Source organism: Muscardinus avellanarius (assembly GCF_963383645.1).
Source record: "Muscardinus avellanarius genome assembly, chromosome: 6".
In the NCBI taxonomy this organism is placed as follows: Eukaryota; Metazoa; Chordata; class Mammalia; order Rodentia; family Gliridae; genus Muscardinus; species Muscardinus avellanarius.
In genome coordinates, this window is record NC_137791.1 from 58,047,492 (window position 1) to 58,335,849 (window position 288,358).

Consider the following 288,358-nt stretch of genomic DNA (forward strand, 5'->3'; position numbering starts at 1 on the left):
GAAACAGGGTCTCTTAAGCCAGTGGAGGCTGGCTTTGAACCTGCACAATCCTCCTGTCTTAGCCTCCCAAGCGTGGGGATTATAACCATGCGCCACCACACCTGGCCTTCATACATTACTTTTTTTTTTTTTTTTTTGCGGGTCTGGGGATGGAACCCAGGGGCATTCGACCTCTGAGCTACCCCCTGCCCTATTTTTATTCTTTATTTTGAAACAGGGTCTCACTAAGTTGCAGAGGGCCTCACTAAGTAGTAGCTGAGGCTGTCCACAAACCGCGATCCTCCCGAATGCTGGGATTACAAGCACACGCCACCACGCCCGGCTTATACATTTACTTTTTAGAAAGCACGTTTCCTAAGAAAAACACTATTTTTAAAAAAACATATTTTTAAAGTTAATCCACAGGGCTTAGTAAATAGGACCCAAAGAATAAAAATTAAAACTAAATACCCAGTTGGACTGAATTCACCCTTCACTTTTTGAAATCAAAGGGTGTTATAAGATCCCTTTGACAAAAGTTAAAAGATGCTTTTGACTTTGATTTTAAGAATATAGTGCTTTGCACTAAGACTGAAAAACCAAATCATGCATAGCAACTTAATTTTGGTAATTCATAGGCACTAGAATACTATTTTTTTTAATCTGTGTAACTAAAGAAACATTCCTATGGTCTAGAGCAAACTATATCTTTAATCTACTATTTGAAAACAGAAACAAACAGCAATTTAAAAATAGTTATGGGATTACCACTACATCCAAAGAAATAAATGGCAAATATTTGATTCCAAACATTTATAAAAATGTAGTAGCATATTTATATTAAGTTATACTCAGTATAACATATTATTTAATATGAAACAATTTCCATTCATTTGTAAAAAAAAAAAAACAAAAAAAGCATGCTCTTTTTTTCATCAGGCCTAGTGAAATGTCTGTAATTAGCAAATCCCCATTAATCTAAGATCGGCTCTGCAAGAGTGAGACATTTTAGGAAACTGTATCACTCGCTATTTTATGAATCACCCAAATACAAATTTATTACCAGACAAATGTAAATATACTTAATAGCTTAGTGTATATATGTGTGTATATATTACAAATACGTGTATACATATATAATATATATATACATGTACTACAAAGGCGTAAAATCAGTGATGCTTACTGTTTGCCAATCAGGCCCGTCTCCTCCCCCGTAACTATGACCCTGAAGAACATAAAGGACATGGCAGAAGCTGTAAAGAATCTGCTTCGAGCCAGGTGTGGTGGCTCATGCCTGTAACCCCAGTACCTGGGAGGCTGAGACAGGAGGATCACGCAGGTTTAAAGCCAGCCGTGCTGGCTTAAGAGACCCTGTTTCCAAATAAAAATATAAAAAATAGGTGTCTGGGAGTGTAGCCCGAGGTAGAATGGTTTCCAGGAACCCCAGTACCACAAAATAAATACATACATACATACATACATACATACATACATACATACATACATAAACAAACAATAGAGCTGGGGGTGTAGCTCAGAGGTAGAACGCCCCTGAGTTCAATCCCTAGTATTGCAAAAACATATATATATTTTTTTTTTCATATATATGAAGAATGTGCTTCATTGAGGGAAACAAGACAATCAAAAATTCAAGAAGAGCCTATATCAGATATGTAGAAAGTTCTAATGACCTTGATTGAAAGTTAGACACAGACATATATCCCTGTCCTCATGGCCAGAGTTCGTGTGTGTTACTAAAAGAAAAGGCTCCACTTAAGTACAATGTTGAATTTACTGCTAGCCCTGGGTGGTTTAAATGACTCAAGAATCCTCATCCACTGCGTAGTGAGAAGTGAGGGGTGTGTCTGTGAGTGATGATGTGAAGGCAGCTGAAGCATTTTTTAAAATTCTGCATAAGTCAACAGCGGAAGAAAATTACTTGCCAGGAAAAAAAAAAATCTTCAATATGGATAAAACCTCTGTTCTGAAAGCAGATGCCTGGAAGGACTTTTCTTCCATAAGGAAGCCAGATCACTTCGAGGTTTCAGGGCATTTAAGGACATGGTTAAAGGCTTAGCAGTCTTGCTTGATGTTGCAAGCTACTGATCGAAGCCCTTTGTGATGTGGCACGGCGGGGACCCCAGGCCTTCCAACGTATCGATAGGCACACAGTGCCAGGAGCTGCAGGAACGGTAAGAAGTCACGGGTGGCCCAGCTCCTCGTCCAAGTTGCCTCCTCGGTGCCAGGAAATGGAGAAGTACCGTTGAAGATTTTGCTTCTGTTGAAAATGCTCCCAACACATCCTCTTTCATGGTGATCTTCATTCCAATAGCGTTCCTCCCTCCAGATGACCACCTCTTCCACCCAGTCAGTGGATTAAGGAGTTACAGCAGCAGCTAAGGCCTGGGGCCCGAGGGGGGCTCTGCCCAGATGACTGCTGCACCTGAGAAAGACACTGAGAGGCCGCCGAAGCAATTCCGGAGGGATAACAGTATCTCTGACTGTATCACAGGCTTTGCTGGGGCTCAGGATGGTGCCACCACGGAATGTGTGAATGGAATCTGGAAGAAGACATGCAAGAGGTTCGTCCATGACATCAAAGGGTTTGTCAAGGATGAAGAGGTTGCAAATGCCAACAAGGGAAGATAGCAAACTTAGATTAGGCGGGGTTCTCTAGAACAGAAAATGTAAAATGTATGAGAATTATAAGGGGATTTGTTAGGTTGCCTTACTCCAGCAAAGGCCCAATAGCCTATCTGGAGGCAGAGCTGGGGGACTCCAGCAGCTTCTCAGCCTAAGAAGCTTAAAGACTCAAAACAAGAGGGACCAAGGATGCAGCCCCAGTCCAAGAGTGAAGGCCTGGACGCTTCCTGGAGAGTCTCTGGTGTGAATGAGTCTGAGATCAAAGGCGTGAAGAATCTGGAATTTGATGTCTTTAGGTGATGACAGCAGCAAGAAAAAAGTACCTGCTCAAAAAGAGTGAAGTTTGGAACGTGTACAAGCTTCTCCCTTACTTTTTTTTTTTTTTTTTTTTTTTTTTGGTCTAATTTGGGCACCCAGCCTTTTGAAGAGGGCTGCCCACATTCAGAGCAAGTCTTGGCCCTCCAGAAACATACTCAGGCACACCCAGAAATGTGCTTACCTGGTTTTCAGATGTCTCTAGCCAAGTTGACAGTTGAGCTTAACCATCGCCAGGCATAGTGGCGCACACTTGTAATCACAGCATTTGGGAGGCTGAGACAGGAGGATTGTGTTTCACGGACAGCCTCAGCTACTTAGTGAGGCCCTCTGCAAATCAGTGAGACCCTGTTTCAAAAATAAAACAATAAAAAAACAGGGCGGGGGGTGTACCTCGGAGGTTGAATGCCCCTGGATTTCATCCCCAGTCCCACAAAAAATGAAAAAAATGAAAAGATTAACCATACAAGCCAGGCATGGTGGTGCACACATATAATCCCAGTACTTGGGAGGCTGAAAGAGGATTGGAGATTCAAGGCCAGCCTTAGCAACATATGAGACCCTGTTTCAAAGTAAAAAAAAAAAAAAAAAAAATAGGGTAGAGGGTAAAGCTTGGAGGCAGAATGCCCCTGTGTTCAATCCATGTAAAATACATACATACAATAACTGTACAATTCACAATTGGCAAACTATGGAACCAGCTAAGATGTCCATCTGCAGATGAATGGATTACAAAACTATGGGACATGTAGCTGGGCATGGTGGCGCACGCTTGTAATCCCCGCGCTTGGGAGGCAGAGACAGGAGGATCGTGCAGGTTCGAAACCAGCCACGCACGCTGGCTTAGGAGACCCTGTTTCCAAATAAAAATGTAAAAAAAATAGGTCTGGGAGTGTAGCCCAGAGGTAGAAGGGCTTCCAGGAACCCCAGTACCACCAAAACAAAACAAAACAAAAAACTATGGGACATGTACATAATGGAATTTTACTCAGCCATAAAGAAGAACAAAATTACTTCATTTGCAGAAAAATTACTTCATTTGCAGGGTCTCTGGAGAACGTTATGCTAAGTGAGATTAGTCATTCACAAAAAGTAAAAAATCGATGCTCTCCCTAATATACGGAAGCTAGGGAGAAAATGGGTCATAGGAGGAACTCTAGACGAGGAAGGAGAAACCATAGATGAACAAATAAGGCAACCTAACTGAGGAGGATGGGCGGAGGGAAGAGGGAAAATCCATAATGTACATGATGTACATTCACAAACATATCAAAGTCAATCACTAAACCAAAAAAAGAAAAGGAGGGAGGGAGGGAGGGAATAGGGTGGGAATTGGTAGGGAATTGGGGAAGGGCTAAATGAGTGATGTGTGCATGTATGCCTCTACCATCTTAAACCCCATTAAGATGTGTGAGTACAATGTGCTAATAAAATTTTTTTTTAAATAGCCAGGTAAGCCGGGCGTGGTGGCGCACACTTGTAATCCCCGCGCTTGGGAGGCTGAGACAGGAGAATCGTGCGGGTTCGAAGCCAGCCTCAGCCACTTAGTGAGGCTCTCAGCAACTTAGTGAGACCCTGTTTCCAAATAAAATATAAAATGGGTCTGGGAGTATAGCCCAGAAGTAGAAAGCCTCTGGGTTCCACCCCCAGTACCACCAATTAAAAAAAGAAAATAGCCAGGTGTGGTGGCATGCGCTTATAATCCCAGCATTTGGGAGGCTGAGACAGGAAGGTGACAGTTCACAGACAGCCTCAGCTACTTAGTGAGGCTCTTTGCAACTCAGTGAGACCCTGTTTCGAAATAAAGAATAAATATAGGGCTTGAGGTGTCACTCAGAGGTAAAATGCCCCTGGGTTCCATTCCCAGTACCTCAACAAAATTAAAAAATAGCTGGGCGTGGTGGCACACGCTTGTAATCCCTGCACTTGGGAGGCGGAGACAGGACGATCGCGCAGGTTCGAAGCCAGCCATGCTGGCTTAAGAGACCCTGTTTCCAAATAAAAAGTATAAAATAGGTTTGGGAGTGTAGCCCGGAGGCAGAAGGGTTTCCAGGAACCGCAGTACCACCAAAAAATAAAAAAATAAAAATAAAATTAAAAAGTTAAACACACACACACACACACACACACACACACACACACACACACACCAGCAGACAACTTTGAGTTGAGTATGGATAAGAACAACGCTGAGGAGCTCTTACAGGTGGTTCCTGAGGAAATGATTAATGAGTAGTTGTTGGAACTGGAATTAGAACACACAGTTAAAGAGGAAAGAGGAAGGGAAAGTGCAGAATAATGAAAAGAACCCCTTCAGGAACCAGCCAAGATGTCCATCAACAGATGAATGGATTACAAACCTAAGGGACATGTACATAATGGAATTTTACTCAGCCATAAAGAAGAACAAAATTAGGTCATTTGCAGGGAAAGGCTAAGTGGAACCTCAACAAGCTCCTTAAAAATGTTTAAAAACATGGATCCAAATTTCAAAAGGTTTTCTTTTATGGAGGAGGACATTCATGCTGCATTATCTGCTTATAAGTCAATCATGATAAAAACTTGAAAAGAGAAAGAGACCACCATGGGTATATTTCTGGAAAGAATGATACCTCCTCAGGCAGGTCCTTCAGGAGGGCTTTGGGGAGGCACTGCTATTGTTGGAGGTGACTCTGGTAACATGATGTTACTACCAAGGACCTGCCTTGGGACGAGGTGTGGAGGTGGAAGACAGTGGTACTGATGCTCCTGGCCCTGGGAGCCCTAGGCTAAAGTGTGTGCTTGTCTTCGTTTTTAACAAAAACATTCAAAATGTTTTAAATAGAAAAGGCTTATAGAATCAGGATATAAAGAAGAATTTTGTGTATAGCTGTAAAATGTGTGCATTTCTATTTGGTACTGGGGATTGAACCCAGAGGCATTCTACTTCCAAGCTATACCTCCAGCCCTTTTATTTTTTGTATCTTAAAATAGTCTTCGTTGCCGGGCATGGTGGCACACTCTTGTAATCCCCATGCTTGGGGGGCCGAGACAGGAGGATCGTGCAGGTTCGAAGCCACCCGCTCTGGCTTAAGAGACCTTGTTTGAAAATAAAAAAGTATTTAAAAAAAATAGGCCTGGGAGTGTAGCCCGGAGGTAGAAGAGCTTCCAGGAACCCCAGTACCACCAAAAAAAAAAAAAAAAAAAATAGTCTTCGTAAGTTGCTGAGATTCTCATTAAGTAGCTGAGGCTGTTTTTTGTTTTGTTTTGTTTTGTTTTTGTGGTTCTGGGGATGAAACTCAGGGGCACTCTACCTCCGAGCTACACCACCAGCCCTATTTTTTGTAGCTGAGGCTGTCTGTGAACCGCAATCCTACTGTCTTGGCCTCCCGAATGCTAGGATTACAAGTGTATGCCACCACACCCGGCTTACGGTTTTGTTTTTTTGAACTGAGTATTATTACAAAAGAATTGAAAAATTTTTAAAAAGTTAATAAAGTAAAAAAGTCACAGAAACCTAAGGTTCATTTATTGTTATTTATTTATTTATTTATTTACATGGTACTGGCGTTCCTGGAAACCCTTCTACCTCCAGGCTACACTCCCAGACACCTATTTTTTATATTTTTATTTGGAAACAGGGTCTCTTAAGCCAGCAAGGCTGGCTTCGAACCTGCGTGATCCTCCTGTCTCCGCCTCCCAAGCGTGGGGATTACAAGCGTGCACCACCACGCCCGACTAAGGTTCATTTATTATTGAAAATAAAAAGCTTTAAAATATAAATGTAGTATAGTCTAAGCGGGTAGTGTTTATAGAGTCTGCAGTCCCACACAACAACATCCTGAGCCTTCACAGTCTGTCCCTCACTGACTCACCCAGAGCCGCTTCCAGTCCTGCAAGCTCCTCTCAGGAGGGCTCATGCAGCTGCGCCACTTTGTATCTCTCATATCATATTTTTACCTTACCTTTTACAAGTTTATATATATGTTCAGAATCAGAAATACCATTGTTTCAGTTGAGGACAGTATTCAGGGCAGTGACATGAAGTACAGGTTTGCAGGTTTGGAGCAATAGACATCATCTCACTTGGCTATGGAGTAGGCTAGATTATCTAGGTTTGGGTAAGTACACTCTAAAATTTGCACAGTAACAGAATTGCCTAATGATACACTTCTCAGAACATATCCCCATGGTTAAATGATGAGGTATGACCGTAACTGTCTATTAAAGCATCCCTCACCTTACATAGTGATGGAAACCTGGTAATGGTCTTACAAAGTTCCTCCTTTTCAGTATTCCTTCCAGACATAAGAAAGACATTGTAAGGGCAAAGCCTTGTAAGGGACATCTTACAGTGCAGGTACCAGTGTTCAGTGCATGTTGGTTCATTGGTGATTTCACATTAATAGGCACGTGTATACTTTACTTCCTTACTTAAACAGCACTATTTTATTGAGGCAGGTTGGCTTTTTTGAAGGAACGTTAAACTTGGAGAGGAAAACAAAAGGACCCGGAAAGGGAAAAGAACAGCCCAAAGATCAAATCCACCCTTACAAGTAACTACAAGATGCTGTGATGATACCAGCACTATTGCATGTGACATGGGGGGGTGGGGGGGCAGAGGGTCTGTGCTAGTAGGAAGCATTCAAGTCTTCAGAATTCACTCACACATTATCAGTTGGTGTTCACAAAGGACAAATTTTAACCATTTATTTAAATTTGTCCATGGGGGGAAGGAATGGAGTGGGAATTAGGGAAGGGCTAAATGAGTGATGTGTGCATGTATGCTGCCTTTATCATCTTCTACTCCATTAAGATGGATGGCCACAATGCACCAATAAAAATTTAAAAAAATAAGAAATATAAAATAAATTATTCAGCTTCCAATGAGCTGCTATTTAAACTATCTCCACCAACCCAATGCACATGCTGCCCGAAATAAAGGCCATTTGTGCCCTTTACAGACTAAGTCCTGGCATTTTAGAGATAGCTGGCATTTTCTCTCTGTAAGGCTCAGGCTTATGAAGAACCAAAGTACCTGAGCAGCAAAACTGTATCTTGAAAAACAGAAAAAATATTTTTGAGCATATATTTATCGTTTTCTCTATCTTTTGTAATTTTGATATAAGTGAAAACGAATTCTCCTTTGCTTATATAAACTGAGTGGTTTTTTTTTTTTACACTAGTTTGTGCTCTAAGGCTTGAGGCTTAGTTTACTCTCTTGAAATCCTCCTTTCACTGTAGAATTCTCTTTTCACTAGCCACAGGGCAGCAGATGTTATCTGCGTCAGCAGAAACCAAGATGTCTTGATTTCCTTTGTCCTAAGTAGTTTCCTCTCTTTGAATCACAGGCCAATTTCATTTTCCAGAAACCCTATATATTTAATAGAAAAGCATGCAAAATCAATTTCCAGAATAAAATGGCCAGGGGAGGGGGGAAACCCGTTTAGGAGAGAAAATTTATATCTGAAATAGACTTGACATATATGATTAGGCAAGATAAAGTTGGTTAATCCCAAGAAACAGTGTCAGCAAATGCTAATAGCTGAATTCTTTTCCTTCGCCTTAGTTATCTATATTTTTCATATAATCTAAGACAGTAATTAATAGCAAAGATTATGAAGACAGACTAGCAGGTTGAAATACTGGGTCTGCTGTTCACTGGCTTTGAGATGCTGGCAAATTAAAACATTGAGTGAGTACCAGGTATAAGATCAACACAAAAGTCAGTGATGGCTACTCTTTTTTTGGTAGTACTGGGGGTGGAACCCAGAGGCTTTCTACCTCCGGGCTATACTCCCAGACCTTTTTTTATATTTTATTTGGAAACAGGGTCCCACTAAGTTGCCGAGAGCGTCACTAAGTAGCTGAGGCTGGCTTCGAACCCGTGCGATCCTCCTATCTCAGCCTCCCAAGCGCGGGGATTACAAGCGTGCGCCACCACGCCCGGCAACACTTTTATTTTCTAAGAACTAAGGTTGAGAAGGTGACTGGGGGCCGGAGGACAGTGTGCAGGCAGAGCTGGGACTTAGTGATGGTCCTCCCCACATACAGTCCATAACGCACTAACACATGAGTGATAGTAATTTAGCCTACTCTATTTTAATGTGCAATTTTCTCCCATCCTTGAAAGAAGAAGCATGAAATCTCATGACTAAGATTCGAGTGTATGATGAATGTTCTATCTATAAATGCTCCCACGCAGTTGTGTCACACACTCAAGGACATGCACAGCATTTGTGAAGTTGTTTTGTGGGTGTTAAATAAAATACAAGGCAAATAACTTTGTTCAATGCCTGGCCGGCATGGAGAATTTAACAAACTTCAGCTACTTTATATTATTATTATTTACTTATACCCAAGAATCTCCTTTTAGTGGAAACACTAAGGAATGAAATATTTACACAGACTCAGAGAAAACTACCATATCAATCTTCACAGTATCTGAAGAGGCAGGTAAGAAAAATGAGGCCATTACTATTACTGAAATCTGGGGGAATGCAGATACCAAAAAATCTGCGAGTGCAGAATGAAACATTATTTCTTGTCAAATACTTTCATTTCATGTGTCTTTAGCTTTCTAAATACCTGACCATGACAGGAAACTAAATAAAATATACTAGAACAACTCCAAACCCTCTAAAAGCCAAGTAAAGGAAGCTCTGAGGGTTTCTCCTGGAAATGGCCTTCTTCCCCATCGACACGGCAGCTAAGAAAAGAGAAACAGGCTTGAACACTTCCCCTTTACAGAAATAAATAGAGAGGAATTAATATATGGGCTGCTTTCTTTCTTTTCTTTTCTTTCTTTTTTTCCTTGTGCGTGTGGTACTGGGTTATTGAACTCAGGGGCATTCTACCTCCCAGCTATATCCCCAGCCCTTTTTTAAAATTTTTTATTTTGAAACAAGGTCTTGCTAAATTGCTAAAACTGGCCAATAGCCTGCAATCCTCCGGTTTTGGCCTCCCAAGTATTGGGATTACAGGCATGCATCACCACATCAGGGTTGTGGGTTGCTTTTATTTTATTTATTTATTTTTATTTATTTATTCATTCATTTACTTATTTAGTGGTACTGGGGTTCCCGGGAGCCCTTCTACCTCCGGGCTACACTCCCAGACCTATTTTTACATTTTTATTTGGAAACAGGGTCTCCTAAACCAGCGCGTGAGGCTGGCTTCGAACCGGAGCGATCCTCCTGTCTCTGCCTCCCAAGCGCGGGGATTACAAGCGTGCGCCACCACGCCCGGCTGCTTTTATTTTTAATTATATTTATTATTCTATTATGAAATAAATATGTGCTAACCACCAGTATTAATCAACCAGTTAGCACCTGCTAAGCAATGCACTAAGTGATTTACAGGCCTTAACTGGTTTAATCCTTTCAACTCCGAGAAATAAGAATGACTGTTATCATCCCTACCTTTCAGCTGAAGGAACTGACCCCAAGAGGCCTGTGGCTCCAGAGCCCACCGGAGGCTGGGCTGAGACTCCGCCCCATGCTCCTGGCTCCAGGCCAAAGCTCTTCACCACCTCCTGGACTAGCACACATCAAACAGGTTGGAACGTGAGGAAAACAAGAACAAAACTGGACTCTGATTTAACATCAGATTTTAAACAACAGTTAGGAATTTACTAATTAAGTGCAGAGAATTAGGAACTTTCCAGTTAGGAAAGCTGTCTGAGAAAATGAATATATTTATTTATTTATTTATTTATTTATTTATTTTTTGGTGCTAGGGATTGAACCCAGGAGCATTCTACCTCTGAGCTACACCTCCAACTCTATTTTTTATTTTTTATTTTGAAACAGAGTCTCACTGAATTATTGCAAAGGGCTTCACTAGGTAACTGAGGCTGTCCGCAAACCGTGATCCTCCTGTCTCAGCCTCCCAAATGCTGGGATTACAAGCATCTGCCACCACGCCCAGCTCCCAGACCTATTTTTTATTCTTTATTTTGAAACACAGCCTTACTAAGTTGCAGAGGCCCTCATTAAAGTATCTGAGGCTGAAGCCGGGCGTGGTGGCGCACGCTTGTAATCCGGTGCTTGGGAGGCAGAGACAGGAGGATCACACAGGTTTGAAGCCAGCCGCACTGGCTTAAGAGACCCTGTTTTCAAAAATAAAATAGGTCTGGGAGTGTAGCCCGGTGGTAGAAGAGCTTCCAAGAACCCCAGTACCACCAATATATATATATATATATATAGCTGTCCATGAACCTATGATCTTCCTGTCTCAGCCTCCCAAGTACTGGGATTACAAGCATGCACCACCACACTCGACTGAAAATGAAGATTTATTCTAAATTATAATAGTTTGGAGCCAGGCATGGTGGAGCGCGCCGATAATCCTGGCACTTGGGAGGCCGAGACAGGAGGATCACAGGTTTGAGGCCAGCCTCAGCAATGTAGGGAGACTCTCAACAACTTAGTGAGACCCTGTTAAAAATTTTTAAAAAATAGAAAATGGGGTTAGGGTGTAGCTCAGAGGTAGACTGCCTCTGGGTTCAAACCCCAGTACCAAAACAAAAACAAAAATAAAAGCAAACAAACAAAAACCTCCACAAGTTACAATATGGTTCTTCGAATTATTGTGTGGACTTTATCATGCAAATCAACACCTTTTCCTGGTCATTTCTCACACAGTTTTTCTTTTTGTTTTTTGTTTTTTGCGGGTCTGGGGACGGAACCCAGAGGCATTTGACCTCCGAGCTACACCCCCTGCCCTATTTTTTATTCTTTATTTTTTTGAAACCGAGTCTCACTGAGTTGCAGAGGGCCTCACTAAGTAGCTGAGGCTGTCCGCGAACCGCAATCCTCCGATCTCAGCCTCCCAAATGCTGGGATCACAAGTGTGCGCCACCACATCTGGCCACAGCCCATTCCCGATGCGCGCGGGAGGCTCTTCCTAAAGCGGAACGGAGCAGGGTGGAAAGTGAGAGTCGCTTGACAACCATTTCTCTTCCTGGTTCTTAGTTCCAATGCCCAACAAACAACCACAGAAAAGGAAAAATTATTGAGCCTAGACTACGGAAGGGGAAATTATTCTTCCTTCCGACGAAGACTGCTAATAATATCAACAGTCATTTTCAAGAGGAAGGAGAGGGAGTGGAGTGGAGCCCGGCGAGGCTCACCACATGCTGTGTGCAAGCGAGTCCCTAACTCTCAGCTTCATTCGGATGCGAGACCACAACGCACCAATGAGAGTACATTAAAAATTTTTTTAAAACTTTTGCACTCCTGGATCCCTAACTATGCACGAGGTGCCTTTTAAGTCACATAGTTATGGGCTCAGCTTTCTCAAAGTCCTGTGTGGGAGTTATTCCTAATATTGTTAGGCTATTCCGTGAAGGTTTATTTTTGTCTGGCTTGCTTTACTGCCGTATCACTATTGTCCAAAGATTAGGTACAGACTGATACTCAGGGTGGAGTGTATCCCATCTAAGGATGAAGGAACTGGGGCGCAGAGAGGTTAAGTAACTTGGCCCAAGCCCCACGGCTGGTAGCAGACGAGGAGACTGGAGCATTCCTGCCTGGACCAGGACAAGCAAAGCCAGAGGCAGGGAGACCTGGTTGCTCAAGAGCAGAGGGGCCCTGGGACCCTGTGTGCAGCCAGGGAGGTGGCAGGACCGGGAGAAGAACCGGCTGTGCGGAGTCCAGGGTGGGCGGAATCCCGGCTGCACTCGAAATGGCTCCGCGACCACATTTAGGCAAGAAAGTGGCAGAATGAGGGCGCTGCGTGGGCAGCAGAGAGCTGCAGGCATTTATGGTCAGATAAGAGTCTCTGGCGTGGTTCTCCTGATAAAGTAGTTAATAAAGGAATCCCTGAGATCTTTTTTCTTTTTTAATTTCTCTTTCCTCCCTCCTTCCCTCCCTTTCTTCCGTGTGTGTGTGTGTGTGTGTGTGTGTGTGTGAGAGAGAGAGAGAGAGAGAGAGAGAGAGAGAGAGAGAGAGAGAGAGAGAGAGAGAGAGAGAGATACTGGAGATTAACCAGAGGCATTGTACCTCCAGGCTATACCCCTAGTCCTTTATCAAAAAATATTTTTTTTTGTTTTGAAACAGGGTTTTGTTAGGTTGCTGGGCGTCTCGTCTCACTATGTTGCTGAGGCTGTCCTCAAACCTCCTGTCTCAGCCTCCCAAGTACTGGGATTATAAGCCTGTGTCATCACACCTGGCTTCCAAGGAGTCCTTTTCTTTTCTTTTCTTTCTTTTTCTTTTCTTTCTTTTTTTTTTTTTTTTTTTTTGCAATGAACCCAGGGGCATTAGACCACAGAGCTACAACCCCTGCCCTATTTTTTATTCTTTATTTTAAAACAGGGCCTCACTAAGTAGCTGAGGCTGTTGTGTCCTCGAACCGCGACCCTCCAGTCTCAGCCTGCCGAATGCTGGGATTACAAGGGTGCACCACTACGCCCAGCTTCAAGGAATCCTTTCTAAAGTTAAAAAAAAAAAAAAAATCAGAGAAAGCATTCTAATGGAAATGATTACTGAACTTATTGTTTTATAATTGAGCCCAGAATTTGGGAATGGGTTGGTGCTAGAAAGAGAGTTAAAAAAAAAAATAGTAAGGCAGTAGTAAGTCATATGCATGTCTGTAAAGATGTAACTGGACTCACATTTTCTCTAGAGGCCTACGGCATAAGACTAAGAATAAATGAACATGTAGCAATTGGCATGCTTAAGTACCACAACATTGACTCTGCCCTGTATACAAATATGTCTGATTATTTGTAGGTAAAGATCTCATAAAATGCCCAGAGAAACCAGAAGTCTTTACCAGCTGGAACCACCGGCCGTGCCTGCTTATCTAAGGAAAGAGGACGCTGAGGTGGAAGTCAGTCACCCCTTCTCTCATTGGCTTGTGACTGTCACATACTCAGCGTTTAAACCCACACAGCAGTCACACCCGGATCCCGAAGGCACGAGGACTCCAGACAGAGCCCGGGTAAGTGGAATGATTCAACACTACTTAGAGAAGAGAGTCTTCACTCTCTAGGGTTTTAGATCACATCCTGCTTGTCACTGACTGTCTCGTGACCCATTTAAACCCTTGGAATGACCTTGACTAACCCGAAGCTCCCTGCATTGACAACCAGGGGGACATCAAATGGTAATTTCTAAGAGAAATATTTAAGTCCGGGAGATTTCAAAAGATTCCTTCAAGTGGATTTAACATGAAAAAAGTCAATATTGGAAGAAAACCCTGTCCTAGTCAGAATCTGTAACTTCTTCCAGAATTTTCCCAGTTGCTTTTTCAATGTATAAAGAAGTAGAGAATTGGATTTCATGGTTCTTTGTTTTTCGTTTTGTTTTGAGCCCAGGGGTTTGATTTCCAATATGTTCTCTTATTTTAAGGCAAGTCTTGTTGAAGTGTCTCCATGTTTTGCCAAGAATTACATTCTACCATTATTTGGTTCCAGAGATAGTTCGCAAGATTTACCCCGGACCCGAAACCTGAACTCGCAGCTCCCTACGGATACTGTGAGGGTTCCTCTTACTTTGGCTTTAATGTGAGCTATGCATTTAAAATGATTTTCAGTTGGCATTTAGTAGGAAAAGAGATCCTACCTTGTGGATTCAAAATTAAACATCCAATTTTCTATTGAAACCAGTAACTCGGTTAATAAAACTTCTTCCATTTTATTCTTCTTCTACAATTTAACTCCAACCTGGAGACTTTTTCAGCACCGAACTACAAATGCCCAGGGACTCTTTGAAATGAGAAAAATCCGCCTTCTTTCACAGCAACAATTCGATACAGTACTGCTATTTAAAGTCAATAGGGGCAAGAAGTCAGTGGTGGACAAAGGCATCTCACATGACTGCTGTCTGAGTCCAGTTTTGCATTTCAAAATAACAGGGTGCATACAAATGGAGTGCAAATATTATGCTTGGTGCTACTGCGTTTCATAGGGGTTCACTGCAGGACAAGTCAAGATGTAGCCTAGAAGAGCTGTTTGTAAATACACTGTTGTATTAATATACTGATCTACTGGTCTCTGTTTATATAGTTGAAAATTATAAGTTATTGCATAGTTATTAGGCAGGTGAAAACTGTCTGAAATTTCTGTGTTTAAACTCCTATTGGCTTTTATTTTTGAGAAAGAGCTTAAGAAGGCAAATGTCTTGAAATGAATTGTAACATGGTTAATACTTAATTCGTGAATTATTGTAAGTTCTCTCTTTTTTTACTTTCTTTTTTTTTTTTTTTTCAGTACTGGGGATTGAACCCAGGGCCATTCTACCTCCCACCTACATCCCCAGCCCTATTTTTTTATTCTTTTGTTTATTTATTTATTTATTTATTTATTTATTCATTGAGGTACTGGGGATGGAACCCAAGGGCGTTCTACCTCTGAGGTACACCCTCAGCCCTATTTTTAAATTTATTTTATTATTTTTATTTTGCAGTACTGGGGGTAGAACCCAGGGGTACTGTACCTCCGAGCTACAACCCTGGCTCTATTTTTTAGCCTTTTGTTTGAAACAGGGTCTCACTGAGTTGCAAAGGGCCTCGCTAAGTACCTGAGACTGTCTGTGAACTGCGATCCTCTGGTCTCTGCCTCCCTAATGCTGGGAATACAAGCATGTGCCACCACTCCCTACTTATTTTTATTTTGAAACAAGGTCTCACTGAGTTGCAAATGGCCTCACTAAGTAACTGAGGCTGTCTGCAAACCGTGATCCTCATGGTGGCACAGGAGGATTAAAAGCGTGCGCCACCATGTCCGGTTTATTCTTTTATTTATTTATTTATTTTTCTTTTTTTGCGGTACTGGGGATGAAACTCAGGGGCATTCTATCTTCAAGCAACACCCTCAGCCCTATTTTTTTATTCTTTATTTTGAAACAGGGTCTTACTGAGTTGCAAAGGGCCTCACTAAGTAGCTGAGGCTGGCTTCGAACCCACGCAATTCTATTTGAAACTTTATTATTTGTAACTTTATTATTTTCCTCTTGTCAGTTTTGCTTGAAATTGGCCATTTTGAGCCCGTGTTAATCTTATGGGAAAAGCCTGTCAGGCCCTGGTTCCAAGCAGCCGTCCCTCTGGGGCCTCTCCACGTAGAGGACTCCAGTCTCCTTTATGCTGAAGAGCTCAGCTCCAGCTGCCACCGCCTGTCTCACAACTGCTCCTGCTCAGTGCATTTTGCTTCTGCTTCTTTTGGCCCAGGCTCTGTTTATCTTGCTTTTAAGCCTGACCATATTGATACTTTTCAATTTTGCTTTTTATATCTTTTTTTTTTTCATTTTCATGCATTAGTACTAGGATGGGTTTTTCAAGAAACATGATCTTGAGAAGCTGAGTCTAATAAACTCACCCAAACCTGGACCATAAATTCCACTATGGGAGAGAATCCTTCCTCTCCCTCGCACTCCTTCATGCCCTCAGTTTCACTCTATTTTTTTAAAGATTTATTTATTTATTTATTTATTTATTTATTTATTTATTCATGCATTCATTTTGGTGGTACTGGGGTTCCTGGAAACCCTCCTACCTCTGGGCTACACTCCCAGACCTATTTTATAGTATTTTTTTTTTTTTAAACAGGGTCTCTTAAGCCAGCACGGCTGGCCTCGAACCTGGGCAATCCTCCTGTCTACGCCACCCAAGCAGGGATTACAAACATGCGCCACCACGCCTGGCCTTTTTTTTTTTTTTTTTTTTTTTTTTTTTAGGATTTAAAGGAGTTTATTAAAAAGATAGAAATACAGAAGACAGTTAAAGCCCCATGCTATAGCGTGAGGGGGTGGTTTGAACGAATTCACCCCACTCTATTTTTTGTTTTTGCAATACCCAGGATGGAACCCAGGGGCATTGTACCTCCGAGCTATATGCCAGCCCTATTTTTTAGTCTTTTTAAATTTTTTTTTTTTTTTTTTGAAACAGGGTCTCACTAAGTTGCAAAGGGCCTCACTAAGTAGCTGAGGCTGTCCTTGAACGGCGATCCTCTTGTCTCTGCCTCCCGAATGCTGGGATTACAAGTGTGCACCACCACGCCCAGTCCACTCTTTCTGTTTTGAACACATACTATGGACACATATGGACACATACTATGTGCAAATATTATGGAAACATACTGCACGGGTACTTTAAAAACATTACTTTCAGGCGGGCGTGGTGATGCATGCTTGTAATCCCAGCATTTGGGAGGCAGAGACAGGAGGATTGTGCAGGTTTGAAGCCAGCCTCAGCTACTTAGTGAGGCCCTTTGCAACTCAGTGAGACCCTGTTTCAAAATAAAGAATAAAAAATAGGGCTGGGATGTCACTCGGAGGTAGAATGCACCTGGGTTCCATCCCTAGTATCGTAAAAATAAATAAATAAATAAATTTAAAAACATTATTTTCATTACCATCTTGTAGTAAAAACTATGGCTAGAACTAAGAAACCTGCCCAAGGCCAGTAAACTGGTGAGTGTTAGGGTCAACTCCTCCCACACATTCCCCCCTCAGCGCTGCTCTGGCCTCCAGCTTGTTCCTCGTGCCCCGGCGGGGTCATCCTCTACCTCATTCTTGTAGTCTATCATCCTGATGAAATAAATGCCTTCACAAAGTGGGATTCTTTTAACAGGTATACTACTAAATGCAGCAGGGGGAAATATTCTTCTAGACCGTATCCTCTACATTTCTCATTAGCATTTATTTATTTTTTTTATCAGATTTTATTGGTCATAGAGCTATTTACTTGCAATTCCTTCTATTATTTTTTATGCAAACCCTTACAAAATTTAGAAAAGATTTTTAGAATCAGTAAATCTGGTTGCATTTATCTCTATGTATTTTTTTTTATCTTATAAAAATGTGTACCTATAACCTGAAAAATTAAAAAAGCCTCCAAGTTTGGAATTTTGTTGTAGAAATCAAGAAACCTGACTTTTGCTCGGTAAAAAATACAATTATACATGTAATTACAGGAATGTAACGTACAAGTACAGCATCATTAATGGGTTAGGACTGTTGAAAGAATGTTCTACAGGGGAAGATAAGCATTTGTCAGATGTTCTTGGACCTCCACCAAATCTTAGATTTAAAGATATGTTTGCAGAGAAATATAGATAGCTATCAACTTATGCTGAGAATCTTTGAGTATCTTCCTGAGAAAAATACAATATAAAATAGCATTACTTTGCCGGGCGTGGTGGCGCATGCTTGTAATCCCCGTGCTTGGGAGGCAGAGACAGGAGGATGGAGCAGGTTCGAAGCTAGCCGCGCGCGCTGGTTTAGGCGACCCTGTTTCCAATTAAAAATGTAAAAATAGGTCTGGGAGTGTAGCCCGGAGGTAGAAGGGCTTCCAGGAACCCCAGTACCACCCCCCCCCCAAAAAAAATAGCATTACTTTGCAAACTAAAGACAAAACCCCTTTGTTTTCATACAGAATTTAAGAGGCCAACATTGCTATTTATGTGCTATTTGACCAAATGAGAAAAATATGTTTAGTGGGGGAGGGGAGTGTTTTACTGGGGACTGAACTAAGGGACACTCTACCTCTGAGCTACACCCCCAGCCCTATGGTTTTTTTTTTTTTTTTTTTTTTTTTTGGTGGAACTAGGGGTGGAACCCAGGGGCCTTTCTACCTCTGGGCTATGCTCCCAGACCTATTTTCTATTTTATTTGGGAACAGGGTCTCACCAGGTTGCTGAGAGGCTCACTCAGTAGCTGATCCTCCTGTGCGATCCTCCTGTCTCAGATTCCCAAGCTCTAGGATTACAAGCATGTGCCACCATGCCCCGCTGGCCTATAGGGTTTTAATGCTGGACATATGGAGCCGGATGTAGTGGCTCACACTTGTAATTCCAGAATTTGGGAGGCTAAGACAGGAGGGTGGTAGTTCTCCGCCAGCCTCAGCTACTTAATGAGGCCTTTTGCAACTCAATGAGATCCTGTTTCAAAATAAAGAATAAAAAATAGGGCTGGGGGTATAGCTCAGAGGTAGAATGCTCCTGGGTTTCATCACTAGTACAGCAAAAAAAAAAAAAAAATGGACATATGCATCTATACACATAATCTATACACATATAATGTATATAATAAGGCAAAAATCTATAAGAAAAATCTATACAAAATTTATATAAAATGCTCTTTAATAGAAACTGCAACTAAGAACGATGCTTTCCCCACTTTGTGAGCATTCTCTTCTTTTGAGATTTAAAACAAATAGATCAAGGAATTAAAATAGTTGTGCTTTATATTCCCTAGGTAATAATGGTCCCTTAATTATGATTACATAAAATTTTCTTTTTTCAGAAGGATCTTTATTACTTTACATTTTCCTTACTCTTTTCATGGGCTCATATCTCTCCCACCATTTATTTCTAAACTCAACATTTCTAAGTAACTTGAACAGCAATGCCATTGTCCTCATGGGCAATTTGATTAGCCCTCCAAATTTGAACTCCTTTATATGTATATTTCTCCCCCCAGAGGAATCTGAGGCTGTAAACCTTGGAATTTTCATTAGTTTGCTCTGGTCAATGCTTCTCTTTTCAGAGAGCATTCCCCTCCATGTGAGGTCTGTGCTCCATTTCGCTGGGGCGGGGACAGGGCTGACAGGACATGAAATGTTTGGGGGCTGCTCTCAGCTTCCAACAGGAGGCACCAGCTCGACTTCAAGACTTGGAATGGATGTGCTTGGAATTGCCCTCGCTGTGATCTCCTGCGCCCAGCGAGGGTCTCCACACTCAGCCAGACAGCTATTTCCAAGTCACCCTTTCCACAGGGAGACCCCATATGTGAACCTGAGGTCAGAACTTGACGAGTTAGACTTTTATGATTTGCATTTGATGTTTTATGCGATGTGATTTCAGATAGGACTTTGCTTTGAGGCTTGAGCCCAATTTTTTTTAACCTAATAGTCTATTAATATCCTTTGAAAGACTTCATTGGTAGAAAATAAGCTATTTGAACTCACCACTTTAAATGAATAATTGTCATGTGTCTTTACTCAATTACTGTAATTATATTAGTGTGTTGTTGTCTTCACAGTGTTGATTATTGACTACGGTACAAGAGCTAAAAGTTACTATTATTAATAGGAATAATTAAACGTTTAACATTATGCTAAGGGCTTTACGTATATTACCTCATTAATCCTCAAATCTATATCAGTGTGCCTAATTTTAAAAGTGGTTTTGAAATGCAGGAAAATTTTGTAAAGTAGCCGAAAGGCAGACACACAGCAACTAAGTGAAAGAATTTAATTTTAAATGAAAATGCTGCTGCTAGAGTTGCTGGGGCTGGGTTAGCGGAGCATTGAAGGCCCTGTACAATTAGTCTGTGTTGCTTTTTTTTTTTAATTGGTGCATTGTAATCATACATCACATTGGAATACAAGACCTGAGAGGATATACAAGCACACATCATCCAATTTAGCCCTCATCCAGCCCCCATCCCATTCCCTCCCCCTCCCATGATCCCTTGCTATTGCTGTTTTTGCCTAAGGCGTCACCGCCCCCCCACTTCCTGCCCTGACTTCCAAGCAGTGGGGGGAGGGTCCCTGCAGACACCTCAGCACGCAGTGGAGACGCCTCTCCTCTCTTTGCCACCAGCCCTTTCTACCGGGATGTAGACAAGCGACCAGTGAGATGGATACTGCTGAGAACTGGGGCCTCATCTTGGATATTTGTGATTTCAGATTTCCCCAGGTATTCACATGGTTTTTATTTTATTTTATTTTATTTTAATTTTATTTTGGTGGTACTGGGGTTCCTGGAAGCCCTTCTACCTCCGGGCTACACTCCCAGACCTATTTTTACATTTTTATTTGGAAACAGGGTCTCCTAAGCCAGTGCGCGCGGCTTATTTATTTATTTATTTATTTGGAAACAGGGTCTCCTAAAACCTGCGTGATCCTCCTGTCTCTGCCTCCCAAGCGCGGGGATTACAAGCGTGCGCCACCACGCCCGGCCTTTTCATATGGTTTTTAATGCGCAGTTCCAATGTATGAACAAGCAGGGAATAATGCCAATTAGCTCCTGTGATGGACCCAACATAGACCTAAAAAAAGATTGTCCCCAGTCTATCATGAGGAGGGTGAACCAGAAAGATGCTCACGTGTCTATGCAAGGTTTAGCTCTTCTAGGAGCGTGTGTATCAAACTGTGGCAAAACTTTTTCATTTAGAAATGCGTTCAAGAACGGGGGTGGTGGCGCACACTTGTAATCCCTGCACTTGGGAGGCGGAGACAGGAGGATTGGGCAGGTTTGAAGGCAGCCACGCTGGCTTAAGAGACCCTTTCCAAATAAAAAAAATATAAAAATAGGTATGGGAGTGTAGCCTGGAGGTAGAAGGGTGTCCAGGAACCCCAGTACCACCAAAAAAAAAAAAAAAAAAAAGAAAGAAAAAGAAAAAGAAAAAAATATGTTCAAGAGATTTTGTTAGTGAAGAAAGCAACATTAAATAAGGGTCATCCTAAAGTATGTGAAGAATTAAAAGCTCTTATGGTTGAGTGGACAGATGAATTTAAGAATGATCCATAACTTAGTCTAATATCGACAATGATTAAAAACCTTAAAGAACAGGGAGTTACCTTCCCAGCGATTGGCCCTCAGGCTGCAGAACAAGCAAAAGCAAGCCCACAAAAGATTTTTTGTATCCCACTATGATCTATGAATACAGTGCACCAATAAAAAATAAAAAAAAAGATGGAATAAAAAAAAAAAAAGCAAGCCCAGTTCTAGTAGCCAAGGATCCTGAGATTGTGGCTAGCAAAAACAAGAATATTTAGCAAAAGCCATTGAATTGTCCTTCAAAGAACAAAGACAACAGTCAACTTCCCTTTCTACTTTGTATCGTTTGTTAGTTTTGTTTTTGTTTTTGCAGTACTGGGGATGGACCCCAGGGGCATTATACCTCCCAGCTACACCCCCTGCCCTATTTTTATTCTTTATTTTGAAACAGGGTCTCACTGAGTTGCAAAGGGCCTCACTAAGTAGCTGAGGCCGTCCACAAACTGCGATCCTCCTGTCACAGCCTCCCGAATGCTAGGATTACAAGTGTGCGCCACCACGCCCGGCTCTACATCTCATCTTTTAACTAACCACCTACATGAAGACCAAAAAGTTGGTGCTATCTATGACTCTGAAGCCACTGAAAACAATGAACTCACTTTTAAAGCTGGAAAAATTACCAAAGTTCTTGACAACAGTGATCCCAACTGGTGGAAAGGTGAAACCCATCAAGGCAGAAGGGCTCTTTCCCTCTAACTTTGTGATTGTAGAGCTTACTGCTGAACTAGAAATGACTAAAACAGAGAAGACAGTACAATTTAGTGATGAAGTTCAGACAGAAACAATAGAACCAGAGCCACACCAGCCTTGATTGAGAAAGATAATATGGACCAGTTGCTACAGATGTTGCAAAGTACAGACCCCAGTAATAATCAGCCAGATCTGCCAGGGCTGCTTCATCACCAGATAGGACCTCTCATTGATGAAAAGCTGGATGATATTGATAGAAAACCTTCAGAACTATCAGAAAAATGTTAAAGTGATGGAGACACTCTCACTATCTACAAAGTTAACGAATGAAGATCTGATATATTCTATGTATGCAAAAATTACAAAACTAGCAATATTGTATACAGTCATCTGGTGTTTCTGGTTCCCAGGTATACCCAAGGCCTCATCAAAATAGTGCTTACCCGATTGCTGGGAATTCGCAGATGAGCCATCTCCAGGGCTACAGTCTTCCCCTGGAACAGCTCTCTTTTCTCAGCCAAGGAGCAGTTCCACCATCGGCAGCCCCAGCCCTTCCTAGTCAGCAGACCCAGGCTTCTTACTCCAGTGCAATGGTTAGTTCTGTTCAGGCAGATGCATATTCCAACCAGGCTTCAATCTGCAGTCCTCTGTCCGCTGCTGTTGCTCTCACTGCTGATGTCACTATACACCAGAATGCAGGGACTAATATGTCCCAGGAGCCAAAGGATAGTATAATGTCATCAACTCTGCCTCAGCCAGGAGGCAGCCAACAGCCACTGCAGCCTTAGTCTCAGAAGGCCCTGCTGTAGGACCTGGCATCCTCTCTGTGGCAAATATCTGCTAAAGGCCACCGACAATGTTATAAGATTCATTCATATCTTAAGATGTTTATTCTCACCTTATAGAAAATCTCTCTTGGTCTACAAGTTTAAATATTCAAGAGGGTAGAACTCTAATCTGCACTGACTTTTAGAGGTTTGTCCCTCCCTCTCCCCCAAAGGAATGAAATGACTTATAATATTTAATGCCTTTCAAATATGAAGATTATTTGTCTTGTACAAGATTATTTATCTCGTAAAATTACCTGGTCTGTCTGCAAAAAGTTAAACTTACAAAAATTGGCCGGGCATCATGGCGCATGTTTGTAATCCCAGCATTTGGGAGGCTGAGACTGGAGGATCATGGTTCAAGGCCAGCCTCAGCTACCTAGTGAGGCCCTTTGCAACTCAGTGAGACCCTGTTTAAAATAATTAGCCAGGGTGGTGGCGCAAGCGTGTAATCCCCACGCTTGGGAGGCAGAGACAGGAGGATCGCGCAGGTTCGAAGCCAGTCTTGCAGCTTAAGAGACTCTGTTTCCAAATAAAAATATAAAAATAGGTCTGGGAGTGTAGCCCGTAGGTAGAAGGGTTTCCAGGAACCCCAATACCACCAAAATAAAATAAAATAAAGAATTAAAAATAGGGCTGGGGGTGTAGCTCGGAGGTAGAATGGTCCTGGGTTCCATATCCAGTACTGCAAAAACAAAACAAAACAAACAAAATAAAGAATAAAAAAGCTTACAAAAACTGTCATGGCAAATGTTCTGTACATAAATTAATATGTAACTTCATCAGTGGCCATTTGAATCACAGTGGTGATCATGTGAATATATTTAACATTGTGTTAAATTATTATATATATTATATAATATATTATTATATTATATATTATATTAATATATCATATATTATATAATATATTATTATATTATATTAATATATCATATATTATATATTATATAATATATATTATTATATTATCTATATATTGGTGGTACTGGGGTTCCTGGAAACCCTTCTACTTCCGGGCTACACTCCCAGACCTATTTTACATTTTGTTGTTGTTGTTGTTTTTATTTGTTTGTTTGCTTGTGTTGGTGGTACTGGGATTCCTGGAAGCCCTTCTAGTTCCGGGCTACACTCCCAGACCTATTTTTTGTACTTTTTAAATTTGGAAACAGGGTCTCTGCTGGCTTCGAACCTGCACAATCCTCCTGTCTCCGCCTCCCAAGCGCAGGGATTACAAGCGTGTGCCACCACACCCAGCTTGATATTTTATTTTAATCATGAACAACTACCATGTTTCCTAAAGTTTTGTGTAAGCAAGATAATTACACTGTTATATTAAATTGCAAGAGAACAAAGTCGTAGCATATTTACATGAAGGCATTGTTGTCAGCTTAATGTAAAACTGAACCATACTTTTCCTAAAAAAAAAGAAAGAAAATGTTTCTCAGTTACCTGATCATTATAAAATTGCACACATTCTACTTCAATGTTTGAAATCACTGTTTATAAACACCAGGAATGAAATGTACAAATTCCAGAACATTTGTAAAATTATGACCTATGCTGAACCTGAAATGTCAGAGAAGTTTGCTTTCTTTCTCTACAGAAGAATGGAGAGATATGCTCACTACTGTCCCATCATAACAGAAATCCAAGATGGGATGCTTTTGTGTGGTTCATGTGTCCCAGCAGCAGGTTTGCAGTAAGGGAGGACCGAGAGCAAGGTTTCCCTAAGCTGTGCTGCTTAGAGGGGAAAGGCACAGTGGGTCAGCAAGGGCGGCGGGTACGGGGCAGGTCCACATTCCCCTCCCCGGTGTGCAAACCCTGAGCCACAGCGAGCAAAGCAAGCGAAAGGGCAAAAGGGCAGACACGAAGCAGGAAAACTGTTTACTCCATTTGCTGACATGCCCATTTGGTGTGAATATTTTAATCAATAAGATTTAAAGTTGGTCATTTCAGTGGGATATTCCACCTGAGGTTGTGGGTGGAGAAGATCTTATTTCTATTGTTTTCCGATATGTTATTGGAGATTTATCGTTTCGGTTTTGAAATATCCTCTAATATCTTGGTTATCTAAAAAAAAAAATGCTATTACATTGTCAAAAAAGTCTCCAAAGGAAAATATTGAGACCTCTCTAGAGGGCTATTAAAATTCTCCCTTCCTCTTCTCTTTCCAGAATTTTCACCATGCCAAATTACAAACTGACTTATTTTAACATGAGGGGGAGAGCAGAAATTATTCGTTACATATTTGCTTACTTGGATATAAAGTATGAAGATCACAGAATAGAACAAGCTGAATGGCATGAAATAAAAGCAAGTAAGTAGAACAAATAAACAATTACGAATATGCAGGGAAAATATACTTTCAGAACTTCTCATCTTTCCTTGGGCAAATGATAAAGGCTTTTCAATCTCACATAGCTTTAAATTGAGAAGCAGCGGTCAGAGAAAACTAAATAAATGCTGTGTGACTCAGCAAACTTCACATTATGGGTGAAAGCACAAGCCTCAAAGAAAGAGAATGTAATCGTAAACCAGTCTGGCTTGGTCGGAAGAGCTGGAACGCCATGGGCCATATCTTTGTTTTGTTTGTGCTTGGAACATTGTCCCGGTTAAAATAGGGTTTAGGCCATTTTCCAGTTTCACAATTCTAGTTAAGTAGAGTTGGCTTCAAACTGAGGTCAACTTAATACTTGGGCCCACATTATTTGTACTAAAAAATGCCAACAGCATCCATGCTGTGATAATTGGTATATTAGCAATAAGCTGCCACATGTCTTCTGGAAGCATGGACACATTAAAAATCATTGTGGCAACAATCACTTTTTCTTAATGGATGTCTCTTCTCTGGTGGGATACAGAATCTTATTTCCTGTTCTCCTGAAACTTTACTATTGATATCTAAAGGTTTCGTTTGAGATCAGAATTCATTCATGGGAACTTAGGATGGTGGACATGTAATTGGAAGCATTAATTTTATCCACTAATTTATTTGGTTAGGATGCAAGGTGCAGGGGTAGTACATATAACAAAATTTGCCTTAATTTAATTTAAATTTATTTATTTATATATATTTTGGTACTGGAGACTGAGCTTAGGGGCATTCTGCATCTGAGCTACACCTCCAGCTCCCCTTTTCTCTTTTTAATTTTTAATTTTGAAACAGGGTTTTGCTGGCTTGCTGAGGCTGACCTCCAACCTGCGATCCTTTTGTCTCAGCCTCCCTAGAACTGGGATTACAAGCATACACTGCCAAGTCTAGCTTGCCTTTTAGTTTTTAAAATTAGCTTTTTTAATTTTAGCTTTTCTTTGAGTGCCTCGAACCCTATTTTACCTTGGCTTTTCATTATGAAAATGGAATTTCTCACTGAGCGTGGTGATATATGCTTATAATCCTAGAATTTGGGAGGGTAGCCGTTCACGTACAGCCTCAGCTACTACTTAGTGAGGCCCTTTGCAACTCATGAGACCCTCTTTCAAAATAAAGAATAAAAAACTAGGGCCGGAGGTATAGTTCAAAGGTAGAATGCCCCTGGGTTCCATCCCCAGTACCACAAAAAAAAGAAAGAAAGAAAGAAATTTCTGCATTTTCTTAACATTTTCATAGATTCAGAGATGAAAGGAATCTTAAAGTTCATGATGGGTAAGGTACAATTTTAAGAGCGCTAATGAATGGAGCCCTGATACAAAATTATTGTATAAAGGATAGAAATTTTGTTGGCATAAACCCCCAAGTTGGTGTAGTTATTTTGCTCCATATAGTTGTCAAAGATGAGTTTCTGCTGAAAGTGGCGGCGCGTGCTGGTAAAGCCAGTCCTCCTGAGACAGGAGGACTGTGGTTTCTGGACAGCCTCAACTACTTAGTGAAGCCCTTTGCAACTCAGTGAGACCCTGTTTCAAAATCAAGAATTAAAAATAGGGTTGGGGATGTAGCTCAGAGGTAGAATGCCCCTGCGTTCCAAACCTAGTACCAAAAAAAAAAAAAAAGTTCTTCCTGCCTGGCATTATGGCACATGCTTGTAATCCCAGGACTTGGGAGGCTGAGACGGGAGGATCACAGTTTTGCAGCCAGCCTCAGCTACTTAGTGAGGACCTGCTTCAAAAAAAATAAAGGGATGGGAGTGTAGCTTGGAGATAGAATGCCACTGGATTCAATCTCTAGTTCTGCACACACACACACAAAGTTCTTCCTGAGTAAACCTGGCAGAATGTGCATGTCTTGACATTTTCTCCCGGGAAGAGGAGAATGCAGGCCGGACCTCTCCAGGGATACAGGGAAGGCTCCAGAATTAGCCACAAATAATCCTAATAGCTGAGCCAAGGGAACCTAACACAGGATTAAGAGGCTGTATGATCACAGACCCCTTCCCTCCCTGGACCCAGTGCAGAGAGCATGGAGCAGGGGGTTCTGAGACCACAGGCAAGCTGAGGACGCACTGCTACAGTAATGGTGGGATCCAGTGGAAGTCTACAAACCAAGTGGTGACACCTGTAGCCCTCTCCCTTGCTCTAAAATCAGAATGCTACAAACAGGCCAATATTCCTCTGGCAAAACTTGAAGGAACCTTTTCTTGGGATATTGAGCAGCCCAAAAGAAATGTCTAATGGACACAGAACAGGTGGGGTCTGCCCTTGAATGGCCGAGCTCTCTGTTGGCAAGCTCTTCCCATGCATGCCAAGCAGCTAGTTAGCACTTATTCTCTGCTCCTTAAAACAAGAATGAAAGGACAAAAATCAACAAATATTTGAGAAATCTCCAATATGAAGCCAGCCTAAACAAGGGTCAGAGGGTGGGGAGAACGACAACTCTGGTTCTTGTTGTTAAAGTATTGGGGAATTGAACCAAACCTGCAGTCCTCCCAAGTACTGGAACCAAACCTGTCTTAACCTCCCAAGCACTGGAATTACAAACATGTACCACCACACCCAGTTAAGAAGAAGTAACCCTGAAGAAAACAATATGATTTAGTTAGAAAAAATATTATAACAACCTCAGAGAGAAAAGTAAAAAAATATTCTATGCACAAAATAAAAACAGGATGCTATAAAAAAAAGAGTGGTTGCAGGTAAAAACCAATTTTGAAAATTACAAATACAATACAAATAAATCAGCAAAATGATGAAAATAAGGAAACTTCTCAGAAAGTTAACAGGGAAATGGAAAAACGAAAGAAAGATAAGTGAAATTGAGCATTAATCAGTTTAGAAGGTCCAACTTCCAAATGGAATTCTGGGAATAGAAAACAGAAAATGGAAGGGAGACAAACATAAAATAATCTTCATTGCCTGAAATTGAATTCTGGGGCTGGGGATGTAGCTCAGTGATAGAGCCCTTGCCTATAATGTGTAAGGACATGGTTCAATCCCTAGCACTGACAAATAATAAACAATAAACATCTATCTCCTTGTCACTTTCACACGTTGATCTTAGACTTATTATTTTAATTCATGGAGAACAGAGTACTCCTTTTACATCTAAATATTTGTAGAAACTTAAAGACATTAAAGGGCAAAAGCCACCGCTGAGTGGTCAATTCAATTTAAAAAAATGTTCTGAATGAATATCAAGAGCCTGACATCATTCAGAATCCAGTGGCCAGTCAACTCATGCATCTGGACTTGTTTTTAGACTAACATTTGGAACTTCTTGTTTCTCTGATCATCACTGTGAATTTTAGCCCAACCTTCCATGTCTGACTCCACTTGATGTACTGTTTCCCACAGACTATCTGAGGTCTATAGCCACATCCACATTTTCTTCCTTGATTGTTCTATATTTATTTCTATTTATATAGGTATTTATTCCAGTTGACACTTTCACAGGCATAACCTAAATACCTGACCATGTAAGTCAGAAGAATTAAGACTTATTTTCTTACAGTTTTGGGTTCCGTGTATGTGAGGCCGGGGACCATGGTTCCCAGGGCATGGCCGCAGGTACTAAGAGAGGGAGAACACACAGGCTGTGCTTTTCACGTCCTACATACAAGAAATAAGAGAGAGCAGGGGGAGGAGGAACAATACATAATCCTCAAGGCCAGACCCCAGGGATCAATCTCCTCCAGCTACCACCCAAATAAAGCCACTGCTGGGATTACAACCCTCAAGGCTCAATTATATCATCCCCAAACACCAATTTTTGAGCTCTTCAAGCAGCCATTCTACATCTAACCATAAAAGTTCTCTAAGCAAGCTCCTGTTGTATTATTATGTCTGCAGTGTAAGGTGTGCTGTTTAGGGTAAACACAAGGTTAAGGGCACAAGAACATCACAGGGTGGAATGGGACCATCACCCCTGTATCAGTCAGGGTTCTCTAGAGAAACAGAACCTATAGAATGTATATAAGTGGGGATTTATTAGGTTGGCGTACTCGATCAGAGGCTGGTCCCACAATGGCCAGCTGCCAGCGAGAGAATAGGATGACCAATAGCTGCTAGTTCAAGAAGCTTCAGAATAAGAGGGACTAATATGTGTACCCCTTCCCCGAGACTGAGGGCCTGGAAAGTCACTAGTGCCAGTCCATGTTTAAAGGCTGAAGAATCCAGAGCCTGACGGCCTCAGCCAAAGATGCAAAATGATGCACCAGCCCGAGAACAGAGCCTGCGCATACACACATGCACCCCGCCCTCTTCTCTTTCTCATTCCATTCGGGCTCCCAGCCTGTGGCTGGCGCTGCCCACATTCAGTGCAGGTCTTCGCTCTCGGTTTTCTGACCCTCATTGCCAATCATCTCTGGACACACCCTCACGATCCCCCCAAGTGTGCTATAGCAGTTTTCTTGGTGATTCTCAGTCTAGTCAAATTGGCAACCAGAATCAGCTATCACACCCTTATCAAGTCTAGACATCATTGTCAGACACTTTACTGAGATCAGAGTCATTACTTTGACACTCACATCCCATTGGGGCCTCATATTCAGTGTCACCAAATTAAAGCTTTTGAGAGGTGGTCCTGTTAAGTGACACCTCCATCAACCTTGGAATTATTATCATTCATTTCTGAAACCAAGTGGGGGACTTAGCATTTGTTTTAAATTTCTTCTTGTTGAATGCAGACACTGCCTCATCTGTTGGCAATTATCCCAAGGTTGGCACAAGTGCTTCCAGTTGTCAATAGTCTAATGCTAACAAATTCTTCATTGTGAGTTAAAATCTGCCCTTCTCCATCCCACCATTACTTTTTGAATTTCATTCTGCATTTTAAAGCTAATCAAAATAAGTAAAAATTTTTTTCATTTGATAGTGCTGCCATATCTGAAGATGGATATAAGTTCTGTGAGTTCATTTTTGTCTCCTCCATGTGAAGTGAGCCATGTTTCCCCAACCAATCCTCATAAATGGTGATTTTCGCATACCTGTCTAATTTGAATACCATTCTCTGGGCTTGCTCTGATTTTGAATACTCTGGCTTTTAGAAGTATCAAAAGAGCTGAGCAAGGGTTTCAGCTGACCTCCGTTGGAATCCCACCTCTGCCAGGTGTGTGACCTGGGCAATTTACATCAACTCTATCAGCATCATTTTCTCATCTATAATATCAGATAATTACGCTGATTTCATAGGGTTGTAAATACCAGAAGACCTGATTGGCATGTTGAATATTTAGTATGATTCTTAAAAGAAGCAAAAAGAATCCCCCCCCCCAAAGTTAGGCATACGTTAAGTACTCCCTCTCTTTATATACTTTGCTTCAAATAAGGCATCTCAATGCACGTCAGCTTCATTTGGGATTTTGCTTTGCTCACAGCAGTATCTCAGGCAACTAGACAAGTACTTGGCACACTCACTAGGTAAAGCGCCAAAGATGTTCCCACTCCTGACCTGACCTTTAGTTCATCCTGTACTTATTCAGTATACAGACAGGAGAGCTGAAGGCAATACACAAAGCCGGTTCCAGTACCTGTGTGAGAGCCATGGGATTATAAATTAATGGCACTTCATCCTTTCTCCTCTTTTCAAAATGAATTCCAAACCTAAGGCACTGGCTTGGAAAGTTATGGTCATACATATGGCAAAGTAATAGACAACCATTAAAATGATACAGAAAGCTTTTTTTTGGGGGGGGGTGTCTGGGGATGGAACCCAGGGGCATTTGCCCTCCGACCTACACCCCCTGCCCTATTTTTTATTCTTTATTTTGAAACAGGGTCTCACTAAGTTGAAAAGGACCTCACTAAGTAGCTGAGGCTGTCCGCGAACTGCGATCCTCTGGTCTCAGCCTCCCGAATGCGGGGATTACAAGCGTGTACCACGACGCCTGGCTTCAGAAAGATTTTAAAAAGATACTACCAAATGAAAAAAGTCAATTTACAAACTATGATATACATTATGATTTTGTATTTATGCATATAAAATGTCAATTAAAATGGTTAGAACTATGTAGTAGAACTGTTTTCAATTTATAATTTCTCTATTAATAAATGTATATTATTTTGTGACAAATATAATACATTTAGATAGGAAAACAAAATAGGACTTATAGACAAAGTATTACTAGGACTCTGCTAGAAGTCTCCCTATGTGTATATGCAAGTGCTTGCCGCCTTACTGCATATTTCAAAGTGTCCCTAATCAGAATAAAATTTGGTCTAAATTATTTATCACATCTTACATGTAAATCAAACTCTGTAATTCTTCAGACTGTTTTAAATAATTAATGTGAGCTGTGTTTCAGATTACAAAATGAATGAAGCATGAAAAGATAGGTGTTTTTAAGCTGGGCGTGGTGGCGCACGCTTGTAATCCCCGCGCTCGGGAGGCTGAGACAGGAGGATCGCGCAGGTTCAAAACCAGCCTCAGCTATTTAGTGAGGCTCTCAGCAACTTAGTGAGACTCTGTTTCCAAATAAAATATAAAATAGGTCTGGGAGTGTAGCCTGGAGGTAGAAAGCCCCTGGGTTTCACACCCCATATCACTAAAAAAAAAAAAAAAAAAAAAAAGATAGGTGTTTTTAACCGGCTGTGGTGGTACACGCTTGTGATCCCAGTACTTGGGAGGCTAAGACAAGAGGATCACAGGTTTGCGGCCAGCTTCAGCTACTTAGTGAGATCCTCTTTTCAAAATAAAGAATAAAAAAATAGGGTTTGGGGTGTAGCTCAGAGGTAGAATGCCCCTGGGCTTAATCTTCAGTACTACACACACACAAAGATAGGTGTTTTTAGAAAGTTAAGAGTAAGTCTATGAGACAATATATAGTGTAGTATAAGGCATTACTGTAAAGTCATTTTAGAACCTATTTTTTTTTTGCAGAACCATTTAATTTTCTTCTCTCTCTCTCTCTCTCTCTCTCTCTCTCTCATTGTGCTAAGGATTGAACTCGATAGCATTCTATCTCTGAGTTATATACCCAGCACTATTTTATTTTGAAAGAGGATCTTTCTAAGTTGCTGAGGGCCTCACTGAATTGCTGAGGCTGGCCTGAACCTGTGGTCTTCCACTCTAGCCTCCCAAGTACTGGAATTACAGGCATGTGCCACTACACCCAGTTTATTTATCATTTTCTCATTCTTTTGTTGTTTTTTTTTGTTTTGTTTTGTTTTCTGGTACTGGTGATGGAACCCAGGGTCATTCTACCTCCGAGTTACACCCCAGCCCTATTTTTTATTCTTTATTTTGAAACAGGTCTCATTGAGTTGCAGAGGGCCTCACTAAGTAGCTGAGGCTGTTGGCAAGCCACAAGCCTCCAGTCTCAGCCTCCCAAATGCTGGGATGACAAGTGTGCACCTCCACTCCCGGCTTGTTACAAAACATAAAGACTCCACTAGACGGTGTCAACTGCTCCTTTTTTTTTTTTTTTTTTTTTTTTTTTGGGTGGTACTCGGGGAGGAACCCAGGGGCTTTTCTTCTCCCAGACCTATTTTATACTTTATTTGGAAACAGGGTCTCACTAAGTTGCTGAGAGCCTCACTAAGTAGCACACTTTGTTTCCATTTTTATAGGTATTAATGGAGGTATTATAACTCTTGGTTGTGTTATGAAGCTGATTCTTAGCTTATTTTATTTTAAGCTCTCCCATTTGGCAAAATTCCCATTTTGGAAGTTGATGGTCTTACCCTTCACCAGAGCCTGGCAATCGCGAGATACTTAACCAAAAACACAGGTAATGTGTTTATTATGTCTAAGAATTTTGATAACTGAAAAATACACTATATTTATTTAATATTAAGTAACTATATTGTTGAACCCTACAGTGCAAATAAGGATGTAATTAATGTACAGTATTATTGTTCATCTGTATTAGTTTAACTTTCCATGAGACCCCTAGACAGCTAGACAATTTATATTCCCCCCCTGCCCCAGCCGCTTGCCCTCTCCCCAGTCCTTTCTGGAATTTAGCTGAAAAATTGGACAGGTGTGTCTTATTCCAATCTTTTGCTAGTTAGCAGAATTAAAATCAGCTGGAAATACATATGGCCCATGAAGGTTAAGATCTTAACTAGTATGTACTCAGTGATGTTCCTGAAAGGATGCCTAGCATTTCAAGAGGAAGGCTAGACCCGGCCAGTGTTTTTCAAGCTCTGTAAGCGTTAGGATCACCGCAGGCCCACGAAAGCCCACCTTGGTCAGTCTTGACTCCAGGAACTGCTTCAGTAGGCCCGGGAGGGGCCAAAGAATAAAAATTTGTCAGCTTCCCTCTGAGAAGCACTGTGCTAGAGCATTCCAAGCAGAGGGAAACACGCATGAGCAAAAAGAAATGAACTTTAAATTTTTCAGAGTAGAAGAGTAGAAAGAGAAAAACTTAGAAAAATACAGTGTGTGTGTGTGTGTGTGTGTGTGTGTGTGTGTGTGTGTGTTACTGGGGATTAAATCAGTCCTTATTTAAAATTATTTTTTGTTTTGAAACAGGATCTTGTTAGGTACCTAAAATCTTGCTAAGTTCTTGAGGCTGATCCACTTTTTTCAGCCTTCCAAGAGCTAGGATTCATGAGTACATCCATGCCTGGCTGGATCTGTTTTTGTTTGTTTGTTTGTTTGTTTGTTTGTTGTTTTTGTTTTTTAATCCAGAATAGTAGCCGGGTGCTGTAATTCCAGTTCTTAGAAGAAGAATCGCTGACACCAGAGGATCACGGTTTGTGGACAGCCTCAGCTACTATGTGAGGTCCTTTGCAACTCAGTGAGACCCTGTTTCAAAAAATAAAATAAAATAAAATAAAATATGGCTGGGACGTGTAGCTCAGAGGTAGAATGCTCCTGGATTCAACCCCCAACACACACACACACACACACACACACACACACACACACACACAATTAAAATTCAATAGGGCTGGGAGTGTAGCTCAGAAGTAGAACATCCATAGTATTACAGAGAAAGAGAGAGAAAGAGAGAAAGAATATGAGGAAGTTTGTAAATGTGGACTCATTGTAGGAACAAGAAGATACAAGGTGGCACGAGAGGGAGGCTGACTCAGCCTAGACAAGGAAGGTCCTCCATCCTCAGAGCACCATGCACCACTGCAACTGCTTTTTTCTCCTCCTGCATTTTTAAAATTCATTTTTTACATTTTTTTATTGGTGCACTGTAATTGTACATGACAGTGAGATTCAGAGTGATACATTGACACATGTGCACAACAGTGCCTGGTCTCTCTCCTGCCCTGGTCTCCTTTCCTTTTCTCGAGGTCGTTTTCTTTCTTTTAGTGTTAGCTTCCACCTATAAGAGGAAACACAGTCCAGCTGACCTCCTTAGCATTATGTTCTCCAGTTCCATACATTTTCCTGCACATGACATAAATTTGTTCTTCTGTGTGGCTGAGTACAACTCCATTCTGTATATTATTATACTATACATTTAAGCCGGGCGTGGTGGCGCACGCTTGTAATCCCCGCACTTGGGAGGTGGAAACAGAAGGATCGCACAGGTTCGAAGCCAGCCTCACTGGCTTAAGAGACCCTGTTTCCAAATAAAAATATAAAATAGGTCTTGGAGTGTAGCCTGGAGGTAGGAGGCCCCTGGGTTCCATCCCCAGTACCACCCAAAAAAAAAAAAAATAATAATAATAATAAATAAAAATACCACATATTCTTTATCCATTCATCTGCATTAAAAATAAATTTCCTAAATTTGCAATTTCTTTGTGAAGTCTGCCTTTTCCATAGGTCCCATTCAGGAACAGCATTTATCTCTGTTATCCAGTGCTGTAGCCTGATTTCCAGTCAGAGTTCCATAATTATATGCCTAGTGAAAAGGAAGAGCTGGTTTGGATTAAAGGTGTTATGACTCCATTTGGGGATTGTTGAAGGAAGTTCAGGAGCCACAAGAGTACTCAGAGACATAGCCAAAGGGAGGCTGAGGATATCGGCCTGCAGTTTCAGACTAGAAATATTGAATGAGGAGTTATCAGCAGATTGATAGTTGGAGCCTTAAGCATGGAAGTCAAAGTAGAGATTAAAAAAGAGAGTGAAAGGTATCAATGAGAAAATTTGAAGGGACTTCACAAGGTCAGAAAGAAGATGAATCAGCCTATGAATATCACAAATACAAAATACAAATAGCTTACAGAGGAACTCTAAAGCGTGTGTGTGTGTGTGTGTGTGTGTGTGTGTGTGTGTGTGTGTGGTGCTGGGGATGGAACCCAGGGGCCTTCTACCTCTGGGCTACACTCTCAGACCTATTTTATATTTTTATTTGGAAACAGAGTCTCTTAAGCCAGCTGAGGCTGGCTTTGAACCTGTCTCCTGTCTCAGCCTCCCAAGCGCGGGGATTACAAGCGTGTGCCACCACATTCAGCCCAGCCCTATTTTTTATTCTTATTTTGAAACAGGGTCTCACTGAGTTGCAAAGGGCCTCACTAAGTAGCTGAGGCTGGCAACGAATTGAGATCCTCAAGTCTCAGCCTCCCAAGCACTGGGATTACAAACATGTGCCACCACGCAGGACTTTTTTAAGCACTGGGAATTGAACCCAGAGGTATTCTACCTTTGAGCAACACTCAGAAAGCAAATGCTCCTATTAAAAGTTGTATCCCAGCATTTGGGAGGCTGAGACAGGAGGATCGCAGGCTTGAAAACAGCCTCGGCTACTTAGCGAGGCCCTTTATAACTCAGTGATACCCTATTTTAAAATAAAGAATAAAAAATAGGGCTGGGGGTGTAACTCAGAGGTATGCCCCTGAGTTCTATCCCCAATACCACAAAAAAAAAGTTTCCTGCAAAAATAAAAATAATTCTTCCTACAAGATAAATTGTATTGTTTATAGTCACAAAAGATTGAAAACAAATCTATGAGTTGAGGCCAGTTAAATAAACTGTGATACGTCTACCTAGAAAATTCCCATGTAGCTTAAAAAGAGTAAGGATGCCCTGACCTACTCGTAAGGAGACATCTCTAGATACATGGAGTGAGGGGGCTTCTCCAGTGGGGTATATATTCTTATTTGTATTTTCACAAAGAAGCAATGGATGACTCCGTAATAAACTAATATCCAGTAAGGTAGGGAGAGGAGCAAGCGAAAGCGGGCGAAAGCTAGTCTTCACTGAACGCTTTTTTATATTGCTTTGAATTTTCAACCAAATGAATATTGCCTGTTTAATATGGTAAATTAAGTTGAACAGATCCATACATATAAAATCTCTCTCTCTCTTTCTCTCTCTGCTCTATAGATTTGGCAGGGAAAACAGAAATGGAACAATGTCAAGTTGATGCAATCGCAGACACATTGGATGATTTCATGTCCCGTTTTCCATGGGCAGAGAAACAACAAGACGTGAAAGTAATGTGATCCAATTGCGATTGCTACTACTAATCACATTCCACTTTCTAGAATCTGATAGGTGCTTTAAGAAGTTACTTTTTTATGTTGGTAATATGTGTAGAACATATATTTGAAATATCAAGCTCTGCTGGCATGGTGATATACACTTATAATCCTGGTACTTTGTATAATTTGTAATCCTGGGAGGCTGAAACAGGAAGACTAAAGGTTCAAGGCCAGACTCAGCAACTTAGTGAGACCCTCAGCAACTTAGCAAGACTTTGTTTCAAAAATTAAAAAATAAAAAGGGCCCGGGGGTGGTGGTGGTGGTGGTGGTGGTGGTGGTGGTGGTGGTGGTGTGCCTCAATGATAGACTGTCCCTGGGTTCAATCCTCAATACAAAAACCAAAAACAAACAAAATCAAGTTAAAATAAAAAATTTTAAAGAAAAATATAGCAATTCCATTCCCTATCCCTTTACATTAACCCCACCCAAGATATGACCCTCTTTTTAATCCTTTTTGCTGTTTCCTTAGGATTCATACATCTCCATATGTAAATATGACTTTGATTTACCAATTTCAGATGATTTTTATGAACTTATAATAGCAATGCAGGTTTATTTGTTACAGATCATTCTCTTTGCATCTCTCTCTATTCCAAAATAGTGATATACAAATTTTGGTTAAGTCGCTATCCCATGACTACATCAATGTGACTATACAAATAATGCCCAGAGCTGTGCATTGTAGAATATATTTCCTTACTCTTCCTCCTCAAATTTAGTAACTGTTTCTTGATTTGCCTGATTCTCATAACTTTAATTGCTGGCTCTTCCCACACTATCCATAGCCTTCCCTCTGGGTTTTCCGCGAGGTCCATGATAGCTGAGTATTTCCAGCGTTTTCTTGGCACCGTCTGGCCTGGAGATCTCTGTGCTCGTTGGTGGGGCTCCCTCAGTTTCCTGCACAGTTGCTGTTATTGGGTTTTCCTCCTCTGCCATCTTTCATATACCATTCCCTGTGCTTTTTGCTGTGTTTCCTAGATGTCATCCTTCTCCTTTATATACTCCATTGTTTATTAGGGCACATACTCTAGTATTCCAAAAGTTAAAATGTAGGTTTGATGAGAGGCGGTCTGATGCTAATAGAGGTATGGACATGTCGGCCTTGTGAGTCACGCTGCTTCAGCCTAGTCTGGTTGCTGTGGATACTTGGGCACAGCTGTCATCCTAGGATCTTTATCATCTCGAATGTTTCTTTTGTTTTTTTCCTGGGTTCATCCTCCAGTTTTCTGTCCTTGCTTTTGTGAACAGATCCTCCATTAGCTTAATAATCATAGAAAATACAAGTTTGAAGCCTTATTTGTCTGAAAATGTTTTTTTTTCCAACCCTTACACTTGGTAGTTTGGTTAGGTATTGAAATCTATGTTGAAAGTAATTTTTATTAGTTTTTGGAAAACATTATCTATGGACTTTTAATTATTGAGAATTTTGAACCCAGTCTAATAACTGACCTTTTACATATGGCCTATTGTTTTTTTTTTTTCCCCTCTCTGAAGGTCTGTAGAACATTGCCCTTAGGGTCCTAAAATTTCACAATCCTGAATCTTAGGTATGATCTTGTTTTTAATACATTATGTTGTTTTCTTGTTGAGCCCGTTTAGTCTGGAATTTGTGTTCCAAAAATTTAAGGGAATTTCCTTTCATTCTTTTCCCAGCGATTTCTTCCTCTTTTAGTTTTTTGTAATTCATACAGTAGACATTTTCTGTTGCTCATCTTTTTGCTTTTTTTTGCATTACTTTCAGGAAGAATTCCTCAACTTTATTCAACAACTCTTGAGTTTGAAATTTCTGATATTGTATTTTTTAATTTTATCCAGATTCTTTTGTTATGGTGGTTTTTTTCCTTATAAAATATTTTAAATTTACTTCATAGATATATCTTTCTATCTGTTGTATGTTTATGTAAAGTTGCCTTTTTCTACTTTGTTTGAGTCTCTGTCATTCCTCAGGAATCAGACCATCTTTTTCTTTTTTCTTTTTTCTTTTTTTGCAGTACTGGGGATTGAACCCAGGGGCATTCTATCTTCGAGTTACACTCCCAGCCTTATTTTATTATTTTAATTTTTTATTTTGTAACAAGGCCTCACTAAGTTGCAGACACCACTAAGTAGCTAAGGCTGACCTTGAACCACGATTTTCCTGCCTCAGCCTTCCAAGTACTGGGATTAAAAGCATACCCACCACGCCTGGCTTTTAGACCATCATTTATAATCCATGATAAACAGTAGTTTAAAAGTTTACTCAAGCTGGGCGTGGTGGTGCACACATGTAATCCCAGCATTCGGGAGGCTGAGACCTGGAGGATCGCAATTCGCGGACAGCCTCAGCTACTTAGTGAGGCCCTCTGCAACTCAGTGAGACCCGGTTTCAAAATAAAGAATAAAAAATAGGGCAAGGGGTATAGCTCAGAGGTCAAATGCCCTGGGTTCCATCCCCAGACCTGCAAAAAAAAAAAAAAAAAAAAAAAAAAAAAAATTATTAAATTAAATTAAAAAAAAAAGTTTACTCAAAGCCCTAAACATGTGAATTTGTTAATTTTGATTATCAGTTGGCCAGAGAAAACTGGTTTCCTGTCTGAATGAATGAAAATAAAGCTAGGGAGTTTAGGAGGGAGGTAAAAACACCAACCAGGTTATCAGAGACTGCTGCTTTATTCAGACCAGACCCGCACCCTCTGGGGAGTCAGCTGGCTGTGGGGGAAGGGACAGACGGACCGTGGGTCTGTGCGTCTGTAGAGTTGCGCATAGTCTAGATCAGCCTGGCTGAGTCACGTGGTGGAGTGGAAATACCAATGTTTTATAGGCATGCTGATTGTCTCGCAACATCTGTAGTCTCACGATGTTTGGAGTCTCAAGGCACCTGGATTCTCACGATAGCTCCACTTCTGGCTTCCAGGGTTCCGCCTCCTGTCCCCGCTGAGGGGTCACATGGGGAGAGGGGAAGGGGGACCCGACCTGTCACTGTCCAGAGAAAAAAGACCTAGCCACCATGTTCTGAAGATGTAAGTAAGAGAGGATGGGAGCCTTCAGTGTGCACATATCCATTAAATCCTCCTGTTTTATTATATGAGTGACACCCTCTGTCCTGGAAGTCATTTATTTTGCCATCTCCAGCATCCTGCCAAGGACAGGGACAGCCCTTGTCTAGCAGCATGAAACAAAGGAGGACTCTCATCCTAGAACTGCCTGACAGTTTCCCACCAGTCCTCATTTCCTGTCCCCTACCTCCTTAACCCCAGCTCTAGACACACCTGCCACTTCCTGAGCCACTCAGGACAGTGTACTGTAGATAGGACTGGTTCTCAGATTTCCCTCTGCAGCTGCAAAGTTCACTCATCTTTACAACTTCAAATTATTTTTATTGAGTCCGGTGTGGTGGTGCATACTTTAATTCTAATACTTGGGAGGAGAGGCTGAGACAGAAGAATTGCAGGTTCACAGCCAGCCTCAGGGCCTTCACAACACCCTCTGCAACATAGTGACATCCTTTTCCAAAATAAAGAATTAAAAAAAAAAAAAAGATGGGGATGTAGTTCGGAGGAAGAATGTCCCTAGGTTCCATCCCTGCTACCACACAGACAAAAAAAAAAAAGTGTTTATTGTTGTCTTCTACCTCTGTGTAGGTTCCATCTTTAAAGAAAAAATGTATCACTGTGCAGCCAGGATGAAAACAGAGTTGTACATATGGGTTGGCTCCACCATCTTGATCAAGAGTTTTTTTTATTTTTCCAGGGGCTTTCTACCTCAGGGCTCTACTCCCAGACCTATTTTATACTTTTTTATTTGGAAACAGGGTTTCACTAAGTTACTGAGAGCCTCACTAAGTAGCTGAGGCTGGCTTTGAACCCATGTGATCCTCCTGTCTCAGCCTCCCAAGCGCGGGGATTACAAGCATGCGCCACCACGCCTGGCTGATCCAGAGTTTTAAATGGACCTCCCTCCTCTTTACTAAAGCCCATCCTTTAGGACACTCACCATAGTCTCTATTTTAAGATATATTTACTTGTTTCCTGCTTGGCTACTCCAGTAAGAAGCCTTACCATGGAGGAATCATGTCTGTTATTCAACTGATACACCTCACGCCCCATCGGGGTGCCTTTTACGTGGTGGGAGTTATGTACTTCCTAAGGAGTGATCGGAATGTCACACTTACACACACCATGGCCAGGTGCTGCTCACCCCTCACATGCAGCACCTCAGGCAGCCCCGTCCTCGCCTGAGGAGAGTGTTTCATTGTCCAGTGCACGTTTGAGACGAGGATACCGAGGGAGTGGTTACAGAGGTACTCAAAGTCACACAAGTGACAGAACTGTGGCCTGAGCCCAGATGGTGCAGCTGCAGAAACCACGGCTTAAACGAAAACCTCATTCCCACCGTGTCCCTCCAGGGGACACTGTTAACCTCATTTTCCAGATGATGACAGTGAGATTCAAGTAATGCAGATAACTTGGCTAAGGTCGTTTATCTACTTAGGGCTATACAAGGAATCCAAATTCCAGTCACTCTTAGGCCCCATGTTCTTAACGACTGGGTATAAAGCAGCTGTTCCAAAAGGCTGAGCATAAATATTTATTACGTTAAAGCTAAGATCTTCGTTCAAAAGTCAAGGCCAGAACAACGAATGGCAGCCTTATCCTTTTACTTAAACACATTCAGCCAGATATGGTGGTGCACACCTGTAATCCCAGTACTTGGGAGGCTGAAACAGGAGGATCACAGGTTCGAGGACAGCCTCAGCAAATAGTTAGACTCTCATCACCATAGCAAGACCTGTTTCAAAATAAAAATAAAATAAGGCTGGTGGTATAACTTGGAGGTAGAAGGCCCCTGGGTTCAATCCCTAGTACCAGAAAATAAATAAGTAAATAAATAAATAAATCATCCTAAATACTATTTATTTAATTAGGACCTTCTGATTTGAATAGACATTTACTGACTCCTTGATATGAATATAAAGTATATGGGGGATACACAGACACATATGCCTATGTGCATTACCAAGACAGAGTTTTAAATAAAAGCTCAGCTTATAATAAAACTTTTTGATGTATATTTGTACTCTAGAGTCAGACTGCAACACTTGAATCCTGGTTTTCTTCATACTAGCTAACACTTAATTTCCTGTTTATAAATTAAACTTTTTGTCCACAAAGAAGGGGTATAATAAACTCTCCTTTGAAATATGTTGAGAAGATTAAATGGCAGTGTATGTATGGCTAGGTAGAAAGTATTCAATAAATATCAGATATTAGATTAACACCATGTTGTCATATTAAGTGTTATTTTTTCCTTGTATTTGTCAGACATGAAGTCTTTATTTTATATAACCTTATGAATGCAGAGACAAGTGGATCCAAATCCCCCAATTTAGGAAATAAGTTTCTAAAGCCTTTGGTTCCATGTATCAACGATCCCACTGGTGAACAGCCCGTCAATTACCAGCTGGCCCTTCTCTTCTCTCTTTCTACCCTCTGTGCCTGAGGCTCCATAACAGATGACGCCTCTTCCAGGTAAATGTTCTTTGAACATTCATGACAAGAGTAAAATACTCTACCTTTGTCTTGGAGTAATGATGCTCTTATATACCACCTACCTCAAAAACCAACTTCACAGGACACAGCAATCCAAGTCCATGAATAAGTCACAAAGAACATGCTGCAGAAACATTACCAACAGCTATAGATGACCCTAGTAGCAAGCAGGCCCTCATGAGAAGCAGGCCCACGTGAGGAATGCATAGTCCGGCATGCGCTTCCTCTCCATCTCCACAGTGAGTTCACTTGCTGCCACCTTGTGGTCAGCAAAAATTTCAACGCTAGAATACTGATGCAGTTAAGATGGACAGTAAAAAGAATCTTGATAACATGTGTGCTTTAAAAAAAAGCCAATAAGTACACATAATACTTACATGTTTCGGTATTTGTAAAAAAAAATTCAATTTTTAATTTTAAAAATTTAAAGGTAAAACATGTCTCTGGACCTTGGTCATTATGGCAATCCTTGAATTTATCGTGTTCCTTTGGTTATTCAGTGTGCCTACATTTCAGTCTCTTTATTTAAAAAGCAGGATGGGGATGAGTATGAGCAGGACTGAGGGAATTCTAATATCCCAGTTCCAACAATAAGTGATTTTTGTTGTGTAGATCTAAAACGAATGCTTTGGCTGGGCATGGTGCATGTCTTTTTTATATTATTATTATTGTTATTATTATTATTATTACTACTACTACTACTACTTATTATTATTATTATTATTGTTATTATTATTATTATTTTGTGGTGCTGGGGGTAGAACCCAGAGGCTCTCTACCTCTGAGCTCTACTCCCAGACCTATTTTCATATGTTATTTGGAAGCAGGGTCTCACTAAGTTGCTGAGAGCCTCACTAAGTAGCTGAGGCTGGCTTTGAGCCAGTGCGATCCTCCTGTCTCAGCCTCCCAAATAAGGGGATTACAAGCGTGCGCCACCACGCCTGGCTCTATACTTTATTATTAATGGTACTGGGGATGAAAACCAGTGGTGTTCTACCTGCAAACCATACCCTACCCCTTTCACTTTGAAACAGAGTCTTGCTATGTTGCTGAAGGTTTCATTAGGTTGCTGAGACTGGCCTAGAACCTACTAACTTACTGTTTCAGTCTCCCAAGTACTGGGATTACAGGCCTGTACGACTGTGCCCGACTTTCTTCATATTATTTTGATGAATGTTCCTTAAAGTGACTCTTAAATAATGATTGTGCTGCTTACTAATTTACATTTCATTAGACTGAGAGAATTCACTGTACTTGTAAAGAAAACCTGGGCTAAAGCAGAAGTCACCAACACAGACATTATATTTTCATTTGGTATAACCTATGCACAAACCCAGGAGCACCTGAAGCAGCTGTGTACATGTACACGAGAATGCACAGAATTTTCTAGGGGTGCACAGTTTGGTTTGGTTTGGTTTGGTGGTGCGCTGGGGATTGAACGTAGGGGCATTCTACTCTGAGCTACACCTCCAACCCGACTTTTTATTCTTTATTTTGAAACAGGGTCTCACTAAGTAGTTGAGGCTGTCCGCGAACCGCGATCCTCCTGTCTCAGCCTCCCAAAGGCTGGGATTACAAGCGTGTGCCCGCTTGCACACAGTCTTTGGAAAGCTCTCCAGGAGTCGCATCCTGTTCCATTTGACTCCTCCATTTCTAGTTAAGCTAGGAGGGCCACTGGCCGTTACCTTCCCCCTGGTCCTGAGCTGAGGGAAATGCAGTATGGCTCTGGGTCAACTCCCTCACCTCACAAATGCTGTGTAAGCAGTAGGATTCCCTCTTGAGTTTTATTTAAAACTATGAACATATGACTAGAGAGAACATTATGCAGAAAGGCGGAATAGAACAAGGAAAGAACATAAAGTGAAAACAATGACTAGCTTTCCTGGCTTCAGTCTGTAAATCATCAGTTTGGCAAATGTATGTAAATATATGATGATTCTATTGCAAACTGTACTCTACAAATATAAGCATTATAAGTATGTTAATCTAAGTCATAATCAAAACAGGACGTAAACGGGCAAATGAGTGAGGTAGTCATCCACTATTTGACTTGATAAGACTGGATTTTATTATAGTTTTTTTGTGAATATTGATAAAGTATATAAATATTAAATTTCTGAGTTTGGCTTATTTTTATATCCCAAACTCAAACCAGCCAAAAATTTTAAATGCAAAGAATAAATAATCCAGGCAGGGTGATGCACACCTGTAATACCATTACTCGAAAGGCTGAGATAGGAAGATCTGAAGGTTTGAGGACAATCTCAGCAACTTAGCCAGACCCTGTTTCTAAATAAAAAGGGCTGGGGTTATAGTCTTCAGGTAGAATGTCCCTGGGTTTAATTCCCAGAACAAAACAAAACAAGAGTTCTTATCAAGAAAGAGCCTGTGAGGTGGAGGTGGGCGTGGTGGCTCATGATTGCAATATCAGCATTTGGGAGGCTGAGACAGGAGGATTGCGCAAGTTCAAAGCCAGCCTCAGCTACTTAGTGAGGTCCTTTGCAACTCAGTGAGACCCTGTTTCAAAATAAAGAATAATAAAAAAAAAATAGGGCTGGGGGTGTAGCTTGGAGGTAGAATGCCTCTGGATTCCATCCCCAGTACCATAAAAATAAAAAAGTAAAAAGAGGCTGTGAATAAAGTAAAAACATAAGGAGAATTTGTAAAAACTGAATACATCTATTTTATTTATCTATTTTTTATTTTTTAAAATTTTTTGGTGGTACTGGGGTTCCTGGAAACCCTTCTACCTTCAGTCTACACTCCTAGACACCTATTTTTTTATATTTTTATTTGGAAACAGGGTCTCTTAAGCCAGCGAGGCTGGCTTCGAACTTGCGCGATCCTCCTGTCTCCGCCTCCCAAGCGTGGGGATTACAAGTGTGCAGCACCACTCCCGACAAATACATCTATTTTATAAATAAATGTTTTACATACATATTTCTTTCTAAGAATATTATTTAGTTTATAAAATTAGCTTACTAAGTAACTGAGGCTTTCAAAATAAAAATAGGGCTGGGAGTTTGGCTAGGAGGTAGAATGTCCCTAGGTTCAATCCCCAGTACCAAAAAATAAAAATAAAAATATAAAATTAAATTAGTTATAAATCAAAGAAGGGTATCTTCATGCTGTGTTTTGTATATGAAAATTGAAAGGCAAATAAATCTCATGCTAAGGCATAATGGGTAAGCCAAGCATGGTGGTGCACACTGTAATCCCAGTACTTGGGAAAGCTGAGACAGGAAGATCACAGATTCCTGGTCAGCCTAAGCAACTTAGCAAGACCTTTTGCAACTTAGTGAAGTCCTGATTTAAAAAAAAAAAAATAGGGTTGGGGTGTAGCTCAGAGGTAAAATGCTTCTGGATTCAATCCCCAGTACCACTACCACCAAAAAAGAAAAAAAAAGTCACAATAGCAGGCCAAACAGAAAACTCAATCATAACTGCTCAGAATATAATGATTCATCATGGCTTATATTCATAAATACAGTCGTAAAGACTGTCTAGCTAGTGGAATCTAGCATTACAAATAAAATAATTTTCCTTTAATTATATTACCTAACTTTAAAGGCGCTAAGTTAAGAAAAAGGGACATTTAGAAATCTAAAAAAATATAATCATTTTTTTATGAAAAAAATTAAGATAAAAATCCTAACAAGACTGAATGAAATATGTAGTCATTATATACAAAGAAACTACAAGAAATGGTAGCTGGGCATGGTGATGCACATCTGTAATCCCAGTAGTTAGGAGGATGAGACAGGAAGACCACAGGTTCCAAGCCAGCCTCAGCAACTTAGCGAGACCCTGTTTCAAAATAATAAATAAATAAGGGCTGAAGGTGGTTCAGAGATAGAATGCCTTAAGGTTCAATATCCAGTATAAAAAGAAAAAAATTATATAAGGGTATTTATTTTTAAATCCCAACTAATAAAGAAATGGCTAAGATCTATAAAGAATCAGATATGACCTTCTATAATATCATAAGTATGGAAAAAAACAAAACATAGTTACTTCTAATTCTTTTCTGAACATATGTAGGAAAAAAAATGAGGAATCTACTTCCTTTTCCAATCCTGCTCTGTTTCTTACTTGTAAGTGACACTTTCTCTCTTACAGGATCAGGTGTTTCATGAGCTGCTCACATATGATGCGCCTCACCTGCTGCAACATTTGGATGCATATTTAGGGGACAAAGAATGGCTTACTGGTAACTCTGTGAGTATGTTTTATATCTATAACAATGTAAGCAAATACATTTAAATAAAAGGTTAAACCAAAAACTTATTTAAAGAAATGTTACTTACAGGGCCAGGCTTGGTGGCTCACACTTGTAATCCCAGCGCTTGGGAGGCTGAGACAGGAGGATTGCACAGGTTTGAAGTCAACCTCAGCTATTTAAATAGAAAATAGGTCTGGGAGTATAGCCCGGAGGTAGAAAAGCCCCTGGGTTCTACCCCCAGCAACACACACACACACACACACACACACACACACACAGAAATGTTACTTATTGGAAAGGCATAGAATATACAGATGAGACATAAACTTCTTACTTTAAGGAACATTTTTTTTTTTAGGGGGCCAAGGATGTGGCATGCTTGTCTAGCACATGCAAACCATAGGTTTGATCCCCAGCACCAAAAAAAACAAATTTAAAATAACCTTTTTTAGTAGAATTGACTTTAGAATTATGAAATATTTTATACCATTATATAACAAGGTTTAAAAAGTGCTTCTAAAAATCACAACCAAAATGAATAAATGAACCTAAGCGTATCAAATAGATGCATAGTGAACTTACAGAATATACATATGGTCTACTAGTGAGGATACACCATCACTTGTAAAACACAGCAGTTTGATTATACATCTCAAGACAGTGCCAAGGAACAAAGAGAATCTTACACCATTTTCAGTGGTATTTTTGGTGGTTCTGGGTACTGTTGGTATTGTTTTCTGATATTGTTATGTCTATATTGTGGGTACAAAAATAAGAAGTAGCCGGACATGGTGGCACAAACCCACAATCCCAGAGCTTGGGAGGCTGAGACAGGAGGATCACAAGTTGGTGGCCAGGCTCAGCAACCTTGTGAGGCCTCTGCAACTTAGTGAGACCATTTCAAATTAAGAAATAAAATAGGGCTGAGATGTAGCACAAAGGTAGAATGCCTCTGGGCTCGGTCCTCAGTACCCCTACACACACACACACACACACACACACACCCATAGAGAGAGAGGGTGGGGGAGAGAAAGTTATGTTCCTGTTATTGAGAACCAGGATTTCAATGTTTGAGAAAAGGAGATAGAGAAGTAAAATCAGCGAGATTAAGTAGACATCATATTATTAAATTTAAACTAAAGGTAATAGCATAAACCAAACTCACCATGTTCTTAATCTTTGGATAAAGAAAAACTTTTTTGCACTGGGCATGGTGGCACATGCTTGTAATCCCCATGCTTGGGAGGCAGAGACAGGAGGATCGGGCAGGTTCGAAGCCAGCGGCACTGGCTTAAGAGACCCTGTTTCTAAATAAAAAGTATAAAATAGGTCTGAGGAGTGTAGTCTGGAGGTAGAAGGGTTTCCAGGAACCCCAGTACCACCAAAAAAAAAAAAAAAAAAAAAAAAAGAATAAAGAAAACACGTTATTTTTCAGCTAAGAAAAACCAATAGTCATGTATACTCCTCATTCCCAAATTGTGTTTTTTAAATATTGAAAAGAACCAGAGCTTCTTGTAGAAACGGTTTATTTTCAGTTTGGGTCGGAAAAAATAAAAACGGAGCTGGGAATATCTTCTTAACCTAGAAGCAAATAAAATATGAAAGCCAGTGGAAGCTGTGTCAGAAAGACCCAGAAGTCAGCTTGAAAGTTTCCCACTGGCCAAAGAAGGAAAAATTCAAACTTCTATAAGAAAACTAACAATGTGCATAGATAGTAACAATGGATTGAAACAAGTAAAAAGGAGTGATGAAAGAAGTTTATAACAGCCGGGCGTGGTGGTGCACACTTGTAACCCCAGCATTTGGGAGGCTGAGACAGGAGGATCTGGGTTCACTGACAGCTTCAGCTACTTAGTGAGGCCCTTTGCAACTCAGGAAGTCCCCGTTTCAAAATGAAGAATTAAAAAATAAGGCTGGGGTGTAGTTAGAATGCCCCTGGGTTCAATTCCCTGTAACACACACACACACACACACACACACACACACACACACACACACACAGCTTATAACTAGCACTGCCACCAAACATGCACACATACACACCCAAAACAAAGCTTTATTGCTTATTTTCAGAAGATGATGTGGAACCAGATAATTTCACTGAAAACTATTAGAGTATGGGAGATTTGAAATAAAGCATTTATTTTCTCCTTTTCTATGCAAATTGTACCTTGAGATAACAAAAATTGTTTAGACTATTTATTTCTCTTCATTAAACTATTCCAGTTGGCTGGGCGTGGTGGCGCACGCTTGTAATCCCCGTGCTTGGGAGGCGGAGACAGGAGGATCGGTGCAGGTTCGAAGCCAGCCGCGCTGGTGTTAAGAGACCCTGTTTCAAAAATATAAAATAGGTCTGGGAGGGTAGCCCGGAGGTAGAAGGGCTTCCAGGAACCCCAGTACCACAAGGAAAAAAAAAAAAAAAAAAAAAAAAAAAACTATTCCAGTTAATAAACAGAAAGGATTGAAATAAATTATTACACTTTCAAACCTCTGAAGAAAGGGCCTTGGAAATGACTTAACTGCTAATATCACACAAACAAAAGACAACTAGACAGGATGAGCCTACCAAAAGGAGAGCACACCACCTCTAAGAGGTGGTGCTGTCCCAAGTCAAACCTAATTCCAACGCAGGAGGCACCTCCATTGAGCTCACACCCTAGGGGACAAGACACCCTAGGGGACAAGGCCTTTTGGGGAAACAGCAGTCCACTTTCCACATCTTATTCTGGGAATACTGATGAAATTAAGCCTTTTATATTAAAAAAAATTTTGTTTCCTTTAACTAGGTAACTTGGGCAGATTTCTACTGGGATATCTGCAGCACCACACTTTTGGTTTTTAAACCTAACTTGTTGGACGTCCACCCCAGGCTGGTGACCTTACGGAGGAAAGTCCAAGCCATTCCTGCCATCGCTGACTGGATACAAAGGAGGCCCCAAACCAAGCTCTAGCTGACACACGCCACCTTCAGGCTGCGTTATTCACTGCCATCTCTTAAGACTACATTCAGCTATGAATGTAGTGACTCCTGGATTGAAGAGATAGCAGCATAGTTTGTTACATCAGCTGGTGGGATAATCCACACACTCCCTCTTCCTGGGCTTTCACTTTTGCTATGTTCTCCTTCAGTATCTTTTCAAAATAACTTCACACCATTTATAACTGAAGAAAAATTGTTTCTAGCACATGTAGACTTTGTTTTGCACTGCTTCCAACATGTATGAATCTTTTATATATGTTTCTCAAGAACAAATGGCTCGGACTTCAGTTAATACAGTATATTAGGCTGGGCATGGTGGCGCATGCTTGTAATCCCAGCATTTGGGAGGCTGAGACAAGAGGATCACAGCTCACGAAGAGCCTCAGCTACTTAGGCCCTTTGCAACTCAGTGAGACCGGTTCAAAATAAAGAATAAAAAATAGGGCAGGGGGTGTAGCTCAGAGGTCAAATGCCCTTGGGTTCCATCCCCAGATCCGCAAAAAAAAAAAAAAAAAAAAAAAAAAAATTAAAAAATTAATTGCCGGGCATGGTAGCGCATACTTGTAATTCCCATGCTTGGGAGACAGAGACAGGAGGATCGCATTGGTTCGGAGCCAGCCTCGCTGGCTTAAGAGACCCTGTTTCCAAATGAAAAAATAAAAATGAAAAAAATATAAAATAGGTCTGGGAGTGTATCCTGGATGTAGAAGGGCTTCCAGGAACCCCAGTACCAAAAAAAAAAAAAAAAAAAAAAACCCAGTATATTAACTATGAGTGATTTCATATGAAATACAAACTATGCTGCTAGCTCTTCAATCCATGAGTCACTGAATTAACAACTGATATGCATAATCACATTGGTGACTGTCTATTGCATAGCAAAGTGTGCAACTGGATTACCTGCTTGTTTCACAGTGATAAATCCATCTGACCTTTTTCAAAGTTGTATAGTCAAAAGAGGGAACTCACCAAAAAAAGAAAAAAATGTCAGAGTTAAAGTGGGGACTTAACACTGCTGCAGTCTAGACAAATAGCCAAAGGAATTCAATGAAAGTGAGTTTATTGACAAAAGCAGAGGCCACTGTGACAAAAAAGATGTAGATGTTCCAGAAGAAACTTCACATTAAAAGGACAGAGATCAGCCAGGCGTGGTGGCGCACACTTGTAATCCCAGCATTTGGGAGGCTGAGACAGGAGGATCGCAGTTCACAGACAGCCTCAGCTACTTAGTGAGGCTCTTTGCAACAGAGTGAGTCCCTGTTTCAAAATAAAGAATAAAAAATAGGGTTGGGGGTAGCTCGGAGGTAGAAGACCCCTGGGTTCCATCCCCAGTATCACAAAATAAATAAACAAATAAATAAAATAGAACAGGGATCAGCCAGGTGTGGTGGTGCATGCAGGTAATCCCATTACTTGGGAGGCTGAAACAGGAGTAAACAGTGTTTACTGACATGGGCACAATGAAGCGACAAATAGGATATATACTAAGTAATAAATCCCAATTCATTGAGAGACAATATTAAGATCATAAGATAACCTCATTTGTGCTCTATATTCCCCCCTTCATGGTGCTAGGGTTGAACCCAGGGGAATTCTACCTCTGAGTTACACCCCCAGCCAGATTTTTTTTTTATTCTTTATTTTGAAACAGGGTCTCACTAAGTTGCAGAGGGCCTAAGTAGCTGAGGCTGGCCTCAAACCCAGATCCTCCTATCTCAGCCTCCCAAATATTGAGATTACAAGTGTGTGCTGCCATGCCTGGCTTAATATATATGTTTGAAGGTAAGAAGAGGGTCAGAAACTATTAAGAAGTGTGTGAAAATACAACTTATGATCAAAATATTTTTATTAAGCCCAAGACATAATAAAGCATCACAGGGAGAACCCAACTACATTTATTAGAGACAAAAATATGGATATAACAACAGCAGCAGCAACAACCAAAGAAACAGCCTATTGTTGAAGATACATTAATACAGAAAAATTATGAGGAATCCATTATAAGACTTTAAAAAGGAATCCTCCCAACAGTGTGACCAACTCATTTGGTACTGTGATGTAGGAGGAGGTAGTACTAATATTCGCAGGTTCCTTTCAGTCCTGTGATGCTAAAACATATTCAGCATATTCAATACACCTTTAAACTGAGTAAGTCTACTGAGCCATTAGTTTTCAGAGTCTGTAATATCCAAAGAATCACTATAAGAGCTTTATTTGCCTTCTAAATTTAGGGGGTTTACCCAATAAGTTAGGATGTCTTAAAAAGTATGGTCTCCAATAATCACCAAATCTTTGATTTATAAATAAGTTTATTTATAGTGATATTTACATAATAAAAACAAAACACATGAAACTCACAAGTTATACAAAGAGAAACTGGTGTATAATAAAGACAGCAATATAGACTGACAGGCAAAATTTTAACGAAAGATTTAATAAAGAGTTAAATATCAAATAGACATCTTTACTTCTTCTAAATTTCACTTTGTCACCTACACTGAATTAGAATTGAACAATGGCTTTCTCTTCAGGCGGTCCTATACTGAAAATTCTGGAAACTGATAAATCATATTTTGGTAGGAGTTTAAAGTTAATGACCTATTTCCATGCAATACCTAATGCTGCCTTAATAGGAAGTCATATCCAGTCTGCTTTGAAGTGAAATGATTTTAAATTAATTTGTTCTGCCAGGCTAGACAAATGTCACCAACATTTTGCTGGTGTGTAAAGATATGGCAGGAAGTAACTATTGAGAAAGAAAGAGAACTGGAGCAGAAGGGACTGGGCAACAGAAGCAAAAGCCAGGAAGGGGAGAGCGATGAAATTATGCACGTGACTAGGCAGAGCTAATAAGCACAATGAGTGCAGCCGGGAAACGAACAGGAGTCAGTCCACGGAGCAAGAGAAGGGCTTCTGTAGTTACCATCCACTGGAAAACAACTTAGTGCCTAGCCAAACAAATTTGTTTTAACAGAAGTACTGAGAGGACCTGGGGGATGTTAGTATATGGAATGCCACCTTTAAATTCAGGTTGAGTTCTTACTGACATTGGTGAACATCTGCTTCAAATAGCAATAAAATAAAAGCCATATTACGTATACAGCTGCATTCTTTAAACAAATTAAAAAGAACTTCAAATGAGACAAGCAAAAATAAGACGTAAGCATTGTCAAATAAGGCACATGTAAAAATCTACACACATTATCCAGTGAAAGACAATATATATATATATATTTGGAGGTAGAAATAATTACAAAAATACTGACATTTCTAAAGCATTACCATATTTGTTACAAACAATCACCAACTAATCCCCATTCAGAAAACTGCTTTGTAAAATGATTACCCAACATTTTCAGGACTACATATTTGCGGCTTTTTATGAAATTTCATGTGAGCAACTGGAGAATTCAGTTAGTGGCAAAAAGTTGTCCCTACTATGAGAAATGCAATATGGAAATTATAAAAAGTTACAAATGCTCATAAACCCCATGGTCATCATAATGTAAATAAATGTCCTTGAGTGCACCAAGTTGATATTTCCTCATCAATTAGGAATTCTTAATTCTCATTTCACAGGCCCATTGATGTTTTTAGTAATGTGGCTATATCTGCTGGCATACTCCCTTCATCACCTGCAGGTCAGAAAGTAGCATTAAAAGTGTTATAAAAATCTTATGATTAATTTATTATTCCTATTTTCTTTTCTTTTTCTTCACTATTGGAGACCAAAGCAAGAGGCACTCTACCACTGAGCTACATCCCTAGCCCATTTATTTATTTATTTACTTATTTACTTTGCTACACACTCAGTCCTATTTTTTATTCTTTATTTTGAAACAAGTTCTCACTAAGTTGCAGAGGGCCTCACTAAGTAGCTGAAGCTGTCCACAAACCTGCGATCCTCCTGTCTCAGCCTCTCAAGTACTGGGATTACAAAATTGTGCCACCATGCCCAGCAAACCCTTTTAATTTTAATACACTGTCTCACTAACTTGCTGAGGGTGGCCTCAAACTTGTGATCTTCCTGTGTCAGCCTCCTAAGAAATTAGGATTACATCATCCCCTTTCCCCCCTTTGGTGAACTCCTATTCATCTTTCAAAGCCAAGTTTGTAGCTGGGCACGGTAGTGCACACCTCTAATTCCAATACATGGGAGGGGAGGCTGAAACAGGAGGACCAGAGGTTCTGGACCAGCCTCAGCAAGTTAGTGAGACTCTGCTTAAAAACAAAACAAAAAGGCTGGGGTATATTGGAGGTCGAATGCCTCAAGGTTCAATCCCTGGTGCCCCCCTAAAAAATGCCCGGTTTGCTGCAGTATTGACCCACTAAAAGCCTTCCCTAACCCCTACATGTATATGGACTACATATAAGGATACGGACAAGTTCCTGATTTGATATAAACAGACATATATGCAAAAATATAGTTTGGATTTTATCTATTTCATACAGCATGTAGCACTTTCTTCTTACATTTGCTAAATACAAGAAAAACATTTATGTAACAAACTGAGTGGGGAAAAGAACAAAACCCCTAAATGCCCAATGGAAAAAATATTTAATTTATACTCTTATTTTTATATAAAAACAAAGTAAAAGTAAAGCCATAAAAGACATTAAGAGGACAATGGTGACAAGTGTGAAAACAGGTAATCCATTACAGTATCTGACTTAAATCAAACACACAAACAGGTTTTTCAGTATACCATTTGAAGATTAAATAAGATCATGTAAATTACCTTTTGATTATCCAATGCTTGCCCCATATTTTAATTAAATAGGTAAAAGTATCTAGACACAGGGATTACTCAAGATTCTCTGATGTGAAAACACCCCACACCTTGACTATACACTACTTAATAATCCTTGATTAATTCAATTAGGCACTTGGAATTTTTTTCCCCCCAGTACTGAGTGGGCATGGAACCCAGAGGCATTCTACCCCCTAGCAACACCCCCCCAGCCATATATTTTATTCTTTATTTTGAAACAGGGTCTCACTGAGTTGCAAAGTAGTAGCCAAAGCTGTCTGAGAACCACGATCCTCCTGTCTCAGCCTCCCAAATGCTGGAATTATAAGCGTGCACCATCACACCAGGCTAGTAGGACTATTTTTGATGAGTTGATTTATTAGTTTACTGATTACTGATAATGGCACAGTTGCCAACTCACAAATATTTGCTGACCTGTTTATCTATAAACTATCAATTCCATAACTTAGGTGTGTACACAGCTAACCACGTCTCTAAAAAATACATGCAGTTACAATCTATTACAGAAGCACTTAACCTTTCCTCTTCTCTGAAAACCACATATATGTGCACAGAACTCAAAATGCCACATGAACTCAAGAGAATTCTATGACCCTCCTTCTAGTCTCATCTAACAGACTTGAAAATTGCCCAAGAAAACAAGCTGATGCTTGTCTTAATTAACTAATGCCACACTAAGAGAAATGCAGGGAAAGAAGGGGAAGATTAAGAAAAGGTGGTGTGTGTGTGTGTGTGTGTGTGTGTGTGTGTGTGTGTGTGTGTATTTTACTGGAAATTGAACCTAGGACATTCTACCACTGAGTTATATCACCAGACTTTATTTTGAAACAAGGTCTCATTAAGTTGCTGGGAGTCTCACTAAATTGCTAAGGCTGGCTTTGATTCTCCTGTCTCAGCCTCCCATGTACTGGGATTACAGGTATGCACCACTATGCCTGGCTCCTTAGTTGTCTTAAAGTCTTGTCTCTAGAAATTTTCTTGTTCTATGATTTTTCAAAAACTCTGATGAGTAGAGATTGTCACCAAAATATTATTGGCTATTTTGAGGCATGATGACATCAAACAAATTTAAAGATATAATACAATAAAATGCAATGTGTGAATTTTGGGCCCTGGTTTAAAAAAAAAAAAAGATATTAAAGGACAATTAGGAAAAATTTGGATAGAACAATGTTATGATAATATCTGGAATACTTGATTTTCTTGCATGAAAAAACAGTATTCTGTCAACTTAGAGGAATATCCTGAAATCCTACGAATGAATTGCCATGATGACAACTGACTCTGGTGTAATGGTTCAGAAGGAAGAAAAGGTGGAAGCAGTGCTGCAAATAACCCAACTGCTTAGGAACTCTACTTCCATGCATACCATGCTTTCAATAGTGTTTTATAAAAATAAACAACAAGTTTTAAAGGTAGAATTGGACACTTTTTTGGGTGGTACCGGGGATAGAACCGAGGGGCATTCTACCTCTAAGTTATATCCCCAGCCCTATTTTTTATTCTTTATCTTGAAATAGGGTCTCAATGAGTTGCAAAAGGCCTGAGTAGTAACTGAGGCTGTCCTTAAACTACGATCCTCCTGTCTCAGTCTCCCAAATGCTGGGGCTACAAGCATGCACCACCACGCCCAGCTTTATTAAACACTTTTTAAAAGAAAAAAAAAAGTAGCCAGGCATGGTGGTGCATGCTTGAAATCCCAGTACTTGAGAGGTTAGAGAGGACCACAGGCTCACAGAAGGCTCAGCTACTTAGTGAGGCCCTCAGTAACTCAGTGAGACCCTGTTGGACAATAAAGAATAAAAAAATAGGGCTGGGAATGTAGCTCAGAGGTAGAAGCCCCTGGGTTCAATCCCCAGTACTGAGGAGAGGAGAGGAGAGGACAGGAGAGAAAGAGAAATAGGACAAAAACAAAAAACACAATCTTTATTTTAAACTAGTAGTTATCTGTTTAGCACATAGCAGAATCACCTAGAAGGCTTGTTAAAATAAATAACAGAGTACTAAATCTTTTTCTCAGAGTTTCTAAAAAAAAAAAAAAAGGGTGGGACCTGGGAATGGCATTTCAAATTGACAATATCCCAGGTGATATTGCTCCTACTGCTAATCCAAAAAATGTACTGTGAGAACTGTGAAGGCGGGCTCTAAAGAATGTTCTATAGAAGGGAAAAGTGAATTCTTGTTCAGCCAATAGATTGAAAACATAGTAGCTGAAATAAGTCACTATTTTAACAGATATCTGAAAAGAAAGGAGGTAAATTTACAAACTGAAAAATGCATATAAATACAAATAATTTGCATAAATTATAACTGAAAGTGACTGAACATATATATTGCTTCTGCTCCCAACTAAAACATCATTAAGATAATAGCTATCGCTGTTCGCGGACAGCCTCAGCTATTAAGTGAGGCCCTTTGCAACTCAGTGAGACTCTGTTTCAAAATAAAGAATAAAAAAAGAGGGCTGGAGGTGTAGCTTGAAGGTAGAATGCCCCTGGGCTCTAGTCCAGTACCACAAAAGATACCAGGGAGAATAAGTTTGTAAAGGGAAAGCAAAACAAAAAAGAAAAGACAGGATGGGAGACATGTGCTAGGCGGTTATCAACAAATTTTGGATGATGAAAATCAGATGGCAAGAATAGACCGGCCTTTAGTAGATTAGGCAAAGCAAAAACATGTTTACAGTGGGAAATGTAAGGACACCGCAGACCCAGGATCCTCACCCAAGCTTATGACATTGGGAAAATGGAGAACATATGAAGCTAAAATCAGGATGAAGGAGTAAGACCCCTCAAGCTCGACCAGGCAGTCCTAAGAGAGAGAAAACTCCAAGTTTACTCTTTGAAGAATTTGAATCTGAGGGACTCTGGACTTACAGGACAGCAGAGAACAAGAGGCTGCACTGTTTATAAATATGAGAACAACCCTCCCTCCCTCCACTTCCCCTCAGCTCTGGGAACAGATTCAGTGGCTCATACTACCTTTCCCCACAATCCTGTCAGAAACTGGAGAATGGCTCTCTGGTGAAATAAACGAGACCATGAGAAAAGGCGTACAGTCAAGGACAGCTGAATCCCTGAATAATTAATAATTATAGTTATATTTAAAGACATGTATCTGGATATTACTGTCATTACTAAAAGAGAATTTAACTGCTGGGTCTGGGGGCACATGCCTGTAATCCCAGTATTTGGGAGGCTGAGACAGGAGGGTTGCAGAACAGCCTCAGCAACTTAAGTGAGACCCTGTTTCAGCAAAAAACAAAAAGGGATGGTGGGTGTACAGTTCAAAGGTGAAACATCCCTGGGCTGGCAATTCCCATTATCAGTCTCCCTGTCTCTCCCTCCCCGGCACACACCTCTTCCTACCCCCCTTTTCTCCACCCCCAAACATAAAGAATGCATATATTTACTTATTCTAACATTCATCAAATGGCTGGCTACACACTCAAAAGGGAGAGAGGTTAACATGTATTTCCTTTATGGGAAAATAGGATGATAAAAAGAGGCTACCCAATGATATTTTTTGAGTTTTAAACCATGTGAATGTATATTTTTTTAAACTATATATGTAACTAAAATCTTAAAGGTTATTTCTAGGGTCCAAGCGCTCTGATATGAAGAGCTGAAATTCATAAATGTTCACAAAAGATTGTATTCTAGTTCAATAAATACTAGTCAAAATGAAATTAATGCAAATGCTAGGGTTTCTTTTTCTTTTCTGTGTGGTATTGTGATTGTACCCAGAAGACATTACTACTGACCTATACCTCAACCCTTTTTATTTTTTTAAATTTTGAGATAAGTTCTCACTAAATTGCTGAGGCTGACCACAAACTTTTGATCCTCCTGTCTCAGCCTCCCAAGTACTAGGTTACAGGTATGTACTACATCTAGTGAGGGTTCTCAATATACTTAATTATGTCATAAAATGCGCCCTACATTTCAAACTTTTAGGTTCATAATTATTATTCATGCAATAAGAATATAATAAAAGTGTGGATAATTATAGATCCAAACTTAATTTTATTATTTTACTTCTGAGATATTCTGGTGTCGGAAATAAGGAATTTGAAGAGGCCCCAATACTTGAATTCTGGCAAAATGTATCTTAGTTATTATCATACTTACGTGTCTGTGGTACGAGAAACAGAACTCAGGGGCATCCTACCCCTGAGCTATATCCCAAGCCTTACTTTTTACCTGAAAACAGGGTCTTGCTAAGTTGCTAAGCGTGTTGACCCTGTAATTCTGTCTCAGCTCCCAAGTATTGGGATTACAGGTGTGTGTCACCACATCTAGCAAACTATAGTAGTTCTGACATAATTGTACTTACTTTCCAAACTGTACATATTAATTAAGAACTCAGGACATCTTTTTTATCCCCTTACAACCACTAATTTACACTTTAACAAACAGTAAAGTTTCTGCTTATGAACATCTTACCTTCATCTACTGTGGTCATATCTTGTTCCAGTTTCAATTTCTGTTGGTTAATTTTTAGCATGGATTCTTCAATTGTCCCTTGGCTTATTAGTTTTATAACTAGTACTTCTCTAAAATAAACACATATCCACTGGTTACTAAAATTATGTGGATACAGGTAACTATATTACAGAGTTTAATAAAAATAATTTATAAAGTTATGACAAACATCCTTAAATTATTTTAACTACTTAATACTTAAGATTGTCATTTTCTGAGCTAAATTTAAATTTGCAGACATGCTTTCCTATTAATCCAAGAAAACAAACACTTTTATACTTTTATTGATAAAACTATATTATGCCGGACATGGTGGCACATGCTTGTAATACAGCATTTGGAAGGCTGAGATGGGAGGATCGCGGTTCGCAGATAGCCTCAGCTACTTAGTGAGACCCTGTTTCAAAATAAAAGAATAAAATATAGGGCAGGGAGTAAGGCTCGGAGTTAGAATGCCCCTGGGTTCCATCCCAGACCCGAAAAACAACAACAACAACAACAACAACAACAACAACAAAAAACAAAAAACCCAAACTATATTAAAACAACAGTTTTGTGTTCAGATAGGTTTTTTGTTGTTTTTTTTTTTTTTTACCTCTATGCTACACACCCAGTCATATTTTTTATTCTTTATTTTGAAACAGGATCTCACTGAGTTGCAAGGGGCCTAAGTAGCTGAGGCTGGCCATGAACCCAAATTCTACTGTCTCAGCCTCCCAAATGCTGGGATTACAAGTGTGCGCCACCACACCTCGCTAGAAATTACTTTTTTTTTTTTTTTTTTTTTTTTTTTTGCCGTACTGGGGATGGAATCCAGGGGCATTCTACCTCCAAGTTACATTCCCAACTCTATTTTTTATTCTTTATTTTGAAACAGGGTCTCATTGAGTTGCAAAGGGCCTCACTAGTAGCTGAAGCTAGCTGCAAATCTCAATCCTCCTGTCTCAGCCTCCCCAAATACTATGATTACAAGTGTGCGCCACCAGGCCCAGCTTTAGAAATTACATTTTAAAAAAGAAACATGCTTTGATTATCAGGTCTGGAGAAATAATTCTGTTCAGAAAGGCAATACATTATAAGTCTCCACAAATTTTACAGATAAATATTTGATCTATAAATGAATAAACCAATTGTCTTTTGAAAATATAGTAAAATACTCCACAAAGAAGACCTTGACTGCTATTTATATAGTAAAGTTGAACTGTAGTCATCTCTTTATAGTGCTATGACCAATATCAAAATAACTCACCCCAAATCGTCTATGACTCAATTATTTCTTAAAGGGTAACAGGGTAGCGATAGTTTTATACATTATTACTGGTGATATATACCAAGTCTAGATTAACAAGCACCTCTTTTCAATTATTAATCTTTTTCAAAGGAGCTAGATCATTGATAATACTTCATGAATGAACCACTGTGGGAGGTAAATAAACAGACTACACAGTGCAGTCCATGTTAAACATTGCATGTAAAAACCATGCCAACAACCTTGCTTTGCTCAATAAGTTAAAACTAAAGCAACACCAGGCGTGGTGGCGCACACTTGTAATCCCAGCATTCGGGAGGCTGAGACCAGGGGATCACAGTTCACAGACAGCCTCAGCTACTTAGTGAGGCCCTCTGCAACTCAGTGAGACCTGGTTTCAAAATAAAAAATAAAATATAGGGCAGGGGGTATAACTCGGAGGTCAAATGCCCCTGGGTTCCATCCCCAGACCTGTAAACATAATAAAACAAACAAATAAACAAACAAAACACTAAAACAAAACACCCAATATACTATATTCTAACATTCTATCTCATTCAGTGTGGCATTTGATTAAAAACAAATTCCAAATGAAAATACTTACTTAGTCTGACCTACTCTGTGGCACCTATCTTCTGCTTGTTTGTCATTGTAGGGATTACAATCAATGTCATGAAGTATAACAACATTTGCTGAAGTCAAATTTATTCCTAATCCACCAGCTTTTGTTGACAAGAGAAACACAAAGATATCCATATCTGTATTAAACTCATCAATCAGATGAATCCTATAAAATAAATATATGAGGTTAAATCTCACTAAAAGGTATATAAGGTAATTAAAATAAAATAATCACATCACACAGAAAACTGAAGATGTAAATTTGTGCTCTTGGTATTACAGTATTTTTTGGAGGGGGGACAAGTTTGAAGGAACTTCCCAATTCACCAACTTCTTTTCTATATATACTATTGCTCTCCCAACTATTACTTTGATTCAACCATTCAGATTTGGTTAATTTGCAGAAAACTACTTTGTCCTTTGATAACTTTAAGGAGGGGTACTGAGGACTGAAAAAGAATCATTCTTACACCCCAGCCCTATTTTTTATTCTTTATTTTGAAGCAGGGTCTCACTAAGTTGCAGAGCCTTACCAAGTAGCTGAGGCTAGCTGTGAACTTGGATCCTTCTGTCTCCGCCTCCCAAGTTCCAAGATTACAGGTGTGCGCCACTATGCCCAGCTACTCTGATGACTTCTGATATACCTAAACACTACATATGCAATCTCTAACCCTTACAGAAATCTGTCAGCTGTTACTGACAGGCAACAATATGTGAAATATGAAAAGGGGGGAAGGAAAAGGGAGGGGAGAGGGAAATAGACTGATTTTTCTTTATTTTAAGGTAATCATATGAAATAAACAAGACCCAAAGCAACAACATTCTATCAAATGCTACAAACACTTAAAATTCAAACAATTAATAAATAATAAGGGAGTGAAAAAAGTATACCAACCTTTCAGAAATCTGGGTCTTCCCATCTAATCTAAGGTATCTATGCTGATGATGTTTTAAGAGAACCTCTAAAATATCCAGCATCATGGTAAACTGGCTAAATAATACGACTCTATCACCCTGTGAAGATACGTACATGAGTTAAAAACAAAAAATATAATCATTACACTACTAAAATCCTTCATATGTCCAAACAATCAGGAGTGTACTCTCATCATATTAATAACTTTACAATTTCCCATTATGAAAATATCTGATGACCAAATGCTTCTATAATAAAATTCAGGTAATGATACTAAAGATAAATTTCCTCTTTTAGCGTATATGTAAATAAAATATCTTAACTTCATAACTTTGGAACTAAAATTTAACTTTTGATTTTAAGAACAGTTATTATTTCACTTATATATAAAAAAATATAAGGGGCTGTACCAATATTATTTAGAGTTGGGTGTGATGGTGTATGAGATCATAATACTCAGGAGGCTGAGATAAAAGATCAGGACAAGCATCAGCAACGTAACAAATAGGGTTGAGGGGTGTAGCTTGGAGAGAGAGTGCCCCTGGAGTCAATCCCCAGTTAAACACAAACACACCACACACGCACACACACACATACACATATCCACACATACACACTTTGGATGGTGATCTTATAAATGTTAGCTATTTCACACAGAAACTGTTAAGCTATTTAACAAATCAACAATGATATAATCCTTTATTGATCTCCCTGAGGTTCCACAAGAAGAAAAAAGTAATCAGAAAATGTGACTAGATGTCAAGAAAATTTTCAAAATGCTAGGCCCTAAAAGAACACAGAGCTGGGCGTGGTGGTGCATGCTTGTCGTCCCAGCATTCGGGAGGCTGAAACCGGAGGATCACAGTTTGCAGACAGCCTCAGCTACTTGGTGAGGCCCTTTGCAACTCAGGGAGACCCAGTTTCAAAATAAAGAATAAAAAATAGGGCAGGGGATGTGGCTTTGGAGGTCAAATGCCCCTGGGTTCCATCTCCAGACCCGCAAAAAAAAAAAAAAAAGAGAGAGAGAGAGAGAGAACGTAGAGCAGGCCAGGCATGGTGGCACATGCTTATAATCCGAGTATGTTAGAAGGTTGAGAGACAAGAGGATTGCAGTTTCACAGCCAGCCTCAACAACTTAGACTCTTGTTCCAAACAAAAAATAAATGATGACTGGGGTGTGGCTCAGAGGTAGATGCCCCTGGGATCCTACCCTAGGATCCCACCCAAAGTCAAAGGGGCAAAGATGCCCCTAGATTCCAACCCTAATATCTCCCATCCAAAGAATATAGTGAAGACACAGAATAAAGCTTCAAAAGTATTAAACCCTGCCAAAACTGCTTTAAGAAGTTTAACTAATTGGGAAAATAGAGAAAGAGTACCATTCTTTCTCAATACCTTCTGTTTCAATTCTGACAAGATGCATCCTAAAGCGCGAAATTTTCCAGAATCTAAAATCAAATCCATGTCTAACTGGAAGTTATTAATGTGTCGATATTGTTTACAAAGTACATGTAGTTCAAAGTCTGTCATGACTTCCATATCTTCAAAGATCAGGTCAGGGTTAGCCTCACAATGTGTAGGTTCCTTTTAAAAACAAAACACAGTGAAACAATACATTTCAAAATGAAAATAATTTAAAATATGATCATCAAAATTAAAATTTTTTTACATGTGAAAAATGTAAATCAAGATATTTTAATATAAAAAATTTAGTGGAAAATTAGTATTAGATTTAGGTATAATAAAGGGAAAGAATTCTTACTGTTTTAGCAATAACATGCTGAAATAGCCATATGTGAAAAAAAGGTCTAGTATTTGGTTCAAAATAATCCTAGGAAAGGATGTAGGGAGCCTAGATAAAATAATAGTAGTATCATTATCAAATGCTAATTAGAAAATAGGTGACAGTTACATGGGCAGCAGGGCTCATTATATAATTTTTTCTATTTTTATGTTTGAAATTTCCCGTAGGTTTGAAATAACAAAAGTTTTTAAAAAGAAAATGAATTATATTCAACACTAAGATCTATAAGGAGGAGGCAAAAATAAAGAGTAAATAAATGCCAGCTGGGCGCAGTAATGGAAACCTGTAAACCCAGTACTTGGGAGGATAAAACAGGAGGACCACAACAGATTTGAAGCTAGCCTCAGCAACTATAAATGTAAAATATAAAAAGATAGATAAAATGGGAAAAATCTCTAAGACTCAAAATCTATGGGACATTATTGTTAAAGAAAAATGCACGATAAAATGCCCTAGTTCAAGAGCTAACAATTTTTTCATGAAAAGGTCCAGATGTAAATATTTTAGGTCTTTGAAGAAAATATTATGTGTTACAAATACTCAAATTTGCCCCTATAATAAGAATCATGGAAAATTAAAACAATTAAATATGACAAATTTAGTGAAGAAAATTAGTATTTTAGTAAAATGAAAGGAGAGAATTCTTATCTAGAGATGGCATACTAAAAATGTTCCTATATGAAATAATGTCCAGAATTTGGTTCAAAATAATTTGAAGTTTTTTTTTTTTTTTAAATAAAAAGTCACTGTCCTAAAAACATAGTTTGTTAAGCCCTGATCTAGATTATCATTTCTTTGCTCTTTTATCCTTCAGATCTTGAACTCTGTGTTAAAAATGTTTTTGAGAAGTCAAGTGTGGCCGGGCATGGTGTTAAAAATGTTTTTCAGAAGTGAAGCGTGGCCGGGCATGGTGGCACATGTTTGTAATCCCAGCATTTGGGAGGCTGAGACCAGAGGATCGCAGTTCGTGAACAGCCTCAGCTACTTAGTGAGACCCTCCGCAACTTAGCGAGACCCTGTTTCAAAATAAAGAATAAAAAATTGGGCTGGGGTTGTAGCTCGGAGGTCCCAGACAGGAAAAAAAAAAAAAAAATAAAAGAAGTCAAGCGTGGTATGCCCAACTGTAATCCCAGTACTTGGGAAGCTGAGGCAGGGAGATTGCAGGTTTGAAGCCAGCCTCAGCAATTCAGTGAGTCTCACATTAACTTCTCAAGACCCTGTTTCCAATAAAAAATAAAATAGAAGCCAGGTGTGGTGGTGCACGTTTGTAATCCTAGCATTTGGGAGGCTGAGACAGAAGGATCACGGAGAGCCTCAGCTACTACATGGTTAGCCCCTTTGCAACTCAGTGAGATACTTTTTTAAAATAAAGAATAAAAAATAAGGTTGGGGGTGTAACTCCAAGGTAGAAGGACCCTGGGTTCAACCCATAGCAACCCCCCCTCCAAAAAAAAGCCAAAAATCTTTTCAGGCCAGATGTTGTGGTACATAAAAACAAACTTTTCAGGCCAGATGTGGTGCATGCTTGTAATCCCAGTACTTAGGATTCTAAAACAGGAAGATTGAAAGTTCAAGATAAGCCTCAGCAATGTAGTCTTTGTTTCAAAACGAAAAATAAAAAGGGCTAGGGTATAGACTGAAGGTAGAATGGCAGTGGGTTTAATCTCCAGCACAACCACCAAAAACAAAAAACACAAAAAAAGGTTTTTGGGATGGGAATATGACTCAGTGGCAGAGCACTTGCCTAGCATGTGTTAATATACCCAATGGGTTCTATAGCCTTGACATCTTGACATTTAACCTAACAATATCCTACCTTTTTTGTTTGTTTGTTTTGGTGGTGGTACTAGGAGTTGAACCCAGAGGTATTCTACCTTTGAACTATATCCTCAGACTAATTTTCTTATCTGGAAACAAGTTTCCAAATAAAGAATAAAAAATAGGGCCCGGGCGTGGTGGCGCATGCTTGTAATCCCCGCGCTTGGGAGGCGGAGACAGGAGGATCGCGCTGGTTTGAAGCCATCAGCACTGGCTCAAGAGACCCTGTTTCCAAATAAATAGTATATATAAAAAAAATAGGTCTGGGAGTATAATCTGGAGGTAGAAGGGTTTGCAGGAACTCCAGTATCACCAAAAAATAAAAAAATAGGGCTAGCAGTACTGCTTAGAGGAAGAATGCCCCTGGGTTCTATCCCCAGTGCCGAAAAACAAACAAACAAACATTTAAAAAGTCCTACCTTTAGCATAAGCTGAGACATTTCCTTGAGTTTTTCAGCTGTGTAATATTGACGATGTAATAAAGGATGGTTGGCCATTTTTCTCAGCTGCATCATGACATTGCACATTTCTGTATTTTTTTCTGTGATCCAAACAGCATGCATTAAAAAAATTCAAGCTGATAGCTGTTTATTGCAATATATCTTAATTTTTATCAAGTTTTAAAATTGCTGCTTCAAATTTCAACTAATTTTTTAAAATGACTACATCACATTTATCATGACTAAGCAAAATACAGCTCTAACATAATTTTTCACACAAAGCTCTGAAATCTTTCACACAAAGCTCTGAAATCAGGTTATACCCATGTTATTGATAGACTTTTTCAATCTGTTGAAAAGACCCAAGTAAAGTTGCTCCTGCTTCTCTGACATTGCACACAACTCGATTTGATCTTTCTTAGGGGGTAGTTGCTTGAGAACCTGAGAAAGAAAAGTAGTTTAAGATGACATGTTTAATAATAAAGAAATAGAATTTTAAGAAACTACCATAGACAAAAACATAAAGACTTACCTCTTCTTTCACTCTCCTGAGAATAAATGGCTTTATAATTTGCTTTGCATGTGCTATTCTCTCCTTTTCATATGTTGTCTGTTCATCTGCTGATTTCTAGGTAAAATAGAAACATATCGTTTCAGAAGTTATTCATTTTTTAGAACGATAGTGTGCTGCACAAGATTAAAATCTCCCTCTAAAATATGAATAATTTTCTACACACTCAATTTATTCAAATTCACATTTGAATTTTGGGTTATAAGTTTTTTGAAGTTCCATTTGTATTTTAAGGTTCAATGATACATAATCATGTATTCTACTGAGGAAATAAATTTGAACTATATTAGGTTGATGTTTAGAACCACTATTGAGTCATTAACTGATTATTTAGATGACACTCAGGAAATGAAAATGTGTTTGCATGGGTATGTGAAAAAAGGTTGATGTAGAAGAGAAGAATGAAAACAGAAAACTTCTTTGTGGAAAATGGCACCCCCAAAAAGCTACTATAGCTTGGTAAAAATCATGTGGACAACTCCGGGCGTGGTGGTGCATGCTTGTAATCCCCACCCTTGGGAGGCGGAGACATGAGGATCGCGAAGGTTCAAAGCCAGCTGTGCTGGCTTAAGAGAGACCCTGTTTCCAAATAAAATATAAAAAATAGGTATCTGGGAGTGTAGCCTGAAGGGTTTCCAGGAACCTGAGTACCACAAAAAAAAAAAAAAAAAAAAAATCATGTGGACTAAAACTAGGGTATAGAGAGCTATGTCAAAACTGGTGGTTTTAGAAACTTTAAAAGTAGCCAGGTGTGGTGGCGCACACTTGTAATCACAGCATTTGGGAGCTGAGCATTTGGGATGTCCTCACAGTTCGAGGACATCCTCAGCTACTACATAGTGAGGCCCATTTGCAACTCAGTGAGACCCTGTTTCAAAATAAAGAACATAAAATAGGGCTGGGGGTGTAGCTCGGAGATAGAATGCCCCTGGGTTCCATCCTCAGTACCGCAAAAAAGAAGTAAAAATACAAATTTTAAAATTGTTATACATTTACTGGTGCATTGTAGTAATACATGATAGTGAAGTGATATTTTAAAATGTGAAGTAGATCCTCCATATTTTATGAATCAGAGCTTTAGAAAAGTAGCTTGTAAAAATTTGCCAGTCCATTTAAAAAACTATCCATCAAGTTGGAGGAAATTCATTAGTAAATGTTAAGAAGGCAGTTAATTTGCAGTTTAAGAGTATCACAGAGAATTCTTGCAAAAGTGACTTGGGAGAGACTCCAAAGTCTCTGCAAATGTAGCTATACTGGAAAATGAGAGTTCTTAAACATATACTATACTTTCCCTAAATGATAATTAAATCAAATTTTTGTTTTAAGATGGGCTTCTTTTCTGTAATTTTTGGAAATTGTTACTTTGTATTTATAAACTTTTTAGAAATGGGGGTTGAACCAAGGGGCACGCTACCTCTGATTTTCTCATAATCCCCCTTTTCAAATTCTGAAACAGGATCTCACTAAATTAGGACTGGCCTTGAATCTACAATGCTCCTGTCTCCGCTTTACAAGTACTAGAATTACAGGTGTGTGCCACCATGCCCAGCAAAAAACTTGTTTCAAAACTTATATCCAGCCGGGCATGGTGGTACACGCTTGTAATCCCTGTGTTTGGGAGGCTGAGACAAGAGGTTCACACACAGGTTTGAAGCCAGCCTCAGCTACTTAGTTAGGCTCTCAGCAGTTTAGTGAGACCCTGTTCCCAAATAAAGTATAAAATAAAATAGGTCTGGGAGTGTAGCCCAGAGGTAGAAAAGCTCCTGGATTCTACCCCCAGTACCACCCCCAAAAATAAAAAACGATTGTATTTCTATAGCACCCATAACAAAATATTGCTAATTTATCTTACCCATTTTGGTAAAGAAGAAAAAATGATCAAACTTTCCCCACATCCCCACATCTGAGCTCTCCATCAACTTAAAACTCATTCTTCAGAATATCAGAAAATTGAAAATCCAAAATTTTTAGACACTGATTATGGAATTCACCTACTTTTTCTGCATTACATTTGGCTGATTTTCTGAACTGATCTGAATAGAGGGATACTGACTACTTAAACTTATTCCATAGAACATAAGAAAACAACAACAACAACAACAAAAGGCAAAATAGAAAAACAGACTAGATGAAACACAAAGCATCATGTTTGGGGGTGGAGGGAAGTACGTGTATGCTTACTGTCTTTGAAGAAAACATTCTTCGTATTTCACTGGTGCTACTACTAAACATGTGTGGCATAACGAAATTCAACAGTGACATGAGTTCTAACAGATTATTCTGCACAGGTGTGCCTGTGAGCAGTAAACGGTTATTTGCCTGTAAATGAAAATGAAATTTAAATTAGTTTTCCTCCCCCAGAGGTACTCCCACTTCCCTTGCCCAGTGAGGGGTTAAAGGGAAAAGGAAATTAAAGCCATTATTTATAACTTAACACTGTGTGATGAAAAACTGTTAAGTTAAATGGTTGCTATCTAACTATGACCATCTCTTATATTAAAGGCAGAATGTGAAAATGGTTTACGTTGGTACTAAAGGTTGAACCCAGGGGCATTCTACCTCTGAGCTTTATCCAAACCCCTCCCCAGGCTCTGTTTTTAGAAACAGTCTCACAAAGTTGCAGCAGCTGGCCTGGAACCAGCTGTTTTAAAATTTTCTGTTTTAGCTTCCCAAGTACTGGGAATATAAGTGTATGCCACCACTTCAGCTATTTTATAGGCAAGGAACTTATGTTCTTATATCACTTTAGCATGATAATGAAGATAAACTATATTTGGTATTTATAGGTTATACTAAGGCTATATTTATAGGTGAATTGATGGGCTTCTAGGAACTAAGAATAAACTAAGAATAGTTTTTACATTTTTAAAGTATTGTTAAAATAAAAATATGTTACAAAGACCACAGTTCTCACAAAGCATGACATATTTGCTATATGGCCCTTCACCGAAAGTTTGCTGAATCCCAATATATACATTAAATTATATAAACTAAAATTTTAGCTGGGCGTGGTGGCACACACTTGTAATCTCAGTACTTAGAAGGCCGAGACAAGAGGATCAGAGTTTCAAGACCAGCCTCAGCTATTTAGTGAGGCCCTCCACAACTTAGTGAGACCTTGACTCCAAATAAAGAATAAAAAATAGGGCCAGGGATGTAGCTCGGTGGTAGAATGCCCCTAGGCTCAATTCCCAGTACCAAAAAAACCAAACAAAATAAATAAAATAAAGTTTTATCAAGACAGGATAATTCACAAAACACTCTTACATTAATTGTCATAAGGTGCTGGTAGCGAATGGAACCCATATTCTTCAGCATATGGCCCTCATCAAAAATTGCGTAATTAAGTTTCAGCCTTCGAAACAGACTTCGGTCATCAGAACTGCTGATTGCACAATTATACCTGTCAGTTAAAAAAAAAAATTCTGAGTATACCTTTTGGGAGTTTGGTGCTTATTGAGATATACATTTCTTTTGCTTCTAAGGACTGGGGCATTCTACCTCCCAGCCACATTCTGTTTTTTGTTTTGTTTTGGTGGTACTAGTGATTGAACCCAGGAGCATTCATCCTCTGAGCTACACCCCAACTCTATTTTATTTTATTTTATTTTATTTATTTTTTTGGTGGTACTGGGGTTCCTGGAAGCCCTTCTATCTCCGGGCTACACTCCCAGACCTATTTTTACATTTTTATTTGGAAACAGGGTCTCCTAAGCCAGCGCGCGTGGCTAGCTTCGAACCTGCGCGATCCTCCTGTCTCTGCCTCCCAAGCGCGGGGATTACAAGCGTGCGCCACCACGCCCGGCTCTATTTTATTTTTTATTTGGAAAGAGCACCACACTAAGATGTGGAGGGCCTAAGTTATTGAGACTAGCTGTGAACTTGCAATTCTCCTGTCTCAGACTCTCAAATAGCAGGTTTACAGATATGTACTACCACACCCAGCTTCCTCCAGCCCTTTATACATTTATATATATATTTACAGAAACAGGGTCTTGCTAAGTGGTTGAGGATGGTGTTGAACCTGTGATCCTCTGGTCTCCGCATCCCAAGTACTGGGATGACAGGTGTGTGTCACTACACATGGCAAAATATAGCATTTAAAAAAAAAAATTATTAAGCTGAGGAGCAAGCTTGTAATCCCAGTACTCAGAAGCTGATACAGAAAAATCGCAGGTTCACAGCTAGCCCCAGCTACTTAGTGAGGCCCTCCTGAGCTTAATGAGATCTTGTTTCCAAATAAAAATAAAATAGGTTTGGGGTGAAGCTCAAAGGAAGAATGTCCCTGGGTTCAATCCCCAGTACCTAAAAGATTTTTGTTTTATTAGCTGGGTGGTGCAGTGACACACACCTGTCATCCCAGTACTTGAGAGGCTGAAATAAGAGGATCACAGGTGAGGCAGTCTCAGTAACTTAATAAAACTGTGTTTCAAAACAAAAAATAAGGCCAAGCGTGGTGGCGCATGTTTGTAATCCCAGTATTCTGGAGGCTGAGACTGGAGGATTGCTCTTCGCAACTCAGTGACACCTTGTTTAAAAAAAAAAAAAAAGACTAAAATAGGGCTGGGGGTATAGCTTGGAGGTACAATGTCTCTGGGTTCCATCTCCAGTACTGCAAAAAATAATAATAAAAATTAAAAAAATAAAAAGGGTTAGGGGTGTAGCTCAGCAGTAGAATGGCCCTGGATTCAATGCCTAGTACAAAAAAATTATATATTTCTAATAATTAGTCTCTTAAAGACACACTAGACATAGTTGAGATTCAAATAAATGCTAGTGTTGTTGCACTATACATGTAACCAAATTATGAAAGCTGAAATACATAACTAAAAGAAAACAAAATTTTATAATGTAATCAGTAAACTTCTTGAGAAGAGGCTGACATGGGTATTACTCACAAATAATCTGATATTGTTATATATTTTGCTCCATTTGTTATATTTTAAAAAGCAAACAAAAGAACATGAAGGTAAAATATGTTTGTGTTTAAAATATTAATTAGTAGAAAAATTCCAAGAAATAATAGGTAATACCTAGGAGTTCAAGACTACATATATAGGTCTGATTTGTTTGTTTATTTGTGGAATGAAACCCAGGGGCATTCTACCTCTGAGCTACACTCCCAGCTCTATTTTTTATTCTTTATTTGGAAACAAGGTCTCACTGAGTTGCAGAAGACCTCACTAAGCAGCTAAGGCTGGCCAAGAACTGTGATCCTCCTGTCTCATCTTCTTGAATGCTGTGATTACAAGCATGAGGCACCATGCATGGCTTGGAGCCTGTTTTATTAAGAAAAGAAATTTTGGATGAATTCTTTCAAGTATAGACTCCTACAGAAGATGGCAGTATTGAGAAATAAGCAACAGTTAAACTGTGCTTTAAAGAACTGATATAAAAATGCAACAAAAGATCCTTAAGTGTTCTACCAGATACTTAAAATAGTGGCTAACATATTCAGTTATATTTATCATCTTATTATGTTCTAACTCAAATTTTTCATTAGGAGAATGATGTTCCATTGTACTTACTAGCTTTATCTCCAAGTTAGAAATACAAGTCATTGTGGTGATTACAAATTAGAAATACTGTCAAATTTACTGTAAGCTTAATTTGTAGAGTCCTCTTAAAAGACTATGCTTTCAATTAAGTGGATTAAACCTTCTTATACCCATTGTTAGCGGGTTGATGAGCTGGCAGAAAGCTCTTATGATGTTATATACCATATGAAAAATCCCTTTATCCTCCAAATAATTTATTCCATTACTTTTGTTACACCATTCATAGCACAAACTTTCCTACCTATTACTATTACAAAATACATTTTTTATATTTGGGTACTAGACAATTCCCTATCTCCCCCAGAAACTTTGCAATACTTACGTGGTCACAATTACATTGTAATCTTCATATTTACTATGAATGTTGAATCTAATTTGTTTACGTTCTTCTTGAGAGCCTAAAATTTAAAAATACACATATTTTGATTGTATTTATTATCCTATATTATATACTTTAATTTTTAAAAATCCCCAAAATTAAAAGAAAAGTGACACACTCTTACCATAGTAACAGAGCACGTTTAAAGTGGGGCACCATAAATTAACTTCCCTTAACCAGTTATCTATGAAACAAAAGAGATTACTTTGCATCTGCTACAATAGCATATGTTCATAAAGTCAAAGAAACACTAGTTTGACAATTTATTCCTTTGTAAAATAAAAGTACCATGATTTTAATTTTGTAATAGACCTTTCAAATATTTTTCCTTCATGATTTTCAATGATATGGAGGTTTTGAAGAGGCATCAAAATTATGGGCAAGAGGAATAATAACCAACAATATAAGAGATGGCTTTCATTTTATATTCATATATACAAATATTCTTTTACCCTAGCTTCCACATCAAATTAATTGAAAAAGAATGGAATAGCAATTTGTGCAAACTGCACACTTCCTGATTCAGTGTTTAGACATTTAAAAGTGTACTTGTTTTATCTCTTAAAAATAATTTAAAAGTATTATGAATTAAATAATCTCAGTGCTCGCTTTGGTAGCAGATACTAAAACTGAAACAATACAGAGAAGATTAGCAATGCCTCTGCGCAAGGATGATGCACAAATTCTTGAAGCGTTTCATATTTTTAGAATGGTTAATTTACCTTCAAAGAGTTTACTAATGCGTATGTCATGATGAAAAAGACTATTTTTATTTCAACTAACCAAACTTCTAGCATATTAACAAAATTAGAAAAATGTAAGACATTTTGAATTAGTGAATAAATGGCATTGCAAATGTTAAAAAAATCTCAGACTCTCAATCTGTAATAATTTGAAATTGGAATAACTGACTTGTATTTGTCATTTTCTTGCAAATGACTGCCAATACAAATGTATATATGTACATATATAAAGAGAAAACAAGGACAATAAAAACATCCATATCTGCGATCCCCCCCCACCCACTTACTTCTACCTAAATAAAACATGAAGTATAAAAACAGTTGTCTTCAGTATTACAAACCTATTGTTGAGGCCGGAACAACAATCAAATGAGGACCTTTATTACCCTCCTGAAAGAGGTATGCCAGGAATGCAATGGCTTGAATAGTTTTTCCTAGTCCCTAAAATTAAAAGTTTAAAAACAAACATATGACATTTTAAAATATGCAAAAATAAGTATTTGAAGATACAAAAGGAAAAGGAATGTTTTATACTGTATTCATTTTTATTTCCCATAAAATCCCTAAGTTCTTAGTTCTCAAATGATGATAGAATTGCTTATAATCTCCAAGGGATGCTCTATTTTAATAAACAGGATGGATAGATCTTAACTGCTGATTCACAAAACATACATTAATAGGGAAAACTTTTGCACTCCAGAGAAAGATAATTTTGATTGCTGCTTATAATATCTGTCCAATATTTAATGTATATTGGATGGACTGAGGCCTATATACCTATTCTTTCACCACGCAATTACACTATAGCATATTTATATCATGAACTGTTACACAAGATGGCAATTAAAAAAAGGCCAATTACCTTGATAAATTTCAGTAACATTATGTTGCATTAGATAAACTAGAAATAAATAGCATATACTGCATATACTGTATAATCAGAAAAAATTAGCCCATGAGGATAGAAACCAAAATACTCGTGATGGAAGTCGGGCGTGGTAGGGCAGACTTGTAATCACAGTACTTGGGAGGCTGAGACAGAAGGATTGCAGGTTTGCAGCCAGCCTCTGCAATTTGTGAGGCCCTCTGCAATTTGGTGAGACACTGCTTCCAAATAAAGAACTAAAAATAGGGCTGGGGGTATAACTCGGTGGTAGAATGCCCCTGAGTTCAATCCCCAGTTCCGCAATTAAAAAAAAAAGAAAAATGGTGATGGTAGTAGTTTAAAGAAACATAAGGAGCTTTGTGGATACAGGAGACATGCAGGTTTGAAGCCAGCCTCAGCAACATAGTGAGGCTCCCAGCAACTTATTGAGACTCTCTTTCCAAATTAAAAAAAAAAAAAAAAAAAAGCCTGGAGGTAGACGAGTCTTGGGTTTCACCCCCAGTAACAAAAAAAGTAAATAAGTAAATAAATAAGTAAAACAAAAAGCTTTGAGGAATTAAGGAATTATAAAAATGCTGTTCTGGTCAGTGGTCACAAGAATGTACATGTTATACATTTTCCTGGAAATAAATTAGACATATTTGACAATATTTTGATAAAATATCGATTTAAAAAGGCCAACAAGGTTTAGCACCTAAGGGGAGCTAAACATCACCCAACTATTATGGGATTTAATTATTTACCTTGCCAAATTATATATGTTAATGCCAAAACCCACAATATCACTATATTTACAAACAGACCATTATAGAGGAAATTAAGGTCCAATGAGGTCCTAAGTGTGGTGCCCTTTAATCCAATATAACTGATGTTCTTGTAAGAATAAGAAACCTAAAGGCATACTGAGAATGAAAAGACACTTGAGGACACAGCACCCACGAGGCTATCTAAAAGCCAAGAAAGATGGGCTTCATGAAAAATAAAATATTCCAGTGCCTTCATCTTGGACTTCCAGCCTTTAGGACTATGAAAAATAATTTTCTGTTGTTTACTTAGACTGTGGTATTTTTGTGATGGCAACCCTAGCTGGCTAAGCCAATTTTAAAATACTGTGCTTTAAGGTAACAAAAATAATTTAATGTAATAATCACTTGATTTAATACCAAATAACAATCTTAGGATACAGAGCTTGTGAAAGGCAAGGCTGACACCCAAAGCTCAGGTTCCATTCCCAAGTCCTTTCACACAACTGGAATGCCCTATATTCTGTATCTACTTTCTTTAAGAACTTTGAAATCCAGTACGTATTATTCACTTTTCTATTTGATAAGAAGTATCTTTGTTTTAATGAAATATGAATGGGAACATCTCTTACAATACTAAGAATTACTTTTTTTTGGGTGGTACTGGGGTTCCTAGAAACCCTTTCACCTCCGGGCTATACTCCCAGACCTATTTTATATTTTTATTTAGAAACAGGGTCTCTAAGCCAGTGGGGCTGGCTTCCAACCTGTGTGATCCTCCTGTCTTCGCCTTCCAAGTGTGGGGATTACAAGCGTGTGCCACCACGCCTGGCCTAAATATTACTTTTTTAGAAGCTAACTAGAAAGCCAGGTGTGGTGGCGCACGCTTGTAATCCTAGCGCCTGGGAGGCCGAGACTGGAGGATCACACAGGTTCGAAGCCAGCCTCGGCTCTCAGCAACTTAGTGAGACCCTGTTTCCAAATAAAATATTAAAAAAAATAGGTCTGGGAGTATAGCCTGGAGGGAGGAAAGCCCCTGGTTCTACCCCCAGTTACCCCCCCCCCCAAAAAAAAGATAACTAGAAAATAACATTATCTTTATTAAATTTTTGTTTGGGGAATCCATTATACAGAGTAGTAGGTATTCTATAAACATTTATTCCCTAAACATGACTCTTTTTTTGGTGTGTGTGTGTGGTACTGGGGCTGGAACCCAGGGGCCTTCTACCTCTTGGCTATACTCCCAGACCTATTTCATATTTTATTTGGAAACAGGGTCTCTTAAACCAGCTGAAGCTGGCTTCAAACCTACATGATCCTCCTGTCTCAGCCTCCCAAGAGTGGGGATTACAAGAATGTGCCACCACACCCAGCAACACAATTCATTTTTAATAATTTTTACAAGTATGATTGGAGGAAGGATGATAATGTTTTATTAAAGGTCAAGTTTTAAGCCAGGCATAGTGGCGCACACTTGTAATCCCAGCATTTGGGAGGCTGAGACAGGAGGATCGCAGGTCTGAGGACAGCCTTAGCTACTTAGTGAGGCCCTTCGCAACTCAGTGAGACCTTGTTTCAAAATAAAGAATAAAATATAGGGCTGGGGGTGTCGTTCAGAGGTAGAATGCCCCTGGGTTCCTTCCCCAGTACCACATACATACATACATACATACATACATACATACATACATACATGTCAAGTTTCCTGCTGGGCATGATAGTCCACGTCTATGATCCAAGCTATTTCTTGGAGGCTGAGGCAGGAGTATCCAAAGTTTTGGGATAACCTGGGCAAGCAGGATCGTGTTTCTTTCTTTTTTTTGGTGGTGCTGGGGTTCCTGGAAACCCTTCTCCAGGCTACACTCCCAGACCTATTTTATATTTTTGTTTGGAAACAGGGTCTCTTAGGCCAGCGAGGCTGGCTTCGAACCTGTGCGATCCTCCTGTCTCAGCCTCCCAAGCGTAGGGATTACAAGCCTGCGCCACCACGCCCGGCCAGGATCGCATTTCTAAAAGGGAGCTTGTAAAAAAGGACTAGTGATATCGCTCAGTGTTAGAGTGCTTGTCTAGCATGTGATAAGTAAGCCTTGGGTTCAATCCAGAGTACTGTTCTGCCCCAGGGGTAGTTCAAGTTTCTTTGTGAAACTCTGAACTAGTGGCTATAAACTTCCTAAGCTTATCTTTAAACTAATATGATTTGGGGAAAAATAGAGACGTATAATAAAAGTAAAATGGGTGAAGTGATATTGCTGATATATTTGTGGCTTTATTTACTGATGACAGGTATCTAAGTTATATAAAAATTAAAACACAGCCATAGAACAAGCACATATAGTAAAACCTCATGATGACATATGCATTTATATGTATGTATGTTATATATGTGCATGTGTACACACAATTCACAAACTCATACATATCTATAGAAAAAAAATCTGAAATCAAAGCAGCACTTGTGTATAAATGGCAGGATTGTAAGAGACTTTTATTTTCTTTGCTATATTTTGTTTTTGTTTTTGTGTGGGTTTGGAGATGGAACCCAGGGGCATTTGACCATCGAGCTACACCCCCTGCCCTATTTTTTATTCTTTATTTTGAAATAGAATCTCACTGAGTTGCAGAGGGCCTCACTAAATAGCTGAGGCTGCCCGCGAACTGCGATCCTCTGGTCTCAGCCTCCCGAATGCTGGGATTACAAGCGTGCGCCACCACGCCCAGCTTTCTTTGCTATATTTTAAGTAGTGGTCATTTTAACACAGGTATATCTTTTTCAATTTGGAGAAAAGTGAGGCTCTTAGAATTAAAACAGGCAATAGAAAAAGAGAAGGGTGAGAGAGAATGTAGTGAGAACAGCTATACAGGGCAGTGGTGAGAAAAATGGCCTTGTTTGAAATGATAGCAAGTGTGTCCTTTTTTGAGTAACAAGTCCTAGTAATAGAATACACTTACCATTTCATCTGCCAAAATGCCATTAAGTCCATGTTTATGTACTAGCGCCAGCCAATTCAAACCAACCTTCTGATAAGGCTTGAGTGATAAACTGGTAAAGAAAGAATTATCAAGCATTATAGATTCATACTTTATTAGTGTTCTGTACTATTTTTTAACATAAGTTTTAGGTTTACAATGAACACAAAAACTGAAATGCCTACATATAACCCAATACCGGGGGGATTGAACCCACAGGACATTTTACCTCCAAGCTCTACCTCAAACCCTATTTTTTAATTCTTTATTTTGAAACAGTGTGTCACTAAGTTGCAGAAGGCCCCACTAAGTAGCTGAGGCTGAAAGAGAACCTGAGATTCTCCTGTCTCAGCCTCCCAAGTACTTTACAAGTGTGAGCCATTATGCCTGGCTATGTAACCTTACCTTTTAATCTACTGTTAGAAGCTACGTAGATTTATTTAAGAAAATGAATCCAAACTATATGAATTGTTTAAAAAAATAATTATTTTTAATATTCTCAAACTTCATCCTGCATTTGTTGCTTTACTACTTCTTTTTTTTTTTTTTTAATTTTATTTTATTGGTGCACTGTATTCATACATCATAGTGGGATACAAACTTTTGTAGACATACATGCACACATCGCCCAGTCGTCCCCCACCCGATCCCCACCCCATTCTCTCCCCATCCCTCCCTCCCATGCTTGGCTTAGTGGTTGACATCTAGTATTATAGCAATTTATCCAAAATTAAAAATGATAATCTCACATAACAGTTTCATTTGTCTGATACCAAGCTTTTGATGTCTTAAAGATAACATTTCAATATTTCTTTTTGCTTTCTTTCTTACCAGAGAATATTTTTTTCTTTTTTTTTTTTAGGTGAAACTATCTTATATTTATTTTTCAGAAAAAAATCTATCCTGATATGGAATATGGACTCTAGATACCCAAAACAATCTCGAAGCAAAAACAAAGCTAGAAGATGTATATTTTTTGATTTCAAACCATATAAAGCTACAATAATTGAAACAGTGTAGTACTGTTCTAAAGGCAGATATATAGACCATTGGAGTTAAATACAAGCCTAGAGCTAAATTCTTCCCTATATTGTCAAGTTATTTTTGACAAGGTTTCCACGAACATTTGGTGGTGGAAATAATAATCTTTTAACTAAATATTGTTGAAAAATAATAATTACATGGAAAAGAATAAAATTGGACCTTTACCTAATCCCATATACAAGTATTAACTCAAACTAGATAAAAGACCTAAATATAAATCTTAAGACTATAAACTTTTAGGAGAAAATCTGGGTCATAAAACCTCGCAACATTGAAATTGGCAGTGATTTCTTGGATATGATTTCAATGGCACAGGCAACAGAAGAATATACAAACTCCCTAAAAAATAAAAGAAAATATTGTATATCCAAAGACAATGTAAACAGAGTTAAAAGTTACTAATAGAATTGGATAAAATATTTCCAAATGCTATATCTGAAGGCATATTAATATTCCAACTAGAAATCCTAAAAATTAACAACAATAAAGGCAAACAATACAATTTAGAGATAGGTAAAAGACTAACATAAATAATGAATCTCCACAGATAACCAATCTTAGTTGTCTGTTGGATGGAAACTCTTGTTTCTCTGGTTCTGGTGGGTGTTACCTATTTCTTCTTTGTAGTTAATCTCTTTGAGTATTTTCTCTAGCGCTGGTTTTGAAGACATAAATTCCTTCAGTTTCTGTTTGTCATGGAAGCTTCTTATTTCTCCATCTAATTTGATAGAAAGTTTTGCTGGATAGGAAATTTTTGGCTGGAAGTTGTTTTCTTTCAGAGTTTGGAATATGTTACTCCAAGCCCTTCTGGCTCTCATGACTTGGTTTGGGAAGTCTGGAGTGATTCTAATTGGTTTGCCTCTGAATGTCACTTGGCCCTTTGTTTTTGTTGCCTTTAAGATTCTCTGCTTGGCTTCCACATCGGTCATTTTGACAATTATATGGCGTGGGGATCCTCTTCTCGGATCCTGTCTAAAGGGAGTTCTATAAGTTTCCTGGATCTGTGTATCAACCTCTTGCTCTGTATTTGGAAAATTTTCTGCTATTACTTCCTTGAAGAGATTGTTGATCCCTTTGGTATCACTTTCTTTTCCCTCCTCTATTCCAATTATTCTTAGGTTAGCTCTCTTAAGATGGGCCCATATTTCTTCAATGTCAGATTCCTGCTGTTGGATATCTTTTTCTAGATTAGAAACTATGCATTCATTTTTGGATTGCTCATCTTCTAAGAGCAAGATTCTGTTCTCCATGTGGTCTAATCGGTTGTTTGTGCTTTGAATTGAGGCCTTTACTTCATTAATTGCATCCTTTATCTCTTTTTGGCTCTCTCTGAGTTCTTTTCGAAGCACCTCTATTATTTCTACAGTTATTTTCCTGATTTGATCTTCTAGAAATCTCTGATTTTCTGTTTTATCAGGTTCTGATGTTGTGGGGTTGTGCACATTCATTACTCCAGTGTTATTCCTCTTTCCCATGATTTCGGAGGTTTGTGCCTTCTCTGGGTTCTTCCCTTGGGTCACTATGGCTTCACTTAAGGTGCTCTGGATCTCGAGTCTGTATTATCTCAGACCCTACTACTCCTTTATTGGGTTGTATCACAGAGTTTCCGACCCAGGGAGTCAATAGAGGCTGCTTTAAACTATGGGGGGTGCCAGGTTGCACGCTCTCCTATGGTGTGATATCTCTGCCACCACCACTCCCTCACTGGGTCAAGTCCCAGGAGGCACAATACTGGGATTTCTCCTCTGTGGCCCGCAATTTGACTCACTGTTCTTGAGTACGTAGATGTAGCTGTACTGGACTCGGTGAATTCACTGCTGCTGCTGCCGCCGGTGACAATATGGCGCCTCTGCCACGCCCTCGGCCATGAGGCTGGCGTATTTTTTCTTCTCTGGTTTTGATTTCCACTCTGAATCCCTGCAGCGTGTGCTGAGCTCAGCCACTGGGAGCTTTAAATGCTGTCTGCGCCGAAAGATCCCGCCTGGCTGTTCCGCATCGGCTCACCTCGGCTTGCTGTAGCCGTCCGCTGAGTTCGCCGCTGCTGCCGCGTCCTCAGGCGCGTGTGTCTCCTCTGTGGCCCTGAGCTCTGTTCTCAGTCCGCTTTCTCTCTGGAGCCTGGTGGTTTTTTTGTTTTTCTGGTGATGGTGTTTTCTGGCTATGAAAGGCGCTCTTTTTGTGGTAATGGAGATTGGTTGTTAGCGGGACTCTTAAGCCCCGCTTTTCTCGGTCGCCATCTTCCCGGAAGTCCGCTTTACTACTTCTGACCATATGAATCACATAAACGTAATTAAATATTTGGTCATAATATAATACCCAAATTAATTCTATAAATGATTAGAATATACCAAATATGATAACATACTACTAAAATAAAATTTATCCTAGAACACTTAATTGTACTAATTTGAGTTTTCTCACATTAAGGAACTTGAAGTATTACCAAAATGATAAATAAAATTTGTTTTGCCAGAGTGATTTAATAAATACTTTCTGAATGGGTACCAATCATCCCTAATGTCAGTGGTATGTATAATTTTGGAATGTTTGTGTATATGCTATGTATTTACTTGTGTACTGTGTACAAATGTAAATTTACCACCCATCAATGAACATTAGCAAGTAGAAAGTAACATGCAAGTGTCAAAATCAAAACTTTGAAACAGCCGGGCTTGGTGAGCACACTTGTAATCTCAGTACTTGGGAGGCTGAGATAGGAGGATTGCATTCAAAGCCATCCTCAGCTATTTAGTGAGGTTCTCAGCAACTTAGTGAGGCCCTGCTTCCAAATAAAATAAGTCTGGGAGTGTAGCCTGGATGTAGAAAGCCTATGGGTTCTATCCCTAGTATCACACACATAAAAATCTTGAAAACATCCCTGAAAATGACCTGCTATATGAGTTATAATGGATAAAAACAAGTTTGTTTCTAAATGCTCAAGTGGTTAAAAACAAATAGCAATTATTTACTGAGTACCTATTACATACACAGTAGCATTTTCCAAAAAGTACCTCATTAACCCTCTTAAATACTCTATAAAGTAGCTATTACCATCATTTTAAGAGAAGGAAAAAACTTCAGTGGCTCAGAAATTGGTGTGATGATTTTAATACAGGATGTCAACCTCACATCCACATTAATGTAAAAACCAAGGACAAGACTGTGACTCCCATTCTCCAGCTCTCCAGCTTTAATCTTGTCCCTTTTAGTCCCCTTTACATATATTCAGTCTGCACTCAGGGAAGAGATTTGGACATAGCTACGGCCTAATAAATGGTTAAAAAATCTAACACTGAAATCAGACACATTTATTAAAAAGAGGTAAGACCATCTTAAATCAGAATCTGTTTTCACATGGAGAATGCAATGTTCAAAACATTTATTTAAAAAAAATTGAAAAGTATAGATAGTAGAAAAACTACCAGTATTTCTCTTCTATCCATCCATCCATCCATCCTTCCTTCCTTCCTTCCTTCCTTCCTTCCTTCCTTCCTTCCTCCCTCCCTCCCTCCCTCCCTCCCTCCCTACCTCTCTCCCTCCCTCCCTCCCTCCCTCTCTCCCTAAGTAGCTGAGGCTGGCTTCGAACCCGTGCGATCCTCCTGTCTCAGCCTCCCAAGCGCGGGGATACAAGCGTGCGCCACCACGCCCGGCTAAACTACCAGTATTTCTAAGATTGTCTTTAGAGTTAGTTAGCTAGCCACCCCTCCCCCGTACTGGGGATTAAACCTGGGGTTTCATCCAAACCCCACCCACAGCCCCTTTTTTTATTGTTTATTTCCAAACAGGATTTTAATGAGTTGCAAAGGGCCCATTAAGTAGCTGAGGCTGGGATTATAAGCATGCCCACCATGCTCAGCTAGCTGGACTTTTTAAAATATCTTTTGCCTTTCTAGCCAATAAAGTATCTATGCTTTTACAAAAGCAGTAATCTTATAGATGCAAAGTTCAAGGGGCTCAAGAAAGTTAATTGCCTGAAGTCATACAACTAGTAAAATCTATTTCTACTGTAATAGAGTCAGTAATTCAACCAAGTCTAATCTGAAGCTCATCTTCTTAACCTCTAAATAGTAAAAATGACAAATTCTCTCTGACCTGCTCACCTTATGATCAACATTAAATTTCTCATTTTTCAGAAGACTTCCCAATGCTTTAGTCATCTTATACACAAAAAGGTGACATTTCATAAACATAAAACTTTATCAAGGTAGGCATTATCACTTACAAATGCATTCAAAGCCAATGTGCCACTCCCACATACAACATATCACAAATAGCCAAGTAATATTTACAATCAAGAAAAATGGCTAAAATTCAACTCCAACACATGTTGAAAAGAAAGTATTTAACTGCTGAGTACTCTTTATACATCAAATTTTTAAGAAGTAGAAAGTGAAGAAGCCAGGCATGGTAGTACACACCTGTGTACTTAGAAGGCTGAGACAGGATGACTGCAGATTCCAGGCCTCCACAACTTAGGAAGGCTCCCAGCAGCTTGGTGAGACACTGTTTCAAAAAGAAATAAAATAGCCGGGCATGGTGGCACAGGCTTCTAATCTCAGCACTTGGGAGACTGAGACAGGAGGATCACAAGGGTTCGAAGCCAGCCTCAGCTACTGAGTGAAGCTCTCAGCAACTTAGTGAGACCCTGTTTCCAAATAAAATAGAAAATAGGTCTGGGAGTATAACCCGGAGGTAGAAAAGCTCCTGGGTTCCACCCCTAGTGTAACAACAACAGCAACAAACAAACAAACAAAATAGTGCTGGGGGAGGTAGGTCAAAGGTAAAACACTTATAGGTTCAATCAACAACTACATAGAATTTTTCATTCAAATAAAATTCATTTATTCACAATCTTGAAGAATCTCTGGCAAGGTTGATTAGGACATTAAATAGCTTTATTATACTGCAGCATTAATTTAAAAATATGCAAGTATTAATGTGTGTGTTTAATCTTTGTTCCTTTGCTAGATTTGTCTAAATTACAAGTAATTTTGTATTGCTTAGTATCATGAAAGTGTTGCCTATTACAAATGTAAAGAAATTACCAAACTGCAATTTTAACAAAGATACTTTATTGGGGATAGTGGTGCATACCTGTAACCCCAGAGAGGCTGGGGCAGGAAGATTGCCAAGTTCAAGGCAAGTGTGGGCAAATTTAAGACCCTCTCTCAAAGTTAACAATAAAATCAGAAGGGGAGCTATGGATGCAGCTCAGTGGTAGAATGCCACTGGATTAAATTTCAAGTACTGTTAAAAAAAACTCTTACTTATTATAACCATTTTTGGTGCCACTGGGGATGGAATCCAGGGGCATTTTACCTTCGAGCTATACTCCCAGACCTATTTGATTATTTTATTTGAAAACAGGTTCTAAGTTGCAGAGGACCTCACTAAGTTGCTGAGGCAGACCGTGAACCTGAGATCCTCCTGTCTCAGCCTCCCAAGCATGCAACATCACAACTGGCGCACGTGCGCGCGCTCGCTCGCTCTCTCTTTCTCCCCCCTCCCCCCACTCGGTGGTACTGGGAGTGGAACCTCTAGCTGTATTCCCAGATCTATTTTCTATTTTATTTGGAAACAGGGTCTCACTAAGTTGCTAAGAGCCTCACTCAGTAGCTGAGGCTGGCTTCGAACCTGTGCCATCCTCCGGTCTCAGCCTCACAAGCATGGGGATTACAGATGTGTGCCTCCACGCCTAGCATGTTAAGTGTTCTCTTCTGAAGAGAGAGTGACAAATCTCTCTGAAATGAAGGTTTTCTTTACTCCCACTAAGGAAAAAAAAAATTATTTTAAAAATTTCTAAGCTTATTGAAGAACATAAGGAAGCAGGTTATTTTAAAATACTTTTTCAAACCAGACATGATGATGCATGCTTGTAATCCCAGTACTTGGCAAGCTGAGACAGGAGGATCACAGGTTTGAAGCCAGTCTCAGCAACTTAGAGAGGCTTTCTGCAACTTAATGAGACCTTGTTTCCAAATAAATAAAATCAGCCTAGGGATACAACTTGGGGGTAGAATGCCTTTGGCTGCACTCCCCAGTACAAAAAGTAAAAAAGGATAAATAAATAAAAATTACTTTTTCTGTTGGATGGAAAAACCATCTAGTTATTGATTTATTGACAGTATAAAAATTAATTAGGCTTATATGTCCTGTCAGAGAAAATGGCTTCTAAGTTATTTCCCAAGGTGAGAAAGGCCTGAAGCAGAAATAGGTATATATAATGTGCTAGATTTTAATTTAAAATAAAGAAATATCAGATATATACAGGTAGACTTAGTTGAAATGGTTCATATGAACAGATTAGAGGTGCCAAATGACCAAAAATTTTTAAGTGTAGCATGGTTGCTGAAAATAATACCATATTACATGATTTTAATAGAAGTTCAAACTAAAGCTGGGCATGGTGGCGCACGCTTGTAATCCCAGCTCTGGGGAGGCTGAGACAGTAGGGTTGTAGTTTGAGGACAGCCTTAGTTAGTGAGACTCTTAGCAACTCAGTGAGACCCTGTTTCAAAATAGAGAATAAAAAATAGGGCTGGAGGTATAGCTTGGAAGTAGAATGCCCCTGGGTTCCATCCCTAGTACCATAAAGAAAAAGTTCAAACTAAAATATTTACATGTGTTTTGGTATGGAAGGTTGAACTCAGAGGCATTCTACCTTCAAGATATAGTCCCCAGCCCTATTTTCTTTCTTTTTTTGGGAAAAGCAGTGTAGTCTGCTAAATTGCTGAATCTGGCCTCAAACCTACGATCGCCCTGCCCCAACCTCTCAAGGGGTTACAGGCATGCACCCACCACACCTGAATAAATCCTAGTACTTTTGAGTTGATCAATTCTTATCTAAAGTACTGGTGTGCATTCAAATCAATATCAAATGGTCTCAAGGTTCCTGTTTAAAAACATAATGTGAGGGCCAAGTGTGGTGGCACATGCTTGTAATCCCAGCATTTAGGAGGCTGAGACAGGAGGATCGCAGTTCCTGGACAGCCTCAGACACTTAGTGAGGCCTTTTGCAACTCAGTGAGACCCTGTTTCAAAATAAAGAATAAAAAATAGGGCTGGGGGTGTAGCTAGGAGGTAGAATGCTACTGGGTTCCATCCCCAGTACTGCAAAAACAAACAAAACACACACACACACACACACACACACACACACACACACACACACACACACACACACACACACACACCCATAATGGGAGACCTATCTTGTCAGTTCAGGATAAACAAGATAAATAGTACTTTAGGATAGATTGAGCCCAAAAAAGACATGATTAAATATACTGGATGATAAACAGGTGAGAAATTTTTTCACTTAAATAGTTTAAAGCTGGTAAACTTCATGTTAATTGCTAAAGCTTAAAGATGGCTAAATCTACTACAGTAAGCAGAAATTTAAAAATCTTGAATGTTTTCTCATTACCCTTATTGTATGAAATTTTAACTGTGTGTGTGTGTGTGTGTGCATGCGTGTGTGCGCTAAGTTATACCTCTAGTCCTATTTTATATTCTTTATTTTGAAACAGGGTCTCAATAAGTGTGGAGGGTCTAAGCAGCTGATCCTCCTCTCTCAGCCTCCCTAGTACTGGGATTCACAAGCGTGTGCCACTATGCCCAGCTACTTTAAGCAATTTTAACATTTTAAAATAAAGATCATAGCCAGGCATGGTGGTGCATGCTTATAATCCCAGCATTTGGGAGGCTGAGACAGGAGGATGGATCGCGGTTCACTGCCAGCCTCAGCTATTTAGTGAGGCCCTTTGCAACTCAGTGAGACCCTGTTTCAAAATAAAGAATTAAAAATAGTGCTGGTGGCCAGGTGTGGTGGTGCACGCTTGTAATCCCCGCGCTTGAGAGGTGGAGACAGAAGGATTGCACAGGTTTGAAGCCAGCCGCGCTGGCTTAAGAGACCCTGTTTCCAAATTAAAAAGCATAAAAAAATAGGTCTGGGAGTGGAGCCCGGAGGTAGAAGGGTTTCCAGAAACCCCAGTACCACCAAAAAAAAAAAAAAAAAAAGGCTAGTGTTGTAGCTTGGAGGTAGAATGCCCCTGGGTTCCATCCCCAGTACTGGTGGTGGTGGTGGTTATAAAAAATAGAGCTAGGGTGTAGCTGAGAGGTAGAATTCCCTTGGATTCCATCCCCAGTACCCAAAAAAAGAAAGAATGGGAAGGAAAATAGGGCTGGGGATATAGCTCAGAGGTAGAATGAGTTCCATCCTCAGTACCACACACACAAAAAAACCCCCATAAATATTGGTTCATAATACGTTTTCCTACAAATAATTTTGTTCTTTTAAGAAATAGACCCAAGGGCTGTGAGTATAGCTCAGTGGTAGGGTACTTCTGTAGCATGTTCTGGTCAAACCCTAGCATCAATCAATCAATCAATCAATCAATGAAAGAGACAAGCATGAACACGGCAGGTTATTCATCATGGTAGTCTAATGTCTTCTTTTATGTTAATATATCCTTTCCCAAGGCAAGGAAATGACTGGAAATATTTCTACACTAAATAGCCACAATGCTTGTGGAACCCTTACCTTGGCTGAAGGACATATATATTCCAAGACAACAAATTCTACCCCCTAAAAGTTCACTTAATTAAACTAAAAAGACTATCTATATATGTTTTGGAAACAGTACTTTGGATTAGATCCAATGAGCACTTTTCTTAGGAAACAAAAAACCTATTTTTCTCATCTAGTAAATATTTCTATTAAATATTTCACTTTAAAAACCTCAGTTTAATGGATAGTGTTATTACCTGATTATACTATTTACAAGTAACAAGATTTTGCAAATGTGGGTTTAAAGGAGAAATTTTTTAGGTGATGCAATTAAGCACTTGATTTTTTAAAACCCATATTATGATAAAGTAGACTCAACTGGGTAAGTCTTGTAGAGTGAAGAACTCCCCATATCCAATGCTGGAGAACAAGAAGCAGCAGCTCCAACTACACTTTTAGGAGATGAATTTGCTGATACAGTTCTTTCTATGCAACAGAGTAAAGAGCTTCTTTTGTGGGAACTGCATCACGTTTCCCTACACCATCCCATAGCACCCTAGAAGGGCACAGAAAAAATCGTAGCTTACTATTAAAGGCCAGTAATCATATTCTTTTTTTCATAACTTGATTTTTAATTATTGACCAATGATCAGCAATATGCTTTGATCATTAACTTAGAAAGATCCTAGAAGTAATTTAAACCACTAAGATAATCATTTTAACAAGACCCTAGATTACTAATCTTTCTAAAATACCTATCAAATATTCTGAATAGATGTAACTCATTTTTAACATTGCACAGTATGGATACACCATAAATCATTCCAATTATTCTCTGATTTGAGGAACTCAGGTTGTTTCCATGATTTTGCCACTATAAATATCATAGCAAACAAGTTCATATAATTTTTAAAAGGAAGCATTGTAAACAGTTCTTGGTCTCCAAATCATTTAAAAATAAACAAGCCTTTAAAATTAGTTCAAAACAATTTCCCCCATTCCAATCCCCCAACACCATGCAAAATGTTGGAGCTCACAAACACCAAAGGCCATTTTAATATGTACTGACTGTAGGATAATTGTTAGTTTTTTTTTTCCCCCAAAGAATTCTGGCAGGGTTTCTTGAAAGTAGCAGCTTATGGTAAATAATCTATTTACTATAAGTTTCTTCCTCTTTTCCTCCCTGAAATACTCCTACCACAAAAGGAGATTTTAAAATCTGGGCTTTCCAAAAACATCCTGTATCTGTGCTGAAATATTGAAACTATTTCTCCACAGATACAGGATATTTCAATCATTTTATTTTATAAATAATTAAAAATAATATTGCTAAAACAGAAATTTTTACACTGATATAATTAATCCGCTGACTCTTTTCCAACCACCAAATTGAGATTTAGAAGAATTTAAGCCACCTTTTTAGTTTCTGTGATTTTAAGAAATTATCTGTTATCACATAAGGGAGACACAGGTTACATAATACCTTATCACCCACCCACACAAACACACAGAAAATTTATAATGATATAAAATACCTACCTTGGAAGAGGAGAAAAATCAATAAAAACCATTAATATACCACTTACATGCCATTTTAGGAAATCTTGGTGTTTTCGAAAGCTAGTTGCTATATCATATTTAATTTCCATAGGCATAATGCAGAAATAAAGTATCTTATGAAACTGAAATAAAATAATGACTATGTTCCACAAATATTACCTCTGGTTTAAAATAGAGGGCTGCTCTATGTTCCATCCACCTCCATTTCCAGTAAGCATGGTAACTTGTTTGGTCAATTTATTAGAAATATCTTCACATTTGTTCATAAGTCTTATAACTACATCTCTTTCTTGGATCAGTGTCTTACAATTCCATATCAAATCTTCTGACAAGCCATTAGTTTTGGACATCTTTGTGAACTATGAAATGAAACAAAAATATTTTAATAGTTTAGATCTAGTAAACAGAATGCCAAATTCTCTGAGGTAAAAATTCTGGTACGTTAAACTTTTATTTATCAGCTTAAGCGTTAAGAGAATCTAATACTTCACGTCCATGTTTGCTTTCATATCCGACAGTCGCTTCAAACTAATTTTTTTAATAAGTTGTTTTTTTTCTTCCTTTCAATATGTGTTACCTCAAATTTATCTCTCTTTCTTCTCTTCTCTTCTTTCTTTCTTTCTTTCTTTCTTTCTTTCTTTCTTTCTTTCTTTCTTCTTTCTTTCTTTCTTTCTTTCTGTGGTACTAGGGATGGAACCCAGGGGCCTTCTACCTCTGGGCTATACTCCCAGACCTATTTTAAATTTTATTTGGAAACAGGGTCTAAGTTGCTGAAAGCCTCACTAAGTAGATGGGGCTGGCTTAGAACTTTTGTGATCCTCCCGTCTCGGCCTCCCAAGTACTGGGATTACAAGCATGTGCCACCATGCTTACCTTCAAATTTCTTAATTGACCTGGCAGCTGATTCTCTTATAGGAGGAACATTAACAAATAATTCTTAATATCAAGTTGTTTTCCTCTTCAAAAATCTCAGCTTTACCTTTCTCTATTAACAAAGGCTAACAGTACAATATAATAACTGTGTACCTGATCTCATCTCCATTTCTGTCATTTCCTATGACTACTACATATTAATCTTAAAGTATTTTTCCAAGCCAGGTGTGATGGCCCATGCTTGCAATCCCAGCATTTTGGGAGACTGAGACTAAAGGATCTAAGTTCAAGGACAGCCTCAGCTACTTAGATAGAGAAGCCCTTTGCAACTCAGTGTGACTCTGTTTCAAAATAAAGAATAAAAAATAGGGCTGGCTAGGGTGTAGCTCAAAGGTAGAATGCCCCTAGGTTCCATCCCCAGTACCGCAAAAAAAAAAAAAATTCCATATAACTCCAAATATTTGTCACTTGATATTTATTGTTAATAGTTCAGTTATAGTACCTAGCGTGTGAGGCCCTGGTAGTTTAAACTTAGCACTTTTTTAGTTTTTTCAGTTTTTTAATTAACATAAAAGTGTTAACTATGACCAATTCAATGAAACCCAAGTTCAATATAACACTATATAAATAGTTTTGTATAAAAACCTAAAGTATCAAGCCGGGCGTGGTGGCGCATGCCTGTAATCCCCGCGCTTGGGAGGCTGAGACAGGAGGATCGCATGGGTTCGAAGCCAGCCTCAGCTACTTAGTGAGGCTCTCAGCAACTTAGTGAGACCCTGTTTCCAAATAAAATATAAAAAAGGTCTGGGAGTATAGCCCGGAGGTAGAAAGCCTCTGGGTTCTACCCCAGTACCACCAAAACAAACAAACAAACAAAAAACCTAAAGTATCAAAATGTATTTATTCTTTCTTCTTCATCTTTTTTTTTTTTTTTTTTTGGCAGCTCTAGGGACGAAACCCAGGGGCATTCAAATTCTGAGCTACACCCCCTGCCCTATATTTACTCTTTATTTTGAAATAGGGTCTCATTAAGTTGCAGAGGGCCTCACTAAGTAGTTGAGGCTGTCTGTGAACAAATATCCTCTGGTCTTAGCTTCCTGAATGCTGGGATTACAAGCATGCACCATCATGCCAGGATCAAAATGTTATTTGTATTATTTTTTAAAAGGTGACCCTGAATAATTCAAATGTGAATTCTATACTAATATGCCAGCATTAGAATTTTTCAGACAGATAAAAGGAAACATCTTTAAGTACTTTTGGTGAAAAGGATAAGAAAGTTCAACAGCTCTTTGAAAGCTTGTTGGACAAAAACAAAAATCCCATAATCCAGAACTGAATACTGAAACCAAGATAAAACCATCTGTTAAGACACAACCATACCGGATTTTGATTCATGTCATCTTATTTAGCATATTCTTCCCAAGTTACAACAAGAATCACATTAACAACTCTAAGTGATCCCTTTGATCACAGTATTTTTAAATTCAGAGATAACCTCAAGAAACAGAAATTAAACACTTTTATATTAGATTAAAAGGAACTTTATAACAATACAGTTTCATTTTTATTTTAGAATAAATTGGTAAGATATAAATTATCCAGTCTATTCCAGAGGTATATTAATATTCTGCAGAAGTTTAAGTAAAATCCAAACAAACAACTTAGCACTTTGTAAAGTGGTACTGTGAAATACTAAGTTATTTGCATATTAAGTCATTTGCATACTTAACATTTTCACAAGGGCAGCATTCAAGGAACTACTAGGTATCTTTTATTCAGTAACTTATTAATTCCTCACAACAATTCCAAGATTAGTCCACCAATTCTGAATATATAAACTAAGGTTTAATTTCTAAGGACAAAAAGCTACAAGAGATTCTGTTTCTAAGGACAAAAAGCTACAAAAGAGTCTGTTGTCTTTTCACTGTAAGACTTTAAATGTTCAAAATAAATAAATTTGTTTCTGTAACCAATTACTACTTGTTATATAATTTTTAATAGATACTACGCTTACTGGTGAAGATATGTGGTAGATGGACAAAACGCAGTCTCTGTCCTTATGTGATTTATAATTATTTGGAAATTTGGGTAACAAATTTAACTAACAATGGTTATTATAAAGGAAAAGAAGAGAATTTCATAGGTAGTTATGGCAAGTAGACTAATGAAATCTAAAACCTACAAAGTCCTTTGAGAGTAATAAGGCCAGGAATAATGATAAAGTGGTTATTATATCAGAATCTAGAAAAGTAAGAGAAACCTGAACAAAAAAGCAGGAAAGTTCAGAATAATTTTATGAGTACAATTTAAAGATCTTGTTTAACACGCATAAGTTGCTGGATAGGCAAGGCCCTGGATTGGATCCCAGAAAAACAAATGCATGCACGCACGCACGCACGCATATATTCATGCACACTATGAAACAATGTGAAGAAGGATAGAGAGCAAAAATCTATGAAGGCTTTGAGAAATAGTGGTGACCCAAGTTAAACATTTAATAAGGCATTAATAGATTTTGTAGTATTAAAGCCATGGAAACCTCTACATTTGCAAAAATGAGTGGAAAAAAAGAGTTACGTGTAATTCCCAGAATTCTGACTCAAGGAATTGAGAGAGAGATGGACATTTATCAAGATAGAGAGAAAAGTCTGATTCTAAATATATTAAATTTGGGGTAGCTGTCAACTTTGGAAGAGAAAAGGGCCAAGGATCGCTAAATAAACAAATATAGAACTTAGGGGAGAATTACAGGCTAAAGAAAAAGATGCTGTGTAGGTCACCATCAAAGTCAGAGCTATGTTGATGTGACTACTTCAGAAAAAATACATGGCATTAGCGAGACCTTGAAGAAAAGCAACATTTAAAGGCATTTAAGCCAGGTATGGTGGCACAAGCCTGTAATGCCAGTACTTGCAAGACCGAGACAGAGAGTAGTGGCAGGTTCCAGACATGCTCAGCAACTTTGTGCTACCCTAAGCGACATTGCAAGAGCCAGTCTCAATAAATAAATACCCCCAGGCTCAATCCTCAGTATCATGAATAAATTAATTAAGAAAGAGTTTTAAAATAGAATGAAAGAGCAAGAAGAAAGGTAGGGTGTGGTATCAGGGAAGCCAGAACAGCAAAAGGGATATAGCAGTTTCAATTGTCAAAAGCAGATCAATTTACTTCATTTCTTTCCCTGACTGAAATTAATTTGTCAGCCAGGTATTGTGGTGCATGCCTGCAATCTCAGTACTTGGGAGGCTGAAACAGGAGGATCACAAGTTTGAGACCACCCTCTGCAACATAATGAAGCCCTCAGCAACCTGACAAGACCCTGCTTCAAAAACTATAGAATAAACTGGGTGTTGTGGCACACTTCTAATTATAGTTCTTGGGAGGCTGAGACAGGAGGACTGCAGGTTTGTGGACAGCCTCAACTACTTGGTGACACTATGTTTCAAAAAAAAAAAAATACAAAAAACAAAGATGGGGGTGTAACTCGAAAATACAAACGCCCCCAGGTTCAATCCCCAGCACCACAAATATAAATGTGTGTGTATTATATATAAAATAGGGCCAGGTGTGGTGGCACACGCTTGTGATTCCAGCATTTGGGAGGCTGAGACAGGAGGATCGAGGTTCATGGACAGTCTCAGCTAGTTAGTGAGGCCCTCCACAACTTAGACCCTGTTTCAAAATAAAGAATAGAAAAATTGGACTGCTAACCAGGTGTGGTGGCGCACATTTGTAATCCCAGCATTCCGGAGGTTGAAACTGGAGGATCCCAGTTCCCAGACAGCCCAAGCTACTTAATGAGGCCCTCTGCAACTTAGTGAGACACGGTTTCAAAATAAAGAATAAAAATAGGACAGGAGTGTGGCTTGGAGGTCAAATGACCCTGGGTTCCATCCCCAGACCCACAAAAAAAAAAAAAAAAAGGACTGGGAGCTAGGCGTGGTGATGCACACTTGTAATCCTAGCATTCAGGAGGCTGAGAAAGAAGGATCACAGTTCACAGACAGCCTCAGCTACTTAGTGAGGCTCTCTACAACTTAGTGAGACCCTATTTCAAAATAAAGAATTAGAAAATAAGGCTGGGGGTGTAGCTTAGAGGTCGAATGCCCCCTGGGTTCCATCCCCAGACCTCCCCCCAAAAAAAGAAAACTGGACTGGGGGTGTAGCTAGGAAGTAGAATGCCCATGGGTCCAATCCCCAGCACCACAAAACATAATAATGAATAAATAAATAAATAAACAAACTAGGGTCGGGGAAAAATGTCCCTGGGTTCAATCCCTAGTACCATGAAAAACAAAAAATCTAAAAATATACTATATGATAACCGTCAAGCCAGTTGTGTTGGTGCACGCTTGTAATCCCTGCTTTACAGAGGCTGGAGGTTCAAGGACAGCCTGAGCTACTTAGTGAGGCCCTTTGCAACTCGGTAAGAGCCTGTATCAAAATAAAGAATAAAAAGCCAGGGTATGGTGCTGCATGCTTGTAATCCTAGCATTTGGGAGGCTGAGATTGGAGGATCACAGTTCGAGGACATCCTCAGCTATTTAGTGAGGCTCTCTGCAACTTAGTTAGATCCTGTTTCAAAATAAAGAATAAAAAATAGTGTAGGGGATGTAGCTCAGAGGTCAAATACCCCTGGGTTCCATCCCCAGACCCGCCAAAAAATAAATAAATAAAATAAATAAATAAATAAATAAGTAAAATAGAGCTGGAGGTACAGCTCAAAGGTAGAATTTACCTGGGTTCCAACCCCAGCACCACAACAAATAAAAAGGACTGAGAGGGTATCTTGGAGTTAAAGAGCCCCTGAGTTCAAGTATCAGTAGCAAAACAGTAAATAAATAAATAAACAACGACAATTACAATGTGTATGTATTAGGTTAGTTTTCTGCCTTGATCAGCTTGCTGAACTGTAAACTTCTTCAACTGAGATATCTATTATATTTGAACTTCCTAAGAAAGATACAGAGATCATGACTTCCAAATTCTTGGACAGTTTAAGCTGTCTCAATTTGTAAATTTATTTACTTATTTATTTATTTTTGGTACTGGGGATGGAAGACAAGGGCATTTTACCTCTGAGCTACATACCCAGCCCTATTTCTTATTCTTTATTTTGAAACAGGGTCTCACCGAGTTGCAAAGGACCTCACTAAGTAGTAGCTGAGGCTGTCCTCGAACCAAGATCCTCCTATCTCAGCCTCCCAAATGCTGGGATTACAAACCTGTGCCACCACGCCTGGCTTCAATTTGTAAACTTAAAATTGACTTTTTACATTTTATTAAATATCTTTTTCCTTCCCTTCATTTAGTTTTTCAAAAACACAAATTGGCTGGGTGTAATCGCATGTGGTGGTGCATGCTTGTAATCGCAGTACTTGGAGGCTGAGAAAGAAGGATCACAGGTTCAAAGCCAGCTGCCACAACTTAGTGACTTTTATTAACAACCTAGTGACACCCTTATTCCAAATAAAAAATAAAATTGTGTTACTGACGTAGCTTGGGGGTAGAATGTCTCTGGGTTCAATCCTAGTACCAAAACCAAAACAAATACAACTGGCTGGGTGCACTGGCATATGCCTAGAATCCCAGTAATTGAAAGGCTGAGACAGAAGGATCACAGGTTTCCTGACAGCCTCAGCAACTTAGAGAGACCTTCAGCAACATGGCAACACCAAATTTCAAAACTAAACTGAAAATTTAAAGTAGGCCTGGTGGTGTAGATCAGAGGTAGAATGCCCCTGGATTTAATCCCTAGAACTAAAAAGAAAAAGAATGCCTAAAATAGTTATAGTCATTCAGAAATCACAAGAAAATTAGTGTCAACCTGCTTCAAAATTAAAAAAAATACAAAACCGGGTGTGGTGGTGCACACTTGTAATCCCAGCATTTGGAAGGTTGAGACAGGAGAATCTGGGTTCAAGGCCAGCCTCAGCTACTTAGTGAGGCCCTTTGCAACTCAGTAAAACCCTGTTTCAAAATAAAGAATAAAAAATAGGGCTGGGAGTGTAGGTCACAGGTAGAATGCTCCTTTTTTCCATACCCAGTACTGCAAAATTAAATGAATAAGAAGAATGAAAGTAAGCAAGCAAGCTAGCTAGCTCACAAATATAAAGCCCCTGGGTTCCATCCCCAGTATCACACACATAAAAAAAGAAAAAAATAAATAAATTTGCCCTGTAAATACAAGATTCTAGTAAATCTCAAGTTCATGATGAGCATGATCTTACTTATATGGTATTAAATACAAAGAGATGGTACTCATAATATCTTAACTGATAGGTATCTTTGGTCAACTTTTGGGTAAACTTTCAATTTTACACAAAACAATTCCTTTTCTTTTCTTGACACTGGTAGTTGAAACCAAAAGCAGTCTACCTCTGAAATATACCCACAGCTCTATTTTTTTGTTTTGTTTTCTGTACTGGGGATTGAAATCAGGGGAATTCTATTTCTAAGCCATACAGCTTGTCTCTTTTTTAACTTTATTTTTAAACAGGGCCTACCTAAATTGATAGAGTCTAACTACTTATGAGGCTGTCCTGGAACCTGTGATTCTCCTGTCTCAACCTCCCAAGTACTGGGATTACAAGTGTGAACCTTGATAAATTGCTATGGCTGGCTTTGAACCTGTGATCCTCCTGTCTTAGCTTCCCAAATACTAGGATTACAGGTGTAGGTACCACTCTAGACCCAAATCATTTTTTGTTTGTTTGTTTTTGTTTTGTTTTTTGGTGGTACTGGGGTTTCTGGAAACCATTTTACCTCTGCGCTACACTCCCAGGCCTATTTTATACTTTTTAATTTGGAAACAGGGTCTCTTAAGCCAGCGAGGCTGGCTTCAAACCTGCATGATCCTCCTGTCTCCGCCTCCCAAGCTCGGGGATTACAAGTGTGTGCCACCATGCCCGGTTAGGCCCAAATCATTTTCAAAATAATTTTTTTCAGGGGAAAGAAATAAAAATATGGAATTGCTACTTATATAATTATATTAAAGCTAGGCTTGGTGGCACATGCTTGTAATCCCAGCATTTGAGAGGCTGAGACAGGAGGAACATGGTTCCTGGCCAGCCTCAGCTACTTGGTGAGGCCCTTTGCAAGTCAGTGAGATCCTGTTTCAAAATATAGAATAAAAAATTGGGCTGCGGATATAGTTCAGAGGTAGAATGTCCCTGAGTTCCATCCCCAGTACTGCAAAATAAATAAATAAATAAAAATTAAATATGTATGTATACATATATAACGTGTATACATACACAATGAGCATTAATCTAACTCTGATTACTTTGTAGCACTCTAAGGACTTTCTTCCTTTCCAAAGTATAGCCTGTAACTGAAGTACCACTCTCTTGCCACAGTGTGTCACTCTTACAGAACAAATATTTTCATTCCTATAGTAAAGGGAAAACTTTTTAAAAGCAGATTTAACTCTTATTTAATCCTTACTCAACAAGTAACAGCCTGAGGACAGACTTATAATCTTATTTATTATCATAAGAAGCTGGCAGGAGCTTTCAACATATTCAGAATGCATTTATAATGTTTAAAATAAAAGCAAAAATAAAATATATATATATATATACATACACATATGGGTAACTGGGGATGGAACCCAGGGGCATCCTAACTCCAAGCTACACCCACTCCTAGCCCTATTTTTTATTCTATTTATTTATTTATTTATTTATGGTGCTGGGGATGGAACCCAGAGAAGCTTTTCTACCTTTGGGCTACACCCCCAGACCTATTTTGTATTTTATTTGGAAACAGGTCCCACTAAGTTGCTGAGAGCCTCACTAAGTAGCTGACGCTGGCTTCGAACCTGCACAATCCCCATCTCAGCCTCCCAATTACTGGGATTACAAATGTGTGCAACCACACCCAGCTTATTCTTTATTTTGAAATGGGGTCTCACTGGGTTGCAAAAGCCTCACTAAGTAGCTGAGGCTGTCCATGAACTGCAATCCTCCTGTCTCGGCCTTCCAAATGCTGAGATTATAAGTGTGAGCCACCACGCCTGGCTAGGAATAATCTTTAAATAAACTTAATGAAGACACCTTCTCTGGGGGGAAGAGATATACATATTATGCTTTAAGTGAAAAATATATGCAAAAATTTTACAGAAATCACTGAGCAAAATTGAGCAAAACAGATCAGTGGTCTAAACTACCTAGTAAGTGGAAGAAGTACAAGGAGCACAAGTACTCAGTATGGATTAACCCTGGGTTGCTCTGTTAATGTTTAAGGAAGACCGAATCCACACTGTATCTAACTATAAATGTTAATGATGTAGATGTGTATAAGAAGATTTTAGATCAAGCTATCCATAAACTGAGTTATTAAATTTGCATTTGTCAGTATAAATACTGCTAGTTAGCGTATAAAAAGGCAATGTAGTAAAACTACCTTGCACAAAAAAGCTAGACGAAGTTAGACAAAAAAAATTCAGTAACTGGTTGCTGAACTGATGTTAAATTTGTCAATAAAAACTCAACTTTTACCAATTAACCATACTAGTTTTTAAACTAAAGATGCTTTTGGCTTGCTACTTTTCCAAAGTCTACCCAGTTCAATTTCTTTTTTTGCCTTTTTTTTTTTACAATGGAAACCTACATTAATATCATTATGCAGAAAAACTACTATTATGAGTAGAATAGAAAAAATTGTGAAGAAAATTTAAACAATTTTAAAATTTTATGAAAATAAAAATGACATTACAATAAATCAGGAAATCACTTGTTTTTTAAATAACCAACTTTTTCTCATATAAAACAAGGGTGATTAAAATACGAGAGCATTGTATGTTTAAAAAGTCTAATTCCCTGACAAAATCATAAAATACAAAAGTGTAATAATTATTAATATATTAATTATTAACAATCTTAATCTCTGTACTTAAAATTATTGCAATTTCAAAGTAGATGTTATTACCCAAATATATTTTAATATATTATATGCATGAGACTTCTATTACATTATACATGAGACTTGAAAAAAAAAACCAATGTAGAACTTTTCAAATTTTGCCTTAAAAGGCAATCTTTATCTTCAAGTTACTATTATGTTAAAACCTTTATTTTGAACAAAAACCACAAGTAAAATTTATATGTTCATGTGATTGAGACTCTACTATGCATTTTTTATGAAATATTTATACTTTTAACAGTTCTTAAAGTCTGCTATTGAATGCTGACTAGAAATGAGCAAGCTGTTCTGAAAGCACAATACCCTGTTATTTCCATCAAAGTCTGACATGATTAAAATCTCAACTTAACTGTTAAATCTCTAAATACAGCCGGGCGTGGTGGCGCACGCTTGTAATCCCAGCATTCTGGAGGCTGAGACCGGAGGACCACGGTTTGTGGACAGCCTCATCTACTTAGTGAGGCCCTCTGCTACTTAGTGAGACCCTTATTCAAAATAAAGAATAAAAACTAGGGCAGGGGGTGTAGCTTGGAGGTCAAATGCCCCTGGGTTCCATCTCCAAACCCGCAAAAAAAAAAAAAAAAAAAAAAAAAAAAAAAATCTCTAAATACAGCAGTATCAAAACAAAAATGATATTGTTGGATATTTTACCAGGTTTTTCAAAGTTGTTTAGAGATTCTTTATCAAACCTAAACGATTAATAGAAGAGAAATAACTTTTACAGCTCTTTACCAAAATGTACGTAATACTGACTTTTAATATAATTAATATATTAAATGGCTCTATAATCCAGTCACATACAAAGCTCCAAAGTTACTGAATGTAGAAACTAGTTTTTAAGATAATATTACAAATTTAAAACATATGTTAATTTAAGCTATTAATATACAAAAACTTATTTATTGACTGCTTTGCTCAGGACAGCAAAGCACTCTACACAATGAACTCAAGTAGAAAGCCTTTTAAGAAACTTTTTAACTGTTACACAAAATATTCAATGTTTGAATGATTGTTTAGAACAAAGAAGACGGTCTATGTTCAACTTAAAGAAGAGACAAGAAATTAGAGGGTTTAAGTAAATACATAATCTCCAAATTCATGTCCAGACTAATTTAAACTATGCCAACTAATTAGCGGGGGAAATATGCTTTCTACATGATAAGTTGCTGAATATTTTTTAAAACATCTGGCACGTATAACCCTGATAAATTTATATAATTTACTTTACCGTATCTGGGCAAGTAGTTGCAGTGACTAAACAAACTAGTGCAGATAATTGCATTCCTTATTAAATAAATTAAAATCCCAACAAGCCTGAGCAACCCAGCTCTGTAATAACCCAGGAGACTATTAAAGATTAAAAGAAAGAAGAAAAGGAAGAAAAGAAGAACAAGAAAGCCCTTCAGCAAATACTTTTAACAAATAAATCACTCAGGCAAAGCCAAACAAGTTTTGAAAGGGCCTGCTTTGACAGATGTTCTTTGCAAAAGTAAAGGCTTCAGGCAAAACGAATGTTTTGTTATATTTTTTAAAGTTACGAACTAGTAACGATTCTGTTTTCAAATATTCTAATTTAAAAAATTTTTTATAACCACTGTGCAGTCCCCCCCACCAGTTCAAGACACTTAATATAAGATACTAGATACATGTTCATCTAGATTTGTCATAGGAATAAAATTAATCACAAATGCAACTTTGCTTCACAACTTGGGGAATAAAATGTCTTAAAAAGCTCTTATAAAGAAAGCATCAAGAACCACTTAATCTACTAAAGCTGTAAAAAAAAAAAAATCATCCATACTGCTTTTATTGTAAGGCCTATGCTATATACAATTTACGCTGTAAAAGCCCACACTCTCCTAAGAGTAGAAGAAAAATTTTAAAGAGTTCATATACAGGAATAAGATTTGATGATTGTTGACATTAATAAAACTAAAATTCAGGTATTTTGGATAAAGTTCATTTATAGAAAATCAAATTCAACAAAATGATCATGCAAAATGTACTTACCAATGCTTATGCCTTCCCTTCACCTAACGCTCGAATTTTAGGATTCCACAAACTTTTCTATCTTTCCAATGAAAAATGCTGCAGCCTGCTATACTCCATAAAATGGCCGCGTTGTTTAACCAAGAAAAACATGTTTAGAGATTGAGCTGTCATTTGTCGAAGAAAAAGAAAATAAAGAAACTGCTTCTTTTGTGGTGAAGCATAAAGCTTTTAGGCTGGCATTTTGAATCATGGAGCTCTCCTGGACTTTGCTACTGCTCTTCAAGCAGTTGTAGTGACATTTCTGCCACATTCTTGCTTTCTGCATGGTGTCTCAGCAGGAACAGATCAGAACAGGCTAGCAAACAACTCCTTCTTAAATGTAAGCTCTAATTTCTTCTTCTGCAGTGAAATGAACCAAGTTTCTATGCAAAAGATTGAGTGACAGTATTCCCAGCCAATCAGCTTGGGTTTTTTCAGGAAAATCACCCCTTAATTCATTCAAAATTAGGTCATATGACACTATTTGAAATACTATTGGCTTACAATGAAAGTAATGTTTGACTCTACACAGGATAAGGCCACCCATCTATGCTTCCCTGGGCTGAAGACAACTTGACTCTAAACGATACTGTAAATTAAACACACATAAACACACACACACACACAGGGGGGAAAAAAGAATGTAGCCTTACCAGAGCTTCCCAACTGTTAAAGGGCCGGAGTTCTGTTATCCTCTGAGCCTTTTTCTGAGAACACTGAGGAATCAAAGTAAGTTCACCAATTGAAGCATCTTGAAGGAAGTGAAGAATTTTACCTTTATAGCCATCCTCCATCACTTCTTCACCACTACTATAGTCCTCATCTAGGGAACTACCACCATCAGAACCTGAATCATATTCGGAGTCTTCACTGACTTTCTTGGAATTAAATACATTTTTTTTACGCTTTTTGTTGAAACCATTTTGTGCTTTCATGGAAAATTTCTGTTTCAGTTTTGTTTTAGATGCATTTTTGTGATAATTCTGACTCTTTGAAGAAACTTCTTTTCCATTTGGAACCTCAGTTTGGGGTGTATATTGTGCATCTGTAAAAAGAAAAAAAAAACAGCAACTAAATTAGAGATATATAAATGTAAAGATAAAAGTCTTCAAATAAGCAAACTATTAAAACATTCAAATATTTCTTGAATACAGGAGAGTTCAACCACAATTTAAATTTTGGTAGTTTTAAAAAAATATGGGGCCAAAGCCAGGCGTGGTGGCCCACGCTTGTAATCCCCGCGCTTGGGAGGCTGAGACAGGAGGATCGCACAGGTTCCAAGCCAGCCTCAGCTACTTAGTGAGGCTTTCAGCAACTCAGTGAGACCCTGTTTCCAATAATATATTTAAAAAAAAGGTCTAGGAGTATAGCCCAGAGGTAGAAAGCCTCTGGGTTCTACCTCCAGTACCACCAAAAAAAAAAAAAAAAAAAAGGGACCAGATGTGGCAGCACACGCTTATAATCCTGGTGCTGGAGAGGCTGAGACAGGAGGATCACAGGTTCGAGGACAGATTCAGTAGTAGTAAGACTCTCATTAACCTAGTGAGATCCTGTTTTAAAATAAAAATAATAAAGCTGGGTGTGGTAGTGCACGCTTGTAATCCCAGCATTCGGAAGGCTGAGACAGGAGGATCACGGTTCGCCGACAGCCTCAGCAACTTAGTGAGGCCCTTTTCAACTCAGTGAGACCTTGTTTCAAAATAAAGAATAAGAAATGGGGATAGGGGTATAGCTTGAAAGGAGAATGACCCTGAGTTCCATCCCCAGTACCACACACACACACACACACACACAAAAAAAAAATTAAATAGTTTCAAAAGCCAGTGATAACTTCTTTTTCAAAATAAATGTTTCCATTTTCTAACAAAGGCCCTGACAACATAAGTTGCAGCTGCAATCCCTAATATGAAGTTTACTACTATGGAAAGTGCCTGTTTCAACTATGTATATTTTATTTTTTCTAATGCTATTTCCACTATTCAAAGTTAATCACTGCCCAGCATGGTGGAGCACGCTTGTAATTCCAGCATTATGAAGGCTGAGACAGGAGGATTGTGATTCCAACACAGCCGTAGCTACTTAGTGAGGCCCTCTGCAACTCAGTGAGACTCTGTTTCAAAATAAAGAATTAGGCCTGGAGTGGTGGCAGGTTTGTAATTCCAGCATTCCAGAAGCTGAGACCAGAGGATCAAGGTTCAAGGTTCAGGGACAGCCTCTGCTACTCAGTGAGGCCCTCCACAACTTAGTGAGACCTTGTCTCAAAATAAAGAATAAAAAATAGGGCAGGGGGTGTAGCTCAGAGGTCGAATGTGCCTGGGTTTCATCCCCAGACCCACAAAAAAAAAAAAAAAAAAGAAAAGAAAAGAAAAAAAAAAAAGGAATAATTTAAAATAAGGCTTTGGGTGTAGCTCAGAGGTAGAATGTCCCTGGGTTCCACCCCCACTACCACACACGCACACAAAAATTGCTAATCATTACTTTAAAAAATATTTAAATATACTATTACCAAAAAGTGCTACTACTTTTTGACGTTATCTATTGTACTATAAAAATTCTAAAATGTCTGTGAATGAAGCTACATTAGTAAGAAAATATGGACCAATTTACCTATAATACAATTGGCCTCCTATACTCAAACCCATGCATTCAACCATCCAGGAATTGAGACTAATAGAAAAAAATATTGCATTTATAGTACAAATGTATGGCCCTTTTCTTGCCATTTTTCCCTAAGGGATACAAAAGAAAAACTATTTGTATAGATACACTGTATTAGGTATTTTAAGCCATAAAGTATGATTTATTTAGTTATTTGTTGATTGATACTAAGACTGAATCCAGGGACATTGTACACCACCAGCTCCATTTTTTAATTAATTAATTAATTACTTAGGCAGAACTGGAGATAGAACCTAGCCCTATTTTTTATTTTTTATTTCGAAACCGGGTCTCACTAGGTTGCAAAGGGCCTCACTAAGTAGCTGAGGCTGTCCTTGAACTGCGATGCTCTGGTCTCAACCTCCCAAATGCTGGGATTACAAGTGTGTGCCACCACTTGGCCTAATTTTTATTTTGAAACAGGGTCTCCCTATGTTGATGAGAGTCTCACTACTTGCCTAAGGCTGTCCTCGAAACTCTGATCCTCTTGTCTCAGCCTCCCAAGTACTGGATTACAATTGTGTGCTATTACACCCGGAAAAGAAACCGGGTGCATTGGCACAAGCCTGTACTTGAGAGGCTGGGACAGGAGGATTACAGATTCGAGGGCAGAACCCAGTAATTTAATGAGTCAGTTTCAAAATAAAAAAATGGCTGGGGAAGTAACTCAGTTGCAGAACATCCCTGGGTACAATACCCCAGTAATACAATAAATAAGTAAATGAATAAATAAAACTTATGGGAAGATATAAAGTTATATGCAAATACACAACCATTTTACATAAGAGACTTTGGCATCTACAGGTATCAGCAAGGATCCTAAGCCAATCCCCCATAAATAGTGAGGGATGACTATATTATACTGAGATGTTTGATTTTTATTTACTCAAAAGCTTTCAGACTTATAAAGTATCACACATGCATTCTTATATATATAATAATATGTAAAATATTAGTGAATAACTCAAAATTCTTCACTTTCATAATCTGAATCTTCTGAATCATTTTTCTGACTCAAAATGAATGATACTGGTGCCCCCCCCCTACAGTATCATTCTCTATGCGAAGATATTACTAGAATAGCGTATTTAAAATAATTCATTTGCCGGGTGAGGTTATGGACACTTGTAATCTCACACTTGGGAGGCTGAGACAGGAGGATCGCACAGGTTCAAAGCCAGCCTCAGCTACTTAATGAGGCTCTCAGCAACTTAGTGAGACCCTGTTTCCAAACAGATTACAGAACAGGGCTGGGTGTATAACCCAAAGGTAGAATGCTTCTGGGTTACATCCCCTGTGCCTCATAAAAAAAAAAAAAAAAAGAAAAATCATTCAAAAGCACCAAAAGCAAAGTTGGGCGTGGTGGCGCACGCTTGTAATCCCCGCACTTGGGAGGCAGAGACAGGAGGATGGCGCAGGTTCGAAGCCAACCTCCCTGACTTAAGAGACCCTGTTTCCAAACAAAAATATAAAATAGGTCTGGGAGTGTAGCCCGGAGGTAGAAGGGCTTCCAGGAACCCCAGTACCACCAAAACAAACAAACAAACAAACAAACAAAAAACAAAACAAAACAAAACAAAAAACAACACCAAAAGCGATGGTGCTGGGCTTTTAAATCAAACTTTACAATTATGAAGTCTACCTGATGTGTGCATAAGGATGTAACTAAATATGTGCTATTCAACTCTGTCCTTCCACCTCTCTATGCTACCATTTCCTGGTATTAGGAGGATTCTACTATAGGGCCAGAGACTTTCTTCCAGTATTGATTTTTTTATTTTTTATTTTTGCAGGTCTGGGGATGGAACCCAGGGGCATTCAACCTCCAAGCTACAGCCCCTGCCCTATTTTTATTCTTTATTTTTTGAAACAGGGTCTCACTAAGTTATGGAAGGCCTCACTAAGTAACTGAGGCTGTCTGCAAAGGCTATCCTCTGGTCTCAGCCTCCCAAATGTTGAGATTACAAGCGTGCGTCACCATACCCGGCTCAGTATTGATGTTTTTGATGCTAGCATTTTACAAATTTGTGCCATGTAGGCAAAGAGATAAACATTATAGTGATTATAAGATACCATCAAAACAGATCCATCCTGATTCATAGCTGTTAAAATATAAAAAATGGCTGGGTCTGGTGGCACATGCTTGTAATCCCAGCGTTTGGAAGGCTGAGACAGGAGGATCACACAGGTTCAAAGCCAGCCTCAGCTACTTAGTGAGACTCTGTTCCAAATAAAGTGTAAACAGGTCTGGGAGTATAGCTCGGAAGTAGAAAAACCTGGGTTCCACCTCCAGTACCACCGAAAAAAAAGATTAATTAATTAATTAATAAAATGTAAGCCGGGCATGGTGGCGCACACTTGTAATCCCAGCATTCGGGAGGCTGAGACCGGAGGATCGCGGTTCGAGGACAGCCTCAGCTACGTAGTGAGGCCTTCTGCAACTCAGTGAGACCCAGTTTCAAAATAAAGAATAAAAAATAGGGCAGGAGGTGTAGCTCAGAGGTCGAATGCCCCTGAGTTCCACCCTCAGACCCACAAAAATAAATAAATAAATATAAATAAATAAATAAATAAAATGTAAAAAATGGTTTATTTTAAGCCGGGTATGGTGGCACATGCTTATAATTCCAGCATTTGGGAGACTGAGACAGGAGGATAGCGTTTTTTGGACATCCTCAGCTACTTAGTGGTGAGGCCCTCTGCAACTCAATGAGACCCTGTTTCAAAAATAAAGAAAAAAAAATAGGGCTGGGGGTGTGGCTCGGAGATAGAAAGGTCCTGGGTTCCACTCCCAGTACCGCAAAAAAAAAAAAAAAAAAGTTTCTTTTATACTCAAACAGAAAATTTCAAAGTCAAATATATTTTGACTTTGAATATATTTCACACCCATAATTCCAGTATTTGGGAGGCTGAGATAGGAGGATCACAAGCCCAACACTAGCCTCTACAACTACTAAGATATTGTCTCAAAATAAAGAATTAAAATGACTAGAAGCCAGGCATGGTGGTGCACGCTTATAATCCCAGCATTTGAGAGGCTGAGACCAGAGCATCACGGTTAGCAGACAGCCTCAACTACTTAGTGAAGCTCTCACAACTTACTGAGACCCTGTTTCAAATAGGGCAGGGGGTATAGCTCAGAGGTAGAATGTCCCTGGGTTCGACCCGCAGTAACACACACACACACACACACACACACACACACACACACACACACACGACTAGAAATCCAGTTCAGTGGTAGAATACCTGAGTTCAATCTCCAATACCAAAAACCAGAAAATATAAAAATAAAAACCAGCCTCTTCCCCCCAAAAAACAACCATAAACAACCAAAAGCCAGATATGGTAGCACATGCTTGTAATCTCAGTACTTGGGAGGCTAAGACAGGAGAATTACAAATTTGTAGCCAGTCTCAGCTACTTGGTAAGGCCCTCCACAACTTAGTGAGACCCTGTTTCAAAACAAAAGATAAAAAATAGAGCCAGGGGTGTAGCTCAGAGGTAGAATGCCTCTAGGTTCAATCCCTAGTACTGCAAAATAAATAAATAAAATAAAGATAAGTAAATAAATAAATAAATAAATAATAAAACTACCCCAAAAGATTAGCCAAATAGTGAACGATAATTACTAAACAGTAAAAAGACACTTATTGTTTTGTTTCTATATTATAAAAAAGAACAAGTCAAAATATTTAGGCATTGCCCTTTTAAATCTGTGTGTAGTCAGGCATGGTGGCACACACTTGTAATCCCAGCACATAGGAGGATGAGGAAAGAGGTTTACTGATAGCCTCAGCTACTTAAGTGAGACTCTCTGCAACTCAGTGAGACTGTTTCAAAATAAAGAATAAAAATAGAGCTGGTATTGTAGCTCAAGAGGTAGAATGCCCCTGGGTTCCATCCTCAGTACTGCAAAAAAGAAAAAAGAAAAGAGAGAAAAAAAAAGAAAAAGACTGTGTGTGCACGCGTGTGTGTGTGTGTGTGTCACGCTGAGGAACACCCCCAGCCCTATTTTACTTTTATTTTGAAACAGTCTCACTAGGTTAGTAAGAGTCACACTACTTGCTGAGGCTGTCCTCGAACCTACAATCCTGTCTCAGCCTCCCAAGTATTGGAATTACAAGCATGAGCCACCAGCAGCTTCATTTAAAAATGTTTTACATCATTACTTCCAATATCATTTGCAATTCTATTCTTTAATAGCTAATAGATTTAATATTTTCTTATGTAGTAAAATATAGACTATAATGGAAAGTATGTATTTTCTATGACAAAATAATTACCTTGATCTTCTGCAAAGACTTTTAGAGACTCTAACGCTTCTGTGTACATCCATTCATGTTCCTTGAGTACTTCCCTTAGTTCCTAGAAATAAATCATGTCTATTAAAAACTTAAAATTAAAAATTTATAGAAATAAAAATGTTTATGCTCTTTACATATTAAGTTAACCACTTGAAAAGATGTAACCCATATTTGATGTTTTTACACTTGCTTTTAGTGGCATTTTACAAATGCTATGTAATCTCATACCTTCAAATATTTAAGTCTTTAAAGGTAAAGAAACAACATTTCTGGACTCTGGACACTGAAAGACTAGAAATGTTTGTTCAATTAGAAATAAAAGTTCAGCATTCAGTTAGACTTTTACAAACCACCAACCACCAACCACGAAGTTTCATTGTCTGTAAAAACTATTATAGCAGTAAAATTCTGCATTCAATTCGCTAGGATTCAGCAGATGTATTACCTGAGCAGATAATGAGATGTTAAATCAGTAAAAAAGGTTAATGTATTCCAAATGTTAAAGAAGCATGTGCTATATAACATACAATCCTGAGATGAAACAGGCCCTCTTTTTAGTGAGTGTGTGTGTGTGTGTGGGGGGGGGTTACTGGGGGTAGAATCCAGGGACTTTTCTACCTCTGGACTATACTCCCAGACCTATTTTACATTTTATTTGGAAACGGTCTAAGTTGCTGAGAGCCTCACTTAGTAACTGAGGCTGGCTTCAAACCTGCACGATCCTCCTGTTTCAGCCTCCCAAGTGCGGGGATTACAAGCATGGGCCACCACATGTGGCAACAGAGGCCTTCTGAGCAAAGACATGCTTAGCTTGGGATATTAATGACCCTGAAGCATTCTTACTATCTAGGAAGCAGAAGAAGGCTTATGTAACATTAACACATATAAAAATGGATTTTACTTAAATTCTTACAAGAACTTTCAAGAATGAGAACAATAACACAAAGCTAAGCAGTTACTTGACAGAAATGCTTTAGCTGGCTTTCTAGATGATTAATATAGTTAATAAAGGCACTCACAATTTTTATTACATTTGTTATAGTTTTGGTTATGATACTATAATTAGCAAACAAGTAAATAATGTACAAAATTATAAAGCTATAAACTTTTTATAACATTGGTAAAAGAACATTTAACTAGAAAAATACAAAATGTATCCTAAATGGTTTAAACACTGATTTAGTAGTATAAACATTTAATAAACATTTAATAAATTTCCAAACACTACTCACATTTTTATCAAAATTGGGAAATTCCTTTTGTAATTTTAATACAATACTTTCTTGCTTTTCCCAATTACTGCTAGATTCTGCAGACTCATTTGATTCCTCTCCCTAATGAAAACAAAAAGAGAAAACCAACTTAACACTAATAATGTTATTAAGGCTATTAGGTTTGCATTTTGACCTGGTTTGAAAACTATCACACGATTAGAAAAATCCAAAATGCTTATTTTTGTTTATGTAAACAATGGCAAATTTATGTCTTAAAGGATGAAAAATATTGCCGACTTAGGATGAGTGAAAGACCTTGACTAGCATATTCATTAACTCAAATTTTATTCACATGCTGTTCCATAAATAAAGATAAAACTAGAAAGTTCCTAAAATTAACAAAAAGAAAGAAGACATTTTCTTTTATATGCTTAAGCTAAGGATTATTTGTTTTATTTTGTTTTATTTTTTGGTGGTACTGGGGTTCCTGGAAGCCCTTCTACCTCCATTGGTCCGGGCTATACTCCCAGACCTATTTTTTCTATTTTGATTTGGAAACAGTGCGGCTGGCTTGGAACCTGCGCAATCCTCCTGTCTCCACTTCCCAAACATGGGGATTACAAGCGTGCTCCACCATGCCCGGCTCAAGCTAGGAATTATAGGGATGCAGCAAAGGGACTCCAGACAGTGGAGGGGAAACCTCAGCAAAGCCAGGAAGGAAAGGCAGAGGAGGAGGAAGGCTGACACTCATTAATGGAAAAGCTACACACAACATATGATGTGAATTAAGATGGCTAACCTCGACGCTCAGTATCAGGAGGGAGGAAAATGGGAAGGGGGGGGGCACCAATTACTGTGTGAATACATGCCATTTCAACATAATCTACATTATGATGTGAGACTACTGTGCACCAATAAATAAATGGATAAAAGTAAAAAAATATAATCCTATTATAACATTTTTCTTCAGGGGGATGGCAAATTTAAAAAACGATACAAGCAGGCAGGCTTGGCGGTGCATATTTATAATCCCAGTACTTGGGAGGCTCAGACAGGAGGATCACAGGTTTGAGGCCAGCCTTGGTAACTTGGTGAGATCCTGATTCAAAATAAAAAATAAAAAGGGCTGGGGCTGTTTCTTAGAAGTAGAATGCTCCTGGTTCAGCCCCAGTACAAAAACAAAACAACAAACAAACAAACAAACAAACAAACCCAGATGCAAGCATTCCATCTGTGGTCAGTTCTACATCCTCTATACATTTCACATTATGAGAAAAATGTTTATTTTTATTTCAGTACTGATTTATAGAATGGCTTTAATAATAATTGCCCAATCACAACATAAAAATGATACAGTGGAAAAAGAAAGTACATAAAATACATAATACATAAATTAAACAGACTAATCTGGGAATAATCTTGTGGCTACACGTATTTATAGTCTCACTTTCTTTTCTATTGCTTAACTTCACTTGAAAAACACTGGTTAGCTTTTTTCCCCCCAGTACTGGGGATGGAACCCAGGGGCATTCTACCTCTGAGCTACATCCCCAGCCCTGTTTTTTATTCATAATTTTGAAACAAGGTCTCACTAAGTTGCAGAAGGGCTTACAAAGTAGTTGAGGCTGACCTCCAACTTGTGATCCTCCTGTCTCAGCCTCCCAAGTACTGGGATTACAAGTGTGTGCCACCATACCTGGCTGAACGGGTTAGATTTCACATTTGTGTTCATGTAGAGAAAATCCTTGTACTCCAGTCAATAAAAAAAAGCAGCTGCTTAAAAAACATGCCACATACTACACAAACATGACAGCTGATTATACAACAAACTGGACTATTTTTCTTTTTTAATACCTAAGGTAAGCCAGGCATTTTGGTACCTGTTTGTAATCCCAGTACTTGGGAGGCTGAGACAAGGAGGATTGCAGATTCGAGGAGAGCCTCAGTAAGCAGCAAGACCCTGATTCAAAACGAAAATAAAATAGGGCTGGAGGTACAGCTCAGGGGTAGAATGCCCCTGGGATCAATTCTCAGAGTCAGTCAGTCAGTCTGCCCCTCCCCCTCCCTCCCTCTCTCTCTCTCTCTCTCTCTCTCTCTCTCTCTCTCTCTCTCTCTCTCTCTCTCTCCCTCCCTCCCTCCCTCCCTCCCTCCCTCTCTCTCTCTCCCTCTCTCTCTCTCTCTCTCTCTCTCTCATACACACACACACACACACACACACACACACACACACACACACACACACGGCAGGGGGCAGTTTGTAACCATAGAAACAAGTGCTTTGAGCTGGGCATAGTGGTGCAGGCTTGTAATATCAGCATTTGGGGGGCTGTAACAAAAGATAGAGGTGCATGGACAGCCTTAGCTACTTCCTGAGACCCTTTGCAACTCAGTGAGACCCTGTTTCAAAATAAAGAAAAAAAGAGGGGGCTTTTTTTTAAAAGTGGTACTAGAGATGGAACCCAGGGACACCTGAACTCTGAGCTATGCCCCCAGCCCTAAGTTTTATTCTTTTGAAGAAAAGAATTCTTTACATCCTTCCCTGTAGCCTCAATGGAGGCAAGCCAAGCATTGCCCAAGATGGAAAAAGGATGGTCAAGAAGGAGGCGGGTCCAACAGGAATGACTGAAGCGGGCAAAACAGCCTAACTACCTTTCCTGCTGATGATCGATATCAGCACTCACATAATGCTGGCTTTGCCCCGCCCCCATTTCAAAGGATGGCCTGGGAAGTCGGGCAGCGTGTGCTAGGGCTGGAACCCTGCAAGTAGGTTCAAATCTGAAGCTGTGAGGGTGAAGCCAAAGTTTTAAGAAAACCCCTCAAAACTCAGCAATGTCAGAAAAATGGAATGACCACGAGGAAAGACTACAAACTGGGAGCCATGGAGCAAAGCTGGAAAAGCCAATAAGCCACCAGTGGCAATCAACCAGGCCACAGGGGCAAAGCTGCCAAGGCCCTTTGGCAGTCTTATCTTACCACCATCTGCCTCAGATGCCAGAAATGGAGCAGTAGGATTAAGTGCTTGACCTGCTGATTTTGAGTGTTTGGGTCCCATTCCTTCTCTCAATGGTCCTACTCCTCCCTCTTGGAATGCAAATGTTTACTCTGTGCCACTGGACATTGGATGGCATGCATTAATTAATCAATTTACTTATTTATTATTTTTGTGGTGGTAGGAGTTGAATGCAGGAACAGTCTAAACTCCTAGCCTTACATTTTTTTTTTTTTTTTTTTTTTTTTTTTGGTGGTACTGGGGTTCATGGAAACACTTCTACCTCCAGGCTACACTCCCAGACCTATTTTATATTTTTTTTATTTGGAAACAGGGTCTCTTAAGCCAGGGAGGCTGGCTTTGAACCTGTACAATCCTCCTGTCTCCACCTCCCAAGCCCGAAGATTACAAATGTGCGGCACCATGCCCGGCCCAGCCCTACTTTTTTATTCACTTTAAAATAAGGTCTTACTAAGTTGCAGATAGCCTCACTATGTAGCTAAAACTGGCACAAATCTGCAATCCTCCTGTCTCAGCCTCCCAAGTACTAGAATTACATGCATGCGCCACAGTGTCTGGCTTGCTTTTAATTTTTATTTTCTTTGACCAGAGGGACTCGCAAGAGTTCATCTTGACTCTCAGAGAATTTGAGCTTTGAGACTCTGGACTGATGCTGGAAATGTTAAGACTTTGAGAACTCTTGGGAGATGAACTAAATTTATTTTACATTTTGAATGGGCATGAACTCTTCAGGGGCCAGGGTCTCAAAGACAGAGTAAGATGAAGAATGCCCCTTTATGGGGCCCTTTAAAGAGTTCCTTTATGGGCTTGTAGTTGATTATGTTAAGAGTGTCGTGATCTCATCAGTAGGTTAAGTCCACTGTGGTGGATCCGGGTGGTAACCTAGGCCAGTGAGGCTGTGTTGCCCGAGTCCCTCTGCTTGCTTGCTTTTCTCTGCTTCTAGCCTCCATGATGTGAGGAGCAGAAACAGTCTGCTCCCCTCTCTCTGCTTCCTGCCACCATGCCCTGGCCTCACAAAGACCAAACCCATAATCTACAAAAAAATAACTGCACAAATAAATCTTTTTTTCCCTCTTAAGTTGTGTGGTCAGGCTTTTTGGATTATGGCTGACTAAGACAGTAATTGAATGCTGGGGAAGAAAGAAATGGGGAGTAACTAATGGATAGGGCATATTATAATGTGATGACAAAAATGGTTTTGGACGAGCTGGGTGTGGTGGCGCATGCTTGTAATCTCCATTCTTGGGAGGCGGAGACAGAAGGATGGCCCAGGTTTGAAGCCAGCCGCGCTGGCTTAAGAGACCCCGTTTCCAAATAAAACCTGTAAAATTGTTCTGGGAGTGTAGCCCGGAGGTAGACGGACTTCCAGGAACCCCAGTACCACCAAAAAAAAAAAAAAGGTTTTGGATGAGATAGGAATAGTAAATTTCACTTAAAAAAGAGCAGATATGGGGCTGTGAATAGGGCTCTGTGGTCAAGTGTGTGCTTGTACTCACTGAGCAGGGCCCTGGGTTTGATGGTCAGCACCATGGGGAGGGGTGTATGTGTATTTGAGAAACAGGGAACTTTTGGGAAACAAATATATGTCAGAACAAATGAAAGAGTGAGCATCCAGTAAATGGTGCCTATCATTTGCTGTTTGCTCTCAGATGCCCCCCTTCTGCCAACTCTGCTAATCCCTGGTAACTAAAAATACCTGAGAGGTCCAGTGGTTACACTGGAGCTTTACAGAAGGCAGGCAACAAATAGAGTTTGGACACAAATATGTCTAAGTGGATCCAGGAGTTATGATTCAGCTTTGTGGCTGTACTTCCAGCTCCAGAACAAATATATTTAGTACTGGCAGAGCACACATGTAGTATGGGATACTATTGTATGATATACCAAATTAAAGTCCCTAGAATTGCTCCTCTTGGTCAAAATAACAACAAAAAGCTAAACCACATTCCTGAAGGATCGGTAGAGCCTACCATTCCATCCCACTGTAATACATTTTCTTTACCCATACAAAGTTGAATGGATCTTAGGAAATTATTTCAGAGGATTAAAACAGGTAATGAAACCTAACTACTGCTGTTCTACTAGATATAGGATTTTTATTTAAGCAAATCAATACAGCTAAAGAGTTATCAATGGGATGCTTTCTCCTCCCTATCCAAACAAGCAATCTGTTTCCATCTGGGTTAACTGGGTTAAATAGTACTTTAGATGACATCAGTAACATAAACACAGACCAATGAGGGGAAAATAACTTCTCTCAAATTCTGGGGCTTACTACTTGGAAGTTGGTTCTGCTATAACTGACAAACACATTTTCCTGTACTACCCAAAATTATGGAAAAAGGCAGCATTTGTGAGGAAAAAAATAAAGCCAGGTGTGGTGGTGCACACTTATAATCCCAGCATTTAGGAGGCTGAGACAAGAGCTTCATGGTTCAAGGACAGTCTCAGCTACTTAGTGAGGCCCTCTGCAACTTAAGGAGACCCTGTTTCATAATAAAGAATACAAAATAGGGCAGGGGGTGTAGCTCGGAGGTCAAATGCTCCCTGGATTCCATCCCTAGACCCATTAAAAAAAAAAAAATACCTGTCTTAGAGCCACAACATTAGAAAACTTCACCTGCAGCACATAAGAAGAAATTCAATAAAAATAAAACCTAGAGCTTGGTGTGGTGTGGTGTAGTTTGGTGGTGCACACTTGTAATCCCGGCATTAAGAAGGCTGAGAAAGGTGGATCTCGGTTCTCAAATAGCCTCAGCTACTTAGTAAGGCCCTTTGCAACTCAACGAGAACTTTTTCAAAATAAAGAAATAAAGAATAAGCCGGGCGTGGTAGCACACCCTTGTAATCCCAGCACTAGGAAGGCTGAGACAAGAGGATCTGGGTTCATGGACAACCTCAGCTACTTAGTGAGAGCCTCTGCAAGTCAGTGAGACCCTGTTTCAAAATAAAGAGGGCTGGGGGTATAGCTTGGAAGTAGAGTGCCCCTGGGTCCCATCCCCAGTAACACAAAAGAAAGAAAGAAAGAAAGAAAGAAAGAAAGAAAGAAAGAAAGAAAGAAAGAAAGGGAGGAAAGAGGAAGAAAGAGAGGAAAGAAAGAAAGGAAGAAAGAGAGAGAAAGAAGAAAGGAAGGAAGGAAGCCAGCCAGCCAGCCAGCCTGCCTGGAGATGTAGCTTGGAGGTAGAGTGCCCCTGGGTTCCATTCCCAGTAACACGAAAGAAAGAAAGAAAGAAAGAAAGAAAGAAAGAAAGAAAGAAAGAAAGAAAGAAAGAAAGAAAGAAAGAAAGAAAGAAGGAAGGAAAGAGAGAAAGAAAGAAAGAAGAAAGAGAGGAAAGAAAGAGAGGAAGAAAGAGAGAGAAAGAAGGAAGGAAGGAAGCCAGCCTGGAGATGTAGCTTGGAGGTAGAATGCCCCTGGGTTCCATCCCCAGTACCGCCAAAAAGAAAAGAAAAAAAGAAAAAATATTGTAGACTCAAAAGTCCAACTATTTTTTCTTCTCCAAATAACTAAATTTAATCATTAGAAAATCAATTGGCAAATACTTTAGAAACAACAGAAAAGTAAACTACATGGCACTGTGACAAAATATTCTGTGAGAGCAATCTAACTTTCTGCAGACCAGAATGGCAGAGGTGGTTAAAATAGATATAATTTATATTGACTTAAATAGGATTGCTGTGGGAATGAAAACCATGCCCCTTGCCCCTCAAAGCCCAGTTGGGTATGTCGTGTCAGCCCTTTCTTTCAATCAATTCCTAGTCAGTGTAACTGAACTCCCTGCACAAATCGCTTTTTGTATCACAAAACAAGAAACCTGAAAATAATTTTATATATAGTCAATGTTATACTAAATACAAATTGAAGTTTGCCTGTGGACGTTAGCACTAAGAGGGTTATAGCTGGTGAATTATTGTGAAATATCAGAAGAAAGGTTCACCTAAAACTGGATATAGATTTTTTGTTTTTGTTTTTGGTACCAGAGATGGAACCCAGGGGCATTCTACCTCTGAGTTACACCCCCAGCCCTATTTTTTATTCTTTATTTTGAAACAGGGGCTCACTGAGTTGCAAAGGGCATCACTAAATAACTAAGGCTGGAGCCGGGCATGGTGGTGCACACTTGTAATCCTAGTATTTAGGAGGCTGAGACTGGAGGATTATGGTTCGCCAACAGCCTCAGCTACTTAGTGAGGCCCTCAGCTACTTGGGGGTGTAGCTGGGAGGTCGAATGCCCCTTGGTTCCATCCCCAGACCGACAAATAAATAAATAAATAAATAAATAAATAAATAAGGCTGTCTGTGAACCGCAATCCTCCTGTCTCAGCCTCCTAAATGCTGAGATTACAAGCGTGTACCACCACGCCCAGCTAAAATCTTAACACCAGACATGGAAAATTACTACTATTCATTGTCTTTTTCTTATTTCTGGCTTCAAATATAGTTAATAAATTAGCTGAGTGTGGTGGAGCACACTTGTAATCCTAGCATTTGGGAGGCCACGACAGGAAGATCACATTTCGTGGCCAGCCTCAGCTACTTAGTGAGGCCCTCTGCAACTTAGTGAGTCCCTGTTTCAAAATTAAGAATAAAAAATAGGGCTTGGGGTGTCAGTCAGAGGTAAAATGCTAGAATGCCCCTGGGCTCTACCCAAATATAGTTAATAAATTAGCTGAGTGTGGTGGAGCACACTTGTAATTCTAGCATTTGGGAGGCCACGACAGGAAGATCACATTTCGTGGCCAGCCTCAGCTACTTAGTGAGGCCCTCTGCAACTTAGTGAGTCCCTGTTTCAAAATTAAGAATAAAAAATAGGGTTTGGGGTGTCAGTCAGAGGTAAAATGCTAGAATGCCCCTGGGCTCTACCCCCAGTACTGCAAAATATAAATAAATAAAAAATAAATAAATAATAGTATTTCTACTGCACTATAGGTCTCCTTTTGTATTAAAGCTGCATGGTTCCAAATTAATCAGGTTCCTTTTTTGTTAAGATGGGCTCTTATGATGTTGCCAAGGCCAACTTGAACTCATGATCCTCCCACCTTAGCCTCCTTAAGAGTTGGGATTACGGGCATGCACCCCCATGCTAAGCTTCCCAAATTTATCTGGATGCAATATAAGACTACCCCACTACCTTTAGCATTAACTTGATATATTTAGCTGTTATAGAATATGTAGTTGTTTCACTTTCATCATCACCATCACTACCATCTTCTTGCATCCACATGCCCATCAGAGGTTGTTACACAATTTCTGTAGTAAGATTACTGGGGTGGGACCCTAGAAGGTCTTGTGCATCTTCATTTTATACTTCTTCAACAAATCCATCTGTTTTCCTAGATCAGCATAGCTTTTTTTTTTTGGTGGTACTGGGAACTGAGCCCAGGGGCATTTTATCTCCAAAACCTATTTATCTCCAGACCCATTTCATTTTTTTAATTTTTGGGGTTTTGTTTGTTTTTTTGGTGGTACTGGAGCCAGAGGCATTCTACCTCCGAGCTACATCCCCAGCCCTATTTTTTATTCTTTATTTTGATACAGGGTCTCACTGAGTTGTAGAGGTCCTCACTAAGTGGCTGACGCTGGCCGCAAACCACAATCCTCCTGTCTCAGCCCTCCTGTCTAAGCATTCCCAAATGCTGGGATTACAAGTGTGCGCCACCATGCCTGGCTTCATTTTCTTATTTTGAAGCAGAGTCTTGCTAGTTTGATGAGAGTATCACTACTTGCTTAGGCTGTCCTCAAAAGTACAATCCTAGCTGGGCCTGGTGGTGCAAGCTGGTAATCCCAGCATTCAGGAGGCAGAGACCGAAGGATCAAGGTTCACAGACAGCCTCAGCTACTTAGCTGTGAAAAAGAAGACTGACTCCTTTAGATAGCTTTTCAGGTCTGTTATCTACAAGACTCATTATTTTCTTTCTTTTTTTTGATATTGAATTCGAATGTACTTACATGATCCAGTTTTGTCTTTTTTAAAGATTGATCATCATTAAGTTCATCCTCATCATATGGCTCAGAAGAAGATGATAATTTTCTTTTCCGGGGCCCACCACCTTTTAAAACAGAGAAGCATACTCAAACGTTGCACAGGCTCCAAAACAAAGATTAAACTGTGTTATATAATAAATTCTAGCCAGGCGTGGTGGTGCATGCTTATAATCCCCATGCTTGGGAGGCTGAGACAGGAGGATCGCACAGGTTCAAAGCCAGCCTCAGCTATTGAGTGAGGCTCTCAGCAACTTAGTGAGACCCTGTTTCCAAATAAAATATAAAAAACAGGTCTGGAAGTAAAGCCTGGAGGTAGAAAGCCTCTGGGTTCCACCCCAATACCACCACCACCAAATAATAATAACAAATTCTAAACAGTTCTCTTGATATTAGGCCTAAAGTTCTTTTATAAATAACTAGATTGAAGAAAAAGTGAATACTGTCTTTCTGATGTAAAATTAAAATAATGCAATACTATATTTGTAAACTATCACATTATTAATACTAAAAATATTACCTCTCCAAATCCACAGTGAACTCTACAGAGTAATACAGGAAGGGCAGGGTTCTCCCCAGTGGCTGAGTATTCAGCAAGTAAGAGAAAGATGAGGCCCATCAAATATGAGTTATCTGAATAGCATCATGGACACAAATAATTGTTTACACTGAGCTAGGTGGTGTTCACCTGTGATCCCAGTACTTGGGACCCTGAAACAAGAGAACTGCAGGCTTGAGAACAGCCTCAGGAAGTAGTGAGATTCATCAACCTAGTGAGGCGGTGTTTCAAAACAAAACAAACAAACAAAAGAACTGGGGGATGTAGCTTGGAGGCAGAATGCCCCTGAGTTCAATCCCCAATACAACACACACAAATAATAGTTATTATTTTTATTATTATTTACTATATACTGGGCTTTGTACATGGCCTTTTATAAACTTATTTTGTTACACAAGAAGTCTATGAAGTATACATATTTTTACATTTTTTAATTTTACAAATGAAAAGCAACTGAGATACAGACCTTAAGCAATTCATGCTTTTAACATAAAAAGTAAATATGGCAGAATATAAGAGTGACAAGAAAATCTGCATATTCTGCCATGATTAAAAACAAAACAAGCTAGAATGATAGCAGGTGGCAGTAATCACAGCACATGGGAGGCTGAAACAGGAGGATTACAGGTTCAAGGCCAGCCTCAACAATTTTTAGCTAGATCCTCAGCTGGTGAGGCCTGGGTCTCTCGAGCTGTTTGACAAGGTCCCAGCAAGAGGAGGACTCCTGCAAGGCAGGAGTGTAGACTAAGCTCACACTGACCCTGTTTTGTATTCTGTGTCCTAACTGGCTTATTAATCAAGCCAAACGATCTGGGTCATCTCAATGAGACATGCTGTTCTTTGCATATGAAGATGTTACAGAAAAAGGGATAATTGGGATATGAGCCCATCGGGGCAGGTGTGTGCTGAGAAATTTGTGTAAAAATATGTTTTGCCAAAAAGTTGTTTATACCCAGGTGTGCTGAAAAATTTGTGTAAAAATGTTTTGCCAAAAGTTGTTGATAGCAAATACTTCCATGTAAAAACATATAATAATAAAGCACTGGCTCCAAATGGCAGTCACTACAGATTCACTGAAAATGACTGTCTCTCATTCCCTCAAAGTACCGACTCCTTGCTCACCTTCAAGAACCCCTGAATTGGCTGGAGCTGGTCTCCAGCACTCAGCAACTAAGACCATGTTTCAAAATATAAAATGAAGCCAGGCATAGTAGAACATACTTGTAGGTCAAGTACTTGGAAGGCTGTGACAGGATCACAGGTTCGAGGACAGCCTCAGCAAGTAGTGAGAGCCGCATTAACCCAGGGAGACCTTGTTTCCAAATAAGGAGGGGGAAAAAAGGGCTGGGAAAGTAGCTCAGAGGTAGAATGCCCCTGGGTTCAATGCCCAGTAACAACAGCAACCAAAAAAATTCAGCCTCTATAAATTTAAGAAGTCATGATACATAGCTATACTTTGTATACCACTTACCTGTTTCTTTCTTTTTTTTTTTTTGGTGGTGTGGTACTGGGGACTGAAGCAGGGACATGGGACATTCTACCTGTGAAACACTCCCAGCTCTATTTTTTCATCTTTTTAAATTTGAAACAGGGCTTTCACTAAGCAAGTTGTGGAAGGTCCTCACTAAGCTGTGATCCTTAAACACAATTTCAGAGCACAGATTTCCTAAATATACTGCTATATTATTAAAGCATAATTAATGCCTACAAAGGATTGCTATTTCAGCATTAATTTTATCAGAAACCTAACTGTGCAGTTATGCAATTCTAAAAATAAGTACATATATTACAAGTGAACCTTAGAAACATGGCCATCACTAAATGAAAGTGAATACCATAAACCTTTTGGTATGTGTGTGGTCCCAGGAACTGAACCTAGAGACATTCTACCTTGAGCTATACTACCAGCCCTTCTTTACTTTTTGTTTTGAAACAGGATCTCACTAGGCTGCTGAGAGTCTAAGTTTCTGAGGCTGGTCTTGAAGCTGTGATCCTCCCATCTCAGCCTCTCAAATACTAGAGTTAGAGGCCCATACCACAACACACCTAGTTTGCCATAAGCACCCCCCCTCCCCCGCCGCTGGTAGTACTGGGGATGGAACCCAGGGGCACTGTACCTTTGAGCTACACCCCAAGTCCTATTTTATTATTTATTTTGAAACAGGTTCGAAGTAAATTGCAGAGGGCCTCACAAGTTGCTGAGGCTGGTTGCGAACCTATCATCCTCCTGTCTCAGCCTCCCAAGTATTGGGATCACAAGTGTGCATCACCACTTCCAGCTAGCATATCTTTTAAAATCACAGCAATCATGTCAGCATGAATATTTACATCCCCCCCTCATTAGATTTTAAAATATAAAATGTATGTATACACCAACTAATTTCCAGCATCTACTTTATTATATTATTTTGCAGTACTAGGGATGGAACCCAGAGGCATTTTATCTTTGAACTACACCCTCAGTCCTATTTTTTATTCTTTATTTTGAAACAGAGTCTCACAGAGTTGTGGAGGGCCTAAGTAACTGAGGCTGTCTGTGAACTACGATCCTCCTTTCTCAGCCTCCCGAATGCTAGGATAACCATGCGTCACCACACCCAGCCCAGCATCCACTTTAAAAATATTTACATCAAGATATAAATATTTTCTGGAGTTAAGCGAGTACTTTCACTAATACTTTAAGTGTGAAAAAAAGGTTCAAACTAAACAATTTATGCAATCATCTAGACATGATTAATTATTTCCTAAAAAAGAAGAAACAAGCTAGCCTGTCATGGTGGCACATGCTTATAATTCAGTACTTGGAAGGCTGAGACAGGAAGATGGAAGGCTGAGACAGGAAGATAGAAGGTTCAAGGCCAGCCCCAGCTATTTAGATGAGGCCCTCCACAATTTAATGAGACTGTTCCAAATAAAAAATAAAAAATATAATTGGGGGTTTAGCTCAAAGGTAGACTGTACCTGGATTCAATCTACAGTACAACAAAAAATAAAATAAAAAATAAAAATAAATATAAAAAGGAGAAACTGAAGATACTCCTTGAAAACATCAATTAATTCTTTATCTTCTAAAGGTTTAAAAAAGCTAGGGGATGCAGCTCAGTGCCATAGGGCTGGCTCAGCATGGGCCAGTCCCTAGATTCAATCCCAATACAACAAAAAATTGTCTTAAATTATCGCAAATTATATTCTACTAAAACTAAAGATCTCTGAGATAACTGCACTGTTCATTCATAGGTTAAGCAAGAAATTTTACTTAAGAAACAAGAAAACCCCAATTTCTTGTTTCTTTGTAATTTACCACTAGTATTTTTAAGAAACAAAATATGAAAGTGCAATTACAAAAAAAGACCTCAAAAGCTGGGCGTGGTGTCACAGACCTGTAATCCCAGCATTTGGGAGTCTGAGGCAGGAGGATCACGGTTCACGGACAGCCTCAGCTACTTAGTGAGGTCCTTCGCAACTCAATGAGACCCTGTTTCAAAATAATGAAGCCAGGCACGGTGGTGCACACTTGTAATCCCAGCATTTAGCAGACCAAGACTCCTGAGGATCGCGATTTGTAGATAGCGTCAGCTACTTAGTGAGGACCTCTGTAACTTAGAGACCTTGTTTCAAAATAAAGAATAAAAAATAGGGCTAACAGTGTAGCTTGGAGGTCAAATGTCCCTGGGTTCCATGCCCAGACCTGGAAAGAAAGGGAGGTAGGAAGGAAGGAAAAAAAAATAGGGCTGGGGTGTAGTGTGGAGGTAGAATGCTCCTGGGTTTCATCCCCAGTACTGCAAAAAAAATAAAAATAAAAAAGAGACATCAATGAGGACTATAAACTCCACGACGGCAGAGGTTGTGTTCCTCTTGCTCTTTACATGTCCTCAGTATATAAAACAGCATGTGGCACTTACAAGCTAGAGCTAAATATTTGTTAAATAAATCAAAGGATATAAACTGCTCACAAGAAAAAAGCATACACTATTGTTGAAGTGATTCTACAAAATATTTTCTATGGAATAGTTTAAAATTTCCTAAATAATAACACAACATAACAAATATGAACTAAGCCTATAATTTTTCAAGAGCTCTGAAACTAAGTTAAGGTTAAGGCAATAGAGAAAATAGTTCTTTTTCTCCTGTACCATTTCTTATCATCACATGGTCCTTTAACAAGTAACTGCTAACACTTACTATGTACTTTAATAACAGATACCAGACACCACAGTAAGAAAGTTACTTTGTCTGTTCTTCACAGCAACCTGAGATCCGCTGTTGTTATACTATTCTACTACTATGGAGACAAAGACAAAAGAGCTAGGCAACAGTCCCAAGGTCACACAGCCAGCATATGGAAGACAAAGAATCTGGACATTCTTTGTAGGTAGCACTCACACATTATTGTGCTTTTGCTCAAACTGAAAAAAATAAAAGGATTAAATATTTCTTATGGATAGAATCCACTCTGATCAGTCCACTGAGTAGGGAGAAAAAGGAGGTAGGTAACTGAAGAAGGATGATGAACCAAGGGAAAAATATATTACTTTCTATTCCTGTATGTATTTAAGTTTCAAAAAGTTTTCATGTAGAAATATCCAGTGTGTATGCATTCATCACACACTGCTGATCAAAGCATAAACTGACACAAACTTTACCAAAGTGCAATTAAGAATAAAATTATGCTCACCCTTTGACTGAGCAACCTAATATGAAATTTAGCCTATGGAAATAAAAACTTATGCATAACAATTACTTACTTTAGTACTATACTATGACACTATAGTACTTTAATACATTTTATACTAATGGAAACATAAATGCTAATAGGAAAAGTTAATAAACTGATCCTATATGTAGCCAGAGAAATATCATAAAGCCATTTGTAAAAATTAGATAAATCTGATGTACTAACAAACTATCCATGACAAATGGCTTCATAAAAACGAAAACATTTATTTTTACATCTTATAATCTAATGTATGTGTGTCTTGTAACACTGGTGTATATAAACATAGAAAAAAGCTGAGAATGATACTAAGCAGATTTAAGAGTAGGTAATGAAGAGTACATTTACTTTCATTACTTAAATATACTTTTTTAGTAGTAGAATTACAGGTGATTTTTACTTGTATTTTTTTATAAGTACAAGTTAAGGAAAATTTGAGAGAGCATTTGTAAAAAAAAAAAAAAAAATGAAGATGACTGTATATTGCAAGCTCCTTCAATCAAGTGCATTTATTTTTGTATCAGAAGCCTGAAACACAGCATAAATATTTACTCAATGAAGGATTGCTGATTACCAGCTAGGACTTTCCACAAGACATTATGTTCCTACTGACTCAGGTTTGTAGACCTGTAAATAAAACCACAATGCAATTAGAAAGGATACTTAAGTAAGAAAATACACCTTCCAAAATCTCACAGTTAGGGATTTGATCTGTAGAAAATGAGCAAAAATACCAGTAAAAAACTGCTTTCTTTTTGAGGAAGGAAAAAAAAGCAAAACCTAAAAATTTGGTTCCCAAATAGCTGTATGACCTCAGTTAAGTTACTTAACCTTCTTTACCGTCATCTAAAAACTAAAGCTATTAGTACTTTACAAGTCCTTATGAGAATTCATGAAGAGTCCCAGGTAAATTGTAGAGCAATATTAAAGAGATGCCATTATTATGGAACTAATATAAATCAACATGACTTAAAATGAAGGCACGCATACCTGCATCACCAAACATCAGCAAAGCAGCAGCAATCGCTCCATCCATAGTGCTCGTTGATTCAATCAACTAGGAAAAGGAGAAAATAACACCTAAGATTCCACAAAATTATGAAAGTATTTTGCAACAAACATATTTTACAAGGTGGGGAAGTGTGTTTTAGTTTACATTCATTAAGTCCTATAATAAATCTTCACAAAATCTGGCTTATTTTAAAACTCAACATATCTAAGCACATCTTAAAATGTACCTGATTTAGTCATTAACTCTCTAAAAAAATTAAAGCAAAGCAAATATATACAACATTTCTAGGGTTCTATTATTCACAAGATTTTACACTAAACTCTTGAAAACTTCCTACTTGTATGGGGGGAAGGGGAGAAGAAAGGGAAAGAGAAAAATGGAGAGGGAGAAAGGCAGAAAATTAGTCGCTTTTCTCTGTGGTACTAAGGATTGAACCTAGGGGCCTACTATCTCCACATTATACCCTCAGCCTCTTTGATTTTGTTGTTGTTGCTTCTGCGGGTCTGGGGATGGAACCCAGAGGCATTCGAACTCCGAGCTACACCCCTGCCCCATTTTTTTATTCTTTATTTTGAAACTGGGTCTCACTGAGTTGCAGAGGGCCTCACTAGGTAGAGCTGAGGCTGTCCGCAAACCGCGATCCTCTGGTCTCAGCCTCTCGAATGCTGGGATTACAAGCGTGCACCACCACGCCCAGCTAGCCTCTTTGTATTTTGAAAGTGTTAAGTTGCTGAGTCTCGCCTTAAACCTGTGATCCTCCTATCTCAGCCTCCCATGTAACTTGAATACAGGAATGTACCACCACACTCATCTTGACAGTCATATTCCTTTTTTAAATTCTAGGGATAAAAAGCACAATTCTGCTCCTTTTATATAAAGAAACTTCTTAAGATAAATAAGATAAAGGGATTCTTGATTTTTTTTCTCTCTTTTTTTTTTGGTACTGGGAATTGAACCTAGGGACCATCTACCTCTGAGCCACACTCCCAACCTCTTTTTGTTGTAAAATTGGGTCTTACTAAGTTACTGAGGGTCTTATTAAGTTGCTAAATCTGGCCTCAAACCTGAACTCTTCCTGTCTCAGCATCCCAAGTATTGTAATCACAAGCATGCGCCACCAGCCCCAGCAACTTTTGCTCAAAGTTGGAATTTTTCAAAAAAATATATGCTATATTATTTATGTTATAATTTCATTATGTTTTTATATATTTTAGATTTCAAAAGAAATTCAACACCCCATGTTTTTCTCATTTTAATTTTTTATATTTCCAATGAGTTGTTTTAAAAAGATCTTACTAAGCCGGGCGTGGTGGCGCACGCTTGTAATCCCTGCGCTTGGGAGGCGGAGACAGGAGGATCGCACAGGTTCGAAGCCAGCCTCAGCTACTTAGTGAGGCTCTTGGCAGTGAGGCTCTTGGCAACTTAGTGAGACCCTGTTTCCAAAAAAAAAAAAAAAAAGGTCTGGGAGTATAGCCCGGAGGTAGAAAGCCTCTGGGTTCCACCCCCAGTACCACCAAAAAAATAAAAATAAAAAGATCTTACTAGCCGGGCGTGATGGCGCACGTTTGTAATCCCCGTGCTTGGGAGGCGGAGACAGGAGGATCGAGCAGGTTCGTAGCCAGTGGGCTGGTTTAAGAGACCCTGTTTCAAAAATATAAAATAGGTCTGGAGTGTAGCCAAGAGGTAGAAAAGCTTCTAGGAACCCCAGTACCACCAAAATAAATAAATAAATAAATAAATAAATAAATAAATAAATAAATAAATATCTTACTTATTTACTAGTTATTTATTTAGTGGTACTGGGGATTGAACCCAAGGATACTACATCTGAGCAACACCCCCAGCCCTTTTTTGTTTTATTATTTTTACTTTTTTTGCGGTACTGGGGATGGAACCCAAGGACATTTCCTTAGTACTGAAATAAACAAAGCACATGCTGGAAGAGGGATTTTAAATCTTCTGGTTGAGAACTAGCTATACATTTGTAGAAAGATGGAACTAAATCCTTACCTCCCCTTGTATACAGGAATCAACTCGAGATGGATCAAAGACTTAGAAATTAGACCAGAGAGGAGGGCATAGGCTCAACACTCCCATATATAGGCATAGGCAGTAACTTTCAACACCACCTCCAAAATGCAGGAAATTAAAGTAAGAATTAACAAGTGGGATGGCATCAAACTAAAAAGTTTCTTCTCATCAAAGGAAACCATCAACTGGGCATGGTGGCACACGCTTGTAATCCCAGTACTTGAGAGGTTGAGACAGGAGGATCGCACAGGTTCGAAGCCAGCCCCAGCTACTTAGCGAGGCTCTCAGCAACTCAGTGAGACCCTGTTTCTAAGTAAAATATAAAATAGGTCTAGGAGTATAGCTCAGACGTAGAAAGCCTCTGGGTTTCATCCCCAGTACCACAAAAATAAATTAATTAATTAATTAAAACGCAAACTACCAAGAACCTAAAGAGAAAACCTATAGAATGAGAGATCTTTACCAGCCACCACTCTGATAGAGGGCTAATATCCAGAATATATATACAAAGAGCTCAAAAGACTCTACACTAGCAAAAGAAATAACCCAATCAAGAAATGGGTAACTGAATTCAATAGACACTTCACAAAAGAGGAGATACAAATGGCCAATAGATACATGAAAAGATGTTCGACACCATTAGCCATCAGGAAGATGCTGAGTCAAAACTACACTGAGATTCCATCTAACGCCAATCAGAACGGCAAGCATAAAGAAGTCAAATAACAAGAAATGCTGGTGAGAATGTGGGGAAAAAGGAACTCTTTTACACTGCTGGTGGGAGTGCAAACTAGTTCAGCCACTATGGAGATCAGTGTGGAGATTCCTTAGAAAACTGGGAATGGATCCACCATTTGATCCGGCTATACCACTCCTGGGTATCTTTCCAAAGGGGTTGAAATCAGAGAACTACAGTAACATATGCATACCCATGTTCATAACAGCACAATTTGGAATAGCCAAAATATGGAACCAACCTAGATCTCCATCAACAGATGAATGGATTGCAAAATTATGGGAAATACACACAATGGAATTCTATTCGGCTATAAAGAAAAATAAAAATCAGGTCATTCACAAGATGGAAACACCTGGAGAACACTGTGTTAAATGAGATGAGCCAAGCACAGAAAGAGCAGGGACATATGTTCTAATATGCCCAAACTAGGGAGTATTAGGAATACTACAGAGACTCCAGATAATGGAGGGAAACCTCAGCAAAGGCTGAGGTTGACTAATAGGGGAGCTACATTTGAATATGTGTAAAAGAATGAATGTAGCATGGTCAATCCGGACACTCATTGTTGGGGGGGGAGTGGGGGGGCGCCAAGCACAGTCTGAATGTATTCCATTTTCAATATGATCCGGCTATACCACTCCTGGATATCTTTCCAAAGGGGTCTGAGCTTTTCAATATGATCCACACACAAAAAATAAAAATAACAATAAAATAAAATCTTCTGCTAGCTGGGTATGGTGGAACACACGTGTAATCCCAGCTCTTGGGAGGTCAAGACAGGACGATCGCAGGTTTGAGGCCAGCCTCAGTTACTTAGTGAGGCCCTCTGCAACTTAGTGAGAACTTGTTTCAAAATAAAGAATAAAAACTAGGGCTGGGGGGTGTAGCTCAGAGGGGTTTACTCCACAGTACTGCAAAAAAATAAAATATCCTGCTAAGTAAGAGAAGCCAGTAACAAATATCACATATTTATGTAAAATATTCAGAAAGCAAATCTACTACCATCAAATGATAAAGAACAGATTAGGGCTGGGAATATAGCTCAGCGGAGAGCACATGTGCTCTGGGTTGGTTCCTCAGCACCATTAAAACAAAGAGTGCCAGGAAGGGTGGCACGCACTCGTAATCCTAGTAATAGGGAAGGCTAAGACAGGAGGATCAGAAGTTTGAGGATAAGCCCTCGCTAAGGACGACAACACAGAAATACCCTCAACAATTTAGCAAGATCTTGTTTCAAAAACAATTTTCCTTTCCTTTTCTTTTTCTTTCTTTTTTTTTTTTTTTTTTGGTGGTACTGGGGTTCCTGGAAACCCTTCTACCTCTGGGCTACATTGCCAGACCTATTTTTATATTTTTATTTGGAAACAGGGTCTCTTCGAACCTGCATGATCCTCCTGTCTCGGCCTCCCAAGCCCATGCACCACCACGCCTGGCGGCAAGCAATTTTTTAAAATGGGGCTGGAGCCGGGCGTGGTGGCGCATGCTTGTAATCCCCACGCTTGGGAGGCGGAGACAGGAGGATCGCGCAGGTTCGAAGCCAGCCGTGCTGGCGTAAGAGACCCTGTTTCAAAAATATAAAATAGGACTGGGAGTGTAGCCCGGAGGAAGAAGGGCTTCCAGGAACCCCAGTACCACCAAAAAAATAAATAAATAAAAATAAATAAATAAAAAAAATAAAATGGGGCTGGAGGTATAGCTCAGAGGTAGATTATCCATGGGCTCAATTGCCAGTACCGAACCAAAGAAACACAATCAAAAGAGCAGATTAGCAATGTCCTAGGGCTGGGGGAGAGAAGGAAGAGTGACTGCTACTGGGTAGAAGATTTCTGTTTAGAATTATTAAAATCAGAGTACTGTGATCACTGTACAATTTTGTGAATATACTAAATAGCAGTGAATTGGACAGGTTATTTTCTTCTTTGATACTAGAGGTAGAACCCAGATGCATTCTACTATCTCCAAAGCTACACCCCCAGCCCTTTTAAATTCTCATTCTGAAACCGACTTCCTAAATTGCTGAGGCTAGACTTGAACCTGCAATCCTCCTGGTCTCAGCCTCCAAGTACTGGGATTATAGGCATGCACCATTACACCCAGCTGTATGTTTAAATGGGCCATCTTTGTAGTATGTAAAATTTATCTCATTAAAGCTGACAATTAAGCCGGGCGTGGTGGTGCACGCTTGTAATCCCCGCGCTTGGGAGGCTGAGACAGGAGGATCACATGGGTTCGAAGCCAGCCCCAGCTACTCAGTGAGGCTTCCAGCAACTTAGTGAGACCCTGTTTCCAAATAAAATATAAAAAAGGTCTGGGAGTATAGCCCGGAGGTAGAAACCTCTGGGTTCCACCCCCAGTACCACCAAAAAAATAAAAAAAGAAAAAGAAAAAGAATAGCCAGGCGTGGTGGCACACACTTGTAATCCCCATGCTTGGGAGGCAGAGACAGAAGGATCGCGCTGGCATAAGAGACCCTGTTTCCAAAAATAAAATAGGTCTGGGAGTGTAGCCCGGAGGTAGAAGGGCTTCCAGGAACCCCAGTACCACCACCAAATAAAATAAAATAAAAATAAAAAGAATAAAAAAGTAGGGCAGGGAAATAGCTTGGAGGTCAAATGCCCCTGGGTTCCATCCCCACACCCGTAAAAAAAAAAAAAAAAAAAAAAAAAAAAACCCTGACAATTAATGCCCAACACTAAATAAAAATACTGAAGATGGACCCAGGGGCATTCTAACTCAGAGCTACACCTCTAGTTCCTCGTATAATTTTTGTTTTGACCCAGGGACTCACTAAGGTGCTGGCCTAGAACATGCAATAATCCTATCTCAGCCTCCTAATGTACTTAGAGTACAAGTGTGTATCAAACCATGCCACACCCAGCTAAATTTGTTCTCATGGCAAGAAATAACAAACTACATCTAGGCATGCTGTCACATGCTTGTAATCCCAGTACTTGGGAGGCTGAGAGGGGAGGATCACTGGTTTGAGGACAGCCTAAGCAACTTAGCAAGACTCTCAACAACAAAAAATAAAAAAGGGCTTGGGGTGTTGCTCAGAGGTAGAATGCACCTGGGTTCAATCCCCTGAATCATTACAAGAAAGGAAGGAAGGAAGGAAGGGAGGAGCTGGGTGTGGTGGTGTATGCTTATAATTCCTGCACTTGGGAGGCTAAGACAGGAGGATCACAGAGGTTCGAAGCCAGCCTCAGCTACTTATTGAGGCTTTCAACAACTTAGTGAGACCCAAATAAAATATAAAATAACCTGGGAGTGTAGCCTGGAGGTAGAAGGCCCCTGGGTTTCACCCCTAGTACCACATACACACACACACACAAAAAGAAAAAAGAAGAAAAAGAGGTAATTATTACAAATCAAAAATTTATGTAGTCCAACTACTGCCAATTATTTTGTTTCTGTAGTGGAATTAGTTTTTCTCAGGAAGGATGCTGTTAGCAAATTAATCCTTTCTTATCCAAGACTGTCTATGGTACTGTCTTTAGTATTGTAGCGTATTTATCATTATTGGCTTCAAGGCACTAAATGAAAAGTGCAACCACTTATTATGGAGGGAGAATCCTAATATAGCTAGTGAGAGGTTCATCATTTCAGAATCACTCGAGCACAAAACAATTCAGAGCCTACCTGGGCTAAGAAAGCTCACACTGCTGGGTCCATGTGGTGGTGCACACTTGTAATCCCAGCATTTGGGAGGCTGAGACAGGAGTATCCTATTCTGAGGAAAACCTCAACTACCTAGTGAGGCCTTCTGCAACTTAGTGAGACCCTGTTTCAAAATAAAAAATTGGGCTGGGGGTATAGGTCAGAGGTGGAATCCCCCAGGGTCCCATCCCTAGTACTGCAAAAAAAAAAAAAAGAACCTCATCTATTAACTTTCAAAATGTATACTTCTGGTATTTACCTTTATTACATAAAATAATAACTAATCATTACCTTCAAATATAATGCATCTTTAGAAAAACAACCATCTACTATTATATAGTACTGGATTCCAGAGAGACATCATTATTATATACATAATATTTAATTACTATAATGAATATAACCTTAAGTAAATCATTGTCACTTCTTTGTGGGAAAAGCTCCTTCAAGGTCTGAAGTTTAGCATCTTTAAGATCTTCCAATTCTGAAAAGTCTTCCAATTCTGAAATATTGTTTCTTCGTGCCATGGTAGGAAGACCTTGGGACTCTTCATCTTCAGATGGTTCAGAACTAAAAACATTTTCAGAAGGGAGAAAAACATTTTTAATGTATTGCTAATGCTTTTTCACTAAAGTATCTATATGTGTGTACACAATACCGAACTTCTATAGATCTTTTCAATATTAAATGTGGTCTATATTTGTCAAAGAATACTTTTTTTTTTTGTCTTTTCAGTATAGCTTTATATCTATATATATCTACATTTCCAAAGTAAACTGGCAGTCAGGTGTTGTAGTGCATGCTTGTAATCCCAGTATTTGGGAGGCTGAGCCAGGAGGATCACAGTTCATAAAAAGCCTCTGAAACTTAAGACCCTGTTTCAAAATAAGATATGGCTGGGGATGTAGCTTAGTGGTAAATCCTCCCTGAATTCAATCCTTAGTACCATAAACAAAACAAAACTAAAAAACAAAGTAGCCAGGCATACTGGTACACCCTTCTAATCAGTCCCAGTACTTGGGAGGCTGAAACAGAAGGATCATGCAGGTTCAAAGCCAGCCTCAGCTATTTAGGGAGGCTCTCAGGAACTTAATGAGATCCTGTTTCCAAATAAAATATAAAAATAGGTCTGAGAGCTAGGTGTGTTGGTGCACACTTGTAATCCCAGCATTTGGGAGGCTGACACAGGAGGATTGCGGGTCACAGACAACTCAACTACTTAGTGAGGCCCTTTGCAACTCAGTGAGACTCTGTTTCAAAATAAAGAATAAAGAATAGGGCTGGGGATATAGCTTGGAGATAGAATGTCCCTGGGCATTCCCAGTACTGTAGGGGAAAAAGGACAGTGAAAGCCAGGCGTAATAGAAAACACTTGTAATCCTAGTACTTGGGAGGCTGAAACTGGAGGATAGAACAGGTCCAAAGCCAGCCTCAGGTACTTAATAAGGCTCTCTGCAACTTAGTGAGACCCTATTTTTCAAAATAAAGAATAAAAAATAGGGCTGGAGGTGTAGCTCAAAGATAAAATGCCCCTGCAAAAAAAAAAGGGGGGGGTTGGTAATAATTGTTTTTTTTTTTTTTTTTTTTTTTTTGGCAGTACTGGGGATGGAACCCAGGGACATTCAACCTCTGAGCCATACCCCCAGGCCTATATTTTATTCTTTATTTTGAAACCGGGTCTCACTGAGTTGCAAAGGGAACCTCACCAAGTAGATGAGATTGTCCGCAAACTGCAATCCTCTGGTCTCAGCCTCCTGAATACTGGGGTTACAAGAGTGCATCACCACACCCAGCTTACCATTTGGCTTTAAAAATCAAATCAAAGCCAGATGTGGTGGCACATACCTATAATCCCAGTACTGGGGAGGTTGAAACAGGTTCAAGACCAATCTCAGCAACTGAGTAAGGCCTTCAGCAACTTAGCCAAACCCTGTTTCAAAATTTAAAAGTAGACTTTGGAGTATAGCTCAGAGATAAAATACCCCTGGCTTCCATCCCTACCTGGTACCACACAAAAAAAGTCTCCCAGAATTCAAACGTCACAAATCCAATTAGTTACCTAGTTGGCATCTCCACTTAAATGTCTAAGAATCTTATCAATTAATCACAGTTTGTTCAAGACTGAATAACTGCTGGGCATGGTGGCACACGCTTGTAATCCTAGCATTTGGGAGGCTGAGACAGGAAGATCTGGATTCGCAGCCAGACTCAGCTACTTAAGTGAGGCCCTCCACAACTTAATGAGACCCTGTTTCAAAATAAGGAATAAAAATTAGAGCTGGGGGTATGGCTCGGAGGTAGAATGCTCCTGGGTTCCATCCCCAGTACTGCACACACACAAAAAATACTGAATTACTGACTTTCAATCAAAAGTGTCTCCCCAACCCACAGAAAAGACTCTTCCTTATCTCAGTAAATAACTCACCCTTCCAATTGCCCAGGCCAAAAATTTTATTAGGATCATCCTAAACTCCTTCTCTCCCAACCCACATGAGATCAATCAAACAAATCTGCATGCCTTCGAACTATGTTCAGATTGAACTATGTTCAATCTAACCACTTCTTTTCACTTCCATAGGTACTCAGCTTCATTAAATCACTTATTTTCTTTCTTTTTTTGGTACTGGGGATTGAACCCAGGAGTATTCTAACTCTGAGCTACACTCCCAGCCCTGTTTTATTTTTTATTTTGAAACTGGGTAGGTTGTGGATGTCCTCACTAAGTGGATGAAACTGGCTACGAACCTATGATCCTCCTGTCTCAGCCTCCCAATTACTGGAATTATCCTCCTGTCTGAGCCTCCCATTCACTGGAATTATAAGTATGCAGCACCATACCTGGGTCCATATCTGCATTTTCTTACTGGAATATTACAACAGTACTTATACTGTTATATATTGCTCCCCTATAGCCATTAAGAACTTCTGAACATCTAGAAATCATTTGCCCTCTGCTTGATATTCTCTGGAGATCTCTCATCTCACTCAGAATAAAAACTGAGGCGGCTACGGGCCTAATTATGATAAAGACCATCTCTACCCAGTCCTTAACTGTGACCTTAGGTCCTTAACTTTGCACGATCTGCCTCCTACTTTCCTCAGAAGCATCTGGTAAAATCCCATCAACCTCTGTGACACTGAGCACGCTATTCCCACCACCTGGAATTCTCTTTCTCCCATATGTACATAATTCACTTTCATACTCCTTTCGGGTACTTGCTCCAGCACTGGCTTCTCAATGAAGCCCTTCTCATCATGATCTTTACTTTAGTAACCATGCCCTGCCGGGCATGGTGGCGCACACTTGTAATCCCTGCACTTGGGAGGCTGAGACAGGAGGATCGCACAGGTTCGAAGCCAGTCTCAGCTACTTAGTGAGGCTCTCAGCAACACAGTGAGACCCTGTTTCCAAATAAAATATAAAAAAAAGGTCTGGGAGTATAGCCCGGAGGTAGAAAGCCTCTGGGTTCCACCCCAAGTACCACAAAAAAAAAAAAAGAAAGAAAGAAAGAAAGAAACCATGCCCTGAAGCCAGGCATGGTGTAGCAACCTTGTAATCCCAGTAATTGGGAGGCTGAGACAGAAAGATCGTAAGTTCTAGCACAACCTCAAAAATAGTGACACTTTCATCATCCAAGGAAGACCCTGTTTCAAAAACAAATATAAAGTACGGCTGGGGGTGTCGCTGGAGGCAGAATGCCCCTGGCTCAATCCCTAATACCACAGGAAGAAAACCAAACCCTGCTCCTGGACTTCCTATTTCATTTTCCTTTTGCCCAAACATCTTTAACAGCCATGTTTTTTCATTCTGACTAAAAAGTTTCATAAAGGCAGGGATTTGGGGCTGATTTGTTCATTGCTATATTCCCAATTATAATACAGCAACTACTTCATAACTTGTACCTAATACGTTAAAATTATTCAATTGATGGGCTCGATAATGAATCATAGGACAAGGGATGTGCCTATCTATTGTGAGCAAGGCTGAGTTCCATCTTCAGCACCACACACAATCTACAGAGGGCTAGGAATACTAGATATTATGTTCTCACTAGGCCTTTTACTGTAAGTCATCATTTTAAAAAAAACAACACACAAATACATGACACACAATGTACCTTTCCCTTTCTATAAGTTAAGGAAAAATAACCAACAAGCATCAAGAAAAGTATTTTAAAAAATCACCAAAATATTTAAATTTTCTAGAAACTCTTATTACATGCAGTATTAAGCAGCTTACACTATAATTACTGTATCTTTGTTGAACTTTTTCTCTTGAGCTGTACTGGAGCAATTTGGGGAAACAACATCTTCACTATCAGAAGACAAATCAATGTACTGTATTCCACTTTGATTCTTGAAATATGATACAGTTGTTTTTCTTTCATTATCTGGAGTTTCTGGAACACTAGAATCTTCTGAAAAAAGACAAAGAGAAAAAAGGCATTTAACCAAGGATAAATTTGTCTTTTATAATTATGATTATATGCTTACAATCTTTAATTCTGTGCATTTTTCCTATTATGAAAACAAAAAATTCCTACCACTTTTTTTTTTTTTTTTTGGTGGTACTGGGGTTCCTGGAAGCCCTTCTACCGGGCTAAACTCCCAAACCTATTTTATACTTTTTATTTGGCAACAGGGTCTCTTAAGCCAGCACAGCTGGCTTCGAACCTGCGTGATCCTCCTGTCTCCGCCTCCCGAGCACAGGGATTACAAGCGTGCGCAACCATGCCCAGCCTTCCTACCACTTTTTAAAGAAAAAACTGATAAACAAGATTGGAAATTGCAAACAGACACAGGTTTATACTTTATATTCTAATCCTTCTCTCTTGGTGCTTTTATTTCCTGGTATTCAGTTCCCACTTGAGAAGATAAGACACTAGAGTACAAAATATTTGGATTCTAATCCTGTCCCTTAGTCTTGTTACTTCACTTTTATTAACATTAGTTTCCCCATCTGTAAAATGTGCATGCTGATAATTACAACTAATATACATATAAACCAAATGAAGCCTGGTGCGGTCCCAGTGCTTGAGAGGTTGAAACAGTAGGATCAGATATTTGAGGCCAGCCTCAACAATTTAGTAAGCCCCCCCCCGCACTAACTTAATGAGATCCAGTTTCAATAAAAAAAAAAAGAAAGAAAGAAAGAAAGAACTGGGGGTATAAGCTTGGAATCAGAATGCCTACAGTTTCAATCCTCAGTAAACACACACACATACAAAAACCCAAATGACATATGTAAAGTATTTAGTTTAGTAATTGTAACTAGCTAACATCCCATCAACATTCACTCTTGTGCATATGTTGGTGTTAAGGGTTCAATGCACTCTTTTTTTTTGGGGGGGGGTGGTGTCTGGTTATAAAACCGAGGGGCATTCTACCTCTGAGCTACACCCCCCAGCCCTAATTTGTATTCTTTTTTTTTTTTTTTTTTTGGTAATTCAGGGGCATTCTACCTCTGAGCTAAATTCCCAGCCTTATTTTTTTATTATTTATTTTGAAACAGGGTCTCACTGAGTCACAAAGAACCTCACTAAGTAGCTGAGGCTGTCCGAGAACTGTGATCCACCAGTCTCAGCCTCCCAAATACTGGGATTACAAACCTGCACCACAACAACCAGTTTATTCTTCTTTTTTTTTTTTTTTTTTTTTTTGTGTGTGTGGTACTGGGGGTGAAACCCAGGGGCTTGTCTACCTCCGGGCTATACTCCCAGACCTATTTTATACTTTATTTGGAAACAGGGTCTCACCAAGTTGCTGAGAGTCTCTAAGTAGCCAAGGCTGGCTTCAAACCTGTGCGATCCTCCAGTCTCAGCCTCCCAAGTGCTAGGAGTACAAGCAGCATGCACCACCACACCCGGCTATTCTTTATTTTGAAACAGTCTCAGTAAGTTGTGGAGGGCCTAAGAACCTGAGGCTGGCTGCGAACCAGGTTCTTCCTATCTTATCCTCCCAAATACTGGAACTACAAGGGTGGTGTGCCTCCATGCCCAGCTCAAATGCACTCTCTACTCCTATTTAGGTTGTATGTTGAAGTCTCAAGCAGGAACTATGAATTTAACTGTGAAGAGAGCCTTTAAAGAGGCAATTAAAAGTAAATAAGAGACTGGGTGTGGTGGTGCATGTTTGTAATCCCAGAATTTAGGAGGCTGAGACAGGAGGATCCCAGTTCCCAGACAGCCTCAGCTTCTACTTAGTAAGGCCCTTTGCAACTCAGTAAGATCCTGTTTAAAAATAAAGAATAAAAAGTAGGGCTGGGGTTGTAACTCAGAGGTAGAATGTCCCTGGGTTCCATCTTTAGTACCACAAAAAATAAAGTTACATAATGCCATAAGAGTAGGCCTATTCAGTGTGACTGCATTTAGAGATAGACCTTCAAAGAAGTGATTACATTAAAATGAGGCCTTCTCTGGGAGTGGGGAGCAGTGGCTTATACCTGTAATCCCAGTACTTGGGAGGCCGAACCAAGAGGATTACAGGTTTGAGAACCAATCTCAGAAATTTAGTGAGACCCTGTTTCAAAATAAAATATAAATTAGGGCTAGAGGTGTGGCCTGAAGATGGAATATTCATGTTCAATAATTAGTACCTAAAAAAATAAATAAACGGAAAGCCAGGCGTGGTGACGCACGCTTGTAATCCCAGGATTCAGGAGGCTGAGTCAGGAGGATGGCGGTTTGCAGACGGCCTCAGCCAATTAGTGAGGCCCTTTGCAACTCAGTGAGACCTTGTTTCAAAATAAAGATTAAAAATAGGGCTGGGGGTGTCACTTGGAGGTAAAATGCCACTGGGTTCCACCCACAATACCATAAATAAATAAATAAATAAATAAATAAATAAATAAATAATAAAAATGAGGCTTTTAGGATGGGCGCTTAGTCCAGTATGACTGGTATTCAATAAGATCAAGAGATAACAGAAATGTCAAAGGAGGAAAGGTCATATGAAGAAAAGACAGCTACCTTACATTACAAGGAGAGAGCCTGAGGAAAAAAAACCCCAAACTGCCAAGAAGCTGACCTTAGACTTGTACGTCTCCAAACTGTGAGAAAATAAATTTCTATTATTTGTCTCCAAGTATGCGATGTTTTATTATGACAGTCCTAGAAAACTATAAAGTTGGTGTCTATCTGTGCAAAGCAGGCCAGTAAAGTATTGCAAACATGCTGGGCGTGGTGGCGCACGCTTGTAATCCCAGCATGTGGGAGGCTGAGACCGGAGGATCGCAGTTCTCAGACAGCCTCAGCTACTTAGTGAGGCCCTCCATAACTTAGTGAGACCCTGTTTCAAAATAAAGAATAAAAAACAGGGCAGGGGATGTAGCTCAGAGGTAGAATGCCCCTGGGTTCCATCCCCAGACAGACCTGCAAAAAACAAAACAAAAAAAGTATTGCAGACAAGATATTCTTTCTCTTAAATGATGAATTCCAATACTGTTCTCCTTTTCCTCAACAAAATAACTCCTTTTCCCTATTATCTTCTAGGAGAAACAGACGAGACTTAAGGAATTCATATTAAAGCAAAACTACTGACTTGGTCCAAAACATTTATTATAAGAGCAATGACTAGCATGTGCAAATATGTATCAATAAACCCTAATACTATATATCATAATGCACAAGTAAGAAAAAGAAAACTGAGCCAGGTGTGGTGACGCATGCTTGTAATTCCATTTGGGAGATTGAGACAGGAGGCTTGAGGTTCCCAAACACCTCAGTTACTTAGTGGGGCCATTTGCAATCCTGAGAGACTGTTTCAAAATAAAGAATAAAAAAAAAAAAAAAATAGGGCTGGGATTGTAGCTCGGAGGTAGAATGTATCTGGGTTCAATCCCTAGTACACCCCCCCAAAAAAAAAGAAGAGCAATGGCCAGATGAACCTTTAGTTCAAGGGTGGAAAAACAAAGCCAGGCTTGGTGGTGTACACTTGTAATCCCAGCATCTGGGAAGCTAAGACAGAAGGTTCATGGTTTGTGGAGAGCCTCAACTACCTAATGAGGCCCTTTGTAATTCAGTGAGACTCTGTTTCAAAATAAAGAATAAAAAATAGGGCTGCAGGTATAGTTTGGAGGTAGAATGTGCCTGGGGTTCCATGCCCAGGACTGAAAAAAAAAAAAAAAAAATTGGGCTGGGGGTGTAGTTTGGAGGTAGAATTTCCCTGGGTTCCACCCCCAGTACCAAAAAAAAAAAAAAAAAAAAAAGCCAGGTGTGGTGGTGCATGTTTGTAATCTCAGCATTCAGGAGTCTAAAACACGAGGATCACAGTTTGTGGACAGCCTCAGCTACTTAGTGAGGTTCTTTACAACTTAGTGAGGTTCTTTACAACTCAGTGAGACTCTGTTTCAAAATAAAGAATAAAAAATAGGGCTGGGGGTATAGTGGGGGGGGGGGTAGAATGCCCCTGGGTTCCATCCCCAATACAGAAAAAAAAAAAAAAAAAAAAAAAAAAAATCCCAGTACTTGGGAGAGTGAAACAGCAGGATCACAGCAGGTTTATGGCCAGACTCAGCTACTTAGTGAGGCCCTCCCTCCACATCTTAGTGAGATCCCATTTCAAAATAAAGACTAAAATATGACAGGGGGAGTAGCTCAGAGGTAGAAAGTTTCTTGGTTCAATCTCAAGTACCGCAAAAAAAAAAAAAAAGTCTTTTCACAAATTGTCAAACTTATAATTATGGATACTATTCTTCCAAAGTTCAAACCTTCCTTTGGAAAGTAGATTTTTTCCATTGACAATAAATACCTTGTCCTGTTTTCTTTGATAATTTTTGAGAAACTGCCAGTTATGATTTAATAAAATTAAAATTTTTTATTGCTTCATGGTTCAAATGATCTTCCGCCTCAGCCTTCCTAATAGCTAGAACTACAATATGTCTCACCATTCCTAGCTTTTTTTATTTAATTTTTACTTTTTGCAGTTCTGGGGCCACTGGACCCAGCGGTAGTCTACCTCTGAGCAATACTCCCAGCCCCTATTTTTTACTTTTTTTTTTTTTTTTGTAGTACTAGGGGTGTAACCCAAGGGCTTTTCTACCTCCAGGCTATACTTCCAGACCCATTTTATACTTTATTTGGAAACAGGGTCTCACTAAGTTGCTGAGAGCCTAAGTAGCTGAGACTGGCTTCAAACCTGTGCAATCCTCCTGTCTCAGCCTCCCAAGCGCAGGGATTACAAGCACGCGCCACCATGCCCGGCTTTATTCTTTAATTTGAAACAGGGTCTGAGATCCAAAGGTCCTCAGTAAGTAGTTGAGTCTGTTCATGAACTGTGATCCTTCTGTTTCAGCCTCCCAAATGCTAGGATTACAAGCATGGGTAACCACACCTGGCCATTCCTAGCTATTACTTATGGGGATGAGTTGGTATTGATTGCTAATAAAAGTAGTATTAATTGCTAATACTATACTTAGGCAAAACAATAAAATCCTTTTTCTCTGTCTCTGCTCTGTCAGCCAAGGCTGACCTTGCCTGCTAAAAGCTACCCACTAGGTGACAAGCCAGTTGTCATAGCAACTAAGAAGCAGAACATTGAATCCTAAAATTAGACACCTGAACTTAAAAGAATTACACAGATCCTCCCAAAAGTTTAAACCAAGTTAAAAATAAAAAAGCAGGCTACACTGACCCAATGTTGATTACCAATAATACAAAAATAGCTAAAACCTTAAAGCTATTATACTTTAAAAAGCTACATTTCCGTGTTTGTTCCTTATTACAAAATAAGCTTTCAATATAAGAAACTAACTGCTAGCAGTAAAGAGATAAAAGATGCTGAGACTTAACCAAAGACACAGATGGTCAGTAAAGGCTTTGAACTTTAGAAATAAAAATAAACAACACAAGCTTTAAACTTCTACCATGAAGCCCCCTTAACTAAATGACACATTTCGATTAGTGATGTCAGACCTGTCTGTCCTTCTGAGGATGAACAAAGACGCTAACAAAAAGGCTGAGAGTCAGGCGTGGTGGTGGAGGCTTGTAATTCCAGCATTTGGAAGGCTGACACTGGAGGATCCCGGTTCAAGGACATCCTCAGCTACTTAGGGAGGCCCTTTGCAACTCAGTGAGACCCTGTTTAAAAATAAAGAATAAAAAATAGGGCTGTGGGTGTCACTTGTAGGTAAAATGCCCATGGGTTCCATATCCAGTACTGAAGGGAAAAATAATAAAAGGCTTACTAGCAGAGCTAACTGGCCAACCAGCACCTGCTTTTGACAGGAAAAGAAAACTACTGGCTAGTCAGAATAAGAGAGCCAATAAATTCCTATATAAAGACTAGAATTTCGAAGGCAACAATGTCTCACTACTGAGTCTCTCTCAGATGTGCTGTTTCCCCTCCCAAAACCGTAATAATAAAACCTTGTTCAAGCTTGCAGCAATTCCGGTTTGCTTGTTTGTTTATTTGTGGGACTAGGGGTGGAACCTAGGCTTTCTACCTCTGGGTTACACTCCCAGACCTATTTTATATTTCATTTGGAAACAGGGTCTCACTACGTTGCTGAGAGCCTCACTAAGTAGCTGAGGCTGGTTTTGAACCTGTGTGATCCTCCTGTCTCAGACTCCCAAGTGCAGGGATTACAAGCATGTGCCACCACACCCAGCCAATTCAGCTTTTATTCCAACACTAGCAGAGAAAAAGGACCATAGTGATGTTATCTAAAACTGTAACATTACCAGTTTTTTCACCATCAGTGCAAAAATCAATTTAAAAATAAAAAAAGCTGGGTTGGTGGTGCAAATTTGTAATCCAAGCACTTGAGAGGCTGAGACAGGAGGATCACGGTTCGCGGCCAGCCTCAGCTACTTAGTGAGGCCCTCTGCAACTTAGTGAGACCCTGTTTCAAAATAAAAAATAAAAAATAGAGCTGCAAGTTGGGCGTGGTGTCGCACGCTTGTAATTCCCGTGCTTGGGAGGTGGAGACAGGAGGATCACACAGGTTCAAAGCCAGCCTCACTGGCTTAAGAGACCAAGTTTCCAAATAAAAATATAAGAGGTCTGGGAGTATAGCCTGGAGGCAGAAGGGTTCCATCCCAAGTACCACCAAAAAAAAACAAACAAAAAACAGAGCTGGAGGTATAGCTCAGAGGCAGAATATGGCTGAGGGTATAGCTCAAAGAAAGAGTGTTCTTGGGTTGAATCCCCAGTATCAAAAAAAGAAAAAGGCAAGAGAGCATTTGTTATGTTCTAGGGTACTAGGGATCAAAATAAGGGGCATTCTACTGCCAAGATACACCCCAGCCTTAGTAAAACAGGGTCTGTCTCAGTTGCTGAAAATGGATGGCCTTGAACCTGTAACCCTCCTGTCTCAGTCTCCCAAGTAGTGGGATTACAGGTGTATACCACTGCACCTAGCTTGAAAGTTTGTTTTTGTTTTTGTTTTTTTGCGGTCCTGGGGATGGAACCCATTTTACCTCTGAGCTATACCTACAGCCCTATTTTTTAGTCTTTATTTTAAAACAGGGTCTCACTGAGTTGCAAAAGGCCTAAGTAATAGCTGAGGCTGGCTGCAAACCAGATCTTCTTGTCTCGGCCTCCCAAATGGTGATATTACAAGCATGTGACACCACACCTGGCTGAAAGTGAAGTTTTAATATTATTATGACAGCCGAGTGTGGTGGCTCACGCTTGTAATCCTCATGCTTGGAGGCTGAGACAGGAGGATCACATAGGTTCAAAGCCAGCCTCAGCTACTTAGTGAGGCTCTCAGCAACTTAGTGAGACCCTGTTTCCAAATAAAGTATAAAAGAGATCTGGGAGTATAGCCCAAAGGTAGAAAGCCCCTAGGTTCCACCCCCAGTACCACAAAAAAAAAAAAAAAAATTATGACAACATGTTTTTTGGGAGTGTGTGTGTGTGTGTGTGTGTGTGTGTGTGTGTGTGTACTGGAGATGGAACCAAGTGGCATCTACCTTCAAGCTATACCCCTACCCTTATTTTATTCTTTATTTGGAAACAGTCTCACTGAGTTGCAGGGGGTGTCACACAAGTTGCTGAGGCTGGCCACAAACCTATAATCTTCCTGTCTCAGCCTCCCAAGTACTAAATTACAAGTATGCACCACCAGCCAGGCGTGGTGGCACATGCTTGTATTCCAATATTTGGGAGTCTGAGACCAGAGGATTGCAGTTCGCGGACAGCCTCAGCTACTCAGCGAGGCTCTCTGCAACTTAGTGAGACCCTGCTTCAAAATAAAGAATAAAAAACAGGGCAGGGGGTGTAGCTCGGAGGTCAAATGCCACTGGGTTCCATTCCCAAACCTGCAAAAAAAAAAGCATGCACCACTAAGCCTGGCTTTTATGACCATAATTTTAACCTAGTGGTCATCCTGACAGGATCTACGGGAACCCTGATAGTCTCATAGACCATTTTGAAAACTGACAAAATATAGTGAAAATTTGTTTATAAAATTTTAGCGTTCAAGAGCCAGGCGTGGTGGAGCATGCTTGTAATCCCAGCATTTGGGAGGCTAAGACAGGAGGATCGAGGTTCGCAGACAGCCTCAGCTACTTAGTGAGGCCCTTCACAACTCAGTGAGACCGTTTCAAAATAAAGAATAAAAAATTAGGCACAGGGTGTAGCTTGGAGGTCAAAAGCCTCTGGGTTCCATCCCCAGACCAGAAAAAAAAAAAAAAAAAAAAATTTAGCTTTCCAAGTCGGGCGTGGTGGTGCATGCTTATAATCCCATCATTCACATTCAGGAGACCTAGACGTAGTTCGTGGACAGCCTCAGCTACTTAGTGAGGCCCTCCACAACTTAGTAAGACCCTGTTACAAAACAAATAAAAATAGGGCAAGGGGTGTAGCTCAGAGGTTGAATGCCCCTGGGTTCCATCCCCACACCAGCAAAAAAAAAAAAAAAGAAAAAAAAAAAAGAAAAAAAAAAAAGGGCTGGGGATGTAGCCTGGAGATAGAATGCCCTTGAGTACCATCACCATTACTACAAAAAAAAAAAAAAAAGAATGTTATTTAAGATGGGTTAAATGAGCCAGCCGTGGTAGACCAAGCTTGTAATCCCAGCACTTGGGAGGCTGAGACAGCCTTGGCTCAGCAACTTAGTAAGACCTGTTTCCAAATAAAGTATAAAATAGGTCTGAGAAAGCCAGGTGTGGTGGCGCACACTTGTAATCCCTGTGCTTGGGAGGCCGAGACAAAAGGATCTCACAGGTTCGAAGCCAGTCTCAGACACTTAGTGAGGCTTTTAGAAATTTAGTGAGGCCCTGTTTCCAAATAAAATATAAATACATCTGGGAGTGTAGCCTGGGGGGAGAAAGCCCCTGAGTTCCATCCCCAGCACCACACACAAAAAAAAGATGGGTGAGGTAGCCCATGACTGCAATATACTATTTGGAAAGCTAAGAGAATTGGATATTCAAGGCCAGTCTCAACAAACTAATGAAACCATTTCAAAATATAAAAAGGCAATATAAAAGGGTATATTCTTTTCAAGTCACCCCCTCATGCCATTTTGGCATGGGGCTGTACCTATCCTCTGTATTTCTATCTTTTTCCTCTTTTTCTGCTTTTTTTTTCCTTTGGGGAGTTTTCAGGAAATTATTCCCAGGGGTCTAACAAAGATCCCTGGGGACAGTTTCTCAAACTGTCGAGTCACCCCCTCATGCCATTTTGGCATGGGGCTGTATTTCTCTCTCTCTCTTTTTTTTTTTTGGTGGCACTGGGGTGGAACCCAGAGGCTGCTTTCTACCTCCAGGCTATACTCCCAGACCTATTTTATACTTTATTTGGAAACAGGGTCTCACTAAGTTGCTGAGAGCCTCACTAAGTAGCTGAGGCTGGCTTCGAACCTGTGTGATCCTCCTGTCTCAGCCTCCCAAGCGCGGGGATTACAAGCGTGCACCACCACGCCCGGCTGATGGGGCAGGGCTGTATTTCTATTTTCTATATTTCTATCTTTTAATAAACTTTAAATCTTAAAAAAAAAAGGCAATATAAAAAGGCCAGGTGTGGTGGCACACACCTGCAATCCCAGTACTTAGGAGGCTGAGACAGGAGGATTATATTTGAGGACATCCTCAGCAAGTAGTGATACTCTCAACGACCTAGTGAGACTGTTTCGAAATGAAAATAAAATAGGGTTAGGGTTGTAGCTCAGAGATAGAATGTCACTGGATCCAATCCCCAGTACCACAATACACACATACATACATACATACATACATACTAACAGCTCAGAGGTACCACCAAAAAAATTATTTCTATTTCACTAATGACAAAAACTATAAAAATAATTTCTAGGCAAAGCCAAGCAAAGAAAAATTAAGTTAAAAAAACTGATGTCTAAGCTGGGTGTGGTGGCACACACTTGTAATCCCCGCATTTGAGAGGCTGAGACAGGAGGATCACACAGGTTCGAAGCCAGTCTCAGCTGGCTTAAGAGACCCTGTTTCCAAATAAAATATAAAATAGGTCTGGGAGTGTAGCCTGGAGATAGAAGGCCCCTGGGTTCCATCCCCAGTACCGCAAAAAAAAAAAAAAAAAAAAAAAAAAACAAACTGATGTCTAGCCAGGCATGGTGGTGCACACTTGTAATCCCAGTACTTGGGAGGCTGAGACAAGGATTGTGGGTTTGCGGGCAGACTCAGTAACTCAGTGAGACCGGTTCAAAATAAAGAATAAAAAATAGGACTGCAGGTGTAGCTCAGAGGTAGAATGCCCCTGGGTTCAATCCCCAGTACTGCCTTTGACTTTCCCATAGAATTGAATACTAGTCGCTGTATACCAAACTCAGAACTATTCTTTTGGCCTCCAGAAGATTGCCACTTTCTACAACTATTCCAGTCATCCTTTATACCTTCTACTGGTTCCCCCTTACTCTTGTCCATCATCATCAAATATATATATATATATATATATATATATATATATATGTATGTATGTATATGCCCATATACATATGTATGTGTGTACGTATGTATGTATGTATGTGTGTATATATATATATATATATATATATATATATAGAGAGAGAGAGAGAGAGAGAGAGAGAGAGAGAGAGGGGGGGGGGGGGCAGGCTTTTCTACCTCCGGGCTATACTCCCAGACTTATTTTATATTTTATTTGGAAACAGGGTCTCACTAAGTTGCTGAGAACCTCACTCAGTAGCTGAGGCTGGCTTCAAACCTGTGCGATCCTCCTGTTTAAGCATTCCAAGTGCTGGGATTACAAGCCTGTGCCACTATGCCCGGCTAAATGTTTATATTTCTTACTACTCTCTGCTTAGTACATTTTCTGTTAACTACCACAATGATTACTCCCAAGTTGACTCCTCAGATTGAGAGTATTCTCTGATCACCAAATTCTACTTTGCAAGTAAAACATGACAGACAACACAAGGTTAGTGTATTTTATATTTTTTAAAATTTTTTGTGGTACTCAGATGGAACCTAGTGGCATTCTATTTCCAAGCAACACCCCCCAGACCTACTTTTTATTCCTTATTTTGTTTGTTTGTTTGTTTTGCAGGTCTGGGGATGGAACCCAGAGGCATTTGACCTCCGAGCTACATCCCCTGCCCAATATTTTATTCTTTAATTTGAAACAGGGTCTCACTGAGTTGCGAAGGGCCTCACTAAGTAGCTGAGGCTGTCCGTGAACCGTGATCCCAGTCTCAGCCTCCCAAATGCTGGGATTACAAGAGTGCACCACCATGCCTGGCTTATTCCTTATTTTGAAACAGGGTCTCATTGATTTGCAAAGGGCCTCCCTAAGTAGCTGAGGCTGGCTTCCAACCCAGATCCTCCTGTCTCAGCCTTGAAAATGCTGGGATTACAAGTGTGTGCTACCATACCCAGCTAGCTTAGTGTATTTTAGTTCTTTCTCCTAAACCTACTTTCTAATTCAGTTGATACTGACAATCACCCAGTTATCTGGTGAACATTTACCTTTAAATCTTTCATATTCAACTGATCACCAAATATCTTCAAATACATGTCAGATAAACTCTCTTAAAGTATCTCCTGTCAAGCCGGGCGTGGTGGCGCACGCTTGTAATCCCTGCGCTTGGGAGGCTGAGACAGGAGGATCGCACAGGTTCAAAGCCAGCCTCGGCTACTTAGTGAGACCCTTTTCCAAATAAAATATAAAAAAGGTCTGGGAGTATAGCCCAGAGGTAGAAAGCCTCTGGGTTCCACTCCTAGTACCACCAAAAAACCCCCACAAAAAACAAAACAAAAAAAGTATCTCCTGTCTTCCTACTGTCATATCCCTACACTAAGGCTTTAATAGAATACTTTCAGTAATGGTATTTTCATACTGAAATGTTCTATAGTCTGTACCAATAAGATCTATCCTTCCTTGCACAGAATATAAAGATGCCTCACAACCCAGTTTATATTTCTTTTAGCTTCACTTATGCTGCCTCAAACTTCTACAGATAACTTTTCCTAGCCCTCTATCAAACCACAGTTTCTCCCCTTCCTCTACACATACCACAGACTCCTCAAAGCCAAGCTCATTTCTAACTCTTTTTCTGATTTCTTCACCAAATAAATAAGTCCATTGTTTAAATTCACTCCAGCAAGGCGTGGTGTAGCATGCTTGTAATCCCAGCATTTGGGAGGCTGAAACAGGAGGATAGCACAGGTTCGAAGCCAGCCTTGGCTACTTAATGAGGCCCTTTGCAACTCAGTGAGACCCTGTTTTAAAATAAAGGGATAAAAATAGGGATGGAAGTATAACTTGAAGGTAGAATGCCTCTGGGTTCTATCCCCAAGACCACCAATAAATAAATAAATAAATAAATAAATAAATAAATAAATAAATAAATCCTACTCCAAAATAAAGAATAAAAATTAGGGCTGGGGTGTAGCTCGGAAGTAGAATGACCCTGGGTTCCAACCCCAGTACCACACACACACACAAAAAAAAATTCTAGACTTTTCATGATCCTTTTCAGAAGGAAAAAATTTAATGATCTTTGAATCAACTTATGATCCTGCCATGTCCTTTCATACTGCCTTTTTATCTTTTGGTGGTACTGGGGACTGAACTCAGGAGCATTCTCAGGATTGAACCTCAGAACTATACTCCCAGCCTTATTTTATTTTTATTTTCAAATAGGGTCTCACTAGGTTGATGAGTCTCACTACTTACTGAAGCTGTCCTTGAACATGTGATCCTCCTGTCATGTGATCCCCCAGTCTCAGCCTCCCAAGTACTAGGATTACAAGTATGTGTCAGAGCCCGGCGTGGTGGAGCATGCTTGTAATCCCAGCGTTCTGGAGGCTGAGACCAGAGGATAGCGGTTAGCGGACAACCTCAGCTACTTTGTGAGGCCCTCTGCAACTTAGTGAGACCCTGTCTCAAAATAAAGCATAAAAAATAGGGCAGGGGGTGTGGCTCAGAGGTCGAATGCCCCTGAGTTCCATCTCCAGACCTGCAAACAAAAGTATGTGTCACCAACTCCGAGTCGCCCTGCTCCTAAAAGGTCATGCTTCATTCATGTTTTTTTTATTCTGTATGTATGTATAAAACATAATAGGAGTTGGACACAGTGATGTACTCCTGTAATCTGGTATTTGGGAGACTAAGACAGGAGAATAACAGGTTCAAGACCAGCTTCAACAACTTAGTGAGATCCTGTTTCAAAACAAAAAGTAAAAAAAACTAGGGATGTGTAGTCAGAGACAGAATGTTCCTGAAATCAATTGTCAGAACAAAAAAACCCAATAGGCTTTCTCCTCTTTTACTCATCTGATATTATTTTAATCTCTCCAAATACAATGTACAAAGAAAAAAGAGAATTTGGGTGTGGTGGTACATGCTTGTAATCCTAGTACTTTGGAGGCTAAGCCAAGAGGATCCCAGGTTCGTGGCCAGCCTCAGGAACTTAAGTGAGGTCTTTACAACTTATGAAATCCTGTTTCAAAATAAAGAATTAAAAAAATAAGGATGGAAGCCTGGCGTGGTGGCACATGCTTATTATCTCAGCATTTGGGATCATAAACAGGAGGATTGCAGTTTTGCGAAAAGCCTCGGCTACTTAGTGAAGCCCTTTCCAACTCAGTGAGAACTTGTTTCAAAACAAAGAATAAAAAATAGGGCCGGGGGTATAGCTCAGAGGTAGAATGCCCCTGGGTTGAATCCCCAGTACTGGCCAAAAAAAAAGGGAAATAATATACAAACAATTACAACTTTGTGCACTTGCACACTATAAAATAAGTTGAGGAATTGGGGGTGTAGATCAATGATAGAGTGCTTGCTTAGAGCATGCAGGGCCCTAGGTTCTATATTCAGCATTTGGGGGATAGAGATCAAAGACTAGAGTGCCTTTTTTAGATGTGGTACTGGGGATTTAACCCAGCTATACCTAAGAGCTACACTCCCAGCCTTATTTTTATTTTGAACAAGGTCTCACTGAGCTGTGGAGGGACTAAGTAGATAAGGCTGGCCATGAACCTGTGATCCTCCTGTCTCAGCTCCCAAGTACAGAGATTACAAGTGTTTGCCTTTAAATGAGCATTTGGAAGAAAATGGGCCATAGGAAGAACTCTAGATGGAGGAGAATCTATATATATGCAAATAAGGCAACCAAACTAAGGGGATGGGAGAGGGGAAGAAGGAAACTCCATAATGTACATGATGTACATCACAAACATATCAATCACTAAGCCAAACATGAGAAGGAAGGGGAAGGGAATGGAGTGGGAATTGGAAAGGGCTAAATGAGCAATGTGTGCATGTATGCCTCTACCATCTTGTACCGCATTGAGATGTATGACTATAATGCACCAATAAAAAAATTAAAATAAATAAATGAGCATTTGGAGGTCTGCCCAGTGCCAAAAAGAAGTTCAAGTATCTCCATGACAAAAGAATACCTAATGGCTATGTGACTGTTTCAAGATCATAAAAAGGAGGGTCACTTAAAAATGTTTACCAAGTACTAGTATCACCCACTCATCATGTAAGAATCCTGACTTCAGCAAATTCACTGAGGGCTCACTACATGCCAGATACTGTTCTGAGAAAGGAGGACTGGACAGGTAATTAAGACAGATTAAGGTTTCTGCTCTCATGGATCTTACATTCTAACAAGAAAAATGCAAATACTTAGTTACATAGTAATGAACAGTATGAAGATACAGTAAAAATGGGAGGAGGGGATGGGTTGCTATTTTTTCATTTATATATTTTATTTGGAAATGCTTACACCAGTACAGGAAAACTAAATTTTAGAGACAGTGGATGTCATTAGATTACCATCAATTTATTAGAAAAGAGAAACATTATTTACATGATGAAGGATTTCATAACTTCAGTGGAGTGGGCAGCTTCACAGGATGCCGTTTCAAAACTGATTTATTTCAGTATACTTTCCAAGAATGCCACCATTTCTAAATAAGAAATAATCCCTGTCATCTAAAACTACTTTATCTCCAACTTTCAGGGTAACAGGTTGAATCTCCCCACCCGTTCCTTTAGATCCTGATTCCACAGTTACTACTATTGCTTGCAATACTTTTCTTTGACACTTTTCTGGAAGCATAATGCCTCCTTTGGTTACAGTTTCGGCAGCACTCCTTTCAACTAGCACTTGGTCAAAGAGTGAAAGAAACTTTCTAAATGCTTGTCCCGCCATGACTCGCACCATCTCAGGTAGGACTCCATACTTGTGCAGCAGCCGCAAGGAGACCCACAACCCGGCCTAAGGGACACACGAAAAGCATGAGTCGCTATTTTCGAGTAGTGAGAAATGAAATGAAGGAGCTGAGTCATATGCAAATATCTGCAGGAAGGGTCTTCTACTGGGATTTCTAAAAAAAAAGCTGAGACAGGAAGATCTTGGTTTTGAGACCAGTCTTAGCTACTTAGTGAGGTCTTCTTCAACCTCATGAGACCCTGCTGCAAAATAAAGAATAAAAGCCCGGTGTGGTGGCACATGCTTGTAATCCCAGCATTTTGGGAGGCTGAGACAGGAGGATCACAGTTCGCAAACAGCTTCAGCTACTACTCAGTGAGGTTCTTTGCAATTCAGTGAGATCCTGTTTCAAAATAAATAAAAAATAGGGCTAGGGGTATAGCTCAGAGGTAGAATGCCCCTGGGTTCCATCCCCAGTGCAGCAAAAAATAAAGGAAGGAAGGAAATTAGTTGGGGGCTTATAGCTTAGAAGTAGAATGCCCCTGGGTTCAATCTCCAGTACCCTAGGGGAAAAAATAAACGGGAAGAATGGGCGTGGTGGTGCTTGCTTGTAATCCCAGCATTTGGGAGGCTGAGACCGGAGGATCGCGGTTTGTGGACAGCCTCAGCTACTTAGTGAGGCCCTTGGCAACTCAGTGAGGCCCGGTTTCAAAATAAGGAATAAAAAATGGGCAGGGGATGTAGCTCCTGCTACATCGAATGCCCCTGGGTTCCATCCCCAGACCCACCAAAAAAAAAAAAAAAAAAAAAAAAGAAGACCACGCTTGGCATATATAATAAGCAATTTTGACTGGGATGGTGGTAAATGCCCATATCAGCCTCTACAACTTAGGGAGACCCTATCTCAAAATTAAAAATAAAGAGCAGCACAGGGAATGTAGCTTAATGACAAAGTAAGCACTTCTGGGTTTAATCTCTGGACCATTAAACAACAACAACAAAAAGGAAGAATGTGGCTATGGCATAGTAACTGAAGGAAAGAGGTAGAAAATGAAATAACTCAGATCAGGTACAACAGGATAACTGAAAAAGCCAGTGATTACAGGTGATTTGGACTACATATAATTTCCACCTTATAAACCTACTCAGACCCTACACCTCTTTTGTAAATAAATAAAGCATTATCCCACAACTGCGTGAGATATTACCGTATGATGATAAAGTAAGGCCAATACTCATATTCTACAAATGATTCCCACCATCTCCATCTCTGGTCTTGACCTGAAATCTAACTTTGTAACTCCTCCTTTCCAAAGGTCCAAGCTGAGTCAGCATCTCTCCCCACTAATTCTTTTTTTTTTTTTTTTTTTTTTTTGGTCTTTTCAGTACTGGGGATGGAACACAGGGGCATTCTACCTCTGAGTGACACCTCTAGCCCTAATTTTTTTTTTCTTTATTTTTGAAACAGGGTCTGGGTTGCACGGAGCCTAAGTAGCTGAGGCTGTCCATAAATCTAGATCCCCAGCTGCTCACCTCCCTCTCTCAATGCAAATGCACACATCAGTACACCTGGCTCCCCACTAATTCTTATTTGAATAACAAAAGACATGCTCAAAGGTTTTTGGGGTTTTTTTTTTTTTTTTGCAGTATTGGGGATTGAACCCAGGGTCATTCTACCTCCAAGCTACACCTTCACCCCTATTTTTTATTCTTTATTTTGAAATAGGGCTTAAGTAGTTGAGGCTGGCAGTGAACCTATTTTTTGCGTGGTGTGGTGGGGGGGTGGTGCTGGGGATGGAACCCAGGGGCGTTCTACCTCTGAACAACACCCCCAGCCCTGTTTTTTATTCTTTTTTGAAACAGGGTCTCACTGAGTTGCAAAGGGCCTCACTAAGTAGGAGACTGTCCTCGAACTGCAATCCTTCTGTCTCAGCCTCCCAAAATGCTGGGATTACAAGCGTGTGCTTTCACACCAGGGCCCAGCCCAATTTTTTATTCTTTATTTAGAAAGAGTATCTCCTAAATTGCAGAGGGTCTCACTAAATAGCTGAGGTTGACCATGAACCCAGATCCTCCTGTCTCAGCCTCCCAAGTACTGGGATTACAAAAGTGTGCCTCCATGCCCAACTCTAAAATAATCTTTTCTTAAAGCAAAGTATTCCACTCTGAGAGTAGAATTAATTCTGACCATTCTTAGAACATACTTCATTTTCATATTTTCCCATGTCAAGATGATCACGTGATCATCTAAAGCAACCTTAGTTTCTGTTTTGTGATAGTGGGGATTAAACTCGAGGGCATTCTACCTCTGACCTATATCCCCAGCCCTTTTTTATTCTTTATTTTGAAACAAGTTTTCACTAATTGCAGGGGCTGGCCACCAACTTGTTATCCTCCTGTCTCAGCCTCCCAAGTACTGAGATTACAAGTGTGGGCCACCGGGTATGGTGGTACACACTTGTAATCCTAGCATATGGGAGGCTGAGAAGGGAGGATGGTGGTTTGTGGACAGCCTCAGCTGCTACTTGGTGAGGCTCTTTGCAACTCAGTGAGACCTGTTTCAAAATAAAGAATAAAAAAGAGGGTTAGGGGTGTAGCTCAGAGGTAGAATGCCCCTGGGTTCCATCCCCAGTACAGGGGAAAAAAAAAAAAAAAAATGTGTGCATTAACACACCCAGCTAGCAACCTTAGTTTTTTTCTCCATTTTTTTTTTTTTTTTTTTTTTTTTTTTTTTTTTTTTGCTGGTACTGAGGATGGAACCCTGGAACCCAGGACCTATTTTATATTTTTTTATTTGTTGACAGGATCTAAATTGCTGAAAGCCTCATTAAGCTGCTGAGGCTGGCTTCGAACCTGTGATCCTACTGTCTCAGCCTCCCAAGTACTGGGATTACAAACATGTACCACCACACCTGACTCCAACCTTAGTTTCTAAGAGAAACTTTTTGGCAGGTTCAAGGACAGCCTTGGCAACTTAGGGAGGCCCTCAGAAATTTAGCTAGACCCTGTTTCAAAATAATTAAAAATAGGGCTGCGGTATAGCTCAGAAGTATAATGTCCCTGGGTTCAATTCCCAATTCCAAATAAATAAATAATATAAAATAAAAAGACCATGGTATAGCTCAGGGGTAGAGTGGCCTTGTTTTCAATCCTCAGTACCATGAAAGAAAGAAAGAAAGAAAGAAAGAAAGAAAGAAAGAAAGAAAGAAAGAAAGAAAGGCTTGTCATCTCAGTACGTGGGAGATAGAAACAGATCACAGGTTCAAGGACAGCCTCAGCAATACAGTAGACTCACAGTAACCTAGTGAGACCCTGTTTGAAAACAAAAAATAAAAATGGCTAGGGGTATAGCTCAGAGGTTGGAATGTCCCCTGGGTTCGATCCCCAGTACCAAAAAAAAGAAAAGGTTTAGAATACAAAACTTGTATTATAAAACATTGTATTGTAAAACATTACATTTAAATAGAGTTTAAAGCCAGGTGTGGTGGCACAGGCCTGTTATCCCAGCATTCACCAGGCTGAACCTGGAGGACTGCGGTTCAGGACAACCTCAGCTACTTAGTGAGGCTCCTTTGCAACTCAGTGAGACCCTGTTCCAAAATAAAGAATAAAAAATAGGGCTAGGGGTGTAGCTCAGAGGTAGAATGCCCCTGGGTTCCATCTCTAGTACCGCAGGAAGGAAGGAAGGAAGGAAGGCAGGAAGGCAGGCAGGCAGGCAGGCAGGCTGGCTTTCATTTTCAGAAATAGGGGGGAAAAGCTGGGCATGGTGGCACACGCTTGTAATCCCAGCATTTGGGAGGCTGAGACCATAGGATCGCGGTTTGAGGACAGCCTCAGCTACTTAGTGAGGTCCTTGGCAACTCAGTGACACCCGGTTTCAAAATAAAGAATAAAAGATAGGACAGGGGGTGTAGCTTGGAGGTCGAATGCTCCTGGGTTCCATCCCCAGACCCGCAGAAAGGAAGGAAGGAAGGAAAAAAGGAAGGAAGGAAGGAAGGAAGGAAGGAAGGAAGGAAGGAATCTCAAGATCTCAGATTTAAATGCCTTGCCCAATGACCCACATTTAACTTAGAAGCACAGGCTTCTAAGAACTCAAAATCCTAAACCCACCCCACCCTCCCTGCTTCATTTACATAAGAAACAGTTGAATGTATCCACAGCAAAAATGTTAAAGTACCTAGAGATATGCAAATCAAGTATCTCCTAAAAGAATGAGCATAGAAGTCACTAGGGAAGTCACAACCAGGCTTTAAAGCCTGTTTCCTAGGTTAGGCGTGGTGGCGCATGATTGAAATCCCAGCATTTGGGAGGTGAAGACCAGAGGACCACTGTTAAAGAGGACAGCCTCAGCTATTTAGTGAGGCCCTTTGCAACTCAGTGAGACCGTTTCAAAAAATAAAGAATAAAAAATTAGGGCTGGTGATGTCACACAGAGGTAAAATGTCCCTGGATTCCATCCCCAGTACCACACACACACACACACACACACACACACACACACACACACACACACAATAAGCCTGTTTTATGTATAATTTAAAAAATTCCATACAGAATCCAAACCCCTGAAATATGACTCCTAATCACCTCAATCCAATATACAAATCATTAGAGCAAGTCCCAATTACACCAAAGTATTTTAAAATTTATTGTAAGCCAGGTAAGGCGGCCATGGCAATAATCCCAGTACTTGGTAGGCTGAAACAGGACTGCAGGTTCGAGACCAGCAGGTTGAAGAACAGTAGGTTTGAGAACAGCCTCAGCTGTCCTCATCACCCCAGGGAGACCCTATTTCAAAATAAAAATAAAGTATGGCTTAGGGCAAATCTTAGCAACTTAGTGAGATTGTTTCAAAATAAAACTTAAATTTAAAAAGAGATTGTTTCAAAATAAAATTTAAATTTAAAAAGAGCAGGGTGAGGTGACCCACCCTAGTAATCCTAGCATTTGGGAGGCTGAGACAAGAGGATCTAGGTTCATGAACAGCCTCAGCTACTTAGGCCCTTTGCAACTCAGTGAGACCCTGTTTCAAAATAAAGATAAAAAATAGGGCTGAGGGTATAGTTTGGACGTAGAATGCTCCTGGGTTCCATTCCCAGTACCGAAAAAAAAAATTTAAAAAGGGCTGAGGATGTACCCTGGGTTTAATGGCCAGTACCATTAAAAAAACAACAACAAAAAAAAAACTTATTGGAGGCAGGCATGGTGGCGCAGGCTAGTGATCCTCGTGCTTGGGAGGCTGAGACAGGAGGATCGCACAGGTTCAAAGCCAGCCTCAGCTACTTAGTGAGGCTCTCAGCAACTTAATGAGACCCTGTTAACAAATAAAATATAAAATAGGTCTGGGAGTGCAGCCTGGAGGTAGAAAGCCTCTGCGTTCCACCCCCAGAGCCACTAAAAAAAAAAATCCTAATCATAACTCAGAGGGAATCTGCCATCACTTCTACATTTAAGTAGAATAGAAAATAAAAAGAGCCGGGCATGGTGGCACAGGCTCATGATCTCAGCATTTGGGAAACTGAGACAGGTGAGGTATAGAAGCTCTTAGAAACCTAGTGGGACACTGTTTCCAAGTAAAGAAATAAAATTGGACTGGGAATGTATCTTGGAGGTAGAATGCGTCTAGATCCAATCCTCAGTACCCCCCAATATCCCTCTAATTATTGTTAAACACTGATTAAAATGGAAATTTTAAGCCAGGTGTAGTGGTGCACACTTGTAATCCCAGCATTTGGGAGGCTGAGAAAGGAGGAAAGCGGTGGAAGACCAGGCTCAGCTACTTAATAAGGCCCTCCACAACTTAGTGAGACCTTGTTTCAAAATAAATAAAAAATGGAGCTGAGGGTGTAGTTCGGAGGCAGAATGCCCCTGGGTTTGATCCCCAGTACCACACACACACAAAAAAAAACCTAAAAAAAAATAATAAGAGCCGGGCATGGTGGCATATGATTGTAATCCCAGGGCTTCAGAAGCGGAGACAGGAGAATCGCACAGGTTCGAAGCCAGCCTCAGCTACTGAGTGAGGCTCTCAGCAACTTAGTGAGACCCTGTTTCCAAATAAAATATAAAACAGGTCTGGGAGTATAGCCCAGAGGTAGAAAAGCCTCTGGGTTCCATCCCCAGTACCACCACCACAAAAAAAAAAAAAAAAAAAAAAGGATGGGGGTATAATTCAGAGGCAGAATATGCCCCTGGATTCAATCCCCAGTACAAAAAAAAAAAAAAGAAATTTTAATTTTTGTCCTAATTTCAAATCCTCTTGTCTATAACAAAGTGTTAATGAGGTTAAAAAGGGTTCATTCACCAAGAATACCAATTAGGCGATTGGTGTTCTAGGGACACCTAAGAAGCCAGGTAAGCACACTATTTGAAAGTGGGCTGATCCTTTTTTTTTTTTTTTGGTGGTACTGGGGAGGAATCCAGAGGCTTTCTACTTCCGAACTATACTCCCAGACCCATTATATATATATATATATATATATATATATATATATATATATATATATTTATTTGGAAACAGGGTCTCACTAAGTTGCTGAGAGCCTCACTGAGGCTGGCTTCGAACCTGCGCGATCCTCCTGAATCAGCCTCCCAAGTGCGGGGGATTACAAGCGTGTGCCACCACGCCCAGCAAGTGAGCTTATCCTTACCTGTACATAGAGGCTGTCATCCTCAAGCACCTCATTAACATCCAGCTCACAATACTGATCACAGGTGATCGGTAATTTTTGAAGGAATACTGGAATGAAATACAACCGGCCACTAACAGTCTTAAAACCCACTACAGGACTGACAGCACCTACATTCCTCTGTCGGCAGTCATTGTGACCTAAGGATGACCTCCATCCTGCTTTGACTTCCATCACTGAGCTATATTCCAAGAACTCACACCAGAGTGAAAAAACAATGAATGGGTGCACAGTTGGAGGTACGTGGTGGTGCCAATGACAGTACCAAAGCTATATTTCAAAGGGCAAACTGGAAGACAATGCATCCGTACGTGTAACATTATTATAAAAACTAGAATCCCTTCTGCCTTTCTTGTTTCGAAAATACTCTGATGTTACATCAGTTTGCAACATTGTAACTCACCTGTTTTTTCAGTTATATCTGAATCAGGGGTGTTTGCCCTGCTAACGTTCCCTTCGGCATTCTCCTCTTCAGCACTAAGAGAAATTGGCGAAGAAGGGCCGGGCTGGGAGGTTGTTTGGGGAGCTTCCTCAGTCTTACTCCTTTTCTCAAAGCGAAAACGATCTAAATTGAAGAGACTCATCTTGGCGGAAACCACCACGTTCGGGGAGTGGGAACTTTAAGTGATCTATCTGCAGAAAGGAGTAAAAAAAAAAAAAAAAAAAAGGCACGGGAAAAAAAAAGGAAAAGAGCCATGAAAACAATGTACAATACAAAGCCACGGTATTTCACTCCTAAGGCAATCAAGGGCCCGCACACACGCCAGTGGCTCGAGACTATTATGGCTGCCCTTCACTGTGGAGCCACACTGAGCACACAGACGGTGCACAGAAATACCATTTTAAAATTTCCTAGGCTGTGCACTTCCCTCCGCCCGCCCCCCGTCCGCCCCGCCCTGCTCCAACCACGAGCTGACCCTCGTGCAGCCTCCGCTTACCCCGCCACGCGCGGGCACGCTCCCCAACCGAACCCGCGGCCGCGCGCCCGCCCGGGCCGAGCAGCCGGCGCCACGGGCCCGGCGCCCAGAAACGCCGCGCCAGGGCCCGCGCCTCCGCGCTGCAGGCACACAAAGGGGCCGAGGAGAGGAGCGGCGGAGGCCGAGCCGGCGGGCACCCGCCCGGAAGTCGACGCGGCGCGATCCCAGCTGGGAGGAAGCGGACGGAGCCGCGAACGCACCGCGAGGCCCCGTGGTGGAGCCGCCGCGGCAGCTCTGGGGACACCGGGCCCGCCCGCCCGCTCGCCCCCTCGCCTCCCCTCGGTTACTTACGCGGTTGCAGCCTCGGTGCGATAGAATAAAGATTAAAAAGAAAAAATATATATATATACATATATATATATATATATATATATATTTCCTGGCGTGAGGCGACGGTAGCCGGGCCGGGACTTTCCAAAAAAAAAAAAAAGCACAAGGACCCTCGCGAGCGCGTAGTGATGACGCAACACGCAGCCTAGTCTTTTATTCCCAAGAGCGGCCCGAGCGGAGCGGAGCTCTGCGCTCACGGTTGTTATGGCAACTGGAGCCTGCCTCCGCCGGGGTTTAAGGGTGGGATTCTGCGCATTTGTTGTTTCTCCAGGTTAGACACATCGGTGTTAGAACAATAATAACACCATAATCATAAGTAGCACTGTGATAATGTATCATTAATATACTTTAAGATATAATGTAATATAGCTGGATGGCATAAGGATAATTTTGTGTTGTTTTAAGTGTATAATCTCAATCCTTACAAGATGTGAATTTTTAAATATTTATTTATTTATTTATTTATTTATTACGGTACTGGGGCGGAAACCCAGGGGCATTCCACCTCCAAGCTAAACCCCTAGCCCTATTTTTTATATTTATTTATTTATTTATTTTTGTGGTTCTGGGGATGGAACCCAGAGGCCTCTACCTCTGGACTACACCCCCAACCTATTTCATATTTCATTTTAAAACAGGGTCTCACTAAGTTGCTGAGAACCTCACTAAGTATCTGAGGCTGGCTTCACACCTGTGGGATCCTCCTGTCTCAGCCTCCCAAATACTGGGATTACAAGCGTGCACCACCATGCCTGGTTTATTCTTTATTTTGAAACAGGGTCTCACTAAGTTGGGGAAGGCCTCACTAAGTAGCTGAGGCTGTCCTTGAACCCAGTCTTTCTGTCTCAGCTTCCTAAATGCTGGGATTAAGGAAGCCCAGGCCTGCAAACATTAAACATTTAATAAGGAGCAAAAAAAAATTTTTGTTTTTGCAGTACTGGGGATAAAACCCAAGAGCATTCGACCCCCAAGCTACACCCCCAGCCCTATTTTTTATTCTTTATTTTGAAATAGCATCTCACTGAGTTACAAAGGGCCTCACTAAGTAGCTGAGGCTGTCTGGGAACCAAGATCCTCCTGTGTCAGCCTCTGGAATGCTGGAATTACAAGTGTGTGCCACCGTGCCCGGCAGGTGCAAAAATTTAATGATGCTGAATTGCAGAGCATTGATCTGCTTCCCCAGTTTTAGCGGGATTAATTTTTCTTTTTTTCTTTTTCTTTTCTTTTTTTTTTTTTTTTTTTTTGTGTGTGTGTGTGTGGTACTTGGGGGTGGAGCCCAGAAGGTTTCTACCTCCGGGATATACTCACAGACATATTTTATATTTATTTGGAAACAGGGTCTCACTAAATTGCTGAGAGCCTTACTTAAGTAACTGAGCCTGGCTTCGAACCTGTTCAGTCCTCCTGTATCAGCCTCCCAATTGCCGGTATTACAAGCCAGCGCCACCACACCGGTTAAGCGGGATTAATTTTAAAAATGAATTAGAGCCCGGCGTGGTGGCACATGCTTGTAATCCCACCATTTGATAGGTTGAGAAAAGAGGATCCTGGTACAAGGACAGCCTCAGCTACTTAGTGAGGCCCTACACAACTCATTGAGACCCTGTTTCAAAATAAAGAATAAAAACTGGGTGTGGTGGCATACTCTGATAATCCCAGCATTTGGGAGGCTGAGACCAGAGGATCTGGTTCGCAGGCAGCCTCAGCTACTTAGTGAGGCCTTCCGCAATTTAGTGAGACCCTGTTTCAAAATAAAAAATTTTAAAAATAGGGCAGGGGCTGTAGCTCAGAGGTTAAATGCCCCTGAATTCCATCCCCACACCCTCAAATAAATAAATAAATAAATAAATAAATAATTTTAAAAAGTAAAGAATAAAAAATAAGTCTGGGTGAGTAGAATGTCCCTGGATTCAATCCTCTGTACCACAAAAATGTAAAATAAGTAGATAGTTTTCAATAATTTATTGGAATGTTTATGTTACTGTTATAAAACAAATGTGTATATATAGTTGGATAAAAACATGAATAATTATAAAATATTGTAATCATTTTTTGAGAATACGATGTGTGTGTGTGTTTATTGGGGATGGAACCCAGGGGCCTTCTACCTCCAGGCTATACCCCCGACCCTATTTTATTCTTTATTTAATAAGTTGCTAAGAGCCTCACTAAATTGCTGAGGCTAACTTCAAATTTGTGATCCTCTGGTCCCAGCCTCCCAAATACTGAGATTATAAGTGTGCCCCACAACACCTGACTTGAGAACTTGATTTATTTGTTGTTTTTTTTTGGTGGTGGTACTGGGGGTGGAACTCAGAGGCTTTCTACCTCCCGGCTATACTCCCAGACCTATTTTATATTTTATTTAGAAACAGGGTCTCACTAAGTTGCTGAGAGCCTCCCTTGGTAGCTGAGGCTGGCTTTGAGCCTGTGTGATCCCGTCTCAGCCTCCCAAGCGCTGGGATTACAAGTGTGTGCCACCACGCCCAGCTTCCCTCAGAACTTTTTAAACCCATTGCTCATTTATTTCTTAGGACCCAGTGCAGCACACACCTTCCCCCACATTACTAGCACTAAGATCCTGGTCATAAACTGGACCTAGTTGTGCATGCCTGTAATCCCAGTACTTGGGAGGCTGAGACAGGATGGTCGTAGGTTTGAGGCCAGACTCAGCAATTTAGGCTCTCAGAAACTTAGTGAAACTGGAGCTGGGCGTGGTGGCACAAGTTTGGGAGACTGAGACAGGAGAATGGAGGTTCATGGACAGCCTCAGCTATTTAGTGAGGTCCTTTGCAACCAGTGAGACCCTGTTTCAAAATAAAGAATAAAAAAATAGCGGCTGGTGGTGTAGCTCAGAGGTAGAATACCCCTGGGTTCCATCCCCAGTACTGCAAAAAAAAAAAAAAGGGGGTGTGGGGGCTGGGCTGTAGTTTAGAGGTAGAATGCTCCTGGGTTCAATTCTGAGCAACAACACACACACACACACACACACACACACACACACACACACACACGGCCGGGCGTGGTGGCGCACGCTTGTAATCCCCGCACTTGGGAGGCTGAGACAGGAGGATCGCGCAGGTTCGAAGGCAGCCTCAGCTACTTAGTGAGGCTCTCAGCAACTTAGTGAGACCCTGTTTCCAAATAAAATATTAAAAATAGGTCTGGGAGTATAGCCCAGAGGTAGAAAGCCTCTGGGTTCCACCCCCAGTACCACCAAAAAAAATTAAAATTAAAAAAAAAACTTATTTGGAAGTTGAGGGGGAAGGCTAGAGATGCAGCTTAGAGGAACCATTTGCATGCATGCATGAAGCCCTGAATTCCCTCCCCAGCACTGGAAACATAAAATACAATAAAATAAATAAGAATAAATTATGAGACTTTTGAAAAATTGAGCAAGAAGAAAAAAAGAGCTGTGAATTTTATTTTATGCTAGACATTGCTCCAGGTGATGACACACTAGGTTTGGGCTTCTTCTGAAAGGGGGTTTGGTTGGGTGAGCGCTATGTGTAAATATCTATATAGACACACACCGTCTTTCACTGGTGATTAAATTAGAAGTAGTAAACATTTAAATTTGTGTCATAAGACAAATTTATATCTTAGTTTTATGGAGGGGAAAATAGTTTAGGAATCCATCAAAAGTTGAACACAACATCCTTTTGATTTATGTTAAAGGTACTTAAGGATAATTCAAAAGTCAAGCATGGCCGGACAGGGTGGTGCAGGCTTGTAATCCCCACGCTTGGGAGGCAGAGCCAGCCACGCTGGCTTAAGAGACCCTGTTTCCAATTTAAAAAAAAAAAAAAATATATATATATATATATATATATATATATATATATATATATATATATAATAGGTCTGGGAGTGTAGCCCAGAGAAGGGTTTCCAGGAACCCCAGTACCACCAAAAAAAAAAAAAAAAGTCAAGCATGATGATATACACCAGTAATCCTAGTACCTAGGAGGCTGAGATAGGAAGCTCATAGGTTCAAGACCACCCTTGGCAATTTAGTGGGACTCTCAGCAATCTAGTGAGAACTTGTTTCCAAACAACAACAACAAATAAAATAAAATAAAATAAAATAAAATAGGACTGGGGGTGTAGCTTGGAGGTAGAAAGAATGCCCCTGGGTTAAATCCCCAGTAACACACACACACACACACACACACACACACACACACACACATAAAAATAAAAAAGATGGCAATTCAATTAGAATCTGGAAAGATGAATTGAAGTAGGGTAGACAAAGAAAGTGGGATAAAACTCTCCAGATGGAAACAATATCTACACATGGGGACTAAGCTATGAATATTTCTCTGTCTTCTAAAATCTTCTTCACAAGTTATAAATGACAAAGGGTTATCATTCTGGCTCTCATGCATTGGTACCCAGCTTTAAGCTTCTAGGACTCATTTCCTGGATGCCTGAGCTAAAAAAAATAATCTATAGACAGGCATTGTGCTACAAGCTTATAATTCTAGTACTTTGGAGCTCAAGACAGGAGTAGCTGAGGTTCAAGAGCAGCCTCAGAACTGGGTGTGGTGGTACACAGTTGTAATCCCAACATTTGAGAGGCTGAGGCCAGAGGATTATGGTTAGCAGACAGCCTCAGCTACTTAATGAGGTCCTTTGCAACTCAGTGAAACCGTTTCAAAATAAAAAATAGAGATGGGGATGTCACTTGGAGGTAGAATGCACCTGGATTTTATCCCCGGTACCAAAACAAATAAACCAAGACCAACAAACAAACAAACAAACAAACAAACAAAAAACCCATAGCCTAAAGAGACCCTATTTCAAAAGGAAACATAGCCAGGTATGGTGGCACATGCTTGTAATCCCAGTTCTTGGGAGGCTGAGACAGAAGGATCGCACAGGTTTAAAGCCAGCCTCAGCTACTTAGTGAGGCTCTCAGCAACTTAGTGAGACCCTGTTTCCAAATAAAATATAAAATAGGCCTGAAGGTATAGCTTGGAGGTACAAGGCCCCTGGGTTCCATCCCCAGCACCAAAAGAAAAAGAAAAGAAAAAAAAAAAGAAAAGAAAGAAAAAAAGAAGAAAAGAAAAAGAAAAAAAGCAAAGAAAAAATGAAAGAAGAAAGATATGTAATAATATGATGACAGATACTTTTTATTACTGGGGATTGAACCCAGGAGCATTCTACCTCCAAGTGATAGCCCCATCTCTATTTTATATTCTTTATTTTGAAACAGGGTCTCAATAAATTGCTGAGGGCTTCACTAAATTGCTGAGGCTGTCCTTGACTCTGCAATCCCCTTGTCTCTGCCTCCTGCGTACTGTGATTACAAGCATCCCCTCAGCCCCATGGGGCTTGCCTAATTCCTTTAAATCTTAGCTTTTTCATGGGCTTAGAGGTGCATGCTTGTAATCCCAGCATTTGGGCGGCTGAGACTGGAGAATCATAGTGGTTGGTGGAGTGAGGTCCTTTGCAACTCAGTGAGATGCTGTTTCAAAATAATAAAAAAATTAGGTGGGGGGTGGGCATGTGTGGCTCCAACGTAGAATGCCCCTGGGTTCCATCCCTAGTACTGCAAAAAACAAAAGCAAAAACAAACACAAACTTAGCTTTTTCATCATTGATCTACAAATGTTTGAAGTTTTCGCTGAGCATGATGGTGCTTGTAATCCCAGCGCTTGGGAGGCTGAAATAGAAGGGTCGCACAGGTTTGAAACCAGCCTCAGCTACTTAGTGAGGCTCTCAGCAACTTAGTGAGACCGTTTCTGAATAAAATATAAAATAGGAGCCGGGCGTGGTGGCGCACGCTTGTAATCCCAGCGCTTGGGAGGCTGAAATAGAAGCGTCGCACAGGTTTGAAACCAGCCTCAGCTACTTAGTGAGGCTTTCAGCAACTCAGTGAGACCCTGTTTCCAAATAAAAAATATATATATAAAAAAAAGGTCTGGGAGTATAGCCCAGAGGTAGAAAGCCTCTGGGTTCCACCTCCAGTACCACCAATAAATAAATAAATAAATAAATAAAATATAAAATAGGTCTGGGAGTATAGCCTGGAGGTAGAAAAGCCCCTGGGTTCCATCCCCAGTACCACCAGTTAAAAAGAAAGAAAGAAAGAAAGAAAGAAAGAAAGAAAGAAAGAAAGAAAGAAAGAAAGAAAGAAAGAAAGAAAGAAAGAGAAAACAACAATATTGGTATGTAGCTCCACGCTAAAGCTTTCTTGTGTGAACTTGACATAGTTATCATTGTTATCTTAGAAGCAGACTGTTAGAGCACACCTGTTAGAACCTGTCCCCAAAGATTGTTAAATATCATTAAAAACAGGTGCTCTGCATTGCTAATAAATTCTAAACTAGAAAGCAGACTGCCAGTCCCAGATAAGTTTCTACATGATTGTTATTTTTTTTAATTTATTTATTTTTTGTGTGGGTTTGGAGATGGAACCCAGGAGCATGCGACCTCCGAGCTACACCCCCTGCCCTATTTTTTATTCTTTATTTTGAAACCAGGTCTCACTGAGTTGCACAGGGCCTCACTATGTGGCTGAGGCTGTCCGCAAACCGCGATCCTCCGGTCTCAGCCTCCCGAATGCTGGGATTATAAGCGTGCACCACCACGCCCGGCTGTTATTTTTTTTAAATGGAGACATTTAAGAAAGGGAATCCCTCAAGTGTTTAAATCTGCTTAATCATCTTGGGTTAATAGAGGACACAAGACCAGATATACATCATGCATGCTATTTTTTTATCCCCCCCCCCAGTACTGGACTTTGAACTTAAAGGCATTCTACTTTCAAACTACACACCCACAGCGTCCTTTGTTTGTTTGTTTGTTTGTTTGTTTGTTTTGAAACAAGGTCTTGCTAGGTCACTGAGGCTGGCCTTCAACCTGCAATCCTTCTGTCTCAGCTCCCAAGTACTGAGATTACAGACAGGTGCCACCGCACCCAGCTTAATGCATGTTATTTCTATAGAAATCTTACTATTCTTTTATTTATAAAGGTATCTGGAGTTTAGTAAAGTAAAATGTGCAATAGTCCTAAATGTTATAGTGTTCCACTTTTCATTCTTTTTTTTTTTCTTTTCTTTCTTTCTTTTTTTTTTTTTTTTTTTGGTAGTGGGGATGGAAGCCAGGAGCATCCTACCTCTGAGCTACACCTTTATTTTGAAACAGGGTCTCACTGAGTTGCAAACAGCCTAAGTAGCTGAGGCTGTCCGGGAACCTCAACCTTCCTGTCTGGCTTCCAAATGCTGGGATTACAGGTGTAAATTGCCACATCTGGCTCTTTTTTAATTTATTTTTGCTGGTATAGTTATACTTTCATGAGCTCCTGAAATTTTGGTAAAAACATTTCAGAACTTTACAATACACATATATTAGCTATCTATTGCTGCTTAACAAATTATACACAAAATTTAACGTGTTAAAACAAGTGATTATAGCTGGGTGATTATAGCTGGGCGTGGTGGCGCATGCTTGTAATCCCCGCGCTTGGGTGGCTGAGACAGGAGGATTACACAGGTTCGAAGCCAGCCTCAGCTACTTAGTGAGGTTCTCAGCAACTTAGTGAGACCTGTTTCCAAATAAATAATATAAAATAGGTCTGGGATACCGCCGCCCTTCTTCGGCATCTGCGCGCGTGAACCCGCGAGCATGACTAAATGCTTAAAGAAAGCAAAGCTACGAGGAGGGAGCGTTGTCTCCAGCCAAAGTACTCCATGCTCTTAGAATTCTATACTAATAGCTCCAATGATGTAAAACGGGATCCCCAAAAATTAGGACTGTGGGAGAAACTGAGTCCATGGAAGATAAATTTTCTAGTAATATGTCTGAGCCCTCAGACTTTCTCTGCAGGGCTGGAGAGGGGCTGCAAAGTTCCTCTCGGCCTTTCTGCAGGCAGGTCCTTTGATCTACAGATTAGCTCCCGAAGGGTAGGCTGCAAATCTGCCTTGCCTCCAAACATAGGCTCCTACCTTTTGCTTCATCCCCCAAAAGGTGTGAAATTGTTTCTCTGGAATCTGGGCCATCTGCTTCTCTTTTAGAGATGCAAATAAGCCTTTTCCTAGCCTTGGCTTAACAAAAGCCTACCTTTTGTGACTCAGCAGCAGGATAGTAAAAATCCCAAAGTCTGCAATAAAAAACTGGCTTCAAGGTTATTCATTAAAGCAAATCACCTGTGTTATAATGTTTTTGGCCCTGTCTACTAACTGTACTATAAGTATTGCCTCATAGGAGATGGAGCAGATAGGACCGGACAGATTTCTACCACAGCCCTTTGGATCATAAACACAGCTTGAACCTTGCTAGACAGAGGAGAGCGTGGACTAAACCCTAGGAACGGAAGACTCTGAAAGGATTAAAGGGGATCCTAAAAGACTAAATTTCTCCAAAAGGACTTTGGGTGTGACTCCCGCCTTTGTGGACTCCTTTCCAGACTCCAGACTCTGCCCCCTGGGGCTCACCTGTGAGACCAGAAACCTGATTTCAATCACAAAGCCAAGGGGGCTGACTTTAATCACAAGGTTCCAGATGAATCTTAAACTGTGACGCCACAGATCCTCTTTTATCCTGTTTATCTTGTTTACACTTAATGCCTCACTATTGTTCTTTGGTATTTACACTTTACCACTGGGGATAAGGGTATAAATATTGGTTATGAAAAATAAAACTCCGTCAGCTGCACAAGAGGCAGTTGTCCGTGTCAGTCTTTTCCAGATTCCTTTCTCCCAAGCCCCGGGGACGAAATCCCCACATTTAAAGGCGACTTGAAGAAGTTTTATTTCATAAGGGAAAGGAATCACTGTAGAGAAAGTCTCTGCAGAACTCAGCCGAATCACTTTGCCCACCTTTCAGGCATTAAGTCCCAAAAGGATTTAGTGCCCGGATTTAGTGCCTGACTGAGCTGGTCTGTCATACTGGGAGTATAGCCCAGAGGTAGAAAGCTTCTGGGTTCTGTACCAGTATTGGAAATGACCTAGGAAGATTTGAGAAAGCTCTGTTTATTAATATATTTCAAAAATTGGTGAAAGGACTTGGTTTATGCAAAAAAAGCAGGCAACTATTCCAATGTAAATTAACCTAGCTACAGGTAATTAGCAAGTCTATAGGAGAGGGGAACTAGGACTTCCTCATCCTCATTCTAAAGAATAATTGGATAATCTAGCTAGGATGGGAGGAGGGGGTTGACTATTGACCATGACCTTCCTGAAAAGAGACCTAGGCGGGGAAAGTACACCTTGGTAGGAAAGTAAGGGAAGGTACCTTACAGGTAAGGGGAGGTAACTTACAAGGACGTTTACTAGTTTACTACATCAGAATTATGTGAACAAGATGGAGGTCATGTGTATAAAAAGTCTGTTCCATGTTTTGTATCTCGGTGAATTCGTTTGCACCACCCCCCATGCCACTCTTGAATGGCATGGGGCTGTAACTGTCTTCTGTATTTCTGTCTTTTTAATAAACTTCTTTAAATCTTCAGCAAGAGTCCGGGCTAATGAGTATCTATCCTTAGCTCAGAACAAGAACCTGCCCTTTTTATCTCTTTGTGTTTTGAGGGAAATTGTGTCTGGAACCCTAACAGGGTCCTTGGGGACAGTTTCCCCAAACTGTAACAAGGTTCCACCCCCAGTACCAGCAAAAACAAAAACCAAAAACCAAAAAACAAGTGATTATTATTTCACAGCATTTCTGAGTATCAGGGGCCTGGGAGTGACTTAGTTAGATGGTCGTGGATCAGGGTCTTTAATGAGATAGCAATTAAGTTTTTATTTTTGCTGAGCATGATAGCACATGCTTGTAATCCCAGTACTTTGGAGGCTGAGACAAGAGGATCACGCAGGTTCAAAGCAGGCCCAAGTTACTTAGTGAGGTTCTCAGCAACTTAGTGAGACCCTATTACCAAATAAAATATAAAAATACATCTGGGAGTGTAGCCCAGAGGTAGAAAGCCCCTGGGTTCCATTCCCAGTACCACAAAAAATTTAAAAAATTCAAATAAAAAATAAGGCAGGCCTGGTGGTGCATGCTTGTAATTCTATCATCTGGAAGGCTGAGATAGATGGATTGCAGTTCATAGCCAACTTCAGTTCCTTAGTGAGGTCTTCTGCAACTTAGTGAGGTTCTGTTTCAAAATAAAGGAAAAAAATACGATCCTGTTTCAAAATAAAGAAAAAAAAAATACCGCTAGGGGTGTATCTCAGAAGTAGAATGCCCCAGGATTCCATGCCTATTACTTCAAAAAATTAAATAAATAGATAAAATAAAAGAATAAAATTGAACTGGAGGTAACTTTGTCCTCAGCACCACACACACAGAAATAAATAAATAAATAAATAAATAAATAAATAAACAATAAATAAAATAAATAATGACGTGTACCTCGGATGTAGAACATCGCTGGGTTCAATCCCCAGTACCAAAACAAACAGCCCCACATTTATATCCATAGTTCTCTCTCTCTCTTTTTTTTTTTTTTGGTGGTACTGGGGATGGAATCCAGGGGCCTTCTACATCCAGGCTACACTCCCAGACCTATTTTATATTTTTTATTTGGAAACAGGGTCTCTTAAGGCAGCTGAGGCTGGCTTCGAACCTGCAGGATCCTCCTGTCTCAGCCTCCCAAGTGCAGGGATTACAAGCATGCGCCACCACGCCCAGCTACTCTTTTTTTTTTTTTTTTTTTTTTTGAGTCTGGTGATGGAACCCAGGGGCATTTGACCTACGAGCTACACCCACTGCCCTATTTTTTTACTCTTTATTTTGAAACAGGGTCTCACTAAGTGGAGGCCCTGCAGAGGGCCTCATTAAGTAGCTGAGGCTTTCTGTGAAACGAAATCTTCTGGTCTCAGCCTCCCAGTGCTGGGATTAAAAGTGTGTGCCAGCTCCACCAGTCCATCCGTCCTTCCTTCCTTCCTTCCTTTCCTCCTCCTTCTCTCCTTCTCCTCCTTCTCCTCCTCCTCCTCCTCTTCCTCCTCCTCCTCCTCCTCCTTCTTCTTTTCTGCAGAACTAGGGGTTGAATCCAAGGGCACTCTACCTCTGAGCTACACTCCCATCCCTTTTTTTTTTTTTTTTTTGGCGATCATGAGGATGGGACCCAGAGGCATTCTACCTCCGAGCTATATCCCCAGGCCTATTCTTTATTATTTATTCTTTTTTTTTATTTTTCCTGTTATTGAGGATGGAACCTAGAAGCTTTTCTACCTCCAGGGTATACTCCCAGACCTATTTTATACTTTATTTGGAAACAGGGTATCACAAAGTTGCTGAGAGCTTCACTAAGTAGCTGAGGCTGGGTTCAAACCTGTGTCATCCTCCTGTCTCAGCCTCCCAAGCACTGAGATTACAAGCGTGTGCCACCACACCCGGCTTTTATTCTTAATTTTGAAACAGAATCTCACTGAGTTGCAAAGGGCGTAAGTAGCTGAGGCTGTCCTCAAACTGTGATCCTTCTGTCTCAGCCTCCCAAATGCTGGGATTACAAGCACGCCCGGCTCCCATCCCTATTTTTTATTCTTTATTCTTTAATTTTTAATTTTTTTTGCAGGTTTGAGGATGGAACCCAGGGGCATTCGGCCTCCAAGATACACTCCTGCCCTAATTTTTGTTCTTTATTTTGAGACAGCGTCTCACTAATTTGCAGAGGGCCTCACTAAGTAGCTGAGGCTGTCCGAGAACCATGATCCTCCTGTCTCACCCTCCCAGATGCTGGGATTACAAGTGTGTGCCACCATGCCCAGCTTGATATTTCTTCTCCTTCTTCTTCTTCTTCTTCTTCTTCTTCTTCTTCTTCTTCTTCTTCTTCTTCTTCTTCTTCTTCTTCTTCTTCTTCTTCTTCTTTGGTGGTACTGAAATGGGGGTTTCTTGAGAGGAAACCCGGCGTTTCCTCAAGATGAAATGGAGTTCTCTAAGAAGGAACTTGACGTTTCCTTACCTTCCTTAGGAGGTTCTTGTCTATGGTGAGCGAAGAATGACACCCACAGACCTCAGAAAGGGGAGTAAGAGGTTTATTGGAAGCAGCAGGGAATGGGGGGAGGGTGGCTGAACATCCCAAAGGGGCTGGGACTCTGGGTTCAGCAGCTGCCTTTAGGACAATACTTGAGAGTAGCCCAAGCCGAATTGCCTTCAGGTGCAGGCTGCTTTCTTCCAGAGTCCATGTGATCTGCCAGAAGGGAATAGAGAAAAGTGGCCGAACACCCCAAAGGGGCTGTCGGGTCTCTGTTGTCCAGTAGCTGTCTTCAAGTCACTACCCAAGTGTTGCCCGAGCCAAGTGCCGTCAATTACAAACTACTTTCTCCCAGAGTCCACGCAATCTGCCAGAAAAGAGGTGCAGGTCACCCCTAGGGGCCCTGGTTAGCCTTGATGTCCAGCAGAGGCCTTCAGGTCACTACTTGAGAGTCGCCCGAGCCACGTGCCCTCAGATGCACTCTGCCTTCTCTCAGGGCCAACACGACCTGTGAGAGAGAGAACAGCTCCCCAAAAGGGGAGGGGATCCCGAGAGGGAAAGCCCCATTTTGCTGTCTGACTAAGGCAAAGGCCTGACTGCTTGCAAGTCCTCTTTGATTAGGGTGACTTTTGGGAATTCTGGGAGGCAGCTCTCAGGATTTGCATAGGGTATTTGCAAGTCCTTTGAAGGGTCTCCTTTCAGGAATGCCAGACTTGCTCCATGGGTTTGTTGATTAGTAAAAAGATGGCTTTGTGAAGCTCTGGCCTTCTTATCTATGAGCCTTTGGAATTTCAGGCATTTGTCACCCCTCAGGAAACTCAGGAAATTAACTTTTTCTAAGGAGGCCATTTCCCTATCTGCCTATTTCCTTTCTACCTCCTCAGTACTGGGGTTCCTGGAAACCCTTCTACCTCCGGGCTACACTCCCAGACCTATTTTTTTATTTTTTATTTGGAAACAGGGTCCCTTAAACCAGTGAGGCTGGCTTTGAACTTGTGCAATCCTCCTGTCTCAGTCTCCCAAGTGTGGGGATTACAAGTGTGCCCACCACGCCCGGCTCTTTATTCTTTATTTTGAAACAGGGTCTCACTAAGTTGCAGAGGGCCTCACTAAGTAGCTGAGGCTGGCCTGAAACCTGCAATCCTCCTGTCTCAACCTCCCAAGTACTGGAAATTACAAGTGTGCCTGCCTTTCTTTCTCTCTTTCTCTCTTTCTTTCTTTCTTCCTTCCTTTATTTCTTTCCTTTTTCTTTTTCTTCCATTCTCTCTCTTTCTAAACTCTTCTTTCTTTCTTTTCTTTCTTTCTTTTCTTTCTTTCTTTCACTGGCAATTGAATCCAGAAACATTCTACTTTTAAACTACATCCCCAGCTTGATTTTTTTTTTTTCTTATTTGGAAATATGGTCTTGCTAGGTTGCTGAGAGCCTCACTAAATTGCTGAGGGTGGCTTCGAATTTGTGATCCTCCTTTCTCAGCCTCCCCAACTGGAATTACAGGCATATGCCCACCATGAGTGGCTCATAATCCTATTCCAAAATCGGAAGAATTTAAGACAATAGAAAAAAATTAAAAACATGCAGAATTAGAGAATGGATTACAAAACCATGGGATATGTGCACAATAGAATTTTACTTAGCCATTAAAAAAAAAAAAAAACTCAATTAGCCGGGCGTGGTGGCACACACTTGGGAGGCTGAGACAGGAGGATTGCAGATTCAAAGCCAGCTTCAGCTACTTAGTGAGGCTCTCAGCAACTTAGTGAGACCCTGTTTCAAAATAAAATGTAAAATAGGTCTGGGAGTATAGCCCGGAGGTAGAAAGCCCCTGGGTTTCACCCCCAGTACCACCAAAAAAATGACACAAAACTCAATTACATCATTTTCAAGGAAATGGATGGAAGTGGAGGACATTATGCTAAATGAGATTGGTCAGTCACAAAAAATAAGAAATCAGATGCTTTCCCTAATATGTGAGAGCTAAGGAGAAATGGGTCATAGGAGGAACTCTAGATGAAAAAGAAAATCCTACAGAGGAGCAAATAAGACAACCTAAATGAGGGGATGGGAGGGGGGAAGAAGGAAAATTTCTAAAACACACAATGTACTTAAACATATTGAAGTCAACCACTAAGCCAAGCAAGGGAAGGAGGGATGGGGAGGGAATGGGGTGGGAATTGGGGAGGGGTTAAATCAGTGACGTGTACATGTATGTACAAACAAGTTTTTTTACCCCAATATGATGTATAAATATAATGCACCAATAAAAAATTACCAAAAAAAAAGCCGGAAGTGGTGGCACATGCTTGTAATCCCCGTGCTTGGGGGCTAAGACAGGAGGATCATGCAGGTTTGAAGCCAGCCTCCACTGGCTTAAGAGACCCTGTTTCCAAATAAAAAATATAAAATAGGTGGGGGAGTATAGCCCGGAGGTAGAAGGCCCCTGGGTTCCATCCCCAGTAACACACACACACACACACACACACACAAACACACACACACACACACACATTATATATTTAATGACAAAATTTTTTGTTGCTTTTGCAGTACAGGGGATTGAACCCAAGGCATTCTACCACTGAGCTACACTCCCAGCCCTATTTTTTACCTTTTATTCTGAAATAGAGTTTTACTAAGTTGCAGAAGACCTCACTAAGTAGCTGGGGATGGCTGCAAACCTGCGAGCCTCCTGTCTTAACCTCCCAAGTACTAGGATTCCAAGAGTCCTTGGTGCCTGCTCACTAATGCACAAAAGAGTTCTCTTGATAAACAACGTAATAGGCATTATAGAAAATTAGGTGTAGTTATTGTATGCTAGAAAAATAGAATAACTTTAGGTGGGGCTTGGTGGATAGGTCAAAATAAGTTAACAGAATACCCAGTGGCCAAAATAGCAGATAAAATTAGCAGCTAATTTTATTTTTTATTTTATTTAATTTATTTTTTATTTTTTGGTGGTACTGGGGGTGGAACCCAGAGGCTTTCTACCTCCGGACTATCCTCCCAGACCTTTTTTATATTTTATTTGGAAACAGGGTCTCACTAAGTTGCTGAAAGCCTCACTAAGTAGCTGAGGCTGGCTTCGAACCTGTGCGATCTTACTGTCTCAGCCTCCCAAGCACAGGGATTACAAGTGTGCGCCACCACTCCCGGCTTAGTTAATTTTAGAAGTAGATACAGTAAGTCTAATATTTAGCAGCTAAGATAGAGGATAGGAGAAGGTCAGTTAAAGTTTATTATGTGTAATGTAGTCTAGTAATAGGTTTTGTGGGTCAATTCATTACAAATTAATAAAAAACAAAAATAGGAAAAACAGGTGGCTTTGAGGTGTGCCTGCTGCATGAAATTCAGGTTAATGAAAAACTAGATGGAAACAATGTATGTATAATTTTTTTTTTTTTTTTTGTGGTACTGGGGGTGGAACCCAGAGGCTTTCTACCTCTCGGCTATACTCCCAGACCTATTTCATATTTTATTTGGAAACAGGGTCTCACTAAGTTGCTGGGAGCCTCACTAAATAGCTGAGGCTGGCTTCAAACCTGTGCGATCCTCCTGTCTCAGCCTCCCAAGCGCGGGGATTACAAGCGTGCGCCACCATGCCTGGCTTATAATGTGATTTCGAAAAACTAAATGAAAAACAAAATACGTATGATGCGGCTTGCTGTAATTTGTCAGATTCATGCATAAATAAAGTATATTCTAGGGTGTTATGGATTGGTGCCCCTAGAAAGAGGGAAAGGTAGAGCTTAGAGTAAAGCACCACGCCACAGAGTGACATCATGGGATGACCCAGAATAAAGTCAGCCCCGCGTGGGCGCCAAATATGTTACGGATCGGGAGAATATGGTTTGGCGAAACTGTTCCCCGGGAACCCCTGCTAAGGTCCCGGACACACTTTCCCCCAACCCATAACAAAAACCCCAAACAAACAAAAACAGAAAAACTGCGGGTTCTTGTCCTAAGCTAAGAATAAATATGCATAGCTTGGACAGTTGCTGAAGATTTAAAGAAGTTTATTAAAAAGATAGAAATACAGAAAATAGTTCCAGCCCCATGCCAAAATGGCATGAAGGGGGAGGTTGGCCCAGGCCAACTCACCACTCCCCAGATACAGCACGTGGACTGGAATTTTTGTACCCATGACCTCCATCTTGTTTGCATACTTAGGCCCTCTGCAACTTAGTGAGAACCTTGCTTGTAATCCAGCATTCAGGAGGCTGAGACTGGAATATCGCAGTTCGCAGACAGCCTCAGTTACTTAGTGAGGTTTTGAAATTCAGTAAGACCCTGTTCAAAGTAAAGAATAAAAAATAAGGCAGGGGGTGTAGCTTGGTGGTTGAATGCCCCTTGGTTACATACCAGACCCGCACACACAAACACAAAGAATTAAAAAAAAATGGCCTGGGGGTGTAGATCAGAGGTAGAATGGTCCTAAATTCAATCCCCAGTACTGGAAAATAAAAATAAAAAATAAAAGGGCTAGGAGTGAGCTGGGCGTGGTGTCGCACACTTGTAATCCCCGCGCTTGGAAGGCTAAAACAGGAGGATCACACAGGTTCGAAGTCAGCCTCAGCTACTTAGTGAAGCTCTCAGCCACTTAGTGAGACCTTGTTTCCAAATAAAATATAAAATAGGTCTGGGAGTGCAGCCTGGGGGTAGAAAGCCCTTGGGTTCCATCCTCAATACCACAGTAAATAAATAAATAAATAAATAAATAAATAAATAAATAAAGTAAAATATAAAATAGGTCTGGGAGTATAGCCCGGAGGTAGAAAGTCTCTGGGTTCCACCCCCAGTACCACCAAAAAAAAAAAGGCTAGGAGTGTAGCTCAGAAGTACACTGCCAGTCGGGCCTGGTGGTGCAAGTTTGTTATCTCAGCATTTGCCAACAGCCTACAACACTTAGTGACAAAGTAGTGAGACCTGTTTCAAAATAAGGAATAAAAATAAGCCAGGCGTGGTGGCATATGCTTGTAATTCCTGCACTTGGGAGGCTGAGACTGGAGGATTGCACAGGTTCAAGGTCAGCCTCAGCTACTTAGTGAGGCTCTCTGCAACTTTTAGCTTAGTCAATCTAAGTTTTAATAGCTGTTTGCTTCCTGACCAAAGCCAAGCCTTTCTCTCTCCAGGTCTGCCATTTTGACACAATTATTTCTGAAATATATCTATTAATAATCAGAGCTTTCCCAAATCTTCCTAAGCCATTCCCAATACTGGTACACTTTTTAAAATTTTTTTTATTTATTTTTCCTGTGGTACTAGGGATGGAACCCAGGGACATATGACCCCTGAGCTATATCCCCAGCCCTATTTTTTATTGTTTACTTTGAAACAGGGTCACACTGAGTTGCAAAGGGCCTCACTAAGTAGTAGTGAGGCTGTCTGTGAACCGCAATCCTACTTTCTCAGTCTCTGGAATGCTGGGATTACAAGTGTATGCCATCATGCTGGCCTCTTCTTGAAAAACAAATGTAGCCGGGCCCTCCACAACTTAGTGTGACCCTGTTTCAAAAATAGAATAAAAAATGGGCAGGGAGTGTAGCTTGGAGGTCAAATGCCCCTGGGTTCCATCTACAGTGCCGAAATAAATAAATAAATAAATAAATAAATAAATAAATAAATAAATACAAATGTATATTCACAATTTTAAAGTTCTTAAAACAAGTATAGCTGGGCGTGGTGGTGCACGCTTGTAATCCTAGCACTTGTGAGATCCCAATCCCAGCACTGAGAAAGGAGGATCGCACAGGTTCCAAGGCAGCCTCAGCTACTTAGTGAGGCTCTCAGCAACTTCATGAGACCCTGTTTACAAATAAAGTATAAAAAAATAGATCTGGGAGTATAGCCCAGAGGTAGAAGAGCCCCTGGGTTCCGCCCCCAGTGCCACAAAAAATAAAAATAAATAAATAAATAAAACAAGTATAGTATTTATTTTTATTTCTTAATTTTTTGTGTCACTGGGGATTGAACTCAGAGGCATCTACCTCTGAGCTAAATCCCCAGCCCAATTTTATTTTTTAATTTGGAATTAGGGTCTCACTAGGTTGCAGAGGTCCTCACTATGTTGTTGAGGCTGGCTTCGAACCTGCAATCCTCCTGTTTCAGCCTCCCAAGTACTAGGATTACAAGTGTGTGCCACCATGCCCAGCTATTTTTATACAATTGTAAATATGCATATACATATACTTAGGTGGGGAAGGACCGTCACAAAAAGTCTAAGTTGGAAGGTTCCTTGATTTTCATTGTCAAGTGAAAATAGGAAAGTGTAGAATAATTAACAGTTGGCTTAAGCTGGCTGACATGTTCAGAACCTGGTGTGGAAACACAAACTGCATTTGTATTTGCTTAAATGCACATGAAATGTCTTTATAATCTACCTCAGGACTGGTTCCACTAGTTGTATGTAGGAAGAAAAGGGAACTGGACAGGAGACAGGAAGAAAGAAAGTTTGTCAGGATCCAGCCCGACAGCGGCGGGGCTTGACAGGATGATGAGTACCGACGACTCGAACACACACACCCACGAGCCGGGAGTCAAGTTAAGCAAGATCTCCTTTATTTCTCTCCAAGCAATCATATATATAGCACCAAACCACGAGGGGAATTTCCATGAGAAATAGCCTAGCCTATCAGGATAAAGATCACTAGCACGTAGTTCACAGCCAATCCCAGGCCAGTACATGAGCCATTCATGTGTGCGGAAAGCTCCTTTAAAGGTAAAAAGGGAAAAACTGCTCAGTCTCCCCACCCATAATGAATGGGAAAACCACGCCTTCGTAGCTTCCTCCAGGCGCCATCTTAGCCTCTTTTCTGCTGAATCACTTTACTTAAAGTTTTGCCTTAGGCTGTAGGCCGCTCAGGCCAAGGGAGGCTGCATCTCCTTAGGCGCTGTATGGACCCACCCCATCAGAAGTTGTTTAACTGCATGTGTTTTTTTTTTATTTGCTGGATATTAAACTATATGCATGAGCCAGGCGTGATGGTGCATGCTTGTAATCTCAACATTTGGGAGTCTGAGACAGGAGGATCATGGTTCACGGACAGCCTCAGCTACTACTTGGTGAGGATCATGATTTTTGGACAGCCTCAGCTACTACTGTTACGGTTTGTGATGATATAATTTTGGGGAAACTGTCCCCGGGGACCCCTATTAGGCTCCCAGACTCAATTTCCCCCAAACCACCACAAAACCCAAAAAACAGAAAAACCATGAGTTCTTGTCCTGAGCTAAGGATAAATACACATGAGCCTGGACTCTTGCTGAAGATTTAAAGAAGTTTATTAAAAAGATAGAAATACAGAAGATAGTTACAGCCCCATGCCATGGGGGGGGGTGGTGGTGGTTCAAATGAATGCCCCACCAAAGATACAACATGTGGACGGACTTTTTATACCCATGACCTCCATCTTGTTTATGTAATTCTAATGTAGTAAACATCCCTATAAGTTTCCTGCCCCAACAAGGTGTGGCAAGGTGTTTCCTTTCAGGAAGGTAGGAAGGTCGACCCCTCCTCCCATCCTAGCTAGATTATCCAATTATTATGTAAACCTGTCTTTAGAATGAGGATGGGGAAGTCCTAGTTCCCCTTTCTTATAGACTTGCTAATTACCTTTAGCTATGTTAATTTACATTGGAATAGATGCCTGCTTTTTTTGGCAGAAACCAAGTCCTTTCACCAATTTTTGAAATATAATAATCAGAGCGTTCTTAAATCTTCCTAGGCCATTCCCAATACTGGTACACTACTTGGTGAGGCCCTTTGCAACTCAGTGAGATACTGTTTCAGTTCTAATATATATATATATATATATATATATATATATATATATATATATATTTTTTTTTTTTTTTTTTTTTTGAAACAGGGTTTCACTAAGTTGCTGAAAGCCTCACTAAGTAGCTGAGGCTGGCTTCCAACCAGTGCAATCCTCATGTCTCAGCCTCCCAAGCGAGTGTAGCCCGGAGGTAGAAGGGTTTCCAGGAACCCTAGTACCACCAAAAAAAAAAAAAAAAAGAACTGGGAGTAGCCCAAAGGTAGACTGCCCCTGGATTAAATACCCATTAACCCTATGAACACCCTCAAAAAATTCTAGAAAAAATATTTTCTCTACAACATCTGGGGTCCACTTCACATATATTCGTTTTCACTGTTGATATAAAGATTAAAAGATTGCAGCCACCAGCCATGGTGGCGCATGCTTGTAATCCCAGCATTTGGGAGGCTGAGACAGTAGGATCCCGGTTCGTGGACAGCCTCAGCTACTTAGTGAGGCCCTCTGCAACTCAGTGAGACTCGGTATTAAAAATAAAGAATAAAAAAATAGGGCAGGAGGTGTAGCTCAGAGGTCGAATGCACCTGGGTTCCATCCCCAGACCCGTGGGAAAAAAAAAAAGATCTCATCTAGGCGGACGGGGTGGGACATGCTTATAATCTTAGTTCAATCCCCAGTACCAAAAATAAACAAACAAACAAAAATAAAATGAATAAATAAATAAAATAAATAAAAATCTTAGTATTGGGAGGCTGAGACAGGAGGGTTCCAGGTTTGCAGCCAGCCTCAGTTACTTTGTGAGACCCTATTTTGCTACAGCATCTCATGCAGATCTTGAGAAAGCTCAGTCAGGGGACCTGCAAAGGCGTAGATCCCCCATGAAGTATGTCTAGCATTCCTTTCTTCAAAAAATTATTTTAGGATTATTTGGATCAATATGTATAATTGAAAATTTTATATATAAGCATTATAACTAAAACTGATGGGCAAACTGATGGGCAGCAGCTTGTGAGAGACTCAGGCAGCAAGGATTTTTTTCCCCAAGGATAAAGTTTGGGCCAAAGATTAAGTTCAAACTGACCTTAGTTTGGGCCAATGTATAAGATTAAGTTCAAGTCAGCCTTGCGAAGTGAGACAAAGCATACTTTCTATGATTATTTAAATGTCTGGCATCCTGCCCTGAAGTCTGTAAAAACTCTTCTGTTGAAGGGTTCAAGAATTGCCCACCAACCCAAATATCGAAGGACTCACAAGAGATGTAAGAATGCAAGCGAGGTTTATTGTCCCGGCTAGCCAGGGGTCGAAACCAAGACACTATGGCCGAGGTTCGACCCCTCCCCACTCCACGCTCTGAATTTTATAACCCTAGGAGGGAGTGGTTACACACGTCAGAGCCCGCCAACCTTAGAATACAACCAATCAGATACAAGGACAAACAAGTACAACCAATAATTTTAAAACATGCATCCACACACGTCAGAGCCTGCTCTGCCTTTCCCACCCACCTTGGCTGGGCCAGGCTTATCTCTGCACTGAAGAACAGATTATCTCTGCACTGGAGAGCAGATTAGCCTGGCCTTGTTTGCTGATCTAGCTCAGAGATATGGGGATGGGGTCCCATTTACAAAGACCTTGGCCGGCAAGCTGGAGATTAGAGGCTTTGACCTTGTGGGTCCCCTACCCTTGTCCTTGGATGGATCTTGATTTTATTTCCAATCCTACCCTACTTCTATCTTAACTATATTTCAATACCTTATTTCTAATCCTAATATGGGAGAAGACTTCTCTAGTTAACTTCTCATATAGGGGAGGAAAGCACTTCTTCCAGCCTGCTTTCCAGCACCCCTACACTGTTTGATTGTCTATAAAGATTGTAACAAATCCTGAGAGGAAGGAAATGAAGAAAGAAGTAAGAGAGAAGCTAGGGAAGCTTCCATCAGAATAAAAAGCTTGAGAAGCTGCCATCTGGTCTCGTGTGTCAGTGTCTTCCCTCTTATGACCTTGACTCTCCTCTCACCAGCACAGGAACCTCGACTCTTGCTAGGGCTGGACCCCGGGACTACTTCAAAATAAGTAATACAAAATAGGGCTGAGGAAGTAGCTTGGCGGTAGAAAGCACCTGGGTTCAAACCCCAGTACCATAAATATTTAAATTAACAAACAAATAAATAAAATGAATATAATGAGCTGTTTGTAATGATTTAGGTTCAGATTAGAGGCTGGGATGGTACAATTCCCAGGTCTTTCGAGCTGTCTCACTACCTCTGCTGTCAGCTGCACAGACACTCCAGTCCCTTGATTCACCCTTAGTTTCGGTCCCTTTAGTGCACTCGGAGGTTTCACATCTTTCTGTGCTCAGCCACAATGGCAGGGCTGTTTGGCCCCGGCAGAGAAGCCTCTACACTGTGCTAATTGGCGCATTGTATCTCCAATAACAGAGTGGGGATCAATGCCAACGGAAAGTCCTTTGCAGTTTTTGAACAGATTTCTTTCCTGTTTTCTTTGGCAACTATTTAAAACATTTTAGTCATCTGCGAGTGCTCTAATTGCCACATGAATTACATTTAGTAGAGGACCTTACTATTGAGAAAATTTTACTATTTAGGGCAGAATTTATCTACCCCTTTAATACATGTATGTGAGGCCGGGCGTGGTGACACACTCTTGTAATCCCAGCACTGGGGAGGCTGAGACTGGAGGATCGTGGTTTGCAAACAGCCTTAGCTTCTTAGTGAGGCCCTAAGCAACTTAGTGAGACCCTGTTTTAAAATAAAAATACAAAGCCAGGTGTGGTGGTGCATGCTTGTAATCCCAGTACTTGGGAGGCTGAGACAGGAGGATAACACAGGTTCAAAGCCAGCCCCAGCTACTTAGTAAGGCTCTCAACAAATGAGTGGGACCCTGTTTCCAAATAAATATAAAATAGGTCTGGGAGAATAGCCCTGAGATAGCCCCTGGGTTCCACTCCCAGTTTCACACACACACACACACACACACACACACACACACACACAAAAAAAAAATAAAAATAAAATAAAATAAAATTACAGCCTGGCGTGGTGGCGCATGCTTGTAATCCCTGCACTTGGGAGGCTGAGACAGGAGGATTGTGAAGCTTTGAAGCAAGCCTCAGATACTTAGTGAGGCTCTCAGCAACTTAGTGAGACCCTGTTTCCAAATAAAATATAAAAATAGGTCTGGGAGTATAGCTCAGAGGTAGAAAGCCTCTGGGTTCCACCCTCAGTACCACACAAAATACATAAATAAATGAAACAAAATAAAATGAAATAAAAATAGGGCAGGAGGTAGAGCTTGGAGGTCCAATGCCCCTGGGTTCTATCCCCAGACCCCTCCCCCCCCACAAAAAAAATACATGTGCATGTGCGTGTATTGTGTGTGTGTACTGGGGGTTTAATCCAGGGGCATTCTACTTCTGAGTTATACCTCCACCCTATTCCTATACTAGGATTACAGGCATGTGCCATCATGCCTGGTTTATTCTTTTTATTTTGAAACAGGGTCTCACTAAGTTGCTGAGGGTCTCAATACATTGCTGAGGCTAGCCTCAAATTGGGGCCCTTCTGTCTCAGCCTCTTAAGTACTGGGGATTACAGATATGCACCATTGTGGTGCCTAGCTCACTTTAGTATATTTAAATTCATTTTTTCAGGATTCTTAATTTCTATCCTTTTTTTTAGGGGGGGGGAGTCTGGTGATAGAACCCAGGGGCATTTTACCTCCAAACTACACACCTTGCCCTATTTTTTATTCTTTATTTTGAAACAGGGTCTCACTAAGTTGCAGAGGGCCTCACTAAGTAGCTGAGGCTGTCTGCGAACCGTGATCCTCAGGTCTCAACCTCCCAAATGCTGGGATTACATGCCTGCGTCACCACGCCCAGCTAATTTCTATCTGTTTAAGATCATGTTTTAGATGGATGGATGTGGTGGTGCATGCTTGTAATTTTAGTACTTGGGAGACTGAGACAGGAGAATCTCGCAGGTTTGAAGCCAGCCTCAGCTACTTAATGAAGCTCTCAGCCTCTTTTTTTTTTTTTTTTTTTTTGGTGGTACTGGAGTTCCTGGAAACCCTTCTACCTTTGAGATACACTTCCAGACCTATTTTTATATTTTTATTTGGAAACAGGGTCTCTTAAGCCAGCAAGGCTGGCTTCGAATCTGCCTGATCCTCCTGTCTCCACCTCCCAAGCGCAGGGATTACAAGAGTGTGCCACCACGCGCGGCATGAGACCCTATTTCCAAATAAAATATAAAGTAGATCTGGGAGGGTAGCCCCAATGTAGAAAGCCCCAGGTTCCATCCCCAGTAACACACACACACACACACACACACACACACACACACACACACACACGTCTTGTTTATTATTTTGTCTATGCTTTCCATAGTTTAAGTGGTAAAATGCTATTAATGTAAATGTTTTTTAAAATGGTATGCAGTATGGGAGGTTTCTAGAGAACTGTCAGTGCCCTCACTTCTGTGATGTTTCTGTTTCCTACTGCTGCTTTGCTTTTAATTAGAGAACAAAAGTACAGTGTTAGCAGGATGTGGAGGCATGCATTATAGCCCCAGCTGTCACTGAAGAGGCTGACGTAGAGGAGTGGACACTTGAGCCTAGGAGTTAGAAGCCAGCCTGGTCAGCATAGGCAGACACCCTACCCCCCAGATAAAGTAAGACTTGTAGCCTGTTGTTAGTTATAATTTTAGTTATTAAAAAAAAAAAAACAATGGTAGTCGGGCGTGGTGGTGCACACTTGTAATCCCAGCATTTGGGAGGCTGAGATAGGAGGATTGCACAGGTTTGTAGCCAGCCTCAACTACTTAGTGAGGCCCTCTGCAACTTAGTGAGACCCTGTTTCAAAATAAAGAATAAAATAGGGCTGGAGGTGAAGCTCAGAGGTAGAATGCCCCTGGGTTCAATCCCCAGTTTTAAAAAAAATTGGTAGCTGGGTGAGGTAGTCCTGCAGGTTTGTAATCCCAGCATTTTTGGGAGGCTGGAACAGGGGGATTGCAGGTTTTAGGATAGTCTCAGCTACCTAGTGAGACTCTCTCCAATTTAGTGAGACCCTGTTTCAAAATAAATAATAAAAATAGGGCTGGGGATGCAGCTCGGAGGTAGAATGCCCTTGGATTCCATCCCCAGTACACCACACACACACACACACACACACACACACACACACACACACACTCAGTACATGGAAACAGAAACAGAAGGATCGCATGTTAGTTCACGGCTAGCCTCAGCTACTTAGCAAGATTCTCAGCTACACAGTGAGGCCCTTACAACTTAGTGAGACGCTGTTTCAAAATTAAAAATAATAATAATAAAATAATGTAATGGCAGCTTGCTTCTGACACTGGCAGCTAACATATGGCCTACTTCAAGGCTGACATTTTTCTTCCTCCCCCTCTCCTTCTTCCCTTGTTAAAGAGTAACTGGCTCTTATCAGTTTACTGACTAAAGGAGTAAAGACTGGACACCTGCCACCTTGAATCTGAGGAAGAACCAACTGAAGGACAATCAATTTAGACATGAATTGTGACCCTCAAGGGCTCTCTCTCTCTCTCTCTCTCTCTCTCTCTCTCTCTCTCTCTCTCTCTCTCTCTCTCTCTCTTTCTCTCTTTTTTTTTTTTTAGTACTGGGGATGGAACCCAGGGACATTATACCCTTGAGCTATACCCCAGACCTATTTTTTAGTTTTTATTTTGAAGCAGGGTCTCACTGAGTTGCAAAGGGCCTCACTAAGTGGCTGAGGCTGTCTTTGAACTGCAATCCTCCAGTCTCAGCCTCCTAAATGCTGGGATTACAAGCATGCGCCACCATGCCTGGCAAGCTAACTCTTAAAAGGGACTTGATTCCTTTGTTGGGAAGAATCCAGGATTTGATTTTTTTTTTTTCAGGGTTTCATTTTGAACTCTTAAGTTCACTGGCTTTCTCCAGTTTGCTAGCAAATCAATACATTTCTTTGACTGCTCCCCAAAGGTTTGTCCCAATTATCTGCTTTGGCAAATTGGGAAGGTACTGAATTCAGTTAGAATATGGCTGGGGGTATAGCTCAGATGTAGAATCCCCGTGGGTTCAATCTTCAGTAACACATACGTACACGCACACACACATACGCACTGGCAGCTGTGGTGTGGCACACATCCATAATCCCAATAACTCAGGAAGCTAAAGCAGGAGAGTCACAAATTCAAGGCCAGCTGGGGCAATTTAGCAAGACCCCATCTCAAAATAAAGAACTGGGTGTGGTGATGCACACCTGTGATCCCAGAATTTAGGAGGCTGAGATAGGAGTATCAGAGGTTTGAAGTCAGCCGTGTAAGGTCATTTAGGAAAACCCTGCGTCAAAATAAAAAATAAAATAGAGCTAAAGATGTAGCTTGGAGGTAGAATGCTCCTGGGTTCAATCTCCAACACTACTAAAAAAAAAAACAAAAAAACCCCAAAAAACCCCCCCAAAAAAACGTACTAAAGGCTCTATGCACCTCAGTGAGACCTTGTTTCAAAAAATAAAGAATAAGCCCAGAGTGGTTGGCACATGCTTGTAATCCCAGCATTTGGGAGGCTGAGACTGGAGGATCGAGGTTCAGGGACAGCCTCAGCTATTTTGTGAGGACCTCCACAACTTAGTGAGACACTGTTTCAAGATAAAGAATAAAAAGTAGGGCAGGGGGTGTAGCTCAGAGGTCGAATGCCCCAGGGTTCTGTCCCCAGACCCATAAAATAATTAAATAAAAATAAATAAAAAGACTAAAAGAAATAGGGTTGGGGTGTAGCACAGAGGTACAATGCCCCTGAGTTCCATCCCCAGTACCAAACCAAACCAAACCAAACCAAACCCTAATTATGTGGAACTGATGAGAGAAGACTATGAAAACCAGGGGCTTTTCTACCTCCGGGCTATACTCCCAGACCTATTTTATACTTATTTTGGAAACAGGGTCTCACTAAGTTGCTGAGAGCCTCACTCAGTAGCTGAGGCTGGCTTCGAATCTATGTGATTCTCCTGTCTCAGCCTCCCAAGTGCTGGGATTACAAGTGTGCACCACCACGCCCGGCCTGAGACTGACACTCACTCTCTCTCTCTCTCTCTCTCTCTCTCTCTCTCTCTCTCTCTCTCTCTCGTGGCCCTGGGGATGAAACCCCGAGGCATTCTACCTCTGAGTTACATTGCAAGCCCTATTTTTTATTATGAAACAGGGTGTCACTGAGTTGCACAGGACCTCACTAAGTAGTAGCGGAGGCTGTCTGAACTGTGATCCTCCTGTCTTAGTCTCCCAAATGCTGGGATTATAAGTGTGTGTCACCACTCCCAGCAAAAACTTTTTTTTTTTTTTTTTTTTTTTTGCTGTACTGGGGATGGAACACAGAGACATTCTACCTCTGAATTACACCCTAGGCCTATTTTTTATTCTTTATTTTGAAACAGGGTCTCACTGAGTTGCAAAGGGCCTCATTAAGTAGCGGAGGCTGTCCGCAAACTGTGATCCTCCTGTCTCAGCCCCCCCTCCCCCAAATGCAGGGATTACAAGTGTGCACCACCACACCTAGCTTTCATTATTTTGAAACGGGGTCTCAGTGAGTTTCAAAGAGCCTCACTAAGTAGCTAAGGCTGGCTGCGAACCCGTATCCTCTTTTCTCAGCCTCCCAAATGCTGGGATTACAAGCATGCGCCACTACGCCTGGTTTTGCTCTTCTTTTGCAATGCTAGTGATCAAACCCAGGCAAGCACTTTACCAATATATCCCAGGTATATCCCCAGCCCAATTGTGCTTTTTGTTTGGACTACTATTCATATCTTACTGATTTACTTTTTCAGAATATAAGACTTTTATTAAGCTATAACTCATAACAATTTAGTATACTCTGCTTTTTGTTTGTTTGTTTGGTCCTGGGGATTGAACCAGGAACATTTTACCTCTGAGCCACACCTCCAGTCTTATTTTATTTTTTATTATATTTCTTTATTATTTATTTTTGTGATGGGGACTAAACCCAGGGGCATTATACTTCAACTCAATTTTATTTATTTAATTAATTAATTTATTTATGTTTTGATATACTGGGGATTGAACACAGGGTCATTCTACTTTAGAGCTACATCCCCACCCCTATTTTTCCTTCTATTTTGAAATAGGACTCACTGAGTTGCAACGGGCCTTATGAAGGGTCCGAGAATTGCCCACCAACCCAAATATTGAAGGACTCACAAGAGATGTAAAATGCAAGTGAGGTTTATTGTGCTGCAGCTCTGTCCCGGCTAGCCAGGGGTCAAGTGCTTTCCAGCACCCCTACACTTATTAAGTAGCTGAGGCTGTCTGTGAACCAAGATCCTCCTGTCTCAGCCTCCCGAATGCTGGGATTACAAGCGTGCGTCACTTGACTGGCTCCAATTTTATTTTTATTTGGAAATAAGGTCTTGCTAGGTTGAAGAGAGTCTCACAACTTGCTGAGACTGTCCTTGAATCTGTGATCCTCCTGCCTCAGCCTCTCAAGTACTGAGATCACAAGCATGTGCCACCATGCCTGGCTTATGACCAAGAATATTTCTTGTAGGAGTGCTGGAAAGCAGGCTGGAAGAAGTGCTTTCCCCCCCAGCATGAGAAGTTAACTAGAAGTCTTCTCCCATATTAGGATTGGAAACAGAATGAAGATCCGTAAGCCCAGCTGCCCAGGTTGCAGGATTCAAGGACCAGGGTAGAGGATCCACCAGGTCAAAGCCTCTAATCTCCAGCTTGCCAGCCAAGGTCTTTGTCAGCTGCAAGCAACATGGGCCCCATCCTCATATCTCTGAGCCAGATCAGCACTTCCCCTCTGGCCTGGGGAACAAGGTCATGCTAATCTGCTCTCCAGGCAGATTCCTCAGTGCAGAGATAAGCCTGGCCCAGCCAAGGTGGGTGGGAAAGGCAGCCCTAGGGAACGAACACATACCATAAGGGAGATAAGCAGTCTTTAGCAGGCTCTGACATGTGTGGATGCATGTTTTAAAATTATTGGTTGTACTTGTTTGTTCTTGTATCTGATTGGTTGTATTCTAAGGTTGGCGGGCTCGGACTTTTGGAGGTCCTGACATGTAACCACTCCCTCCTGGGGTTATAAAGTCAGTATTTGGAGTGAGCTCTGGGTTGAAACCTCGACCATACTCCCTCACCTGCTTAAGGGACTGCGGCTTGGCCAGGGCTACTCTCTGGTAGCCTACAACTCCCTAAAGGGTGCTGGGTGGTTAGTGTCTTGGTCTCGACCCCTGGCTTGCCGGGACAGAGCTGCAGCACAATAAACCTTGCTTGCATTTTACATCTCTTGTGAGTCCTTCGTTAGTTGGGTTGGTGGGCGATTCTCGGACCCTTCATTCTTTGAAATTATTTTTGATCTGAAAGATCCCCGCAGAGGGGAGACCCTCACTCAAGCCTCAGGATAGGCGATGCCCAAGAATTCATGAGAGACTTTTTCCTTGCTGCAAGTGCAAGAGGTTTTATTGCATATGCTAGATATACCAGTGTACTGGGGCCATCTCACTACTCAGGAAGGAGCAGAGGAGAGAGTCTTCCAGCAACTAAGGCAGCTGGTATTTAAAGGAAAAAACCACAAGGTAGGGGGAGATTACATGCGTCAATAGAAAATTACAGATCCATTTCCAAAGTACAATTGCAGGTCAAACATTGGTCAACGCTAGGTGGGCCCCGTTTGTGGTCAGCTGGTTCCTGCAACAGGCTGAACTGGGGGGGGTGTCATCATTTATTAAGGGTGCACTTTTCTTAAACTTAAGGTTTTGCCAGCCTTCATTTCTTTTTTTTTTTTTTTTTTTTTTTTTTTTTTTTTTTTTTGGTGGTACTGGGGGTGGAACCCAGAGGCTTTCTACCTCCGAGCTATACTCCCAGACCTATTTTATATTTTATTTGGAAACAGGGTCTCACTAAGTTGCTGAGAGCCTCTCTAAGTAGCTGAGGCTGGCTTCGAACCTGTGTGATCCTCCTGTCTCAGCCTCCCAAGCGCGGGGATTACAAGCGTGCGCCACCACGCCCGGCAGCCTTCATTTCTTAAGTTGCACCAGAAATTTTTCAAGCCTGTACTTTAAAAAGAGGAACAGTAAAATTTCTCAAGCCTGGCACTTTTTAAACTGCAGCAGGAATAAGGAACCATTTTCTTTTCTTTTCTTTCCTTTCCTTTTCTTTTCTTTAAAATGGAGCCTTTCAGATCAAAAGGTGACTGGCCGGGCATGGTGGCGCATGCTTGTAATCCCCGCGCTTGGGAGGCTGAGACAGGAGGATCATGCAGGTTCGAAGCCAGCCTCTGCTACTTAGTGAGGCTCTCAGCTACTTAGTGAGACCCTGTTTCCAAATAAAATATAAAATGGGTCTGGGAGTATAGCCCGGAGGTAGAAAGCCTCTGGGTTCCACCCCCAGTACCACCAAAAAAAAAAAAAAAAAAAAAAAAAAAAAAAAAAAAAAAAGGTTGGTGACTGAGCTGGATGTAGTAGTGCATACCTGAAATCTCAGCTGCTTGGGTGGCTAAATAAATCAGGAGACCCTAAGTTTGAGGCCATCTGTGGCAAAATAAACTTTAAGATATGGTTTCAGAAAGTGAATGGTCAGGAGCCTGTGATCCCAGTACTTGGTAGGCTGAGACAGGAGGATCACAGGTTGAAGGACAGCCTCAGCAAGTAAGGAGACTTTCATCAACCTAGGGAGACACTCTTTCAAGATTAAAATAGAATAGGGCGGGGGTGTAGCTTGGAGAAAGAATGCATCTGTTTTCAATTCCTGGTACAGAAAGAAAGAAAGGAAGAAAGAAAGAAAATTAAGCCAAAGAACCAGATAGAAATTTTGAAAAACCCACATTTGCATCAGCACAGAGGTGGGCCAGATTTCTCCCTGGATAATTCCCTGTTTGGACCATGAGGGAAGATAGTAAAATGTTAGATCAAAAGTACCCTTATCCAGCTGGGTATAGTGGTGCATGCTTGTAATCCCAGCATTTGGCAGGCTGAGGCAGGAAGATCGAGGTTTGCTGACAGCTTCAGCTACTTAGTGAGACCCTTTGCAACTCAGTGAGACCCTGTTTCAAAATAAAGAATAAAAAATAGGGCTGGGGGTGTAACTCGGAGGTAGAATGCCCCCTGAGTTCCATCCCTAGTATGGCAAAAAGAAGATAAAAGTACCCTTATTCAAGATATAATTAAGGTGGTGGGCAATATCAACAGCAGTATGTATGTGTGCATGGTACTGGGGATTGAACCCAGGGTCTCCTATCTCCCAACTGCACCACTAGTCCTTTTTATTTATTTATTTTTCGTGTTTCTTGGGATGGAACCCAAAGGCATTCGACCTCTGAGCTACACTCCCAGCCCTATCTTTTATTCTTTATTTTGAAAAAGGGTCTCATTGAGTTGCAAAGGGTTTCACTAAGTAGCTGAGGCTTTCTTCTGGTCTCCTCTGGAGCTCCTTTGGTCTCAGCCTCCTGAATGCAGGTATTATGGCTTGTACCAGCAAGCCTGGCTCTCCTTTTTATTTATTTATTTATTTTATTGGTACTGGGGGTGGAACCCAGAGGCTTTCTACCTCCAGGATATACTCCCAGACCCATTTTATATTTTATTTGGAAACAGGGTCTCACTAAGTTGCTGAGAGCCTCACTAAGTAGCTGAGGCTGGCTTTGAACCTGTGCAATCCTCCTGTCTCAGCCTCCCAAGCAAGGCATGCGCCACCACGCCCAGCTCTCTCCTTTTTATTTTGAAACAGAGTCTTGAGCTGGGTGTAGTGGTGAATGCCTGCAATCTTAGTACTTGGGAGATAGGAGGATCATAGGTTCAAGGACAGCCTTAGCACGTAGTGAGATTCTCATTAACCTAGGGAGACCATTTCAAAATAAAGAATAAAAAATAGGGCTGGGAGTATAGCTCTGATGTAGAATCAGAAAAAACAGAAGTAGAATGCTCATGGATTCAACCCTCAATACCACCACCACAAAAAATTAAAAAAAAAAAAAGGAAAGAAAAAGGGCTATAGGTATAACTCAGAGGTAGATGACTCTGGGTTCAAATCCCAATTACCACCTTAACACCACCGCCATCCAAAATATAAAAAGAAACAGGGTCTCACTGAGTTGTTGAGGCTGGCCTCAAACCTGCCGTCTTCCTCTCTTAGTTTTCCAAGTACTGGTATTATAGGTGTGGGCCATCATGCCCAGTTTACATTTTTGTATTTTATTTATTTATTTATTTATTTATTTATTTATTTATTTATTTATTTATTTATTTTTGCAGGTCTGGGGATGGAACCCAGAGGCATTCGACCTCTGAGCTACACAACTTGCCCATTTTTTTTTTCTTCATTTTGAAACAGGTTCTCACTGAGTTGCGAAGGGCCTCACTAAGGTAGCTGAGGCTGTCCACGAACCGTGAGCCTCCTGTTTCAGCCTCCTAAATGCTGGGATTACAAGCGTGCACCACCACGCCTGGCAACATTTTTGTATTTTATACTAGAGTTGATTTATGAGTTTTCAATCAAAATTGTGGTAAAGTTGCAACCTAGCTTGAAAAAGCAAGAAAATTATAGCTCTGCTTATCCAGAAAAAAAGCACAATAGCTTAAAAAGTTCCCATTCAAGCCAGGTGTAGTGGCGCACACTTGTAATCCCAGTGCTTGGGAGGCTGAGACAGGAGGATCGCATAGGTTCAAAACCAGCCTCAGCTACTTAGTGAGGCTCTCAGCAACTTAGTGAGACCCTGTTTTCAAATAAGATATAAAAATAGGTCTGGGAGTGTAGCCTGGAGGTGGAAAGCCCCTGGGTTCTATCCCCAGTACCACAAAAGAACAACAACAAAAAAAACCTATTAAATCTGGAGAATCTGTATAAAAAAGGAATGGCAGTATAAACACATTATTGTTACTCCTAAAATAAAGTAGACCCTGGATCCTGGAGTAATGGCAAATAGCTGTAAATTCTAATATGTGGGAGGCTGAGCTTGGAGGATCACAGATTCAAGGACAACTTCACCAATTTAGTGAGACCCTGTTTCAAAGTGAAAAGTAAATAGGGGTGGGATATAGCTTGGAGCTAGGATGGCTCTGAGTTTAACCTCTAGTACCAAAAAGAATAAACAAATAAGAATAAAGTAGAACCTGAACATCCAAAATGTTGCATATCTTCCCTGAGATGTGTGTGTGTGTGTGTGTGTGTGTGTGTGTGTGTGTGTGTGTATGTGTGTGTATGTGTATATGTGTGTGTGTGTGTGTATGTGTATATGTGTGTGTGTGTGTATGTGTATATGTGTGTGTGTGTTATTGGAAATTGAACCCAGGGCATTCTACCTCTCACCTCTATCCCCAGACCTATTTTATTTTTCAGTCTGAAACAGGGTTGCACTAGGTTGCTTAGGGCCTCACCAAGAAGCTGAGGCTGGCCTCCCACCTGCAATTCTTCTGTCAGCCTCTCAAGTACTGGGATTATAATTGTTAAGTTGGGTCCTGCACTCATGTGACTTTGTGTCACATGACCTCTGCAGGGCAAGGGAGGGGCTGAAACCCCCGCGAGAATTGGGCGTTCCCACGAGTAAAACCCCCATCTCGCGAGATGCATGCCTTTAAAAGGAGAGCCCGCGTCCTCAAGCTTCGGACAGGCGCGCGGGCCCCACGGTGCCTCGCCCTGATCCCCGGGAGAGCCGTGCCATTAAAACTTTACTTGCCATGTGTACCGGACCTCTCTCGTGTTTTTCACACTCCGCCGTACTCACTTATTTTTATTTTACTCGCATTTAATTTTTTATTTTACTTATCATTTGGTGCCGAACCGGGAGAACTCTTGGGTCTCTCCCCATTTTTTTTCCTTTTTTTTTTCTGTTTTCTCTTTTTATTTTTACTCTCTTTTTGAGCCCCGGACTCTCCAACCCGCCAGCAGCTCGACTGTGAGGTCCCACACCAGCGCTCCGCTTGCAGGCGTTGCTCCCACCACTGCCGCCGCTGCCGCCCCGTGCCTGCGTGGACTACCTCCTGCACGGGCCAGGACCTCTGCCTGCCGCTTGGACCTCCTAAAACCACCGTTCCCGCCTGCCCACGCCGCCCACCGCTGGAATGGGACCGCGCCGCCCGCGAACTGCGCCACGCCGTGCGCCTATGTCTTCTCCGCGCCTGGCGTTGCTTAGACCCGCCTGCCGGGGCCGCCTGCCTCCTCCATCTAGGCGGCCGCCACTCTGCTAAACAGCCCCCAGCCCGCCAAGTCCAGCCCGCGCTCCAGCTGGTTCCTCCACTCGGACTCGCGCCCTGGCGCCCTTCACCCTGTGCCTGCCCACCCCTGCTGCCTGGGCCTGGCCATTCCGGTAAGCAGCCACATGGGATTACTGCGGGGGGGGGGTCGCCAGCTTTGGCCCGCCATCTTGCACACGTGGAATCACTGGGGGGCCGCCATCTTGGCCCCACCATCTTTAACCCCTCCCACCTCATGGCCTCACTGGAGGCCTCGCCATCCTTAACCCCTCCCACCTCATGGCCTCACTGGAGGCCTCTCCATCCTTAACCCCTCCCACCTCATGGCCTCACTGGAGGCCTCGCCATCTTTAACCCCTCCCACCTCATGGCCTCACTGGAGGCCTCGCCATCCTTAACCCCTCCCACCTCATGGCCTCACTGGAGGCCTCTCCATCCTTAACCCCTCCCACCTCATGGCCTCACTGGAGGCCTCGCCATCTTTAACTCCTCCCACCTCATGGCCTCACTGGAGGCCTCTCCATCCTTAACCCCTCCCACCTCATGGCCTCACTGGAGGCCTCGCCATCTTTAACCCCTCCCACCTCATGGCCTCACTGGAGGCCTCACAATCTTTAATCCCTCCCACTTTCCACTCCTAACCAATCCTAGGAGTCGGCGGCCATCTTTCCGGCCCGAGCCAGGCAGCTTGGCACTTGCTCTGCCTGCCAACTGCCTGCGCGGGCCAGGACCTCTGCCTGCCGCTTGGACCTCCTAAAGCACCGTTCCAGCTTGGTTCTCCGGTCACCGCCGGGACCTCTGGCCGGTTTGCCCCACCCGCCCCGAGCCAGGCTCACTGGCGGTGCTCCTCGGGGCCCAGCCTCAGCGTCTGGCGCGTGCCTGGAAGCCATTTTGTCTCCACGCCGCCTGCCCGGCAAGCCATGCCGCCTGCACACCCCCACTGATCCCACCTGCGCCAGCCGCCAGTGCCGTCCACACCAGCCACCGGCATCCACGCGCCCCAGCTCCACCACGCTCCCAGCAGCTTCTCAGCGCTTCTGTTGCAGCCAGCGCTGGCTGGCAACATTTCACTCCGGTAAACTGCCTCCTTCCCTTGGTTAGCGGGTTCCGGACTTGGGTCTTCCGGTCCACTGGGACCCAAAAATCCAAGCGCTTGGTGACCCATTGTCCCCCGGTCCACTGGGACCACGCTGCAGATGACCAGGTCATCCTCCGGTTTTGAGAAGGAATGAAGACGTTCTTCCCTATCTCTTAACCTCTGTTTCCGAACGATTGAGCAGGGAAATCGGGGACGCCCATTTCCTGTTCTTCGTTTCCGCCCGCGAACCAATTATGGGGAGTCGAACCTTTATACTAGCAGATGCTCTGAGAGCCTGTCTGCCTTGATACGAGTTGGGAAATAGGTTGCGGTGGCCCAGGAATAGTTAGGAACTTTTATAAGCGGTCTGGTATCCCTCCAAATGCTCTCCCCCATCAGTTTCCATTTATTTTCCTGCCAGCTGCCATTTTGTGATGGCGCATAGTCGCTGCCTGGTGATGTCACAGTCACCATCTTGGCCTGCGCCAGACTGCAATTTTGCTGGGTGGCCCGCTCAGGCGCGCCCTAGGTGCTGCGGGAAACGACAGGCCGGGGCTGGGGCGACACTCTCTGTCTGCCCGTGCGGAGTCCGCGTTGCCATTCTTGCTAGACACCCGTCTCGGGACGTGCTCTTTGTGAGTATAGGTCCGTTGCAGCTGACAGAACCTTAACATAGCATCTAAGTTTTAATTCCAGAGAGAAACAGGCGGAGATGGAGCGTACACTCTTGACTTTGCCAAAAAACAGATCCCTGGTAGCTGCCCTTTGGCTGGCGGTGGCGGCTCAGCCCCCTGGAGCGCCACCTAGGTGTGGAGGACTGCAACAACTACCTCCAGGAGCCTGCCTCAAGTGGGGCAAAGCCACGCCTACCAATCAGACTGCCCGGCGTGTGGCCAGGAGGGCCACTGGAACAGTGCCCTAGGAAAAGGTTGAGCCCCAGGTGCCTCAACACAGGGGGAGCACCTTTCCAGACCAGGCCCCGCCGCTGGCCCTACTCAGCCTGGCTGAAGACTGACGGCTCCTGGATCCCTCAACCTCCATCCTCTTTGCCAGCTCAGGGTAGCTCTCCAGGTACTGAGTAAGCCAGTCTCCTTTTTGGTCGCCTGCTCAATCTCATGATTTGTTTTTTTCTTTAATAGCCCTTTTCTGTTCAAGCCTCCTCAAGCGCACATCACTAAGCTGTCCAGGGTAACCTCCAATTCGCACTGCAGCTATGCACCCATCTGCACCCCCTTCTGGGGGACTGAACTCCCGACTCCTCCCGGCCTGGGGCCCCTGACGACGCCCCTTGACAGCAGGAAGAAGCTAGAGGGTCCAATCGTCATCCATTATCCCTACCATCAAAAGGCCGGAATGTTAAGTTGGGTCCTGCACTCATGTGACTTTGTGTCACATGACCTCTGCAGGGCAAGGGAGGGGCTGAAACCCCCGCGAGAATTGGGCGTTCCCACGAGTAAAACCCCCATCTCGCGAGATGCATGCCTTTAAAAGGAGAGCCCGCGTCCTCAAGCTTCGGACAGGCGCGCGGGCCCCACGGTGCCTCGCCCTGATCCCCGGGAGAGCCGTGCCATTAAAACTTTACTTGCCATGTGTACCGGACCTCTCTCGTGTTTTTCACACTCCGCCGTACTCACTTATTTTTATTTTACTCGCATTTAATTTTTTATTTTACTTATCAATAATCACTCACCAAGGTGCAGGGCTTCCCTGAGACTTTTAAAAAAGAAAACAAGAGCTGGGTATGGTGGCCCATGCTTGTAATTCCAGCATGTGGGAGGTTGGAACAGGAGGATCCAGATTTGCAGCCAGCCTCAGCTACTTAGTAAGGCCCTCCATAATTTAGTGAGACCCTGTTTTAAATAGTAAAGAATAAAGCCGGGTGATGTGGCGCACGCTCTGTAATCCCAGCATTTAGGAGGCTGAGACCAGAGGATTGTGGTTCGTGGACAGCCTCAGCTACTTAGTGAGGGCCTCCCCAACTTAGTGAGACCCTGATTCAAAATAAAGAATAAAAAATTGGGCAGGAAGTGTAGCTTGGAAGTCAAATGCCTCTGGGTTCCATCGCTAGACCAGAAAAAAAAAAAAAAGAATAAAAAATCAGACTGAGGGGTGTAGCTTGGAGGTAGAATGCTGCTGGGTCCAATCCCCAGCACCACCAAAAAAAAAAAAAAAAAAAAAAAAAAACTGGGGATGTAGCTCAGGGGTGGAAGGCTTGCCTAACATGTGAGGCTCTGGGTTTAATCTACACACACACACACACACACACACACACACACCTGCTTGCCTCATCTTTGTAATCAACCAACCAAATAATTCATGCTGCCTGCTTTTATTTGGATTTCTGCTCATGTGGACATGGATAGAAAAAACTTGTTTGAGCTGTACCAGTATTGGGAATGGCCTAGAAAGATTTGAGAAACTCTGATTATTAATATATTTCAAAAATTGGGTGAAGGGCAAATCTTCAAATAAAAAAAGCAGGCAACTATTCCAATGTAAATTAACCTAGCTAAAGGTGATTAACCAGTCAATAGGAGGGGAGAACTAGGCCTGTCTCTATCTAAAGACAGATCTTAGTTGAGGAGAACTAGGCCTTTATCTAAAGACAGATCTACATGCTTGGATAAGCTAGCTAAGATGGTAGGAGAGGTCGACCTTCATGAAAGGAGACACCTCACCACACCTTGCTAGGGGAGGTACCTTACAGGGCCGTTCACGTTCACTACATCAGGATTATGTGAACAAGATGGAGGTCATGGGTATAAAAGGCCACGTGTGATCCCTTTGGTGTATTCATTTCGAGTCACCCCCCCATGCCAGTCTGGTATGGGGCTGTATTTCTATTTTCTGTATTTCTATCTTTCTAATAAACTTCTTTAAATCTTCAGCAACTGTCCAAGCTATGCATATTTATTCTTAGCTTAGGACAAGAACCCGTGGTAATTTTCTGGTTTTTTTTTTGTTGTGGTTTGAGGGAAATTGTGTCCAGGACCCTGACAGGGGTCCCTGGGAACAGTTTCCCCACAACCATATTCTCCCTGAAACCGTAACATGAGCCGGGCATGGTGGCGCACGCTTGTAATCCCAGTACTTGAGAGGCTGAGACTGGAGGATCACGGTTCACAGACAGCCTCAGCTACTTAGTGAGGCCCTCTGTAACTCAGTGAGACCCTGTTTCAAACTAAAGAAGAAAAAATAGGGCAGGGGATGTAGCTTGGAGGTTGAATGCCCCTAGGTCCCATCTCCAGACCCGCAAAAACAAAATTAAAAAAAAAGAAAAAACTTGTGTGATTTCAAAGCAGATAATAGCCAACAAATGTGAATCAGAGCCAGATGCAGGGCTAAGTCTGTGGTTCTGGGGACTGGCACCAGTTAGCATCTGATTCTGGCAAGACAACCCTACTGAAGCTCTGTTAGATGTCCTCCAAGCTTAAAGTCAAAAGCTGAGAACCAAGGACAGCTGGCTGAGTGTTGAGACGGGACATGAAGTCCCTGGCATCTAGAAGAGACCAAATGCCATCATCATTCTGGAGTCAATCCTGCCATTGTCTTCATAAGATTAAAGCATGATTTGCAAGTGGGAGGCAACCTGGAGGTGGTAGCAGTCAGGGGGAGGTGGCCAGTAAGCCTTTTAGCTAAACAGAAACTAGACTAGATCTTTGCATTTGAGTGAAACAGTAAGAAGGAGAGCCATCTAAAAGGTAAGCAAAACATTTTAAGGTGCTCCCCCTTTTTTTCTGGTACTGGGGATACAACCCAGGGTTTTCTACCTCAGAGCTACACCCCAGCCCTATTTTTAATTATTTATTTTGAAACAGAGTCTCATTAAGTTGCAAAGGGCCTCCTTAAGTACTGAGGCTGCCCAAGAACTGCAGTCCTCCTGTCTCAGCTTCCCAAATGCAGGTATTATAAGCAAGCGCCGCCATGCCTGGCTCTAATTATTTCTTCTAAAATTTCAAAGATTCTAAGAGTTTTTTTTTGTTTTTTGTTTTTGGTGGCACTGGGGTTCCTCGAAACCCTTCTACCTCCGGGTTACACTCCCAGACCTATTTTTATGTTTTTTATTTGGAAACAGGGTCTCTTAAACCAGAGAGGCTGGCTTCGAACCTGCGCGATCCTCATGTCTCTGCCTCCCAAGCGCAGGGATTACAAGCGTGCGCCACCACACTCGGCTAAGAGTTTTTAGTTATAGATTTTCTCAATCAATTACTTGGATTTCAAATATTTGTCTAGATCTGTCATTTATGGCAGTTTGTTTAAGAAGCTATTTTATTTTTTGTGGTACTGGGGATGGCAACCCAGAGGCATTCTACCTCCAAGCTATACCCTCAGCCCCATTTTTTATTTTTATTTTGAAACAGTGTGTCCCTGAGTTGCAAAGGGCCTCACTAAATATCTGAGGCTGGCCTCGAACTGTCTCAGCCTCCCAAATGCTGGGATTACAAGCGTGGGCCACCATGCCCGGCTTTAGAAGCAATTTTAGATGTGTGTGTGTGTGTGTGCGTGTGTGTGTGTGTGTGTGTGTGTGTGTGTGTGTGTGTGTGTTACTGGGGATGGAACCCAGAGGCATTCCACCTCTGAGCTACACGCCCAGCCCTATTTTCATTCTTTATTTTGAAGCAGGGTCTCACTGAGTTGCAAAGAGCCTCACTAAGTAGCCGAGGCTGTCCGCGAATCGCAATCCTTGGGTCTCAGCCTTCGCAATGTTGGGATTATAAGTGTGCGCCACCATGCCCAGCTGCAATTTAAGATTTGCATTTAATAGACTAAAAATCATTTAAGTTTAATAATTTTTGTGAATTAATAGTAAGAACTTTTGTTCTTTTTCATTGTCTAAGGTTTTATTATTTATTCATTCTTTTTTTGTGTGGTACTGGGGATTTAACCCAAGTTATACACCCCCAGCCCTCCACAATTTAGTGAGACCCTGTTTCAAAATAAAAAGAAGATAGGACTGGGGGGTAACTTGGAGGTAGAATGTCTCTGGGTTCAACCCCCAAAGCCACAAAACAAAAACAAGCAAGCAAACAAACAAAAATACCATTTTTCCTCAGGTGTAAGGGCACACACCTACAATCCCAGTGCATGGAGGCTGACACAAGAGGATCACAGGTTCAAGCCAGCTTCAGGAATTTAGCAAAACCTTTAATACCCAGTTCCACAAAAAAAAAAAAAAAGAAACATTTATCTTAAATATATATCTATAACATATTTGCTAGAATAGGACATTGTTTTTCCACATTTACTGTTTAAATTTAATATATACTTATTATTTTAAAATTTAGTTTGATAAAGTGCATTAATTAATACATACTTTAGAGTCAGGTATAGTGGCACACACTTGTAATTCCAGCATTTGGGAGGCTGTGACGGAAGGATCTTGGTTTGTGGACAGCCTCAGATAGTGTGGCCTTCTGCAATTTAGTGAGACCTTGTTGCAAAATAAAGAATAAGAGCCTAGTGCATGCTTGTAATCTCAATACTTGGGAGGCTGAGACAGGAGGATCACACAGGTTTGAAGCCAGCCTCAGCAGTTTAGTGAGGCTCTCAGCAACTTAGTGAGACCCTGTTTCCAAAAAATATATAAAATAGGTCTGCAGGTATAGCATGGAAGTAGAAGGCCCCTGAGTTCCATCACCAGTGACACACACACACACACACACACACACACACACACACACTTAAAAAAATAAATCAATAGAATAAGCCGGGCCTGGTAGCACATGCTTACAATCCCAGTACTTGGGAGGCTGAGACAGGAGGATCACGCAGGTCAAAGCCAGTTAGCCTCAGCAGCTTAGTGAGGCTATCAGTAACTTAATGGGACCTTGTTTCCAAATAATATAAAATAGGTCTGGGAGTGTAGCTTGGAGGTTGAAAGCCCCTTGGTTCCACTCCCAGTACTGCAAAGACAAAAACAAAAACATACTGTAGAGATTTTGGTTTTGTTTTGGTTTTGGTACTGGGGATTGAACCCCTGGGCACCCTATCTCTTTTCTTCTTTTCCTTCCTTCTCCTTCCTTCCTTCCTTCCTTCCTTCCTTCCTTCCTTCCTTCCTTCCTTCCTTTGGTACTGGGGATTGAACCCAGGGGCATTCTACCTTTGAGCTACACCCACTGCCCTGGTTTTTGTTCTTTATTTTTAAACAGGGTCTCACTAAGCCGGGCGTGGTGGCGCATGCTTGTAATCCCCGCACTTGGGAGGCTGAGACAGGAGAATCGCACAGGTTCGAAGCCCCCCTCAGCTACTTAGTGAGACCCTGTTTCCAAATAAAATATAAAAAAAGGTCTGGGAGTATAGCCCGGAGGTAGAAAGCCTCTGGGTTCCACCCCCAGTGCCACCAAAAAAATTAAACAGGGTCTCACTAAGTTACAGAAGGCATTACTAAGTAACTGAGTCTGGCAGCAAAACTGCAATCCTCCTGTTTTGGCCTCCCAAATGCTGGAATTACAAGAGTACGCCACCATGCCTGGTTCCCCCACCTTTTTCTAAAATATATATTTTTGGTCTGGGGATGGAACCCAGGGGTATTAGGCTATACCCTCTGCTCTATTTTGTTATTTTATTTTTACTTATTTTATTTTATTTTGGTGGTACTGGGGTTCCTTGAAGCTCTTCTACCTCCAGGCTACACTCCCAGACCTATTTTTACATTTTTATTTGGAAACAGGGTCTCCTAAGCCAGCGCGCGCTTAGGTTGGCTTTGAACCTGCGCGATCCTCCTGTCTCTGCCTCCCAAGTGCAGGGATTACAAGCGTGCACCACCATGCCCGGCTATTTTATTTTATTTTGCAGGTCTGGGGATGGAACCCAGGGGCATTCAACCTCCAAGCTACACCCTCTGCCCTATTTTTTATTTTGAAACCAGGTCTCACTGAGTTGCAGAGGGCCTCACTAAGTAGCTGAAGCTGTCCACGAACCGCGATTCTCCCGTCTCAGCCACCCCCCCAATGCTGGGATTACAATAGTGTACCACCACGCCCAGCTCCTTTTCTAATACATCATTTTGAAACAGGATCTCCTAAATTGCTGAAGGTGTCACTAAATTGTTGTCTCACCTCTCAAATACTGGGATTATAGACATGTGCCACTGTATCTGGCTCTTTACTCTTTCATTTGATCCAGATTATTATACATATATATATATATATAATGCATACATGTAAATATTTACATAATATATACATACTAATATATAAATATATACAAATACATATAAATATATAAATATATACAAATATATACATAATAATATATATGTGTTTGTGTGATACTGGAGATGGAATCCCAGGGGAATTCCACCTCTGAGCCCTCCCCCACCAAGCCCTATTTTTTAGTCCTTTTTATGTTTGAATTGTGAAGGGCTTCACTAAGTAGTAGCCGAGGCTGTCCTCCCAGAACCACGATCCGCCCCTCTCTGCCTCCTGAATGCTGGAATTGCAAGCATGCCACCACACTTGGTCAGACTGTTATATATTTTACTTTCTTAAGTGTCTCATAGTAATTTTTTTTGAGTGTGTGTTGCTGGCGATTGAAGCCAGGAGCATTCTACCTTTAAGCTACACTCTCAGTCTGATCTTTTAATACTTTATTTTGAAACAGGGTCTCACTAAGTTGTGGAGGGCCTCACTAAGTAGCTGAGGCTGGCAGAGAACCGATTCTCTTGTCTCAGCCTCCCAAATGCTGGGAGTGTGCCACCATGCCCGGCTTTCTCATAGTAATTTATTGACAGAAATCACTATTTCAGATATACAGGTTTACTAATTCCTCAGTACTACCTCTAGACTGCCCTGATGGGTGTTCCAGAAGCAGTAATCTGGAGAAATTTCTTCAGCAGCTGGACATGATGGTGCATTTCTCTAATACCAGTACGTGGGAAGCTGAGACAAGAGGATTGTGGGTTCCAGGCCAGTCTCAGCAATTTAGAGAGAACTTCAGCAACTCAGTGAAAACCTGGTTCAAAATAAGAGATTAAAAAAGGGCTGAGTGCCGGGCGTGGGGGCACACACTTGTAATCCCTGTGCTTTGGAGGTAGAGATGAAGTATGTGTGTATGTGGTGCTGAGAATCGAAACTAGGGGTATGCTACCTCAGAGTTACACCCTCAGCTCTTTTTATGATATATATTGCAGTATCAGGGATGGATCCTAGGGGCATTGTACCTCCTAGCTACACTCCCAGCCATATTTTTTATTTTATTTATTTATTTATTTATTTTTGTGGTGCTGGTGATGGAACCCAGAGACATTCTATCCCTCAGCTGCACTCCCAGCCCTACTTTTTATTCTTTATTTTGAAACAGGGTCTTTCTGAGTTGCAAAGGGCCTCACTAAGTAGCTGTGGCTGTCCACAAACCACAATCCTCCGGTCTCTGCCTCCCAAATGCTGAGATTAGAAAGGTGTGCCACCACACCTGGCTTATTTTTTGTTTTTAAAACAAGGTCTTGCTAGGTTGCTGAGAATGGTACAGCCTTGCTGGCTTAAGAGATCCTGTTTCCAAATAAAATATAATAGGTCTGGGAGTGTAACCCGGAGGTAGAAGGGTTTCCAGAAACCCCAGTACTGTTACGGATTGGAAGAATATGGTTTGGGAAACTGTTCCCTGCTAGGGTCCCAGACACAATTTCCCCCAACACATAACAAAACCCAAAACAACCAAAAACAGAAATAAACTGCGGTTTCTTGTCCTAAGCTAAGAATAAGTATGCATAGCTTTGACAGTTACTGAAGATTAGAAAGATAGAAATATAGAAAACAGAAATACAGCCCCATGCCAAAATGGCATAGGGGGGTGACCCGAAATGAATACACCAAAGGAATTACACGTGGACCGGAATTTTTATACCCATGATCTCCATCTTGTTTACATAATTCTGAGGTAGTGGACGGCCCTGTAAGGTACCTCCCCCAGCAAGGTGTGGCAAGGAGTCTTCTTTCCTGAAGGGCAAGGTCAAACCCTGCTCCATCCTCCCTAGATCATCATGTAGATCTGTCTTTAGATAAAGGCCTAGTTCTCCTCTCTTAAGATCTGTCTTTACATAGAGACAGGCCTAGTTCTCTCCTATTGACTGGTTAATTACTTTGAGCTAGGTTAATTTACATTGGAATAGCTGCCTGTTTTAGGGAGAAATCAAGTCCTTTCTTAACCCATGTCTGCCATTTTGACACAACTATTTTGAAATATACCAATTATTTTCTTTTGAAATATGTTAATGATCAGAGCTTTCCCAAATCTTCCTAGGCCATTCCAATACTGGTACATTCCCCCCTTTGTCTAGTAACTTCCTGACACCTGTCAGGCCAAAGGTAGATACAGAAAATACATTTTGACATTTACAATTTTACAAACATTTAACATGAGCTCAATTTCCCTTAATTTTTTTTTTGAGCTTTTGGAAAAGCTTACCCATTATGGCTTCCACTAGTTGCCAGTGACTACGACCTGCCATAGCGACCAACAAGGTGCACGTGGCCGCAGTTGCTAATGGCCACGCTTCCTACACCCTGCCGCTAAAAAAAATAGTCAATCTTCCAAAAACCTCTTTTTTTAACCACCAAATAAAAAGGGTATTACCATTTACTGGCTTGCGCCTCCTGTTTGGGGAGCTTTCTCTGTCCATCTACCCTCCTTCGGCTTATCTTCCTAGAACCTATTTTAACCACTGAAAAAAACTTAACTACCTTTTGCTGGCTTGCGTCTCCTGTCTGGGGAGCTTTCTCTATTTACCTTCCTTTAGTTTATTTTCCTAGAAACTGTTTCCCATTGCCTGGGGAAAAAACTCACTGCTATTTAGAAATGGGTGCTGACTGGTTAGCGTCTCCTGTTTGGGAATATTTCTGGAGGTGGGCCATGGGCATTTCTCATAGATTTATCCTTGTACAGGGCTTTTAACAGTGTCCCATCTGTGATGTGGGCAGAATGGATGGGCACTCATTGGGCCTATCAAGCCTACACTATTTAAAGGGTTTTTTTCCTGGAGGGGATTTGACCACGGGCTACATCCTTGGTCAGGGGTTCCCCATGAAGCCAGAATTGTCTCCCAGATGCCAGACAATCACGGTCATTCTGAGAGAACTCCTTCTCGCTCCAGGAAGGTACATACCTTTTGGGGTGCAGTGGTACTAAGACCACCAACAAGATGCCCTGGAAGTCACTTTCAGAGATGCCGTGATGCAAAGGCTGCTCTATAGTTGTTTTAAAGCTCAACAGCTCAACAGCTGGAGCTAAAATTGCTGCAGTTCCCCACTGGCCCACTGGACAAAAAGTCCTGTGAAAATTACTGAGCCACATGCTCCGCATTGACCCAAGACGTTGGGCGCCAAAACTGTTACGGATTGGGAAACTGTCCCTAGGGATCTTTGTTAGATCCCTGGGAATAATTTCCCAAAGACTCCTCAAAGAAACAAAAAAACAGAAAAAGAGGAAAAGATAGAAATACAGGAGATAGAAATACAGCTCCATACCAGACTGGCATGGAGGGGTGACTCGAATGAGTACACCAAAGGAATTACACGCGGACTTGGCCTTTTATACCCATGACCTCCATCTTGTTTGCGTGACTCTGACATAGTGAATGTCCCCGTAAGGTACTTCCCCTAGCAAGGTGTGGTGAGGTGTCTCCTTTCATGAAGGTCGACCCCTCCTACCATCTTAGCTAGCTTGTCCAATCATGTAGATCTGTCTTTAGAGAAAGGCCTAGTTCTCCTCAACTAAGATCTGTCTTTAGATAGACAGGCCTAGTTCTCTCCTATTGACTGGTTAATTACTTTGAGCTAGGTTAATTTACATTGGAATAGCTACCTGTTTTAGGCAGAAATCAAGTCCTTTCTTTACCCATGTCTGCCGCCATTTTGACACAACTATTTTGAAATATACCAATTATTTTCTTTTGAAATATGTTAATAATCAGAGCTTTCCCAAATCTTCCTAGGCCATTCCAATACTGGTACAGAACCCAGGGGCTTTTCTACTTCCAGTCTATACTCCCAGACCTATTTTTTATATTTTATTAGGAAACAGGGTCTCACTAAGTTCCCGAGAGCTTCACTAAGCAGCTGAGGCTGGCTTCAAACCTGTGTGATCCTCCTGTGTCAGCCTCCCAAGCGGGGATTACAAGGGTGCGCCACCACGCCCAGCCTTTTTAAGAGGTATATTTAAGGAAGTGTGAGGTACAGCTTAAGGGAAGGCCATGGTAAAAGGATATATATGTTCTAGAGGAAGGGTCTGGAATGATCCCTTTTTGGAAGTGAAAAACAGCAGTGAGATCTCCACCTGGTGGGATGTATTCACTCTGGAAGCCTCACCCTCATGTATATGCCTTGGGGACAGGAACTATCTCTTTCCACATCACAGCTTAGTGTGCCTGCACTCTTTCCAGCATGTTAGAAACTCTCCCTTTCTGTGGGGGGTGCAGAGGGTGTGGGTGGTAAATTTCCTCCTGTCTTCTCTTGAGGGCAGGCTCGGATTCTCTGTCCCGTCACCCCCAACTACCTAACAATCTTCAGATTGTGTAAGATAACTACTAATTATCATATCTTTTTTTTGTGTGTGTGGTACTGGGATTGAACACAGAGGCATGCCACCTCCAAGCTACACTTCCAGTTTTATTTATTTTTTCTTATTTGAAAATGAGGTCTCAGCTCGGGGTGGTGGTGCATGCTTGTAATCCCAGCGCTAGGGAGGCTGATACAGGAGGATCACACAGGTTCGAAGCCAGCCTCAGCTACTTTATGAGGCTCTCAGCAACTTAGTGAGACCCTGTTTCCCAATAAAATATAAAAAAGGTCTGGAAGTATTGCCCGGAGGTAGAAAGCCCCTGGGTTCCACCTCCAGTACTACACACACACACACACACACACACACACACACACACACACACAGAGAGAGAGAGAAACAGAAAAAAAAAAACAGAAAAAAAAGAAAAAGAACATGAGGTCTTGCTAGGTTCCTGGGAGCCTTGCTAAGTTGCCAACGCTGGCTTCGAACCTGCAATCCTCCTGTCTCAGCCTCCCAAATACTTGGATTACAGATGTGCGCCATCACACCCAGCTCACACATTTATATTTTTATCCTTTGCTGACGTGTCAATGGGCTACAAAAAATTAATATTTTCTTTTCTGAAAATTCTATATCTGAGTTACACACCCAGCCCTATTTTTTATTCTTTATATTGAAATAGATTCTCACTGGGTTGCAATGGGTCTCACTAATTAGCTGAGGCTGGCAGCAAAATCAGTTCCTCCTGGATCAGCCTCCCAAATGCTGGGATTAAAATGTTTGCCACTACATCTGGCTACTAATTTTTTGTTAAAGGGTGATAATCTCTCCTAGAAATCAATATCATAGGACTATGATCTCTTATCCTTGATCCTTGCTTCCCAAGACAAAGATTTCAAATGGAAAGCACATTGGCATACCAGAGTAATGAATGTTGACTAGTTAATGGAATTATTTTCTCAAAGAGCCTATAGTCTAGTGTAATACCATTGTATGGAATTATTTCTATTAATGTGTTAGGGGCTATGGAAGAGGCAAGTTTCAGCTGCCACAGTGGTAGAAAGAGGGAACAATCACCTGTGCCTGGATAGCAAAGATGAGGGCTGGTGTCACCAGGTTACTGGTTAAAGCAGGCAACAGCGTACCAGCTGTTACCAGAGTTGTGGGCCCCAAGGCCTGAATCTGGGGATCCAACAATCAGATCCAGCCTCTGGGTCAAAAACCCAGACAGAAAAGGGAATGGTGAAAAACTCAAATGGTATTTACTCAGTGCCTCTACATGGGGAAGAAAAGGAGACTGAAGTCCTCTTCCTTGTGTTTACCCCTGTCTTGGAGAGGTTGACCGCGACTTTGAGCTTTGCTAGTGAGGAGAATGAGGTCAAGGGTTGGGGATTTGCATAGCTGGAGGCTCTTCAGGGCTGCCAAACAGGTGATCCAGATCCAGGCAGGTCTCCCACCCTTCTTTATCTCAGGATTGGTCAGATGGGGCCCTGTCAGCCCCACCTGATAAGAAAGTTGCTATTGCCTGGGGTCAGCTTGGCTTCTCAACAGATGTTTACCCATCAGACTTGTTCCTGGAATTCTAGGTGACTCAGAACAAAGGAGCTGGAGATGCCAGGTGTTTAATTTTGTTTTAGCCAACCTTCGGACATTCACAGTCAAAAGTGAAGACTCTGAGTCCTGGTTACAGAACCAATGGATTGAAAGCGTGTGCATAGTTGACTGTGGCTGATTGGTCAGTGGGCAGTGGAAGGAGTGGGCTGTGAAACTGAGGAACACCAGTGGAGATTCGAAATCCACCAAGTGCTACCTAAGTGACCCTGGGCCAGGCACTTAGATTTCTTGAATCTCAGACTACTTAGCTAGTGTAATAAAACCTCTCTACCTTTCAGAGTGTTTATCCAGGTTAATGGAAACTTGTATTATAAATTAACACATGTTTATTCTACACTACTGCAAGTCCCCCTCTTAGTGCTGGAGATCAAACCCAGGGTCCTGTGCATGTTAGGCAAATGATTGATCAATGAGCCACCTCCTCTTGGGAGGCTGAGACTGGAAGATAGAAGGTTCAAGGACAGCCTCAAATGGTGAGACTCTCATCAACCTAGTGAGACTCTCTTTTAAAATAAAAATTAAAAAATGGGCTGGAGGTATAGCTCAGGGGTAGAATGCCCTGGGTTCAATCCCCAGTAACAAACAAACCCCATTGATCTTATGGTTTAGATGTAGTGGGCTTGCATACCTGGCTTCATTGGGGGGCAAGACTCTTTTTGCAAGAAGTAAAATCACCTTGCTGGGACATTTTCAAACATGTCTTTTCTTATAATACCATGGGCATTTTTTTTTTTTTTTTTTTGTGGGAACCCAGAGGCATTTGACCTCTGAGCTACAACCCCTGCCCATTTTTTTTTTTTAAAAACAGGGTCTCGCTGAGTTACAAAGGGCCTCACTAAGTAGCTGAGGCTATCCGCAAATCGTGATCCTCCCGTCTCAGCCTCCCAAATGCTGGGATTACAAGCGTGTGCTACCACACCCGGTTTATACCATGGGCATTTATTTATAATAATTTTTTGTGGTAGTAGATGTTACAGATTGGGAGAGTATGGTTTGAAGAAACTGTTCCCCGGGAACCCCTGCGAGGGTCCCGGACACACTTTCCCCCAACCCATAACAAACCCCGAAATGACCCCAAACAGAAGAAAATTACTGCGGGTTCTTGTCCTAATCTAAGAATAAATATGCATAGCTTGGACAGTTGTTGAAGATTTAAAGAAGTTTATTAGAAAGATAGAAATACAGAAAATAGAAATACAGCCCCATGCCATTCTCCGACCCAATATGAATACACCAAAGGGCTTACAAGTGGACTCAGCCTTTTATACCCATGACCTCCATCTTGTTTGCGTGACTCTGTTGTAGTGAACGTCCCTGTAAGGTATCTCCCCTTACCCTGTAAGGTACCTCCCCCAGCAAGGTGTGGCAAGGTGTGGCAAGGTGTCTTCTTTCATGAAGGGCAAGATCAAACCCTGCTCCATCCTCCCTAGATCATCATGTAGATCTGTCTTTAGATAAAGGCCTAGTTCTTCTCTCCTATTGACTGGTTAATTTCTTTGAGCTAGGTTGATTTACATTGGAATAGCTGCCTGTTTTAGGCAGAAATCAAGTCCTTTCTTTACCCATGTCTGCCGCCATTTTGACACAACTATTTTGAAATATACCAATTATTTTCTTTTGAAATATATTAATAATCAGAGCTTTCCCAAATCTTCCTAGGCCATTCCAATACTGGTACAGTAGGGATAGAACCCAGGGCCATTTTACTTTTGAGCTTACACCCTCAGCCCTTTTATATTTTAATTTTTATTTATTATTTTATTTTATTTTATTTTTGTAGGTCTGGGGATGGACCCAGGGTCATTGGATCTCTGAGCTACACCCCCTGCCCTATTTTTTATTCTTTAATTTGAAACAGGGTCTCACTAAGTAGCGGAAGGCCTCACTAAAGAGCTGAGGCTGTCTGCAAACCACAATCCTCCTGACTCAGCCTCCTGAATGCTGGGATTACAAGCATGTGTCACCAGGCCCGGCTCCTTTTATTTTTTTATTCATTTTTTTGAAACAGGTCTCACTGAGTTGCAAAGGGCCTCACTAAGTAGCTGAGGCTGTCCTCGAACTGTGATTCTCTGATCTCAGCCTCCCAAATGCTGGGATTACAAGTGTGTGCCACCACGCCCGGCTATACTTTTGACTCTTTTTTTTTTTTTTTTTTTGGTGGTACTGGGGTTGGAACCCAGAGGCTTTCTACCTCCTGGCTATACTCCCAGACCTTTTTTATATTTTATTTGGAAACAGGGTCTCACTAGGTTGCTGAGAGCCTCACTAAGTAGCTGAGGCTGGCTTCGAACCTGTGCGATCCTTCTGTCTCAGCCTCCCAAGCGTGGGGATTACAAATGTGCGCCACCACGCCCCTATTTTTTATTCTTTATTTTGAAACCAGGTCTCACTGAGTTGCAAAGGGCCTCACTAAGTAGCTGAGGCTGTCTGCAAACTACGATCCTCTGTTCTCAGCCTCCCGAATGCTGGGATTACAAGCATACGCCACCATGCCTGGTTTATTCCTTATTTTAAAACAGGGTCCCAGCCGGGCGCAGTGGCACAGGCTTGTAATCCCTGCACTTGGGAGGCGAAGACAGGAGGATTGTGCAGGTTCAAAGCCAGCCTCGCTGGCTTAAGAGACCAAGAGACACTGTTTCCAAATAAAATAGGTCTGGGATTGGAGCCCGGAGGTAGAAGGGTTCCATCCCCAGTACCAACAACAACAACAAAAAACCTCAACAACAACAAAAATGAAACCCCAGGTCTTACTGAGTTGCAAAGGGCCTAAGTAGCTGAGGCTGTCTGCGAACTGAGAGCCTCCTATGTCAGCCTCCCAAATGCCAAGATTACAAGTGTGTGCCACCATGCCTGGTTTCTTTTCATTAAAATTTTTTTTTCTTCTTTATTTTTGAGGGGATGGAACCCAGGGGCATTTGACCTCTGAACTACACCCCCTGCCCTATTTTTTTATTCTTTATTTTGAAACAGGGTCTCACTAGAGTGCAGATGGTGACTATGTAGCTGAGGCTGTCTGTGAACTGTGATCCTCCAGTACCATCCTCCTGAATGCTGGGATTACAACTGTGTACCACCATGCCCAGCTTCATTTTTTAAATTTTGAAACAGAATCTTGCTTAGTTGCTGAGGATGGTCTTGAACTTGTGACCTGACTATCCCAGTCCCCCATATATTGGAATTACAGGTGTGTGCTACCACATCCAGCTTTTAGTTTCAGTTCTGGAATTGGGTAGCACTTCATTTAATAAGAGAATAAGTATTTTGCTGAGTTGAGCAGCAGAAACAGGAGGATTGTGGTTCTGGGACAGCCTCGGCTACATAGTTACCACTTGCAACTTAGTGAGACACTGTTTCAAAAAATAAAAGAATAAAAAACAGGGCTGGCGGTGTAGCCCGGAGGTAGAATGCCCTTGGGTTCCATCTCCAATACGGAAAAAAAAAAAAAGAAAGAAAGAAAAGGTAACTTTATTTATTTAATTTATTTATTAAAAAAATTTTTTTTTGTGTAATACTGGGGGTGAACTCAGGCCTTCTATGTCTGTGCTATGTTCCCAACCCTATTTTTAAAATTTTCTTTGAAATTTTTCTTTTATTTTAAATTTTTATGTGGATCATATTGAAAATGGGCATATATTATGACTGTGCTTGGTGCTCTCCTCCACCCCCCACTCCCCCTTCCGGCCCAACAGCACCTGTCCAGGCTGACCATGCTACATTCGTACTTTTAAGCCTTCTTCCTCTCTTACCTTTCCATTTCAGCTTTGCTGAGGTTTTCCCTCCATTATGTGGGGTCCCTCTGGGATTCCTTTTTTATTTTTTAATTTTTATTCTTGTGGTACTGGGGATGGAACCCAGATGCATTGTACCTCTGAGCTACACCCCCAGTCCTATTTTTTAGTGTTTTTTTTAAATTTTTATCTTACTTATTTATTTATTTATTTAATTTTTGTGGTACTGGAGGTAAAACCCATGGGCTTTTCTACCTTTGGTCTATACTCCCAGACCTATTTTATACTTTATTTGGAAACAGGGTTTCACTAAGATGCTGAGAGCCTCACTCAGTAGTTGAAGTTGGCTTCAAACCTGTGGGATCCTCCTGTCTCAGCCTCCCAAGTGCTGGGATTACAAGCATGCACCACCATGCCCGGCTTCCTCTGGTATTCATAATACTCTCTAGTTTGGGCATATTAGAGAGAACATATGTCCCTTCTCTTTCTGTGTCTAGCTGATCTCACTTAACATAATGTTCTCCAGGTCTTTCCATCTTGCGAATGACATGATTTTGTTCTTCTTTATGCCGAATAGAATTCCATTGTGTGTATTTCTCATAATTTTGCAATTCATTCATCTGTTGATGGAGACTTAGGTTGGTTCCATATTTTGGCTATTACAAATTGTGCTGCTATGTGTATGGGTATGCATATGTTACTGTAGTTCTCTGATTTCAACCCCTTTGGTAAGATACCCAGTAGTGGTAAAGCCGGATCATGTGGTGGATCTATTCCCATTTTTCTAAGGAATCTACACACTGATCTCCATAGTGGCTGAACTAGTTTGCACTCCCACTAATAGTGTAAAAGAGTTCCTCTTTCCCTACATCCTTGCCAGCATTTGTTGTTATTTGATTTCTTTATGCTTGCCACTCTGATTGGTGTTAGATGGAATCTCAGTATAGTTTTGATTTGCATCTCCCTGACTAATGATGTTGAATGTCTTTTCATGTATCTATTGGTCATTTGTATCTCTTCTTTTGTGAAGTGTCTATTCAGTTCAGTTGCCCATTTCTTGATTCGATTCTTTGTTTTGCTAGGGTAGTCTTTTTGAACTCTTTGTATATTCTGGATATTAGCCCTCTATCAGAGTGGTAGCTGGTAAAGATCTTCTCCCATTCTATAGGCTTTTTTAGGTTTTTGGTGGTTTCCCTTGATGAGAAGAAATATTTCCTGCCCTTCGGAGATCTACAAATTCAATGCAATTTCTATCAAAATACCAATGATATTCTTCACAGACCTAGAAAAATCAGTAATAAATTTTATATGGAGAAAGAAAAGACCCAGAATAGCCAAAGTAATTCTCAGCAATAAGAACCAGGCAGGAGGCATCACAATTCCTGACTTCAAATTATACTATAGAGCAATAGTAGTAAAAACAGCATGGTATTGGCACAACAACAGGCATATAGACCAGTGGAACAGAATAGAAGATACAGAAACAAACCCACACACCTATAGTCAATTGATCTTTGACAAAGGAGCCAAATTCATATGCTGGAGAAAAGACAGCCTTTTCAACAAATGGTGCTGGGAGAACTGGCTATCCATTTGTAGAAAGATGGAACTAAATCCTTACCTCTCACTGTGCACAGGAATCAACTTGAGATGGATCAAAGGCCAGAGACTGTGAAGTTATTAGAGGAGGGCTTATGTTCATCACTACAACATATAGGCACAGGTAGTAACTTTCTCAACAAGACCTCTAAAGTGCAGGAAATTGAAGCAAGAATTAACAAGTGTGATGACATCAAACTAAAAAAGTTTATTATTTTTTTTAATTTGAAAGAAGTTTCTCCTCACTAAATTGCTGAGAGCCTAAGTTGCTGAGGATGACTTTTTTTTTTTTTTTTTTTTTTTTTTGCAGTACCAGGTATTGAACTCAGGGGCATTCTACCTCCGAGCTACACCCCCAGCCCTATTTTCTATTCTTTATTTTGAAGCAGTGTCTCCCTAAATTGTGGAGGGCCTCATTAAGTAGCTGAGGCTGGTCCTGAACCTGCGATCCTCCTGTCTCAGCCTCCCAAGTATTGGGATTACAGGGGCCTGCCACCACACCCAGATAAATGTTAGGTATTATGGATGGAAAAAGGCCTAAGAAAGCAGGAACAAAAGAACAAAAGGTGGAATGACCATTTCAAAGTTCTTTTTCTTGTAAGGTAGGGGCAGGGAAACAGAAAAACAGATAAAATAACTAATTGGTTAACATCAGTTAACTTTAGGTTATTTTTGTGTGTGTAAGGGTTAAGGCTGAGGGAACTTTAAAATACCAACTGAAACTGGCTCACTTGGGAAATTTGGCTGTTATCTCTCTAATTCTGATTTCCCAAGAAGGTCAGATAAACAGCTTGGTTTAATCTTGGTCACTTGGAATGACTCCATTTTGATTTTTAGCTGTGTCTGCTGGGGCACAGTGGAGCTTAGATTAAAACAATGGCTCCCTGCACTTTTAATTTAACAGTCATCATAGCTACGGCAGAGTTTCACTGTAGAGTACCAAGGCCAAAAACATCTTCAGATTTGGATTATTTTGCATGGATAGCTTTGTGCAAGCTTCTGAACTAACTTGTAAAAAAGGAATGGAAAAGACCAGGGTAATTAAAAAATATGCTTTGGGGAAAAATTAGAAATCTTCTTAATCATTTGTGTACCTTAAATTGCTTTATGTGCTTTGTCTAGGTAAAGCAAATTTTTCCATAAGAGACATCTTGGCCAGAAAATATACCTGGTAAATCAGTCTTCTAAAAGCTACTGAAGATAAGGGGAAAAATTAGTAATGTAATGCTGATGCTAAACTGCCCATCTAATTAATTCTGGGCACTATTAAGAATATTTTGCTTTTTTTGGCAGACGGTTTTCTTTTTCACTAATCCTATCTTATTTCAGGCAGATTCCTTTATTTGGACAGGCCAGAAAATGTTCTTTCCCTCCTTTATGTAACTTAGCGACTCCGCTTAAATAAAATGCCTTAAGGAAAAAGAAATTGCAGAGGAGGTAGGGAGACAGGAACATGGCTAAAAGGACTTGGTTGTAACAGGCAGATACATGAGAACCTTCATAGCCTGAGAACAACTGGAGGGAGGGGAGGGGCCACCTTGGGATTAATGATGAAGGGATCCTGCCACCTTTGAGCCTGAATGTTTCTTACCTGTGGCTCTGCCACAAAGAGGCTATTGTGCTTCAAAACAGAAGCTCCAAACGATGACAGGGAAACCAGGTCCAGGAGGCCAGAGGGGTGCTTGCTTAGGAACATTTCAGTAGCGTTTTCAAGATAATTGACTTCAACACTACACGCCTAAACCAAGTTGTTATAATTTCAAGGGCACCACAATTAATAGTGATTTATTTTAGAGCTCTATAAGTGCTCTTTTGTTCTTTCTTCCTGTAAATCGATCTCTGAGGGACCCAACCAAGGCCTGAAATGTCTAGGGTCAAGACTTCATGAAACAGAAGGCATTCTTGCTGCTAGGATGGTAAGAAATATGTGGAATCAGGAAACTATGGTCACTCTGGGTATGATAGGCAAGAGCTAAGTACAAATAAATTCCAAGATTATTAGTTTACATTTTATATACTGCTTTAGAAAAATAGAGATTATAGTCCACCCTCTGTATCCACAAGTTCCATATCTACAGAGTCAACAATTTTGGTACTGGGGGTGGAACATAGGGACTTTTCTAACTCCGGGCTATACTCTCAGACCTATTTTTTTATACTTTATTTGGAAACAGGGTCTCACTAAGTAGCTGAGGCTGGCTTCGAAACTGCAATCCTCCTGTCTCAGCCTCCCAAGTGCTGGGATTACAAGCATGAGTCACCATGTCCGGCCAGTTCTTTGTAGGTTTAAATAGGAGGATCGCAGGTTGGAGGACAGTCTCAGCAAGTAGTCAGACTATAATCGACCTAGTGAAATTCTGTTTATAAATAAAAATAAATGCCCCTGGGTCCAATCCCCAGTGTCACAAAAATAAATAAATAAATAAATAAATAAATAAATAAATAAATAAATAAATAAATTAGGGCTGAGGGTATAGCTCAGAGGTAGAACACCCCTGGGGTCAATCCCTAATACCATGAAAAAAATTGTGTCTGAGCTGGTGTGTTGGTGCACACACATACTAAGACAGAAGGGTTGCCAGTTTGAGGCCAGTTTAAGCAATTTAGTGAGACCCACAGCAACTTTAGTGAGGCCTTGTTTCAAAGTAAAAAATAAAAGGGCCAGGGTAGATTATAGCTTTGAGATAGAGTGCTCCTGGGTTTAATCTCTAGTGCCAAAAAAAAAAAAGAAAAAAAGAAAAAAAGTGTGTCTGTACTGAATATGTATAGATGATTTTTCTTGAAATTATTTCCTAAACAATACAAGTATTTATTTATTTGGGGTTATTCTACCTTTGAGCTACTCCCCCAGGTTTATTTTTTAATTTTAATTTTGAAACAAGGTCTTGTTAGGTTGATGAGAGTCTCACTGATAGATGATTTAAGTGTGTGGGAGGATGTGCGTAGGTTATATGAAAACAGAGTCATGCAAGTTGTGTGATCAGCCACACACTGCTTCTACAATGGTGGTTCCCAAAAGATTACAGTTGAACTGAAAAATTCCTACTGCCTCGTGACATAATCCTGTAACATGTCGCCGGCGTGTTTGTGGTGATGCTGGTGTAAACATACCTGCCCCGCTGCCAGCCACATAATATATGGCAGGTATAATCATGTGCAGTACATAATCCTTGATATTGATAATGGATGGGCATGATACTGGCTTATATAGTTAGCACAGTATACTTTTATCATTATTTTTAGAGTATATTTTTGACTTATATAAAAACAAGTTAATAGAAAACAACTTCAGGCAGATCCTTCAGGAGGAATTCTGGAAGAAGGTGTTGCTATCGCAGGAGAGGACGGCTTCACGTGTGCTATTGCCCCAGAGACCTTCAGGGAGGGCAAGATGTGGAGGTGGAAGACAGTGATACTGATACTCTTGACCCTGTGTAGGCTAATGTGTGTGTGCTTGTGTCATTTGTGTGTGTGTGTGTGTGTGTGTGTGTGTGTGGTACTAGAGATTGAAATCAGGTATCCTACCTCTGAGCTACACCTTCTACCCTTTTTTTTATTTTTTATTTTGAAACAGGATCTTGCTAAGTTGCTTGGAGTCTGGCTACATCTGAAACTCTTTTTTTGCTGCACTGTCAATGGAATCCACGGGTATTCTACCTCTGAGCTACATTCCCAAACCTATTTTTATTCTTTATTTTTAAAAGTATTTATTTATTTATTTATTTATTTATTTATTTATTTATTTGTACTTGGGGTGGAGCCCAGGGGCTTTCTACCTCCTGATTACACTCCCAGACCTATTTTATATTTTATTTGGAAACAGGGTCTAAGTTGCTGAGAGCCTCACTCAGTAGCTGAGGCTGGCTTCGAACCTGTGTGATCCCCGTCTCAGCCTCCCAAGCACGGGGATTACAAGCGTGCACCACCACGCCCGGTTTATTCTTTATTTTTAAACAGGGTCTCACTAAGTTGAGGGGGGCCTCACTAAGTAGCTGAGGCTGGCCACAAACCTGCGTTCCTCCTGTCTCATCCTCCCAAATGTTGGGATTACAAGGGTGTGTTACCATGCCTAACTCAACTGATACTCTTACAATCTCTATTCACAGTGAGTTATGTAGACAAGTGTATCATTTCTCCTCCTCCTCCTCCTCCTCCTCCTCCTCCTCCTCCTCCTCCTCCTCCTCCTCCTCCTCTTCTTCTTCTTCTTCTTCTTCTTCTTCTTCTTCTTCTTCTTCACTGCTGGGGATAAAATCCAGAGGAATTCTACCTCTGAACTGCATTCCACTCCCCTCCTATTTTTTTTTTTTTTATGGTACTGGGGGTGGAATCCAGGGGCTTTTCTACCTCTGGGTTATACTCCCAGACCTATTTTATATTTTATTTGGAAACAGAGTCTCACTAAGTTGCTGAGAGCCTCACTAAGTAGATGAGGCTGGCTTCACACCTGTGGGATCCTCCTGTCTCAGCCTCCCAAGTGCTGGGATTACAAGCATGTGCCACCACACCCGGCCACACCCCTATTATTTTATTCTTTATTGTGAAACAGGGTCTTGCTGAGTTGTAAAGGGCCTCACTAAGTAGCTGAAGCTGTCCTCAAACTGCGCTTCTGTCTCAGCCTCCCAAATGCTGGGATTACAAGCATGTGCCACCATGCTTGGCTTCGATGAATGATTTTTCTGGTAGCATTTACCTATAGTGGAATTTCTTTCAGAACTAGAGTCAGTCCTCTCAACCCCTCCTGCTGCTTTATCAATTGAGTTTATGTTGGATTCTAAATCTTTCTGTAGCTGGGCGTGGTAGCACACACTTGTAATCCCAGTACTTGGAGGCTGAGACAGGAGGATCTCAGGTTCACGGCCAGTCTCAGCTACTTAATGAGGCCCTCCACAACTTAGTGAGACCCTGTTTCAAAATAAAGAATAAAAAGTAGGGCTGGGGGTGTAGCTCAGAGATAGAATGCCCCTGGGTTCAATCCCCATTACTGCAAAGAAAAAAAAAAAAAAAGAAAGAAAGAAAAGCAAAAGAAAATAAAAAAAAGTAATAAGTAAATCTTTTGCTGTAATCTCAACAGTGTTCACTGCATCTTCACCAGGAGATTCCATCTTCAGAAGTCACTTTCCAGCCAGGTACAGCAGCACATGCCTGTACCAGTAGTTGGGAGGTTGAGGCAGGAGGATCACAGGTTAAAGGACAGCCTCAGCAAGTAGTGAGACTCTTAGCAATTCAGTGAGACCCTGTCTCAAAATAAATAAACAAAAAGGGTTGAGATATAGCTTGGAGGCGGAACCTCCCTGAGTTCAATTTCTAGTAACAGAAAGAAAAAAAGAAGTCATTTTCTAGCCAGCTGTGGGGTGCACGCTTGTAATCCCGGCATTCGGGAGGCTGAGACTGGAGGATCTTGGTTTGTGGACAGCCTCAGCTACTTAGTGAGTCCCTCTGCAACTCAGTGAGACCCTGTTTCAAAAATAAAGAATAAAAAATAAGGAAGGGGATGTATGTAGCTCAGAGGTTGAATACCCCTGGGTTCCATCCCTAGACCTGCAAAAAAAAAGAAAAGAAAAGAAAAGAAAAAAAGCCATTTTCTTTGTTTATCCATAAGAAGCAACCTATAATTTGTTATTTATTTATTTTGTGGTACTGGGGGTAGAACCCAGGGGCTTTTCTACCTCCGGGCTATACTCCCAGACCTATTTTATACTTTATTTGGAAATAGCGCCTCACTAAGTTGCTGAGAGCCTCACTCAATAGCTGAGGCTGGCTTTGAACCTGTGCGATCCTCCTGTCTCAGCCTCACAAGCGCGGGGATTACAAGCGTGCCCTACCATGCCCAACTCTTGTTACAGTTTTATCATGAGACATTAGCAATCCGGTCACTTCTGTGACTTCTAATTCTAACTATCTTGCTCATTCTAGTTCTATTGCTAGTTCTACCACATCTGTTGTTACTTCCTCCAGTGAAGTCTTTGACCCCTTAGGAGTTCTACATGACGGTTGGAATCAGATTCTCCCAAATTCCTTTTCATTTTGATACTTTGACCTCCTCCTATGAATCAGGAACGTTCTTGAAAAAAAATATTGGAGCCAGGTGTAGTGGTGCAGTTTTGTAATGCCTCTCAGTCTAATCCCAGTACCAAAAAACAAAAACAAAAACCAAAAAACTGTTATAGTAGGGCATGTTATAGCATGGGCATAGTGGTGTACACTTGTAATCCCAGTACTTGTGAGGCTGAGACAGGAGGATCACAAGTTCACGGCCAGCCTCAGCAACTTGTGAGGCCCTTCACAACTTAGTAAGTAAGATGCTGTTTCAAAATAAAAGAATAAAATTGGGCTGGGGGTGTAATTCAGAGATAGAATTACCCTGAGTTCAATCTCCAGTTACACACACACACACACACACACACACACACACACACACACACACTATCTATCTATCTATCTATCTATCATCTATCTCCACATACTATATATAGTGTGTATATATACTTTATATATATGTTGTATATGTTGTATATACATATTTACATGTATATTGTGTCTCTCATCACAATGATGGGGACATGCGTGCACACAGCACTTGGTGAGCTTCCCCTGGCTCTGACTCACTTTCCCCCCTTTCATGATATTCAGGTTGGCATAGATAATTTTGTGTATGAACATAGCATCAGTAGAAAAATTCCCTTCACCAATTTTTTCTCCACTTCCTCCCCCTGACCCCCTCAATCACTCCACTGGGGTTTCTCCTCCTTTATCTGGGGTCCCTCTTGTATTCTGGCTTTTCCCTAGCTTCTGCACATGAGAGAAAACACTACCTTTCCCTTTCTGTGATTGGCTAATTTCACAGTATGCTGTGAAATTCTCTAGATCTGTCCATTTTCCTGCAGATGACATAATTTTGTTCTGCTTTATTTTTATTTATTGATTGATTTTTGTCGTACTAGGAATGGAACCCAGGGGCATTCTACCTCTGAGAGATACCTCCAGCTCGATTTTTTTTTCTTTATTTTGGATCAGAGTCTCGCTGAGTTGCAGAGGGCCTCACTAAGTAGCTGAGGCTGTCTGCAAACAGCGCGATCTTCCTGGCTCAGCCTCCCAAATGCTAGGATTACAAGCGTGCGCCACCATGCCCGGCTACTTATTTTGCTTTATGGCTGGGTAGAATTATGTTGTGGAATTTTGTAATCCATTCATCTGTTCTTGAACACTTAGGCTGGTTCTCTGATATGGCTATTGTAAACAAACAAGCATATGCATGTATCACTATAATATTCTGATTTGAATTCTTTTGGAAAGATACACAGGAGTGGAACAGCTGGATGATACGGTGGCTCCATTTGCAGTCTTTTAAGGAACCTTCACACTGATCTTCATAGCAGCTGCACTAATTTGCAATCCCATCAATAAATGGTCTTTTTTGTTTTGGTGGTACATAGGATTGAACTCTGGGAGGGGCGTTTTACTTCTGAGCTACACTCCCAGCCCTTTTTATTTTTCTGTTTCAAAACAGGCATGAAACAACGTCCATCTCATTGTACATCTGTCAGAGCTCTTTTATACACTAGGTGATTTGTCAGTGAACTGTAATATTTGGAAATGAATTTTTCATTGCTGTTTTGAGATCCATCTCACTATGTTGCCATGGCTGGCCTTGAACGCCTGATCCTCTTGTCTCAGCCTCCTAAGTAGCTGGGATTACAGACACACATACGTGCACTGGCTGAAAAGGAATCTTTTTCTGAGCAATAGGTCTTACTATGGGATTAAAACATTCAGCTGGCCATGTTTTAGACAGGTGTGCTGTCACGCAGGCTTTCTTCCACTCCCAGAGTGCAGGCAGAGTAGATTTAGTGTAATTCCTAGGGCCCGAGGCTTTTTGGAATGGTCAGTCAGCACTGCTTTCACTTAAGTCACTAGCTACATTAGAGCTTAACAGAGAGTCAGCCTGTCCTTTGAAGCTTTGAAGCTGGGCATTGACTTCCCCTCTCCAGCTATGAAAGTTCTGAATGGCATCTTCTCCAAAAGAAGGCTCTTTTGTCTTGGTTGAGAATCTGTGGGTGAGTGCGGCTGCCTTCATCAATGAGCTTAGTTGGATCTTCAGGCCAACTTGCTGCAGCTCCTGTGTCAGCACTTGCTGTTTCCCTGGCACTTTTGTTATGGTGATACCTTCTTCCCTTACATCTCCTGATCCAGCCTCTGCCAGCTTCAGCCTTAGCTTCAGACTTAACTGCTGGGGCTTCCATGTCTTGCAGCCTTCATAGAACTGAAGAGAGTTGGGGCCTTGTTCTGGACTAGGCTTTGGTTTAAGGAATATCATGGCTAGTTAGGTCTTCTTTTAAGACCAGAAACATTCTATCAGCCACAAAACTGTTTGACTTCCTTTCCTTTCCTTTCCCTTTCCCTTTCCCTTTCCCTTTCCCTTTTCCTTTTTTCCCCTTTCCTTTCCTTTCTTTTCCTTTCTTTTCCTTTCCTTTCCTTTCCTTTCCTTTCCTTTCCTTTCCTTTCCTTTCCTTTCCTTTCCTTTCCTTTCCTTTCCGTGCTGGGACTATTGAGCCCGGGGGCATTCTACCTCTGAGCCGATATTTTAAATTGTTTATTTTATTTTATTTTTTTGGTGGTACTGGGGTTTCCGGAAGCCTTTTACCTCCGGGCTACACTCCCAGACCTATTTTTTTTTGAAACAGGGTCTCCTAAGCCAGCATGTCTGGCTTTGAACCTGCACGATCCTCCTGTCTCCGCCTCCCAAGCGCAGGGATTACAAGCCTGCGCCACCACGCCCGGCTTTTTATTATTTATTTTGAAATAGGGTTTCACTGACTTGTGGAGGGCCTTACTAAGTAGCTGAAGCTGGCCTCAAACCCAGTTCTTCCTGTCTCAGCCTCCCAAGTACTGGGATTACAAGCATGGACCACCACACCTGGCTCGATTGTTTGGCTTTCTTATCATTTATGTGGTCACTGGAGTAATGCTTTTCCTTCAAGAACTTTTCATTAGCATTTACAACTTGGCTAACTGGCTAACTGGTGCAAGAAGGTTAGATTTTGGCCTACCTCTTTTTTTTTTTTTTTTTGGTATTAGGTATGAAACCCAGGGACCTTCTACCTCTGAGTTATACCCTGTCCTTTATTTTTATTTACTATTTATTTACTTATTTATTTACTTACTTATTTATTTATTTACTTAGTGGTACTGAGGATAGAATCCAGAGGCATTCTTTCTCTGAGCCCAGCTCAATTTTTATCTTTTTTTTTTTTATTTGTTTTTTTTGTGGTACTAGGGAGTGGAACCCAGAGGCTTTCTACCTCTGGGCTACACCCCAGCCCTATTTTATAATTTATTTGGAAACAGGGTATCACTAAGTTTCTGAGAGCTTTGAATATGTGTGATCCTCCTGCTTCAGCCTCCCAAGCTCTGGGATTACATGCTTGCACCACTATGCCTGGCTTTATTCTTTATTTTGGAAATAGGATCTCACTGAGTTGCAAAGGGCCTCACTAAGTAGCTGAGGCTCTTCTGCAAACCCGAATCCTCCTGTCTCAGCCTCTCGAATGCTGAGATTACAAGAGTGCACCACCACACCTGGCTTAATTATTTATTTTTTTGGTGGTACTGGGGATGGAACCTTCTTTTGGTGGTACTGGGGGTGGAACCCATCTACCTCCGGGCTATACTCCCAGACCTATTTTATATTTTATTTGGAAACAGGGTCTCTTAAACCAGAGAGGCTGGCTTCGAACCTGCGCGACCCTCCTGTCTCTGCCTTCCAAGTGCGGGAATTACAAGCGTGCGCCACCACGCCTGGTTTTATTTTTTTACGTTGAAACAAGTTCTCACTAAGTTTTGGAGGGCCTCGTAAGTTTGCTGAGGCTGTTCTCAAACCTTTGATCCTTCTGTTTCTGCTTCCCAGGTACTGGGATTACAAGACTATGCCACCATGTCCTGCCTGTACATTTCTAATTTAGGGATTTCCATATTATTTTAAAAGCTTTCGCCCAGTTTTGCTCTTGAATATTGAGAGAATCCAAAGCTGGGTGTGGTGGTACATTCTTGTAACCCAGCATTTGGGAGGCTGAAACTGTAAGATCGTGGTTCGTGGACAGCCTCAGCTACTTAGTGAGGCCCTTTGCAACTCAGTGAGACCCCATTTTAAAAAATAAAAAGACTAAAAAACTAGGGCTGGGGGTGTAGCTTGGAGGTACAATGACCCTGGGTTCTATTCCCAGGACAAAAAAAAAAAAAAAAAAAAAAAAAAAATTGGGAGAATTCTGATTCCTCACTTCTCAATCCATATGGAATTTTTTCTATTTATTATTATGTAAAATTTAAACACATAAAATAGAAAATAGTCTAATTAGATCCCAGTTTCAGTAATGATCAATGATCAACGTTATACTTATGCCCTCTTGTTGAACTATTTGGAAGCAAATTCCTTCTAATTTTTAGGGGTGGGGGTCTGGATATAAGAGGTTTATTTAGGGAAATGAAGGCACAGTATAAAGGTCATGGTAAATAGAAAGGGGGAGGGGTGTTATGTTGCAGAGAAAAATGTCTGGAACAGTCCATTTTTTGGAGTTCAAAATGCCCCAGGCATGACATTTCTATGCAAACAAGTTATTTTAAAACTTCATTTTTTTCTAATTCTGCTTTCTTATACAACACATATGTGTGATGATGATATTTCCTCTTCCCTTATTTATATATATACATATATACATATATTATATATATATATATATATATATACACACACACACCTGTGTGTATGTGTGTTTATGTGTACACTTCAGAAGGCTTCTACCTTTTATACCCCAGCCCTATTTTATTTTGAAACAAATTGCCAAGACAAATTGTCTCAATAGCTGGGAATGGTGGTGCACACCTATAATCCCAGTACTTGGGAGGCTGAGACAAGAGGATGGCAAGTTCAAAACTTGCCTGAGTAATTCAGTCTTGCATCAATTTAGCGAGACCCTATTTTCAAGTAAAAAATAAAATAGGAGCCGGGCGTGGTGGTGCACGCTTGTAATCCCTGCGCTTGGAAGGCTGAGAAAGGAGGATCGCACAGTTTCGAAGCCCCCCTCAGCTACTTAGTGAGGCTTTCAGCAACTTAGTGAGACCCTGTTTCCAAATAAAATATAAAAAAGGTCTGGGAGTATAGCCCAGAGGTAGAAAGCCTCTGGGTTCCACCCCCAGTACCACCAAAAATAAAAAATAAAAAATAAAATAAAATAGGGCTGGGGGTAATGATTGGAGGTAGAATATCCCTGGGTTCAATTCAGACACACACACACACACACACACACACACACACACACACACACACACACATTGTCTCACTAAATTGCAAAAGCTAAATTGAACCCATGATTCTCCTGTACAGGTATTATAAGCTGCACCACCTTAACCCACTATACCCATTTTACCTTTCGATACGAGAGGATAAGAAATAGAAATTTAGCTACATTTCTAGGCCTATTTCTGTATTTATTTATTAACTTTTGTGAAACTGGGAAGTGAACCCAAGGACGTTCTACCTCTGAGATACAGCCCCAGCCCCATCCCCAGCCCTTTTTTTATTTTTTATTTTGAAATAGGGTCTCACTAAATTGCTGAGGTTGGTCTTGAAACCATGATCCTCTTGTCTTAGGCTCCCAAATACTGGTATTATAGGCATGTGCCTCCATGCCTGGGCTAGATCCCTGATTTTTTTTCTTTTTTTCGTGTGGCACTAGGGATTGAACCCAAGGGCATTTTACCTCTGAGCTACACTCCCAGCCCTATTTTTTATTCTTTATTTTGAAACAGGGTCTCACTGAGTTGCAAAGGGCCTCACTAAGTTGTTGAGGCTGTCCACGAATCATGATCCTCCTGTGTCTGCCTCCCAGGTACTGCGGTTACAAACGTGCACTAACATGCCCAGTGACCCCTTATTGATGACGAATCAGAAGAACCCTCGCGCCAGGATGGTGTCCTGAGGTTGCTACTTGCTGATTCTCAAGAATATAGAAACCACGTGGGGCTCAGTAGCAACCAAACCATGATTTGTAATAACAAACAGGCAAAGTCTGTTAGCATAGCAACCCTCACAGGCCACACTCCTCCTCAGGGAAGTGAGCCAGAGGGGACCTAGTTTTGCACTAACAATGAGAGATTAGTGGGCACCAGATACTGGGACCACTACCTCCTTCGTCAGCTATTTCATGCCCAACCAAAATGCCTCTTTGATAATTTGGAAGTAAAATATTCTTTTTAATTTTTCTTTTTTGTGAGATTGAGGATTGAACGAATGGGCATTTAACCTCTGAGTTATACACTCAGCCCCTTTTAAATTTATTATTATTATTTATTTTATTTTGGTGGTACTGGTGTTACTGGAAACCCTTCTACCTCTGGGTTACACTCCCAGACCTATTTTATATTTTTATATTTTTATTTGGAAACAGGGTCTCTTAAGCCAGCACAGCTGGCTTCGAAACTGCGTGATCCTCCTGTCTCTGCCTCCCAAGCACAGGGATTACAAGCATGTGCCATCACGCCTGGCTCCTTTTTTATTTTTAATTTTTTTAAATTTAAATTTAAATTATTTATTTATTTATTTATTTATTTATTTATTTATTTATTTATTGGTGGTACTGGGGTTCCTGGAAGCCCTTCTATCTACGGGCTACACTCCCAGACCTATTTTTACATTTTTATTTTTGGAAACAGGGTCTCCTAAGCCAGAGCGTGCGGCTGGCTTCGAACCTGCGCGATCCTCCTGTTTCTGCCTCCCAGGCACAGGGATTACAAGTGTGTGCCACCATGCCTGGCTTTCTTTTTTATTTTAAAACAGAGTCTCACCGAGTTTCTTAGGACTTGGATAAATTCCGGAGTCTGGTCTCGAACCCGAAATCATCCTGTTTCAACCTCCCAAGTACTGGGATTGCTGGCATGGGCCACCAAGACCTGATTAGAAAAAACACTTATTTTTATATTTGTTGTAATGGGGATTGAACTCAGGGGCATTCTACCTTCGAGCTGCATCCTTAGCCCCATTTTGTTTTATTCTTTATTTTGACAAGGTCTCACTAATTTGTAGAGGGCCTCACTAAGTGGCTGAGGCTGTCTGCAAACCTGCGATTCTTCTGTTTCAGCCTCCCAAGTACTGGGATTACAAACATACGCCACCATGCCTGGCAGAGAGTTTTTCTTTTTAAATCAGATTTTGTTATTTACCTGTTTGAAACAAGTCACAGGTTGTCCATTGTCCTTAAAATACAATACACGAAGCAGGTGTCCTGTAATACCAGTACTTACGAGGCTGAGACAGGATAATTGAAGGCTTAAGGCCAGCTTCAGCAATTTAGTGATGCTCTTGGCAATTAAGTGAGACCCTCTTTTATTTTATTTATTTATTTTTATTTATTTATTTATTTTTAAAAGGGGAAATGTGGAAATTCTCCACGTCCTTTATTATTCTGTTCTCTGGAAAGCTCAACAATCACCAGACACTTTCAATTGGTTTAAACTCTCAATGTTGTAACGGTAATTTTCCCTTCAACCTAGTTAAAATTGGTCAGTCCACGTGTAGGAGAATATAGTCTATATTGTGTGATTTCTGAAAGATGGTGGTTACAGTCTTGAGGATTTGGCTTTATTTATATATTATCCATATAGAAAGACACTAGCCACCTTTTATGTAAATAAAAACATAAAAGTAATTAAGCCATAATCAGTTGTTATTTTAATCTACTATTATGCAATTAATATCCATAAAATTCAAGATATAATTCAATTAATGTATGGTTTTTAATTTGTGATTTGTTATTGTTAGATCTCAGCACACACAAATAAATTACCTTTGTATTTTGAATTATTTAAATCCATTTCTCCCAAAGAACAGTTATGTAATCATGTTCTAATTTAATAGCATTTGAATATCATTAAGAATATAATGTTTTTTTAAATTTATTTTTATTGGTGCATTGAAATCATACATCACATTGGAATATAAGACTTGAGAGGATATACAAGCATACATCATCCAATTAACCCTCATCCAGCCCCCATTCCATTCCCTCCCCCTCCCTCGATCCCATGCTTGTTTGGTGATTAACTTTGATACATATGTTTATGTACCTCCTGCTTTTTAAAGAGGCTCCATCCTCCCCTATTCCATACCCTCTGATTGGTCACCTTAATTACTTCACTGTAGGGCCCTTTCTATAGTTCAACCACTTCCTGTTGCCCCTTTACTCCTAGTTATTGCTGATTAGGGGAAGCATCTGGTTTTAATTTTCTGCGATATTTCTCTGTGCATGCCGTGTTGCCAATACCGATCCCACTCTTGACGGCCCCAGTTGTGGCCTGGCTACCCGGTGGACTGATTAGACCTCGCTGTCTCAAGCAGCAGCCTTGCCTCATGGGAGGCCCCGGTTCTGGCCTTGCTGGCCCCGACACTGGCCTAACCCCTCAGCTGGCTCCGATCCCGGCCTCGGAGGCCCCAGCACCGGCCTTGCCTCATGGCAGGCTCCGATATTAGCTGATGTCCCCGGCATCGGCCTAACCCCTTCCCAGGCTTCGATCCAGGTCTCGGAGGCCTCAGTAGCAGCCTTGCCTCACGGAAGGCTCTGATGCTGGCCAGTGGCCCCAGCCGCGGCCTAACCCCTCAGCAGGCTCTGATCGCGGCCTCGGAGGCCTCAATAACGGCCTTGCCTCACAGAAGGCTCCGATGCCGGCCATTGGCCCCAGGACCGGCCTGACCCCTCGGCAGGCTCCGATCCCAGCCTCGGAGGCCCCAGCACCAGCCTTGCCTCACGGCAGGCTCCGATCCCAGCCTCATTGGCTCCGGCACCGACCTAACCCCTCGGCAGGCTCCGATCCCGGCCTCTGAGGCCCCAGCACCGGCCTTGCCTCACGGTAGGCTCTGATCCCGGCCTCGCTGGCCCCAGCACCGGCCTAACCCCTTGGCAGGCTCTGATCCCGGCCTCGGAGGCTCCAGCATAGGCCTTGCCTTGTGGCAGGCTCCGATTCAGGCCTCGCTGGCCCCGGCACCGGCCTAACCCCTCAGCAGGCTCCGATCCTGGCCTCGCTGGCCCCAGCACCAGCCTAACCCCTCAGCAGGCTCCGATCCTGGCCTCAGAGGCCTCAATAGCGGCTTTGCCTCAGGGAAAGCTCCGATGCCGACCAGTGGCACCGGCACCGGCCTAACCCCTCAGCAGGCTCTGATCCCGGCCTCGGAGGCCCCAGCACTGGCCTTGCCTCACAGCAGGCTCCAATCCTGGCCACACTGGCCCTGGCACTGGCCTCACCCCTCGGCAGGCTCTGATCCCATCCTCGGAGGCCCCAGCACTGGCCTTGCCTCATGGCAGGCTCCGATCCCGGCCACGCTGGCCCCGGCACCGGCCTAACCCCTCGGCAGGCTCCGATCCCGGCCTCGGAACCCCAGCACCGGCCTTGCCTCATGGCAGGCTCCGATCCCGGCCTCGCTGGCCCAGCTCTGGCCTAACCCCTCCCCTCGGCAGGCTCTGATCCCGGCCTCAGAGGCCTCAATAGTGGCTTTGCCTCATGGAAGACTCCGATGCCGGCCAGTGGTTCTGGCACCAGCCTAACCCCTCAGCAGGCTCTGATCCCAGCCTCGGAGGCCCCAGCATCGGCCTTGCCTCATGGAAGGCTCTGATGCCGGCCAGTGGCCCCAGCACCAGCCTAGTCCCTCGGCAGGCTCTGATCCCGGCCGCGGAGGCTCCAGCACCGGCCTTGCCTCGTGGCAGGCTTCGATCCTGGCCTCGCTGGCCCCGGCACCGGCCTCACCCCTCAGCAGGCTCTGATCCCAGCCTCGGAGGCCCCAGCACTGGCCTTGCCTCATGGCAGGCTCCGATCCTGGCCACGCTGGCCCCGGCACCTGCCTAACCCCTCGGCAGGCTCTGATCCCGGCCTCAGAGGCCTCAATAGTGGCTTTGCCTCATGGAAGACTCCGATGCTGGCCAGTGGCTCTGGCACCGGCCTAACCCCTCAGCAGGCTCCGATCCCGGCCTCGGAGGCCCCAGCACCGGCCTTGCCTCATGGCAGGCTCCCATCCCGGCCACGCTGGCCCCGGCACCGGCCTAACCCCTCGGCAGGCTCTGATCCCGGCCTCAGAGGCCTCAATAGTGGCTTTGCCTCATGGAAGACTCCGATGCTGGCCAGTGGCTCTGGCACCGGCCTAACCCCTCAGCAGGATCTGATCCCAGCCTCGGAGGCCCCAGCATCGGCCTTGCCTTGCGGCAGGCTTCGATCCTGGCCTCGCTGGCCCCAGCACCAGCCTAACCCCTTGGCAGGCTCCGATCCCTGTCTCGGAGGCCTCAATAATGGCCTTGCCTCATGGAAGGCTCCGATGCCGGCCATTGGCCCCAGCATCGGCCTAACACCTCAGCAGGCTCTGATCCCAGCCTCGGAGGCCCCAGCACCGTCCTTGCCTCATGGCATGCTCTGATCCCGGCCATGCTGGCCCTGGCACCGGCCTGACCCCTTGGCAGGCTTTGATCCCGGCCTTGGAGGCCCCAGCACTGGCCTTGCCTCACGGCAGGCTCCGATCCTGGCCTCGTTGGCCCCGGCACTGGCCTAACCCATCGGCAGGCTCCGATCCCGGCCTCGGAGGCCCCAGCACTGGCCTTGACTCATGGCAGGCTCCAATCCCGGCCTCGCTGGCCCCAGCACCGGCCTAACCCCTCGGCAGGCTCTGATCCCGGCCTCGGAGGCCTCAATCACGGCCTTGCCTCACGGAAGGCTCCGATGCCGGCCATTGGCCCCAGCACTGGCCTAACACCTCAGCAGGCTCCAATCCCAGTCTCGGAGGCCCCAGCACCAGCCTTGCCTCATGGCAGGCTCCGATCCAAGTTTTGTTGTGTCTGTCGCAGTCCTCACCTCTTGGCATGCTCTAATCGGAGCACCCTCTTTGCCCAACTATTTGTCCCACGTTCTCGAGGGTGCGTGGTGGTGGTAGTATTCTGCCTCTTGGGTCATTACTTCAAAAGTTCCAGGTGTAATGTATCAGATCTCTGCCTCCCCTGAGTACTGGCCACTGCCATTGCCACTGCCTCCACCATTTCAAATCTTTCCCAAGCTCTCTTTTTACTCTGAATGTTGTCCAATCTTCCTAAGCATGCGCGACGGTAGCATCCAACCTTTGGTGTAATTTCTCCAAAATAAATAGATAAATCAATCAATAAATAAATAAGGTTGGTAGGCTCCGATTTCTGCTTCTCCTGAATAAAATTCTCCACCACCAACGCGGAGACCGCTTTCAGCACCGCCTTTCTCCTTGGTCTCTGCTAAAGTCTCTCTCCTTACAGGTGATGTCCAAGATTCTTAACAATGTAGAGAAGAAGCAGTCCTCCTTAGCGGGGAATTTTTCCAATAATTCCAGTTCATTTGGATAAGTTTTGTCTGCATCTCCAGTATCCTGGCATCTGCCACCTCCTTGACCCCTCTCCAATATTTTCCTTTTTTCTTTTTCTTTTCTTTTTTTACAGGGTCCTTCCGGGTGGAGAGGGGGGTCGACTAGGGGAGCTCTGCCAGCGCCTGCCCACCCACACAGGGTCGGAGGCCCAGGGGCCCCGGACTAAGGGGTCCTTCTGGGTGGAGAGGCGGGGTCACCTAGGGGCGCCCCACCAGCACCTGCCCACCCACCCAGGGTCGGGGGCCCGGGGTCCTTCTGGGTTGAAAGGGGGGTCGCCTCGAGACCCTCTTTTAAAATAAAAAATAAGAATGTCTGGGCATGCATTTCAGAGGTAGAGTGCCCCTGGATTCAATTTCTAGTACCAAAATAAAATAAAAATATAGTAGCCAGCGTGGTGGCACACACTTGTAATCCCAGCTTTTGGGAGGCTGAGACAGGAGGATCATGCATAGGTTCGAAGCCAGCTTCAGCTACTTAGGCCCTCTGCAACTCAGTGAGACCCTGTTTCAAAATAAAGAATAAAAAATAGGGCAGGGGGTGTAGCTCAGAGGTTGAATGCCCCTGGGTTCCATCCCCAGACCTGTAAAAAAAAATAAAAATAAAAAACAAACAAACAAAAAAACAACCATAAAACAAAACAAAAAATGAAAGCCAGGCTTGGTGGTGCATGCTTGTAATTCCAGCATTTGGGAGGCTGAGACCAGAGGATTGTGGTTCGCAGACAGCCTCAGCTACTTAGTGAGGCTCTCTGCAACTTAGTGAGATACTGTTTCAAAATAGAGAATAAAAAATAAGGCAGGGGTGTAGCTTGGCAGTCAAATGGCTCTAGGCTCCATCTCCAGACCTGCAAAAAAAAAAAAAAAAAAAAAAAATTCCATCAGAGACATCCAATGTAAATTAGATTCCCTAGTTTTATTCTCTTTATAACCTGTCTCTTTCCTCCATTGTTCTTTTCCTGTAGTGATTATAATTACATAATTGTGTGTAAGTTTTAAATTATGTTTTTTTTCCTCACAAGTCTTTTTTTTTTTTTTTGGGTGGTACTGGGGGTGGAACCCAGGGGCTTTTTACCTCTGGGCTCCGGGCTATACTCCCAGAACTATTTTATACTTTATTTGGAAACAGGGTCTCCCTAAGTTGCTGAAAGCCTCACAAAGTAGCTAAGGCTGGCTTCGGAACTGTGTGATCCTCCTTTCTCAGCTTCCCAAGCGTGGGGATTACAAGTGTGTGCCACCACGCCCAGCTTCCCTCACAACTTTTAAAATCCATGTTTACTCATTTATTTCTTAGGACCCAGTGCAGCACACACCTTCCCCCCAGCGTCTAAGTAGTATTTTAAAAAATGAACAAACTGAGTGCAGTGGCCTGTGCCTATAATCTCAATACTTGGGACGCTTGAGGACAGCCTCAGAAATTTAGTGAGGCTGGGCGTGGTGGCACATACTTGTAATCCCCGCGATTGGGAGGCTGAGACAGGAGGATCGCACAGGTTTGAAGCCAGCCTCATCTACCTAGTGAGGCTCTCAGCAACTTAGTGAGACCCCGTTTCCAAATAAAGTATAAAATAGGTCCGGGCATATAGCCCGGAGGTAGAAAAGCCTCTGGGTTCCATCCCCAGTACCACACACACACACAAAAAAAAAAAAAACCCAAAAAACTTAGTGAGGCCCTCTGCAACTTAGACCTTTCAAAATAAAACATAAGATGGGGCTGGGGGGTTGTAGCTCAAAGGTAGAATGCCCCTGGGTTCTAGCCCCAGTAACACACATAGACATAGACACACACACATACTTACACACACACACTCTCTCTCTGAAGTGACATTTTAACTCATACCAGAAGCATAGCTAGGACTTAACTCAGCAAAGGGTATGTATACACGCAAGCTTTGAAATAGTGATGTGGTATATCTCCTTTGGAAACTTTCTTCCCTCCCTCCCTCCCTCCCTTCCTTCCTCCTTCCTTCTTTCCTTCCAAGGGGAATTCTAGCTCTGAGCTACACCCCCAGCCTTATTTATTTATTATGAAACAGGGTTTCACTAAGTTGTAGAGGGCCTCACAACTTGCTGAGGCTGGTCGCAAACCTGCGATCCTCCTGTCTCAGCCTCCCAAGTACTGAGATTACAAGCATGCACCACCACGCCTGGCTTCCTTTGGAAACTTCCAAGGTGAGAAAGGCCATCTGGAACTGGTGTCACAAGTATAGGATTAGAAATTTGCTTTGTGAGATGTAGGAAAATTTCTTTTTTTCTCTTTCTTAAGTTGAGGGAATCGTGTTTTACTGGTATACTGTTGTATTTGGTTATTAAACTAGGATCATTAGAGGTGTAGAAAAATAAGCTAGATAAAAATCTTATTGGAATTAGTATCGGGCTGATGCTGTTATATGCAGGTGTGGGATGAGGTGACTCACTGCAGCCTGTGATGTTTTATAGAGAATGTAGAAGTTAGAAATTAGAACGAGTGGGCTGCTGATTGGATCTGTTGCTTTTGTTCTAGAAAGAAAAACAAATCACTTGAAAGTGTATTATGTTGTGATTTCCAAAATTTCTCTACAGTTTTTTGTTAGTAAAGTTGTTAACAAATTAGAGATAATAACCTGCAAATAATCATTGCTGGAGTAATCACAATTTTGAAAGCAAGTGTTTTGGCAAATAGATGTGAAGAAATTCCCCACAACCAGTTGAGAGGTTACACAAGAAAGGCACCTTTTGCTGGAATATTTCACTTTGCAGCTATCTGCATATCTGAAAGGTTTATTTCTCTGGAATTAAGACATTATATATATATATATATATATATATATATATATATATATATATATATAAAACAAATCTGAAAGAAAATTTGGCCTAAATTTAAATTCCAGGTCCATTGCTTACTGGGAAACTATTATTTTATTTTGTTTTGTTTTTGTGGATTTGGAGATTGAACCCAGGGCTTTACCCATGGTAGATAGGTTGGCAGAACAAGATCCCCTATTCAAAAAAAATTTTTTTTTATCAACAGTTTGATTGAGGTATAATTTACATAGCCTAGAATTTTCCTATTTTAGGTGTACAATTCAGGGACTTTTTGGGAAATTTACAGAGTTGTGAGGCCATTGTCACATTCCAGTTTTACACCATTCTCACCATACCCACAGGCCCCTCCTGTCCACGTCCAGTCACTCTCCCTTCCCAATCCCAGGCTCAGGCAGGCACCAATCTATTTTTTTTTTCTTATAATTTTGCCCTTTCTGGATCTTTTATATAAAGAGAGTCATACAACATGTGGTATTTTGTGGCTCCCTTTATTTAGCGATGGTCTGAGGTTTACTGATTTTTAGTAGTTGGTTCCTTTTGATTGCAGAATAGAGTTCCAGTACACAGATATGTAACCGTTCATTAATTTGGAAGTTTCTTCCTTGGGAAATTATGAATAATGGTGCTAGGTACATCCTGGAAGCAGAAATGTGGGATTGTAAGGTATGTTTATGCTTAAGTTTTTTTTTTTTTTTTAGTACTGAGGATGGAACCCAAGGGCATTCTACCTCTGAGCTACACCCTTAGCCCTATTTTTTATTCCTTATTTTGAAACAGGGTCTCACTGAGTTGCAAAGGTCCTCACTAAGCAGCCGAGGCTTTACATAAACCTCAGTCCTCCTATCTCAGCCTCCCAAATGCTGGGATTACAAGTGTGCACCGCCATGCCAGTTTCTTTCTTCCTTTTGATCATAGCTGTCCTACTGTGTGAAGTGCTTTTTAATTTGCTTTTCCATAATGGCTCATGATGTTGACCAATTTTTTTTATGTGCTTATAGGTCATTTCTTTTGGTGAAATGTCTATTAAAGATTTTGTCTTAATTAACTCATTATTTTAGTGGTGGGATGGAATCCAGGGCCTCCCTGGATCTTGATAAATTAGTATTATTTAAAATTTAATATCACTAAGATACATTCAATGTATTATGAAGAATGAGACATTTGTATAAATATGAACTTCTTCTCACCCAGACCTGAGGACTTCCAAACTTTTACATATGCAAGCTGTTTTTAAAGGAAAAGGTAAATCTCCCTTTAATCCAATGCCATTCAAAAGTTATAAGGTTTTTTTTTTTAAAAAGAACAAAACAAATGAAGATCTTGGATTAAACACATCTTGTTGCAAGTTGGTACAGAGCCTTGTCATCTTTTTTGTTTCATTCTAAATGTTAATAATCTACAGCAACAAAGTGATTTTGCAAGGGAAAATTTTTTGCTGTTCTTTTCTCAAATGTAAAAATAGATTATGTATTTATTTATTTGTATGTTTTATGGTAGTGGGGATTGAACTCAGGGGCGTTCTACGTCTGAGCCACACCTCTTGTTCTATTTTATTTTAATTAATTAATTAGTTTATTTTTGTGGTACTGGAGATGGAACTCAGGGGCATTCTACCTTCGAGCTATACCCCCAGTTCTATTTCTTATCTTTATTTTAAACAGGGTTTCATTATGTTGATGAGCGTCTTGCTACTTGCTGAGGATATCCTCAAACCTGCAATCCTCCTGTCTCAGCCTCACAAGTACTGAGATTGCAAGCATGTGCTGTTATACCATAGCAGAGAAAAAAGAAATTGAGCTCATCACTCAGTAAGGCCAGAGGTTTTACTTCTGTGTGGGGCTGCCATCCTCCCAGCTAGGCAAAGCACGACAGCAGCCCCTGTTAGCTCACCAAACCCCTATATATAGTAACCCCAGGTACAGGCACAACAATTTGTGGAGTAATCTCAAATTTAGCCAATTACAGAGAATGCTTCCCTTTTTGGAAGTGATAAGTTGGGTCCCTCCCCTATGTGATCTCGAGGTGGGAACAGGAGGCAGAACCCTGGAAGCCAGAAGGGGAGATATCGCGAGAATCTAGGTGCCTCCAGACTCCAAATATCATGAGACTACAGATGTTGCGAGAGAATTGGCATGTCTATAAAACATCGGTGCCTCTGATCCACCACATGGCTCAGCCGGCTGATCAGGACTATGCATAACTCTCCAGATGCGTGGCCCGTTGGTACCTTCCCCCACAGCCGGCTGACTCCCCGGAGGGTATCGGGGTTGGGGATGAATAAAGCAGCGGTCTCTGATAACCCGGTTGGTGTTTTTACCTCCCTCCTAAACTCCCTATTTTCAACCTTTCAGGAAGCAGGGGAAAGGGTGGGAAGCCTTTTGGTTTCTGGGCTTTCTGAACAAAGGAACAACTCAGAGGTTACACAGGTTTAACGCAAACAGAGTATTACAGTGCCACCATGCCCGGCTCTATTTTATTTTTTATTTTGAAACAAGGTCTCACTAAGTTACTGAGGGTCTCCCTGAGTTGCTGAGACTGGCCATATATCTGAGATCCTCCTGTCTCAGCCTCCCAAATAATAGGATTACAGGCATAAGCCACTGTGCCTGGAAAAAAATAAATTTAAAGAGCAATTTCAGCATTGATGGAGTATGATAGTGATCGTCATAATTTTTTTTTTTTTTCGGTACTGGGAGTGGAACCAAGGGCATTCAACCTCTGAGCTACACCCTCAGCCTGATTTTTTTATTCTTTATTTTGAAACAGGTCTCACTGAGTTGCAGAAAGCCTCACTAAGTAGCTGGGGCTGGCTGTGAACCATGATCTTCCTGTCTCAGCCTCCTGAATGCTGGGATTACAAGCGTGCACCACCACGGCTGGCTAGCCTCAGCAATATAGTGAAACTCTCAGAAACCTTATTGAGATTTTTTTTTTTTTTTTTTTTTTTGTGGTGGTACTGGGGGTGGAACCCAGAGGCTTCCTACCTCCGGGCTATACTCCCAGACCTTTTTTATATTTTATTTGGAAACAGGGTCTCACTAAGTTGCTGAGAGCCTCACTAAGTAGCTGAGGCTGGCTTTGAACCTGCGCGATCTTCCTGTCTCAGCCTCCCAAGTGTGGGGATTACAAGAGTGCACCACTACGCCCAGCCTAGTGAGTCTGTTTTGAAAAATAAATGAATAAATAAATAAATAAATAAATAAATAAATAAATAGAGCTGGGGGTTTACTTCAGAATTAGAATGCCCTGGGTTCAATTTCTAGAACTGCAAAAACAAAATAAGAAAAACCAAACAGCAGCAACAACAAAAGCCCTTAATATATTTGCTTACCAGATTCTTATTAGTATTACTAGTGCTACTAATATGATTTTCAAGGGACTCAAGCTTAGTGCCCGGATGTAGAAGTTAGGATTGCTGGCTAAACCTACCATTTCCTAATTGTGTACCGTTGGGAAGTTAATCCTTCCCATGTCTCATTGTCCTCACGTGTAAATATGGGTAAAACAGAACCTACCTTGTAGTGTTGTTGTGAAAAATAAACGAACTAGTTTAGGTGTGTGTATACCACTAAAAAGCATGCCAACAGGATGTGGTGGTGCATGCTTGTAATCCTAGTACTTGGAAAGCTAAGACAGGAGGACTGTAGGTTCGAGGCCAGCCTCAGCAACTTAGTGAGACTCTGTTTCAAAACAAGAAATAAAATAGGGTGGGGTTCTAGCTCAGAGTTAGAAGGCCCCTGAGTTCCATTCCCAGTACCACAAAAACCACCACCACCTCTACAACAACAGCTACTAAAACCAACCAACCAACCAACCAACCAACCAACCAACCAACCCTGTGTCTGCCACTTTGGAAGTACCCTGTAAGACTTAGTCTTACCACTGTTGCAAAAGCAGCCTCACTAATATCACAGCCTTGTATGTGGGCAGTGCTACAGATGTTACAGAAGGCTTTCACACTTATTTCTGGTAGGAACCCTCTTGCATGCCTCTACCATCTTGCACGTCATTAAGATGTATGACTACAATGCACCAATAAAAAGAAAAAAAATAAAGAAACCCTCTTGGGTAGATGCTACAGTTGTAGTTGGTACTGAAGCTATTTGTAGCTGCAAATGAAATCACCTGTGTGAAACTGCAGCCTGTTGGCCCAGCTGCTTGCGTAAGAGAGTATGAAATGCCTCTCTACCACTAAGGATTGAGCTGCCCCATTCACTCTCTCCCCTCCCTTCTTCTTTCCTTCTTTCCTTGACTCCTTTTCTTGTGCCCCCCCCCCAGTACTGATGGTTGAATCCAGGGGTGCTTTGCCACTGAACTACATCTACAACTCTAGCCCTTTTTATTTTTTTATTTTTTGTGGTACTGGATATCAAACCCAGGGGAATTCTACCTCTGAGCTACACCCCCAGTCCTATTTTTTATTCTTTATTTTGAAACAGGGCGTCACTTAGTAGCTGAGGCTGGCCACGAACCTGTGATCCTCCTGTCTCAGCCTCCCAAGTACTGGGATTACAAGTGTTTGCCACCACACTCAGCTTTTTAATTTATTTTATTTTTTGCGGTACTGGGGATGGAACCCAGGGGCATTCTACACCGAGCTACACCCCCAGCACTATTTTTTAATTCTTTATTTTGAAACAAGGTCACACTGAGTTGCGAAGGGCCTCACTAAGTAGCTGAGGCTGTCCGCAAATCTCAACCCACTTGTCTCAGCCTCCCAAATGCTGGGATGACAAGTGTCGCCTGACATCACGCCTGGCTTTTTAATTTATTTTGAGACAAAGTTTTGATAAATTGCTGAGGCTGGCTAAAAAAATTGCAATCCTCTTGCCTTAGCCTTTGGAATAGTTGGGATTATAGGCACCACCCACTGCACCCAGCTCTTTCTTTCTTTCTTTCTTTCTTTCTTTCTTTCTTTCTTTCTTTCTTTCTTTCTCTTCTTTCTTTCTTTCTTTCTTTCTTTCTTTCTTTCTTTCTTTCTTTCTTTCTTTCTTTCTTTCTTTCTTTCTTTCTTTCTTTCTTTCGCAGTACTGGGGATGGAACCCAGGGGCATTCTACCTCCGAGCTGCACCCTCAGCCCTATTTTTTATTCTTTATTTTGAAACAGGGTTTCACTGAGCTACAAAGGGCCTCACTAAGCAGCTGAGGCTGTCCTTGAACTGTGATCCTCCTGTCTCAGCCTCCCAAATTCTGGGAATACAAGCGTGTGCCACCACGCCTGGTTGTCTTTTTTTCTTCCTATTATTCAGTATCTTGTTGTACTTGGGGGAACCAGTCATGAGCTAGGGTTATGTAGGCCTGGATATCAGGAAACTCAGGGTGGCCATTTGGGAGTGGTCTGACGCCCTCCTTTTCAGGGATGTTATTACAAGCTTTTGCTACCACGTCCAGCCATGCTGGCTGTTTCTAATATTTTACTTTATGAGTGATGCTTCCAGAAACATTTTCAAGCTGGGCATGGTGGTGAAGGCCAGTAATTCCAATACTTTGGAGGCTGAGACAGGAAGAGAGCAGGTTTGAGGCAGGCCTTGCCTCTGGCATAGCTGAGATGATGGGAACGCACAGCCACATACTGCTCTGACAGGGATTTCTTTTCTTTTCTTTTTTTTTTTTTTGGTACTGAGAATTGAACCCAGGGGCATTCTACCTCTGAGCTACATCCTTAGGCCCACCCTTTAAAATTTTTACATTTTGAAATAAGATATCAATAAATTGTTGATACTGGCCTGGAAACTGTGATCCTCCCGTTTTAGCCCCTTAAGTACTGGGATTACAGGTATATGCCACCATGCCCAACTCCTCTTGTTTTTTTTTTTTTTTTTTTTTTTTGTGGTACTGGGGTTCCTGGAAGCCCTTCTAACTCCGGGATATGCTCCCAGACCTATTTTTTTTTTTATATATTTTTATTTGGAAAAAGGGTTTCCTAAGCCAGCGCGGCTGGCTTCGAACCTGCGCGATCCTCCTGTCTCCGCCTCCCAAGCGCAGGGATTACAAGCGTGCGCCACCACGCCTGGCGCCTCTTGGTTGTTTTAAAGTCTTGTTTCTAGAAATTTTCTGGTTCTATGAAGGTGATCTTCCAAAGGCTCTAATGTGCAGAGATTATTACCATATAATTAGTGGCTACTTTAGTGGTCTTTTATTTTTTGTGGGTGTGGGGATGGAACCCAGGGGCATTCTACCTCCGAGCTACACCCCCTGCCCTATTTTTTATTCTTTATTTTGAAACACGGTCTCACTAACATATGGACGGCCTCACTAAGTAGCTGAGACTGTCCGGGAACCGCGATTCTCTAGTCTCACCCTCCCGAATCCTGGGATTACAAGCGTGCGACACCACGCCTGGCTTTTAGTGGTCTTTTTTTTTTTTTTTTTTTTTTTTTTTTTTAATAAATGGAATATCCAGAAAGTTTGAAATCACCAGAAAACCTATTTTGTTGTTGTACTGGGGATGAAACCCAGGTGCGTTTTACTTCTGGGCTACACTCCCAGCCGCCGCCTCCTCCTCCTCCTCCTCCTCCTCCTCCTCCTCCTCCTCCTCCTCCCCCTCCTCCTTCTCCCTTCCTCCTCCTTCTTATTACTATTTAATTTGGAAACAGGTTCTTACTAAGTTGCAGAGGGCCTCACTAAGTTGCCAAGGCTGGCTATGAACCTGCAATCTTTCTGTCTCAGCCTCACAAGTATTGGGATTACAAATTTACACTTCCACATCCAGCTAGAAAAACTTATTTCTGCTTTTTTTTCCCCCAAAAAGGAGTTGTGGGAATGGTTAGCTAAAAATATTTGCAAAATTTAAATAGATGAAATTAATATTCATTCACTTTATATTCTTTGTGTGTGTGTGTGTGTGTGGTACTGGGGGTGGAACCCAGGGGCCTCCTATCTCCAGGCTATACTCCCAGACCTATTTTTAAATATTTTATTTAGAAATAGGGTCTCACTAAGTTGCTGAGAGCCTCAGTAAGTAGGTGAGGTTGGCTTCGAACCTGTGTGATTCTCCTGTCTCAGCCTCCCATGCATGGTCCACCACGCCCAGCTCATTTTAATTCTTAAGGCCAGAAATAAAATACTATTTAGAAATGGAAGGCCAGGTGTGGTGGCACATACTTGAGATAGGAGAATTGCAGGTTCAAGGACAGGCTCAGCAAGTAATGGAACTCATCAACCTAGAAAGATCCTGTTTCAAAAATAAAAATAAAATAGGGCTAGGATAGCCAGGCGTGGTGGCGCACGCTTGTAATCCCTGCGCTTGGGAGGCTGAGACAGGAGGATCACACAGGTTCAAAGCCAGCCTCAGCTACTTAGTAAGGCTCTCAGCAACTTAGTGAGACCCTGTTTCCAAATAAAATATAAAATAGGTCTGGGAATATAGCCTGGAGGTAGAAAAGCCCCTGGGTTCCAACCCCAGTACCACCAAAAAAAAAAAAAAAAAAAAAAAAAGGGCTAGGAAGGAATCTTGGAGGTAGAATACCCCTAGTTTTAATCCCCAGTACTACACATCACACACACACACACACACACACACACACACACACACACACACGAAAGAAATAGTAAATTAAGGGCAAATTTTTTAAAACATAAATATTACATTAAAAATCCACTGATTCTGTTGGGCGTGGTGGCGCACACTTGTAATCCCTGCGCTTGGGAGGCGGAGACAGGAGGATCACACAGGTTCGAAGCCAGCCACGCTGGTTTAAGAGAGCCTGTTTCCAAATGAAATATAAAATAGGTCTGAGAGTATTTCCCGGAGGTAGAAGGGTTTCCAGGAACCCTAGTACCTTAAAAAAAAAAATCCACTGATTATTTATGTTCCATTTCTCATTCCTTTGTTTATTCTAGAGAGATGTGAGAGGAAGATTATATGTTAAGGATTTCTGTATTATTATATAAGAACTAATAGTTTTTAATTAAGAAATGCCACTGTCTTGTAATCCTAGCTACTCAGGAGGATAAGACAGAAGGCCCATAAATTTGAGGCCAGTCTCAGCAACTTAGTGAGAACTTGTCACAAAATTAAAAAGGGCAGCCGGGCGTGGTGGCGCACGCTTGTAATCCCAGCATTCGGGAGGCTGAGACCTGGAGGATCGCGGTTCGCGGCCAGCCTCAGCTACTTAGTGAGGCCCTCTGCAACTCAGTGAGACCCGGTTTCAAAATGAAGAATAAAAAATAGGGCAGGGGGTGTAGCTTGGAGGTCAGATGCCCCTGGGTTCCATCCCCAGACCCGCAAAAAAAAAAAAAAAAAAAAAATTAAAAAGGGCTGGGGATGTAGCTCAGTAATAGTACACCCCTGGGTTTCACTCCAGTGTTGAAGGGGGGGAGCATACCATTGCACGTATTCATGAATGCCACTACAAAATTATATGACTAAGGTGTTTTATAACATGAGACAATGCCACACACATAGAACTCCAACATGAACTTCATTGCACAGACTTGCTGTGGTTAATTTGTCACAAACTCTGGATCTATGGACTGAATCTAATGCTTCCAACAATGTTTGCAAATATCAAAATTGTTATGCAAGAAATTACAAAATGTAGACTTATATCATTGTGGTTTAAGCTGTACTGAACTAAATCTGTGAAATGTATTGTGAACTGTAAAAGCAAAGTATCACTAAAGCTTATAAACTTAGGGGAAAAAAAAAAGAAAAAATAAAGAAAGCAGAAGGGTGTAGCTTGGAGATTGAATGCCCTTGGGTTCCATTCCCAGTTCTGAAAAAAAAAAAAAAAAGGTAGATGGAATGTTACCAAGTTTATAACCATTTTATGGAACAAAGTATAGGTAATTATTTATCTACATTGGAAATAAAACATTTCTAAATTAATATCTTACTTTGTATTTTCCCACATCATCAAGTTATAAACTTTGGAACTATCATTTTCTTCAGGTTTTAACAGATTTTATATATAGGTCTTTGCTTACTTTTTTTTTTTTCAGTACTGGAGATTGAACTCAGGGGCACTCTCCCTCCAGGCTACATCTTCAGCCTTATATTTTTATTCTTTATTTTGAAACAGGGCCTCACTAAGTTGTGGAGGGCCTCACTAAGTAGCTGAGGCTGGCTGTGAGCCTTCAATCCTTCTGTCAGCCTCCCAAGTACTGGGATTATCATGTCTGGCTTTCGCTCACATTTTGAACGTGGCTACCGAGGTAAGCATGAACTGCAATAGTTTTACATATCATAAGAACATGTCCCCTTGAGTTCCTCAGCTGAACCCACAATTCATCTCTCCTACTCTGACCACTGATTAAGAATTTTAATTTACAGTGTTGCTTCATGTCCACTAGGGGGGACCAAACCACAAACACAGTGTACCCTTCAATTATTTACACAAGTGGAATCCCAGAATGTTTCAGACTGCCCTTCTGAAACTCCCAAATTCAATGCTTCCTGTGTCTAAAAGGTCCCCTTTATCATGTTATACAAGCACATCAATAGAAAATCCAGGTATCTGATATTAAAAACCAAAATTTTAGAGTAGAGCAAATGCTGTGTAGAGTCTGATAATTTGAACATTTGTCAATTCATAGAAAAGCACCAAATTGTTTCTAAACGGTTCAATTGCATACTTATAATTAAAAAAAAATTTTGACTAGCTGGGCATGGTGGCACATGCTTGTAATCCCAGTACTTGGGAGGCTGAGAAAGGAGGATCTGGGATTGTAGCCAGACTCAGCTACGTCGTGAGGCCTCCCGCAACTTAGTGGACTCTGCTTCAAAATAAAGAATAAACATAAAGCTTGGTGTGGTGGCGCAGGCTTGTAATCCCTGCGCTTGGGAGGCTGAGGCAGGAGGATCACACAGGTTCGAAGCCAGCCTCAGCTACTTAGTGAGGCTCCCAGCAACATAGTGAGACCCTGTTTCCAAATAAAATAGAAAATAGGTTTGGGAGTGTAGCCCAGAGGAAGAAGGCCCCTGGGTTGCATCCCCAGTACCACAAAAAACAAAAACAAAAACACAACTAAGCCATCAGATAGGAATCACTTTGTAGAACTACAGATTCTAAACATTTTTTCATATAGACACTTTTAATTTTACTGCCAAATTAGAGTAAAAAATCATACTTAACATAGAAGATGAAAACACGACTTGTTTAAAACAACATAAACAACAATACAGTTAAGCTACAAAGGTCTATCCTGTATCCTCTCTGTTTCTCTGCACAGTACAAGGTCTTGCAGAAACCAATTGTCCACTAGATGCCACACTTCCTTTGCTGAGCAGAGCCGTGCTCTGGCAACCTGTGTGCAGCGGCTACGACTCTCCTAACGGCACCAGCTCACTCGTCCTTTTCCTTATAGTCTCTTCTCCGCCTACCGCGTGCAATGACATGCCCAACTATGCACACTTTGCAAGGGAGAGGTAGCTTTTAAAGTTTTATTGTGATCCTTTTGCTCAAGTACAAGGAGCTTACATGGGCTAACTTTAAAAACGGAATCAAATTAAACAGTCCTTATTTTATAAAAACATCAACAATCCTCATTTTGGAAGACTTTTCTTGTGTGTGTGATGACAACTAAAGATGATTTCATGCTAATTTTTCTCATTTAATGAAAAAACCTAAAACTACATTCTCTCTCTCCCTCTCTCTCTCTCTCTCTCTCTCTCTCTCTCTCTCTCTATATATATATATATATATATATATATATATATATATATATATATTCTTTTTTTTTTGCAGTACTGGGAATAGAATACCAGGAACATTCTACCTCTATGCTAGACCCCCAGCCTATTTTTTATTCTTTATTTTGAAACAGGGTCTCACTAAATTGTGTAGGGCCTCACTAAGTAGCTGATGCTGGCCACAAACTTGTGATCCTCCTGTCTTAGCCTCTCAAATGCTTGGATTACAAATATGTGGCACTACTCCTGGCTTCACCTTCTATATTTGTCCTCTGTTTTTCTATCAAATCAAGAATTGGAGAGCCGGGGGTGGTAGCACATGCTTGTAATCCCAGTGTTTGGGAGGATGAGACAGGAGGATCATGCAGGTTCGAAGCCAGCCTCAGCTACTTAGTGAGGCTCTCAGCAACTTAGTGAGACCCTGTTTCCAAATAAAATACAAAATAGGTCTGGGAGTATAGCCTGGATGGAAAGCCCCTGGGTTGCACCCTCAGGACCACCAAAAAAAAAAAAAAAAAAAAAAAAGAATTGGAGCCCTGGGTGGTGGCACATGTCTGTAATATTAGTACTTGGAAGGCTGAGATAGAAGAATCACAGGTTCGGGCTAGCCTCAGCTATTTAGTGAGGATCTCCACAACTTAGTGAGACCCTTTTTCAAAATAAAGAATAAAAAGCTGGGCATGTTGGCGCATGCTTATAATCCCAGCATTTGGGAGGCTGAGACTGGAGAATCATGGCTCATGGACAACCTCAGCTACTTAGTGAGGTCCTTTGCAACTCAGTGAGACCTGGTTTCAAACTAAAGACTACAAAAATCGAGTTGGGAGTGTAACTTGGAGGTAGAATGGCCCTGGGTTCCATCCCCGGCACTGAAAAAAATAAAAAATAAAAAAAGGGTGGGGGGTGTAGCTCGAAGATAGAAAGCTCTTGGGTTCAATTCCCAGTACCCAGGTCCAAAAAAAAAAAAAAAAAAAAAGCCAAATTTCTAAATATAATCAGAAGAATTTAAATTTAAAATTTTTAGAACTACATTAAATGAATCTGTGGTTAAATCATTATTGTTGTTATTATTTCTTTGAGGAACTAAGGATTGAATCTAGAGGCATTCTACCTCTGAGCCCCACCCTCAGCCCTATATTTTATTCTTTATTTTGAAACAGGGTCTCACTAAGTTGCTGAGGCTGGCTGAGGGCCTGTGATCCTCTTGTCTCAACCTCTCCAGAACTGGAATTACAAGGGTGTGCTTCCATGCCTGGCAGATCACCTTTAGAAGGCACTGATACTTCAATTTGTTTCCAGAGATCACTGACATTGAGGTTTTCAGCCTTCTTTGAAAAAATTTTTGCAGTACTAAGGATTGAACTCAGGGGCATTCTACCTCTGAGCCACATCCCAAGCTCTTCTTTTCATTCTTTGTTTAGAAATAAGATCCCACTAAGTTCTAACTAACTGCCTGAGGATGGCTGCAAACCTGAGATCCTCCTGTGTCAGCCTTCCAAGTACTGGGATTACAAGCATGCACCACCACAAATGGCTTTTTTTTTTTTTTTTTTTTTTGCTGGTCTGGGGATAGAACCCAGGGGCATTCAACCTATGAGTTACACACACTACCCTATTTTTTATTCTTTAGTTTGAAACCGGTTCTCACTGAGTTGCAGAGAGCCCCACTAAGTAGCTGAGGCTGTCTGAGAACCGAGCTCCTCCTATCTCAGCCTCCTGAATGCTGGGATTACAAGCATGCACCACCATGCCTGGCTTACAAATGGCTCTTTGACATTTTTTTTTTTTTGTAGGCTGAATTTAATAATGAATAAAGAGAGCATCTTTTGCTTTTTGTGACTAATTTCATTTAGTATGATGTACTCCAGATCTATCCATTTCCCTGTAAGGGATGTAATTTTGTTCTTCTTTATGGCTGAGTAAAATTCCATTGTGAACATATCCCATAGTTTTGTAATCCATTCATCTGTTGATGGACAACAGCTCGTCCTACTATGTGGAAGCTAGGGGGAAAATTGGTCATAGGAGGAACTTGGAACTTTAGACGATGAAGGAGAAACTATATAGAGCAAATAAGGTGACCTAACTGAGGGGTATTTCAAAATAAAAAATAAAATAGTGATAGGGGAAGCTGGGCGTGGTGGCACATGCTTTTAATCCCAGTACTTGGGAGGCTGAGACAGGAGGATTTCAGATTTGTGGCCAGCCTCAGCAATTTAGAGAGGCCCTCTACAACTTAGAGAGACCTGTTTCAAAATAAAGACCAAAATATAGGTTTGGGGTGTAGCTCAGAAGTAGAAAGCCTCTAGGTTCAATCCTCAGTAAAGAAAAAAAAAAAAGTAGGAATAGGGGGTTAGCTGAGAGGTAAAATGCTCCTAGGTTCAATCCCCAGTACAAAACAAAAACAAACAAAGAAAAGCACAAAAAGGAAAAGAAAATTTTACTAAGAAGTACAAGGTATTATTTAATACTTAATCGCACTCCATATTCAGAATATTTACATTGAACTTGAGTCTCAAGTATCTGACCTACCTGTGACTTGTCAGTTATCATGTCTTCCTGAGAAGGTAATCTGAGATCAGCGTTTGGTGATGTGTAACACATTAACCCTGTGATGGTGCAAGGGAGGTCCTCCCTCCTCTGCCAGATCATCAGTGGGCTCAGCAGTTCTTCCCTAGGTTGGTCACTACTGGCCCAGAGTTTTCCCTATTTTAGAATTTTTTTTTTTTTTGTGGTACTGGGGGTGGAACCAAGGGGCTTTTCTACCTCAGGGCTATATTCCCAGACTGATTTTATATTTTAATATTTTATTTGGAAACAGGGTCTCACTAAGTTGCCGAGAGCCTCACTAAGTAGGCCGAGGCTGGCTTTGAACCTGTGCGATTCTCCTGTCTCAGCCTCCCAAGTGCTGGGATTATAAGCGTGTGCCACCATGCCTGGCATTATTTTCAAATCTTGTGAGGTTCCGATTTACCCTATCTGGTTACTAAGGAAGGTGCTGTGGATTTTAAAAACTGCAATTGAGAGCCAGGCGTGGTGGTGCACACTTGTAATCCCAGTACTTGGGAGGCTGATACAGAATGACTGGGTTTTCAGCCAGTCTCAGCTACTTAATGAGGCCCTCCACAACTTAGTGGTATCTTATTAAAAAAAAAAAAAAAAAAAAAAAAAAAATATATATATATATATATATATATATATATATATATATATATATATGGTTGGAGTATAGGAGGGAGGTAGAATGCCCTGGGTTCAACTGCAAAAGAAAACAAATTGCACTTGAGCTGACTTCAGTTGCTGTAGTCACTATTGAATTTGCCACTTGGTGTGTAGATTTTTCCTTTTATAACTCCATATGTTTGGGGGATTCGTTTTTTTGTTTGTTTTGTTTTTGTGGGTCTGGGGATGGAGCCCAGGAGCATTCTACCTCTGACCTATACCCCTGCTCTATATTTTATTCTTTATTTTGAAATAGGGTCTTGCTGAGTTGCGGAGGGCCTCACTAAGTAGCTGAGGCTGTCTGTGAACCACGATCCTCTTGTCTCAGCCTCCCAAATGCTGGGAATACAAGCGTGCGCCACTATGACTGGAGATTAGTTTTTAGGTAACTCCTTTATTATAACCTGCATGAAAAATCACTCCCTGCTCCCTTTTCACCCTCCTTTCTTTTCTTTTCTTTGTAGTACTGAGGAAGGAACCGGGGCCTTCTACCTCCAGGATACACTCCCAGATTTATTTTATATTTTTATTTGAAAACACAGGTCTCATTAAGTTGCTGAGAGCCTCACTAAGTAGCGGAGGCTGGCCTTCAACCTGTGTGATCCCCTATCTCAGCCTCCCAAGTACTGAGGTTACAAGCTTGTGCACCACGTCCAGTTTCCCTTTCTTTTCTTATTTTTTTTCTTTTTTTTTTTTGGTGATACTGGGGATTTTTAAAAATTTATTTTGAAACATATAAGCCTAAGTAGCTGAGGCTGTCCACCATGAACCATGATCCTTCTGTCTTGCCTCCCAAATGCTGGGATGACAAGCTGTGCCACCACGCCTGGCTCTCCTTTCTTTTAAAACAGACTAATCTTATTAGCCAATCTGTTGAAGAAAATGGTAAATTCTATAGGACAGGAAAAACCAAACAAGTCTCCAATCTAAAAAATAAAACAAGAAAACAAACAAATCAATGAAATTGTTTTGATTGGTCAGTATAAACAATATATGACAGTAGGTTTTTTTGTTTTTTTTTGCGGTGCTGGGGATGGAATCCAGGGGGCATTCTACCTCCAAGGTACACCCACAGCTCTTTCTTTCTTTCTTTCTTTCTTTCTTTCTTTCTTTCTTTCTTTCCTTCTCTTTCTTTCTTTCTTTTGTGGTACTGGAGGTAGAACCCAGAGGCTTTTACCTTTTACTTCTGGGCTATACTCCCAGACCTATTTTATACTTTATTTGGAAACAGGGTTTCATTAAGTAGCTGAGGCTGGCTTTGAACCTATGCAATCCTCCTGTCTCAGCCTCGTAAGTGCTGGGATTACAAGCATGCGCCATCATACTCGGCTCTTTCATACTTTATTTTGAAACAGGGTCTCACTAAGTTGCAGAGGGCCTCAACTAAGTAGCTGAGGCTGTCCTTGAACTCAGATCCTCCTGTCTCAGCCTCCCAAATGCTGGGATTACAAGTGTGCACCACCATGCCCGGCTGACAGTAAATTATTAAAAAACTATCGTTATTTTTTATTTTATTTTATTTTTTGTGGTACTGGGGTTCCTGGAAGCCCTTCTACCTCCGGGATACACTCCCATAGGCTACACTCCCAGACCTATTTTTTAACTTGTTTTTTTTTTTTTTTTTAATGTGGAAACAGGGTCTCTTGAACCAGTGAGACTGGCTCCGAACCAGCGCGATCATCCTGTCTCCGCCTCCCAAGCACGGGGGATTACAAGCGTGCGCCACCACTCCCGGCTACTGTTATTTTTTTTAGTAATCTTTCCCATATGCATAGCATCTTTATTTTTGTGGAACTGGGGATAGAATTTAGAGGCATTCTACTTCCGAGCTACATCCCCAGCCCTATTTATTTTTTTTATTCTTTATTTTGAAACAGGGTCTTACTGAGTTGCAAAGAACCTCACTAAGTTGCTGAGGCTCTTCACAAATAGCAATCCTTCTGTCTCAGCCTCCCAAATGCTGGGATTACAAGCTTTTGCCACCACGCCCAGCTCTACATAACATCTTTTTTTTTTTTTTTTTTTTTTTGTAGTACTGGGGATTAAAACCAGGAGTATATTCCCTCTGAGCTACACCCCCAGCCCTAATTTTTAGTCTTTTTATTTATTTAGTGGTACTAGGGGTGTAACCCAGGGGCTTTTCTACCTCCAGGCTCAGAGGTACTTTATACTTTATTTGGAAACAGACTCTCACTAAGTTGCTGAGAGCCTCACTAAGTAGCTGAGGCTGATTTTGAACCTGTGTGATCCTCCTGTCTCAGCCTTCCAAGCACTGGGATTACAAGTGTGAGTCACCAGGCCTGGCTAGTCTCTTCATTTTTGAAACAGGGTCTCACTGAGTTGTGAAGGGCCTCGCTAAGTAAGTAGCTGAAGCTGTCAGAGAACTGCGATCCTCCGGTCTCCGCCTCCTGAATGCTGGGATTACAAGTACGGCGTCTGTTTTTAAAGATCCCTTTGTCTAGGAAATTTAAATAATTTGTGATAACTTTTAAAAAGGGAACTAGATGAAACAGATGAACCAGAATGTGCTTTGTAAAAAAGGGCTCAAGTTAGCCGGGTACAACTGTAATGTCAGTACTTGGGAGGCTGAGACAGGAGGATCACAGGTTCAAGACTAGCCTCAGCAACTTAGCAAGGTCCTCAGCAACTTAGCAAGATTCTGTTTCCAATAAATAAATAAGTAAATAAATAAGTAAATAAATAAATAAATAAATAACCAGAGCTGGAAGTATGGCTTAGAGGTAGAATGCCCCTGGGTTCTAGTTCAGTTTCCAGTAAAACACACACACACACACACACACACACACACACACACACACACACACTCACTCATGGCTCAAGTAAACAGAATAAGATAATACCTGAAAGTGGAGTGTGGTGGCACTTGCTTGTAATTCCAGCATTTGGGAGGCTGAGGGAGGAGGGTCTCGGTTTGGGCCAGCCTCAGCTACTTAGTGTGGCCCTTCACAATTCAGTGAGAACCTATTTCAAAATAAAGACTAAAGCCGGGAGTGGTGGCGCAAGCTTGTAATCCCCGCGCTTGGGAGGCAGAGACAGGAGGATAGCGCAGGTTCGAAGCCAGCCGCGCTGGCGTAAGAGACCCTGTTTCAAAAATACAAAATAGGTCTGGGAGTGTAGCCTGGAGGTAGAAAGGCTTCCAGGAACCTCAGTACCACAAAATAAATAAATAATAAATAAATAAATAAATACTAAAAAATAAGTTTGGGGTGGGTGTAGCTCAGAAGTATAATTACCCTGGGTCATCCACAATACTGCAAAAAAAAAAAAAAGTAACGTCTGACGTCTAAAAGCTGATCTGAGGACAGATTTCATCTGTTAATTCTCGTGTTTTCATGAGCACCTTTAATAGTATACAGCAAAACCCAAAGGGCTATTTATATGTTTGAAGGAAACCCAACTTGAGACCTCAAAACCAAAATTAGTACCTCTCATCTAAAAGTTTTTAATAAAGTAAACAACATACTTCGTACTACAACTTATTCCATGGAATTCTAAGAGTGAATATACCCTGCCTTAATGACAAACTACCTTTAACTTTCATTTTCAAGGACACTGTATCTGTATTCTAAATTACCTAGAAAAAGATCACCAGCAGTCAACATAGTCGAGCATCAAGAATATGGTTTGATCCAGGTGTGATAGTGCACGCCTATAATCCCAGTACTGGGAAGGCTGAGATAGGAGGAGCACAGGCTGTATGACAGCCTCAGCAATGTAGTAATGTAGCCAGAAACTCAGCAACCCAATGTCAGCGGTTCGCTGACAGCCTCTACTACTTAGTGAGACCCTTTGCAACTCAGTGAGACCTGGTTTCAAAAATAAAGAATAAGAAACAGGACAGGGGGTGTAGCTCGGAGGTCAAATGCCCCTGGGTTCCATCCCCAGATCCGATAATAATAACAATAATAATAATAATAATAATAATAATAATAGGGTAGAGGGTATAGCTCTGAGGTCAAATGCTTCTGGGTTCCATTCCCAGACCTGAAAATAAAAATATCAAGTAAACCTTGCTCAGAAAACTTAGAGATCCGTATATGTCACTCTATTTTTTTTTAACTTTATTTATTTATATATTTGGCAGTACTGGGGATGGAACCCAGGGGGATTCTACCTCCAAGCTACACCCCCAGCCCTATTTTTTTGTTCTTTATTTTTGAAACAGGGTCTCACTGAGTTGCAAAGGGCCTCACTAAGTTGCTGAGGCTGTTTGCAAACTGTGATCCTTCTGTCTCAGCCTCCCGAATGCTGAGATTACAAGCATGCGTCACCATGCCCTGCTTTAATTTAATTTTATTTTTGTGTGTGGTGCTGGGGATTGAACCCAGGGGCATTTTACCTCCAAGCTACACCCCAGCACCAATTTTTATTCTTTATATTATTTTATTTATTTATTTATTTATTTATTTATTTATTTATTTATTGTGGGTCTGGGATTGGAATCCAGGGGCATTCGATCTCTAAGCTACACCCCCTGCCCTACTTTTTATTCTTTATTTTGAAACTGGGTCTCAGTGAGTTGCAGAGGGCCTCACTAAGTAGCTAAGGCTGTCCGCGAACCATGATCCTCCAGTCTCAGCCTCCCAAATGCTGGGATTACAGGCGTGCACGACCATGCCCGGCTTATTAACTGATTAATTAATTTATTTTTGTGGTGCTGGGGATGGGACCCAGAGGCTTTCTATCTCTGGGCTATAGTACCAGACTTACTTTCTATTTTATTTGGAAACAGTGTCTCACTAAGTTGCTGAGAGCCTCACTAAGTAGCTGAGGCTGGCTTTGAACCTGTGCAATCTTCCTGTCTCAGCCTCCCAAGTATTGGGATTACAAGCATCTGACACCATGCCCGGCTTTTTAACTTTGTTTTTGAAGTTTAAAAAAATATTTCACAGTAACAACTATTAACAAAGTGGGAAACTAACTGGTGGCTCTGGCTTGAAGTCAGTGCTAGATATATTTTGTTTAGCTTGCACTGTTACAGTTTTTTTTTTTTTTAAATTCAGTTTTCAACTGTGCACAGTGGCACACACATATAATCCCAGTACTTGGGAGGCAGGGACAGAAAGATTATAGGTTGGAGGTGACCTTTAACAACTGAGTGAGACCCTGTTTCAAAATAAAATTAAAGGGTTGGGCACATAGCTTAGAGGTAGAATACCCCTGGGTTCAATCCCCAGTACTCAAAACTAAACTAAAATGAAAATTTAGTTTTCAAGATTTTTTTTTGAGGGGGGGTTACTGGGGGTGGAACCCAGAGGCCTTCTACCTCCGGGCTATACTCCCAGACCTATTTTATATTTTATTTGGAAACAGGGTCTCACTAAATTGCCAAGAGCCTCACTAAGTAGCTGAGGCTGGCTTCGAACCTGTGCGACCTCCTGTCTCAGCCTTTCAAGCGCTGGGATTACAAGCGTGTGCCACTACACCCGGCTTCAGTTTTCAAGATTTTATTTTATTTTTTGGTATTGGGGATTGAGCCTAGAGACATTCTACCTTTTAGCTACACCCCTAGCCCTTTCTTATTTTTTGTTTTGAAACAGGGTCTCGCTAGATTGCTGAGTCTCACTAAGTTGCTGAGGCTGTCCTCAAACCCGTGATCTTCCTGTTTTAGCCTCCCAAGTACTATGATTACAGGTGTGCACCATCACACCCAGCTAGTTTTAAACATTTTAAATTGAGAGATTGTGCATTTCTGGCATGAAATTACTGAGGCTGTCCTTGAACCTGTGTTCCTCCTGTTTTAGACTCTCAAGTACAGGGACTACAGGTGTGCTTCACCATGCCTGGCTTAGTAATAACTTTAGTAGCTTAGTAATAGCTTCTAAATGGAATGTCTGCTCCTATATTGCTCTTCCCCTTTTACTCCTTTTTATTGTATCTGGATACTTCTCTAATTTCCTCGCTTGCATTACCTGTCTGATTGCTATATTAAAGATAAGATAAATTACAAGTATGAAATAAAAGGAAGAAATGTGTTATATGTGGAATATACAGAAATTTGTATATGTTTAGGTATATGGAGCTTTAATATTTAAACATTATTTAAAAAATAATCCAATATATTTTACTTTATAAAAAAATTTATTTTTTGTATCTTTTCTGCCTTCAGTTTGCAAATAACTTTGAAAAATTGGGAAAACTTGGAAGGATGGTTAGATTTTTAGTTTACTTTCATTGTTCAGCAAAGCCAGCCATTCTTCACACAGGAGAGTGAATCATTGAACACCAGCAGGTCACAGATTCATGTAGAGTGGACAGCTCATCATGATTTCCCTGGAACTCTCCCAGCGTTATCACTACAAGTCCTATGTCCCAAGAACTGCCTCAGTCCCAAGACAGCTGAGATGGCTGGTTACCACAGATATATGAATGAGCCTAACTCAGGCCAGTGAATACAGTATATTTTGAATTTAATCCAGTTTCTCACTCACAAAATCATGAGCTAATCTATGTTTTTTTCTAAGTCATGGAATTTTGAAATAGTTTTTTTTTTTTTTTTTTTTGCAGTAATGTGGATGGAACCCAGAAGCATTCTACCTCTGAGCTACACCCCCAGCCCTACTTTTTATTATTTTGAAACAGGGTCTCATTGAGTTGCTGTCTGCAAACCGCGATCCTCCTGTCTTAGCCACCCAAATGCTGGGATTACAAGTGTGTGCCACCATGCCCGGCTGGAACAGTTTTTTTTTTTTTTTTTTTTTAATGTAGCATAAGCTGAGAAAGACTTATAAAGACTTATTTTATTTTATTTATTATTATTATAAATTTTTTTGTGGTACTGGAGATGAAACCCAGGGGCATTCTACCTCTGAGCTATACAGCCCAGCCCTACTTTTTATTCTTTATTTTGAAATAGGGTCTCACTAGCTGGGCATGGTGGCACACGCTTGTAATCCCAGCATTCTGGAGGCTGAGACTAGAGGATCACGGTTTGCGGACAGCCTCAGCTGCTTAGTGAGGCCCTCCGCAACTCAGTGAGACCCTGTCTCAAAAATAAAGAATAAAAAATAGGGCAGGGGGTGTAGCTTGGAGGTAGAATGCCCCTGGGTTTCAACTCCAGACACGCAAAAAAAAAAAAAAAAAAAAAAAAAAAAAGGGTCTCACTGAGTTGCAAAGGGCCTAAGTAGTAGCTGAGGCTGTCTGCAAACCATGATCCTCCTGTCTCAGCCTCCCAAATGCTGGGATTACAAGTGGGTGCCACCATGCCCGGCTCTTATTTAGTTTTTATTTTTTACTCATTTTAGAGATGAGAGTTGAGATTCAGAGAGAGAAAATGACATACTCAAGAACAACAATCTGGTAGGTATTAAGTTTATAAAAAAAAAAAGCCAGGCATGGTGGCTCATGCTTGTAATCCCAGTACTTGGGAGGCTGAGACAGGAGGATTGCAGGTTTGAAGCTAGCCTCAACAATTTAGTGAGGCCCTCCACAACTTAGTAAGACCCTGTTTCCAACTAAGAAATAAAAATCAGACTAGAGGTTTAGCTCAGAGGTAGAATGCTTATGGGTTAAATCCCTAGTGCCACAGGGAAGAAAAAAAGCTAAAATTAAGAATTGATGGGGAGCTGGGCGTGGTGCCATATGCTTGTAATTCCAGCATTTGGGAGGCTGAGACCGGGGTATCGCCTCAGCTACTTAGTGATGCCCTCTGCAACTCAGTGAGACACAGTTTAAAAATAAAGAATAGCCCGTGGTCTGGGCTCCTGGGCCCCCGACCCTGGGCGGGTGGGCAGGTGCTGGCGGGGCACCCCTAGGCGAACCCCCCTTCACCCGAAAGGACCCTGTAAAAAAGGAAAAGAAAAAGAAAAAAGGAAAATATTGGAGAGGGGTCAAGGAGGTGGCAGATGCCAGGATACTGGAGATGCAGACAAAACTTATCCAAATGAACTGGAATTATTGGAAAAATTCCCTGCTAAGGAGGACTGCTTCTTCTCTACATTGTTAAGAATCTTGGACATAACCTGTAAGGAGAGAGACTTTAATGGAGACCAAGGAGAAAGGCGGTGCTGAAAGCAGTCTCCGCATTGGTGGTGGAGAATTGTATTCAGGAGAAGCAGAAATCGGAGCCTACCAACCTTATTTATTTATTTATTTTTTTGAGAAATTGCACCAAAGGTTGAATGCTACCGTCGCGCATGCTTAGGAAGACTGGACAACATTCAGAGTGGAAAAAGAGCGTGGGAAAGATTTGAAATGGTGGAGGCAGTGGCAATGGCAGTGGCCAGTACTCAAGGGAGGCAGAGGTCTGATACATTACACCTGGAACCTTTGAAGTAATGACCCCAGAGGCAGAATGCTACCACCACCATGCACCCTCGAGAACGTGGGACAAATAGTTGGGCAAAGAGGGTGCTCGGATTAGAGCCTGCCGAGGGGTGAGGCTGGCGACTGACACAGCAAAGCTGGGATCAGAGCCTGCCATGAGGCAAGGCCGGTGCTGGGGCCAACGGCTGGCATTGGAGCCTTCCGTGAGGCAAAGCCGTTATTGAGGCCTCCAAGGCCGGGATCAGAGCCTGCCGAGGGGTTAGGCCAGTGCTGGGGCCAGCGAGGCCGGGATCGAAGCCTGCCGCGAGGCAAGGTCGGTGCTGGAGTCTCCAAGGCCAGGATCAGAGCCTGCTGAGGGGTTAGGCTGGTGCCGGGGCCACTGGCCAGCATCAGAGCCTTCCATTAGGAAAGGCCGCTATTGAGGCCTCTGAGGCCGGGATCGGAGCCTGCCGAGGGGTTAGGCTGGTGCTGGGGCCAGGGAGGCTGGGATAGGAGCCTGCTGTGAGGCAAGGCTGGTGCTGGGGCCTCCGAGGCCGGGATTGGAGCCTGCTGAGGGGTTAGGCCGGTGCCAGGGCCAACGAGGCCGGGATCGGAGCATGCTGTGAGGCAAGCTGGTGCTGGGTCCTCCGAGGCCGGGATCGGAGCCTGCCGAGGGGTCAGGCCAGTGCCAGGGCCAGCGTGGCCGGGATAGAAGCCTGCCATGAGGCAAGGCTGGTGCTGGGGCCTCCAAGGCCAGGATCGGAGCCTGCCGAGGGGTTAGGCTGGTGCTGAGGCCAGGGAGGCTGGGATCGGAGCCTGCTGTGAGGCAAGGCCAGTGTTGGGGCCTCCGAGCCTGCCATGAGGCAAGGCCGGTGCTGGGGCCTCTGAGGCCGTGATCAGAGCCTGCTGAGGGGTTCGGCCGGTGCTGGGGCCACTAGCCGGCATTGGAGCCTTCTGTGAGGCAAGGCTGCTATTGAGGCCTCTGAGGCCGGGATCGAAGCCTGCCGAGGGGTTAGGCCGGTGCTGGAGCCAGCGAGGCTGGGATCAGAGCCTGCTGTGAGCAAGGCCAGTGCTGGGGCTTCCGAGGCCAGGATCAGAGCCTGCTGAGGGGTTAGGCCGGTGCCGGGGCCACTGGCTGTTATTGGAGCCTTCCGTGAGGCAAGGCCGCTATTGAGGCCTCTGAGGCCGGGATCGGAGCCTGCCGAGGGGTTAGGCCGGTGCTGGGGCCAGCAAGGTGGGGATCGGAGCCTGCCACGAGTCAAGTTCGATGCTAGGGCCTCCGAGGCCGGGATCAGAGCCTGCTGAGGGGTTAGGCCGATGCCGGGGACATCGTCTAACATCGGAGCCTGCTGTGAGGAAAGCCGGTGCTGGGGCCTCCGAGGCTGGGATTGGAGCCAGCTGAGGGGTTAGGCCAGTGTCGGGGCCAGCGAGGCCAGAACCGGGGCCTCCCATGAGGCAAGGCCGCTGCTTGAGACAGCGAGGTCTGGATCAGTCCACCGGGTAGCCAGGCCACAACTGGGGCCGTCAAGAGTGGGATCGGTATTTGCAACGCGGCATGCACAGAGAAATATCGCAGAAAATTAAAACCAGATGTTTCCCCTAATCAGCAATAACTAGGAGGAAACGGGCAACAGGAAGTGGTCGAGCTATAGAAAGGGCCCTATAGTGAAGCAATTAAGGTGACCAATCAGAGGGTATGGAACAGGGGAGGATGGAGCCTCTTTAAAAAGCAGGAGGTACATAAACATATGTATCAAAGTTAATCACCAAACAAGCATGGGATCGAGGGAGGGGGAGGGAATGGGATGGGGACTGGATGAGGGCTAATTGCATGATGTGTGCTTGTATATCCTCTCAAGTCTTATATTCCAATGTGATGTATGATTACAATAAACCAATAAAAATAAATTTAAAAAATAAATAAATAAAAAAGTAAAAAATACTTAGTGAGGTCCTCTGCAAAAAAAAAAACAAATAAAAAATAAAAATAAAGAATAAAAGGCTGGGCGTGGTGGCGCACGCTTGTAATCCCAGCACTTGGGAAGCTGAGACAGGAGAATCACGCAGGTTCAAAGCCAGCCTCAGCTACTTATTGTGGCTTTCAGCAACTTAGTGAGTCCCTGTTTCCAAATAAAATATAAAATAGGTCTGGGAGTGTAGCCCGGGGGTAGAAAGCCCTTGGGTTCCATCTCCAGTACCACAAAAATAAATAAGTAAAAATAAAGAATAATAAAATAAAATAGGGCAGGGGGTGTAGCTCTGAGGTCAAATGCCCCTGGGTTCCATCCCTAGACATGCAAAAAAAAAAAAAATTGCTGGGGGATATTCACTAAGGCATAATGCTTAAATAATAGTATATAAAAATATCCACAGATAATGAATATCCAAGCAAGGCTGGATATGTGGCATATAAAAGCAGTTTTTTTATTTGTATTTTTGATACTGGTGATTAAAGCAAGGGTCATTCTTTACATCCCCAGCTCTATTTACTTTAATTTTTTATTTTGATACAGGGTCTCACTAAGTTTCTGAGGAATTTGTCAGTTGCGGAGGCTTCCCTGAAACCTGCTATCCTCCTCTCTTGGTCCCCTGAGTACTGCAGTTACAGGTGTGTGCCACCACTCTTGGCTGAGCTTAAATCTTATATTATTGCCTTAGACTTTACACAGTTTACCTAGTTCATCTCATCATTAGTTTCTTCATTTGTGAAATGGTCATAATTGCACATACCTAGTAGGTTTAATAATGAGATCATTATTTAATATGATAATAATGTGAAATATGTACAATGCCTGGCACATACTAAAGAAGTTCATAAATGACAGCTACTATTATAAGTATGCAGGTTACAGAGTCATTCAAGTCATTTAAGTTCAGAGCCAGGCGTGGTGGCCCATGTTGTAATCCTCGCACTTGGGAGGCTGAGACAGGAGAATCACACAGGTTCGAAGCCAGCCTCAGCTACTTAGTGAGGCTCTCAGCAACTCAGTGAGAATCTGTTTCCAAATAAAATATAAAATAGGGCTGGGAGTATAGCCCGGAGGTAAAAGGCCTCTAGGTTCCGCCCCCAATACCACACACACACACAAAAAAAAAATCACTTAAGTTCATTCGGGCATGGTGTCCCACGCTTGTAATCCCAGTACTTGGGAGGCTGAGACAGGAGGATCACAAAGGTTTGAAGCCAGCCTCAGCTACTTAGTGAGGCTCTCAGCAACTTAGTGAGACCCTGTTTCCAAATAAAATATAAAATAGGTCTAGGAGTATAGCCCAGAGGTAGAAGGCCCCTGGGTTCCATCCCTAGTACCACCAAAAACAAAAACAAAAACAAAAACAACCCAAACAAACAAAAAACAAAAAACAAAAAAAACCCCCAAGTTTAAGGTGCTCTTTTTTTTGTGTGTGGTACTGGGGATGGAACCAAGGTGCATTCTGCCTCTGAGCTACACTCCTTGCCCCATTTTTTTTCCTATTCTTTATTTAGAAACAGAGTCTCACTGAGTTACAAAGGGCCTCACTAAGTAGCCGAGGCTTTCGGCGATCCTCCTGTCTCAGACTCCCAAATGCTGAGATTACAAGCATGCACTACCATGCCCTGTGTAAGTTTAAGGTGCTTTAATATCTGGTTTTGGACAATTCTAATAGTGACCTTGGATTGAGTAATTTCCATTACTGTTCCAAACACATATAAACTAATACTGAGTATGGTCTTGCACGCTTGTGATCCCAGTACTTGGGAGGCTGAGACAGGAGGATCACAGGTTCAAGGACAGCTTCAGCAATTTAGCAAGGTCCTGTTTCAAAATAAAATAAAAAAATAAAAAGGTCTGGGGGTATAACTCAGAGTTAGAATGCCCCTGGGTTCAATCACATATGCACAATATAAATATATTATGAATCTGTGTGATTGTGTGTGTGTGTGTAAGCAAAAAGCCTCACTTTAGTTGTTTATGCCTTTCTTCCTAATATCTGTAGATATAATAAACATAGCTGCAATATCAGGAAACTATTTGTAGTGAAGTTATTCTTTTTTTTTTTTGTGGTACTGGGGGTGGAACCCAGAGGCTTTCTACCTTCGAGCTACACTCCTAGACCTATTTTATATTTTATTTGGAAACAGGGTCTCACTAAGTTGCTGAGAGCCTCACTAAGTAGCTGAGGCTGGCTTCGAACCTGTGTGATCCTCCTGTCTCAACCTCCCAAACACAGGGATTACAAGTGTGCATCACCACGCCCAGCTTTCATTTTTTAATTCTTTTCTGACTAGGCACAGTGACACATGTCTGCAATCCCAACTATTTGGAGGCTGAGGCAGGAGGATCACAAGTTTGAAACCAGATGAGGCAATTAGTGAGACCATGGCTCATTATAAACAATAAAAAGGAACCAGGCATAATGGTGCACGCTTGTAATACCAGCATTCGGGAGGCTGAGACCGGAGGGTCGCGGATCTTGGACAGCCTCAGCTACTTATTGAGGATCTTTGCAACTCAGTGAGACCCTGTTTCAAAATAAAGAATAAAAAAGAGGGCTGGGGGTGTAGCTCGGAGTTAGAGTGCCTCTGGATTCCATCCCCAGTACCACACACACACACACACACACACAAACAAAACAAAACCAAAAAAAAAAAAAAAACGGGCTGAGAATGTATGTAGCTCAGTGGTAGAGTGTGCCTGGGCTCAAAAGCCAGTACTGCAAAAACAAAAATCAAAGCCCCCCAAACAAACAAACAAACAAACAAACAAAAAACCCAAACCTTCCCCCCTGTCGATAGCAAATTTGAAAAGAGAAATCCCTTATAAACAGACCCTAGTTAAAAATTTTTCAGCCAGTTGTGATGGTGTACATCTCTAATCCTAGTACTTGGGAAGCTGATACAGAAGGATTGCAAGTTCTTGGCCAGCCTCAGCAACTTAGTGAGACCCTGTTTCAAAATAAAAAATAAAATAGGGCTGGGGTGCAGCTCAGAGGTAAAATGCCTCTAGATTCGCTCCCTAGTACCATCAAAATAATTTTTCAGTCATTTTATTTGCAACTATTTATTATTTGTATATATTACATTACATGGACTTCAAATCATTGTAAAGGATTATAACTAAGGGCATTCAAGGAGAACTAGCCTTGAAACTTAATGTTTAAAGGGTAAAAGGTAGTGTAGATGCCAAAAGACACTAAAATATTCTGATTGAACCTATTGCCTGTGGCCACAATGAATGAATAACTAGCTGGTACAGTTAAAAAGCAGAAATCCATTCAGGTAACCAAAAAAAAAAAAAAAAAAAAAAAGAATAAAAAAGAAAGCAAAAGCAAAAAGCAGCAGCTGTAAGCCCCCAGCTGCAGATGGAAGAAAGGAACATTACAGAGGCAGCATCTTAAACTTCTCCGTACTGTAGTTTTTGTGAATGACCATTGTGATGTCTCTGGTATGGGAGCACATTAAGAAGAAAAGACAAGATCAACACCGTGACCACACCACAAGCCTCAGGAAAGCCCTTGTCGGTTTATTGTTGAAGGCACATTGTTTAACATTTCACCGAGGAAAATATCCCTTGGTATTTCAGGGGCAGAGCTCTTTCTGTTTACAGTTATCTTCTCATAAATTCCACGGTAATCAGTCCAACTATCAGTAAGGTGATATCACTGTGGACATCTAGTTGAAATAATCAATATGTAGAATCTATGTAGAGATTTCTTTAAATTAGAAATAAATTATGATCTCTAAATTTACATGGGCATATTTCTGTACTGTGATTGCCTTTAGGAAAATTCTAGGTCTGATTTTAATCTCAGTAAATAAAAATTTACCAGGTGATAATGTACAAATTGAGGTCTTTATAATATAATGAACATTCTTTAAAAAATTCTTATCAAGCAGAATAAAACAAAGAAACTCAGGTACATTTTTGTTTTGAAGGCAACCACAAAAGAACGTTGCTTTAACCCTCTTTTTGCAGAATGGATCACTTGGTGTTTTAAAGGTGCCTAAGTGTGAACTTGAACAGAGAAATAGGCTTTGTCTTGATGTAAAGAACACGTTTAAGGTACAGTAGCAGCCTTACTAGCTTCTCCAAGCAGCCCACCAGAAAGGCTTCGTCTATGCCCAGTGAGACTGAAATGAGCTGGTAGTTCAAATTCCATCGCCTGTTCAGTCTCCTGACACTTCAAAGGAGGGAGCCAATGATGAGGGCGGGCGCTGAGTTGTAGAGTTGACTTGTGTCCATGATTAATCAGACTGAGCCAGTCTCCGGTGCACATTATAAACTCTATTGAGTGGCACTCAGGTGGTGTGGCTTTTAGGCAGGCCTGCACCGACTGGGTTTGAACTGATGAACTGACATTCTGCAAGCAAATGCTTTTTACTGGTACCCAGAGTTTCTCAGAAGCCACCAATTACTTACTGGGTGGACTTTCTGGTTCACTCCCTTTCATTGCCTTGTAAAGAGCAGGGCCTTATTTGTTGCAATAAGAAAAAGATAAGAAATCTCATGATAGCTAAGAAATTTAATACATATGGGCAAATAATAGGATTTAAAAAAAAATTTTTTTGAGGCACTGGGAATTGAACCCAGAGGCATTCTATCTCCAAGATACACCCGAGCCCTATTTTTTATTCTATATTTTGAAACAGGGTCTCACTAAGTTGCAGAGGGTCTCACTAAGTAGCTGAGGCTGGCTGCAAACCTGTGATCCTCCTGTCTCAGCCTTCTAAATACTGGATTACAAGCCTGAGCCACCATGCCCAGCAGCATAGTTTTTCTATAAGAGATAATTTGGATGAGTAAGTGAAATTTTTCTGAAGTTGTAATTTTAAAAATCTTACTTAAAAACAATAGTTATTTGATTTAGGTAAAATGTATGTTAAGAAATGACTGCGCATACTTAGAAATATTTATCCTCTCAAAGAGAAAAATTATAAATTCAGAGACATACAAAAAATTGCATTTTAATAAAGGAGAATGTCTGGCAACATTGTCTAGGCATTATAATGCTTATTTTTTGTTGCCGAACAGATACCTTTTTATGAATGAGTAGGTTTTATGAGAGATGCCGCATACCACAAAGGAGTATAATTAAATATTGAGTCAATAGCTTCCCTTTTAAAGGGAATAGATAGGATAAGAAGAGGATTTTGTTCTAAACTCCTCCATCAGTTTATATTAACAGTTTAAAACTTCAAATTGATGTTTAACTGAGGACAGGGGAAGAGTTTGAGGCTCAGTCTTTACTTACACTTAAAATAAATTTTAATAATTTTTAGCTTACTATTCTTACAAAGCCTAATCAGAGGTTTGTTGTACTTTAGTTCCTAGAGTACTTATGTGCATTTCATATACTGATGACTCTTTTAATCTTGTAAGAACCACGTCCAGCAATGAATCACATTCTCTGAGTGAATAATTCAGTCCTTGACGCCAACCTCTGAGGGGAATATTGTGGTCATGCTGTCTGAACAGTGTGGTAGCTATGGCTACCTATATAATTCTTCGCAATGAAAAAAAAAGTGACAATGACATTAAATTTAATCAGGTTCCCCTTTTCTGTGGTTCCCACTGGGATGAGCCACTAGTGTCTTGCCTTCAATATTCAAAGGCCTTCCTGAGTAGTTTGCATGTGTTCATATACTGGGACAATGTCCTGCTAATCCAGAACAATGGATCTGTCATGTATTTCTCTTGCAAGTGGATGTGAGTCTGAAGTTGCTAAGTGTAAGGTTTAAGGCTGTTGTTCTTCAGTGACCATCTTTACCTAAGTCCTAACAAAGGGCAGTTAAGGAAATGTACATAGATGAGTGAATTCGATGGTCCGAGTTGGAAACGCGAATGGGGTGAAGAATTGTGATTGCTAAATAATAACAAAGCTGCTTAGCCTTTTCAGTCACACTTTATCTGAAGTGGAAGACGCAGCACAGAACACCACATGGCTGAAAACATCTGAAAACATGCTTAACACAGAGTTAGGAGCAGTGAGTTATATTGAGACCCTTTCGCAGAATGATGGCTTGGCTGGATATAATTTTCTTTGAAGCCATGATCAAGAAATTATATATCTTTTATGTTCATTGTGTATACCTGGGAGGATGGTAAGCTAACTTTTAACTTTCAAAGGATTAAAAAAAAACAATGTTCTCTGTGAATGTCTGCAATAGATCTGTACAGTTCACTTAAAATCTCTCTGCTTATAAAATCTCTTATATTGGGAGAAGCTAAAGAAAGAAAAAATTCAAATTAATTCTGTTTTCCTCTGTTTTTTTTTCCCCCAGGTATGTAAAACTCAATGAACCACCTCCTACCCCCAACTAGCAAATAGAACTCATTTCCAGGAAAGAACTGTATTTAAAAGTAATTAAGAATTGTATATGACACATTTTACTATATAAACATAATAAGCCTGTCTTGAGTCATATTTAGTATAAAAACTAACTTTGACAACCTTTGAATGGCATTAATATATTTGTCAGACATTTTATGCATCTTAAGAAATATTCAAATGGTGTGCAATATCCATAATATAAAAGGTGAACTTTGCATTTTTTTCTGACCTTTGCAAATGGTTGCATATTACTATCTGCTAACTTTCTTCTGATATGTACAAATAAAATAAAAGTGAAAACAGAATCTAAGGCAAATATTGAATGGACATTTCTTAATTTTCTTTTACTTTCTTGTACCTTTTATTGAGTCTTAGCTTCTATTGAAATCTTAGAGTTCTTTGTCTCATAGAGCATATTTAACTATTAACATCAATTTCGCTGCATGAAAATTTTGAGTTTATTACACAGTTGAAAGGAAGATTGATTTCTTTATAGCTTTATATTCTGATTCACTAGGTAGGTGTTTTGAAGATGGGCAACTTAGAATTGTTTCTAATGTCAAGATTATAGTCGAAGAAGTGAGCTTATCATAAATATATCAGAAATCCCTTCTCTAATGACATATCATTGACCTCAAAGTCAAGGAGGAGTTCAAGGTCAACCAGTGAGACGCTCACAGTGGTCAGCTGTTTTTGACTGACTGACACTTGTTTTTTAACCTTTGAAAATGTGATTTCATGTTTATCAAACTTTGACATAAAGCATTGTGTGCAATATAGAAATAAGGCCCTTATGCTATGGCTTTTCTAATATAAATTTGACAGACAATATATTGGCATCCTCTTTAGGACAGATCAGTGTCAAGGGGGCAGAAGGTCAGGAATGAACAGTCTTATTGAATAGGTTTCAGTCAGAGAAGACAGGTTCCACAGGAAAAATGCCTTTCCAAATGGTCCCATTTGTAGACCTAAGACATTGCAACTCAACTGTCTCTATTCCTCCTATTGTTTGGCCACGGGGAGATAGAAGGAAGCAGTAACCTATGCACACATGCCAAAGATGACACTGGACCATTGTTCATGTACAATGGAAAGGAGTCCAGGGAGAGTTTTATGTGGGTGCCTGGGGTCAGTCTAGAAAAAAATAGTGGTTAAAGTTTGTCTTGGACATTTTGTGCATCAGAACTTAAATTTTTCCTTTCGATTACTCTTCTTGAATATTTCTTGCATTTGAAGAATAAGGTGGTAGCTGAAAAAATATTTAGCATCTGACCTATTCCAGAATATTGAAAGTGTCTTAAAATCTATTTTAGCCAGGTGCTATTGCATGTTTCTGTAATTCCAGCTACTCAGGAGGTTGAGGCAAGAGGATTGCAAGTTTGAGGAGGCCAGCCGGAGCAACTTAGTGAGACCTTTAAAAGGCCAGGGATGAAGCTCGGTGGTAGAGTGCATGTGAGATGCCTACAACTGCAAAAAAGGAAAGAAAAAAAGAAATCGATTCTTTCAGATCTCTTAAATTGTGTAGTGCATAGCTGGCTGAACAAAGTTGGAGATCTCACACTTCTTCTTTAAAAAACTTATCAAAGCCAGACATGGTGGCACACACCTGTAATCCTAATACTTGGGAAGCTGAGACAGGAGGAACAGAGGTTCAAAGCCAGCCTCAACAACTTGGTGAGGCTCTTAGCAACTTAGTGAGACCCTGTTTCTAAATAATAAATAAATAAATAAATAAATAAAAAACAAAACTTATCAAAACATTTGTATAATCAAAACAATGTGGTTCTGACAAAAACACATAGACTAATGAAAGCTGGTGTTTTTGTTTTGTTTTCTGGCACTGGGGATTGAACCCAGGAGTGCTCTACCACTCAGCTCCATCCCTATCCTTTTTATTTATTTATTTATTTAAAAAATTTTTTTTGGTGTTGGTACTGGGGTTCCTGGAAGCCCTTCTATCTCCGGGCTACACTCCCAGACCTATTTTTACATTTTTATTTGGAAACAGGGTCTCCTAAGCCAGCACGTGTGGCTGGCTTCGAACCTGCGCGATCCTCCTGTCTCTGCCTCCCAAGCGCGGGGATTACAAGCGTGCGCCACCACGCCCGGCTATCCTTTTTATTTTGAGGCAGGATTTTGATAAATTTCCCAGACTGGCCTAGGAATTGTGATCATTCTGCCTCAACCTCCTGATTATCTGGGATTACAGTTGTGTGCCAATACATCTGTCTAGAATCTAGTCTTAAAGAGATACTCTAGTGTTCATACCAGCATCAGTGAGTGTACATTCGTGTTCATAGCAACACTATTCACAATAATCAAGAGGTAGAAGCAACCCAGTGCCCATGATGAATGGATTAACAAAATAGTTTCGGTACATACAACAGAATACAATATTCAACCTTGAAAAAGAAAAATTTTAACTGTTATGGGTTGAATGTTCACAGCTCCTCAAAATTTATATTTTGAAAATAGAACATCCAGTGTAGTGATATTAGCAGGTAACTGGGTTGAGATGAACTCATGAGAATGGGGAAAGAAATTAGAGCCCTCTGGACACTACGTTAAGACAGCAAGAAGACAGTCATTTCCAACTTGGAAGAGAGCCCTCGACTCATAGGCACCTTGATCTTCCAGAATTGAGAAAAGAATGTCTGTTGGTTAAGCTTTTTGTGTTCTTTGTTGTGACATCTTGAGCTGAGGCGCTAACACATCCTACAGCATGGGCATTATGCAAAGTGAAGTAAGCCAGTCACAAAAAATCAAATACTGAGCCGGGCCTGGTTGCACACACTTGTAATCCCAGCATTTGGGAGGCTGAGATAGGAGGATTCCGCAGGCTCAAAGCCAGCCTCAGATGCTTAGTGAGGTCCTTTGCAACTCAGTGAGACCCTGTTTCAAAATATAGAATAAAAAATAGGGCTGAGGGTGTCGCTCAGAGGTAGAATGTCCCTGGGTTCCATCCCCAGTATTGCCAAAAAAAAAAAAAAATACTGTATGATTCCACATATATGAGAAATGCAGAATAGTCCAACTTATAGTAACAAAAAGTGGTGTGGTGGCTGCCAGGATCTGGATGAGGGTTGCGGAAAAATGAGGAGAAGTTATTATTATGAATTATTATTATTATTATTATTATTATTATTATTATTATTAGTGGTACTGAGAATTGAACCCCGAGGTATTCTATCTCTGAGCCTCACCCCCAGACTGATTTTATTATTTCTTTATTTTTTTAATTTTTTTTTGGTGGTACTAGGGATGGAACCCAGAGGCCTTCTACCTCCAGGCTATACTCCCAGACCTATTTTATATTTTATTTGGAGACAGGGTCTCTTAAACCAGCTGAGGCTGGTTTTGAACCTGCTCAATCCTCCTGTCTCAGCCTCCCAAGCGCAGGGATTACAAGCGGGCGCCACCACGCCCGGCTCTATTATTTCTTATTAATAATCTGGAAACAGGATTTCACTAGGTTGCTGAGAGTCTAACTTTTTACTGAGGCTCTCCTCAAACCTGCGATCCTCCTGTCTCAGCCTCCCAAGTACTAGGATTACAAGCGTGCACCACTATGCCTGGCTGAGGAGTTGTTTTTGAACAGGTATAGAGTTACAGATTTGCAAATGTAAAAGTTCTGGAAATTGGTTGCACGACAATATAAATATACTTAACACTTCTGAACTATGCACTTAGAAATGGTTAAGATGATAAACTTTATGTTATGTGCTTTTTATAATAAGAAAAATTTGGCTGATATAGGAGGATCCAGGTTTGTGTCCAGCCTCAGCAATTTGAAGATCTTTAGCAACATGGTGAGACCCTGTTTCAAAATTAAAAAAAATAAAATAGGGCTGGGGTTATAGCTAAGAGATAGAAAGACTGTCTTTGGGTTCAATTTTTAGTGCCAAAAAGAAAAAAATAAATTAAATTTTGTGAATGTATTTTAAAAAATAAATGAAATTTAAAAAGAAGCCAGGAACATGTCTGTAATCTCCAGGCTGAGCAAAAAAGTTCAAGACTAGCCTTGATAACTTCAAAAATTTAGCAAGACTCTGTTTTAAAATAAAAAATAAAATGAGTTGAGGGTGTATGTAGCCCAGAGGTACCCTGAGTTTAACCCTCAGTACCAGAAAAAAAGGGGGAACTGGGGATGTAGCACAGAGGTTCAATGTTCTTGGGCTCAATATTCAATATTTAAAAAAAAAAAACACCCCTGTATTTAAGCCTTAGTAACGCTTGCTCGTGTGCGCGTACACACACACACACACACACAAATTTTTGTGTTCTTTTTTGTGGGCATGTATAATAGTCTTTAAATAAATCTCAGAAGAGGAATTGGTGCAAATATAAATACCTTAAAAATGTTGTAACATTCTGCTCAATTGTCTTTCCAAGATTCATTCATTTCCCATCTTTCCAACACTTCCCAAATTAGCCTATTTCCCCATATTCCTAGTAAATTACTATTATATTTATTTATTATTATTTTATCTATCATCTATCTATCTATCTATCTATCTATCTATCTATCTATCTATCTATCTATTATCTGTCATCTATCTATCATCATACTAGGGGTTGAATCCAGGAGCATTCCTATCTCTGAGCTACAACCCCAGCCATTTTTATTTTGTATTTTGAATAGGATCTTCCTAAGTTGCTAAGGGTCTTACTTCGTTCCTGAGGCTGGCCTTAAACCTGTGATTCTCCTGTCTCAACCTCCCAAGTACTGAGTTTACAGGTTTGTGTCACCATGCCTGATTTCTTTTACTTAAAAAAATTTTTAACTGGTATAAAGACATAAAAGTTGTACATAGTTATGCACTGTTTTGAAAGACGTATACTTTGTGTAATATTTAAATCAGGTTGAATGTATCTCCTCCTCAAATCTGTTTTATGGTGAAAACATTCAAAATCCTTTCTTCTGCTTTCTGAAATACACTGTACGTTATTGTCACTTACAGTCACTCTATTGTGCGATTGCACACCAGAATTTCTTACTCCTAATTAACTTACTACCTATAGATCAACCTTTTCCCAACCCTCCCTCCATCCTTCTCTCTTTACACTTTGGTAACCACCATTCTAGTCTCAATTTTTTCCTTCCTTCCTTCCTTCCTTCCTTCCTTCCTTCCTTCCTTCCTTCCTTCCTCTCTCTCTTTCCCTTCCTTCCTTTCTTCCTTTTTTTCTCTTTCTTTTTTCTTTTTTTGCAGTACTGAGGATGGAACCCAGGGGCATTCTACCTGCGAGCTACACGCCCAGTCCTATTATTTTAGTATTTTTATTTTTTTTTGAAACAGGGTCTCACTGAGTTACTAAGGGCCTTGCTAAGTAGCTGAGACTGTCCGCGAACCATGATCCTCCGGTCTCCACCTCCCAAATGCTGGGATTACAAGCGTGCACCACCACGCCCAGCACTAATATCTCAATTTCTATAAGAGCAAGAGTTTTAAATTCCACATCTGAATGAATTCTTGTGGTACTAATATATCTGGACCTGGCTTATTTCACTTAACAAACTGATTTTTATTTATTCTTATAATTTTTTGGTACTGGGAATCGAAGTATTCTATTTCTGAGCCATACCCCCAGCTCTATTTATTTTTATTTTGAAATAAGTTCTCACTAAGTTGCTGAGTTGCCCAGGCTGGTCTTGAACCTGCAGTCCTCCTGTCTCAGACTTTCAAGTACCGGGTTTACAGTCATGTACCATAACACCTCGCACCCTTACAATTTTTCTTAAAAAAAAAAAATTGGCCTTTCTATTGAGCAAAGTCTTAAAAAAGAGTCAGATAGAATATTTTTCTTTCTGGCCCTGAAGTGTCTTCGATTGTGTCCTAAATCATTCAAAGTAAAATTTGATATTTTCTTTTTCTGTAAGTCTTTTACCAAAAAGTCTAAAACAAAACAAAGAACAAGGAACCTAGCCACTGGGTCTCAGTGGGACACAAATGCAGCACACCCCTTCTCTCCTCTGGGCTCTGCTCCAATTCCAAGCTACTTTTTTTTTTTTTTTAATTTTCCCAGATAGAAAACCGAACAAAAATGAAACAACCTGTCACAAACATCAATGAGTTCACATGAGTTTTGGGGTATAGGTAAATACTATTTACATTGACAGATTCTGAGCATCACTTAACTTGGTAAGAAGGTTCATTTTTCAACCTCATACCCTCCTAGTTAATTTTTTTAGATCAGTGCAAAAATGGTCTCTCATTGTCCATGGACCCATGGTCTGGGGCTGTGCTAGTGATGGTGTGTGTGCATGCGTGTGTGTGTGTGTGCGCGCACTATGACACTTTCTGTCAAGGGGTGGGACTTCTTTTTTTGTGGTACTAGGGTGGAACCTAGGGGCTTTTCTGCCTCCGGGCTATACCCCCAGACCTATTTTATATTTTATTTGGAAACAGGGTCTCACTAAGTTGCTGAGAGCCTCGCTAAGTAGCTGAGGCTGGCTTTGAACCGGTGCGATCCTCCTGTCAGCCTCCCAAGCGCTGGGATTACAAGCCTGCGCCACCATCCCCTGCAAGGTGGGAGTTCTTTATGTCATATATCATATCCTGCGAGGCTTCATGGTTCTTGTACCTCTGCTTGGTATCTGCAACTCTGCACACAGCCGATGGGAACATGAGTAAGAGGAAATGTCTACTTCTCACTCCCCCAGGCCACCCCCTTCCCTTCCTCCCTCTGCCAGGTGAAAGTCTCCAGTTTTAGAAGTAGAAATCCCAGCGGGGCATGGTGGCGCACGCTTGTAATCCCAGCATTCCGGAGGCTGAGACCAGAGGATCGCGGTTCGCGGACAGCCTCAACTACTACTTAGTGAGGCTCTCTGCAACTTAGTGAGACCCTGTTTCAAAATAAAGAATAAAAATAGGGCAGGGGGTGTATCTTGGAGATCGAATGTCCCTGGGTTCCATCCCTAGACCTGAAAAAAAAAAAAAAAAAAAGAAGTAGAGCATCCCTACCTTCATCCTGGGTGGCTCAGCCTTCACAAGGGTCATATGAGAAAGGTAAAGGGGTGTGTATGGGTAGGGAAATCGCCTGGCTGCTGGGTTAATTGTCTTGTCTTTATTCTGTGAATCAGTTTCCAGGAGGGGTAGAATTCAAGCCTCAATTTTCATCTCAGAATTCTTTTTCTTCACCCAGCTGTGGCAGCATGCACTAGGCTAAGGGATGGAGAGGGAGTTGTGTTTAACAACTGCCCTTTCCAGTCAATGTCTTTGATTTATTTTGCTTCATTTGGGGCATGGGTGTTCCATATAAATGGTGACACTGTTCAGTTCTTGCTGCCCCCACTTTTTCCCCCCCCATTGGTGCTTTGTAGTTGTATATCTTAATAGAGTACAAGCTGGTGGAGGCATACATGCACACATCCCTCAATTAGCCCTTCCCCAATTCCCACCCCATTCCCTCTCCCTCCCTCCTTCTCATGTTTGGCTTAGTGATTGACTTTGATATGTTTGTGAATGTACATCATGTGCATTAGGGAATTTCCCTTTCCCCTCCTCCGCCTGCTCCCTCTGGTCGCCTTATTTGTTCATCTATGGTCTCTCCTTCTTTGTCTAGAGTTCTTGCTGCCCCTCTTGCAACTTGAGAAGTTGCCTTGTAGACTGTCTTAACGTCAGCTGCCTTTGTGGCTATAATTTGTCAGCTAGAATCTATCCAAATATTCACTCTCCTCATCTACTCCCATGGGCCATTTGAGGTTTCCTCCCCCCTTTTTTTTTTTTATAGTACTGAGGATGGAACCCAGGGGCATTTTACCTCCGAGATACACCCCCAGTCCTATTTTTATTCTTTATTTTATTTTATTTTTGGAACTGGGGGTCAAATCCAAAGTGTCACACCTGCAAAGGAGGCGCTTTACCACTGAGCTACATCCCAGCCCCTTATTCTTTATTTTCAAACAGGGTCTCACTGAATTGCAGAGGGCCTCACTAAGTGGCTGAGGCTGTCCTCGAACCTGTGATCCTTCTGTATCAAACTCCCAAATGCTGGGATTACAAACTTACGCCACCACGCCCGGCCTCCCTTTTGTTTTATAGAATTGTGTCTAAAATATGAATGCTAGCTCCACTGAATCTTCCCTCAGTATTTCTTTTCTCTTCTTTCCTTTCCTTTCCTTTTCTTTCTTTTCTTTCCTTTCTAGTGCAAGTATTAAACCCAGGGCTCCTGAATGCTAGGCAAGTGCTCTACCTACATTTCCAGCCCTCAATAAATTTTTTTTGTGGATCTGGGAATGGAACTCAGGGGCATTTGACCTCTGAGCTACACCCCCTGCCTTATTTTTTATTCTTTATTTTGAAACCGTGTCTCACTGAGTTGTGGAGGGCCTCACTAAGTAGCTGAGGCTGTCGCGAACCACGATCCTCCAGGTCTCAGCCTCCCGAATGCTGGGATTACAAGCGTGCGCCACCACGCCTGGCTCTCAATAAACTTTTAAAATATTGCCGGGCGTGGTGGCGCACGCTTGTAATCCCCGCGCTTGGGAGGCGGAGACAGGAGGATCGCGCAGGTTCGAAGCCAGCCCCGCGCGCTGGCTTAGGAGACCCTGTTTCCAAAAATAAAAATGTAAAAATAGGTCTGGGAGTGTAGCCCGGAGGTAGAAGGGCTTCCAGGAATCCCAGTACCACCAAAAAAAAAAAAAAAAATTTTTGTTTTGTTTTTGTGGATTTTGTTTTTGTAGATTGAACCCAGGGGTATTCTACCTCTGAGCTACACTGTCATCCCTCTTTACTCCTTTGCTTTGAAACAGGACTTGCTGGGTTGCTGAGAGTCTCACGAAGTTGCTGAGGCTGGTCTCGATACTGGATCTTCCCGTCTCAGCCTCCCACGTACTAGGATTATAGGCATGCACCACCACACTTGGCCTAAAATGACTTTTAAATATCTGTTTGCGCCGGGCGTGGTGGCGCATACTTGTAATCCTAGCGATTGGGAGGCTGAGACAGGAGGATCGCACATGTTCGAAGCCAGCCTCAGCTACTTAGTGAGGCTCTCAGCAACTTAGTGAGACCCTGTTTCCAAAAAATATATAAAATAGGTCTGGAAGTATAGCCCAGAGGTAGAAAGCCCTTGAGTTCCACCCCCCAGTACCACCAAAAAAAAAATTATATATATATATATATATATATATATATATATATATATATATATATCTGTTTGCAGAGTAAAGAAAAAAATCTATGTGTAACAAAGAAAAGAAATCTATGTGTAACTACAACTCAGGGGACTTCATGCATTGACTGGTCTTCAGGTATGATGTGATGAAAATAGCCACTTTATTTTTCTCATGATCAAAGGAATTATGGCAAGTGTTTATGAGTTGAGTTATGCTTGCAAAAAGGATATTTGACATCCCAATTACTGTGAATGTGACCTTATTTAGAAATAGGGTCTTGCCGGGAGTGGTGGCACACATTTGTAATCTTAGCATTCAGGAGGCTGAGACAGGAGGATTCAGGTTTGCGGCCAGCCTCCGCTACTAAGTGAGGCCCTTTGCAACTCAGTGAGACCCTGTTTCAAACTAAAGAATAAAACATAGGGCCAGGGCTGTAGCTCGGAGGTTGAATGCCCCTGGGTTTCATCCCCAGTACTGCAAAAAAAAAAAAAAAAAAAAAAAAAAAGAAAAAAAGAAAAAAAGAAAAAAAATAGTTCTTTGCAGATGTAATCAAATTAAGATGAGGTGGTGCTCAATTAGGGGTCTAGTTGAGTACAAGAGGTATGCTTACAGGAGAAACCAGAGGTTCAGGCAGGAGAATACCACATGAGCATCCAGACATAGAGACATGCAGACATGAAGGGCGGGTGGCCATGTGAGGCAGAGGCTGGCTGCGGAGGGTTGCTGCTCCAAACCAATGTGTACCTCGATTTATCAGGAGGAAAAAAGGGTGGTGGAAAGATTCTCTCCTAGACTCCTGGTCCTATCCACATCTTGATTTTGAATTTCAGTCCTTTAGAATGATAAGACTGGAAACTTCTGATATTTTTTGTTGTTTTTTAAACTAAATTAAATTAATTATTATTATTATTTTGGTGGTATTGGGGTTCCTGGAAACCCTTCTACATTTGGGCTACACTCCCAGACCTATTTTATATTTTTATTTGGAAACAGGGTCTCTTAAGCCAGCATGGCTGGCTTCGAACCTGAGTGATCCTTCTGTTTCCACCTCCCAAGCGCGGGGATTACAAGCGTGTGTCACCACACCTGGCTATTGTTATTGTTGTTACTATTTTTGTTACTATGGCTTGAACCTCCTGGCTCTGCCTCCCAAATACTGGGTTATAGGCATGTGCCACCATGTGCTCCGCTACTTCTGATTACTTATTTATTTATTTATTTATTGGTTCTGGGGATTAAATCCAGACGCATTCTACCTCCAAGCTATACTCCTAGCCCTATTTTATTTTTATTTATTTATTTATTTTTATTTATTTATTTATTTATTTTGTGGTACTGGGGATGGAACCCAGGGGCATTCTATCCCTGAGCTACACCCCAGCCCTATTTTTTATTCTTTATTTTGAAATAGTATCTTGCTGAGTTGCAAAGGGGCTAAGTAGCTGAGGCTGTTCTTGAACTGGAATCCTCCTGTCTCAGCCTCCCAAATGCTGGGATTACAAGCATGCACCACTATGCCTGGCTTAGTTTTTATTTTGAGACAGGGTCTTGCTAAGTTGTTAAGGGCCTCACTAAGTTGCTGGCAGCCTTGATAAGTTGCTGAGGCTGGCTTCAAACCTACAATCTTCCTCTATCAGCCTCCCAAGTACTGGGATTATAGGCATGAACCACCATGCCCAGCTTACTTCTGCTATTTCAAATTACTCAGTTTGTGGTACTTCATTTTGGCAGCCATCAGAAACATAGGCAAACTTTTTGTAATTAACAACTATTTCATTTGTTTAAAATTGTCAAGGTCTAGCCAACCATTTCTTTTTCTACTTATTGTGGACATTCTAGCATCATGGTTTAGCTAATTGTATCATAAATTTTCTGGCTCTTATTTGTCACATTGCAAATTCCTAGCCATCATACCTTAAATATTTTTACTAGTAAACACAAAATCTGTTTCATGTTGGGTAAAAGTTATGTGCCCAGCACATGGCCTTTGACTTCTCATTTAGTGGCACAGTAGGTGTAAATTAATATGTCCCAGCACAGCTTTTCTGAGGGCTATAACTAGACTGTGTCTACAGCTGGTTTGCAGTGGACAACATTCTCCTCTAAAGGAGCTACTCCTTTGTGTTTGTGTCCAAAATGTAAAGATTTCCTCCTTGGATGTAGCATATGCTTCCAAGCTTCTGTTTTACAGAGTTTTTAAGAGATATGTTGGAGATGTTCGTGAATTTCAGGTAAGAAATTATTTAATTTTTACATTGCTAATAAAGGAATGTAATTTTTCATTACTAAGATTTGAAAAAATTGTCTTTTGGGGATATGCTAGTATAAAATCGAATAAATATCTCAAAGTTATTTGGGGTGAGCATGAGGAAATGCTAAAGAGATCTTTAAATTATGGCTAAAACCAAGAATACAATCAAATAATATTAAAATGAAGTCAATTTTTTCTTTTTCTTATTTCTCTAGTGACTATATTTCTACATACTATGCAAAGCTGTTTTAACATACCTCCATAAGTATATTTTGGAAATTAGATTTAATAGTTATTCCTTTATTGCGATGTGGGTGACAAAATCAGTACTACTAGAGTCCATTGTTCATGCCTGGGTTGTATCTTATGGTTCAGGCTCCATACTGCAAGTATTTAGGTTTTTTTTTCTTTCTTTTTTTTTTTTTTTTTGGTGTGTGTGTGTGTATGTGTATATAACTGGGGATTTAACCTAGTGATATTCTATCTCCAAGCTACAACCCTGGCTCTTTTTTATGTTTTTTATTTTGAAACAGGATCTCACTAAGTTGCGGAGGGAAGTTTGTAGTACTTAAACATCAGCTCTACAACTAAGGAGACACTTGCAATGACAAGAATAAGAAGAAAGAACACACGTTCCATGTCTTCTTGTGTTATGGTAGAGTATGGATGAAATGGGGCTGCTTTTCAGGGTATAAACTTTATGTCCGCAGAATGTTCTTCAAGATGAGGTTTCAGGGAAAGGTCTTCCTATACACTGTTCATGGGAGTTCTCAGTTGGTATAAACTTAAATATGGATTAACTTAAATATGGATTAACTTGGCAATTATATAAGATACAACCATAGTGAGGCCCTCCGCAACTCAGTGAGACCCGGTTTAAAAATAAAGAATAAAAAATAAAGCCGAGGGTGAAGCTCAGAGGTAGAATGCCCCTGGGTTCCATCCCCAAACCTGCAAAAAAAAAAAAAAAAAAGCAAAAAGAAATATCGAAATGTTATCTTTAAGTCATCAAAAGCTTGGTATTAGACAAATAAAACTGTTATGTGAGATTATCATTGTTAAAATTGCTATAATACTAGATGTCAACCACTAAACCAAGCATGGGAAGGAGGGATGGGGAGGGAACAGGGTGGGGATCGGGTAGGGGCTAACTGCGCGATGTGTGCATGTATGTCTACAAAAGTTTCTTTTATCTCATTATGATGTATGAATACAGTGCACCAATAAAAAATTAAAAAAAAATAAGATACAACCAAATTTTGCAGGAATCATTTAGTATTTTTCCACCACGTTAAGTTGTTACAAAACAGTAACAAACAAACAACAAAAACACAGGCAAATTTCTTTTTTGCAAATTCTGCATTATGCATACAGAAAAAGCAGAGAGGATAGTTGCCACAGGACGTGCTGGCAGCTGCCTTGATGGGAATAGTTGGCTCCTGTCCATCTTTTGCACTTAATCTCCTAAACTGGAGCCCAAGTATAATGTAAATAAGCTTTCTCAGAAAGTTCTTCACCTTGTAATCCCAGCATTTGGGAGGCTGAGACAGGATCATGGTTCATAGACAGCCTCACTACTTAGTGAGACCCTTCACAACTCAGTGAGATGCTGTTTCCAAATAAAGAATAAAAAGTGGGTCAGGGGTGATACCTTGGAGGTAGAATGTGGGTTCCATCCCCAGTACCGCAAAAAAAAAAAAAAAAAAAAAGAAAGAAAGAAAAAGAAAAGAAAAGAAAGTTTCTCACCAAGAAGAGTCCTGCTTTATTGCTCAGCCTACCTGGGTCTTTCAAGAGGCTTGTTTATTTTATGTAATTTTATTAGATATGTATTTTAGAATACTTTTACTCTATATTTTGAAAGGTGCTGAAAAGTATAAGGAGGAAAATGTGGATTCTTTTATTTGTAAATCAAATTTTGCAATCCCATTAGAGACCATTGTTATATTCAGTACTGTAGTGCATTTTTATATTCATTTGTTGATTTGTTTTTTGCAGTACTGGGGATGGAACCCAGCCCTATTTTTCATTCTTTAGTTTTGAAACAGTGCCTCACTAAGTAGATGAGGCTGGTTGCGAACCTGTGATCCTCCTGTCTCAGCCTCCCAAGTACTGGGATTACCAGTGTGCGCCACACCCCAGCTCTGTAGTGCATTTTAAAAACCATAGCATGTTTAATCTTACAGTGTTTTGTTGAGATTGTCATATGCACTTCCACTCACTGTTAAAAACTTTTCATATATATAATTTTTCATGGATGCTTAATATTTCACTCTGAATTTATGACAATTTGCATAGCAATTCATCTAAATTTGGACATTTAAGTCAATTCTACTTTAAACACTTTTGCCATTATAAAGAATGCCAATACAGACTGGGCACAGTAGTAATGCCTGCAATCCCAGTATTAGGAGAGCTGAGATAGAAGGATAGCAGGTTCGAATTCAGTGTGTGGTAATTTAATGACACTCTGTTTAAAAAAAAAAAATGAAAAAGGGCTAGAGGTTCAGTCTCTATACACATAACACACACACACACATTCAGAACACCACTAGAAGGCTTTGTTTTTGTAATTCTTATATATAGTATGATTATCATTTTATTAATTTCTGTTATTTTTTATAATTTTTTTTGCAGGTCTGGGGATAGAAACCAGGGGGTATTCGACCTCTGAGCTACATCCCCAGCCCTATTATTTTTATTCTTTATTTTGAAACAGGGTCTCAATGACTTGCAAAGGGCATTACTAAGTAGCTGAGGCTGTAGGTAAACCGCGATCCTCTGGTCTCAGCCTCCCAAATGCTGGAATTGTAAGCATGTGCCACCATGCCCGGCTGCTTTTATAATTTTGAAAAAAAAAAGATTTTAATGCTAGAATAGCTAGGAGTAAAGTATATGAGCCTTTAAGATAATCAGGGTGGATGTCATTCCCAAACAGGAGCCTCACCCCCATCCCAGAGATACGTGGCATTATCTAGGGACTTTTCTGTGGTAGTGCTGGAAATCAAACCTAGGGCCTAACACATGCTAGGCAGGCTCTCTACTACTCAACAACCCAGGGTCATTCTACCTCCAAATGACACCCCTAGCCCTTTTCTTTTATTCTTTATTTTGAAACAGGGTCTTACTAAGTTTTGAAGGCCAGCCTTAAACCTATGATTCTTCTGTCTTAGCCTCCCAAGTACTGAGATTATAAGCATGCACTACCATGCCTAGATTATATTTTTATTAAAATCAATGTCATCAATCTTTAGCTTTTGAAAAGCTATGTTTTGGAGTTGGTACTTCTGAAATACATCAACCCAAAATTTGGTAAGCCTTATAATATTTACCTTTAATTTCTGTTGTTACTGTTTTACTCACTTGTAAAAAGAGGTTGAAACTACAAGTCTTAATCTTAACTTTTTTAGAATTAAACCTTCATTTATTATCATTTATTGAGCATCCAAAATTTAATATTATGTCTTGCCTTTCAAATGTCACTTCCATGGGTTGTAGTCAGTACCTTTAAAGACATCAATATCACCATGCATCTTTAAACTGAATTTCTTAATCGGTTGTCCCCTCCCCCAATCACGTCTGCTATGAGTAACGAGATGTAGGAACAGGATCATATGCCTACTTTTGTCTCTAGAGAGCTACTGCTATTTGTTTTAGTGCTCTACTTTATTAAAAACCTCAACAAACAGCCAGATTGTTTATTTTAAAAAAATCATTGAACAGCTGGATTCATGATGGCACACTCCTGTAATCCTGGGACCTGGGAGGCTGACACTGAAGAATCACAGGTGCAAGGCCAGCCTGAGTAAGTTAGTGAGGCCCTTAGCAAGACCCTTTTTCAAATAAAAAATAAAATAGGGCATATAGCTCAGAGGTAGAACATTCCTGAGTTTAATCCCTAGCAACACACACACACACACACACACACACACACACACACACACAATCAATGAACAATTTGCAAATGTTTTATTTTCTATTGAACAATGCAAAATACAGATGGGAAAGAAGAAAAATCATTTTCTATTGCTACAGCTGGAGGTAAATACAATTAAAATTTAACATATCTGCCTATCCACTTATTCTGTTTATATAAGGGCATATGAAATTTCTTGTGAACATGTGTTCTTATCAATATACTATTTCATTATATATAAGTGCTATGGCTTATTCAAGTAGTTTCCAAATACTGTGTAGTATATAGGCAGTTACTAATTTTGTATAAATCATACTACAAAAGTGAATTTATGTCTCTTTCTAATATATATATATATATATATATATGATATATATATATATCTGATATATATATATATATATATCAGATATATATATATATATATATATATATATATATATATATATCAGATTACTTACTAAGGATAAATGCTTCACAATAAAATTGCTAGGTCATTGAACTGAAGATTTTTTTTTCCAGTATTGGGGATGGAACCCCAGGGCATTCTACATTTGAGCTACACCCCCAGTCCTACTGTTTTTATTCTGTATTTTGAAACAGTCTCACTGAGTTGCAAAGGGCCTCACTTAGTAGTTGAGGTTGCCAGAGAACTGCAATTCTCCTGTCTCAGCCTCCCAATCACTGGGATTACAAGCATGCACCACCATGCCCTGCTCGAAATGAATATTTTAAAGACCTTTGATTTTTTTTTTTTATCAATTTGCTTCTGGAAGAGTTCTTCAAGCATACCTTTTTTTTTTTATACTAGTATATATGGGTCCTCTATAAAAAACAAACAACTTAAGCTGGGCGTGGTGGCGCACACTTGTAATCCCAGCGCTTGGGAAACTGAGACAGGAGGATCACACAGGCTGGAAGTCAGCCTCAGCTACTTAGTGGGGCTCTTAGTAACTTAGTAAGACCTTGTTTCCAAATAAAGTATAAAATAGGTGTGGGAGTATAGCCTGGAGGTAGAAAAACCCCTGGGTTCCACCCCAGTACTACATACACACATACACAGAAAAAAACCCCAATATATGATTTCCCTAATAGTGAGGTGAAACTCTTTCTTGATGGCTAGATATCATGTTGACAATTGAGAAGGGATAGTATAGGAAAGGAACAAAAACTTATGAAAGAATGATCAAAATCTCAGCATTCAGGAGGCCAAGACCGAAGGATTGCGGTTCATGGACAGCCTCAGCTACTTAGTGAGCCCCTCTGCAACTTAGTGAGACCCTGTTACAAAATAGGGCAGGGGTTGTAGTTCGAAGGTCAAGTGCCCCTACGTTCCATCCCCAGACACACACACACACTCTCTCTCGCTCTCGCTCTCTCTTCCTCTCTCTCTCTCTCTCTTCCTCTCTCTCTCTTCCTCTCTCTCTCTCTCTCTCTCTCTCTCTCTCTCTCTCTCTTCCTCTCTCTCTCTCTCTCTTCATCTCTCTCTCTCTCTCTCTCTCTCTCTCTCTCTCTCTTCCTCTCTCTCTCTCTCTCTCTCTCTCTCTCTCTCTCTCTCTCACACACACACACACACACACACACACACACACACACACACACAGAATGATCAAGTACAGTAAGAATCAAGAATATTTCTTTAGGAGGGCATGGTGGCCCACACCTGTAATTCTGGTACTTGGAATCTGAGACAGAAGAATTACAAGTTCTAGGCCAGTCTCAGCACCTTAGCAAGGCTCTCAGCAACTAGTGAGATAGTGTTTCAAAATAAAAATAAAAAAATTAAAAGGGCTAGAGTGTAGCTCAGAGGTAGAATGCCCTTGGGTTCAAGACTCAGTACTAAAAAAAATTTTTAAAGAGTATTTTTTCACCATATGATGTATATAATGAAACATAGTGATCTTTGAATTTTGTTTCATGAGGTTATTCATTGCTTAAGCAGTTCTTAGACTATTTTATTTTAATAAAAATGTTTTTTGATTATTAAACATTGTAAAGAATTTCATAAATTCATAAGTCATAAATACATGTGTGTGTGTGTGTGTGTGTGTGTGTGTGTGTGCTGCTGGTGATTGAATGCAGGGGAATTCAACCTCTCAGCTGTACCCTTAGACCCATTTTATTTTTCAATCTGAAGTAGGGTCTCACCAAGCTAAATTAAATTGCTGAGGTTGGCTTGGAACCGATGATCCTCCTATCTCAGCCTCTTAAGTACTGGGATTACAAGCAAGTGCCGCTACATTCAGCTATAAATATGTTTTTAACACTGGTCAGTATGAAGTGTGATACCATGCTGCCAGGTTAACTTCCTTTTTTGCGATTGGGTCTCACTCAGTTGTCCAGGCTGGCCTGGAACTCCAGGACGCAAGCCGTCTTTCTGCCTCAGTCCTCATAGAAGCTAGAAGTACAGCTGTTCATCACAGTGCTCTGCTCTGGGTTAACTCTTTGGGGGCATATAATGGAATAAAGCTTCCAGGTAAAATTTAAGAATTATTATTATAAAAATTACCACATGTGCACTCAAAGAGGCGCAGTATCTATCTGTTCTAGTTCGTATCTGGCTCTTGTGTTGATAACTTGATCCCCATGGCCTCAGTGTTCAGAGAGGCGGCTCGTGAAAAGTGATTGGATCATGCCGTGCTAGAGACTTTCTCCTGATAGTCGAAGTGAAACCTGGAGGGTGGAGACGGTCTCTGAAATCAGCAGTTGTAGCTCCTGATTTCTTCTGGGTGAGGTCTGGTGGATCGCCTGTCCCATTCCTTTCCTGTTCTACTCATCTCTAATCTAGCTATCTAACATTTACCCCCTCAGACCTGGAAGCTCACCTGAGCCCAAAGCACTGGTGCCAGGTGACGTGGCTGAACCTCGGAGAGCCAGAACAAATCTTTCCTCCTGTCAGTCGTTTTTCTCAGGTATATTTTTCACAGCAACAAAAAGCCGACAAACACACTAGCCTTCTCAGTTTAACTGAATAGCATTCAGAGATTTTCCAGGGCCACTTGGACCGGTAGAATTTACCGCTATTTTTTGTGTGTATATCTCTGAATAATTAAAATGCAGGAACAAAACCAATGCTGAGGTTGAAATGACGATAGGGCTCATGTTTACTCATTCGTCATCAAGATTCTCTTTAACCGACTTCATAAGCAAAACAATTTAAGTACAGTCCTTACTCGATGTTTTATACATTGTTCTACTTCCGGTTTCATTTAATGTACAAGTTCTACTGCTAATAGGAAGGACTATTAAAATGAGAAATTGAGGCTGGGCATGGTGGCTCATGCTTGTAATACCAGCGCTTGGGAGGCTGAGACAGGAGGATCGCACAGGTTCGAAGCCAGCCTCAGCCACTTAGTGAGGCTCTCGGCAACTTAGCGGGACCCTGTTTTCACATAAAATATAAAATAGGTGTGAGAGTATAGCCTGGAGGTAGAAAGCCCCTGGGTTCCACCCTCAGTACCACAAGAAAAAAAAAAAAGAGAATTTGACTTCGAGTGGCACCAGGATTAGCAGAGAAACATCGGTCAGTTCTGAGTTGTTTTTGTGTTAATCATCTCACAGACTACAAAGTTAAAAAACATCCATCTACCATCTATCTATTTATCTAATTGTGATTTTGTCATTTGTGTCATTTGGTACTAGGTATTCTGTCTCTAAGACACACCCCCAGCCCTTTTTATTTTGAAATACAGTCCTGCTAAGTCCCCGAGGCTGGCCTTGAACCTGTAATCCTCCTGTCTCGAGTACTGGGATACAGGTGTGCGCCCCCATGCCCATCTAGAAAAAATATATTTGAAAAGGGGAATGGAATCTTTACTCAATTTTTGTACAAGTAGATTATTCCCTTTACACAGTCAGTCTTTCCTTTGTATGGGGTAGTAATAACAACTGCACAAGCTTATCTTAATAAAGACCTCTCAGCATTTCTTCTCAAAACTTTAAAAAAACTGTCTTATTGTTTGGGACAGAATATTTACAGACACAGAGAGATATAGTTATGATGTCTAAGGCTATACATATACATGGTAATATATGCACAGGGGAAAAAAGAAGAATAAAACTAATATTTAGATTACTATGATTTAAAATGTTAGAAATGCTGAGAATCAATATTTAATTTGTAAAAATATAGCGAGCATAGCTTGAACAGTGCTTCTTGCTGCATAACTTATAGTTAGAGGAAGCATCCTTTCTTTGCCTTGGCAAGTTTTATTTACTTTTTATATTTTTATGATAGTGAAGAATGAATCCAGGGGCATTCTGCCTCTGAGCTACACCTTCAATCCAGTTTTATCTTTTTGTTTTGAAACAGAGTCTTACTAGGTGACAGAGAGTCTCACTACTTGCTGAGGGTGTCCTCGAATCTATGATCCTCCTGTCTCAGCCTTCCAAGTACTGGAATTACAGGAGTGTGCCACCATCCCCAGCTTGATTTTTTTTTTTTTTTTTTTTTTTTCCTGGTACTGGGGATTAAACCTCAGGGCATTCTATTACTGAATTACATCCCAGCTTTATTTTACTTTTTGTTTTGAAACAAGAGCTCACTAAGTTGCTGAGGGTCTTATCAATTTAATGACTGGTTACTATTTCTTCTCTTTTTGTGGTGCTGGGGATTGAACCCAGGGTCATTCTACTTCTGAGCTACACCCCCAGCCCTATTTTTTCCTTCCTTCCTTCTTTCTTTCTCTTTCTTTCTTTCTTTCTTTCTTTCTTTCTTTCTTTCTTTCTTTCTTTCTTTCTTTCTGGGTGGTACTGGGGATGGAACCCACGGGCCTTCTACCTCCGGGCTACACTCCCAGACCTATTTGATATTTTATTTGGAAACAGGGTCTCTTAAGCCAGCTGAGGCTGGCTTTGAACTTGCGCGATCCTCCTGTCTCAGCCTCCCAAGCGCGGGGATTACAAGCGTGAGCCACCACGCCCGGCTTTTTATTTTTTATTTTGAAACAGCATCTTACTAAATTGCAGAAGGCCTAAGTAGATGAGACTGTCCGTGAACCTGCGATCCCCCGTCTCAGCCTCCCAAGTACTGGGATTGCAAGTGTGTGGTTATTTCATCTATAACTCCATTTATGTTTGATTTTAATTTTACTTTCAGAATTATCAGTTTGCTACAGTTTCCATCTTTGCCAGCCAATTTTGCCTTTGGATTATCCATTTTTGTAAAATGTGACCTAAGTTTGCCACTGTTAGACAAGGACATAACACAGCTACACACTTGTCTCTGTGTGAACTGAATAATAAGTGCCCAGCGATCAATCACCAACAGACTTGAAAAGAGTGATGTGATTGGTTGTTGATCAGAGCGCACATCTGTTCATTACTCAGAGACTTGTGGCATAAAGAGCTGGCAGGAACATTTATTTCTGCAATTTCTCACATCCAGTATCTTGTGCTCACTGAAATTTTGTTGGAAGACAATTCTTATTTAACCGGTCCGTAGGAAAAAGAAAATCATGTAGATGGGAGTCACACTGCTGTGTTCTGTACTTAAACACGTTATTTATTGTTATAAATCCCTCTGAGTTCCTGAGATGAAGATAAATCGATTAAGGATGATCATAAACCAAAGAAAATGTCTAAGTATCTTTCTTACTTTTTATGTGCAAGTTATTTTCTGAAATGACACTAGGATTATATGCATCACCTTGCCTGGCAGGCAATTCTTTTTTTCCCCCTCACTGCTATAACTCTTTTGTAAATATTGAGTATCAAGCTTGATAAATTGTTGAGACTGGCCTCAACCTTCAATCCTTCTGTCTCAGCCTCCCAAATACTGGGATTATAGGCATGTGCCACCATGCCCAGCTAATATATTATCTTAATTTAATTTTCTGTTTATATTTCTCTTGTTTCTTTTCTTTTTTTTGGATTTTGAATTTTTATTTTTACAGGTTATACATTGTTTTCTATTATCCTCATAAAACACCTTAAATTTGTAACCTGAATGCTTGTTTTTCTTGAAAAAATATATATTTATTTATTTTTGAGGTACTAGGGATTGAACCCAGAAGCATTTTACCCTTGAGCTACACTCAGGTTCTTCTTATTTTTTGTTTTGAAACAGGGTCGTACTAGGTTGCTAAGAATCTCATTATTTTGCTGAGGCTATCCTTGAACCTGAGCTCCTCTTGTCTCAGCCTAAGGCATGCACCACCATGCCTGGCACTACATATATATATGTGTGTGTGTGTGTGTGTGTGTGTGTGTGTGTGTGTGTGTATAGTTTAATTATGAAAAATTTCAAACATACAGAAGAGTAGAAAAATAACCATGTAAACTCATATGTTTGCAATCTATTCTCAATAATTTGGGTTAAGATGATACACTCAAAGGATTTGACTGTTTTTTGTTTGGTACTAGAGATGGAACCCAAGGGTTATTTATTTATTTATTTATTATTTGCGGGTCTGGGGATGGAACCCAGGGGCATTTGACCTCCGAGCTACACCCCTTGTCCTATTTTTTATTCTTTATTTTGAAACCGAGTCTCACTGAGTTGCAGAGGGCCTCACTAAGTAGCTGAGGCTGTCCGCGAACCGCGATCCTCAGGTCTCAGCCTCCCAAATGCTAGAACCCAGGGGTATTATACCTCTGAGCTATACTCTCAGCCCATTTTTATTTTTAAAATTATTTTATTTTTATTATTGCAGTACTGGAGATGGAATCCAGGAGCATTCTACCTCCAAGGTATACCTCTAGCCCTATTTTTTAATCTTTTTATTTTTTTGAAACAGGGTCTCACTGAGTTGCAAAGGGCCTGGCTAAGTTGCTAAGGCTGTCTGCGAACCATGATACTCTCGTCTCAGCCTCCTGAATGCTGACATTACAAGCGTGCACCACCACGCCTGGCTTATTTTTTAAAAATTTGAAGCAGGATTTCACGAAGTTCCTTAGGGCTCACTAAGTTGCTAAGTTTGATCATAAAACTGTGATCCTCCTTTATTTGACCTATATGGATTCTGTCCAAACACATACACACACACACACACACGCACGCACGCACGCACGCACACAAACACACACAAACACAATTTAGCCAAAATGCTTGAAAAAAGCTGGGGGTGCAGGCGCACGCTTGTAATCCCAGCATTTGGGAGGCTGAGACAGGAGGATTGTGGTTTGCAACCAGTCTCAGCTACTTAGTGAGGCCCTTTGCAACGCAGTGAAACCCTGTTTCAAAATAAAGAATAAAAAATAGTGCTGGAGGTGTAGCTCAGAGGTAGAATGCCCCTGAGTTCCATCCCCAATACTGCAAAACAAAAACAAAAACAAATAAAAAAACAAAATGCTTGAAAATAATATACAGACATCATACTTTTTTACTTCTAAAAGTAAATAAATACAATGTAGAGCTCTGTCTACTTTGCCATTTAACATATGTTTAATTCCAAATTTCCTTCTTTTCTGAAGTTCTCCTCATTTTTATATCTTGATGTTTTTATGTTTTGCTCTTTCCTTGCAGTTTTTGTTTTTTTGTTCCCTTAGTAACTTGAAATATTCTTATTTAATAGTTTCCTACTTTATTGGAAACTTTTGGGTTTGGAATGCCCTGTTTGTTACATTGCTTATTGTCAGTCATGTCGGAGTAATTTCTCTTATGATTTATAGTTTTTGAAAACTGGACCAGCTTTATTGATGATTCTTGGTAGTTAGGTCCAGACAATAATGCTGAAAGAAAATAGCTGAAATATAGAATTCTCTAATATTAATGTAGAGTATTTTTGCATTTTTTTCTACCAGGTTTCAAGAGTTTAATACTGGAGAGTAATTTTTTTTTCTTTTTCTTTTCTTTCTTTTTCTTTTCTTTCTTTTCTTTTTTTTTTTTTTTTTGTGGTGCTGGGGCTGAAACCCAGGGATATTCTACCTTTGAATGACACCCCCAGTCCTAATTTTTATTCTTTATTTTGAAACAGGGTCTCTGGTTCTTTTTTTTTTTTTTTTTCAGTACTAGGGATTGAACCCAGAGACATTGTACCTCTGAACTACACCCCAAGCTCTATTTTGAAACAGGGTCTCACTAAGTTGTGGAAGGCCTACTTAGCTAAGGTTGGCTGTGAACTTGTAATCTTCCTATCTCAGCCTCCCAAGGATTACAAGTGTGTGCTACCACAGCCAGCTTAGGAGCATTCTACCTCTGAACTACATGCCCAGACCCATTTTATACTTTATTTTTTATTTTGGTGGTGCTGGGGATGGAACCCTTCTACCTCCGGGCTACACTTCCAGACCTATTTTATATATTTTTATTTAGAAATAGGGTCTCTCAAGCCAGCGCAGCTGGCTTCGAACCTGCACTATCCTCCTGTCTCCGCCTCTCAAGCACGGGGATTACTAGCATGTGCCATCACGCCCGGCTCTTATACTTTATTTTGAAACAAGCTCTCACTGAGTTGCAGACGGTCTCGCCAAGTTGTTTGTTGGCTACAAACCTGCGATTCTCCTGTCTCAGTCTCCTGAGTACTGGGATTTCAGGTATACGCCGCCACGATTAGCTAAAGGACCTTGATTCTAAAGAAAAGTAAAATCAGATTAAAAAATTGCTTCACCAAATAGGACAGTTTTTTTTAGCCGCTGTCACTAGGTAATAGGGTGGGTTGAGGAAAACAAAATTAATCTTGATCTTTTAACAGCCATGTTGAAACTAGATATGCTTTTTGAAAATATGGTATGGAAATATTTACTAGTAAGAAAGCTTTGTTTTTTAGCCATACTTTGTTTTGAGACATAGCATAGCCAAAAATTCAACATCATTTTGTTCTTTTTTGGTACTGGGGATTTAGTTCAGTGGTGTTCTAACTCTAAGCGACACCCTCAGCCTTATTTATTTATTTGTTTGTTTATTTGTTTGTTTATTTATTTATTTTAGCACTGAGAATGGAACCCAGGGGCATTCTACCTCTTATCTATACCCCCAGCCCTATTTTATTTTTATTTTGAAACAGGATTTTCCTAAGTGGCTGAGGATGACCTGAAATTTGTGATCCTCCTATCTCAATCTCCTAAGTACTAAGATTCCAGGCGTGCACCACCATACCTGGCTAACAGCATCTATTTTTAAATTACAGTTATTAAGCTGGGCGTGGTGGTGCACGCTTGTAATCCCTGCGCTTGGGAGGCTGAGACAGGAGGATTGCGCAGGTTCGAAGCCAGCCTTGCTGGCTTAAGAGAACCTGTTTCCAAATAAAAGTATAAAATAGGTCTGGGAGCGTAGCCCGGAGGTAGAAAGGTATATATATATATATATATATATATATATATATATATATATATATATATATATATATATATATATGTCTTGGAGTGTAGCCCAGAGGTAGAAGGGTAGAAAGTTTTTAACCCCTGTACCACCAAAAAAAAAAAAAATTACAGTTATTAGTTTGAATCTCAACTTAGCTACTTATTAGCTCTGCTGCTTTTGAGCAACTCTTAATTATTTGAGTCTCAGTTTGCTTTTAAAAAAATAACACGACCACCAATTCCTATAATTCTGGTAAAAATTAGATGATACACAAAATATACTCTATGAAGCACTTAGCGCCATGCCTCTACGGAATGATCATTAACATGCAATAACTATGTTTGTGAAACCAGTACACAGATTTCCAGAATTGCCAAAAGGGCAAAAGACACCAGGAGAGTAGAAGTGTGATGATCTCATCTCTTTTAACTCATCAGCTCAAATTCTGGGTTTTTTTTTTTTTTTTTTTTTTTTTTTGCAGTACTAAGGATGGAACTCAGGAGCATTCTACCTCTGAGCTACACTTCTAGCCCTACTTTTATATTTATTTTTGAAGCAGGGTCTCACTGAGTTGCAAAGGGCCTCACTAAGTAGCTGAGGTTGCCTGCGAACTGCAATCTTCCTGTCTCGGCCTCCCAAATGCTGGGATTACAAGTGTGTGCCACCATGCCCAGCTTAAATTCTGGGATTTTTAAGACACAAAAATTGGAGGAAATGATATCCTTGTGCCTTACAAATATTGTGGTAGGAATTTTTATATCATGTAAGCCTTGATTTACATAACATCTAATTCACAATCAAACAATTTACATGGTTTGAGAACACAAGAGAATTCTCACTTTTTATGAACCAGCCTCTGTGGGTGCAGTGTGTTAATGTGTTAGTAGAAATACTTTCCATGGTGGAAATACTTTTACCTTGCTTTTAATTTGCCTGCCCAGTTTTTCTATGTAAATGTACATCTTCTTGCTAGGCTTGGAAAAGAACTTATTCTATTCTTCTGAAAAGTCAGAGCCTACATGGAGTCACCTGAGTTCCAGCTCTGGGAAACAGTGACAAATGGTCACTTGCGGTGCAGAGATCAAGTGCTGGGAGTACGAGGTCAGGTTTTTCTTTTTTTACATGACACCGAATGGGACTGTCATTTCTCAGGGTCCCCAGCCAATGGCAGGGTGGCGGCATGGCGTACCCATCACTAAGGTGCCATGTCTGGCATCTAAATGGAGCTCAGCGATTCCAGTGGAGCCAAGTTATTAGAGATCTAATTGCCATTGTCTAATAAATTCTTTTGAGGTCTTTGTGTTTTGGGTCACTTAAATATTCAATATATCTAGCTTAAAGCAGTTATTAGAAATGTAATTGTTTTTAAAAATTTTCACTTTTCAATTCCAAAATGCTCTCATGAATTAATAAACAGCATTCAGATAAAATAAGAATATTCATCAATAATGCAAGATTTTCTGTGTTATGGGGGGCGGTGTAACCTTACTTCATCGTCGATCAGAAACTCTTGGGAAATATCTTCCACAATGTGCTCCCATCTTGGATATTGTAGATCACGTTTAGCTGGAGAATTTTTACTTTGGGCAACAACGTTTTTATTCATACGTTCTTTCCAATAGAGTTTATTTGAACTCATCATCATCCTAAGTTTATTTCAAGTTATTACTTTCTGGCCTGCCTTTCCACAGCTAGCGATGAATACACAGTGGACTTAAGAATAGCAAGGCTACTTTTGTTTAAAGTGTGCAATGATGGTCTTGTCCTTAACTCGGGAAATAGGGTATAACCTTCCTAAGTCATTTACATGTTCCTCCAAAACTTGACCCAGAATCAACAGTGAAAAATAAAAACTTCTCTCAAGGGGTTAGTGCTTCCTTATGTGACCTGATTGACAGCTCCAGGCTTGCCCGGTGACACTGTCATTTGAGGGACCCCACACTTTTT

General features: G+C 41.0%; 3 protein-coding genes and 1 pseudogene across 7 annotated transcripts; 2 read left to right on the forward strand and 2 right to left on the reverse strand.

Annotated features, from left to right (window-relative positions):
- The first annotated feature begins 20,453 nt into the window (after positions 1-20,453).
- On the forward strand, positions 20,454-22,902 carry LOC308264456 (signal transducing adapter molecule 1-like; annotated as a pseudogene). Its single transcript has 5 exons — positions 20,454-20,560; positions 20,889-20,990; positions 21,320-21,506; positions 21,590-21,708; positions 21,903-22,902. The product of its transcript is annotated as a signal transducing adapter molecule 1-like (transcript).
- Positions 22,903-25,128: 2,226 nt separating this feature from the next.
- Positions 25,129-49,404, forward strand: HPGDS (hematopoietic prostaglandin D synthase; the record flags this gene model as incomplete). Its single annotated transcript, XM_080697902.1, has 5 exons — positions 25,129-25,261; positions 32,949-33,041; positions 36,545-36,654; positions 46,351-46,449; positions 49,240-49,404. The coding sequence occupies 5 exons, from the start codon at positions 25,129-25,131 to the stop codon at positions 49,402-49,404; spliced, it is 600 nt and encodes a 199-aa protein (XP_080554028.1).
- Positions 49,405-53,006: 3,602 nt separating this feature from the next.
- SMARCAD1 (SNF2 related chromatin remodeling ATPase with DExD box 1) lies at positions 53,007-157,133 on the reverse strand (the record flags this gene model as incomplete). Of its 4 annotated transcripts, none has more annotated exons than XM_080698015.1 (23): positions 156,903-157,133; positions 134,448-134,622; positions 130,612-130,777; positions 123,759-123,825; positions 117,463-117,563; positions 108,524-108,625; positions 107,271-107,352; positions 100,980-101,371; positions 88,654-88,853; positions 77,367-77,457; positions 73,130-73,229; positions 72,170-72,229; positions 71,989-72,064; positions 69,376-69,511; positions 68,290-68,427; positions 66,070-66,165; positions 65,861-65,978; positions 65,517-65,638; positions 62,871-63,059; positions 61,455-61,573; positions 60,543-60,725; positions 58,651-58,760; positions 53,007-53,068 (listed from the first exon to the last, which is right to left on the reverse strand). In XM_080698015.1, exons 1-23 carry the CDS (start codon positions 157,081-157,083, stop codon positions 53,007-53,009), a joined length of 3,066 nt encoding a protein of 1,021 aa, XP_080554141.1. In that variant the 5' UTR covers positions 157,084-157,133. The 4 variants fall into 4 exon arrangements, with proteins under 4 accessions (XP_080554141.1, XP_080554142.1, XP_080554140.1 ...); XM_080698016.1 differs by having other exon boundaries at positions 69,376-69,490; positions 134,448-134,625; XM_080698014.1 differs by having other exon boundaries at positions 134,448-134,625.
- Positions 149,520-149,810, reverse strand: LOC308264494 (10 kDa heat shock protein, mitochondrial-like; the record flags this gene model as incomplete). The annotated part of the gene is made up of 1 exon (XM_080697812.1): positions 149,520-149,810. The coding sequence occupies one exon, from the start codon at positions 149,808-149,810 to the stop codon at positions 149,520-149,522; it is 291 nt and encodes a 96-aa protein (XP_080553938.1).
- Positions 157,134-288,358: the final 131,225 nt, after the last annotated feature.